The following is a 288,358-nucleotide window of genomic DNA, read 5'->3' as shown; positions in this document are numbered from 1 at the left end:
TGTTGAATGTTCTTAGTTCACTCTTAAAAAGTAAGGATGAACTCAGTCAAATATCAAATATAAACACAAATTAGTTTAATTTGTCACTATAAAAATAAAAAGCACCGAAATCCTAAATCTTGACCTTCAGAAAAACATTGCCGATCCATTTTAAGTTTGTTAAACACAGGTTATAAGTTTACTCAGATTCACTGTATTTAATTTATTTGAATATCTACCACAGAATGATAGAATACCTACAAGTAAAGTTGCAGCAATCTAATCATGGTTGTAAACATTTGCAGGTTTATTTGTAATGTTTACAGAGTTTTTTTCTATAATTTGGTGCAGATCTGTTACATGTTTTCAAAAATTGTAGAGTTAATCTCCCAAAATAAGAAATTTAATTTTAAGAAAACACAAACTGTACTTTGTCAACAAGAAGTGTTGTATTCATGAAAGTCCCAAGGGCTCACATAATGTCAACAGAATACTTAATTGAAATACCTAAATCATCACTACTAGGGGGCACTGTTGCATCACCCTATCTGAACAAAAATTACTTCAGAATTTTATATGAAAAATTGAGAAATAAACTGTAAAATAATACTGATATGATGATTTCAACATCCAAAGTAGAATAATAGCTCTTTCAGATGAATTAATCCACTCCTACATTTCTTAAAATTCCTGGAACTTATAAGTTGTGTACCAGGTTATTGTGACACCTGGAACATGCAGTGCTACATTCAGAAAACAGTTGCAGAGCCAATATGAAGGAATGGCTTTCAAACTTTACTAAACTTCAATTAAAATACACTCAAACCTCACCAAAATTAGCTTTGTTGCAGCTCAGCTACTGCTGTTCTTTGCCGCCTTCTCTACCACACTTTGTGCTGCACTCAATTTGGCAATATAAATAGTATGCTCTTCAAGCCCCAAAACAAGGCAATCATAAATTATCTTTGAAATATCTGAGAAACAGAGCACTTCATGTTTTATCAGTCATTTCAGTGAGTATTAAATAAACTATAATTTCTATTTTGCATAATGAAAGCTTTATGTAAAACCACTAAGTTGGATTGTTGTAGACTTACGATGTTTGGATCGCTCAGGGTCTTCTTCAGGAAATGATATCTGTTTCTTGGTTTTGTTCAGTTCATTGGATGTCAGAGTTTCTTGAGCTTTTGTAGTGTTTGTTAAACTGCTGTCTTTGTTCTGTGTTGCACATTCGCCATTCTCTGAGTGCCAACTTAATTCTCTCTTCTGTTGCTTACACTTTTTTGCTGAAGTTTCTGCATTTTCAGTAACCCTGAAAAGTAGGAAAAAATCTTTATCTTTTATTTTACAGTGGATTCTGGTTAATTGGGACATATCAGGACTAGTGCATTTTGGCCCTTTTAAGCAGCTGCCCCAATTAGCCGAAGTTCCATGGAAATATTTAAAGAAGTATGTAAAGGACATACTGTCAGTTAACTGAGTAACAAATTATGCATTTAAATGACATACAGAACAAATTAGAACACAACCAAGACTGTGTTTTAGTTGTTAATAGTTATCAATGGAGGCATGCTGCTGTGTTCTTTTGATTGGCCATAAATAAACAAAATCAGCACAAACACCAAGTACAGATAATTTACTGCCTTCAAACAATACTTTCAACAATTGCATCCTCCATTCTTCAAATTCTTCACAGTCCCTAACTTGTTGAACTAGAGAAATCTTTTCATTTTCACTCCCAGCCTGAATGCTTGATACTGCAGTGAGCAAAACAGATCGGAACTGTCTTACTACTTATTACTCGCTAACTATCAGTGACAAAAATCACTGCTTTTTGAACACAAACACATGCAAGTGACAGAATTTTAAAGCTACTCACGGTGTAATGCCTGACAGCCACACAAATGCGCTTAACTGAAGTTAGTTAAAAACTGTTTGGCAAGTCTCCTAATTGAACACCACAGTGTTAAAAATAAAACAAAGGGAATTCTGGTTCTTTTCATTATTTGGTTTTGTTCTTTAAGAGTCGTTCAAAATAAGCAGCTGCTTCGATTAGCTGATAGTCCAATTAACCAGTATCTACAGTATTTGTAAGCAAATAAGGTTACTGTCAATTTGGGTATTCAAAAGATACCATTTACTTTACGAAAAATAAGGTATTAATTGACACAGTGGCATTAAGATGAAATAAATTGTTACTCAAGAGACAGAAGAATTCAAAAACCCAGACAGCAGGAAAGGCAGCAGTGAATAATTAGAGAAAAGAATGACATGTGAATTCTAAAAGAAATAACGATAACAAAGAGATGTGTGTTTGTTGCTGTGAGGGAGGGAGGGGGTAAGAGAGACAGAGAGAGAGAAGGGCAGATTGAGAGTGAATGGAGAGAAAGGGAGGCATAGAGAGGATGAACAGAATTTAAATATTATTTGATACCTTTGAAATGGGGAAGAAGCAGAGAAAGTGATAGTAAATGAGGGGCAAGAAGGGAAAGTGTATGAGGAAAACAGGGCCGAAATTGAAGAAGATGATGGAGAGGAGGGGTATGGGAGTGACTAAGGGTTGGTCATGATTCATAACACTTAAGAGGATGAAATTCTGCAACCAGAAGAGTGGAGGGAGGAGGAAAGCACTAAAGAGGCTGAAAGGCTGATCAGTAGCAGGAAGCTAAGTTGGAGGTCCTATAAGTTAATGGATAGTTTGGGAGAAGATGCTGGGAAGCAGGGAAAGATATCTAACATGCTGAAGGGACAAGAACCTTATTAATTCCCTTTTACTTCTTCAAATTTTAATAAAAATTCCATCAAAATCGATCTCTTTCAGCTACTAATATTATACTCTATTTTACACTGGATAACTCTTATCAATGAAATTGCAGTTCACTATTCCCAGTTTTTAAGAGTTTTGTCACAAATATATGACATGTAATCTCGTATCCAATGATTTTAATATATTATATATCCCCTAAAAGCCAAATAACAAGTACTCTTCCGTTAAGTGCATTAAGTGCCAACAGTTTTGTTTAAACATTTATGTGAAATTAGAGTTCAGAACAAAGGCTGTACTTATGTACATAAATGTTTCTGTAGGCATGTCTCCATTTTCAAATCTATAAAGTAGTCCATAGTTATAGATAGAAATTGTAAAAAAGCAAATAATTAACTCTCAACAAAAAATTGAAAAAATTAAATCTTATGCAATATAAATGATGTATATGTATTTACTCAATGCAAAAAACAACATACCTTTTTTTACCTCTACCTCGACCAACTGTTTTTGCAACTTTCCTGTCCATTTCTGTCTCCTGTTTTCTTACTTCATGTTTCCATTGATTATGCTTTTCCAATTGGGACTTTGATACAAATGAAGCTTCACATTGAAGACAATGGTGACTAAACTTCTTTGAATCAATGACCTACAATAAAATAGTCTGGTTACAGCAAGCATTTCTACATTACAGACAATTCCTGGGTTATGTGATGGTTTTATCCCTGAGTTGTCCATACACTAATTTTTCTATAAGTCTTTCGCTAACTACATCATTTTGCTCTGCATACATTGTATTTCATAGAATACAAAATATATTTTTATATGTAATCTGACACTTCATATAATTAAATTAATGGAACATTTTACTGCATCCAGCTGCTAATGAATATCACAAAGCATTTTATTTCTGTTTTGAAAAATTCTTTAAACATTTTGTGAGATGATATGCATAAATTTGGATTTCTGTGAGTCATGTTTTCCATAATTCATAGTCAAAAGTCAAAGTAAAGTTCATTATCGAAGTACATATACATTACCAGTTACTATCCTGAAATTTATTTTCTTGCAGGCATTTACAAGAAAATGAAGAAATACAGTAGAATTTATAAAAACATACATAATTAAAGTCAGAAAAACAGTGTACTAAAAAAAGACAAACTGTGCTGATAAAAAATAATAGCAAGAACATGTTAAGAGTCCTTGAAAGTGACTCTGTAGGTTGTAGAATCAGTTCGGAGTTGTGGTGAGTGAAGGTATCTGTGTAGGTTCAGGAGTCTGATAGTCGTATGGTAGTAACTGTTCCTGAACCTGGTGTTGTAGGACCAGAAGCTCCTCTACCACCTGTCCGATAGTAGTGGCGAGAACAGGGCACGGCCTGGATGGTGGCAGTCCTTGATGATAGAGGCTGTTCTCCTGTTGTGACATTTTAAATAAATGTGCTCAGTGGTGAGGAGGGTTTTGCCTGTGATGGACTGAACTGCATCCACTATTTTCTGTAGTCATTTCCATTCCTGGCCATTGCTGTTCCCATAGCAGGTCGTGATGCAACCAGTTAGGATATTCTTCACTATACATCTATAGAAGTTTGTTAAATTTTTTGGAGACATGCTGAATCTACACACACACGTCTAAGAAAACAGAGGCGCTGTCTGGCTTTCTTTGTGATGGCACTTATGTACTGGTCCTAGGCCAAATCCTCTGATATAAAGAATTTAACACTACTGACTCTCTTCTCCACCAGGACTGGCTCATGGATCTCCAGCATATCTTGGAATGGATCACAATATTCACCATGATTCCTTTTTAATAGTGTGAATGGGGACAATTCTCAAATAAAACATTATAGATAGAAACAATACAGAGTATGGAATTAAACATGACCTAAAACTAATTGTGTGCCATCTTCACGCTTCTAAATTCCTCCAAACCAACATGTTTACACCAACATGAAATCTGAAAAAGCAATGTGAGTTTACTTCATTAAATAAAGTTACTTTCAAGCTATGCTACTTTGAATTACAACAATTCAAAATCATAGTGGCACTCAATTTCTTTTCCACAGTTAGCTTCTGACAACATCAGAGCTCTGTATCACACTAGTCAATCAGCAGCTCATTGCTGTGTAAAGCAGGTGATGGATGCATGGATTTTGGAGAGTAGTACGGGTTATTTCCCTGCCAATGAACACATCTCACCAACAGAAAACTATTTAATGGAGCAGCAGTATTCTTTGGACACAGGGGAGTAATTGATAGAATATACTGTATGTTACCAAGTATGCATCCCTGCTGAAACTAATAAAACTAGGTAAATAAGGGAGGTTTTACTCTCAATTTCCAATTTATGTGGCTGGTAGAATGCATTTGAATGTGTGTTATTAAAAGAGCTGTGATGAATATTTAAATGTTAAAATAATGAAAAAAGTTAACTGTGTTCAAAATTCAAGCCAATTATCCAGTCGGCTGTCTGGGACAAGAGCTACTGATTCTAGTAATGTCTTTGGATAATACCATTGCAAAATTCCAAAACCCTGTACAGAGAGTATTATGGATTTTGGTTCCGTCTAATTATACCTGTCATTCTCTTAAGCAAGTTGAGTGAACATCGAATATCTACCTGATGTCCAGAGATTACAGTAATTTGAACTGGATAAAATTTTGCTAAGCCAATGTTGAATCTAATTTACTATTTTATCCTGAATGCCAAGCGACTGAACCCTCTGGACTAGCCTCTCATGTGGTACAATGTTAAAGGCCTTGCTAAAGTCCATGTTGACAACATCCATTGCCTTTCCTTCATTAAATTTCCTAATAACCTTCTCGAAAAATTTATAAGATTGCTTAGACACAACCTACCTGGCACAAAGCCATATTGACTATTCATAATCAGGCCCTATGTGTCCAAATACTTTTATATCTTGTCCCTTAGAATACCTTCCAATCATTTATCCACTACCAATGTCAGGCTCACCGGCCTATAATTTCCTGTCTTATTCTTAGAGCCTTTCTTAAACAACAGAACAATATAAGATATCCTCCAGTCATCGGGCACCTCGCCTGTGGTTAAATATGTTTTGAGTAGTTTTTCCAGGGCCCCTGCAATTTCTGTAACAGTATCCCAGAAAGTCTGATGGGACATCTCATCAGGCTCTGGGGATTTATCCACCCTAATTTGCCTCAAAACAGAAATCATCTTCTGTAATCTGGATATGATCTATGAACTTACTACCATGAAGATATGGAGTGACATAACTCATGTGGCACATGCATCTTGCAAAGTTATAGCTGGAAAAACATTAAGCTATTTGAGGTACAGTATACTCTCTCCTTTAACTGGTAACATGTTACAATATGTTCAAGCTGAGATATTCTGCTAAGATAATGGGTAATACAACTGATTCTCAGAAAGGCTGGAACGTGGACATTCCTTTGACCTTGATAGTCTGCAGATCAAACATATGGGCCAAACCCTCATAATCATAGTTTCCCAGTGGACTCTAATTGTTGAGTGGGATATCAGAGCATAGAGGAGAATAACTTTAAAAAAACTGCAAGAAATAACATTTTTGGTATGACATCCCCTTCACTAGATCTGGCCACAAAGGGTCTTAGGACCTGAAACATTAACTCTGCTCCTCTTGATGCACATGCTCTCTGATCTGCTGTGTATCTCTAGCATTTTCTATTGGCATCAGATTGTAACTGACTTACAGAAGGTATTTTACACTGTTCAACGCAGGCTAAATTGTAACTCCTTTAGTTATCTTGTGCTTACCTGCAATCATTCAATTGATTATCCATTCTAGCACATAACAGCAAATTAAACATACATTTTCTCTTAGCAAATTTGCAGAGGAAACAAAGCTGGGTGGCAATGTGAAATATGAGGAGGGTGGTTGGAGAATGCAGGGTGACTTGGACAGGTTGGGTGAGTTGTCAGATACAGTTTAATGTGGATAACTGTGAAGTTATCCACTTTGCTGGAAAGAACAGGAAGGCAGATTACTCTCTGAATGGTGTCAAGTTAGGAAAAGGGGAAGTGAATGGTGTCAAGTTAGGAAAAGGGGAAGTACAATGAGATCTAAGTGTTCTTGTTCATCAGTCGCTGAAAGTAAGCATGCAGGTACAGCAGGCAGTGAAGAAAGCTAATGACATGTTGGCCTTCATAACAAGGGGAGTTGAGTATAGGGGCAAAGAGGTCCTTTTGCAGATGTACAGGGCCCTGGTGAGACCACACCTGGAGTATTGTGTTCAGTTCTGGTCTCCAAATTTGAGGAAGGACATTCTTGCTATTGAGGAAATGCAGCGTAGGTTCACGAGGTTAATTCCCAGGATGGCAGGACTGTCATATATTGAAAGATTGGAGCGACTGGGCTTGTATACACTGGAATTTAGAAGGATGAGAGGGGATCTGATTGAAACATATAAGATTATTAAGGGATTGGATGCGCTAGAGGCAGGAAACATATTCCCGGTGTTGGGGGAGTCCAGAACCAGAGGCCACAGTTTAAGAATAAGGGGTAGGCCATTTAGAACAGAGTTCAGGAAAAACTTTTTTCACCCAGAGAGTTGTGGATCTATGGAATGCTCTGCCTCAGAAGGCAGTGGAGGCCAGTTCTCTGGATGCATTCAAGAGAGAGTTAGATAGAGCTCTTAAAGATAGCAGAGCCAAGGGATATGGGGAGAAGGCAGGAACGGGGTACTGATTGTGGATGATCAGCCATGATCACATTGAATGGCAGTGCTGGCTCGAAGGGCCGAATGGCCTACTCCTACACCTCAAGAACAATAATCGTCAAATCAAATAATTAAGCACAAGATGTCACTAATATTCAAGAATAACAATGAATGCTAGTGTATAAATTCTCCCTTCATACAATGAACATCATCAGAATAAGTGGCGTTCAACATACTTTCTCCTGCCGTCAATTGCCTATATGAACCTTCTTGCCTTTCTGCTGTCTTTTTAATGTGTATCTTGGGATCTATTTTTACAAATGCTGCTTGGCATTTTGTGTATCCTTTTCTCATAATGGCTTGCTTCCATGTGAACGACACACTGTTTAGTGTTTCTCTAAAGCTGGTGATTGGACAGCCTTATGGCACTTGCTAAGTTGGATTCTAAGCAGCAAGATCATGTGTCTATCGTATACTGTTGGCCTGAGTATCTAGCAAATCTTTTCAACTAGTGCCACAGCCTTGGAGCCCACTGAGAATCTTTGCTATTGGAATTACAAGGATTACCAGCTCCAACTGCTCTATCATGACAGAAATTCCAGTACAATTTAAGGACATAAGCAGGAAAACACCATCTGATCCTACAAGCCTGCTCTGCCATTCATCAAGCTCACAGTTTATCTCCTATCTCAGTGTCAATTTTTTACACTTTTTCCATTTCTCTCCTAGGGAAATCCAAGTAATATCCAAAACCTGTTCATAATTAACTCAATGACTAATCCTTCGCAACCCTCTCAGACAGAATATTTCTATGATTAATCAATCCTCAAACATTAACAATCCCACTTGTAGAATTCCTAATTTCCTTCCAAGGTGTGCTAGGAATAACCTGCAAGGAAGAAGTAACCACTATTTATCTATCATTACGGACCCCCACCACCTTAATGGGTGGTACAGAAGACTGAAGTGATACGTTCAGTGATTCAGGGACAGCTTTTTCCCCTCTGCCATCCAATTACTGAATGGACATTGAACTCATGATTACTACCTCACTACTTTTTTAAAATTTATTTTTTGCACTACTATTTAATATACACATATATAATTAATGTCATTCACAGTTTTCCCTATATTATCAAGTATTACATTGTACTGCTGCCACAAGGTTAACTAATTTCACAACACATACTTGTGATATTCAACCTGATTCTGATTCCGCTGACAAGGTTTAAGCAACAGCTCAGTCTTTGTTCAGTTGTAACATTGATTTAACATCCTTCTCAGAACAGTATCAACAAATTCTTCATCACTGACAACACTTGAGGCTGTATAACACAATTCACATGAGTGTGGCATTGCATTTGGTACCACCACTTATAAACTTCCCACAAATGGAGAAGAATACATTCTCAGCAGCTTCTGAATGTAACCAGGTGACCATCGAATATCATTCTTTATTGTTAAAGTGCACTTAAGTATTTTGTGTGTGTTGCTTGGACTTCCACATCTGCAGATTTTCTTTTCATTATAATTACCAGTCATGGATTGTGAAGCATTCCCTAATATGCACCTGATTTGCATCTCAACTACACCACAAGCTAAACAAATGAAGACGACCAATAAATTTGCAGATTAAATTCTGCAGAATATTTGACAGCACCTGGACAGCATGACTTACAGGCTCATAAATTTAAGCTTTTGCAGTTTCTTTTTAACTTCAGCTTCCTAAGAATTCACAAGGTTTTGTTTAAAACTATACAATATTTAGAGAGTATCTATTATATGTCATTTTGTCTATGAACACTTGCAATACTTGCATATCAAAATCACAGCCTCAGAGTTGAGAAGTACAGTATACGAGTTCGAATCATTTGAAAATGAGAAACATACACAGCAGCACAATGTACTGAGAAAGCACTTTTCTTAATTGGAGTCAAAATCCATTAAATGGAACTGAAAGCAATCTCTAGCATCTATATTCCTATTATCCACCATTCCAATTAACTGCCAACGTTTTCAAATGACAAAATCACATACAAGACAGCTCATTCATATTTTATCTCTTTTGCCTTAATAGTACTGATGTTTACTGCTTTTGCTCTACCAATCTTTATTCTCATAGCCACAAAATTCTGTTCTTTGTTTAATTCAAAATTCCGAGGACTCCAAATTATCTGAAAAATAACATAAATCACAGTGTCTCCTCCACTGAACTGGATATTATAGTTTCCATGATATTATGGTCATGTTGTTAATCTCATATTCAGCCATTTTATGCACCAGTTCTAGCCATTTAACATTCCAACCGAACGAGGTGGTTTCAAATCGTTATTTCCATTTCTTAAATTATCTTTATTTTACACAGATCAGGGACATGTGCTTCAACAACAAATAATTTTAACAAATGATTTTGGCACTGGATAAGAGATTTTAATCATGAAGGGATTAACTAAATGAGAACTAAATGTTATACAAAATCAAATTCCCTGGTCAAAACCATGTGCTAGCTCTGTAGGAATTTCTTTGTAAGAGTTATTTATCAACCTGTTAATCCATGTAGTTTAAAGGTCTGTTAATGATGGTCATACATGATAGTTTGCTAAGGAAATTACTTCTTAACATTTTCATTAGAATCAAACTCCCTCATTATTTTTCCCTATGTTCCAAATAGCAGAAAATCTAAGATTTTATAAGTGTAACTATGTATTAACAGAACAACCACGTATAGGAAAATAAACCAAGATTTAAAAAATTGTGTCACAATTCACTATTGAATTTGAGTTATAATAAAAATATCCTTTGAAATGTTTCAACCCCATTCATATTATATTCAGGTTTTGTACATTAAAATATGACACATGGGACTACAGTACAAACTTATTAAATGTTTATTCATACAACACACACACTTCAATTCCACAGACGACTCCCACTCTGACATGTCTGTCCATGGCCTCCTCTACCGTCAAGATGAGGCCACACGCAGGTCGATGGAGCAATACCTTATCTCCCGCCTAGGGAGCCTCCTACCTGCCGGCATGAACATCCAACTCACTGACCTCCGTTGATACCCCTGCCCCCCACCCTTACCCCCATCCCTATCTATTATTTCAGTCTGGTTCTCTTTCTCTCTCTTTTTTCCCCCCTCATTATAATCTCCCCCCAGCCCGACCTTTCTTTCTCTTTTATTTCCCATAATTCTCCACCTTCCCCCTAGCCCATTTCCCTCCAGCCTATCACTTCCCAGCTCTCTACTTCATCCCTCCCCCCACTTCTTATCCCCTCTCCACCATCCCATGTTACTTCACTCCTGATGAAGGGTTTTGGCCCGAAACGTCGTCACTACCTCCTCCGATAGATGCTGTCTGGCCTGCTGAGTTCTGCCAGCATTTTGTGTTTTTAACACACACAAAATGCTGGTGGAACACAACAGGCCAGGCAGCATCTATAGGAAGAAGCACTGTCGACGTTTCAGGACGAGAACCTTCGTCAGGACACTGTGCTTCTGAACACAAGTGCTTCTTCCTATAGATGCTGACTGGCCTGCTGTGTTCCACCAGCAATTTGTGTGTGTTGTTGGAATTTCCAGCATCTGTAGATTTCCTCGTGTTTGCTCTTTAAATGTTTACTCATGGTCTTTTTTGAAAATTCTACCCATAGGATGTCTTTTTTTCACAAATGAGTAAGGTTGTGAAAGGTATGATCCCCAAATTGTTAATCATTTCTTACAATTCCATATTGACTTTAAATATTTTAATCAAAAATTGCACATTATCCAAGTGAATATTTAGGATTACAAACATTTATGAGTCAAACTACCTACTGGAATTTCTGTATCCTCCGCTTTGAGTCTTCCTTTCCTTCTGTTTTCTACTTTGTCACCATGTCCTAGGTAATAGAAAACAATGTTCAGACAACAATAATTTTATTCACCTTGAATAATACACAAGAAGCATTTACTTGCTTTCCAAGGGATAATTGCAACCGACTCTGTGCACTGATACTTTTTGCATGTTTTATCCCTAAAAGTTAAATTTACATTTGACACAAATAAAGTGAAAAATGCAAGAAAGTGCGATTCAGAAAGATGCCCAATTTCCTTTGATTGATCTACCACCATTTGTTATCTATCCACCACTAAAGTTACAATCATGTCCATTATTTTGCTGCTGTTTTAGACACAAGCAACACTGAACTCCAATCTGTATTCAAAAGGCATTTTTGTTTTATTTTGTTCAGAAGTGAAAAGCTGCTTCAACTCAAAGGCAGAGCATTATGAAGTAATTGTATTACTCTCAGAAGACTTGGACTCTGCATTAAAATCTGAAATAATGTTCAGTCTTCAAACTGAGGTATATTAAAGTAGCTGCAACCATATGATTCAGCCCATTCATCTGCTTATACATACTAGCGGAATTTCATTATGCTTTAGGTTATATACCAAGCAAAAGACTACAGAAGTTACATTTAAAGAAGACTCCTTCATCCATATCCACAGCTATGCCCTGTTCAATTAACCACAACTCCACGTCCACAGAATCCTTCCACATCAGATGAAACACGAAGTATCATCCTACAGGTTCCCATCCACATTCCCCCCCCCCCCCCCCCCCAATCTGACTGATTAGTAAGCCTTCATTTTGATCATAAGACCATAAGACACAGGAGCAGAACAAGGCCTCTTGGCCCATTGAGTCTGCTCCACCATTCAATCATGGCTGATCCTTCCTCTTCCCTCCTAAGCCCCATACCCCGGCCTTGTCCTCGTAACCCATGATGTCATGGCCAATCAAGAACCTATCAATGTCTGCCTTAAATGCATCCAATGACTTGGCCTCCACAGCTGCCTGTGGTTACAAATTCCACAAACTCACTACCCTCTGGCTAAAGAAATTTCTCCACGTCTCTGTTTTGAATGGATGCCCCTCTATTCTGAGGCTGTGCCTTCTTGTCCTAGATTCCCCTACCATGGGAAGCATCCTTTCCAAATCTACTCTGTCTAGGCCTTTCAATATTCGAAAGGTTCCACCCCCTCATCCTTCTAAACTCTAGTGAATACTGGCCCAGAGCCATCAAACGTTCCTCATATGATAACTCTTTCATTCCTAGTATCATCCTTGTGAACTTCCTCTGAACCTTCTCCAATGCGAGCACATATTTTCTTAGATAAAGATCACAAAACTGTTCACAATACTCAATGGGAGGCCTCACAAGTGCCTTATAAATCCTCAGCATCACATCCCTGCTCTTGTATTCTCGACCTCTTAAAATGAATGCTAATTTTGCATTTGCCTTCCTCACCATCGATTCAATCTTCAAGTTACCCTTTAGCATATTCTGCACAAGGACACCCCCCCTTTGGATCTCATATTTTTGGATTTTCTCCCTATTTAGAAAATAGTCTGCACATTTATTTCTTTCACCAAAGTGCATGACCATGCATTTTCCAACATTGCATTTCATTTGCCACTTTCTTGCCCATTCTCCTAATTTGTCTGTCCTTCTGCAACCTTCCTATTTTCTCAATACTACCTGCCCCTCTAACAATCTTTGTATCATCTGCAAACTTGGCAACAAAGCCATCTATTCCATCATCTAAATTATTGATACACAGCATAAAAAGAAGTGGTTCTAACACCGACCCCTGTGGAACACCACAAGTCAATGGCAGCCAACCAGACAAGGATCCTTTTATTCCCACTCACTGTCTCCCACCAATCAGACAATGCTCTAACCACGCCGGTAACTTTCCTGTAATACCATGGGCTCTTAACTTAGTAATCAGCCTGATAAGTGTCACCTTGTCAAAGGCCTTCTGAAAATCCAAATATTCAACATCCACTGCATTCCCTTTATCTATCCTACTTGTGATTGTCTCTAAGAATTCCAACTGGTTTGTCAAGCAAGATTTTCCCTTAATGAAACCACACGGACTTTGTCCCATCATGTCCTGTGTCACTAAATACTCCATCACCTCATCCTTAACAATTGTCTCTACCATCTTCCCAACCATTGAGATCAGGCTAACTGGACTATAATTAACTTTCTGCTGACTCCCTCCTTTTTAAAAGAGTGGAGTGACATTTGCAATTTCCCAGTCCTCTGAAACCATGCCAAAGTCCAATGATTCTTAAAGATCATTACCAATCCCTCGACAATCTCTACCGCTACTTCTTTCAGAACCCTCGGGTGCAGTTCATTTTGCATATCATTTGGAACAGGCATTGTGTGAGATTGAGCACAGGAACAGGCAAGGGCCAAGAATGGGAGACCCCAATGTCCGTATCCAAGAAAGTCAATAGCATTACCACTGACTTAGATGGTTATGCATTCAGGAATAAAGACACCATACTGTGGTGGATGACAAAGAAATCAACATGAGGGAAAACACAGACCTGTTCTCATTCACATCAATCAAACTGTGGCGGGTGCATCCATTCAAGATAATATTGGAAGGACTGACTACCAGCATCCATCTGTTTTGAGGAGGTTCCCATCTTCACTCTGGTGTCACCCTCTCCAGTGTAGTATGGCATAAGTGCCCAATTAGATAGATTGAGAATAGGCTTGGCAGTTCAAAACAGGCCATCAGTGAAGAATTATGGAATGTTGTTAGCAGGCTTTCAGTCCACAGCAATCTGTATCATAGTGAGCTAATGCATTCTTCCTTTACCATTGAGTCAAGGGACCAACCATAGTTCAGAATCAGAATTAGATTTATTATCACTGATATAAGTCATGATTTTTTTTGTTTCCTGGCAGCATTACAGTACAGGCACAATGAATTACTATGTTACAATAATAAATTAACTAATTGTGCAAAGAGAAATAATGACATAGTGTTCATGGACCATTCAGAAATCTTATGGTAAAGTGGAAGAAACTGTTCTTAAAATGTTGAGTATGTATCTTCAGGTTCCTGATCTCCTCCCTGATGGTGATATTGAGAAGAGGGCATGTCTTGCCGAAAGGTCTCGGCCCGAAACATCATCTGTACTCTTTTCCATTGATGCTGCCTGGCCTGCTGAGATCTGCCAGCATTTTGTGTGTGTTACAGAGGGCACGTCCAGTTTGGTGAGCGTCCTCAGTGATGCATGCTGTCCTCTCAAGGTACCACTTTTGAAAAACATCCTTGATGGTCTTCGCCTATGATGGAGCTGTCTAAGTCTGCAACTCTTTGCACATTGGTACCTTCCTACCAAATGGTGATGAAAGCAATCAGCGTGCTCTCCATGGTACAAGTAGTAGAGGGATTATTGTGATCCTACACTAGAAGAAATGCAGCTTTAGAATGTACAAAATGTAAGGTGCCAACCTGGAAAAGGAACCGCAGAGGTCCACATTCATTCTATCCAGCAAACACACCATACAACAAACAGAACAAAGCAATTCCACAGCCTACAGAAATCACAGCTCTGCAGTCTTGTCGTATCCAGCCTAAATCATAGTGAACAAATAACAGTTATCAGAAGGATAATAATGAAGACATCCAATAAGTCCAATAAGGCTGATATAGTTGGCAATTGCACTCAGCAAGTTATGTCAAGAGGATGAGCCATCCCACCTTCCTCCCAAGGCTACCCCATCAAAGCTACTTTTGAATATATTAGCTTCCTTCCATATCATATAAAGCATGTGGATGAACCAGGATTCATAATCTGATGAGGGCTAAATCTGTGGCAATCAAGACCAGTGATCCAGAACTATACAAGAAGTACAGGAATGACCTGAGGAGGTTATTTTAAGAGTGTAAAATCAATTCCAATTTAAGTTAGAGACAGAATTGGATGCACATCAGCACTGGCAGAGTTTGCAGGCCATTACCTCCTGCAAGGCAAAACCGGACATCATGAATGGTCATGATGCTTCACACCAGAGGAGCTCAACACCTTCTATGCATACTCTGAAAGGGAGAATAAAACTACACCAGTGTGACTCCCTACAGCATCTGATGACCCTGCGATCTCTGTCTCGGAAACCGACGTTAGAACCTCTTTCAAGAGGGTGAATCCTTATAAGGAATCAGTCCTCAATGGTGTGGGCCTGGTAGGGCACTGAAAATCTGGGCTAGCCAACTGGTGGGAGTGTTAAAAGACATCTTCAATTTCATACTGCTGCAGCTGGAGATTCCCACCTGCTACAGAAGTGTGACAATCATACCAGTGCCCAAGAAGAGCAGGGTGATCTGCCTCAATGACAATCACCCAGGTGCACTCACATCTACTGTGATGAAGTGCATTGAGTGAGTGGTCACAGCTAGAGCCAAGTCCTACCTAAGCAAGGACCTGGACCCACTGTGATTTGCTTATCATCACAATAGGTCTACAGTGGATGACATCTCGCCGGCTTTCTACTTGGCCTTGGATCACCTACAAAATAGCAATACCTACGTAAGGCTGCCGTTTATTGACTACAGCACATTGCTCAACACCATCATACCCTCGGTACTAATCAACAAGCTCCAAATCCTGGTCCTCTGTACCTCCCTCTACAACTAGTCTTTGACTCCGACCCTTGACTTCCTCATCGAGAGACCGCAGTTAGTGCGGATCAGAAATAACATCTCCTACTCGCTGACAATGAACTCAGGCACACCTCAAGGATACATGCTGAGTCCACTGCTCTACTCTCTCTATGCCAATAACTGTGAGGCTAGACACTTACTTCATTTAATTATATATATATATTTATATACACACACATACTCATCTTATTGTAACTAATAGTTCTTTTATTATTATGCATTGCAATGTACTGCTGCTGCAAGACTCACATTTCACGACATATGCCAGTGATATTAAACCTGTTTCTGAACATTCCAAGAGAACTGGATAGAACAAAAATTGTCCCTGCAGCCAGACAAACCATTTGTCAACCTCTTCCAACACGGGAATACCATTGGAAAAAAAGTACTCAGTTGCATTGTGTTTCTAAAAAAAAAGACAAATTCAACCTGGTAACTTACTTTTCAAAATCAGAACCAGGTTTAATATAACTGGCACAATGTTTTCCAGCAGCAGCACCAGTGCAAGACTATTAGAGTTTGCTCCATTACTGCTATCATCATTAACAAAATCATGATAGTTTTGACATTCCGCTTGCTTTCAAATCTTAGCTTGGAGTGAAGTGAGCAGAATTCCAAAGACGAGGAAAAAGTAATTATCTTTGATATCAAATCTACACTTAACAAGAGTCAGATCAGAATTCTCAAGTAGAATTGATGTTAAAACGATTTTTAAAAAAGGCTGAGTTGGGGTTTCCTTCTTACAGCAAATTCCTCAGAGTCCTTTCCTGGTCTCAGTTGCTGCTTCATCAATGACAATTCTTTCATTAGTTGAGATATTTAACGATGAGTTCACATGAGTTCAGTGATGAATTTTATTCTCTTCGGATATTCAAACAGTTGATTTCTTCAATGCATTGACTTAGGCTTAACCGACAAATACCAATTAACAATAGTGCTACATCAGTGCCAGTCAATGACCATCTTCAACATGAATGAGCTGACTAGCTTCCATGGTTTACAGTGTTTACTTGTACAACCTTTCTTATGTGTATCACCATTGAGTTATAACTGAAATGGGCTAGCCACAAAGTTTAGAGCTATAGTTAAAGAAGCCAGTTTTTCCAACAGAATAAATCACTGACTTGCCATCTTCCCATGACATTCAGCTTGTTACCAATGCAAGACACAACGCTTTCTGCAGAGCTTGAGATCACATGAGCAGTTATTTGTGGAGAGCAGTCCCAGTTTTAAAAAGCGAGTAGTGCTTCTTGGGACTTTCAGTGGATCTTGAGATTATTTGGATTATTAGGCAGTTGACAGAGGCTAATAAAAAGAAGTTAGGCTTAAGTGGAGTGACTATTGTTGGTGGGCCAGGGTTACAAAGGGGAGCTGAGGCTTTGACTCAGTCAGATTCAGAATCAGGTTGAATATCAGCAGCATATGTTGTGAAATTTGACGTTTTTGCAGCAACAGTACAACAAGCCTCAAGGGGCTTCATTCGGAAGAGACAGAGCTTGGGGTTTCTGGTGACGTCATCGTCGAGAGTGGCAGCTTAAGCACTAACTCCTCCGGAAAAACGCGTATTAAGCCTCGTTAACCCATCAAATATAATATTTTTCAGAAAATATTGGAACTGAAAAGAGGGGCAAGAATGGGGAAAAAGAATGGAAATAAAAAAAGCGACACTGCGGAGCCTGCGTCTGAGAGGAGTGCAACAAGCGGCTCTCCGACCCGACCGTGTGCGAGCGAGGCGGACGCTGGGCCTCGTTCGGATGAAGCGGCGAATATGTTCGAAATGGAGGTCCAGAAAGATATAAAGCAGCAGCTCCATGATATTAAGGCAGAGCTCGCCAGCGTTAATCAAAAAATAGCGGTGGCAGAGACACGCATTGAGAAGGTGGAAGATCACGTTCAAAATGTGGAACGGATACTGACAAGACAATAAAAATCATACATCACCAAGAAGGTAAACTGCTTGATCTGGAGGGAAGATCACGGCGGAAAAATATCAGAATCTACAACGTTCCCAAAGTTGCAGAGGGCCCGTCTATGACGGAGTTTGTCGGAAAGTTACTGCGGGACACGCTGGATCTTCCCCCGGCTATGAAGCTGGAAATCGAGAGAACGCACGCTAGTCCCAAAACCTACCCAGGATAGAAAGCCACGATCAATTATAATTAAATTCCTTCGGTACAGCACCAAGGCAGAGATTCTACGAAGGGCCTGGGGTAAGAAGAGAGTGTTTTTAGAGGATAAATTAATATATTTCCACCAAGATTACGCCCCCCCCCCCCACGGTCCTCCAGAATCGCAAAGAATACTCCGAAGTAAAGCGCGTACTAAAGCAAAATAAGATTAGATTTCAAACTCTGTACCCTGCTAACTTCGAGTGTTTTATGACAACGGGACGCAATTGTACCAGACAGTGGAAGAGGCGACTACAGACATGAAGGCCAGAGGGTTGTCCGTCAGCATGACCAAAACGAAAGAAAGCCTGGCTGAGGAATTGTCTCGCTCGGCTTGGGAAATAGTGCGAGAATCAAGAAGGCAGGAGACGGGAGGAAGCCGAGAGAAACATACCAGGAAAAGACCGGGAGTTTCCCAAAGATAGTCCTCACCCCTTTCAGAAGAGCCATAAGGTTTGGCTAACCTTAAAAATGCTGAGAAGCTAAACAGAAGCAAAAGTACACGGTGATATACCTATCTCGAGATATACTTATTATAATGTGGATTTTATATTACTTAGTTGTTATTTTTTATTTGCTCACTTACTCCTTTTTCCCCACCAAAATGAGAATATATATATATATGTGTATATGTGTGCATATATGTGTATGTGTGTAATGTGTCTGAGTGTGTGTATATATATATATGTGTGTGTGCGTGTGTGTGTGTGTGTGTGTGTGTGTGTGTGTGTGTGTGTGTGTGTGTGTGTGTATATATGTATGTATATATAGGAGGAGTACACAGGGAAATCTTTTCTGTGTAATTTATTTGTTCACTGACTTTTATGAATACTGCAATGGGGGCCCTCAACTCACAAATGGGAGGGGTTGTCCCCCACAGCTAGAATTTCCTCTACCTCAACGGAGGACGGAGGGTCATTTACCAGAGACCTCAGCTTTGGAGTCACACGTTTGTTGCCATTTTTGTCATTATTTGAGTTTCTTGGTTCTTATTTGTTCAGGGAGTAGACCGATTAAGTTTTATTCTAATTTCAATGATACATTGACAGATAAATACAGATGGCTAAGGACAAGGTAAAATTCATTTCTTTTAATGTAAATGGGCTATTAAATCCAATCAAACATAAGAGAATTTTATCCAAAATGAAAAAAGAACAAGCCCATGTAGTATATTTACAGGAGACTCATTTAAGTGATAATGAGCATAAAAACCTAAAGAGAATGGGCTTCACTAATCTGTTTTTCTCCTCATATAAATCAGGACATAGGAGAGGAGTTGCTATTCTTATCTCAAGTAAGCTAAATTTTGAAAAAATATTCGAAATGGGAGATAAAGAAGGCAGATATATTCTGGTAAGGGGGAATATGGACGGAAATTCAGTTACTCTATTGAATACATACGCAGCCCTGGGAAGTGATATTGGCTTCTTTCAGAAAATTACTGATATTATGGTAACGGAAACAGAAGGTCTCCTGATATGTGGGGGAGACTTAAATTTACAATTACAACCAAACTTAGACTCTTCCAATAGAAAAACCTATGAAACAAAATCTTTATATAAGAAAGTTAATACACTTTTTGAGGATGTTGGTTTAATTGATATATGGAGGGGCCTTTTCCTGACAGAAGGGATTACACTCATTATTCTGCTCCCCATTCTGTATATACAAGAATAGACTATTTCATAACATTTGGAAAAGACAAAGACAAAATAAACACCTGTGGAATTGGGACAATAGATGTAAGTGACCATGCACCTATATATTTATCTGTTGATTTTGACCTACAACCAAAGAATACTATTTGGAAACTAAATTCAAGTCTACTCAATGATCCATACTTGAAGGAACAAATTAAAAAAGAAATTGGTCTCTACTTAGAATTTAATGATAATGGAGAGGTATCACCTCCCATTTTATGGGATACTCTGAAGGCGGTCTTAGGAGGGAAAATTATAGCGATATCTTCATATAAGAAAAAAATAAGGAATAAAACATTAGAGGATTAACAAAATAGACTGAAGGAACTAGAGAAAAAACACAAATTGAATTTGGCACAGGATACATTAGGGGAAATTAAAAGAATTAGGAATGAAATAAATAATTTGGCTACACAAGAAATCAGGAAAAACTTAATGTTTCTGAAACAGAGACATTCTGAAAGTGGATCGAAATCTATGAAAATACTGGTGTGGAAAATGAAAAAAAAGATAGCAGAAAATACAATTCATAGAATTAGGGACCCAAGAACGAAAATGATAAAAAATAAGCTAAGTGAAATTCAAGAAGCTTTTGAAGTGTTTTACAAAATGCTATATTCCAAAGTTCCAGGGGAAAGCATAACCCAAATTGACACCTTCTTGAATTCTCTAGAGTTACCCACTTTAAGCGAAGAACAAAATAGAAGGATGACTGCTGACATAACTGAAGTTGAATTAAAAGCTGCAATTAGTAGGCTTAAATTAAGCAAGTCACCAGGATCAGATGGGTATACGGCAGAGTGGTACAAAGAATTTAAAAAGGAGTTAATTCCTGTTTTACTCCCCACACTGAACTGGGCTCTATAGAAGGTACAAACGCCACCCAGTTGGAAGGAAGCGATAATCTCAGCTATACCGAAAGAAGGCAAGGATAAAATGGAATGCGGGTCATTTAGACTAATATCCATTCTTAATGTAGATTATAGGTTATTTACCTCCATCATGGCCAAACGATTAGAGGAGTTTCTGCCCATACTGATACGTAATGATCAGACAGGTTTTATACGACAACGCCAGACTCAAGACAATATACGAAGGACACTTCACATTATGGATCATATACAAAAAAAAAAATCGAAGCAATAGTGATAAGCGTGGACGCTGAAAAAGCATTTGATTCGGTTAATTGGAATTTTCTTTACAGAGTTTTACATAGACTTGGTTTCCAAGACACAATTATTAAAACTATACAGACACTATATGACAATCCTACGGCTCGGATTAAAATCAATGGATATTTATCAAATAGTCTTACCCTAGAAAGGGGCACGAGACAGGGTTGTGCATGCTCACCACTACTCCGCACTATATCTGGAACCATTAGTTCAATACATCAGACAAAATGAAGGTATCAGGGGAATTATTATTAAAGAGACAGAGCATAAATTGGCTTGTTATGCAGATGACATTTTGATCTATCTAAGGCAACCAAAATACTCTTTACCTAATTTGATGCAATCCTTTGAACAATATGGTCAATTATCAGGATACAAGATCAACATAGGTAAAACCCAATTATTTTCATATTACTATAGCCCATCAAGAGAAATTAAAAGTTGATACTTCTGGGCATGGCACACAGAGTCTTTCAAATATTTGGGCACCATTATGCCAAAAGATTTGGCAAAAATATCAGAATGTAATTATCAGCCTTTATATAAAAAAATTAAGGAAGATGTGGCAAGATGGAGCCTGATTCATTTTCTCAGTCTCAGTTCAAAGATTGAGTCTATTAAAATGAATATACTGCCCAGACAGTTATATCTCTTTCAGACCCTACTAATAGAGATTAATCAAAATCAATTCAATGAATGGAACAAGATGCTATCAAGCTATATTTGGCAGGGTAAAAGGCCTAGAATTCATCTCAAAACTTTGCAATTAGCAAAGGAAAAGGGGGGATGGGGCTTGCCTTCTCTTAGAGATTATTATTTTGCAGCACAGTTGAGAGCTGCGATACACTGGTGCAATCCATCATATGACGCTCAATGGAAAAACATTGAGGAGCGGGTACTTCCCATCCCCATACAAGCAATTTTGGCTGATAACAACCTGCAAAAGTACTTAAATACTATTGATAACGCATGGGTGAAATTGACTCTTAAAATATGGAAAACTACTATAAAAGAATATAATCTAGAAGGAGATATTGCAATTCTTAAATGGTGTGCATATGACTCTGATTTTACACCAAGTAAATTGGATGCTAGATTTAAGGACTGAACAGCTAAAGGAATAACAGTTCTTTGCAACATAATGAAAGAAGGAACACTGTTCAGTTTTGAAATGCTTAAAGAGAAACACTTAATAGAAAAACAAGATTTTTATCGGTATTTACAGATGTGACAATATGTTAATAAGACGCTTAAAAATGTAACCAAGGCAAATACATGCTTGATAGAGCTCTTCAGAAAAGCATATAATTCAGATAACGGTAGTAGAATCATTTCAAGCATGTATAAGGGGTTGTCAAATCTTAAAACACATTCGACTTCATATATTAAAACAAAATGGGAGAAGGAAGGAAGGATAATTATATCTGAGGAAGAATGGACAACAGTATGGAGATATCAATGGAAGTATACCAATTCACAGAAATGGAGGGAGTTTGGATGGAAAAACTTAATATTTTATTACACCCTCTCAGAAATCCCATTATGATAGTAACCTCCCTGTTTGCTGGAGAAATTGTGGAAATCAAAATGCAAACCATTATCATATTTTTTGGGACTGCCCTGTTATCAAAAACTATTGGAGGGGGATACACAATGCCCTACAAGACATCTTTAAATGTGCAATACCCTTGGAGAGTAAGACCATATATTTTGGATATATACCTCAAGAATGGTTGAAAAGAGATAAATATTTAATGAATATACTGTTGGTGGCTGGTAAAAAGACTCTTACTAGGAAATGGTTATCACAGGAGAGCCCAACTTTAAATACATGGATGGAAATTACAATGGACATTTACAAATGGAGAAGATAACAGCATCTGTTAATTATAAGCTGGAACAATTTGATTCATACTGGGAAAAACGGTTTAACTACATAATGCCTCATAGGCCTGATTTTATTCTCACAAATCAATGAATCTGTTGTAAAAAAAAATCACTCCCTACTTGTACATAGTTCTTTCCTTCTGCTTGTTTTTTCTTTCCACTCTTTTCTATAAGTGTATACCTCAGATAAATACTTTGTGGAGATTTGTGATATATATGATTAGATGATGTATATGTACAATGTCTGAAATACATCTTATGGAAATGTTTGTTTGATGAACTTCAATTAAAAAAATAAATTACAAAAGAAGAGACAGAGTTTAAGGTAAGTTTCTTTCTTTCCCTCCTTCTTTCTCTCTTGTTCTCTCTCCCTTTCTTTCTCTTTATCACTCTTTCTATTTTTTTATCTTTCTTTCCCTCTCTTTCTCTTCCTTCACAGTTGGAGTAGTAGGAATATCAGTGAGAACCGTGGAAAGCTCCTCTTGTGGATATGGGCAAACAGGGTCCAGCATCCCTGATACCTACAAGAAGTTCATCCAGCTGCAGCTTCTTATGGACCATATTAGGGTACTGTAGCTGGAGCTGAATGACCCTCTGATCATTCAGGAGACAGAGGGGTTGACTAGCAGCAGGTTCAGGGAGGCAGTTACACCCAAGGTGCTGGTCACAGGCAACTGGGTGACTGTCAAGAGAAGGAGATAGATAGCCAGGACAGCATACCCCTGTGGCTGTTATATATTGCATATAAAATCTATATTAATGATAATTTATGATATTATTTTGATATTATGATATTATTTATGATATTAATGATAATTTGGTAAATTGAATCAGCAACATTCAGATGACACCAAGATTGGGAGCTTAGTTGACAGCAAGGAAGATAATCAAAAATTGCATGAAGTGGGATTTGGATAAATTATAGAAATGGGCTGAAAAATAGCGTATGGAATCTAATGCAGACAAATGTGAGCCGTTGCACTTTGGGGGGAACATACCAGGGTAGGATTTCACAGTGAATGATAGGACACTGAGGAGTGCTATAAAACAAATCAATCTGGGAATACAGATACAGAATTACTTGAAATTGGTGTCATAGGGTCATAAAGAATGCCTTTGGCACCTGGCCTTCATAAATCAGAGTACTGAGTATAGGAGTTGGGATGCTATGTTGATGTTGTAGGAGACTTTTTTAGGCCAAATTTGGAGTATCATGTGCAATTTGGTCACTTACCTACAGGAAATATATTATTAAGATTGCAGAAGTACATAGAAAATTTACCAGGATGTTGCTGAGACTTGAAGACCTGATTTATTGAAAACGTTGAACCGGTTAGGACTTTATTCACTGAAGCATAGGGAAATGAATGGAGATTTAATAGAGGTATACACAATTATAAGGTGGAAAATGAAATCTTTTTCCACTGAGGTTGAGTGAGACTAGAACTAGAGGTTAAGGGTGAAAGGTGATATAATTAAGGGGAAGCTGAGGGGGAACTTCTTCGCTTAGTGGAAGTGGTGGATGCAGGTTCACTTGCAACATTTAAGAGAAGTTTGGATAAGTACATTAGTGGGAAGGGTAGGGAGCAGGTCAGTGGGATGGGACAGAATAATAGGGCCTGCACCTGTAGTGCTCTCTGACTCAAGTCAGAAATGCAATTCAATAATACTAAACAAGCATGACAACTCACAATAATGGCAAACAAAAAAAGTAGATGCTGAAAACCTGAAACACAAACAGAAAATACTGGAAACTCTCAGTAGGTCAGGCAGCACCTGTAAAACAAAATTAATGTTTCAGGTCAAAGACCTTTCATCAGAATCAGGGAAGAGAAGAATAGGTATCATCTTCTCTCAATCATTTCCAATGAAGGATCTTTGACCTTCAGCTTAACTCTGCACCAATTTTCATGATGCTGCCTAAAACATCCAGCTTGCTTTTTCTTAGATCTACAAAAAGCAGTGTGTAATCACTGGTACTAAATTTATTACCTTATACATTAACACTCGACATCATTAGTGGATTGTGGGTACATAGTATATCACCTACAAGATACACTTCAACAGCTTGCCGAAGTTCCTTTGACTGCACCTCCTACACCCAAAAACGCCACTACTTGGAAGCAAAATGCCAGCATAAGGATGAGAATGGAACAAACTCCAAGTTTCTGTCAAAGTCTTAGTCCATCATGATGTGATCATTATCACTGTTCATTCACTACTGCTGAAGCCAACTCTGAGAACTCTAAACTGAAAAGCACTGAGGGTGTACATCAAAATATGAACTTGTGCAGTTCAAGAATTATGGAAATGATAGGCAATAAATGCCAGTTAATCCTACATCCTTTGCATGAACAAAGCTTTGATTTACTAAATATAAAAGACAAAATTATAGTTCAAAACCTTGCAGTTTAAAAGTAAAGTTAAAAGTTCATTGATGAAGTGATTAAAAAGCTCCAATTAAATAAACTACAAAAATTCCAAGAAAACGGTAATTGCAGATCTGTATAAAATTATCATACATTACTTATAGATTTTCAATTAACAACTCAATCCATGACTACCTATAACCTTGCTAGATTTTTGTCTGAAGTATGAAAAATGAGTCTCTCATGGTCAATAGAATTATTCAATTGCAAATGAGTTTTTAATTAAGCCTGACAATTAAAATGCTAAACTTAGATGAAATACTAAGAAAGAATGACATAAAACATTGAATATTTTATATAACTAGTTGTCAACAGTAAGCTTCTCTAAAGGAACAAGTATTTCAAGAATATGATTAAAGTACTGAGTTCATTTCCTGCACAACTATAATTAAACAGTTCTGACCAGTAACGATGTACTGGGACCAATTGTTATCTGAGCAAATCGAGTGAGATTTACTGGCAATGAGGATTAGCCTCAGATTTGACTCTGTTCACTTTTCATGACTGTAATTCCTAAATGAATACTGGCTCCAATATCATTTCTATGTAGCATTATCTCTGTATCAAGTACATTTGATTAAACAAAAAGCAGCAAGAACTCTGGTGCACTAGATTATTATTGATCTCAAAAAGAATTTCCTACTTTCTGAACAAAGCCAATAATTTCACTGCAATTGGGACTTAGTTCATTCATAGTAGATATGGAGACTGTAAGACATGATCCATATGATCCACATGTTAAAGTCCTAAGTTGGAGCATGGCTAATTGTGGTGACATTTAGATAGGAACTTGATTAAGAAAGGCTGTCAGTAAGTTCAAGGGCATATGGCAAATCGGAGGCTTTTTAAAAAATGTAATAATCTATGAGTTCAGGGTCATCATGTTCCTATCAGGGAACCATGGCTGATATGGAATATTAAGGCTTTAGTAAGGTAAAAAGAAGTAACATGTTATACATACACAATGCTGGAGGAACTCAGCAGGCCAAACGGCATCAATGGAAAAGAGTACAGTTGACGCCTTGGCCCAAAACGTCAACTGTACTCTTCTCCATAGATGCTGTCTGGCCTGCTGAGTTCCTCCAGCATTTTGCATGTGTTGCTCAGATTTTCAGCATCTACAGATTTTCTCTTGTTTGTATACGTCAGGCATAGGGAGCAGAGATCACATTGATTCTCATTCAGGAGTATTGTCTCGGAGGTAATTAACCTACCAGCACATCTTTGGGAAATGAGAGGAAAACTAGTGCCAAGAAGATCATGCAAACACAAAAAACACTCACGGTCAGGATTAAACCCAGATCCCTGGAGCTATAAAACAGCAGCACCAACTACAACACAACAGCACTTGTGCCATCCTTTGATGGCACAAACAAGTTTCTGATCATTGATGATTCCCTGGATGTTGATGTTTAAGGATAAGTAATAATAATACAGTTGAGTATCCAGAGTACTCACTCATTTCTCTTGTAGGATAGTCACTACCTGGCAATTAGTAGCTCAGATCTGAATGTAGCCTTGATCCCTGCTGACATAGATTGGTTCTGAATAGAATTAAGTACAGCACCGTCAGTGAGCATCCAACACTTCTGAATCAGCAAGGAACATCATTGTTGAAGTTCCTGAACATAGTTGGTCTGTGACTCTGCCCTGAGGATCTCTTGCAATTATGTTTCTTTGTGTAACAGCAATTATTCCACTTAATAGCCAGTGATTTGAGTTTACTAGGATTCCTGGATACTACTTTCACTCAAATTGTTAATGTCAATGACAGTTACTTTCTCATTGCCTTTGGAATTTAGTTGCTGAGGCCCTAAGCTAGGTAGTCCTGGCAGAAACAAATGTGGGCTTCAATGAGGATTTTTAAAAAGTAAATGCCTCTTGGCAGAACTGATGGTGGCACCTTTCAGCACTTTGCTGATAACTGGGAATAGACTAGTAGCAATTTGTCTGTTTGATTGGCATCTTATGCACCAACCTAATCATTCACTCCATCTATGATTAGTGCTGGAAGTGTGCAAGGTGAAATATCTACAGAGTGTAGTGCAGCTTCTTACCAAGGTCTCACAATATGGAATGCAGGCGTAAAGAAAAACGTTCTCCACCACATTGGGTATATGCAATGGCGGTCTCAGTGCTAATGCCCAGTTCATTTATACGTATTTTGTCAGGAGGAAAATTTCAGAAAATTTCTACTAATTTGAATTAGCCAGAACAGATACTAAATAGATATGTGGACTGATACCAGAAGTACTAGTTGGAAAAAAGTACTGTACACACCACATATGCTAGGGACAGTGAGATTTATTAAGATGTTCTAATATTTAAAAAAATCAAGCATTATTTGTAATTATATCATTCAGTGAGATCAGAAAATTGGGCCTACACAACTACAACCATGTTGGAGCTACAATGAGAACCAATCCATGGAAATGGAGATATGATTGAAGGTCAGAGCTCAAACGTTTAGCTCCTTGTCCTAAATGGAAACAGTTCATTCCAAATAAAAATTTTAAACAAGCTAAAGACTGTGGATGATAGAACCTGCAATTAATTCAAACTGGAAGCCAGACACAGGAGAAAACTCCTAGGTTTAGTGCCAGAAATGAATAGAGTTTGCCAACAAAAAGTGTGGTGTTTTATTATTCTCTATAATTATGAGGATTGTTGTGAAATAAAACCAGAACATGCTGGAAATACTCAGCAGGTCAGATGGCATCTACAGAGTGTGAAATAAGGTTGACTCTGTTTTATCTCCACACAATTGCTCCCTTACCTGCCAAATATTCCTGGTCTTTTATTGCATTTATTTCTAAAATCAGAATTTATGGATGTGAATTTCATGACTTCAGGCTCTACCAAAAATTTTTTAGAAACAAATTAAATATTACTGAAAATTAATCACTGTTATAATGCAAGAATCTGCAGTTAATTCAGGGCAGAAGCCAGGCACAGGAGAAAACTCCTGGGTATAGTGTTCAAAATGAATTCAGACGACATCACAAGATTAGAGTGATACGTTTTATTATTTTCTATAATATGAAGATGGTTTTGAAAAGGATTGGAATTCCTTGCTGAAATTATTCTGTCATTTATGTTGTGTATATGAATAAATTACTTTGTTATTTTGCAGACTTCATTAGAACATTTATCAGTCTACATCTGAAAAGATAGAACAGCACAAACAAGATCGCAACATGTCAACAGCAGATGCCATTTCATTGGCTCTTCAATCTTTCCTGGAACATTTGGACAGTAAAGATGCATACATCAGGATGCACTACATTGACTACCGCTCAGCACTCAATACTATCATCCCCTCAAACTAATTAATATGCATGAAGTCCTAGGCCACAATACCTCCTTGTGCAACCGGATGCTCGATTTCCTCACTTGCAGTCCGTTAGTTCGGAAAGGCAACATCATCTCCTCCCCAATCTCCCTCAACACAAGTGCCCCACAAGGCTGTAAAGACCCCTGCTCTACTCTACTGACTGTGAGGCAGAGCACAGCTCAAATACCGTATTTAAGTTTGCCACAACACCAGTGGTGACATATTAGCTTATAGGACCAAAAATCTGCTGAGTGGTACCGCAACAACAATCTTTCATTCAATATCAGCAAGACCAAGGAGATTATTGATTTAAGGAAGAGGAAACCGGAGGTGCATGAGCCAGTCCTCATTGGGGAGATCAGAGGTGGAGAGGGTCAGAAAATTTAAATTCCTCAGTGCTATCATTTCAAAGGATCTGCTCTGGGTCCAGCACGTAAGTGTCATTACAAAGAAAGCACAACAGCACCTCCAATTTTTTAGAAGTTTGAGAAAATTTGGCATGTCAGCTAATACTTTGACAAACCTAATAATGTGTGGTGCAGAGTACATTGACTGGTTGCATCATGGCCTGGTATGGAAACACCAATGCATTTGTATGGAAAAGCCTACAAAAAGTAGTGGATGTGGCCTAGTCCATCAGAATCAGATTTATTATCACCGGCATGTGATGCGAAATTTGTTAACTTAGCAGCAGCAGTTCAATGCAATACATGATCTAGCAGAAGGAAAAAAAATAAATAAAATAAAAATAATAATAAATAAACAAGTAAGTCAATTATGTATATTGAATAGATTTTTTAAAACATGCAAAAACAGAAATACTGCATATTACGAAAACTGAGGTAGTGTCCAAAGATTCAATGCTCATTTAGGAAATGGATGGCAGAGGGGAAGAAGCTGTTCCTGAATCACTGAGTGCGTGCCTTCAGGCTTCTGTACCTCCTACCTGATGGTAACAGTGAGAAAAAGGCATGCCCTGGGTGCTGGAGGTCCTTAATAATGGACACTGCCTTTCTAAGGCTCCACTCCCTGAAGATGTCCCGGGTACTTTGTGGAGCTGACTAGATTTACTACCTTCTGCAGCTTCTTTCGGTCCTGTGCAGCAGCCCTCCATACCAGACAGTGATGCAGCCTGTCAGAATGCTCTCCACAGCACAACTATAAAAATTACATGGGTAAAGGCCTCCCCATCATCGAGCACATATACACAGAGCTCAGCCACAGGAAAGCAACATCCAGCATCAAAGATCTCCACCATCCAGGACATGCTCCCTTCTATCTTCTGCCATCAGGAAGAAGATACAGGAGCCTCAGGACTCACACCACCAGGTTCAGGAACAGTTATTACCCCTCAACCATCAGGCTCTTGAACCAAACTTCACTCGTCCATCACTGAAGTGGACTCACTTTCAAGGACTCTGTATTGTATTTTTCCTCTTTTTTCATGTATTTGCAGTTTGTAGGTTTTTTATGCACATTGGTTGCTGTCCATCCTGTTGGATGTGGTCTTTCATTGATTTGATAGTGTTTCTTTTACTTACTGTGATTACCCACCAAGAAAATGAATCTCAGGGTTGTATATGGTGACATGCATGTACTTTGATAATAAATTTACCTTGAACCTTGAAAGAATATGCATGGAAGCAGGAGGCAGATAAACATTTAATTCACATAAAAAGAGACTCATTCTTAATGTTGTGTAACTAAATGAAGACCAAACAATAAAAGTTCTGATCATGAGTAGTATTAGATTCAATCAGAAGACATACTTCAAAATTTAAACGTGGAAGAATACCTGATGCAAACCAGAAATTTGTAACATTTGTATTCAGTGCCTTCAATAGTCTACATTCAATGGAGGGACATAGGCAGTTGATGTCTCAAGTCAGGACTTCGCTGTCCTTTTTTTTCCATTGATGCTGCCTAACCCACCACCTCCTCCAACATGTACCTGCAAGCTCCTTGTTTCTCTCCAGAATCAGTGTTAGCATGCCTCTGAGTCTGTTGGATTTGAACTTCCTTGCCTACACTGGGAATGGATATCATAAGATTTGAATTAAATAGTAGACTAATATGAACTGTAAAAGGTCTGCACAATGGGCAAAACAATGAGGTTTGATCCATGATGCACAGCACTTAACCGTAATGGCAAATGAGGCTTTTTACCTATTGAGACTTCAATGGTTATTGCACTTGGGACAGCATGATAGCCACTCTTGCACACAGGGATTTATTTAAATAAAAACAAGGAACTAAAGTGTTTACAAAAAGGTAACTATCATTGGTCATTTTAATCACATATTTTGTTTGAATGTTGTATTAATATTGCTCCTCCCCTCCTCAACAACTACTGCAAATGGAATGGCACTTACTGCTATCAAAAGTGCACACATCAAATACTCCGCTGCACAACTTCACATATAAACATGATGGTGCATAAAACAGAACCCTGTCTTTGTTTCAAAAGGCACAAATATATCTAGTTTAAGTTTCAGTTAAGAGAATGAATCTTCTCATCACAAGCAAAGCTTTCTAACATAATTTGCTAGGTCGTAAGTCTCATTATATCATTGAAAATTAAAAGTGTAGTAACACATCACACAAAATCATTCAGCTTTATAATAAGCCTAACAGTGGCCACAGGGAGAAACATAACTGCACAGGAACAAGATTGAATGAAAGAGAATGAGCCAGTGATTCTACGTGTGTATTGGAAATTACCGCAGTCTAGCTTGATTAAAATCAGTTGCTTAGCAGATATAAAGTGCTACCTTCTGAATAAAGCAATAGTGAACGGTTCAGTTGTTTGTAGTGACCAGTAAAATCTTTCCAAAATTAAATGCATTCATATATATTATCATTTATTCCTCGTTTCTTTTTAAAACTATTTTTGAATTTGCTTCCAAAGGTTTTCACCATCTGTGTCTACCATGAACATTAGTATCAGAGATGTTATAATAACCCCAAAGGCACAGAATTCTCAATGATCAAAGTATTGGACGTCACTGTCATAACACTGTAAAAATGACAGCCACCCCAAAATTTCCACAGTTGAGAATTTGGCATTAAACTCTGAAGTCATTCAGTGTTCAAGTTCTCCTCTTCATGCTATGCAGTTTTCAACTTTCTCCAACAAAAAGATAGTTAATATTGTAGCCTAGAAATTCTTGGAAAGCTGAAATAAACAGAGCACTGCTATGTGCAGCAGGCCAAAAAAGTGTTTATTTTAAGGCCCCCTGGATCCAAAATTGAACCATACAGAGCTTTACTGTTTATGTACAACAGAAACAAATTTAGATGTTCACACAGCCTTCAAGGACCTCCCTCTCAAAGTTTTGCCATTATGGTTAGTGCAGAGGAAATGAGGGAATGTGAGGAGGATAATGTCAAATTAAGGAAAACATCACAAGGGTTACAAAGCAGCGCATGATCTTCAGTCAGTTCCCTGTGAAGAACTCCACGGAATAGAACCAGCACAGCACATACCCTTAAGTTATAACAAGAGACTGCTATTTGTGAAGTCTGCATCATCCTGAAACATCCATACATAATGAAAATCACAAGCTGTTACACTATGGGGCACCACAGTAATTGTCCGGGGAACTAGATTTGTTACCACATCTGATGAATGAGGGACCGAGAGAAAGAATAGAAGATTTCACAACCCACATAGTGTTCCTGATTTTCTTCAACAGATGTTTTTAATAAAATTTTAGTTGCAACAAACAATTAAACATGAGCCGCATGACAGAATGTCTAGGCCAAAGACTTTACAAGCTCATCTCATTCTAAAGTAATCTGGTGGTATGTTTTGTTGCAAGAGGTTAAGGTTTAGCAAACTCTCTAGCTCAAAATAAGACTAGTTTTAAACAGGTTAATTCCTTTTATTTAAAAAATAAACATTTTAAGAATTTACTTTAATCATTTAATGTTCCAATCTTAGTGGCCCTGCAAAATGTTAAAAAATTTAAATTAAAAATTGTAATGGTTTGACTTGTGTGGATTCTTTAGTTAGGACAGACTGTTCAGCCATCTGGATGAAATCATGGCTGTTGGAAAACAGGGATCGACTTGATCTGATGTCTAATGGAATTAATATCTAGTGGAAAAAGTGAAATTCTAAGCACAGAGATCACTAAATCTTTGTGGGAAGCTTTCCTCAAAGTGACAAGTGAGAGCTTTTAATTCACCACTGGCTCTATGTTCTAGTCAATACTAACAAACATGATCGGTAATTGAGACTGGTTGGAGATATTAAAGTAGGACTTGTTACCAACCCACTAACCTAGATTTTTCTGTCAAAACAGTTGTGAGGGTAATGAGTTCTTGTAATGTAATTATTTATTTTACTTTTTTCAATCATCATTTTGATACCTGGGATTAATGTTCTCTGAGATTGCCTCCGAGGAGGTGTTGGTAAGCACTTTTCTTCAAACACTGATGCTCCCATAATGCTGTAGAGCTGGGAGTTCCAGGAATTGGAGCCCACAATGTTGAAGTGCAAATGATGTACTTCCAATGGTTTATTACCTGGAGGGGAGCATGCAGGTGGTGCTGTTCCTATCTGTTTGCTGTCCTTGTGGTGGGAATGGGAGTACATGGGCTCATAACTTAAGTGCTTTTTATAAATAGTACATTGCAACCACTGAGGAATGGGGGTGGAGTGGATGAATTTTAGGGTGTTCCATGAGGTGCCAATCAAGTGGGTTGTTTTGCCCTGGATGTTTCTTGAGAGTTGTTGGCAATGCACTCGTGTGGTAAATTAAGAATATTCCAACATGCTTTAAACTTATAGGTAGTAGAAAGGCTTTGTGCTGTCAAACAGCAAGTCACATCCTGCAAAATACCCAGACTCTAACCTAAATTTTAGCCACAGGTTTAGGTGGTCAGAGTTTCTTATTTAAGCTGCGTATTGCTTTGCAATTCCACAACATAAAAATAAATTGTCATCTAGCAGCATGTATCTGAATTTTATTGCTGCATACAAGTTTGATCTGCAGATGAAATTTAACATTGATCATCAGTAGTCATCATCGTTTCTGACCTTATGATAGAAGGAAGGTCATTGATGAAGCTGGTGGAGTTTGTATACTGCCCTGAAGCACTCCTGCGGTGAAATTCATCAATGGCTGACCTTCATCAATGTGCTGTCCCAGGGCTGGGACGATTGCCCTTCATGTCATATATTAGCACTGTTCCCTCTAAGCTACATGGGTGCACAGCCACGCACAACTAAAATGCTCCCGCGTACATAGCCTTTGTTACTGCACAGCTGGAACTAGATGCTGGAATTCTTTGCTGTACAGTATTTCATTATACCTTCAACTAATCAATAAAATCATATAACCATATAACAATTACAGCATGGAAACAGGCCATCTAGACCCCTCTAGTCCGTGCCGAACGCTTACTTTCACCTAATCCCACTGACCCGCACTCAGCCCATAACCCTCCATTCCTTTCCTGTCCATATACCTATCCAATTTTGCTTTAAATGACAATACCGAACCTGCCTCTACCACTTCTACTGGAAGCTCATTCCACACAGCTACCACTCTCTGAGTAAAGAAATTTCCCCTCATGTTACCCTTAAACTTTTGCCCCCCAAGTTTCAACTCATGTCCTCTTGTTTGAATCTCCCCTACTCTCAATGGAAAAAGCCTATCCATGTCAACTCGATCTATTTCCCTCATAATTTTAAATACCTCTATCAAGTCCCCCCTCAACCTTCTATGCTCCAAAGAATAAAGACCTTACTTGTTCAATCTTTCCCTGTAACTTAGGTGCTGAAACTCAGGTAACATTCTAGTAAATATTCTCTGTACTCTATTTTGTTGACATCTTTCCTAATAATTCGGGGACCAGAACTGTACACAATACTCCAAATTCAGCCTTATCAATGCCTTGTACAATTTTAACATTACATCCCAACTCCTATACTCAATGCTCTGATTTATAAAGGCCAACATACCAAAAGCTTTCTTCACCACCCTATCCACATGAGATTCCACCTTCAGGGAACTATGCACCATTATTCCTAGATCACTCTGTTCTACTGCATTCTTCAAGGCCCTACTATTTACCATGTATGTCCTATTTGGATTATTCCTACCAAAATGTAGCACCTCACACTTATCAGCATTAAACTCCATCTGCCATCGCTCAGCCCACTCTTCTAACTGGCCTAAATCTCTCTGCAAACTTTGAAAACCTACTTCATTATCCACAACACCTCCTACCTTAGTATCATCTGCATACTTACTAATCCAATGTACCACCCCATCATCCAGATCATTAATGTATATGACAAACAACATTGGACCCAGTACAGATCCCTGAGACAAACTACTAGGCACCGGCCTCCAACCTGACAAACAGTTATCCACCACTACTCTCTGGCATCTCCCATCCAGCCACTGTTGAATCCATTTTACTACTTCAATATTAATACCTAACGATTGAACCTTCCTAACTAACCTTCCGTGTGGAACCTTGTCAAAGGCCTTACTGAAGACCATGTAGACAACATCCACTGCTTTACCCTCGTCAACTTTCCTTGTAACCTATTCAAAAAATTCAATAAGATTTGTCAAACATGACCTTCCACGCACAAATCCATCTTGACTATTCCTAATCAGACCCTGTCTATCCAGATAATTATATATACCATCTCTAAGAATACTTTCCATTAATTTACCCACTGACGTCAAACTGACAGGCCTATAGTTGCTAGGTTTACTCTTAGAATCCTTTTTAAACAATGGAACCACATGAGCAATACGCCAGTCCTCCGGCACCATCCCTGTTTCTAATGATATTTGAAATAATTCTGTCAGAGCCCCTGCTATTTCTACACTAACCTCCCTCAAGGTCCTAGGCAATATCCTGTCAGGATCCGGAGATTTATCCACTTTTATATTCCTTAAAAGCGCCAGTACTTCCTCCTCTTCAATTGTCATAGTTTCCATAACTTCCCTACTTGTTTCCCTTACCTTACACAATTCAATATCCTTCTCCTTAGTGAATACTGAAGAAAAGAATTTGTTCAAAATCTCCCCCATCTCTTTTGGCTCCACACATAGCTGTCCACTCTGATTCTCTAAGGAACCAATTTTATCCCTCACTATCCTTTTGCTATTAATATAACTGTAGAAACCCTTTGGATTCATTTTCACCTTACTTGCCAAAGCAACCTCATATCTTCTTTTAGCTTTTCGAATTTCTTTCTTAAGATTCTTCTTACATTCTTTATATTCCTCGAGCACCTCATTTACTCCATGCTGCCTATATTTATTGTAGATATCTCTCTTTTTCTTAAACAAGTTTCCAATATCCCTTGAAAACCATGGCTCTCTCAAACTTTTAACCTTTCCTTTCAACCTAACAGGAACATAAAGATTCTGTACCCTCAAAATTTCACCTTTAAATGACTGCCACTTCTCTATTACTTCCTTCCCATAGAACAAATTGTCCCAATCCACTCCTTCTAAATCCTTTCGCATCACCTCAAAGTTAGCCTTTCTCCAATCAAAAATCTCAACCCTGGGTCCAGTCCTATCCTTCTCCATAATTATATTGAAAGTAATGGCATTGTGATCACTGGAACCCAAATGCTCCCCAACACATACCTCCGTCACCTGACCTATTTCATTCCCCAACAGAAAATCAAACACTGCTCCTTCTCTAGTTGGTACCTCTATGTATTGCTGCAAAAAACTACCCTGCACACATTTTACAAACTCCAAACCATCCATCCCTTTTACAGCATGGGCTTCCCAGTCTATGTGTGGAAAATTAATATCTCCCATAATCACAACCTGTGCTTGCTACAAATATCTGCTACCTCCTTGCAAATCTGCTCCTCCAGTTCTCACTCCCCATTAGGTGGTCTACAATACACCCCTATAAGTGTTACTACACCTTTCCCATTCCTCAATCCCACCCAAATAGCCTCCGTAGATGAGCCCTCTAATCTATCCTGCCAGAGCACCGCTGTAATATTTTCCCTGACAAGCAACACAACACCTCCCACTCTTGTCCCTCTGATTCTATCACACCTGAAGCAACGAAATCCAGGAATAATTAGTTGCCAATCACACCCCTCCTGCAACCATGTTTCACTAATAGCTACAACATCATATTATCTAACAGTACAAAGAACCTTACTGTCTTTTTTTTCTTCCTTCTCCCATACATCTGTTCCTACACTCTGGTTCCCCTCTCCCTTCATATCTAGTTTAAATCCACTGGAGCCTTTCTAGCAAACCCACATGCAAGAATATTTGTCCCCCTCCAGTTCAGATGTAAACCATCCCGCCAGAACAGGTCCCACCTTCCCTGGAAAACTGCCCAATTATCTAAAAATCTGAAGCCCTCCCTCCTGCACCATGTCTTCAGCCAAGTGTTGATCTGCACTATCTTACTATTTATAAACCCACCTGCACGTGGCACTGGTAGCAATCCTGAGATTGCTATCCTGGAGGTCCTGTCCTTTAACTTGGCACCTAGCTCCCTAAATTCACCTTTCAGGACCTCCTCACTCTTCCTACCCACGTCATTGGTCCTTACATGGACCACGACATCCCTCTGCTCACCCTCCCTCTTGAGAATACTGAGAACTCGATCCAAGATATCGGGGACCCTGGCACCAAGGAGGCAACAGATCATCCGGGATTCTCAATCTCTTCCACAGAACTTCCTATCTGTCCCCCTAACTATCGAATCCCCTATCACTACTGCTCTCCTCTTTTCCCTCCTTCCCTTCTGAGCTGAGGGTCCAGTCTCGGTGCCAGAGATGCACCCACTTCAACTTCTCCCTGGTAGGTCGTCCTCACCAACAGTATCCAAAATGGTATACTTATTGTTGATGGGAATGGCCACAGGGGTGCTCTGCTCTTCCTGTCTATTCCCCTTCCCTCTCCTGACAGTCACCCAACTACCTGTCTCCTGACTCCTAGGGGTGACTATCTCCCTGAAACTCCTATCTATTTCTGCCTCTGCCTCCCAAATGATCCGAAGTTCATCCAGCTCCAGCTCCCTAACACAGTTTGTCAGGAGCTGCAGCTGGATGCACCTTTCACAGGTGTGCTCGCCCTGACTTCCCACATACTGCAAACGAAGCACTCAACTGCCCTAACTGCAGCCTCTATTACCTCCTTCTCATCTAATTAGATTAATTAAAGGAGCTTACCCAGCCTTATCTCACCTGGAGTGAAGCTCGTACTCAGCCTCTGCTCACTATTTAAATTCTCCCGCAGCCTCACGGGCAGACTTTCACGTGCTTGCACAGTTATGCCCCATTCAAACCTCACCTCTGCCTGTTGTCGCCGAAGCCTGATTGAGCCAAAGCCGACACACTCTGCCTCAGTCCACTCCGACGATGGCCGCTGTATATGCCTTTGGCGCGCTACGTCACGCGCCTGCGCAGTCTAGCTTCTTTACCGCGATCAGTTAAAAAAAAACAGTTTCTCTCTGAGCTTCTTTTACCTCTTCCCTCTCCGTCTCTTGCTGCGATTCAAAATAAGATGTAATTTCTTTCAATTTTCTTTTTAATTATTCATAGTATGCATATTATAATAAAAAATAATTTTGAAGTACCACGCAGTTTAGAGACCATATTATATTTGTATATTGATATATGCAAACATGTATCAAAGATCATGAATCTTTCAGTTAAAACAACGTTAGTTGATATCTTGCAACTATGTCCTGGACATACAGCATGATTGGTAGTCTAACTTATTTTGAATGGAACTGTTCTAAATACGCAGAAGACTTGCAGAAGGCAGTAAATTGGGCAGATCTCTCGGAGATAAGCTCACAGTATGTCAGAATTGTTTTAATATATGACATGGGGAACTTAGTTTTGAAAGAATGCTTCGCTATTAAGAGTTTGGATAGACATTTCAATAAGTTCGCATCAGAGGTGATAAAGAAATTTCTTTTGATTGGACACTGGAACATAAATAGAAATTTCCTTACTAACTCCTGCTAGATAATCGTGCTTTGTTCAATCACATATACTGTATTTGTCAATTAATCAGTGGAAAGCTTACCAGAGGTATAATCTCTGCTTGTGTATTCTACCAAAATATTTACAATAATTTGTTTCAGCCACAATATTTATTCAAAAGCTCCATCCAAATCTGAATCATGATTTGTAATTTTCAGAAGCTGATGCATTTCAAATGAATGATGTTTTAAACATAAATGTTAAAAATACAGCACATTCTTCTAATCCAATCACAAAATACAAATTCTCTCTTGTATTATTCTTGTCTTCAGAGTCTTCTGCTATCAGCTGTGTCCATATTTAACTCTTGTGTACTTGTGAAATGCCACTGGAGGAGATCGGCAAATGTATTTGTTGCTTTCCATGTTATCTCAGAAAATGATGGTTTTGAGTTACTTTGTTTTGATCAGATTTGTTTTATATAATAACAATTGTTTGCTTGGACATTTATAACTTTGGGGAACACTACAAATTATATCCTACTTTGCTGAGTCATTTCAACTGACTAAAATATTTGAAAACTGTTACGAATTTGATGATAAGTATCCTCACATTAACACAAAGTTTCAAATATGAAATGTTTCAAGGGTAACAGAACTAACAGAAAGCAATATTGTATTTTTAAGCGTAAACATATCCACATTATTATATAGTACGTGAAACATTAACTATACTGTATGTGTGTGTGAGGTTAAACTGGTAGCTGAAAACGTTTTTTCAATTTATACTTAGATTATGTATGATTTATTTTCCATTTAATTTTATTGATTGCATGACTGGATATTTTAAAGAACAGAAACTTGCTGGGGATTGTGAGCAATTTCATCCTGAACAGCCAGCTGATCCCCCCATTGATACTGGGATGTTCAGGATTCAGAAACAAATGTAGAAGCTGCAAATTGCTGACCGACCTCGTTTAGGGATTCCACATGGTGCCCAGTGGCACAGCACAAATGTTTCGCATTTCTTATCTAGTTTCACTGGAATGCCTGTTACTGATCAAGCCCATTGATGTAAATGAGGAAGAATGAATTTTAGCGACAAGAAAATTTATTTAAAATACTAGTAATTGAATAAGTGTTTAAAATTATTTAATTTTAAAATTATTATAAAATGGTCAAATTCATTTTAATGTTATTGTTTAAAGCAAACAACCTTGATAGCATGGCTAGCCAGCAATTCCTGAAAGCAAGTCTTTGCTAGCTAATAACAGAATGAAATGTATTTACTAGCAGTCTGCTATTGACAAAACTTGAAGAATTTCAGCCCGCCATTGCTACATACTGTCTATCAATGGCAAACAATGATTCCCTGCAAACAGTAAGTTCTGCCCCAGTATGTCCTTGAAGAGTTATCTATCAATTTCATCATTAATTATTCACATTGCCCTACCTTTCCAGGGATGTTTTGATGTTGAATTATGAATAATTAATTAGAACTCATCAAATACATGTGTAATACATGATTTTTGTATCAAGAGAGTCAAAACACACATCTGACATATGCATACCAATAGATTTCATATTCCATTGCTCATATTAAGCTGGATGATGCATTGCTTTGCAAGGTATAAAGCTTGAAGTAAGGTCTGTTAACTGGATTACATACATTTTTGTATTCCATGTGTTTCAACTTCAGTGAACATTAAAGTAAAATTGGTACCATATTGCAAACTCCCTAATTCACAAATTTTCTTCTAGGCCTCAGTAATCCAGATCTGTCCCAACATACAGGAAAGCCAAGACATGCATTAGAATCAATCAGTGCAGTTGCCACTTTTGGGATTTTTGTTCAGTTGCTATGAGGCAGTAAGAAGAGGCTAACAAGACCTGTTTCATCGTTACTTGAGGAAATTCTCAGCAAGTCCCAGCAGGCAGAATCCAGTATTAGGATCCTTCTTTAAACTGAGAGGGAGTGAAAGAGAAGCAGGAGACCAAGGTAGGTTAGAGTCCTTTGTCCTCTAAAGCAGGCATAAGGAATTCTCAATGCAAATATGGCATGGATTCAAAATCATTAACATTCATGATAAAATACTTACACACAGTCCAAAGGCAGTGAGTTCCGGATTTTAAAAGAATCCGGATGAACTCTAATGCAGTATTTTTGGACTGCTGCAATACTGGAAGTGTCAGCTTTAATTTGAGGCCTTAAGCAAAGAGCATCTTGGAGTGCATTTAGTGACCATGCTTTCATTTATACACAAATCAAAGTTACTGAATAAATTATGTAATAATCCTCATGCTGCTATTTATGGGATCTTGATGTGTGCAAGCTATTTTGTTACTTGATTGTGGTTCCATGCTGATTAGCTTCTGGAGGTTAATGAAGGTTCAATAATTAAAAGAGCATTGTACTCTAAAATAGCTTAATGTTGATGTGACTGCATCCAGACCATTGCAAGGAATTTTGGCGTCCATATTTAAGATTCAGATTAGCTTATTTATCATGCGTGCATCGGAACATACAGCAAAATGCGTCACTTATATTAACAACTGATGCAACCTAAGGGCAGATCGGAGGTGTCAGTGTTGCAGTTGAATAAAGGAAACTATGGAGATATGAGGGAGGAGTGGGCCAAAGTTAAATGAACTGATATCCTAGCAGAAAAGACAGTGGAACAGCAATGGCAGGTATTCTTGGGAATAATGCACAAGGTGCAAAATCAGTTCATCCCCCGGAGAAGGAAGGATTCAAAGGGGGGAAAGGGGCCACAGTGGTTGACAAAGGAAGTCAGAGATTGCATAGCATTAAAAAAAAGTATGACAGAGCTAAGGTGAGTGGGAAGACAGATGATTGGGAAATTTTTAAGGAACAACAGAACTTAACTAAAAAGGCAATTCGGGGAGAAAAAATGAGGTACGAACGCAAGTTAGCCAGGAATATAAAGGAGGATAGCAAAAGCTTTTTTTAGGTATGTGAAGCGAAAGAAGATAGTTAAGAACAATGTTGGGTCCTTGAAGAATGAATTGGGTGAAATTGCATTGGTAATCATTTTCCAATGTTCCTTAGATTCAGGATAAGTTCCTGAGGATTGGAGAATGGCTAATGTTATCCCACTTTTTAAGAAAGGAGGGAGGGAGAAAACAGAGAACTATCGCCCTGTTAGCCGAACATCAGTAGTGGGGAAGATGCTAGAGTCCATTATTAAAGATGAAATAGTGGCATATCTAGATAGCAGTGACAGGATTGGGCCGAGCCAGCATGGATTTACCAAGGGCAAATCATGCTTGACTAATCTATTGGAGTTTTTCGAGGATGTAACCAGGAAGTTAGACAAGGGAGATCCAGTGGATGTAGTGTACCTCGATTTTCAGAAGGCATTTGATAAGGTCCCACATAGGAGATTGGTGGGTAAAATCAGAGCTCATGGCATTGAGGGGAAGATATTGACATGGATAGAAAACTGGTTGGCAGATAGAAAGCAAAGGGTAGCAGTGAATGGGTGTTTCTCGGAATGGCAGGTGGTGACTAGTGGGGTGCCATAGGGCTCGATATTGGGACCACAGCTGTTTACGATTTACATCAATGATTTAGATGAAGGCATTGAGAATAACATCAGCAAGTTTGCTGATGATACTAAGCTGGGCGGCAGTGTGACATGTGATGAGGATGTTAGGAGAATTCAGGGAGACTTGGATAGGCTGGGTGAGTGGGCAGATACTTGGCAGATGATGTTTAATGTGAATAAGTGTGAGGTTATCCACTTTGGGAGCAAGAACAGGAAGGCAGACTATTATCTGAATGGTGTAGAGTTAGGTAAGGGAGAAATACAAAGAGATCCAGGAGTCCTTGTTCATCAGCCACTGAAGGTGAATGAGCAAGTGCAGCAGGCAGTGAAGAAGACTAATGGAATGTTGGCCTTTATTACAAAGGGAATTGAGTACAAGAGCAAGGAAATCCTTTTGCATTTGTACAGGGCCCTGGTGAGACCACACCTGGAGTATTGTGTACAGTTTTGGTCTCCAGGGTTAAGGAAGGACATCCTGGCTGTAGAGGAAGTGCAGCGTAGATTCACACGGTTAATTCCTGGGATGTCAGGACTGTCTTACACAGAGAGGTTAGAGAGACTGGGCTTGTACACACTGGAATTAAGGAGATTGAGCGGGGATCTGATTGCAACATATAAGATTATTAAGGGATTGGACAAGTTAGAGGCAGGAAATATGTTCCAGATGCTGGGAGAGTCCAGTACCAGAGGGCATGGTTTAAGAATAAGGGGTAGGTCATTTACGACGGAGTTAAGGAAAAACTTCTCCCAGAGAGTTGTGGAGGTGTGGAATGCACTGCTTCAGAAGGCAGTGGAGGCCAATTCTCTGGATGCTTTCAAGAAGGAGCTAGATAGGTATCTTATGGATAGGGGAATCAAGGGATATGGGGACAAAGCAGGAACCGGGTATTGATAGTAGATGATCAGCCATGATCTCAGAATGGCGGTGCAGGCTCGAAGGGCCGAATGGTCTAATTCTGCACCTATTGTCTATTGTCTATTGACATGCTAGCATCAGTCCGCCAGTGTTGCCACACACTCCAGCATTAAGATAGAATACCTATGATGGTGAGCAGAACAACACAAGCATCAACAGCAATAAAACAACAATGGTGAAACAAACCTCTTTCCTCCCCACTATCCACTGGCAGTCCTGTAATTCCGAGATTGGCCATCCTTGGGCCTCCAGTGGACTTGCAGACATTAGGCCTCCAGCTTCTGCAGTGGACTTGCAGACTCATAGACACGGAGCTCTGTCCCTTTCTGGCCCCGAAAGTCCAATGACTTTCGGACATCCAGTCAACCTTCTGGCTTTGAACTTCATTATCAATCCCTGGACAATGTCAAGATCCTGAACTCCAGATCCGCCAACGACGGGACCACAAGCTCCAGGCCTCAAACTTGGGACTCACCAACTCATATACCCAGACATACCACCCTGCAAAAACTCATTTCAGGGAGGTACCATCCCCGCCCCCCACAACCCCATGTCCCCAACCCCCCCCCGCCCCCCCGCCGTCGACCTCCAAGGATGTATGTAATACTTTGTTTAGTGATTTTGTCTAATCTGTAAACCGGTTGGGTATATGCAGAAAATGTGACATTAAAATATGTACTTATATTATATTATATAATCATGGTGTCGTTTTCTTAGTCTATTACAACTTTAAGCAAGTCTACAGGAAGTTGGCCTCATCACATAGGACATCAGTAGAGTAGATCCTTAGCAGCTAGCCAGGTAGTTTAAATAACGTTAGCTATGCTAATGAACGAATGACACCTGTTAAACTCACTTCAACATGTCTGTTACAATTTAACCCACCATGGGCAATAGAGAAGTCACTGTTGCAAACAGTGCAGCGAGCAATACTGTCATTATTTTTGAGGTCAACTGTAAAGCCCGCCCACAGAGAAAACTGATAGGTCTACTTAGCACGAAGAGAGACCAATCAGGATGCTGCCTCTCGCTCTCGCTCTTCCTCTCCCTCTCCAAAAATCGATTTCCAGGATATTATATATAATTTGCAGGCATCAGGGAGCTGCTATCAATATGCGGGAGACTCCAGAACTTCTGGGAGAGGTGGGAGGTCTGCATACCTAGGGGGTTACTGGCCCTCATGCCTCCTACCTGCAAGAACCTCCTGGGACCCACCAACCTGGAAGGCCTCACTAACTTTGGGGGTTGGTTGTGTGGGGGCACCAGCTTCAGACACCTTTCTTCTGAACAGTGCATGACAAGCTGCACTGAATGATGTGGATCATTCTGTCTTAGTACAGAGTCTGACGTCATCGTTTCCCTTACCTTTTGGAAAACCACCTCACACTGCTTAATATGCATTGCCATTTCTTCCTGATCTGTAGTAATGAATTTAAGGGTGGAGCACAGTAGCCATGTTTGGTAGGAACCTGTTATAGTAATTGACAAATCTTAAAAAGGACTGCAACTGTGATACGTGCTTTGGCCTTGGGGCATCCATCACTGTTTGAATTTTCTCAGCAGTGAGTTCTCTGCAAGCTTCCCCTTTAAACTTGCATTGGTCCGGTGTATCTGAGCCCCTGCCACAACGGTAACACCAATTGTTCTGCCAGGCTGGTTTCTGTTCAGAAGTTACATTTTTTTTTAAACCCACTTTCATTGCTGACTGCAACTCAAATGCATCCCTGTCTCTGGTTTCCACTGATACATTTAAAAGAGCAGTTAAAATTGCTGTAAGTTCTCCTTCAGTTAGGAGCTTTCTTGTGAGATTCCATGAACTAAAGGATCTCTCAGTGAAGCCCATCGTTGAACTGACAATGCTCTGACAACTTCTTCAATTCAGCCATGTACAACAAAGTGAACTCCCCTTCCTCTTGATTCCACTTATGAAACCTAAGGCATTCTACAATCAACAATGGTTTAGGTTCTAAATGTTCCTGCATTTCTTTCATGATATTAGCAAAACTCATTTCAGCTGGTTTGGTTGAAGCAATCAAACTTTTAAGCAATCTCTATGCCTTTAAACCCAAATATACTCAGCAAAACTGGCACCCACTTCTCATCGCCTATTCTATTTGGTTAAAAATACATCTCAATTTGCTCAGTGTACAAAATACAATTATCTATTGTGCAGTCGAATGCATCAGTCTTTCCAAAGTAGCCAGAAATTTCTGTTTCCTTTCATTTACAGTTATTATCATCTGGCACTCACTGTTTATGAACCTGTGAAATTGTCTGTTACATGCCCTTTTTTAAAAAACTCTTGTCCTTCTGAGGAGACACATGCTGCTCTGTGTTTTTAACTCAAACTTCAGCAAGTAGGTCAGCATCTCAGGTTCATTTCAAAAATACCTCATCGCCATTGTTATGGTTTGCAACTCCAAAAACAAAACGTAAAAGGCAATTGAAAGGAAAACACTGAAGCTGGGAATGCAAGTCTAACTTAGTTTTTACTTTGAGGAGGTGCACATGTGATGGTGTGGTGACATATGCCGCTCACATACTTCATACATATAACCCATGATTTAAACAATGAATACTAAATCAAACAATATATTAACAATATTACTCAAATATTAAATGCACAACAAACTTTCCTCCATCCACTTTGACTAGAAACCTCATTATTTTCTATACGTCTATTGAATTTCCCCTCAGTCTTTCTTCCTCCAAAGCAAAGAGCTTCAGCCTTTTCAACTTATCCTCTTCAAGGAACCATTCTTTTCAACCTTCTCAGGACCCACTCTAAAGACTTCACATCCTTTCTCTAATGTGACAACTATAGTTAAACACAGAACTCTAGTAGTTGAGGTTGTGCTGGAGTTTCATTAAGGTACAATGTGACATGCCTGCCTCTATTGATAAAGTCCAAAACTATATATTCCTTATTAACCAGTTTCTCACCAGTCTTTATGCTAAAATAATTGGTGCACGCAGACTTCAGATTTGTGCTCCAGTACCACTTTTAGTACTATACTTTAATCAAATTTTAAACAATGAACTAAGATTTGATGCACTCCAATCCTCTGGAACCACTCCTTCTTCCAACAGGTACAAGGCTGACGCAAGTGCAACTTAGAAATCCACTACTTGACTTAACAAAGTTAATATAAGCTCAAAATAAAGTTATGAAAGAAATCAAAATTAAATGAACACTGCCATATTTACATGTTGAATATAAATATTCAATTTAGCTGCTTAGTTTCTAAGTAATTAAGGATTTGCTGTCTAAGATGCCCTTGCTGTGTATACTGATGAAAAATGAAGTAGATTAATTAAGCTATTGTCAGTAACATTTCAATACAGTGGATCACATCAACCTAGATCCTTCCAATTTGCATACTGAAGCAATCCAAATGTAGTACAGTATGTTTCTCAAGATTGATTTACATTAATCCTTCTACTGAACTGTGAAACACACACATCCTTGTAAAATCAAGGAATGCATTTTCAATGTGAAGATTCATACATGTGCTGAGGTAGTATATTTCTTTAAAGCAATAATTTTGGTTTATCTTGGTTACTGTATGATAGTTTTCAGAGATATTTCATTTCCAAAAATTTGCAGAGCTACCTTGATGTATTCAAGTCAAGTCACTTTTATTGTCATTTCGACTATAACTGCTGGTACAGTACATAGTAAAAATGATACGTTTTTTCAGGACCATGGTGTTACATGACACAGTACAAAAACTAGACTGAACTACGTAAAAAACAATGCAGAAAAAAACTACACTAGACTACAGGCCTACCCAGGACTGCATAAAGTGCACAAGACAGTGCAGGCATTACAATAAATAATAAACAAGACAATAGGCACAGTAGAGGGCAGTAAGTTGCTATCAGTCCCGTCTCTGGGTTTTGAGGAGTCTGATGGCTTGGGGGAAGAAACTGTTACATAGTCTGGTCGTGACAGTCCGAATGCTTCAGTGCCTTTTCCCAGATGGCAGGAGGGAGAAGAGTTTGTATGAGGGGTGCGTGGGGTCCTTATAATGCTGTTTGCTTTGCGGATGCAGCGTGTAGTGTAAATGTCCATAATGGCAGGAAGAGAGACCCCGAGAATCTTCTCAGCTGACCTCACTATCCACTGCAGGGTCTTGCGATCCGAGGTGGTGCAATTTCCGAACCAGGCAGTGATGCAGCTGCTCAGGATGCTCTCAATACAACCCCTGTAGAATGTGATGAGGATGGGGGGTGGGAGATGGACTATCCTCAGCCTTCGCAAAAAGTAGAGACGCTGCTGGGCTTTCTTCGCTATGGAGCTGGTGTTGAGGGACCAGGTGAGATTCTCCGCCAGGTAAACACCAAGAAATTTGGTGCTCTTAACAATCTTTACCAAGGAGCCATCGATGTTCAGCAGGGAGTGGTCGCTCCGTGTCATCCTGAAGTCAACAACCATCTCTTTTGTTTTGTTCACTTTCAGAGACAGGTTGTTGGCTCTGCACCAGTCTGTTAGCTGCTAACATGCTAATTCTAACATGCATTCTAAAGTAGAAGGCACTGATGACACAGAGATTGTGTTTCCTTATTTAAGAACTATTTTGCACTTCTAAACAAATAAAGTAAAATGGCTACACCCACACAATGCTGGAGGAACTCAGCAGTTCAGTGAGCATCTATGGAAATGAAAAAACAGTTGACCTTTTCGGGCCAAGACTCTTCTTTGGGATGGGAAAGGAGAGGGGAATAAAAAGTTAAAGAATAAAAAGTTGGGGGAGGGGTAAGAGAATAGCCCGAAGGTGAAAGGTAAAGCCAGGTGGTTAGGAAAGGTAAAGGGCTGGAGAAGAAGGAATCTGACAGGAGAGGAGAGTGAACGAAAGGAGAAAATGTAGGAGGAGGGGACCCAGTGAGAGGTGATAGGTAGATGAGAAGAGTTAAGGGACAAGAGTGGGGAATAGAAGAAGAGGAGAGGTGGTTGTAAAAAATTGTTTACTGAGAGGAAAAATCAATATTCATGCCATCAGGCTATCCAGATGGAATATAGTGTATTGCTCCTCATCACAGCACAAAAGGAGGCCAGGTACCGAAATGTTGGAACGGGAATAGGAATCGCATCAGGAGGATCAGGTACAACAGACAACCCCAGTAAATTTACAGGTGAAGTGTTACCTCACTTGAAAGGACTGTTTGGGGCTCTAAATGGAGGTGAATGGGCATATGTAGCACTTTGGATAAGTGCTGGGGAGAGAGATTAGTGGGGATAGATAGATGAATGGACAAAGGGAATCATGGAGGGAGCAGAAAGTGGAGGGGGGGGGTTTGGTAAAAATTTGTTTAGTGGTCGGATCCCTTTGGAGATGGTGGAAGGCTGAGAACAATGTGTTGGATGAGGAGACCTTTGGAGATGGTAGGTAAGGAAAAGAGCAACTGTATCACTATTATGTGGTAGGAAGATGGGGTGAGTGTGGATGTTGGGAAATGGAGGAGATGCAGGTGAGGGCAGCATCAATGGTGGAGGAAGGGAAACTTTGTCTTTTGAAGGTAGAGGACATCTCCAATGTCCTGGAACAGGAAGCCACATCCTGGGAATAGATGCGGCAGAGATGAAGGAACTGAGAAAAGGGGAATAGCATTTTTACAAGAGATGGTGGGAAGAGGTACTGTCAAGATAACAGTGGGAATTGATATATTTATAAAAGATGTCGGTTGACAGTTTGTCTCCAGAGATGGAGACAGAAAGATCGAGAAAGAGGACAAAGGTGTCAGAAATGGACCAGGTGAATTTAAGGGCAGGGTTGAAGTTGGCGGCAAAACTGATGAAATTGACAAGATCTGCATGGGTGCATGAAGCAGCACCAATGTAGTTGTCAATGTAATGGAGAAAGAGTTCAGGAGCATTACCGGGGAAGACTTGGAACATGGATGGTTCTACGTAGCCAACGAAAATGCAGGCATAGCTGGGGACCATGCAGGTGCCAATGGCTACCCCTTGAGTTTGGAGGGAGTGGGAGGAACCAAAGGAAAAATTACTGAGGGTGAGGACAAGCTTTGCCAGATGGTGGAAGGTGTGAAGGTGAACTGGTTGTTTTTTATTGAGAAAAATGCAGAGAGCTTAAAGGCCTTCTTAATGGGAGGTAGAAGTGCATAGGGACTGAATATCCATGGTGAAAATGAGGTGGTCAGGGCCAGGGAATTAAAAGTTTGTGAGGAGATCAAGACCGTGAGAAGCAGTGTGGATGTAGGTAGGAACAGACTAACCCAAGCGGGATTTGAATCAAGGTAAGAGAACATGAACAAAATTCGCAGATGCTGGAAATCCAAGCAACACACACAAAATGCTGGGGGAACTCAGCAGGCCAGGCAGCATCTATGGAAAAAAGCACAGTCTACATTTCAGGCCAAGGACCGACTGAGGGTCTCAGCTCAAAACATTAACTGTACTCTTTTCCATAGATGCTGCCTGGCCTGTTGAGTTCTTCCAGCATTTTGTGTGTGTTGTATGAAAAGTCAAGTCAAGTCACGTCACTTTTATTGTTATTTCGACCATAACTGCTGGTACAGTACATAGTAAAAATGAGACAACGTTTTTCAGGACCATGGTGTACAAAAACCAGACTGAACTATGTAATAAAAAAAAGAGAAAGCTACACTAGACTGCAGACCTACACAGGACTGCATAAAGTGCACAAAAAAAGTGCAGGGATTTACAATAAATAATAAACAAGACAGTAGGTCAGTCCAGGCTTCCGGTATTGAGGAGTCTGATAGCTTGGGGGAAGAAACTGTTACATAGTCTGGTCGTGAGAGCCCGAATGCTTCGGAGCCTTTTCCCCAGACGGCAGGAGGGAGAAGAGATTGTATGAGGGGTGCATGGTGTCCTTCATAATGCTGTTTCCTTTGCGGATGCAGCGTGTAGTGTAAATGTCCGTGATGGCTGGAAGAGAGACTCGGACGATCTTCTCAGCTGACCTCACTATCCACTGCAGGGTCCTGCGATCCGAGACTAGCCTATGGGGCAGAGACAATGGGCATAGCTGAACAGTCAGGTTTGTGGATCTTGGGCAGTGCAGGGTAAGGGAACTATGAAGTTGGTGGCAGTGGATGGGAGTTCTCCAGAGTTCATGAGGTCAGTGATGGTTTTCTGACGGTCTAGAGTGGGGTCCTCTTCAAAGGGTAGGCACAAGGAGGTGTTTGAGAATTGCTTCACAATATCTGCAAGCAAATTCAAACAATCTATTCTGGATCAGTATACTATTACCTTTGAGAAAGACAAATTAAGGTAATAATGATAAAATTCTGGCATCATTGTTTACCTGAAAACAATGTGGAAATGAAAATGATGAAGGTAGGGAGCAGAAAGAACAGGCCTCAGGTGTTTCTTCGGTTCCTAAAGCCCACACACTTCATTTTTCTGATGGACATCTAAATAGATAAAACCTTACCTCACCTCTCTCAGCCAGCAGAATGTTTACACTTTGTCTCCTACAAAATGCATTGGCCTCTCAAGCAGTGATTTCCCTAAAAATTAATACCTTCCTAATGAAAGTGTAAAAAAATACTTCGGAAGTTTTTAAAGGAATTATAATAAAAATTCAGTCTTACAATTCACAAACCAGTCCCAAAAAATTTGGATACAGAATCAAAATTCACTTATGAAATTTAAGTAAAAATAGTAAGAAAATAAATAAACAAGAGAAAATCTGCAGATACTGGAAATCCAAACCAACATACATAAAATGCTGGAGGAACTCAGCAGGTCGGGCAGCATCTATTGAAAAGAATAAACAGTTGTTGTTTCAGACCGAGACCTTTCATCAGAACTGGTGAAGGATCTTGGCGCGAAACATCAACTGTTTACTCTTTTTCATAGATGCTACCTGGTCTTCCATGTCCCTCCAACAGCTTATGTGTGTTGCAATAAATAAGCAAGCGATTTTTATTTCTAACTTGTATTTCTTAATTCATCTGCCGACGATGTGGTTTTGTTTGATAGAAAATTATGATGCAGGCAGTTTTCTAGAAATGCAATTCCCCTAAATGCAGGGGTTGCCAGTATATGTGTTTCATTTTATACCCGAGCAAAATCTTTATCATATGCACTAAGCAGCTGCAGAACAGCAAGTGGATTTAATGTCAAAGATCCATGATTCAGAACCTGAAGGGCAGTAACAGCAAAGTAACCAAAAAGGCGGCTGCGAATGGCAGCTACAAGGAGAATGTTTCTTCAGTCACAGATCCAGATCAGTTGAAAAGGGAAGCACCATTGGCATTGTATATAGAACGTTCTTAAAGGTGACAATTTTACGAAGCAGCCTACAGGATCAGTCTCCAATGCAATCCACACCACACTCCAATCATTACTAGTATCATGGGTACATTAATAATTATGTTATGCAGCTCAAATAATTCGCAATAATTTCCCCAAATTCTGTTTGCAGGGCTACCTATATGTTCTACAGCACACATGCATGCTCGAGTCTCTGTATTCCACGATGAGTGGCACCTCATGAGAAACCTCAAATGAAGTGCACTGCTCAGTAGAATCTCCAGTCTACAGTGGTAAATAGAGGTGTGCAGATTGCCATGAAATATCTCATGAGAACAGAACCACCGACAGATGGGGATCTAATGATGGATCAAACAAGTTTTCTCGTACTCCTGGTACATACATTTTTGACCATACTTTCATGTCCCTTTGAATGCGGAGTTGGTCCAGCCTCTGTTTCCTCCATTACAGCTAAAGTGCCATTTAGAAGTGTGACTTTAGGTGCTAGTGTTATTGCCTGGTTGGTGCACAATAAAGAATCAAGAGAAATATGAAATTAGATAGGTCTTGACAGTCCCCTTTCAGTGCTTGTTTCTGGGTGTAAATTCAACTCTGGCTTGACTGTTTTTAACCAACATAATTTTTTTCAGTCAGCACATTGACAATGGTGAAACAAAAATCATACAATTCAATTTCCAGGTGAACACTTACGCAACAGTAAAGCTTAATAAATGTACTGAAATGTCAAAATCACAGGCAATTTTCCTGCAAATAACTCTCGGTACTAGAGAGGGACTTGGAATACAGTTTCATAATATATAACTATCACTTATTTCATCACTACTAGTTCTATGTTAAATTATGCATTTAAGAACTAAAATAGTAATCATTCTCCACTTCTCCTCAGTAATTTTGCATTGCCGGATTGCCTTGTACTGCATTTCTGGTTGATTCCGGTTAATTTGTCCATCAGTTAATCAGGACAGATGCTTATTTGGGATAACTCTTAAAGAACAAAATCAAATTGAGAAAGTATTCCCTTAATTTATTTGGGACACCATGTTGCTTAATTGGGACAGACTTATGTGGCCTTTAGACACTACACCGTGCTTAAAGTGAACAGTTTTCAAAAAACAGTAATTTGTCACTGACACGGAGAAATAAGCAGTAGGAAAATTTAGAATTGGTTTGTTCATTGTGGTTTCAAGCATTCAGGCTTGGAGATATCAGAAACATATAGGTGCAAAAAGGAATGATTTCACAACGTCAACAAGTTAAGTACTATGAAGAATTTGAAGGTATCAACAATCATCTCGAATGTTACAATAAAAATGAACATTTGGAGGATATAATCATCAAAAGTATGAAGGCAGTCTATTATCTGCACTGGATGTCAGCGTTGATTTTGTTCATTTACTGTTAATCAAAACAACATGAAAACGTGTTGGTTATCCATTGTATCTGACAAAGACAGTGGATGGAAAAGCCATTGCACTGGGACAGTTCCACTGTTGACCTCAGAAGTCCGGGTCCAGTGGTATGGGTAGTCATCACAAATAGACAATAGACAAAAGATGCAGAAGTAGACCATTCGGCCCTTCAATCCTGCACCGCCATTTTGAGATCATGGCTGATCATCTACTATCAATACCCTGTTCCTGCCTTGTCCCCATATCCCTTGATTCCCCTATCCATAATTGGGATAATTGGGGCCTTCTTTGATTGCAGTGGATAACCATGACTTCTTCTGTGCCCCATCATGCCTTTTGCTCTCCATGAAGCAAAACCACCTTCTTGGCCATTGGATCTCTCTGTTGATCTCATCCGTCCAGTCTGCCCCAGCTGCCTTCACGTGCTAGGACAGGCAAGTCCCTGTTTCACTGGCTATGAAGCCCACCGGCTAACATCAGATGGTTTAGCCTGCCTGATGAAGCTGTGTAATGGGGAGTGGCCGCTGTTGCATACAAACAACTACTTCAGAGGTGAGAGCTGAGTGTCCAGTGGGGACCAAACGTGTGTGAGCTACCCCAAAATGGACATGATAAGACCCTTCATGGATGCTACTCCTCTGTGGACATGCCGTACACTGCAGCACAAACTGGATGAATTCCTTCATCAATATATATTAGGAACTAATACAGTTTCAAAATACTGTAGGAGCATTGGTAGTTTCCTAATTTGTTACATAGAAGCATAGAAAACCTACAGCACAATACAGGCCCTTTGGCCCACAAAGCTGTGCCGAACATGTCCTAAGAACTACTTAGGCTTACCTACAGCCCTCTATTTTTCTAAGCTCCACGTATCCATCCAGGAGTCTCTTAAAAGACCCTATCATTTCTGCCTCTACCACCACTGCCAGCAGTCCATTCCACGCACTCACCACTCTGTGTAAAAAACTTACCCCTGACATCTCCTCTGTATCTACTTCGTATTTCATTCTGCATTTCATTTTCAATATGTAAGTTGTTACATAGTCAAATGGTAGTTTGTCTTATTTTTATAATTTTTAAAATTATTTCCATGAAGTTTTGGCTAGTTGGGAAGCCGCTTAATTGGGCCAAGATGTATTGGTACAAAGGTTTCCCAATAAACTAGAATCCACTCTATTAACAAATGTACAACCTGTATTTTGCTTGCCAATATGTTAGCAATAATTAAGTCTATATGAAATGTGACCACAAAAAAATGAAACTAATAAATAATCTACTGTATTATGTCATACTCAGTCACACGATAACTGATTGACCCAAAGCCTTACTCATTTTTTCCAAAGAGTGATGAAAATGCAATACCTTGACTTAACATTGTATACTCCAATCCACTTTAAAGCCATTTTCTGTTAGGCTGGCATCTTCTTGTGCAGCAGTCTTCTCTGCTTCCTTGTCAAAGAAGACTGGAATATAGCACCCAGTATGGTGTCGGCCCAAAACATCATTTCCATAAATTCCATCTGACCTGCTGAGTTCCTCCAGCATCTTGTGTGTGCTGCTTTGGATTTCCAGCACCTACAGAATTACTTGTGTTAAACAAGTAGATTCTACTCTTAGCAGTCAAGACCATTCACAATATCACCTTTCTTCTCTACTTGGAGCTGTCGTGGGCTAGAGATTCTTAGGAATCAGTGGGAATGTTGTACATCTTCAAGGAAGCTAGAAGTTCAAGTTTAATTATTCAACCATACATGAATATAGCCAAAGAAGATAGCATTCCTTGAGCACATCCTTGAATCCTTTTCTATGTTTGCCTGGTAACCTCCTTCCATGACAGAGCAACGTACACAAAATCTACTTTTTTTTCCCATAGATGCTGCCTGGCCAACTGAATTCCTCCAGCATTTTGTGCATGTTGCTCGGATTTCCAGCATCTCTTGTTTGTCCCATGACAGAACCTTGGATGGAGCATTTGTTCCAGGACAGAATCATTAGAAAGAGGGAACATAGGGTCGGAAGCTGTTGAATGGTTGTGGATAGAACTAAGGAACTGCAAGAATAAAAAGACCCTGATGGGATTTAATTACAGAACTCCAAACAGTAGTAAGGATGTGGCTTATAAATTACAACGGGAAACAAAAATGCATGCCAAAGTAATGGGGGATTTCAATATGCTGCTAGATTTGTAAAATTTAAGTTGGTGTGGGATTCCAAGAGGTGGAATTTCTAGAATGTGTACAAGATGGCTTTTTAGAGCAGTCTGTGGTTGAACCCACTGGGGAATCAGCTATCCTGGCTTGGCTGTTGTGCAGTGAACCAGAATTGATTAGAGGGCTTAAGGTAAAAGAGCTCTTAGGGGCAGTAATCATAATATGATCACATTCACCCTGAAATCTGAGAAGGAGAAACTAAAGTCAGATGTATTAGTACTACATTTGAGTAAAGGAAAATACTTTACTCCAAGTGAGAGAGGAGTTGGCCAGAATTGATTGCAAAAGAACACTGGTGGGTATGACAACAGAGCTGCAATGGCTGGAATTTCTGGAAGCAATCTGGAAGGCACAGGATATATACATCCCATAGAGGAAGAAGAATTCTAAGGGCAAGATGACACCATGGCTAACAAGAGAAGTCCGAGCAAACATAAAAGCAAAAGAGAGGACATATAACTGAGGAAAAATTAGTGGGAAGTTAGAAGATTGGGAAGTTTCTAAATGCCAACAGAAAGCAACTGAAAAAGTCATAAAGGTGAAGACGGATTATGAAAGTAAGAAAGCCAATAATATTAAAGAGGATATCAAAAGTTTCTTCAGATACATAAAGTGTAAAAGAGAAGTGAGAGTGGATATTGGACTGCAGGAAAACGAAGCTGGAGAAGTAGCAACGGGGGACAAAGAAATGCAGACAAGCTGAATTAAATATTTTGCATCAGTCTTCACTGTGGAAGACACTAATAGTATGGTGGAAGTTCCAGGTGTCGGGGTCATGAAGTGTGTGAAGTTACCATTACTAGTGAGAAGGTTCTTGGGAAACTGAAAGGTCTGAAAGTAGGTAAATCCCTGAACCAGATGGTGTCCACTTCAGGATTCTGAAAGAGGAGGCTGAAGAGATTGTGGAGGCATTAGTAATAATCATTCAAGAATCACTAGAATCTGGAATGGTTCTGGAATACTGAAATATTGCCAATGCCACTCCACTCTTCAAGAAGGAAGAGGGGCAGTAGAAAGGAAATTACAGCCCAGTTAGTCTGGCCTCAGTGATTGGGAAGATGTTGGCAAGTTGATTGTTGAGCATGTAGTTTCATGATACTTGGAGGCACATGATAAAATTGGTATTCATTGCCCTAGGCAGCTGTGTAGACCAAGGCTTTTGTATATTTAAGGCAGAGGTTAATAGATTCTTGATTGTTCAGGGCATGAAGGGATGCGAGTGTGTGGTGGGGGGGGGGGGATTGGGGCCGAGAGGAAAAATGGATCAGCCATGGTGGAGCATTCTTGTTGGGCCAAATGCTTTTATATCTTGTGGTTTTATGCAGACAGAAGTCAGTCTAGCAAACAACTTAGACTGCCCAAGTTATCTGGCAAATTATGTCACAGAGGTGGTCAATCAAGATGCAGTAACATGGGATCTTTCAGAATCTCTTATAGTAGAGAACTTACATTCCAAAGAGAGAAAAAAAATTCCAAGGCAATGACAGACAATCCATGGTCAACTATATCAGTGAAAATATCAACCAAGGAAAAGGCATATAATTGTACAAAGATGGGTGGTGGGTTTGAAGATTGGACAAAATATTTAAAAACATAGTGAAAATCACTAAAAGATTTATAGGGAAGGGAATACATGGAATACAGGAAAAGTTAACCAAAAAGGTTTAAAGAAATAGTTTCTATTGATACTTTCATTCAATATTCCCTAACGTTATTTTCTGTACAGAAGCGTAAAGGAGAATGAAATAATTGTTTCTCCAGATCCAATGTAGCACAAAAAAATGCTCACAAAAGATAAAGAACATAATAATAATTTTTTTAAAACACAAGTTCAAGTTCAACTGTCTACCAGCACAAGGCACACATAGCACATATAAGGCAGCAGTAAAAAAGTTGCACAAAAAAAAAGTCTAAGTCCCTGAGTCCATGAATGTTGCAGCAGTCTGCAGTCAAACACAATACATCTTGTCTTCTGCCGAGTGAACATTGGAGGGCAGCATGGGCACTGTGACACACTGCTTCTGGCATGCCAGTGGGCTGCACCAATTCCGATGCCTCCCTCCTAGGTGGCTGTAAACAGCTGACACCCTGGCTTGAGGCCTAGTACCCACTATGACTGAAGCCATGCAACTCCCCCGCCGTCCGCACCCACCATTTGCTAGTACTGTCAATAGGACTTGCAGCAGTCCATAGTATCAATGTCCAACAGGGTCTTGGAAGAAGAAAAGGCAATCATTTACTGTTAGACCGCATGTCGCATTGCGCACCAACTTCTTTTTTGCTGCAGGCAGCAGCATGGTTGCACTAAGTTCAAATCCTTCGGTATCCTCGCCAATGTGCAACTCGCAGTACTTTAAGTTCTTAAGGTACAGTAGGGTCTTGCAATCATAAATATGTTTTTAAAAAAAAAGACAATAACACCTTTGGTTGGCCCCACAGAAACTACTGCGTCTGAGCATCCCACTATCTTACCAGAAGCACATTAGATAGCTTACATACATAGATTGATATAGTGATGTGAGGCTGCACATATGGTGACTGACCAGAAATAATAAAGTAGTGGTGGAGTTAGTGGGTGTAGGTGTTCTTCAGCCTTACTGTTTGGGGAAAATAACTGTTTTTGAGTCTTATGGTCCTGGTGTGAATGCTATGTAGCCTCCTCCCTGATGAGGATGGGACAAGCAGACCATGAGTAGGGTGTGTGGGATCCATCAAGATGTTACTGGCCCTTTTCTGACACCTTTCTGTCTATATCTCAGAGATGTGTGCTTAGCCCACTAGCTCTATTCTCTCTACACCCATGACTATATGGCTAGGCATAGTTTAAATGCCATTTATAAGTTTGCTGATGATTCTGCCATTGTTGGCAGAATCTCATTGTGACAAGGGGGTGTACAGGAGCGAGATATACCAGCTAGTTGAGTGGTTTCATAGCAACAACATTGTACCCAGTGCTAGTAAGACTGAAGAGCTGACTGTGGACTTCAGAAAGGTAAGATGAGGGAACACAAACCAATCCTCATAGAGGGATCAGAAGTGGAGAGAGTGAGCAGTTTCAATTTCCTGGGGGTTAATATCTCTGAGGACCTAACCTGCTCCAAACATATTGATGCAGCTATAAAGAAGGCAAGACAGCGGCTACATTTCAGTTAGGAGTTTGAAGAGATTTGGTTTGTCACCTAAAAATCTTCTACAGATGTACTATGGAGAGCATTCTGACAGGCTGCATCACTGTCTGGTGGGGGGGGGGGGGGGGGGGGGGAGGGGGGGCGGGGTACTGCACAGGACTGAAGTAAGCTGCAGCGAGCTGTAAAATTAGTTAGCTCCATCATGGGTACTAGCCCCTTTAATATCCAAGGCATCTGGTGCCTCAGAAAGGTGGTATCCATTACTAAGGACCCCCACCACCCAGAACATGCCCTCTTCCCATTGTTACTGTCAGGAAAGAGGTACAGAAACCTGAAGGCACTTAATGACTTAACGATTCAGGAACAGCTTCTTTCCCTCTGCCATACAATTCCTAAGTGGACATTGAACTCATGAACATTACCTCACTACTTTTTATAAATTTCTGTTTTTATCCTATTTATTTTAATTCAACTATTTAATATATAGTCAGCTGGTGGTGTAGTGGCATCAGCACAGGAGCTTGAGGCAAATGGCCCTGAGTTTGAATCCAGCCGGCTCCTTGCTGGCTTTCCATCCGTGCTGGGTTGAGCATCGAGCTAGCAACTCGGCCTCGTAAAAAAAATGTCAATTGCCACAAAAGTGTTGTCTGATGTGCCACAAGGTGTGAAAAGGAACAACAAAAATTTAATTTATACTCAGTTTCGTAAAATATATTCATCATGTATTGCATTATACTGCTGCTGCAAATCATAAAACATATGCTCGTGATATTAAACCTGATTCTGATTGTAATATATGTCCTTGATGGTTGATTGGCTGGTGCCAGTGATGTATTGGGCAGTTTCAATTACCCATTATCAAGCCTTCCTGTCCACCGCAGTGCAGTTTCCATACCAAGCACTGATGCAGCTTCTCAAGATGCAACAGTGCATCGACAGAATAACGTGAGTATGGATGTGCGAAGTCCAGCTCACTTCAGCCTCCTCAGAACAGAGGCATTGGTGAGATTTCTTGACTGTGTAGATGCATTCTGGTACCACATCCCAGACAATAGTGATATTTTAAAAAGTAAGTCAATACTATTGAAAGCAAGGCTGGAAAATTAATAAAAGGAAATAATGAAATGGCAGAAGATTAGATATTATTTCATTAGCCTCTGCAGAGCATAAAAGTAACATTTCGGAAATAGGTGTAAATCAGGAGCTTGAAGGATGGAAGTAACTCAGGAAAATTACAATCACAAGGGAAGTGGTAATGAGCAGACAGTTGGAAAAGTGATTGACAAGAGGAGTTTAGGAGAGATGATGGCACCTAATGGCGACTCCTTTGCTTGCATCTTCAGAAACAGCTCTAATTCTACCTTTAATTCAGGGTACTTTTGAAGACCCTGACCTGGAGTTACAGGCAGGCTTTGGTTCTTTGTGGGAATGGGACCCGTTCTCGGGGTTCCACGACTGGCCGCTATTTGACATGCCAAGGGTTTGGCCTGTGAATCTTGATTGTGTTTGGAAGCCTAAGATCTCGGGGTTCTGGAGACAGGTGGATAAAGGGTCAGTGTCACGGTCGGAGACTCGTGTGTCGTTGGAGAGGCCGGAAAAGCTTTTGCTGTGGGCCCAAAGACCAGAAGTCTTTGTAATCTTCTGCCACAGAGCTCAAAAAAAGCAAAGAAACGGATTTTTAAGATCGTAAACCAGCAGGTTGTTGTTATGTCTCCCGCTCGCTGTGAAAATGGGGGACTGATGCACCATCAATAACTCTCGGAGACGGGAGGTGAATAATAGGCTTTTATTAGCTGCAAGAGACCACGATTAGTAGCAAAAGACCACCACACAACATCCTGGAGACTGAGGGAGGAGCAGTGCCTCCAACCGCCTTTATACAGGGGTCTGTGGGAGGAGCCACAGGAGCAGTCAGCAGAGGGGCGTGTCCAGACAGGTATATGTAGTTCACCACATTCACCTCCCGTTTGTTTTAAAAGAGAGTCCCCACGGGGCGAAGTTTCTTACAAGTATGTTTACAGGTTAAGTCTATCAGGTGGTCAAATCTGTCACTGCGATCTACGTAGCACCGGCTGAGATTGCACCAGTGACAGTGGTTGTGCTGGCTCTGGCTTGACTTGAGGTGTCAGCCCATTAGGCGTCAGTAATCCCTCATGCGTGTGCGAGGCGCCCGGTATGGGAGTGTTGGGAAGAGTCTGTGTAGGGCTTGGTGTGCGCGGTGTCTCGTGGGTATACACCTCGGTGGGTACGGGGTTCATAGTCACCATGGAGTGTTCAGGGTAGGGGTCTGGTACTACTGCGGGTGCCAGGTCGCAGATGGAGACCGTGTCCTCCCGCCCATCAGGTAAGACCACGTAGGCATACTGGGGGTTCGCATGAAGTAGGTGAACTCTCTCGACCATCGGGGAGTATTTATTGCTCCTCTCATGTTTCCGGAGCAGCACTGGCCCTGGGGACGTCAGCCAAACCGGTAGGGTGGTCCCAGTGGCAGACTTCCTGGGAAAAGAAAAGAATCGCTCATGAGGGGTGGCATTGGTGGACGTGCATAACAGGGAGCGGATGGAGTGAAGCGCCTCGGGGAGGACCTCCTGCTAGTGAGAGACTGGCAATCCCTTTGACTTAAGGGCTAAGAGTGTGGCCTTCCACACCGTGGCATTCTCCCTCTCCACCTGTCCATTCCCCCGGGGATTATAGCTTGTGGTCCTACTAGTAGCAATGCCCCTAGCCAGCAGGTACTGGCACAGCTCGTCACTCATAAAGGAGGACCCTCTATCACTGTGGATATTGCAGGGATATCCGAACAGAGTGAAGAGCTGACGCAGGGCTTTTATGACAGATGTGGCAGTGGTATCGGGGCAGGGGATGGCAAAGGGGAACCGTGAGTACTCGTCGATAATGTTGAGAAAGTAGACATTGCGGTCGGTGGAGGGAAGGGGGCCCTTAAAGTCAACATTCAGTCGCTCAAAGGGGCAGGTGACCTTGATAAGTTGTGCCTTTTCAGGACGGTAGAAGTGCGGTTTGCGCTCAGCGCAGACTTGGCAGTCACTGGTCATCGTCCTGATGTCCTCAAGGGAGTAAGGCAGGTTCCGGGCTTTCACGAAATGGTAAAATCGGGTGCCCCCCGGGTGGCAAAGATCCGCATGGAGGGCGTATAGCCGGTCGAGCTGCGCGCTGGCAAACGCTCCCCGGGATTGGGCATCAGGGGGCTCATTGAGCCTTCCAGGCCGGTACAGGATATCATAGTTGTAGGTGGAGAGTTCCATTCTCCACCGCAAAATTTTATCATTTTTGATTTTGCCCCGCTGTTGGTTGCTAAACATGAACGCAACTGAGCGCTGGTCGGTCAGCAAGGTGAACTTTTTGCCGGCGAGATAGTGCCTCCAGTGCCTAATAGCTTCCACTATGGCCTGGGCTTCTTTCTCCACCGCAGAGTGCCGAATTTCAGGGCCTTGAAGGGTATGAGAGAAGAATGCTACTGGCCTTCCTGCCTGATTGAGGGCAGCAGCCAGCGCGAAGTCGGAGGCGTCACTCTCTACTTGGAAGGGAATGGTCTCGTCCACCTCATGCATCGCTGCTTTGGCAATGTCCCCTTTAATGCGGCTGAAGGCCGCGCAGGTCTCGGCTGAGTGGAAATGCGGTGGACTTGACCGGGGGCGGGCGTTGTCTGCGTAGTGAGGGACCCATTGGGCGTAATAGAAAAAGAAGCCCAGGCACCATTTGAGGGCTCTGAGGGTGGTGGGAAGACGGAGTTCCAACAGGGGGCGCATACGGTCGGGGTCAGGGCCAATGACCCCGTTCTCCACGACATATCCAAGAAGAGCAAGTCAGGTGGTTCCGAACACACACTTGTCCCTGTTATAGGTGAGGTTAAGAGCTTTGTCCGCTTGGAAAAATCGTTGGAGGTTGGTGTCGTGATCCTACCAGTCGTGACTGCAGATGGTGATGTTATCCAGATATGGGAACGTGGCCTTCAGTTGGCACTGGTCCACCATCCGGTCCATTTCCCTCTGGAAGACAGAGATACCATTCGTGACACCGAAGGGGACGCGCAGGAAGTGATAGAGCCTGCCGCCCACCTCGAAGGCGGTGTAGGGGCTGTCCTCCGGGCGGATGGGGAGCTGATGGTAAGCGGATTTCAGGTCTATGGTCGAGTACACCTTGTACTGAGCTATCTGATTGACCATATCCGCGATGCAGGGTAGGGGGTACGCGTCAAGCTGCGTGAACCCACTGATGGTCTGGCTATAGTCCACGACCATCCTATTTTTCTGCCCTGTCCGAACAACGACCACCTGGGCCCTCCAAGGACTTGTGCTTGGCTCAATGATCCCCTCCCTGAGCAGCCGCTGCACCTCCGACTGAATGAAGGCCCTGTCCCCCGCACTGTACCTCCTGCTTTTAGTTGCCACAGGTTTACAGTCGGGGGTCAGGTTGGCGAACAGCGGTGGGGGAGGGATCTTGAGGGTGGAGAGGCTGCAAGTGGTGTCAGTAGCGCGGCTGTTGGCATGGTGTTGGGTGGGATGTGCAGGTCGGTGTGTGTGTGTGGTCAGTAGCGGGGTATATGACGAAACCCCACAAAATTGAGGATTTCTGACAGCGATTGGTGGAAGGGGCCCGTCATACTCCATTGTCACACTTTTCAGGTGGCTCTGGAAGTCGAGCCCCAATAGCACAGGGGCACACAGTTGAGGCATGACCAGTAACGTAAAGTCCCGATATTCTGTGCCCTGAACCACCAATGTCGCTACACAACCTACCCGGATGTCTGTGGAATGCAATCCAGAAGCCATGGTGACCCTCTGGCTTACCGGCCGTGTCACAAGTCCGCAGCGTTGCACCGTGTCCAGGTGAGTAAAACTCTCAGTGCTGCCCGTGTCAAACAGGCAGCTAGTCCTGTGCCCCTCCACCAGGATGTCCATCATTGACCTTGCGAGCTGGTGTGGAGCGCTTTGGTCGAGGGTCATGGAGGCCAGAGTTGGACCGCCATCTTGGTGTCCAGTAAGCACCCGTGGGTCGGAGGCGGAGAGAGGTGGCGCCAACAAAGATAGCCGCCCCCATGCCTCACACGAAGCGGGCAGGCAAGATGGCGGTGACCAAGATGGCGACCCCCCATGTCTCGCACGCGGCACTTCTCGACCCCGCTCGTGGTTTAGACTTACAGGCCTTGGCGAAGTGGCCCTTCTTTCCGCAGCTGGAGCAGGTAGCTTCTTGGGCCAGGCAGCGTTTTCGGGGGTGCTTTTCGAGTCCGCAGAAGTAACACTGCGCGGACTTGCGACTGGCAGCAGTCGTGGTCGATTGCGGGGAGTTCACGGACTCGCGAGTGGCAGCAGCTGTGGTCGATTCGCCGGCGGGTTACGGGATCTGCGGCGTCCACAGGGCCGGCGGGCGATCGCGCGGCTGGACAGTGTCAGCGTTGTGCAGAGCAGACTCCAGCGTGTTGGCTAGCTCGATCGTCGACTGTAAGGTAAGATCGGCGTTTTCCAGCAGCCGCTGGCGCACGTACACTGACCTGATCCCCGTAAAGAAGGCGTCTCGTACCAGGAGCTCTGCATGCTGTTCCACCATCAGTCCCCTGCAGTCGCAGGCCTGCATGAGTGTCTGTAGGGCCCGGACAAACTCAGCGCTCGACTCTCCGGCCCGCTGCCGCCGTGTCGCTAAGCGATGTCTTGCGTAGACAGTGTTCACCGGCCGCAGGTACTGTCTTTTGAGGGTGTCCAGTGCCCCTTGGTAGGTCGGCAGGTCCCTGATTAGGGAGTATACCCGCGGACTGACCCTGGAGAGGAGAACTCTGCGCATGAAAGCAGGCTCAGTCACGGGAATCTCTTCCAGGTACGATTGGAAGCACTCAAGCCAGAGTTCAAAGGCAATGGCTGCTTCAGGAGATTGAGGATCAATGTCCAATTTATCTGGTCGTAAAATGCTCTCCATGTTTTAAAATTGCAGCTAATAAAATTGATGCACCATCAATAACTCTCGGAGACGGGAGGCGAACGATAGGCTTTTATTATCTGCAAGAGGCCACCACACAACATCCTGGAGACTGAGGGAGGAGCAGTGCCTCTAATCGCCTTTATACAGGGGTCTGTGGGAGGAGCCACAGGAGCAGTCAGCAGAGGGGCATGTCCAGACAGGTATATGTAGTTCACCACAGGGACACCTCCCTCTCCCTTGCCAAGGAGAGAGAGAACCTGTGGTTTGTCAAATTTTGGATGAAATGTGAAGCTTTTGGGGTAACTTTGGTCTGTGCAGTCGCTTGGGCTCGGTGATGGTACTGATGCTTGCTTTTTTTTGCCGTTGGGGGAATTGTTGCTTGCTGCCACTTATGGCAGGAGGGGGTTGCTGGGGGGGACTTTGGGGTTCTCACGTTTAACTGTCGTTCATTCTTTGGGAAACTTCTCTGTTTTCGTGGGTGTTTGGGAAGAAAAAATATTTCAAGATCTATACTGTATACATTTCTCTGACATTAAATTTGACCTTTGAACCTTTGAAGTCTTCCATGGACTTTATCCTAGGGCATTGACAGAAGTGGTTAGTGAAATAGCGGATGCATTGATTTCAATTTTCCCTAGATTGGAAAATAATGAATGTAACTGCTTTATTCAAAAAGGGAGGAGAAAGAATGCTGGAACTTCAAAGTTATTAGCTTAATATCTCCAATGGGGAAAATAATAGATATTTGTAAAAGTATTATAGAGGGGCATTAAAATTTTCAAGATAATCTGACAAGGTAATGATTTTATAAAAGGAAAATTGTATTTTATCAAATTATTGAAGTTCTTTGGAACAGTTAACATGCGCTATGAATAAAGTGGAAGAGAATACAAAACAGTTTGATTTTCAGAAAACATTTGATATGTTGTCATGTCATAAGTTATTGGTGGAGACAAAAGGTTATGGTATCAGAGTTAACATACAAATGTTGATGAAGGATTAGTTGGTTAACATCGAAAAAAAAGAGCATAAACAGGTCTATTTCTGATTGGCAGTATATAATGAGTAATGTGCCATGGGATAGGCACTGAGGCCTCAATTTTTTAAAATTTATGCAAACTACTTGGATATAAAAGCACTGAAAGCACAAATTCACAGATGACAGTAAGATAGATAGGAAAATAAAGAGCTGCAAATGGGAAAATGATAGATTAATTGCTTTGGAGTATTGTCTCACACAAAAGTATAATGTGCGGAAATATGAAATTGTCCATTTTGACAGGAGAAATAAATAAATGCTGAAGGTCTAAATGGTGAGAGATTACAAAGGGCTCTGGGGGTCTTGAAACCTGATTTACAAAAGGTTGATTTGCAGATGCAGCAAATAATTAGGAAAAGAAACAGAAAATTACCACTTATTTCAAGGGGGGACTAAATGCAGCACATAGGAACCCACTTAACAGTCTCCCTGTCGACAACCATCCACTCATTCTCCCACCAATGCTCAGTGCTAGCAGTTGGTCCTGTCCACAGGCTGCATTGCGCTAATACTCCTTAAATGACACCTTCTAAACCATGACATCTACCAGCTACAAGGATAAGGATAGCAAAAGATTGGGGACATTATGACTTTGAAATATATTACTGTTCATTTACTATCAATAGTCAAAGTCCTGGAAGTCTGTAACAGCATTGTTGGGATACACACAACTCAATGATTGCAGTGTTTCAAGGAAGCTCACCGCCACCTTCTCGAAGGACAGTTAGGGATAGGCAATTAAATGCTGCCTCAGCCTGCGAAGCCCACATCACTTAGATGAATATATCATAGAAAATTAAGGAGATTATGCTTCAATTTAATAAGACATTGATGAAGCCTGACCTGGAGCACTATGGACAGTATTTGTCTCCTTATTTAAGCAAAGATGTTAATACATTGGAAGATTTACTAGACTAATGCACCAGAAGGTGTGCAATTTCATTAAGAAATGTTGGACAGGTTACGTTTCTATTTCCTGGCGCTTAGAACAGCAAGAGACATGGTTGAAATATATCAGATTCTGAAGTGACAATGTGAATTTAGAGAATTCATTTCCTTTGGTGGGAGATTGTCGAATTAGGATTCACAGTTAAAGAATAAAGGTCTTGCCCATTAAGATAGAGAGGAGACAAAATGTTCTCTGTCTAGTGTTTATGAGTCATCAATCATAATCTTATTAAACGACAGAGTAAACTCAAGGGGCAATGGAGCCTGTTTCAACTCCTAATTCACTTTTTTCATTACCTTGCCTCTCCTCATCTCTGTAGTCTTATTGAGTCCTCAACTTCTGGGAGCCTGTTACTCCTCATTATTCCCAAGTTTAAAAATAATACCATTATTTGCAGCTGTAGCATCTCTCCTTCTCATTTAAAAGTTCCTTAAATCCTATCTTTTTTAAAAAAATAAGCATTTGGTCATATGTCCTAATATCTCTATGTAAATTGATTTCAAATTTCATTTGATAAAATTCTCATGAAATTCATAGGACTTCAAAGTTCAAAGCTTAAAGTAAATTTGTTATACAAAATAGAATAAAAACCATAATAAAATCAATGAAAGGCCACACCAACTTTGGCATTCAGCTAGTGTGCAAAGACAAAACCTGTGTAAATACAAAAAGAAAGAAATAATAAATAAATAAATAAATAAATAAGCAATAAATATTGAGTTAACAAATAATGAGAAGAACCACATTTCATGGTGGATTTAACACTTTTTATGCTGGTTAGAGTGCCAAAGCTATTCTTGTGGTTACGTACCTGGTGAATATCTCTAACTTATGCACAACAAAAAATATTCTTGAAAGTGATAATGCCAGTGCAGACTATAATTTGATTTACAAAGTGCTCTTTCACTTTTGAACTAACTGTATGCAGATCCATGGGTATTCATTAAGGTCCTCAAAGTTTTAAATACAAAGATTGCTATGTAGCTTGCATGGTGAATAATATTTAGAGAACATTAACTTATTAAATGTATCATTAACTACTAAACAAGTTAGTTAACATTATGGACACTGTAGATTATGACTTAGATGAACTGTCATTTGTGATTTCTAAAAGCAAATAGCCACACATTATTCATAATACTGCATTCCTACAACCTTATTTGAAGACAATCAAGCTAACTGATTTTAATTCATTGAACAAGCTGCGAACAATTATCTTCACAAGGGGAATTCATGATAATCTAAAGCAAAATATCACCACCAGGAAAGTGGGCCCCGATTTTAAATAGTGGAGGTATCAAAGGTTTAACAGCCCATACTGTTTTGTTGAAAAAGTACTTGCATTTCATGAAGCCAAATTAGTAAACCTGAATTAGACTAAGACAACTTTTCTGAAAACCCTGGTGGAACAGAAACAGCGACAGCAATGGCAGGAACAAGGCAATAAGTTTTCCTGCACCTTTAAAGGATACCAATCCATTTGTGCTAAGCTGGAAGTTTAAAATCTTGAATGACTACACAGCTTTACCTATCAGGAATCATTATTTAGAAGGAAGGAGGAGATGAGTTATACAGCTCTCGTTACACGCACATACAGTTCAACTCTTTGAGTGATTATGCAGAAAGTTTGAAGTTAATAACTCATCTCCTTCAACCTTAGGCCACGAACTTAACAACCATCCCTGCTGTGGACACTTTCTGGGGGTCCAAGATCCATATGCTCCATGACCACTGGACTAAATGTGTAAATGTAGGAGGGGACTATGTTGAAAAATAAATGTGATAGGTTTTCTAAAATTGACTCCTTCTACCTTAGGCCACAAACTTATCAATCACCCCTCATATATTCTGAAAGAATTGGCAGCCAGATATGTTCATCTTCACTTATTTGCTTCTTTCTGAATTCAACGAAGAAACTTGGGTTAAGTACAACTGGTAGCTGATAAATGCAACACCTGGAAAAAAGATTTTCAAATACAAGAAAAATCAAATACGATCAAAAAAGCTACAAAACTTGAGCAGATTAGATAGCATCGGTGGAAAGAGGAACAGTTGATATTTCTGTTTGAAGACTCTTCATCAGAACATTTTAGGGGCACAGGCGGTTAGGGCAGTAAAAAATGGCAAGTGACTTGCTTGTCTTTATTAGTTGAGGCAGTAAATTTGATAGTCAGGATGTTGCAGCTAGATAGAACACCTGTTTGACCATATCTGGAGTGCTGCATTCAGATCTGATTGCTCCATTATAGAAAGGGCATGGAGACTTTGGAGAAGGTTACCAAGATGCTACCAGAATTAGAAAATCATGATTGGACAGAATTGATCTTTTTTTTTCCTGGAGCAGTGGAGGTTGAGGGGAGACCCAAGAGAATTTCATAAAATTATGAGAGGCCTAGACAGATGGTATCTTTTTCCCTGGTTTGAAATGTATACTGTAAGGCTGCATTTAGTGTGAGGAGAAAATTCAAAGGAGATTACGGGGCAAGTTTTGTTTTTACACAGAGAGTGCTGGGTGCCTTGAGTGTGCTGCCAGGAGTCAGAGTGGAGGCAAAGATGATAAAGGTGTTTAAAAAGCTCTCAGATAAGCACCATGATTGTGAAGAAACTGGAGGGATATGGACTTTGTATTGGTAGAAAAGATTAGTTAAGAGTTTAATTACTAGTTCAAATAATTTGGCACAATGCTGTGGGCAAAGATCTTGTCTTTGTGGTACACTATTCTATGTTCTATGTTAAATGAGTTACTTTACATAGCAGAGAGGTAGGGGAGGCCAATGGGTTGAACAGAGAGACTGTCTGTAATAGTATGAGATGATATTGCTGTTACATTTATGGAGAGCCAAGTTGATTTCTCTGTGTAAAATCTCACTATTGTGGAGTCTGTATGGCATTGTACAGCCTGCCTACTGGGACTTTCCCAGCAGGCTAGAATATAAAGAATAAAAAAGGGAGGAATGGCAGACTCAAGAGATCAATTTTGATGTAAGCAAAAATAAAGAACAAGTTATCTGAAGTTGGAGAATGAGAAATGAGATGTTGTTCCATGAAATTATTATTGCCAACTTTAACCAGGCCTGTTTGAAGAAAGCCCTGCCTATTTACGAGCATGTAACCTGCTGGAGAGGTTCCAACACGCCAGACCACTGCTACACCACGATAAGGAATGACCATCATTCCTTCGTGAGACCACATTTTGGCAAGTCGGATCATTTGGCTACCCGTATACAGACATGTTGCGGGAGGCTGAGGAATTGCCTTGCATCAGTGAACTGGGCCTTGTACAGGAATTCATCTGAGGACCTGAATGACCACAACAAGGTCATTACAAACTTTATTAAAACAGCTTTGGATGAATGTGTCCCCACAAAATCCTTCAGGGTTTTCCCCAGTCAGAAGCCCTGGATGAACAATGAAATCCAGAACCTGCTGAAAGCCAGATCAGAGGCATTCAAATCTGGAGATCAATAATGCTACAAGAGATGCAGGTATGATCTTCAGAAAGTCATCTCTTAGGCAAGGTGGAGATTCTAGCCTAGGCTTGAATCAACAAGAGATGCTCGGCAGCTGTGTCAGGTTTTGAATGCCATAACCTCCTACAAAGCTAAAGTTTGTGACATAGGAGACAGCAGAGCTTTGCTTCCAGATGAGCTCAATGCATTCTACACTTGCTTTGACCACCAGAACAGGAAGGAACCATCAAGCACCCCCACATCTCCCAATGATTCTTTGGTCTCAGTACCTGAAGATGACATGCGGACTGCCATCAAGAGAGTGAATCTGAGTAAAGCATCTGTTCCAGACAGAGTACCTGGCTGAGTGCTGAAGACCAGTGCCGACCAACTGACTGGTGTATTCACGGATATCTTCAACCTCTCACTCCAGTAGTGTGTGGTACCCAACTGTCTCAAGCGGGCTTCAATCATACCAGTGCCCAAGAAGAGTGTGGTAACCTGTCTAAATGATTATTGCCCAGTGGCACTTACTTCCACAATGATTAAGTATTTTGAGAGGCCAGTGTTGAAGCATATCAGCTCCTCCCTGAATGGTAATGTGGATCCGCTCCAATTCACCTACCAAAGCATCAGATCTACAGCAGATGTGATCCTGTTGGCTCTTCACACAACACTGGAACATCTGGACAGCAAAGATGCATACATCATGATGCTCCTTATCAATTACAGCTCAGCATTTAACACTATAATCCCCTCAAAACTAACCAGCAAATTCCAAGACCTGGGCCTCAATACCCCCTTGTAAAATGGATCATGGATTTCCTCACTTTAGTCAGCAGTCAGTTCAGATTGGCAAAAACATCTCCACCACAATCTCCATCAGCTTAGGACCACTGCAGGAAAGTGTACTTGGATCCCTGCTCTACTCATTTTACACCTATGATTGCATGGCTAAGTACAGCTCCAACACCATACGCAAGTTTGCTGATGACACCACTGTTGTGAGCTGTATCACAGGGGGTGATGAATCAGCATACAGGAGGGAGATTGAAAACTTAGCTGAGTGGCTTAATAACAATAACCTCTCACTCCATGTCAATAAGTGATAGTAGGCTTCAGGAAAAGAAAACCAGAGGTGCATGAGCCAGTAACCATCGGAGGATCAGAGGTGTAAAGAATTTGTAACTTTAAATTTCTGGATGTCACTATCTCAGAGGACCTGTCCTAGACCCATCATATAAGCATTATTGCAATAAAAGCACGACAACGCCTCTACTTCCTCAGGAATTTCCCGAGGTTTGGAATGTCACAAAAACTTCAGCAAACTTCTAAAGAAGTGTGGTGGAAAGTGTGCTGACTGGCTGCATTACAGCTGGTCTGGGAACACCAATGCCTTTGAGCGGAACATGCTACAAAAAGTAGTGGATTCAGCCCAGTACATCCCAGGCAAAACTTTCCCAACCATTGAGAACATCTACACAAGACGTCACCATAGAAAAGTAGCATCCATTATCAAAGATCCTCACCACCCATGCCATGCTCTTTTCTCGCTACTGCCATCAGGTAGAAGGTACAAGAGCCTCAGGACTCACACCACCAGATTCAAGAACAGCTACTACCCCTCAACCACCAGACTCTTGAATAAAAGGGGATAGCTACGCACATTTAAGGACTTTTGTTATACTGTTATATTGTTACTTCATGCTCTTTATTTATTGCTATTTATTTATATCTGCTTTGCATAGTTTGTTTACTGTTAACAATTCCTGATGTTTGCAGTTTACAGTTTCTGTTCTATAGATTTGCTAAGTATGCCTGCAGAAAAAGAATCTCAGGGTTGTATGTGGTGACATGTATGTACTATGATAATAAATTTTACTTTGAACTTTGAGTTTACATTGGCCCTTATTGTAACAGTGTAGAAAGTCACAGAGAGAGGTCAGAGTGCAAGTGAGATAGTGAATTACAAAGGCAGGCAACCAGCAGCTCAGAGACACTCCTTCGGACAGGTGAACACAAGTGTTCCACAAATTGATCACTGAATATGCAGTTGGGTTCTCCAATGCAGAGGAAGACATTGTGAAAACCAAATGCAGTATATTGGACTGGAAAAATTGCAATTTTTCCTGGAAAGACTGTTTGGATCCCTGATCAATGGGAAGGGAAAAGGTGAAGGACAACCACTGCATCTCCTGTGATTGCAAAAAGTGAAAAATAGTGTGTGGGGATAGAAGAGCAGTCCAGAGAGTCATAAAGGGTATAATCCCTTTGAATGGGGAGTGAATTATGTGTTTAATGGGGAATCTTGTTAATAAGTTGGTGGAAACTGCAGAAGATGATCCACTGAATGTGGAGGCTGGTGGTGTGCAAAGTACGGAACAGAGGAAACACGAGTGAATCTGCAGATGCTGGAAATAAATAAAAACACAAAATGCTGGCAGAACTCAGCAGGCCAGACAGCATCTATGGGAGGAGGTAGTGACGACGTTTCGGGCTGAAACCCTCCTGATGAAGGGTTTCGACCCAAAAATCATCACTATCTCCTCCCATAGATGCTGTCTGGCCTGCTGAGTTCTGCCAGCATTTTGTGTTTTTAAGGAACCGAGGAACTCTATTCTTGCTCTAGCCAGGAGGAAAAGGATTGAGAGCAGAAACACAGGAAATAGATGATACGTGATCAAGGGGAGGCCATGATTCAGGAAGGAAGACATTTCCGAGCCATCACCTGATCAAGGTTAGCAACAAAGATTAAATTACATTGAAAGCATCTTGTGGCAAAACAAGCAGATGACAAGTTTTGATAGCTCTTTACCATCCATCAAGTGGAAGATTCTCAATGACTAGAATGCACAGAAATGGTCCTCTTAGCACCTGAAAATTCATTCATCATCTTTTGCCCCTTCTGTTTCTACAAATGTTTCTTTTTGGATTCCTAAACACTTAAATCAAGGTGAATGTAGTTGTAAGGTTCATTGTGAGCATCTCTTATTTCAATTTCCTCTCCTTCTCACAGCCTTGATGACTTTATATTGTTCAAAACTAGCATTGATGGTAAATTCCTAATTGTCCTCAAAACAATAGATAGCACAGTAGCATAACATTATGACAGTGCCAGCAACACAGCTTCATTTCCACCGCTGTCTGTAAGAAGTTCGTACGTTCTCCCCATAACTACGTGGATTTCCTCTGGGTGCTCTAATTTCCACCCTCATTTGAAAGGTGTACGAGTTGGTATGTTAATTGGTCATATGGGTGTATTTGGGTGGTGCAGACTCATTGTCCCAGAAGGGCCTGTTACCAAGCTGGATTTTTAAATAAAATAAGCAATAAGTAAGAAGATTCATGAACTACTATTGACCTTCTGGTGAAAGTAAACCCGCAGAGTTATTGGTTCATTGTCTCAGCATTTATGCCCAGTGAAAGTGAAGAAATAGCAATATATTTTCAAGTAAGGTTGGTGTGTGGCTTGGTTGGAAGCAGGCAGTTGATACCTGCTGCCTTTGTCTGGTTGCTGGCAAAGGTCACAATTTTGGATGGTTTCAATTGCAGTCACCAAGCTAAGTACTGATAGCACATATTCTGATTGGTACATACTACAGTCGTAGTAAGCGGAAGAAGAGGGAGAATGTAATCTGGTAGGTTAAATCAAGATTGCTAATCAGTTGACTGGCTTATTCTTCCAACACCTTTTGCCCAAAGACCAAACTCTGATAATGAGGTCTATCAATTCAAATTAACCAGTATATGTAACCTGAAGACCCTCTTGCACCAAACCTGTTTTCATTTAATCATGAAGTCACATCAATTTCTATATTTCTACTAATATAGCAATGTACTCTAGCAAATTTCTACCAATGTACCTTGGACAGCATTCTGACTGGTTGCATTAGAGCCTGGTTTGAAGGTTCTAAGAACAAAAATGGTTGCAAGGGGCTGTAAACTCAGCCAGCTCCATCATGGGCACAAGTCTCCCCACCTTTGAAGACATCTTCAAAAGCTGGTGCCTCAAAAAGGCAGCATATATCATTAAGACACCCCCCACCATCTAGGACATGCCATCTTCTCACTACTACCACCAAGAAAGAAGTACAGGAGCCTGAAGGTGCACACTCAACATTTTTGGAACAGCTTCTTACCCTCCATCATCAGATTTCTGAATGCTCCATGAACCCATAAACACTAACTTACTATTTTGTTTTTCAACCACTTATTTATTTTACTTTTTATTGTAACTTACAGCAATATATTTAATGTCTTGCACTGTTCCACTGCCACAAGTCAACAAATCTCACATTAGTCAGTGATAATAAACTTGATTCTGGTTCATTAAATTCAGTCATTACCCCTCAACTGTGTATTCCTCCTCTCTCCAGTCAGAGCCTTCAGTCCCAATCCTACATTCCAGACCCACTTTTACCTCCCAATTTTGAATTATTTCTTAATTTTCTGTCAACCATTGGCCATTTCCATTTCTTACCCTTACCTTTATTAGCCAATAATATAAAGCAGGATACCAAAAGTTTTTTCAATTAAATTAAGAAAAAATGGGAGGTGAGAGCTCATTTTGGATGACCGAAAAATGATCCTGGCGAGGTAGTAAGGGGGCAGAAAGATGGCAGATGAACTTATAAGTGCTTTGCATCTGTCTTCACTGACGGAGGCACCAGCAGTGTGCCAGACGTCTGTGTCAGGAAGCAGCAGTGAGTGCCATTGCTGTTATAAAGGAAAAAGTGCTAGGCAAACTCTAAGGTCTTAAGCTGGATAAGTCACCTGGACCAAATGGACTACATCCCAGAGTCCTGAGAATGATTGCTGGAGAGATATCCAATGCATTGGTTGTGATCTTTCAACAATCACTTGATTCTGACATGGTCCTGGAGGACTGGAAGACTGCAAATGTCATTCCACTCTTTAAGAAAGGAGGAAGGTAAAAGAAAGGAAATTACAAGCCAGTTAGCTTAACCTCAGTGGTTGGGAAAGTGTTGGAATCTATTAGTAAAGATGAGGTTTCGGGGTACTTGGAGACTAATGATAAAATAAGTCAAAGACAGCATGGTTTCCATAGAAGCAAATCTTGCCTGACAAATCTGTTATGAGTTCTTCAAGGAAGTAACAAGCAGGGTCAACAAAGGAGAGGCAGTGGATGTCCTTTACTTGGATTTTCAGAAGGCATTTGATAAGGCGCCACACATGAGGTTGCTTAACAGGATAAAAACTTATAGCATTACAAGAAAGATACCAGCATGGATAGCAGAATGGCTGACAGGCAGAAGGCAGTGATTGGAATAAAAGGGGCCTTTTCTGGTTGGCTGCCAGTGACTAGTGATGTTCCTCGGGGATCAGTATCAGTATTGGAACCGCTACTTTTCACATTGTTTGCCAATAATTTAGATAATGGAACTGATGGCTTTGCGGCAAAGTTTGCAGATGATACGAAGATAGGTGAAAAAGTAGGTAGTGGTGAGGAAGCAATGTGATTGCCGCAGGACTTAGACAAACTGGAAGAATGCGCAAAAAAGTGGCAGATGGAATACAGTGTTGGGAAATGTAGGGTAGTGCATTTTGGTGAAAGGAATAATAGTGCGGACTATTATCTAAATGGAGAAAGCGTCAAACATCAGAGGTGCAGAGGGACTTAGGAGCCCTCGTGCAAGACTCCCAGAAGGTTAATTTGCAGGTTGAGTCTGTGGTAAAGAATGCAAATGCAATGTTGCCATTTATTTCAAGAGGAATAGAATATAAAAGGAGATATTGCTGAGCCTTTAGAAGACAATAGACAAGCTGCACTAGGAGTATTGTCAACAGTTTTGGGCCCCATATCTCAGAAAGGATGTGTTGTCATTGGAGAGAGGTCAGAGGACGTTCATTAGGATGATTCCAGGAATGAAGGGTTTAACGTATGAGCAGCATTTGGCAGCTTTGGGCCTGTACTCACTAGAATTTAGAAGAATGCGGGGGGGGGGGGGGGGGATCTCACTGAAACCTACTGAATGTTGAAAGGACGAAACTGAGTGGATATGGAGAGGATGTTTCCTATGGTGGGCATATTCAGAACTAGAGGGCACAGCCTCAAAATTGAGGGGTGACATTTTAGAACAGAGGTAAAAAAAAGAACTTTTTTAGCCAGAGGGTAGTGAATCTGTGAATGCTCTGCCACAGGTTGTGGTGGAGTCCAAGACCGTGGGTATATTTAAGGCAGACGCTGATAAATTTCCTGATTGGTCAGGGAACCAAAGGATATGGTGAGAAGGCAGGTGTATAGGGTTGAGTGGGATCTGGGATCAGCATGATGGAATGGTGGAGCAGACCTGATGGGCTGAATGGCCTATTTCAGCTCCTGTCTATTATGGTCTTATATTATTTTCTGTGACTGACCTTAGAAAATATATAGTGTTGTGCTACTTCAATTTTGAATTGTGCATTAAAACCATTTGGCACCATTTATTTTATGACATTTTATGATTTTAACAGAAAGCCTTTTCAAAATTGCTCTTGTGCTCACAAAGATGAGGAACATTAGTGCTTAGATACAGAAATCATTCAATGTTAGATATCCAGAACGAGCATTATGTGATCTCAGGTCAAGTTTAGCATGGCTAGATGCAGAGATGAGTTCCTTTATACTGGGCTCACTGTGCACTACAGCCTCAACTTAATGCTAATGTCTTTAATGCACTAGTGTGACATTTTCCGCAAAAGTCATTTCATGACCCAAGGAAGACTGCTTGATAGCACCAAATTATTAACAATTTTGTGCCAGGCTGAGATATTGATGATTATAATGTAAATCAGACATTTTGCAGTGGGAGGTCCTCACAAAAGACATGTTGGCCCACTCATGCTGCATGCTTAATGTGTCGTTCCAAATACTGTGGAATTTTGGAGACTATATAAATAGTTTAAACACTTGCTTGTTAATAGAAAGACAGCATCAAATCTTGCTGCAACTGCTGTAACGCACTGGAATCAAGAACAGTGTATGTCAAGGACATAAAGACACAAACATTTAAAAATTACTTGATTGTTTTGCAGATTACAAAATTATCCACGACGGAATTTGGCAGAATAGTTCTTCTTTTGCCAGTTCCAATATGATGGGTTGAATGGCCTCCCTCTGTGCCCTAAATCTATACTAAAAAAAATTATTTTTATTTATAAACACTACTCACAACAGTTTACGGTGAAGTATTCATTGCACTCCTAAAAGTAGTTAGTTGTTCTACTTGTAGTACAGAGATGAAACAGTGCTAAGCATCTCTTCTTTCAGAAATTAATATATTCTCACTTCCTTTTGTTTCTTGAAATCTAGAGACTTTACCTGCAATACACAATCTGACAGTGAATAACAAAAGAGAGGGGATATTTTTTCTTTTTAAGTTTAAACATTCTATAGCCACAAGTGAGAATCAGATTGTTTTCCATTTTATGACTGCAAATATATGGAACTGACCTCCATAAAAAGAAGTTAGTATGCTCACATGAACAGTTGCATAATTATTTTGTAAAGAATAATGGCAGGAAAAACATGGATAAGTATGATTTGGAGATAGGCTAGAAGGAAATATTGGAGAAAGGTTTAAAAGAGTGAAAATGAACGATTTTGGATCCATATTCAGATGTACATTGGACCAAACCCCCGATTTTATAGAGAATCCCGAAATGAAACCCTTTATAAATAATTTCAAGCAAAATATGCAGTCAAACATAAAAATTCAAGTCACAGATAATTGTATTTTAAATAAAATGACCATTATTGATGTTGTTTGGGAGCAACCTGAACAGGAACAAAGCTGTTAATGAACAGGTTTAGAAATATCAGAACCTGGCTGTAAGTAGTTACATAAGATCTTTCACAACTATTGTCAGGAATGATTCACACTTTTAATATGGCCTAACGTTCCCAAAAATGTACATCTTACCGCTTCAGTACTAGCACTAAAATACACTTCATTCACTCTTTTTTTTCTACATAGCATATTTTGGAGAGCCAAATAACATAGTACAATCACAAAATGCTGTTACATTGCCAGCGACCCGGGTTCAATTCTGCCACTGTCTATATGTTCACACAGTGACCACATGTGATTCCTCTAGGTACTCTGGTTTCCCCCTATATTTCAAAGACGTACGGATTAGTAGGTTAATTGGCCACATTGGTGTATTTGGGCAATGTAGGTCCGTTGGGCTGGAAAGGCCTGTTACAATGCTATATCTCTAAATTAAATAGCAAAAACTATTGGACTGGGTAGAAGGGGTGTGGCACTCTAAGTAGGGTTACAATTGGAGATCCAGGAAATGAATATGGAAAGGAAAAATGAGATATTTTAAAAATGATTTTTAAAATGAGATATTTTTCATACCATATGTAACAGTGTGAGAAGATGTTTTAATTCTGGTTGCCGTTGCTTTACTATGGTCAGCAAGTCCTCTCTCATTGCGTCCTTTAGATCCAAAAACTTTTCCCACAATACTGGAGTCTGCCATTTCTGCAAGATGACAACAATCTCTCAGATTTTGTCACTCATGAATTTACATAACAGCTCTGGTATCATTAATACAAACACTAAAACATAACATTTCATGTTCATCTTGTACACAGGAACAAGAAATCTATCTTGATTGATCTAGGAAATTCATATTCTATTATATCTTCTATGACACCTTTCTGGTTTATCATCAAGTGTTATTTCAGCTTTTCTATTTCCTCGTGCTTCCAATAAATATGTCAGATTGGCTCTATTGATAGCACATTTGTCAAAGTCATAGAGTAACACAGCATGGAAAAAAGCCCTTCAGCTCACCTAGTCCATGCACACCACAGCATCTTCCCTGCTAGTCCCAGTTGCCTGTGTTTGGCTCATAAACGTCCAAGCCCTTCCCTGCCATGTACCCAGAGGGAAAGGGCTTGGAGGACTTTGGTCAAAAGCCTCTTAAATATTGTAGTTGTACACACCTCAACCACTTGCTCTGGCAGCTCATTCCAAGTACCCACTAGTCTCTGTGTAAAGAAGTTACTTTTCAAATTACCTCTTTTTAAAAATTATCTCTCGTTTAAATCTCTCCCCTCTTATCTTGTTTCCGTGCCCTCTAGTTTTAGACTCCTCAACCCGAGAGAAAAGACCTTGATTTAAGTAGTTGCAAGTTTAAAAAACAGTAGAATATGCAATCCAGGGGAACATTTCAATCCAACAAGATGAACTGCTGCAATTTTGAAGCTACAATCTCATGAATTAGACATTATATTCCTTGTTACAGACTTTATGGGGAACATTAGAAATCTCATGGCTATAACTGAGAAACAGTGAGAACTTGCTTATACAGAGTTTATTCAACATATTAAATACCCCCGTGGCATTCTGTAGGTTTGCCTTATAGAAGGGGTAAGAGTGAGAAGATTGAATGGAATTCTAGACCTCAGGGCTTTTATAGTCAAAGGTAAGACACTAGTTGTGCAGCAATAAAAAGAGAAATTGCTTCAGAGATTAAATTGAAGGAATACATATTTCACGGCAGACTGAAGCTTATAGTGTTCAATAGCAGGAAGAAAATAAATGGATTTGGAGGATGAAGATTTTAGAAACAAAACATGGCTAAAGCAGGAGCAAATATAAGACAGTGAATGCAAGACAGCAGAGTTTTGGATAAGACCATAAGGCATAGGGGCAGAGTTAGGCCAGTTGGCTCATCGAGTCTGCTCCACCATTCCATCATAGCTGATTCATTATCTCTCTCAATCCCATTTTCTGCCATCTCCCCGTAAATTTTGATGCCCTGACTAATCAAGAAACTATCAATATCCACTTTAATTATCCTCAATGACTTGGCCTCCCCAGCTGTATGTATCAATGAATTCCACAGATTCACTACCTCCTGGCTAAAGAGATTCCTCTTCATCTCTAATCGAAATGGACATCCCTTGATTCTGAGGCTGTGTCCTCTGGTTCTATACTCATCCACTACAGGAGACATTTTTCCTACATCCACTACATCCAGATCTTTCAATATTTGATGGGTTTCAATGCAATCCTCCCTCATTCATCTGAACTCTAGTGAGTATAGGCCCAGAGCAATCAAGCACTACTCATATGTTATCCCTTTCATTCTCAGAAACCTCTTCTGGACCTCCTTCTATGCCAGCACATCTTTTCTTGGACAGCGGGCCCAAAAATGCCCACAATACTCCAAGTGCGGACCGACCAATACTTTATAAAGCTTCAGCATTACATCCTTGCAGATATACTCTAGCCCTGTCAAAAAGAATGCTACATTGCTCTTGCCTTCCTTACCACCGACTCAACTTGCAAGTTAAGGTTAGGGAATCCCACACAAGGACTCGTGAGTCCCTTTGCACCTCTGATTTTGAACTTTCTCCCTGTTTCAAAAATAAAAGTTGGAATGATAAGGTTTAATATATAGATAAGTAAACATAAGTCCTAACTGACATTATTTCCTCATCTAATACTAACAAAAATTTTCAAGGATTCTATCCAATCCACTTCAAGACCATAAGACATAGGATGAGAATTAGGCTATTCAGCCAATCAAATCTGCTCTGCCCCTTGATCATGGTTGCTTTATTATTCCCTCTCAACCTAATCCTCCTGTCTTCTCTCTGTAACCTTTGACACCCCTACTAAATAAGAAATTATTGATCTCCACTTTAAATATAGCTAATGTTTTGATCTCCACAAAATCACATGCTGCAGTACTGTTCTTAGACACATAATTATGGCTAGGGCACCTAAAACTTTTGCACAGTACTGCATTTGACAACATGGAGCAGAAAACAAGTTTGTAAATCTGGCATGAACAAAGGATGTTGGGAAAGGCAAGGGTGGAGTGCTGCAAAAGGGGTTTGGGACAGATGGCAGAGGCCGGTGTAGACACACCCAGGCCTGAGACACCAGGCAAGGTCATCTGATTCCAAACAATTGGTTTATTGATCATTACATCATGTCTCTCTGGCACTTCCCACTCTCTCCCCTCTCCTTTTCTCAACCATGATTCCCCTCTCCCTGCTGCCTCCCTACTCTTAGTCCACAATAGAGACCCATTTCAGAATCAGATTTATCACCACTCATACATGTCATGAATTTTTTTTTTTGTACAGTGCAAAACATTAAAATTACTATGGTTCTGTGCAAAAGTCTTAAGCACCCCGGCTATATGTATGCCTACACTGATGCACAGTAGTTAAAAAATTCCTTCTCATAACTGGTCTAGATCTAAAGTGATGTCCTTTTATTCTGAGACTGTGTCCTCTGGTCCAAGACTCTCACACTACTAGAAACATTCTCTCCACATCCACTCTATCCAGCACTTTCAAAATTTGGTAGGTTTTAATAAGGTCCTCCATTATACTTGTAAGCACCAGCAAGTACATCCCTAGGGCCATCAAACACTACTTATATATTAACCCTTTCATCCTTGAGATCACTCTCATAAACCTCCTCTGGAGATTCTCCAATACCAACACATCCTTCCTTAGGTATGGGGTGCAAAACAGCTCACAGTAATCCAAACATGGCCTCACCAAAGCTTTTTGCCTCAGTATTACATCCTTGCCTTTAGATTCTGGTCCTCTCCAAATGAATGGTAACATTGCACTTGCCTTCCTTACTATGAACTCAACCTGCATGTCAACCTTTAGTCCTGATCTAGGACTATCAATATCCTTTTGCACCTCCATCTTCTAAACCCTCTTGCCACTGAGACAATAATCTAGGCCTTTGGTTCTTTGACTGAAATGCATGACCATACATTTCCCTCCACGGTACACCATCTGCTACTTCTTCATGCATTCCCTCAACCTATCCAAGTCATTCTGCAAATTCTCTGCTTCCTGAACACTACCAGCTCCTCCATCTATTTTTGCATCATCTGCAAACGTCTACAAAGCCATCATATCTGGAGTCCAGATCAACAGATAACGTGAAAAGTAATGGCTTCAACACTGCCACCAGCAGAACGTTACTAAAGCTTATCTTTAGCAATTAGCTTTATTTGTACATGTGCTTTGAAACATACAGTTAAATGTGTCAAATCAAATCAGCCAGGGTTGTGCTGGGCGTTTTCTAAATGACAAGTGTCACCACACTTCCAGCACCAACCTAGTATGGCAAATCTCTATCCCTCACTGTACGTCTTTGGAATGTGGGAGGAAACCAAAGCACCAAGAGGAAACCCACAAGGAGAACTTACGGTACAAACTCCTCACAGGCAATGGCAGGAATTGAACCCATATGGTGATTGCTGGTGCTGTATTAGTATTACACTAACCACTATGCTACTATACTGTCCTAGTCAATGGCAGTCAACCATAAAAGACTCCTTTTATTCCCACTCTTTGCATTCTGCCAGTCAGCCAATTTTCTATCCATGCTAGTACCTTTCCTGTAATACCATGGGCTCCTATCTTGTTTAGCAATCTCATGGGAGGCAGCTTGTCAAGGTTCTTCTGAAAATCCAAATAAATGACATCCACTGACTCCTCTCTGTCTATCCTACCTGTGACTTCCTCAAAGAATTCCAACAGATTTGTCAGGCAAGATCTCCTCGAAAGGAAACCTACTTTATCATGCGCTTCCAAATACACGGAAAACTCATCCTTAATAATGTATTCTAAAATCTGACCAACCACCAACCAGCCAGTAATTCCCTTTATTTTCCCCTCTCTCTCTTCTTAAAGAGTGGAGTGATATTTTTAACTTTCCAGTCCTCCAGAACCACTACTAACCTGAGTGATTCTACTGCCTTCACAATCTTTTCAGCTACCTCTTTCAGAACCCTAGCTCTCAAAAGAGGACTTCTCATTGAAAACACAAGCCCAGTTCCTTGAAATGCTTCAACAGCCATCTGAGCTATACTCTCAGAATAACTGGCCATTAAATGGTCAAAGAAATTTGAAAACCTAACATTCACACGATCGTAAATTGAAGTAACAACTATTTTTTAAGTGTAGCATTTAAATATTTAAATGCATTTTATAATAATTTAAACACAAACACTTAAGAACAGGTTGACAATTAAGTTTAAGCAACTAATACTCAAAATTAAATTATTTTAAACTTATCCTTCTCCCTCTGAGCCATTCTTCTCCACTGAAATGAAGAGAGACATTGAAACTCTTTCAGGTTTGACTTGATATTGGCTCAGCAAGTGGACTGCCTTGAATAACTAATCGGAAATTACAAGAATTTGTGTTTCACCTGTGAAGTTCACAAGTCAGAAGTTTCTTTATTAGCAAGGGCTTCAAAGATTATAAGGAGAAGGCAAGAGAATGGGGTTGAGCAGGATAATAAATCAGCCATGATGGAAAGGTGGAGCAGACTTGATGGGTTGAAGGGCCTAATTCTGCTCCTATGTCTTATAATTTTACGATGTGATCAAGCTGGCTGAATATCCAGTCACATAAAGGATTGCCACTGATATGCCAGCGTTAACCAACAGGTAGAACGTACACATAGATCTCAATATGAAATAAAACCATTAATCATTTTCTGACATTGGCTGTTTCTCTTTCCGCAGATACTGCCTGACCTTGCAGCAAATTCTATTTTTGTTTCAGATTTCCAGCATCTGCAGTTTTGTTTTAATTTTTATTTACTATTGAGCACGTATCTTCCTAGAATCCATTCCTCAATATTCCATCACAATGATATTATCCAGGTTTCATTCACACATAAGGTATCACACTTGCAGTAACTTTTCTTGCTCAACCATGTTTTCCGTATTTCATTATTCATTATTTATATACCATCTCTGGGGCAGCATAATCTCTAAGCATTAGGCTAGCATTAGACTTACTTAATCAGAACTTTTGAAACCAAGCATCATCTCATGGCATGATCACATTATTTAAGATGACAAAAAATAGAATGAAGTCATAGCTTTGCACTTTTGGAAATGCTCTCCTTCAGTACCTCTTAAGTGATCATTCATTCCCATGCCTTTCATGAGGTCTCTATAGACCAAACTGTTTCTGCGCTTCACTGCATTTCACTTCGCATTTATGAAATGTTTTGCCATATGCCAACACAGCTATCAATCTAACTTCAACCACATGGTTTTGCTTCAAAGATATTCATTGGTTTGCGCTTATTACACATTCCACAACCTCCTACGATGTTGAGCCACAAAGTCCTTGACACAACTAGTCTTAGATTCCCACAAACATATAAATATCTCCAGCTCCTTTAACCACTAACCTCATTCTTCTGGAACATTTCCCAGGCAGCTCCACCTTGCAACCCCCCCTCTCTCTCTTGAGTCTTCATTTCTATATGCTTTTGCAAGCACCTACCAAGCCTCGCCATCACTTTAGTACCATCCTAATAACCACAACCTCAAACATTTGTTTGCATTTTCTTGACTTTATCCATGTTACAATCTGCTCTTGCCTTTCTAGTATTCTCATTGGAAACATCCTGTCAAATTGTAAAAGATCCTAAATGCTATAAGGGGAAGATGTTCTGGTTCTGAGCTACGTAATGTAATCCTTTATCCTTGCTTTTGATCCTCTGAATGCAAATTTGACCTCTTCAAGCAGATAATGCCCATATTCCTTTCTATATCTTCCTTTATAATCCTTTCTGACCATGTAATATTAAGTTGGGAAAAAGTCTCCACAGTTCCCCTCTGGTGTCTTTACCGATTATTTTAAATCTGTACCTGCTCATCTGGCAGAGGAAATCCTCTTTTCAGTTCTATTAAAATCTTGCATAATCTTGAATGCCTGTACTGTATTACCCAAATCTCTTTCTTAACCATGAAATCTCTTTCATGGTAAATACGTGAGGGCAATTGACCAGGTTCTTTTATTTTGTCCTGCTGGCTTCCAGCACACACCTGGAATCCACACCTTGCCATTCATAAAGGCCTGGCCAGACCTAATAACAAAAGCCACCGATAGGTAGGTGACAGTGACTGCTTTCCTCAAAGGAAACTCATGCAGGTAAAATCTGGTCCGTTTCTTCACCTGCCTGCTCAAGCTGTGTATTGAAGAGCGATGCAGTCATAGTGCCCGGGGGTCTGTGTCGGGGTAAGGAGGGGTGGGGGCGTACTCCCGACTCGCAGTCACGTGTGAGCTACCCCCCACTGAAGCTGGCACGTGTCGACACTCAACATGGAATCCGGGCCGGCGGGCACCCGCGCACGGTAACGCGCTCACGGTAAAGAGAGAAAAGCCCAAGAAGTTCCGACATTCTCCCCCGGGCTCGAACCTCTCACCTTGCTTCATTAGCATACAAAGCGCGAACTTCCTCCTTCAACTCGCCGACAATGCCCGATGTTGCCATTTCACCCACAGATACATTGTTTCAACAGCACTGTGGCAAATTCCAGCTTGCACCAACGCTGAGGCAAAATGGCGACATTTTAAAGAAGCAGGCGAACTAAAGCTTGCACCGAAAAAGAGGCAGAAACACAGTTTGCACTGCCTAAAGTTGTCCCTGTCGATTGACAATCGTCAGAGTAAAAGCAAAGAAAATGATGGAAAATACGAGGCGGCGTCCACATCGAAGGGAAGCGATACCAGAATCGGGCATCTTACCTTAAATTTCTGTTTAGATTATTATCTTCCAGGGCCTTACAGTAGACTCTATTCCTGGGTCATGCGCGATTCCACTTGTCCTTTGACAGTTGTACAGTGAGGAGGTAAGTTTCAACTCTCGCGTTACTATTTAATGCTGCACGAATTTCGAGTTCCAGCACAGGCAGCAGATCGGCAATTCAGCGCTGGAAATGTCTGCTTCTTTCTTGGCAGAAGCACAGCAGATTACATATTTCCATCTCCCAATATTATTGCATAAACAGCATCCGCAGCTCAAGTTGAAACTACATGACACCCTCCACCCCACTTCAAAATAGCAACATCATATTTATGTAGTTCTAGTAATATACCCAGATGCTTTTGTATTTTATCACCTCGGATGAAACTTTTCCCCCAAATATAAATTGAACATACTTCAAAGTGTTAACATATATTGTACTATTTCTTTTCCTGTAATAGCATGCAGAGATTTTCCAATGTCTATATCGTGAAAGCACCTCAATTTATGCACAAAATATTCTGGATGATAATCTATATAGCTCGATGTCACGGTTTATGTTTATGGTTACCCACAACAGAAATAAAAAGGACACATTTTTAAATCATTTTTAAAAAAATGCTTCAAATACTCAACAAGTCGAGCAGCTTTTGTGGGGAGTGAAACAATCTTAACGTTAAGGTCCATGAACGTTAATTATACCCGAAAGTTCTTCCAGATTTTCAGCAGCTCTGTATTTCACTTTTGAAACACTTGAACCATCCTGCTCTGTTGTGAATGAAAGAAACAATGCTGCATTTGAAGTCAGCTTTCTCATTTAAGTGAAATTGACATTTACTCAATCGGATTATATTCCGCTGAACGATCTTGTTCTGAAAACCATGCAATAACTTTTAAACCTGACAAACGTTATTATTTGATTTAGGAAATATAAAACATGTATCTTGGAAGAAACTACCGCAAGTTAACTAATACTTCTGGTTTAACTTTACAAGTTGCACGGAGTTTTTATACCCACTGGAGGTTCTCTGAAAATTCGTTTGGCAAGGCTGAAGGAACTATCATAAAGAATTATTGGAAAAACTTGGCACATGAAGCATTTCATGTTAAATAATGTTTTTAAGTGAACATGAAGAAGAATACATGCACAGTATTTTGAAAAACAATTTGTATAGAAAAAGGCACCCAAGCAAAGGTGAATAAACGGAAGCTTCGTCCCGTGGAAAAAAAGCCAATCTGAGTGGTGAGGGGAAGAAAAGTTACAAGAAAACAAAAAGAAACAAAAACGCAACATCAAAGGCAAGAGGAGCATTTCACTTCAACTGGAAAGATAATATCTTCCCCGACGCCAATCAACCGGCTTCGTGCTGCGCCGTTTGCGAATTTCACTCACGCTGTATGCGCTGGGAAAGTCCTAAACTGATCTTCACTTGGACGGTATTTTTCAGGCAGACTCATGCTGATTGAAACCTTTCGGGAACAATGTGGTAGTAGTACTTTTCGAGCCAACTTTGGTGTATTATAATTGAAAAGAGCGCAGGGTTGCATTTTTATTCTTCACCTTAACATAAAGCGTATAGCGCACATGTAATTACCACAACTGATCAAATACACCAAGTACATGGCCTCATTGTTGGTGAAGTAAGTGGGAAATGTCGAACATTACGATGGAAGCAACATAAATTAAAACTATCGGCTGCATCCGCTCCACTTTCTCACGCACAATTCTCAGCTTGCTTCCACCGTAGTGGGAGCAAGTGGGAACATCCAGTAGGCAAGGAAGCAGTGCATTTCATCCTCTTGCTTGCCATTCATAATCAATAAAATAAACCGGGAAGCTGTAATCCAATCGGTATTTTAAAGCATACATTTCCACCGTAACTATTTACAGAATACATTTTCTAGATATTGATTTAAAAGAAAACTGCCAGTGCTAACTTAACATATCTCAATCACTTTTGCCAATTAATGGATCTACAGCTTTCTCACTGAAAGATACAGGTGAAGAATAGCAGGTTCCAATGTGTACACATTATTACAAGAGTATTAGAAATAAGAATAGGCCTTTTGAGAATGGTTCTTAATTAGCTAATGTCTACTTTTTAGTACTATCCCCAAACCCCATGATTCCCATAACGCCCATAGATCTATTAGTCTATGAACACAACAACTCAGCTTCCTCAGCCAACTGGGCAATATTCGCCACACTCTGAGTTACAAATATTCTTCTCACCTCAGACCTAAACAGTTTACCCCTTATTCTCAAACACTTTCCTTTGCCCTAAGGTCCTTGATCAGGGGAAACAAGCTCCTTGCATCAAGCTTGTTTTGTCCTTCTAGGATTTTATTAGTTTCAGTGTAAACACCTTTCTTTCTTCTAAACTCTACATAAAATGGTCTCCGTCTGCTCAGCGTTTCCTCATGGAGAACATTATTGAAACCTAGCAGATACTGAAATGCCTGGATAGAGTGGATGTAGACAGGAGAGAGTAATACAGCACAGAAACAGGCCCTTCAGGCCATTTAGTCTGTGCCAAACCATCTAAACTGCCTACTGCAATTGACCTGCATCAAGAGCATAGCCATCCACACCCTTACCTATCCATGTACCTATCCAAACTTCTCTTAAACATTGAAACCAAGCTCACGTGCACCACACTCTCATGACCCTCTGAGTGAAGAAGTTCCCCCTCATGTTCCCCTTAAAATTCATGTTTCACCCTTAATCCATAACCTCTAGTTGTAGACTCACCCAACCTCAATGGAAAAAGCTTACCCTATCTAAACCCTCATAATTTTGTATACCTCTGTCAAATCTCCTCTCAAGCTTCTATGTTCCAAAGAATAAAGTTCTAACCTATTTAATTTTCCGTACAACTCAGGTAAATTTTCTCTGTACTCTTTCAAGCTTATTTACAACTTTCCAGTAAGTAGCTTACCAAAGCAGCACAAAATACACCAAATTAGCAGGAGCATCTAGGATTCAAGGGCACAGCCTCGGAATAGAGCATAGAACAGTACAACACAGTACTGGGCCTTCAGCTCATAATGTTGTGCCAATCTATATAAGCTTACTCCACAATCAATCTAACCCTCTCTTCTACACAGACCACAACTCTTCATTTTTCCTATGTCTATGTATCTATCAAAGAATCCCTTAAATGTCCCCAATGTATCAACTTCTACCACCACTCACAGCAAATTACTCCACACCCCTATCATTCTCTATGTAAAAACTTACCTTTGGTATCTGCCCCAAATTTTCTTACATTCACATTAAATGGGTGTCCTCTGGTATTGACCATGGCTGCCCTGGAAAAAAGGCTTTGGCTGTCCACACTATCTATGCTAAAGCCTCCACATTACTGCTCTGCATTTCCCTGAGAATATCTGTTCTAATTTGCACTCCTAAGAACTATGCCTACATGGACTCTAATAAAACTTTTGACATGGGCCCGCATGATAAACTAATCCAGGAGGTCAAGACACATAGGGTCCCAGAATCAGTATGTTCCTCTTAGAATAAAATGCAAGTCTAACAGATTTAGAGACCATAGTTACCCAAAGGACATTCTGGCTATAGTAAAGAAAAGAAAGACATCAAGTTTAGGCAGTAAGAATCAAATGAGGTGCTTGTGGAATACAATAAATGCAAAAGAATATTAAGAGAAAAATCAAGAGGGCTAAAAGAGGACAAAGAAACATCTCCTTAAAACTAAGATGAGAAATTTCTTCAACCAGTGGGTGGTGAATTTGTAGAATTCTTTGCCACAGAGGACCATGTAGGCCATGTTATTGGGTATTTTTAAGGCTGAGATTGATAGGTTCTTGATATTAAGGGGATTAGCGTTATGAGGGAAAACCAGGAGAACAGGGGTGAAAAAATGCCACTCCTATATCTTGTGGTCTTATGCAAGATACTATCTTTGGAACCATTCTAGTGAATTCTTTCCATTGCATTCTCACCACAGTGAGTACATCCTTTTTGGTAAGGAGACCAAAACTGTACCCAGGCCAATTCAAAAGCAATTAGAATTCTTTATTTCTGACACATACTATTTGCCCCTCTGATTGTATGCTCCTGCATATTGTCCTTCAGTAGCATCTGAACAAGTTCATGTAGTTCCTTTTGGACATAAATATCACTCAATATCTGACCATCTAACAATTACACAGTTTGACTGATAAGTGCATCAAAGAGGATAATTTCAAATTTTTTCAGGTTAATTCCACCTGCCATCTCTTGCCGTTCACTTAATCTTATTCATCTTGATTTCTCTGTTCCTACAATCCTATGTGATTTAGTATTGTATGGAAATAGGACATGTTGTACCCTCATTGATATAGATTCTGAATAGCTGGGTTCTAAGCACTGCCCTACTAGTCACACAATGTTTTTGCCCACTCATTCTGATTGTCCATATCACATTGAAGCCACTTTTGAAGTACAATCTCACCAAGTCTGGTATCATCAACAAACTTTGAAATATAACATTTGGTACCCTCAGCCAGATGGTGCATAGTTAGGTTCCAAGCACTGATCTCTGCTGTATCCTATTAATCTGCAACCTAACAGCCTGAGAAGGATTGACTTATTCCCTCTCATTGCTTTCAGTCCAATAGCTAATTCTCATTCCATAGTAGCATGTTACTCCAACTCCACATAGTCAAAACAGTTAACCGATTTTCTGTGAGAACTTTATGGAAAGCCTTCTGAATATCCAAACACACTATATCATCTGTGCCTCTTACCTAATTCATTTGGTATATTCTCATAGAATTCCAATGGATTAGTCAAACATTATTTTCCCCTCATAAATCTATGTTGACTCTGCTCAGTCTTATTATTACAAAACAACATATATCATTACAGCACAGTACTACAGGCTGTTCAGCCCACGATGTTGTGCCGACTTTTTAACCTACTTTAAGATCAATCTTGCCATTCCCTCCTTCATTACCTTTCATTTTTCTATCAGCCATGTGCCCATCTAAGAGTTTATTAAATGTCCCTAATGTATCTGCCTCTACCACTACCCCTGGAAGGACATTACACGCATTCACTATTCTGTAAAACACCTACTTCTGTCATTCCCCCCCCCCCCCCCATACTTACCTCCAATCACCTTTAAGTTGCTCTTTTGTATTAACCATTTTCTTTATTGTCTTTTAATGTTAAAGAGATTTTGCTAACTCCATGATTTTTTTGTATTTTAATTGTGATTCATGCAGATTTACTATCTCAAGTATATAAAACACAAGTCATTCTGATGTCACACAGAAGTTCAATATTCCTTGCAAACTTAGCTGAGCATGACTGTGGTACAACACACATAAACTGTTGAAACTTGTTTCTACACTCTATTTTCCAAAATTGTCACAAGCATGTTAATGCAAGTTTTTCTTGCAAGACAGAATTATTTATTCACACTTAATGATGAGGACTTCTGTTCTAAAATTGGGTACTTCAAGTAGTTCCCTTTTAGCTCTATGGCTTAGCTTACTGTCTTAGCAAGCCTGTGCAAGAACACATTTAGTGCCTTTGGAGAGCACTTTTTTGTTCTGATGTCATCAGTGAAAGGTACTATAGCACAAACAAAAAGCTTAAAAGCCAAAATCTTAGCAGCTGCTTTCCATGTTGCTTTATCTCTACTCCAGCTTTGTGACGAGTCATGTTAGCGTGGGCATCTGAGACTATCAGTTGTTGTCTAACCTAGCCCTACAGATTAATGAAGTCAAAACAATCAATTAAAAGTCAATCAGAAGCTACCCATCCACACCAGGACTCTGAACTCCAAGCTACTCCAGGCAGATGGCAACTAGCCAGATGTGAACATCATGTGAATAGTATGCAAATTGATTATGATAAATCTCAACCAGCTACAGTGCAGCTGTTTGTTGGCTTCCATTAAACTGGTAGTTGATGAGTGAAATCAGTTTAAAGTTTCAAGACCAATGTATAAAATTTATGTCAATGAAGTCTGTGGATTCAAAGTTACTAAATCTGCTGTTTTATGTTTATCTGCTTTTAAATCTGTAACTGACTAATTCCCCTTATTCCAGTCTAGCTTTGTCAAGTCAAGTCACTTTTTATTGTCATTTCGACCATAACTGCTGGTACAGTACAAAGTAAAAATGAGGCAATGTTTTTTTCAGAACCATAGTGTTACATGACACAGTACAAAAAACTAGACTGAACTACGTAAAAAACAACACAGAAAAAAATGACAAAAGACTACAGACCTACCCAGGACTGTGTGAATCCTGTTTAAAATGTAACTACAGTTGTGGGTGTTTTCACAAACTGGACTGACCAGCCAGTTACAGGAAAATTATGTATGTAAGACATCAGGGTGGTGCCTTGCACCTCAGGAGCTAAAACCTAGACTTGACAGATGGAATCAGGTTCTTTTGTCTGCTGGCTGTTGGCATCCTGCGTAACGTAAATGTGAGCTATTTTAATTACAATTTTACTGGCATTGGCTAACAATTTGACACCAGTATAACAATCTTTACCGGGCCACTTGCATATGACTTGAAAAAATGCCCTACACAATTCTACACAGCTCGACTATGGCAAATCATTAAGGCAGAATATAGGGAACATTTTTCTAGCCAATGAAATAGGAATTCTTCCACTCCTGAGTATAACATACTCTATTTGGAATCTTTAAAATAAATTGAGAATATTACAGTACTTGTTCCGTTACAGAATAAGGAGCAACAGAGACAGGCTCACCCCTATTCTCATCAATGGATCTGGGGTTGAGAGGGTAAACATCTTCAACTTCCTCAGTATACACATCACCGAGGATCTCAGTTGGTCTGTACATACTGGTTGTATGGTGAAAAAAGCACAACAGCGCCACTTTCACCTCAGACAGTTGAAGAAGTTCGGCATGTCTCCAAATCCTAAAGACTTCCTACAGGGGCACAATTGAAAGCATCCTGACTGGCCGTATTACTGCCTAGTATGGGAAATGTACCTCCCTCAATCACAAGGCTCTGTAGAGAGTGGTGCAGACAGCCCAGCGCATCTGTGGATGTGAACTTCCAACTATTCAGGACATTTACAGTGACAAGCACATAAAAAAGGCCCAAAGGATCATTAGGGACCCAAGTCACCCCAACCACAAACTGTTCCAGCTGCTACCATCTGGGAAACAGTACCGTAGCATTAAACCCAGGACCAGCAGGCTCTGGGACAGCTTCATCCACCAGGCCATCAGACTGATTAATTCACACTGACACAATTGTATTTCTATGTTATATTGACAGTTCTGTTGTACATACTATTTATTACAAATTATTATAATTTGCACATTGCACATACAGACGGAGATGTAATGTAAAGATTCTTACTCCTCACCTCACGTATGTGAAGGATGTAAGAAATAAAGTCAATTCAGATTCAATTCATTCAATATGCCTTTATGTTCATAGTGGCATGGGTGCAATTTGGCTTAGGTAGGTGGTGAACCTTTTTGAGGCTGTGCTAAAATTGGTGATAATCTACTCAAAAATTCTCTTCCATACCGTGGTAATTTTAAGCAGAGATTAATGAAATAGCAAAATAATTAGAGGCCCTGATAAAGGGTCTTGGTCTGAAACGTCGACTGATAACTGTTTTCCATACATGCTGCCTGGCCTGCTGAGTTCCTCCAGCATTTTGTGTGTGTTGCTTACAATAAATATGGGCCTTTTTAAAGAATCTAACGTCATGTGTTCTTGCAAATGTATGGCTTGCGCCGGTCTGGTGTAAGACATTTCCTGTGAAAACATCTGATCTCAGATTTTGAAAAAAATGATTCGCTGCTTCCTTCGGCAATAAAGATAATCAGTATGTATCTGTATATTATGGACCATGTTTAAAGAATCAAAGGGTGGCACTGTATTTCGCATACCAAGAATTTTTTTGCACAAGCTGTCTTGAGCACAAGTACCAGAGGGTCACCACTCCTAGCTTAGGGAATGTTCTGCAAGGTAAAATGGAAGAGTTAAGTAAATACACATCAGTCCAAATATTGTCTTGAACCATGTTTCTTTCAGGATCATAGCCATTTGAACACTGGCATTAATTTGGGTATACCTTGTTCAACAGTAGTAGCAGACCTGATAATGGATTAGCTGCTCGTCAAGTTTTTTCTGTAACTGTTCAAGAAGTATTCAAAAATGGCTCTTTGGACTTATCTCTGATTACCCTCTGTTTGGAAACAATGCCCGTTTTCTCAGAGATGATTTCTTTATTTAGAGATATAGCACAATGAGCTGCACTGCCCAGCAGCCCACCTATTTAACCCTAGCCTGATCACAGGACAATTTACAATTGAACATTAACCCACTAAGAGTGAATCTTTGGACTGAGGGAGGAAACCAGAGAACCCGAAGGAAACCCACGCACACACAGGAGGAAGCTTTCTTACAGAGGACGCCAGAATTGAACTCTGAACTCCGGCACCCCAAGCTGTAATAACGTTGCGCTAATCACTATGCTGTCGCTGCACCCCTATTTAAAATGTACAGTTTACTACTGTAAGAGGTAATTGAGGTAGAAAGCTTAGGTAATCTTTTAAAAAAGAAGATGATTAATGAGAGAAAAAGGAAAAGGTAATTTCTCTGAAAGATTGACATGAGGTCTTAAATGATTAGCTTTTCTGGGTGATCTTGATAATGTATTACTGGATCTGTTTTATAGGGTATGCAGTCATAATGGCAACAATGAAAAAATGTACCTCAGTTAAAAATAAATTGAGTTATCTTTCTTACAAAAGACAGTACTGCACGACTATGTTGCAGATATATGCTAGTGTACACACTGAATAATTTATGACTATATTGCAACCACTGTAAATTTATTAAGCGGCTGTTAACAGTCAATTACTGGAACATGTTATGGGTGGCAATTGTACCGTGATTCAGTGAAATTTTGAAAATTTGCCCAAAGCTGCTTTAAAATGTAGTGTTGTCTCAGAATTATTTGCAAAACAGACAACATTTACTGAGAATTATAAACAAAGATTAAGAAACCTTCTGTATAGCAGCAGGGCAGAGATACTTGCTGTAAAGGCAGTGATGCAATGTAGGTATGTTAATCCCGTGGTCTTGCATCATGCTTACAGTGGAGTAATTAAGACCTTGGTAGTATACATTTGAGAAGTGCTGCAAATGGTGAGAGAAATTATCTTGGTAACATTGTTAAAGTCGCTAATTGCTTCCTTCTCTACTAACATCTGTGAGTCACAACTGCAGCAGCTGGAAAGGAATAAGTACTCCAATTCAAAAGTTCGACATTTCTCAGAACACTGAGGAACTGCAGCTCCAAATCATCAAACAGGAATGTTGCTGATCAGTCTCTGAACTTGTCTTCTCTCATTTCTAAAATATTACGAAAATGTTTAAAATGTTCATGCAATTGGACATCTGTTGGCTTCTAATGTCACGTTACTCTATTCTGGATGATGATATCTTCTATTATGTAACAATCCATAACTATTATGCACAATGCTACACCCAAGTTAACATTCTGGAGGTAGCAGTCAATCTGACCAATGCTGAGTCAGAAATAATCATTTATTGAATAAAACAAACTCAAAAGCATGATCATATATAGGCATCTTCTTTAGTTTTTGTTTGTAAGGTAACCCACTAATCTAATCAGATGTGGCTATTTTATTTTAAGACTTTGCCTATAATTTTTGACTGGCTGACTTTCTTGCCACAGTGCATCCATAATACTAGCCACATTACAACGAACAAGGCTGTTTGATTCCACTTCATTCACACTACAGGTGACTGTGAAGTGGAGAGCTGCTTCCTAGGATGGCGATGATGCTCACCACCATCCCAGGCCCCAGTCAGTCCTTTCAGGTGAGGCACCACTTCATCTGCGAGTCAGCTGGGGTGATATACTGTATCTGGTGCTCCTGATGTGACCATTGATACATTGGGGAGACCCGCCGCAGACAGGGAGACCGTTTCGCTGAACACCGGCGCTCAGTCCTCCAGCAGTGGCGGGATCTCCCTGTGGCCACACACTTCAATTCCACAGACCACTCCCACTCCGACATGTCTGTCCATGGCCTCCTCTACCGTCAAGATGAGGCCACACGCAGGTCAATGGAGCAATATCTTATCTCCCGCCTAGGTAGCCTCCTTCCTGCCGGCATGAACATCCAACTCACAGACCTCCGTTGATACCCCTGCCCCCTCCTTACCCCATCCCTATCTATAATTTTAGTCTGGTTCTCTTTCTCTCTTTCCCCCCCTCACTATAATCTCCCCCCAGCCCTACCTTTCTTTCTCTCTTATTTCCCATAATTTTCCACCTTCCCCCTAGCCCATTTCCCTCCAGCCTATCACTTCCCAGCTCTCTACTTTATCCCTCCCCCCACTTCTTATCCCCCCTCGACCATCCCATGTTACTTCACTCCTGATGAAGGGTTTCAGCCCGAAACATCGTTATTACCTCCTCTCATAGATGCTGTCTGGCCTGCTGAGTTCTGCCAGCATTTTGTGTTTTTATTAGCTACTTCCTTCATATGGCCAATCTGTGTTACTTTAGACTACTGCTGTTAGAGAAAGATGTACTGTGTGTAACTGCAGAAAAAGAATAACTACTGTATACATGGAACCGATTTATAGTGCCTATAAAAAGTATTCACCCTCTCCCGCCCCTGGAAGTTTTCATATTTTATTGTTTTACAATATTGAATCACAGTGGGTTTAATTTGGCATTTTTGACACATCAATAGAAAAAGACTCTTTTGTGTCAAATTGTAAACAGATCTCTACAAAGTGATCTAAATTAATTACAAATATAAAGCACAAAATAATTGATTGTATAAGTATTCAACCCATAGAACCATAGAACATTACAGCACAGAAACAGGCCTTTTGGACCTTCTTGGCTGTGCCGAACCATTTTTCTGCCTAATCTAATCCCACTGACCTGCACCTGGCCCATATTCCTCCATACACCTCTCATCCATGTACCTGTCCACCCCTTTTTATACCTCTTTAAACCCCTTTTTATATAGCACACCAAATCATCACTGGTGCAGTCAATTGGTTTTCGAAGTCATAAAATTAGTTAAATGAAGATCATTGGTGTACAGTTAAGGTGATTCAATTGATTGTAGTAAAAATGCACCTGTATCTGGAAGTGCCAACTGCTGATGATTCAGCATCCTGGCAAAAACGACACCATGAAGACAAAAAAACACTCCAAGCAACTCCATAAAAAGGTTGTTGTAAAGCAAAGTCAGGAGATGGATACAAGAACATTTCCAAGTCACTGAATATCCCTTGGAGTACAGCTAAGATGATCAAGAAATGGAAAGAATATGGCACAGCTGTAAGTTTGCGTAGGAGCAGGCTGTCCTCAAAAACTGAGTGACCATGCAAGAAGGGGTCTAGTGAAGGAGGTCAGCAAGGGACCTATGACAGCTGTGGAGGAGTTAAAGCTTCAGTGGCTGAGATGGGAGAAACTATGCACGCAACAACTGTGGTTTGCTTCACCAGTTGCAGCTTTATGAGAGAGTGGCAAAGAGAAAGGCACTGATGAAAAACACTCACATGAAATCTTGATTGGAGTTTGCCAGATAGCATGTGGGAGACTCTGAAGTCAGCTGGGAGTAGGTTCTATGGTCTGATGAAACCAAAATTGAGCTTTTTGGCCATCAGACTAAACACTATGTTTGGCATAAGCTGGGAGGGAGTGTAATGTGTGCGGAGGACATTGGAACCCTGCAGGGGGACATAGACAGGCTGAGTGATTGGGCAGACATTTGGCAGATGAAATATAATACTGACAAGTGTGAGGTCTTGCACTTTGGCAGGAAAAATAATAGAGCAAGTTATTATCTAAATGGAGAGAAACTGTAAAGTGCTCCTGTGCAAAGGGATCTGGGGGTCCTGGTGCAGAAAACACAAAAAGTTAGTATGCAAGTGCAGCAGGTGGTCAAGAAGGCCAATGGAATGCTGGCTTTTATTGCTAGGGGGATGGAGTATAAGAACAGGGAGGTCTTACTGCAGTTGTACCGGGTATTGGTGAGACCACACATGGAGTACTGCGTGCAGTTCTGGTGTCCATATTTAAGAAAGGACATACTGGCTCTCGAGGCAGTGCAGAGAAGGTTCACTAGGTTAATTCCGGGGATGGGTGGGTTGATGTATGATGAGAGGTTGAGTAGATTGGGACTCTACTCATTGGAGTTCCGAAGAATGAGAGGCGATCTTATTGAAACATATAAGATTGTGAAGGGGCTTGATCGGGTGGATGCGGGGAGAATGTTCCCAATGATGGGTGAAACTAGGACTAGGGGGCATAATCTTAAAATAAGGGGATGCCGTTCCAGGACTGAGATGCGGAGAAATTTCTTCACTCAGAGGGTAGTGGGGCTGTGGAATTTACTGCCCCAGAGAGCTGTGGAAGCTACTACACTCAATAAATTCAAAACGGAGATAGACATTTTCCTGGATAAAAATGGCATTAGGGGATACGGTGAGCGAGCAGGTAAGTGGACATGAGGCTAGGTTTAGATCAGCCATGTGATCTCCTGGACCAGTTTTCGATAGCCTGGATGGGTCGGAGAGGAATTTCCAGATTTTTTCTCCTCAATTGGCAACTCGGTTTCTTTCCCCCGGGTGATCACATGGGTTTGGGCGGGATGAATAGATAGATAGATAGATACTTTATTCATCCCCATGGGGAAATTCAACATTTTTTCCAATGTCCCATACACTTGTTGTAGCAAAACTAATTACATACAATACTTAACTCAGTAAAAATATGATATGCCTCTAAATCACTCTCTCAAAAAGCATTAATAATTGCTTTTAAAAAGTTCTTAAGTAGTTTACTTAAATACATTAAATACAATCAACCCCGGCACTTTAACATATCTTACTCCTGGCGGTTGAATTGTAAAGCCTAATGGCATTGGGGAGTATTGACCTCTTCATCCTGTCTGAGGAGCATTGCATTGATAGCAACCTGTCGCTGAAACTGCTTCTCTGTCTCTGGATGGTGCTATGTAGAGGATGTTCAGGGTTTTCCATAATTGACCGTAGCCTACTCAGCGCCCTTCGCTCAGCTACCGATGTTATACTCTCCAGTACTTTGCCCACGACAGAGCCCACCTTCCTTACCAGCTTATTAAGACGTGAGGCGTCCCTCTTCTTAATGCTGCCTCCCCAACACGCCACCACAAAGAAGAGGGCGCTCTCCACAACTGACCTATAGAACATCTTCAGCATCTCACTGCAGACATTGAATGACGCCAACCTTCTAAGGAAGTACAGTCGACTCTGTGCCTTCCTGCACAAAATAAAATAAAATGGGCGGCATGGTGCCCTGTTGGTTGGCACTGTTGCCTTGTGGGATTCGGTGAAAACTAGAGTTAAGATTGGATCAGCCATGATCTTGTTGAATGGCGGAGCAGGCTTGAGGGGCCGATTGGCCTACTCCTGCTCCTATCTCTTATGTTCTTATGTAAGCCAAACATCGCACATCATCAAAAACACACCTGTCCCACCGTGAAGCATAGTGGTGGCTGCATCATGCTGTGGGGATGCTTTATTGCAGCAGCCCCTGGAAGGCTTGTGAAAGTAGAGGGTAAAATAAATGCAGCAAAATACAGGGAAATCCTGGAGGAAAACCTGATGCAGTCTGCAAGAGAACTGTGACTTGGGAGCTGATTTGTTTTCCAGCAAGACCATGACCCCAATCATAAAGCCAAAGTTACACAGGAAAGTCTTAAAAGCAAAAATGTTAATGTCCTGGAGGGGCCAAGTCAGAGTCCAGATCTTAGTCCAATTGAGAATTTGTGGCTAGAGATGAAAAGGGCTGTTCACTCACCATCCTCATGCAATCTGACAGAGCTTGAGCAGTTTTGTATAGAAGAATGGGGAAAATTGCAGTGTCCAGATGTGCAAACCTGATAGAGACCTATCCACACAGACTCAACGCTGTAATTGCTTCCAAAGATGCATCTACTAGATACCAACTTGAAGGGGGTGAATACTTAACGCAGTAAGTTATTTTGTGTTTTATATTTGTACTTAATTTAGACCACTTTGTAGAGATCTGTTTTCATTTTGACATAGAAGAATCTTCTTCTGTTGAACAGTGTCAAAAAAACCTAATTAAATTCGCCATGATTCAATGTTGTAAAATAATAGAATACTTTTTATAGGCACTGTACAACACATCCAAGCAGTTGTTTGCCCAAATAATCCAAATCGTGACTTCCCATAGCTAGCATCTGAGTAGAAGACTTAATGTATAGAGAGAAAGTCTAACCAAGATCTGAGTTATCACAGGGGAAAATGTAGTGCAGAAAACTAGTTGTTGTGCAATATCCACTACTGAGTTATACCGGCCATTAATCAGTAAAATCCACCTTTGGCTAATGCCATCAAAGTACTTTTTCTCTAAAACAATGCAAAGGATATGTGCAAATGTAAAATATTTATCATCAATAATCTGACAACACTTATCTACATGGTCATTTACTCCCAGCAGTAAAGAATCATTAAATCATTAACTAGTTGATGGCTTAAAACAAAAATAAACTATTCCGTTTATTATTTCTTGGCTGTATATTTCACAAAAAAATAGGCAAAACAAAACAATGAGAGATCTTGAAAGATTTGCCACGATGACTTAACGTTCGCTGATAATCAAATGTTTTCTGCACACAAAACATACGTCCATAGTCAACCTCCAGGTCAGAAACTAACCCAGATTTTGTTGGTCTCACCATCTGAAATCAGATCAATTTTCACTTGCTGGACTGTAAATTCACTGAACAAAGCCAAGATGTTTGTGCCACGATACAAATTAGTACAAAGGATTCAAGTGCATTGATCCAACTTCACATGACTTTTCAGCGTGGTATCTAATATTTTGAACATAATGAGAGTTCAATTATCTCACCTTGGATCAACCGTTTTTTGAAATAAAAGGAACAAAAGGACCAACTATGTATTTAAAGATTGTTTTCAAAGGATTGTCAGATAATAATGAAATTGCAATTCTTGCCACATATTAATGAAGCAACAACACAAAGTACTGGAGGAACACAGCAGGTCAGACAGCATCTATGGAGGGGAATAAACAGTTGCTGTTACTGGCTAACAAAGGATCTTAGCCTGAAATGTCATATGCTCATTCCTCTCCATAGATGCTGCCTAACTTGCTGAGTTCCTCCAACGTTTTTGTGTGTTGCTCAAGATTTCCAGTATCTGCAGAATCTCTTCTGTTTACATATTGATGGAACTTGTGCCAATCAACTGGCAGGGGTGTTCATGCACTTTGGCAGTCGAAACAAATGTGTGGACTATTTGTTAAATGGGGAGAAAATCCAGGATTCTGAGATGCAGAGGGACTTGGGAGTCCTTGTACAGAACACCCTGGAGGTTAACTTGTAGGTTGAGTCGGTGGTGAGTAAGGTAAACACCATGTTATCATTCATTTCAAGAGGTCAAGAACACAAAAGCAAGAATGTGATGCTGAGGTTTTATAAGTCACTGGTGAGGCCTCACCCTGAGTATTGTGAACAGGTTTGTGCCCCTCATCTTAGAAAAGATGTGTTGGCATTTGACATGGTCCAGAGGAGGTTCACAAGGATCATTCTAGGAATGAAAGAGTTATCTTATGAGGAACGTTCGATGGCTCTGGGTCTGCACTTGATGCAATTTAGAAGGATGAGGGAGTATCTCATTGAAACCTTTCGAATGTCGAAAGGCCTAGACAGAGTAGATGTAGAAAGGATGTTTCCCATGGTGGGAGAATCTAGGACAAGAGGGCACAGACTCAGGATTGAGGAGCACCCTTTCAAATCAGAGATGCAGAGAAATTTCTTTAGCCAAAGGGTGTTGAATTTGTTGCCACATACAGCTGTGGAGACCAGGTCATTGAGAGTATTTAAGGCAGAGATTGACAGGTTCTTGATTGGACATGGCATCAAAGGTTACGGGGAGAAGGCCAGGAACTGGGGTTGAGGAGAAGATTAAAGAAAGGATCAGCCATGATTGAATGGCGGAGCAGATTCAATGGGCCAGATGGCCTAATTCTGCTCCTTCGTCTTATGGTCTCACTGCTACAGTCCACCTGCTTCAAAAGGGCAACTATTATACCAGCGCTCAAGAAGAGTAGCGTCAGTTACCTTAACAACTATCGTCCAGTTGCACTCACATCTTCTGTAATGAAATGCTTGAGAGGGTTGGTCATGGTCAGAATTAATCCCCATCTCGGTAAGGACCTGGACCTTTGTGATAAGGACCTAGTGATAATTTGCTTATCACTACAATAGGTCTACAACAGATGCAATCTCAATGACTCTTCCCGTGGCCTTGGAGCACCTGGATGGACAATGCAAATACCCTTGTCAGGATGCTGTTTATTGACTATGGCTCAGCATTTAACACCATCATCCTTACAGTTCTAATTGAAAAGCTACAGAATCTGGGCCTCTGTACCTCCCTCTGCAAAAGGGGAGAAGAGCACTAGAGGGAGATGATGCAAGTGGAACAAGTGCTACACCTGCCGCTACACCTCCTCCCTCACTACTATTCAGGGCCTCAAACAATTCTTCCAGGCAAGGCAACTCTTCACTGTGAGTCTGTTGGGGGTCATATACTGTGTCCGGTGCTCCTGGTGTGGACTCCTGTATATCAGTGAGATCCGATGTAAATTGGGAGACTGCTTAGCTGAGCATCTACGCTCCATCTGCCAGCAGAAACGAGATCTCCCAACGGCCATCCATTTTAGTTCCACTTCCCACTCCCATTCTGATATATCAATCCATGGCCTCCTCTTCTGCCGTGATGAGGCCACACTCAGGTTGAAGGAACAACACCTTATATTCCATCTGGCGAGCCACCAACCTGATGGCATGTATGTCGATTTCTCAAGCTTCCAGTAATGCCCCCCCCCCACTTCACCATTCCTCATTCCCTCTCTCATCTTATCTCCTTGCCTGCCAATCACCTCCATCTGGAGCTCCTCCCCCCTTTTCTTTCTTTCATGACCTTCTATCTCCTATTAGATTCCTCCTTCTTCATGTCTCTTTCACCAATCAGCTGTCCAGCTTTCTACTTCATCCCTCCCCCTCCCAGTTTCACCTATCACCTTGTGCTTCTCTCTCCCCTTCCCCCACCTTTTAAATATACTCCTCATCTTCTTTTCTCCAGTCCTGCTGAAGGGTCTCAGCCCGAAATGTTGACTGTACTCTTTTTCTACAGACACTGCCTGGCCTGCTGAGTTCCTCCAGCATTTTGCGTGTGTGGCCTACACTACCTCAATACTTTTTTAAAATTTCTATTTTTGTATTACTTATTTAACTATTTAATATACATATATATATAATGATGGTAATTCAGTTTTTTTCTTTATATTTATCATGTATTGCAATGTACTGCTGCCTCAAAGTTAGCAAGTTTCACAACATATGCCAGTGATACTCAACATGACTTAGATTCAGATTATTTTTAAAGAAAATTAGATTGATATTTAAAGAAAGTATAATAAAAAGGTGTGGTGAGATGGTGAAAGAATGGGATTAGACTGATGGTTACCCAGACAAAAGGAAAGGAGGCAGCATGTATGTACGTTCTGACAATACATTCCTCCCAATGCTCAGCTGTAGACTGGATTAGTGAAACTGAGAAATATATCATTCTAATGGAGATGGAGACAAACTGACATTTATAGTTTTTAAAAACTTCTTGAATAACATGGTTCCTTAAGGTTGTAGTAGCTGGGGGAGATAGTGAGAATAAGCTCCCACTACCAATTAAATGCTCCCAATGGTGTGAGTCTAACATAGCCTCTGACAACCAAGTCCACCTCCTGGTCTTCAGATGTAGCTTACAGTATCTATTAAGCCTGGTGGAACCATTTCTACTGACATGAGAAGGGGCAAAGGCATGTTACTGGTGCCTTAAAACCAGTCACTTCAGGCAGATGGGGCTGGTCAGCCATGGTTGGCAGCTCATTTAGGAGAGTGAAAACTGATCTCAAACCTCAGCTGCCTTGCAGCTATAGCCACTCATGAGGAAGGCTTTGGGAGTAAACCCCGAGGAAATATCCAAAGCGGGAGTCCCTAAGGCAGTCGCACATTTAGTTGAAAGCTGACAGGTAACTCCTGTGACCTGCTGGTGCCAAACCGTATCAGCACCTTCCGTTTCTTTGGATTCATAAGCTGCGTGAAAAGAAGGAGCCTGCTGCATGGGGCAGCAGCTTGCTCTCCATATTGTACTGCCCAGGCTCAGCTATCACATAGACAGCTAGGACGCAACATCGAAGATGGACCTTGACTAATGGACAACCTCCCTTTCAAAAACCTTGAAAGTATTAATATTGTCATCATTCCAGAGACTCCTGCTAAGTTAATTTCACAGCAGATATTCATACCAATGCTTCCATTTCCAATGTATGAGTGATTGAATTAGAGTTCTTCATCCACCTTGTCAATGTAACTAGTGGGTATAGCATGCAGCTTATCTCATGGCTGCACCATACTCCCAGGATTTAACATCTGTGATCAGCTTAAAGGACAGGATTGTATCTCACTTCCCTTACCATCCTGCCCAGAGCTAGACTGTTCTTGCATTTTATGTGTGTTATTGGGGGTTTCAGACACCTCTTCACTTCTGTTGACATTTGTCTGGTGGTGTTGCACTTCTGGAATTGGTAATGAACAGAACTGCGTTATACAATGGTGAAGCAGACACAAGAAGCAGGAGATCCAGATGTGCCTGTTCCCCAACTTGCAGCTTTTTGGACAATAGAAGCAAGGGTATGACTTAAACTTTAAGACAGCTGATGCACTGGGTTTAATTCTGGGCCCCTTACTGTAAGCAGGGTGTCATGGGCTGGGGAATGGGTTACTGAAACACATGGTGCTGGTGGAGGCAGATAAATTAGGGACATTTAAAAAATGCTTAAATTGGTACATGGCTGAAAGAAAAATGCAGGGCTCTAGGGAAGGGAAGGGTTAGGTCGATTTTAGAGCAGTTTAAAATGCTGGCATAACATTGTTGGGCCAAAGGACCTTTACTGTGCTGTAATATTCTATGTTCTGAGCTGTCACTGCAATTGTATCTACTGTGCTGCCTTCTGTGAAAGGTCTCACCAGGGCAAAAATTCAACCAGCTGTGGACTTATTGATGTGTCAGAGTGCAGTCAGATTATATGTCAGAGAGATTTGTGATTCTGTCATTAGTTGTCTATAGACTCTTATGTCTTTCTGTCTCCTTCTTTGTTGGACTCAATAGTGCGATTATCTTCAGAGCATTTGTGAATAAGACTTTTTGTGTCAGCCCAGATTCAAGGAAAGACATAGATCTGTGAAAGGGTGAACGTCAGATAACCAACAGATGGATGTAGTACCTGTTAGGGTCATGGTTCTGAGAAGAATATATCAGGACCAGCTGGTTAATGGATGAATGAGAAGGTGGTGGAATGCTTTAAAAAGTCAGATCTGGCATCTGCTGTTAGTAAGGTACAGCAAAGAAGTTATATACTAGTTATCACTTAATGTACAGAGTGCTGAAATTTGTCTGGCCCAATAATTCCATGCTCCTCAGAAACCTCCTCTCAGTTAACTTCATCAATCCCAATCAATATCAACTGTTCATTATGTGCCATATTGTATGACGTGGGCAATCATGGTTATTCCATGACCATAACTTTTCTAGGCGGACTTTTCTTCAGATCAATAGGTTCTTCTGAAATAAGCACAGAAAATGCTGATAAACTGAACATGTCAGGTAACATTTCAAGAAAAGGAAACTGAATTGAAGTTTCAGATTGAAGACACTCAATCTGTTTCCATTTCCACAGTTCTTTAACTCAACCCTTTGTCATTTGAATATTAGTTTACTTAAGTTGTTTGTTAATGCTCCAGTGAGGTACTTTGGGATGGTTTTGTTATATTAAATGTGTCCTATAAATAAATGCTTTTACTGTTGGCCTAGTTTTTTTTAAAAAAGGGAACATTGATGATTTACCATATATACAGGAGATTTTGAAGTGTCTTCCTTAATTAGCAGAGGAATTTCTTCCATCAAAGTTTGCAGGGCTCTTAGCAGTAACCATCCTACCTCTTGTACTTCTGTGCCCTCTCTAGATTTGTGCCAGGGCTCCCCTTACCTTGACCTACACCCCATCTCTCTCTGCATTTATTCCATCGTTGATAGCTCAAAGTCAAATATATTGTGACAACCTGAAGAGGCTGTTAACTCTGTGATACCATAACCCACTCTTCTCAAATGCACAGCACTACTGTGTGCAAACCCCAAACTCATCCACTTGTCTCACTATCTAGTTCCTCACCCACTCCATCCTGGCAATGGAATAAACACATACAAAATGCTGGAGGAATTGAAGAGGTCAAGCTGCAACGATGGAAAGGAGTAAAAAGTCGATGTTTCAGGGCATGATCCTTCATCAGGACTGGAAAACAAGAGAGAAGAAGACGGAATAAAAAAGTGGGCAGAGGGGAAAGAGTAGAAGCTAAAAAGTGATAGGTGAAGCCAGATGAGGGGGTGGGTAGTAGGTAGGGGAGGGGGAATGAAGTGAGAAGCTGGGAGGTAATAGTTGGGAAAGATAAAGGGCTGAAGAGGAAGGAATCTGATAGGAGAAGAGAGAGGGCTATGGGAGAAAGAGAAGGAGGAAAGATGCCAGGGAAAGGTGATAGGCAAGTTAGGAGAAGAGAACAAATAAGCAGAGAGCAAGAATGGAAAATAGAAGAAGGGGAAAGGGGGAAAATTACTCGGGTAGAGAAATCAATGTTAATGCCACCGAGTTGGAGACTACCCAGATGGAATATGAGATGTTGTTCCTCCAACCTGAGAGTGTCCTCATAATGGCAGTAGAGAAGGCAGCGGGCCGACATGTCAGAATGGGAATGGGGATTGGATTTAAAATGTATAGCCACCAGGAAATCTTGATTGTTGTGGATGGAGCGAAATTGCTTGACAAAGTGGTCCCCAATCTATATCAGGTATCACCAATGTAGAATAGGCTGCATCGGGAGCATGGGATACAGTAGATGACCCTGTAAAAACTGCAGGTGAAGTGGTGCTTTACTAGAAGGACTGTTGGGACTCTGAATGGAGGTGAGGGAGGAGATGAATGGGCAGTTAGAACACTTCTTCCACTTGCAGGGAAGTAGCAGTAGTTACATATATCCTGTCAAGTGGATAAGCTCTATTTACTGATCAACTTGTTGACTCCTGCACAAGAGTTTAAATGCATTTTGAATGATAAACCTGCATGACACCTGCATCCAATCTGTAGGTATAACCAGAAAAATTCTGCTCCTTTGTCATTCTAGTATTTCACCTCACTTCCACTCTGATCATTCCCTCACGTACTTAGCTGTTATGTTTTGATTAAAATCTTCCAGACATAGATCTTGTGACCTTCCAGACTTAGCATTGAATTAAACAATGCAAGATCATAACAACAAATCTCATATCTTTGGAAGGCATTTTCTGGTAATCATTATGTTTTCATCATTTTTACTTCCTCCAGACTCATCATTTGATCCTTTTCCATCACCCTTTGAGCTCACACACCTTAATTTGTGTTATTTAATGTTTTCCTCCATCACAGGCTTTTCTCATCACTGACCTTCCTTTCCTCTATAAGTTCCTATGCTTGTTTAAAACTTCTTAAAGCATCAAACTCTGATTTTCACTATTAATATTATTTTGTATTATTAGCTTTTTAAAGATTGTAAGACCATAAGATATAGGAGCAGAAGTGGGCCATTCGGCCCATCGAGTCTACTCCACCATTCAATCATGGGCTGATCCAATTCTTCCAGTATATCCATATTTCTGATTTTGATGGTGTTTACAATTACAATTAAAACACAGCTGATGAAAAAGAATTTTATTGACCCAGTATAGAAAAGCTGGGAACAAAAATGTAGCTAATGTTGTAGAGTTCTGCTTATGTTGTTCCTGGATGATGCCATCTCTACCAACAACCACATAAGACAGATTTTTCCTGAGATGCATGAGCATTCCAAAGAGATCAACATTCTCTGTGACTTCAGACACTTCGAATTGTTTGGTTTTTAGATGAATATTGACAAATGAATGTACAAATCTACCCTAGTGTGAAAGAACAATTGCATAGTTATTGATTCAGCCAGCAATGGTAACAAATGATCAAACCCAAGGACATATATTTAGGGTTCAGTAGAACAGACATTGAAAGAAATCAAACATTTAAAAAGATCTTGTTCATGATTAAAGGCAAAAGGAGGTAATTCTATGAAAACAGGAACTAATGTAGCATTAAAAATGTTTAATTAGAAACATCAATCCTGTACATGCAGGCAATTAATTTCTGTGATGTTAATGAAGTAGCCAATTAAGTGAAAACAATAGAAACTCCGGCACAAGAGATTTTGCAAATGCTGGAAGTCCTGAGCAACACACACAAAAGTGCTGGACGAACTCAGCAGATCTGGCAGCACCTATGGAGAGAAATGGACAGTTTACATTTTGGGTAAGCCTCAGTGACAGGGTGGAAAGAGGCATAGACTGATATCTGTGGGAGTTACTGGGTTTGTAAAAGAATTAACATGTCTCCAGAGATTAAGATAAAGCAATCAAGAAAGAGGAGAGAGGTGTTAGAGAAGGCCCAATGAAGTTTGATAGCGGGTGGTAGTTGAAGGTAAAGCTTATGAAATTGATGAGCTCAGCATAGCTGTTGGAAGCAGCACCAATGCAGTGATCAATGCAGCAGGGAAAGTGTTTGGAGGTATTGTCAGTATAGGCTTGTTCCAAATGCCGGTTAAAGGCAGGCACAGCCAGGACCCTTGCGAGCACCCATGGCTATATCTGTGGTTTGGAGAAAATGGGAGAAGCTGAAAGGGAAATTGTTGAGGATAAGGAGCAGTTCTGCCAGATGGAGGAGGTTGTCAGTGGAAGGGAACTATAGTTAGGTTTGTCGTCAAGAAAGAAGCTGAGAGCTATAAGGCCTTCTTGATGGGGAATGGAAACGTACAGGGACTGGATATCCATGGTGAGAATAAGGCAGTCAGGGCCATGGAACAGAAAGCTGTTGAAGTAATTGGAGTACACGAAAAGTGGCATGGATGTAGGTGGGAAGAGATTGAACAAAGCATCACAAAATGGAGTTGAGATATATGGCCAGAAATTCTGTGGGGCAGAAGCATGTCTGATGAAGTACCACAACCCAAACTGTCGACTGACCATTCCATCCATAATTCTGCCTGGCCTGCTGAGTTCCCCAGCATTTTGTGTGTGTTACAATAGAAATCCAAGGCATAAAATTAGCATGGAAACAACTACGTAAAAGCACAGTATGGTTTTTTTTTATATTTAAAATTCTACTCCAATTACTTTTACCACAATGATACACAAACCACTTTTCCCCCAAAATTATTTTTATTAAAACTTGAAAAGTGATATTCTTTAAAAGGATAACAAGAAAGAATACATTTAGGGCAACGTGGTAGTATTGTGATTACAGTTTGTGGCACTCTGGTGTCCAGTGTTCACCGTCTGTAAGGGGTTTGTACGTTTTCTTCTTCAGCCATCTGAGTTTCCTCTGACTGCTGTGATATCCTTCCGTTGTCCAAAGGCGTACTGGTTAGTAGGTTAACAGGTCATTGTCAATTGTCCTGCGACTAGGCTAGTGTTAAATAGGTGGGCTAATGGATGGTGAGGCTGTTGGACAGAATCTCTAAATAAACATTAAATAAAATTGAGGCCACCTTTACTCAAAAGGAAGCTATTTTCTCTTAGGCAGTAATTCAGAGCAAGAAATTTATTCATTTAATAAACCTTTATACTAACTTTTAATAAATATGAACATTAAATTGCATATGAAGGAAATAAAATGTGTTAACAAAATCTTAATGATATTTACAAACGGTTTGTATTTTAGTATTTGTTCATTGGGTATGGATGTCACTGGCAATGGTGGCATCTATTGTCCATCCACAATTTCTTTGAGATTAAAAGGTTAAGTGAAAATTTCATTGTGAACCTACAGGATATGAACATATTGACTCACTTTCAAGGACGCTACAACTCAAATTCTCAGTATTTATTTATTTACATTACCCAGTTTGTCTTCTTTTGCACTTTGGTTGCATGCCAGATTTTGTCTGTAGTTTTTCATTAATTCTATTGAATTTTTTTGTTCTACTGTGAATGCCTACAAGAAAATACTTCTCAGGGTAGTGTATGGTGACATATATGTACTTAGGTAATCACTTTAATTTGAACTTTGAGTGAACTTTTACTACAATCTAGTAATTTCGTGATTACTAAGCTTATTTTTCAGCCTTATTTAATTTTTCAGCTATCTTGGTGCAACTCAGACTTGGAGCAATGGTGCAGAACCCCAAATGCCAAGCTAATAACTACCACCACGGTACCATCACCACTTAATTTAGCTTAGCATGTTATTATTCTATTATGATAAATCAACAATAACTTGAGTTTAAAGTCATTATAATTATCAAGGTGTAAGCTTGCTAGTGCTTAGAAATGGTACAGATTTTGCACATGAAATTGACAGTAATCTCTCCCAGTCCATTGAGCATGGGTGACATAAGACGCATATATATCCTACTGTCAGCTCCTTCCATTGTCAAGTAGCCTGCGACATGCAGAAAAAGAAATTGTGAACCTAGAATAGTTGTCTTGAGAGGCAGGTTTGCAGGTGTAAGTTTGTGGAAGTGCCTCTCATGTATTCACAGATTGAACAAATAAGTCATCTCTGTATATAATAGAACTGCTGTGACTTCCATTCAGCTCCTGGTGTGCAATTAATATTTCAGTAGAACGTGAGTAATATTGTAAATATATTGTCTGATTAAGCTTTTTTTGCTTGTTTAAATAATTCATTATGGTTATACGTAAAAGTATGTGAATGGCATACGTCGTTACTCCACCACGTCAGATGTGCAAGCCTCACTAAAGAGAAAACATACTAAAACACAATTATCCCTAAAGCTCCTGTGTTTTTCTTGCGATCAGTTTATGGCGTTACAAAATATAATAGCTCCCTAATGGGGGTTAATCTGTATAGATTAAAAACACCTAAAGTGAACAATTTAGCTGGCTCCAATCTCAAAAGAGCTGCTTCAGCAGTTGCTTAGCATGCAATGTTCTATGCTAACCATTTCTATGATCTTTTTCAATGAGGCAACGAATTATTGATTAATTACAAGCAGTATTAGATTTGCAGTTCTTGGATTATCTAAATTTATTTCACCTTTTTACAGGCAGCAAAGATTGTAGTATTTAAAATATTTGTTCAATATGAACTAGATTCAAATCTAAGTTCTGAGGTGAAATGTACCTTTGAAACCTTTAAAAACCCTTTGAAAGGCAATCTTCCAGTGAACTGCATCAACAAGCACTCCTGTGTTCTGTGTTTATATGAATTAATAAAAAAGGGTAAAATTAAGGTTCATATCAGTCTTTAATTCTAAATATATTAAGAGCTAGTTGTTGTTACACATGACTTGAAACAATTAATGTCACTGCCATAAATACATGCATTGTACAAAGTGTGCTTCAATACACTTCATAATCTTGATAGATGAATGTAGACAGATACACAAGGCCACGGGTTCTCAACCTTTTTTATGCCATGGACCAATACCATTAAGCAAGGAGTCCATGGACCCCAGCTTTGGAACCCCTGCTCTAGACAAAAATACATTTAACCTGATTTTCAAATCCTTTAATTCACCTCTTATTTCTAGAAGTTTTAAAGTTTATACTCAAGATAGATATTTTAAAAATAGTTTATGCCTAGGAAAAGCATAACAAAAACAGAACTACTTATCACATTGTCTGACAGTGAAAATATTCAATGGAGGTATAGGGCTCAGATGGCCAACTACTGCTCCCCTTTACTTTGTATCCTGCATCAAGAAAGAAGACCTGGATGTCAGAACTTTAGTGGAAGTTAGGGTGACATAATGATAGGTTGACTTCATGGCTGAGAAGAGCTTGGGGAGAACATGACAGATCTAAAGATACCAGACAGAGAGGGATGGACTACAGACAGAGTGGTTGGGGTTGGAGAGAGATTTAACTTTATCAAATTGCCCTACAGTTACTTCCTTCCTCCTGAATAAATGTATGTACCAGATTGTACCACTGTATACTGTAAGGCCTGCTCATGCAGATACCTCCCAGTTTCCTGCCAGCTAAAACCAGTCACCTGTCACTCATTCCAGACTCATTACCTGCAGCCTACTTAACCCCTGTTCTCATCCACAGTTCTTATTCACTCAACAAACCAGCTGGTCTCAAACCGTTGCTCCGAGCCTCCACCCTTTTGCCTAACATTTACCTTGTTGCCCGTTGTGTTTAGATTCTGGTCTCTTTTGTTTTATGACCCCCTCATGTGCAGTCTACTATTAAAAGACATCATTCACTGCTGAATTGTCTCCTCTGCTCTGCTTTTGGGTCAAGCATCTTCCACATTTCTTAACATATACCAGGCTCCAGTCTTGTGCCACATTGAGTTTTAAAGGAAGATTCAAAATGGTGCCTGGAGTCTCTGGTATCGTTTCTCTGCTGAATTTGTCTGAATTTATTTCCCTAGCAACCAAGAATACAAATCTTCAGTATTAGCAATATACCCATTGTAAGCTCTACTAACTTCTCTTTCTAGAATAAATGCAGTAATTTCATAAATGTATTGATTTGGAAAAAATAATGCATAATATTTAGATTGACACACAAAATGTTGGAGTAACTCAGCAAATCAGGCAGCATCTATGGAAGTGAATAAATGGTTAATATTTCAAGGTGAGACCATTAATCAAAACAGGTGCAAAATATTTATTATTTTGTTGAACCGCTACGTTTCTCCTTTTCAAATATGGTGTCACTGAGGTCTCCAAGGGCTTTGTGAGAGAAAATAATAGAAATCCATCATTAGCCAATCTCTCCCATAAAAGTATCATGTAAAATGTTAGAAAACTAATTTACTGATATCTAACATAGTACAGTATACTGTATATGGTATTAAAACATACGTATATTAGTATATTTGGAGGTAACCAGAATGAAGCATCAAAATTCTACAGATATGCTATACATATGTTATTTCAAAATGTACTATTGAGAACAAAGATACATAATGACTTAATAATTGTTCGATCTAACTGAGCTTGGAGCTCTCTTGTACAGTTTTACACATAGAATTGATAACTTCTGTGAAAAAAGTGCAGGTAAGTAAAGAGCCTATAGACATCAATGGATCTGGGGTTTAGAGGGTGAACAGCTCAAGTTTCTCGGCATAAACATCACCGAGGATCTCAGATAGTCTGTACATACCGGCTGTTTGGTGAGAAAGGCACAACTGCACCTCTTTCACCTCAGACGGTTGAAGAAGTTTGGTATGGCCCCCCAGATTCTAAGAACTTTCTATCAGAGCACAATTGAGAGCATCCTGACTGGCTGCATCACTGCCTGGCATGGGTAATGTACTTCCCTCAATCCCAGGACTCTGCAGAGATGCCCAGTGCATCTGTAGATGTGAACTTCCCAATATTCAAGACATTTACAAAGACAGGTGTGTCAAAAGGGCCCAAAGGATTATTGGGGACCTGAGTCACCCCAACCACAAACTGTTCCAGCTGCTACCATCCAGGAAACTGTACCACAGCATAAAAGCCAGGACCGACAGGCTCTGGGATAGCTTCTTCCACCAGGCTATCAGACTGATTAATTTATGCTGATGCAACTGCATTTCTATGTTATATTGACTATCCTGTTGTACATAATATTTATTATAAATTACTATAATTGCACATTACGCATTTGAATGGAGACGTAACATAAAGATTTTTACTCCTCACGAACATGAAGAATGTAAGTAATAAAGTTAATTTAATAAAGACAAACAGTGTTTGAAAAGAAAATACCATGTCTCAGTGAAGAGAAGTGAAGTACTTTTTGTCTTTGCTAGTACATTTTCTTGAAGCACTCATGAGATGCTGACCACTTACTTAATCTTTGAAACAAACCCCCCCCCCCCCCCCCATCACCCAGGATATTCCCTCTTCCTATTGCTACTGTCAGGAAGGAGGTACATGAGCCTGAAACATAGAAACATAGAAAATAGGTGCAGGAGTAGGCCATTCGGCCCTTCAAGCCTGCACCGCCATTCAGTATGATTATGGCTGATCATCCAACTCAGAACCCTGTACCTGCTTTCTCTCCATACCCCCGATCCCTTTAGCCACAAGGGCCATATCTAACTTCCTCTTAAATATAGCCAATGAACCCGCCTCAACTGTTTCCTGTGGCAGAGAATTCCACAGATTCACCACTCTCTGTGTGAAGAAGTTTTTCCTCATCTCGGTCCTAAAAGGCTTCCCCTTTATCCTTAAACTGTGACCCCTCGTTCTGGACTTCCCCAACATCGGAAACAATCTTCCTGCATCTAGCCTGTCCAATCCCTTTAGAATTTTATACATTTCAATTACCGGTAGATCCCCCCTCAATCTTCTAAATTCCAGTGAGTATAAGCCTAGTCGATCCAGTCTTTCTTCATATGAAGGTCCTGCCATCTCAGGAATCAATCTGGTGAACCTTCTCTGTACTCCCTTTATGGCAAGAATGTCTTTCCTCAGATTAGGGGACCAAAACTGCACACAATATTCTAGGTGCGGTCTCACCAAGGCCTTGTACAACTGCAGTAGAACCTCCCAGAAGTCATACACTTACCGATTCAGGAACAGCTTCTTCCCCTTTCCATTAGATTTCTGAATGGACATTGAACCCATGAACACTACCTCACATCTTATTTAATTTAACTATTATATATATAAAGAGTGGCAAGCAATGTATTGCTGCCACATAACAACAAATTTCACAACGTATGCTAGTGATATTAAATCTGATTCTGATTTTGAATGTTTATACTGTACACAAGGTGAGTATCAAAAAGATGCAACTATGACCTTAAAAAAGAAATCTGGTCTGAAGTGACTTCAGCTGCAATATGTGATATGCCATGAAATTCTTGGCCTAAAATCATCTTTCCTATATACACTTTGAAACTAAATGTAACACGCAGTAAGGTTTCACTGCTAAGGCTAAGGTAATGGTTTCTCCGTTGCAGCAATGTTTGGGTTATGACTAGAGATAACAGGGACTTTGGAATATATGTTAGCCAATGAGAGGGGTGTTGTTCTTTCTTGTGGGTCTGGAAGAGGGATTTTTGTGGTCTTTTGTCAGGGAGAGATGAAGAGAGAGGACACGAATAGAGAGAGTGGGTAGGCCACCGGATGGAGTGGACTGAGGAGCGAGGGTCCGAGGGTCAGTTACCCTTGGAGGATGACGACGGGAACAAATGGACAAAGCCATAAGCTCCAATGTTTGCGTACTAGATTGTTTCATGAGAATGGGCCTTTTCTTTTTTTTTTGTTTCTTTACTAACCATATAGTCAAACTAAGAATTATAAAGCTTAATCATTTAATTGCATATTGTGTCTTGTTTGTTATTTCGTGATACTGACTTGTAACAGGAGACACATTGCGCAGCATCCACCCAAACAAGATTTCTTAAGTTTGGCTGGGCCGGGGGCTATCATCCCCTAGATTAAGCTGCTAGCTGAACTGAGGGTTACATTTGTGGGGGGCTCATCCAGGGTGGAGAGTATCTTAGCCCATCAGAGCCTTTTGGACCAAGGGGGGATGCAAAATGTGCGGAGGCCTTTCAGTCTCTGAAGGAGCTGCTGACCCAGGCACCGGTGCTGGCTTTTGCGGATCCCCGATTGCTGTTTGTACTGCACACGGATGCCAGCCGAGAGGGTTTAAAGGGCGTACTGTATCAGGATCAGGGCTCCGGGTTGAGACCCATTGCGTTTGTCAGCCGGAGTCCGTCGCCCTCTGAGAAAAACTATCCCACGCTCAAGCTGGAATTTCTAGCGTTGAAATGGGCAGTGGTGGATAAGCTGAGTGACTAGCTCTACGAGGCCACGTTTGCGGTGAGGATGGACAACAACTCCGTAACTTTTATCCTGACCTCAGCGAAACTGGATGCCACTGGTTGGCGGCGTTATCTGCCTATGATTTCAGCCTGAAGAACCGGCCGTGAAGCAGGAACTTTGATGCTGATGCTTTGTCCCGACGGACTGGTCAGGGACGAGGAGGAGAGTGTTCCTGCCTCATGGTGAGGGCCATGTGTCAGTTTGCCATCACCGTTAAGGCAGAGGGAAAGGAGGGGCAGGATCGCACCATGGATCAATTGGGGGCTTCTGACGATGCCATTCCCCAAGTTTACTGTAACCTGACTGCTCTGAAGATAAATAAGCTGTGAGAATTGAGTTCTGGGGAAGTGGCAGCTGCTCAGTGAGATGATCTGGGCACTGGTACCATTTGGTCAGCGGTCTAAAAGGGAGACATGGCTCAGGCGAAGAAGACAAAACATGCGTCAATGTCTCCATTACTGTGAGAATGGCCTCGGTTGGAGTTGAAGAACCAGATCTTATACCGGGCCACATCACCCCTAAACCAGCCTCAGCGTTGCCAGCTGGTTCTGCCGGAGAAGTATCGGAGGATTGCACTGAAGTCACTTCAAGATGATTCTGGACATTTGGGGGTGGAAAAGACCTATGGATTGCTCAGAGACCAGTTTTACTGGCCCCAAATGAAGTTGAAGGTCGAAGAATACTGCAAGTCATGCATTCAATGCGTACGGCGGAAGACACTGGCTATGCGGGAAGCTCCTTTGTTCCACTTGCAGAGCAACATGGGAAATGTCTTAGTCGTCACGGACCACTACACCAGATATGCTCAGGCTTTTCCTACCAAGGACCAGAGGGTGTCTACAGTGACCAAAGTGTTATGGGAGAAGTATTTCACCTATTGTGGCCTTTCCAGGTGGATACATAGTGATCAGAGACGGGATTTCGAGAGCAGACTCATCCATGAGTTACTGGACATGCTTGGTGTCGAGAAGTCGAGGACCATGACCTATCACCGCGCAGGGTGATCTCCAGCCAGAGAGGTTTAATTGGACCTTGCTAGATATGCACGGGACCCTGGAGATCAGCAAGAAGAGCAAGTGGAGTCCATATATTGGGCATCTGGTTCACTGTTACAACTGTACATGACATGAAGCTACTGGGTACTCCCATATTATCTAATGTTTGGGCGCGAGGTGAGGTTGCTCATTGACCTTTGTTTTGGGACTGACGAGGATGACTTACTCCCAAAGACTTATCTGAAGTATGTGTCTGAAATGAGAAGAGTGCTGAAAAGAGCTTATGAATTAGTTGGGGTCGCAGCTGCCAAGCAGAATTAAGGAAATAAGAGGAGGTATAATCAAGAGCTGAGGTTCTCCCAACTCCTGCCAGGAGACAGAGTCCTCATAAGGAATTTGGGGCTACCTGGAAAACATAAGTTGGCTGACCGCTAGGCAGTTACGCCCTACGTGGTGGAGAGTCGGATGCCAAACCCACCAGTTTTCCGGGTGAAACCAAAGGATGGGAATGGGCCTGTCAAGATTCTGCATTGGAGCCGCCTGCTGCCCTGGGACAAGAGGTACAGATAGACCAAGACTTAGAGCCTACACCTAGTAAGAGGACACTGCAGAAGCGTAGGGCAACTGCAGGGCCCACAGCAGGCGAGATTAGGCCAGTCCCCACCCCTGATAGAGATACTGATTCGGAGGATGAGGACCTGGATGTGTGGTATATGCTGCCTTTCGCTAACTCCCCATTGATTGAGGAAGAGACTCCTGGCCCTTGTCCCACTGAGTCAGGTGAAGTGGGGAGGGGGGTGCTACCTGTGGGCAGCCTGGGTTGCAATGGGTCTCTGCAGGGGATGAAGTGGAGCTTGGCCGTGGGACAGAGGGGTCCGAGTTGCAGGTGGGCACGAGTGATAGATCGGGGGAGGCCTCACCAGGTAGACCGGAAGTATCCCCAGTAGTGTCTGAGCCTGAAGAGTTAGGTGAGGGGGAATGGAGGTCTCAGAGAATTAGACCACTAGAAAGCATGGCCTATATAGTGCTGGGAGAAGAGAGTGCGCCCCTTACTGTTTTAGGGAGCCTTTTACACCTGGATTGGGCTTTGTGTTTTGCAGAAAGGGTTGGCGAATTACCTCAATGTCATGAGAACATGACTAAATTTGTTGGGGGGAGAGTATAACATGCTGTAAGGTTTCGCTGCTAAGGCTAAGGTAATGGTTTCTCTGTTGCAGCAATGTTTGGGTTATGACTAGAGATAACAGGGACTTTGGAATGTATGTTAGCCAATGAGAGGGGTGTTGTTCTTTCTTGTGGGTCTGGAAGAGGGATTTTCATGGTCTTTTGTCGGGGAGAGATGAAGAGAGAGGACGTGAATGGAGAGAGTTGGTAGACTACCGGATGGAGTGAACTGAGGAGCGAGGGTCTGAGGGTCAGCTACGCTCGGAGGAGGACGACGGGAACAAATGGACAAAACCATGAGCTCCAATGCTTGCACATTAGACTGTTTCATGAGAATGGGCTATTTTCTATTTTTTTGTTTTTTTACTAATCATGTGGTCTAATGAAGAATTGCAAAGCTCAGACGTTTAATTGCATATTGTGTACTGTTTGTTTTATCATGGTACTGATATGTAACAGGGGACACATCGCACAGCATCCACCCAAGTGAAATTCCTTAAGTTTGGCCAGGCCGGGGGCTATCATCCTCTCGATTAAGCCACTAGCCGGACCAAAGGTTGCATGAACATATACAGGAAAAGGACACACAACCTCCTTTCTGATGGGGGCACAATTGGACATACTGGCAGTGGGTTACAGATTTGATATAACTGGAAACCTCATACCTTAACAAAAGTACTAATTTTATCTACATTTATAAATGTGGTAAATATGATGTTTGGAGAACAGGGCCCAAACTAATTAACCAATTCCCTTTATAAGTAATGCAATTTCATATTAAATTATTGTCATAGTAATTGATATCCTAACTCAATTAGCAACCAGTACTTTTTTTGTCCTGCTGGATTAATCCTTTATGATAAGTTTTGCTCTCCTTGTTGGAAGCTTCCAATGCATTTTGAAGATGAAATAAAGGAGGTGATTTCTTTTTGCCAATATTACCCATCACAGCAACAACTGAGGAGAATTTGTTGTTGCACAACATATTCACAAATCAAGATGATGTTGGATGGTTATGATGTATGGCATCTATACTCATGAAACAGTCAATGACTGGTAGGCTTTATCAAATCTAATTACCACAGAAAGAATAGAAAGTTCTTCTAGTTGCTCTCCCATTCAATGTCATGGCTAATCCTAAGTTTCAAGGTAGTTATCTGACTACCTTAGACTCCAAAATCTACTAAATTTGGGAATATGTGCAAAGATTGAGCAACCATTGCCCCCAAAGTAGCAAATTCCAAATACTTGCACCCCATAAAAAATTTACTCTCATGTCTATCCCTTTATCCTGAGAATTGCCTTTGGTTCTTGACATGCAGGTTGGATAAAACAGTCATTCAGCCTACTCTATCAAGTTCTTTTAGAATTTGTTTATTCCATCTCATCTTCATAACTCAAGGGACGATCAATCAATGGAAACAGAAAGGAGTGCAGATGCTGAAACCTTGACCAAAACAAACTGCTTGAGGAACTCAGTGTGTCTGATAGTATCAATGGAAGGAAATGGACAATCTAGTTTGTTTTTAGTCTCACTCTGGCAGTGAAGGAGGCTGAAGACAGACAGATCAATGTAGGAAAGGAGAGGGGAATTCAAATGGCTTGCAAATGGGAGCTGTGGGTGGCTATGTCAGATGTGCAGGAGTGCAGGAGCTGGGCAGAGCAGTCGCTGAGTCTGCACTTGACCCCACCACTGTACAGGAGGCCACATCAAGAGAATTGAATGCAATATACAATAAAGTATGAGCTCACTTAAACCCATCCCCATCTGGAAATCAATCCAATGAATTTGTGTGGTACTGTTTCTAAAGCAAGTGTATCCTTCTTCAGGACTGAAATGAAAATGGCTTAGTCCTCCAGCTGAGCTCACACCAAACCCAATGCAGTCTTAACTAGAGTTCTTTACTTTTCTGTTTAATTTACTTGCATTAAAGTCTAATATATTAGTCTTCCTCCTCATCTCCCTATTTACTCAAACATTTACCTTCTTGAACCAATATACCAAGATCTTACTGTGTACTAATATTTGCTAGTTTCCCACCAAATGAAGCATTCTGTTTTACTATTCTTGATATCAAAGTGAGTAAACTCAAATTTTTCTGACATAAATCTGTCTGTTACTTCTTGCCAATTCACTTAACACACCTGGATCCACTGTAGATTCTTTGTTGTCCTCTCCATAGTTCTTATCTTTAACCAGCTTCATATCACTAGAAAACATTGATATGTTATACCATCACTAACCTCATCAAATCTGCAGAATTCCCATCCACTTCCACCAGGCTCATACACTGTTGTTAGAAAGTTTGTGAACCCTAACAAATTTTCTCTATTTCTGCATGAGCATGGCCTAAAATGTGATCAGATCTTCAGGTAAGTACTAAAACTAGATAAAAAGAACCCAATTAAATAAATAACACAAAAATCATTATACTTATTTATTGAGAAAAATGATCCAATATTATATGTATTCGTTGGAAGAAGTATGTAAACCTTTGCTTTCAAATAACTGGTGTGAGCCCCCTTGTATAGCAATAACTTCAACCAAATGTTTCCGGTAACTGTTGGTCAGAATTGCATATTGGCTTGAAGGAACTTTGGGCCATTCCTCCTTACAAAACTGCTACAACTCTGGGATATTGGTGGGCTTCCTTGCATGAACTGCTTACTTCAGGTCCATCCACAACACTTCTATAGGTTTAAGGTCAGGACTTTGACTCGGCCATTCCAAGACACAAAGTTTCTTCTTTTTAAACCATTCTGTTGTTGATTTACTTGTGTCTTTCAGATTATTGTCTTGTTGCATTATTATCTTCATTAAGCTTCAGATGATGGACTGATACCTTGACAAGGTGGCTTTGTTGGCAAGTTTGCAGGTGACATGAAGATTGGTGGAGGGGCAGGTAGTGTTAAGGAAACGGGTAGGATGCACAAGGACTTAGACAGATTAGGAGAATGGGCAAGAAAGTGGCAAATGAAATACAATGTTGGAAAATACATGGTCATGCACTTTGTTGGTAGATATAAATGTGCAGACTGTTTTCCAAACAAGGAGAAAATCCAGGAATCTGAGACACAGAGGAACTTGGGAGTCCTTGTACAGAATACCCTGAAGGTTAACTTGCAGGTACGGTTGGTGATGAGGAAGGCAAATGCCATGTTAGCATTCATTTCAAGAGGTCTAGAATACAAGAACAAGAATGTGATGCTGAGGCTTTATAAGGCACTGGTGAGTCCTCATCTTGAGTATTGTGAACAGTTTTGGGCCCCTTATCTTAGAAAAGATGTGCTAGTATTGGAGAACGTCCAAAGGAGGTTCACAAGAATGATTCCAGGAATGAAAGGGTTATCATATGAGGAACGTTTGATGGCTCTGCATCTGTACTTGCTGGACTTCAGAAGGATGAGGAGGGATCTCACTGAAACATTTTGAATGTTGAAAGGCATAGAAAGAGTAGGTAGAAACATGGAAAACCTACAGCACAATACAGGCCCTTTGGCCCACAAAGTTGTGCCAAACATGTTCTTACCTTAGAAATTACTTAGGGTTACCCATAGTCCTCTATTTTTCTGAACTCCATGTACCTGTCCAGGAGTTTCTTAAAAGACCCTATCATATCCACCTCCACCACCATCGCTGGCAGCCCAGTCTATGCACTCACCACTCCCTGCATTAAAAACTTACTCTGGCATCTCCTCTGTACCTTCTTCCAAGCACCTTAAAATTGTGCAAAGGATGTTCCCCATGGTGGGAGAGTCTAGGACAAGAGGGCGCAGCCTCAAGATGGAGGGGCGCCCTTTCAAAACAGAGATGCGGAGAAATTTCTTTCACCAAAGGGTGGTGAATTTGTGGAATTTGTTGCCACATGCAACTGTGGAGGCCAGGTCATTGGGTGTATTTAAGGCAGATATTGATATTGGACATGGCATCAAAGGTTACAGGGAGAAGGCCAGGAACTGGGGTTGAGGAGGACAATAAAAGGGATGAGCCATGATTGAATGGCAGAGCAGACTCGATGGGCCAGAGGGCCTAATTCTGCTCCTATGTCTTATGGTCTTATGGACATTCTCCAGTAAAATGGTCTGGATACAATTTTGAATTCATTGTTCCCTCAATGATTGCAAGCTGCTCAGGCTATGAGGCAGCAAAGCAGCCCCAAACCATGATGCTCCTTCCACCATTCATCACAATTGGGATGGGGTTTTGGTGTTGGTGTGCTGTGCCCTTTTCCCTCCAAACATAGCAATGTACATTTCTGCCGAAAAGTTCAACTTTTGTCTCATCTGTCCATAGAACATTGTGCCAGAAGCCTGGAACATCCAGGTGGTATTTTGTAAACTTGAGACGTGCAGCATTTTTTTTGGAGAGCAGTGGTTTCCTCCATGTTGTCCTTCCACAAACACCATTGATGTTCAGTGTTTTTCTTATAGTGGACACATGAGCACAGACTTTAGCTAGTCTTAGAGTTTCCTGCAGGTCTTTTGCTATTACCCTTGGGTTCTTTTTCACCTCCCTCATCATTGCACATTGTGCTCTTGTGAACTTTGCAGGATGCGCACTCCTAGGGAGAGAAACAACAGTAATGAATTTCCTTCATTTGTCAAAATTGCTCTTACTGTGAACTGTTGAATACTCTTTAGAAATGATTTTGTAGCCTTTTCCAGGCTCATGCATCTCTACAATTCCTCTTCTGAGGTCCTCTGAAAGTTGGTTTGATCGAGGCATGGTGCACATAAACAGATCTTTCTTGAGAAGAGCAGGCTCTGTTAATAACCTACCTCTCTGTGTCTTTGTAATAAGGCAGGGCACCTCTGCAACCCACACCTCCAATCGCAGCTCATTGATTGGAACACCTGACTCCAAATAACTTTTGAGGAAAAAATTACCCCAGAGATTCACATACTTTCTCCAACAAATGTATGTATTATTGGACCATTTTTCTCAATAAATAAATGAACAAGTAGAATGATTTTATGTTATTTATTTAATTGGATTCTCTTTATCTAGTTTTATGACTTATATGAAGATGTGATCACATTTTAGGTCATACTTATGCAGAAATAAAGAACATTCTTCAGAGTTCATAAATTTCTAGCACCACTGTGCTGTAGTTCCCTTACGCTGTACTGTTCACTTCTATTTCCCTCTGAAGATCCACAAACCTGACAGTATGGGTCTGCCTACTCCTGCCCCCTGAACACGTATCCTCATACTGCGACTCCCCTTTGGTTCAGTCCCTTCCCACCTAAACCCATGACACTTCTCATGTTCTCAATTGCCTCACTAACTTTCAATTCCCTAGCACTGGCTGCCTCAATTTCCTCAGGGATGTCCAGTCCCTATACAATTCTGTCTCCCATCAAGAAGGCCTTAAATGTTTCCGCTTCTTTCTCAATAAAAGAACCCCTCCACCACCGCTCTCCTCCATCAGGCAGAATGGCCCTCACCCTCAACAACTTTTTCTTTGGCTCCTCCAAATTTCTCCAGACACCAGGAGTAGCCATGGGCCCCAGCTATATCTGCCTTTTCATTGGCTATGTAGAGCGGTCCATGTTCCATGCCTTCCCAGTAATGCTGCCCAACACTTCCTCCGTACATTGATGGCTGCATTGGCGCTGCATCATGCACCCATACTGAGTTTGTCAATTTCATCTACTTTGCCTCCAACTTTCATCCTGCCCTTAAATTCCCCTGGTCCTTTTCTGACACCACCCTCCCCTTTCTCGATCCCTCTGTCTCCATCTCTGGAGACAAACTATCAACAAATATCTTTTATAAACCTAACAATTCCCATGGCTATATTGACTATACCTCTTCCCACCCTGTCTTCTGTAAATATTCTATTCCCTTTTTTAGTTTTTTTTACCTCCGTCACATCTGTTCCCAGGATGTGGCTTTCCTATCCAGGTCATCAGAGATGTCCTCCTTCTTCAAAGGATGAGGCTTCCCTTCCCCTACCATTGATGCTGCCCTCACCCACATCTCCTCTATTTCCTGGACATCTGTGATCACCCCATCTTCCCACTGCCTTAACAGTGATAGAGTTCCTCTTGTCCTTTCCTACCACCCCATGAATCTCCACATCCAATACACATTCTCCATAACTTTAACCATCTCCAAAGGGATCCTACTACTAAACACGTCTTTACCAATACACCCCCCGTCCAACTCTTTGCTTTCCACGGGTATCGCTCCCTCTGTGATTCCTTGTTCATTCATACCTCCCCACTAATCTCCCTCCTGGCACTTATCCCTGCAAGTGGCCAAGGTGCTACACCTCCCTCACCTTCATTCAGGGCCCCAAAGAGTCTTTCCACGTGAGGCAACACTTCATCTGTGAATTTGCTGGGATTGTCTATTGTATCTGGTGCTTCCCATATGGCCTCCTCTAGATTGTTCTGTTACGAACCCCGTAACTGGGTGTCTTACCAGCAAAGATAGGAGTAGCCGGTGAAGTCTGGTGATACTATTTTTAACAGTATTTATTAGTAAAAATACACAAAAATAATACCAATGCAAATGTACAGATAATATACGTCATCAATACTAAACCTAAAAGTGCGGGTATAATAATTATCAATAAGAAATAAGCTCTATCGTTGTCTAGGGGATAATGAATTGTCCAATGGAAATATAAAGTTCAGTTCAGTTCAGTTCATACAGGCTGCAGTCGTTGCTGATCACTGTGTGGCAATTGTTGGAGAGAGAGAGAGAGAGAGAGAGAAAAACTTGCCGACTTTCCTTGTTACAATCTTGATCCGTATCCGTCCTTTAGCTAGACCGTTCCGTGGAGGACTCATCACCCAGGCAAGGGTGGACACACACACAAGCCCCCACCGGTCTCGTAGCGTCTCTCCTGGTGCGTCTGAGGGGTGTTCCCCAGACCCGACTTTTATCCTCACTCACGGGGTCTCAGATGTCAATCAGGTTGGGATGATGCAATCCCTCAACCAGACTACTCTGGTTGCCCCCTGAGGGGTTTCAATGAATAGTACAGTACTCAATACACAATTCCTCCTTCAAGAGACAATAGCAGTAATCTCTCTCTTTGTCAATAGGAGACATTCCACCTTGTGTATTCTGTGTTGTCTATAACAACTGCCTTTGCTGTTATCCTGTGTCTCTCTCATCTCCCTTGATAACAGCATCGGAATAATAGTGATTTGCGATTCTCCAAAAGGAGGGGGCGACTTTGCACCCTTCGGCCCATCAGAGTTGCTCCACATTTGTAACAGTTGACTCCATCATAAATCGAGGGATCACTTCGCTGAACATCTCCGCTCTATCTGCTAAAAGCGTAATTTTTTGGAGGGCTAAATTTTAATTCTGATTCCCATTTCTGTTATGACATGTTGGTCCATTACCTCTTCTTGTGCTATAATGAGGCCACCTTCAAGAGCAACACCTTATATCTGTCTGGGTAGCCTTCAACTTGATGGCATGATTAGCAATTTCATCTTCCAGTAAAAAAATCCTTTCCCCTCCCACTTCTATTCCCCACTCTGGTCTCTTTCAGCTTCTCACCTGCCTATCATCTCCCCCCAGTGTCCCTCCTCCTTCGCTTTCTCCTATGGTCCACTCTCCTCTCCTTTCAGATTTATTCATCTCCAGTGCTTTACCATTCCCACCCAGCCAGCTTCACCTATCATCTTCTAGCTATTCTTCTTCGCCTCTGCCTTCCTTTCCAGTCCTGAAAAAGGGTCTCAGCCTGAAACATCAACTGTTCATTTCCACGGATGCTGCCTGATCTGCTGAGTTCCTCCAGCATTTTGTATCTGTTGATATGTTACATCTCAGTCATCAATATAAATTAGGAATAGCTAATAGCTATCAATACTGTCCTCCTAATCACTCCATTGATAAAAGTGTACTAACACACACACCCAAAGAAACTAATCAGATTGACATAATTATTTCTAATAAATCCATTCTGCTGTCCCCTTTAACTAATGCTTTCCTAGTTGAGAATTCTTTTTCTCTTTTACATTTTTCTTTTGATTGTTGCTTAATAAACCAATTGCTCTATTACCTTTTTATGGGACTAAAATATTTGGAACCTTCCAGGCTCCTGGCAGCATCCCCACAATTGAGGACTGCAGAATTTAGGTCAAAGTTTCTTTCATCTCCTTCCTGTTTTAACTCCCTATTTGCCAGTTGTTTTATGATATTTTGTTCTTTGCATCTTCTTGCAATTCTTTCTGTAGCTGATCAGATACTTTGGTGAAGTTTGAATTTACCTGAAGTAGCCCACACATGTTAAATAGTTTCTAACATCATAATATTTAAACAATCCATCAGAAATATAAAATACCAAAAATGTAAGTTTGTGTTATAAAGCTATTTTAAAGTCTTCACATATTTTCAGGAAACTGCCTGATGTTTTCACTCATCCCCTTCCATTCAAATTAAGTAGAAATACCAGTCACACCTCCTGTTATAAAGTGTGGGATTTAATTCCTCAGTGATTGTGTCGGGCAGTTGTCCAAGATTTTAGTCCCAAACTGAATTCAATGAGGAATCTCGTAAATGAGCTTAGTCAGATTCCAGCAGCAAACCACTGACAACATCTGGGCTTTTGCACTGACATGCACATATGCAGACATAAAATAGTTGCTGACCCCTATGCAGAATGCTGGTGGTGAACAGTACCAGATATGCTGATAACTTGCCACCAAATTGCACCATTGCATCATCACATTTTACGGTTTAGTTTTGATTGTTTGTTATATCTCTGGAGTCATTCTTTCACGCACCCTCTTTTCATCTCATTCATTTTTATTTTATGTTTGTGGCACACAATCAAGATCTGAACTGCCGCTTGCCAGGGAGGCCACCAAACAACTAACGAAATGATTCAATCCCCACCATGATTTATTTTGCTTCGCGTTGGCCCCTGTAATTTTGATCTGCCTGCAACTTATTTACTGTGTTTTTTAATTTATTTTGACCTTTTTTTAAACACGCCAGAGCCTCTTAATGAATCCTAGTATGAAAAGTGTTGATTACCATTGGCTTCCTGTACATGATTTAAAATCCACTTTGCACACATGATGATGATGTTGCCATGCTAATTTATTAAACAAAGTTCATCATTGAGATCCTTCTCCTTTGATAATTGCTTCACAAACATTACCTGTCAATGAGCCCAGACATTGGCAAGGACAGCAATCTTCTGTGTACAAAGCACTAAAGTGTTCAAAACTTATGATACTGCTGTTCTACATGTATAAAGTGGCTTCAGCAATTACCCTCTGTCTCTGAAATTCACCAATTTTACATTGTTGACCAGAGTGGAAATTGGAAGCATTTCTTTTATGATCAATGTGAGATCCGCAGTTGTTTTTCCAACAAAAATACTACAAGAAAAGAATTTTAAGGAGTCCTGCTACGATTTTGAACTTCAGCATATTGTTCCTTATTACAGTTTATTGTGCCCAAAGAATTGCTATCAAGTTTTAGACAGCTTCCAAAATTAAATGCCTGGTAAAAGTGCAGTGCTTACCCTATTTTCTCTCTGTGTACTATTTTATGCATATCTCGGATGGTTTAGTTCCCCACAGATACTTTCAAATTTTATGCAGTGTACAGAAACATGTCATGCCATGAATTTCCAGGCCAAGACTTTATATTCTCATTGCTTCCTTCCTCCTGTACATTTGATTCCTTTGTCCTTGAATACATTGAAGAAAAGAAGAAAAGATAATCTCGATATGGTGTACTCTGCACAATATCCACCTACTCCCTCATCACACCTTCACATGGAGAGACAATAAACAGAAAGTAAAATTAGAAAATAGTTAGAATTTTTAATAGTATTTTAAGACAGTTAAGAACTGAGATACAACAAATAATGTATTATGGATATTCACATATACTTCAAATGTGCTTTCTCTAACATAAAATATCTTCATAAAAACCTATTTTTTGTAAGATTTCATCATAACATTTCCCAAGAAAATCTGTCATGAGCCAGATGTCCAGAGCAAGCATTGCTTTGGCTACAGTCTTGTTAAGATCAGAAATGGGATGCATATTGCAAAATATGGCATGTTTTGACATTGTATTGTGGGACAGTTGTATTTTCACTAAGGAGGGTACACAAATTTAATAATTAATATGTTAAACTTGTGTTTAGTTAATCATTGAAAATAAATGGCAACAATTCAGATGTTCATGGTACACAGCAGATCAACCAGAGAGAAGCCTTGATGGGGTGAACCACCAGCATGAGCAAGTTATGGCTTTAACTGCTGATGGCCATCACACCTCTGATGAGCTTGCAGCCTTGGCCAAACGCCCATACAATGGGGTAAGCTATGTGATGACCTAACCCCAGAAGAGAAACTGCATGAGTGGTTCACCTGCAGCTTCAGCCATCAGCGGAGTGGCAAACAATGGTGGAAAGCTGCAGTCCTCCACCCTGCAACAGGGAAGGTGGTAAGAGTCAAAGGGGAGGGAGGCTCCAGCCAGCTGACAGAAGTGGTGGCTGTAAACCTGCCTCCATGTGAGGTCATAGGGTCTGGGCAGGCCAGATTTGGCAGGTGGAAAACTTCAAGTGTGGACCTGCAGGTCAGGGAGGGCCCACAATGTCCCTACATTTGGCAGTGTCTGACCCCCACCCCACCCCCAGCCGAAAATAGAGGAGGTGGAATTGGAAGAGGAGTTCAAGAAGATATGGGTACAACAACCATCCAGGTCACTGGAGAAGGGGGAGGTTATTGCACTGGGGTCAGGCAATACAATGTGGGAGGTGCTTCAGGGAGAACAGAGACTGATGTGTCTGAACACCCAATAATTAACTAAAAAGAAATGATAGTGTACCTCCCTATACTGCAGAAATGGCTATGATATTGCGGTTGCTCCTCACCACAACAGTGACGGTGATCTTGACTAATACCTTTCTCAGAATGTCATACAGATATGCTTATCATCTGAATATATCAAAGTATTGGTTGTGCTCCCAGATTCCAATGCACTCAAGCATTGAACCACTGATTCAGGTTCCTCTTAATAACACCAAATACCAAGCATGGAATGCATCTGCCAGGAACTTCCCAGCTAACGCTGATGGTGAGACTGTAAGATGGAATCCATTTAAGAGATGATATGTAGTGGCATATGATCTGAGTAAGACCACTATTGAATATAATACTGTGATCTGGGAAAGAATAGCATTGCAGTTATGATGGGTAGGTTCCAATGGGGAATAGTAGATTAATGGTACATAGTGTGGCACTACTATGGTGGGAATATACTGTTTTGGGGCAGGTTTGTTTCCTACGTTGAATGATATGTACTGGGTGTGCGGCTCCCCATGAAAACTGCGACTTGGGAGAAGATTTGTTTTCCAGCAAGACAATGACCCCAAGCATAAAGCCAAAGTTACACAGGAATGGCTTAAAAACAACAAAGTTAATGTCCTGGAGCGGCCAAGTCAAAATCTAGAGCTCAATCCAATTGAGAATTTGTGGCTGGACTTGAAAAGGGCTGTTCACTCATGATCCCCATGCAATCCGACAGAGCGTGAACAGTTTTGTAAAGAAGAATGGGGAAAAGTTGCAGTGAAAAGCTGATAAAGACCTAACCCCACAGACTCAAGGCTGTAATTTCTGTCAAAGGTGCATCTATTAAATACTGGCTTGAAGGGGGTGAATACTTAAGCAATCAATTATTTTGTGATTTATATTTTTTATTAATTCAGATCACCTTATAAAGATCTGTTTTCACTTTGACATGAAAGAGCCTTCTTCTGTTGATCAGTGTCAAGAGAGCCAAATTAAATCCACTGTGATTCAATGTTGTAAAACAATAAAACTTGAAAACTTCCCGGGGGGGTGAATTCTTTTTATAGGCACGGTACATAAATCCCTAATGAGTCATAGAATGTAATGGAATTGGCTGACCAAATAGACTAGTAGATAAGATACATAAGGTGGAAGATCAGGTCCATAACTATTATCCCCTGGGAAGGAGTTGCTGGCTCCTTGGAGTGCTAGGAGGTGTGTGGTTACTGGGGCGTTACTATAGACACTTTGCTTTTATGCTTAGTAGTTTAGCAATTTTCTTGTAATATGCTGGGCTATCCATGGGAGTTGTATTAAAGCCTGTGGGCTGGAGGCAATGTGAGTTGCAATATTTGAAGGACGGAATGTATTGTAAACAGTTAATCTTTATGGTTGTCGGATGTTTCACCACCACTGTGGCCCTGAATATAACAGAACTGGCTGCAGGAGTTCTGATTACTACTATGGAAATGTACCATGAGAATGAACACCGTGGAAACAGCCGTGGGAACATGATGAACACCGGCTAGGGACTCATTACAAGCAATAATTGGTTCTGATTCAGTGGCTTGAGGTGGTGCTATGATTTGGTCCATTTACTGCATCATTTCATATCAACAGAAAGGATATGAAAGCAGTCTGGCTTGGGGTTACTTTACGCGGGGCTTTACCGATGGATTGGTCAAAAACAGCACCACAGAACAACAAGATGTGAGGAGTATTGTAGTGAGAGTGGGCTGCGATACCTAGATAAGTATTATAATGCTTGCTGTGTTCTGTTCTAATAAACATAGTTTTGTAGTTCCAAATAGATAATTGGTGTTTGTGTCTTCCTGTCTTATCCAGTTATATCCAAGAACCTATTGTTTTAATGAAATTCCACAATACTGCAGGACAGGGAGTTCCAAAAGGTTGATCCAATGACAATGATATGTTTGACAATCAGAAGGGTAAATGGCTTGGAGGAAAACAATGTTGTTCTCAGCCCCTGCTGCACTCATCCTTCATGATATTAGACTTCATGGATTTGGGAGGTGCTGTTAGAGGAACATAGACAAGTAGTTACCATGCATTTTGTGCATAGCACATAGTTCACTCTTGTACAGGGATATTGGAGACAATGAATGTTTAGACTTTGTCCTGGATGTTATTCAACTTATTAGAGATGCAGTCATGCAGTGGAGAGTATTCTGTCAAGCTCCTGGCTTCTGTCCTACATATGATGTGAAACTTGGGATATCAGTAAGTTAATCTCTCAAAAGTGGGTATCCAGTCTCTGTTCATGTATGCACAGTTGTGACGGGACCGGTTCAAGTTAGCTTTTTGTCAATGTTATTGTGAGTGAGCAGCAGAAGAGCTGTATTTGGCTAAGGTATACCACTGAATATTATAGGTATGCAACAAAATGCATTGCAAAGGGAGAAATAATATTGGTGGGGAAAGAGCATTTTTAAGGAGGCTTGATTTCTTCTGCTCTTTTAGTATGAAGGAAAAATGTGTGAAAATATTTAGAGGGTATTCCCAATCCAAGTTCTTCAAATTAATATTATGATTTAACGAATGGAAAATTAAGGGCAGCTGCCTGTGATTATTTAATCCATCTGGCTGGTGGATGATGCTTCCTGCTGATAGCAGGCATTTGGGAAATTACGTCTATAAACTGGAACTGCAAGGCAGTGGCTCGAAATTGCTGGAAGAGTAATGAGAAATGAGTAATATGCCAAAAAAAATCCTGTACTCAAAGTTCAAGAAGAAATACAAGGTCTGATTCTTCTCAAATTGCTGGATGATTTGCACCATTAGTCTCAGCAAACCTAAAATAATTGCAATCTGCAAGGCAGTCCTTTGAAATTAATTGCACACCATGAAATTGCCAGATTTACACCAGCAGGGCAACTTAATCTTGCTGCAGCTATTTTTTAAGAGTACTGTTAATTACATTATTTATGATGAACTTCAGTCTAGGAAGCCAAAAGAATGAACATGGAACTGTAAGAACAAAATGGTGAAAAGAGCAACACTTCATTCATTTTCAAGGCAGAGTGCCTGTATGCATGAGAACACTAGGAGGCAACCCTACCCACGCTATCTCATTTGGTTTACATGGAAAGAGCAGGAAGTCATAAAAACAATCAAGGCAGCAAAAACATTGCAAATGTTTGCACAGGTGAAATGCTTTGTATACACCTTACTGTAAAAAGTATTGCATAACTAAAGTTTGTTACAAATATAGCATAGGCTGTTGAATAATGCAGAATGTCATCCAGATTCCAGTGAATTACTGGAATAATGATAAATAAGACAGAAAGAAATCATCTAAATTATTGTTCTAGTATTTTCTCATGAGACACATCTGAAACTGCTACTTATAAAGTGGTTTTTGCTCTCTGGCATTAATAACAAATTGTTGAGAGGGAGAGAGATGAAACAAAGGAAGGAAGGAGGGAGGGAAGGAGAGAGGGAGAGAGGAGGGCAGGAGAGAGGGAGAGAGGGTGGAAGGAGGGACGGAGGGAAGAAGGTAGGGAGGGAGGAAGGAGGGACAGAGGGAAGAAGGGAGAAGGGAGGGAGAAAGGAAAGGAAGGAGGGAGGAAGGGAAGGTGGGAAGGAGGGAGAAATGGAAAATTGAAGAGATAAGTAGATAAAAGTGTCTGGGAGAGTGACTATGTCTGAGAGTCATAGAGCAATATGCCCTGGATAAAGGCCCCTTGGCCCAACAAATCCACACCGACCACATTATCCTCATAGCTAGTCCCAATATCCTGTTTCCTGTGTTATGCTCTTACTTCATTATGCTCTCTCTCACCACCCCCGCCCCCCCTTAAGAGGAGCAGCATGAGTCACAGTGAAGTTGCACAGTTAAAAATTGTTTGGGAGAGATCAGCCCTGGCAGAAAATATATGGCCCTGTTCTGCTTTACTCCTTACATTTTTAAAGATTAAAGATCAGCTTTGTTTGTCACAGCTGAAACATATCATGAAATGCATAATTTGAATCAAATCAATTAGCGGAAATTGTTCTGGGATGCCCACATGTGTGACCATGCTTCCAGCACCAACATAGTATGCTCACAGTTCCCTGATCCTAACCTGTACATCTTTGGAATGTGGGAGGAAACCCACACAGTCATGGGGAGAGTGTAAAATTCCTTACAAAATTAGAGAATTCCTTATTACAGAATTCCTTACCGGCAGTGGTAGAAATTGAACCCTGATTTTACAGCCGGTGCTGTAAAGTTTTGTCCTAACCATGACGCTACTATGCCATGTACTAACCCCTCCTAGATCCAGCACACAGAATTTCCCCTTGCAGCATACCTTCAACCACTTAGTAACAATATTATCTTCCTGTTTCACAATAACTAATGATAAGACCTTTGGCTTCAGTTCCAATTACCTTCCCGGCTTCAATTACTCTTATTTCTTTTATGTTCTGAGAAAAGTTATCCATCTGAAATGTGAACTGACATGTAAAGTTGGTCCATGGAAGAAGGTTGAAAGTGACATTGGAGAGAAGATGCAGAAGGATGATGTATCATCATCATCATCATCACAATCAGAGAAACACACAAGGAGAGAAAAGTTCAGTATAGGGTAACAAAGGCAATTTTGAAAGGAAATGGGTCAATATATGAGAAAAGGCAATCATTTACCATGTCAGAAGCAGATGTTATGTCAAGGGAACAGGAGTTGGTCACCAGGGATGAGAGAAACATAGAGCGAATATGATAGGATATTATGAAGAAAATGGAGAAAGGCTGTGTCTGCATGAATAAGAGGAAAGACAAATTGAGTAAACAGATAAATGCATCTCCATCTTAAGAAAAAATAGTCATCCGTGGTGCATAACTTTGCACTTGTAAGTTAGGGGTAAAGACTGAAAGCTTTATGAGAGTTAGGTGGTGGGAACAGAAATCAGGGGTAAGTTTTCTTACCAAATGATCCGGGGGTTATATGTTATTTGGTCACATAAAAGAACAAGCAGACAATATCTGATGCATTCTAACAATGACTGGTATTGGTTGATACTTAATCTGGGCCAGTGAGAAATGTAATGCTTTTCATGTTCTTTTTTGCTGTGGTTGCACGGTTGTGAGTTCACCTCAAATGGCTGTCTCTACTAAGGGCTCCATAGAATGTTCTAGAGATTATTGCAGCAGATTTCGGTTTGCAGGGACAGAATATCCAGAGAGAACAAACGGGTTTGCAAAATGTACAGGAATGAGATAGACCGGTTAGTGTCACAACAACAACCTTGCATGCAATGTCAGTAGGACAAACAAATTGATTATGGACATCAGGAAGGGGAAGTCAAGGGAACACCTACCAGTCCTCATCGAGGGGTCAGCAGTGGAAAGGGTGAGCAGCTTCAAGTTTGTGGGTGTCAACATCCCTGCAGATCTACCCAGGGCCCAATATATCAGTGCAATTATGAAGAAGGCATGCCAGTGGCTACATTTCATTAGGAGTTTGCAAGAGTTTGGTATGTCACCAAAAATTCTAGCAAATTTCTATAGATGTACTGCAGAGAGCATTCTAACTGGTTACCTTACTGTCTGGTATGGAGGGCCGATTGTACAGGATCAGAAAAAGCCTCAGAAGGTTGCAAATTCGCCCAGCTCCATTATGGGCATTAGCTTCCCCAGCACTGAGATCATCTTCAAAAGGCAATGCGTCAAAAAGGCAGCATCCATCATTAATCCAACTAATTCTGTTTCTGATTTTCTGCTCTTGGCTATAGACACATTTGAAGATAAGACAGCAAAAAATATGTGACAATCAGATCCAAAACATACTTCCACTTTCCTTCAGGGTGGCAGCTATGCTGGTCCAGCGTATTATCCATAACTTCAGTAACACCATCTTCAATACAAAAGTTATCCTCAGTTCAACAGTTAGATTGCTGTGCATTTACCTGCAGTAATTTTTTCACCTCTGCTTGACATCGCTTGGCTTTCCTCTCTTCCACCTGGGCTACAGCACTGAAATAGACTGAGATGGTGTAATCAAACCTGAATGAAACAGCACACCCTGGTGTCTTCCCCATCATTTTGGTGGATTTTATCCAGACCAGCTGGAAAAAGGCCCTAAATATTTATCACCAGCGTATCGCTTGTGGAACCAGAGGAGCCAACACACCGGGCCACTGCTATACTACCATCAAAAACGCTTACCCTTTCACCCCATGCCCCCACTTCAGAAAATCTGATCACCTGGCTGTACTTCTACTCTCCGAGCACAGGCAGGGACTGAAGACCGCTATGCCAGTAGAGAGGACCAAGAAGTGTTAAGCATTGTAGTGGTAATGTACTAATTTTTCACTCTTTATTTAATTTGACTGTTAGAAGTTGCTTATGGCAACTTACAGCTCTTATTATTATGTACTGCAATGCATTGGTGCTGCATAACAGCAAATTTCATGGCATATGCTGGTATTATTAAACCTCATTCTGATTCTGATGTCCTGGAAACCTTTACAAACGCTGCATCAATGCTTTTACCCTAACAGCCATTTGTGTTCATTTGTCTGTTTCCATTTAAATTCTATTATATGCAGTTTTCTGTTTCCATTACATCCTAATCTGCATCTGGAGTTTTGGATAATTATACAAATTATGTGCTTCTTGCCTAATTAGCATTGAGGCGAAATAGGAACATGTAAACCAATAGTCACACACAGGCATTCATAAATGAACACATATTAAGAAATATTTGCAACTTGTTATCCACTTGTAGAAGCAGTGTTGTCAATTACTGGCCTATAATAGATGCTATTATAAATGAATTTTCATTTTGATTGATTGCAAGCCCTCTATTGGGCAGAGGTCCTACAATTAGAGATAGATCCTGATTATCAATTTCTTAAGTAATTTGATTATAATTTGTGTATGTTGCTGACGAAGCCCTGAATGCAGCTGTTAAAGGCTGTTGGATCTACAATCACAAGTGGGGTAAGGATGGCAGATTTCTCCTCCTGAGGAAATTAGTGAAGCAGGTGGATTTTTAAGACAATCTTGTTGTTGGTATAGATTAGATGTAATAAAAAGTCAGTTTAATTAATTAATTTACATTCTCAAATGCCATAACTTAACCACTATATTACTGCACCCTCTCTAGCTGATACTTTGCTCCCGTACTCCCCCCACTTCAACTTCCAGAGATCCAGAGATTTGCGGTTCTGTATATTTTTTAGCAGTAATTCGCTTTTTTTAACCTTGTTCTGTCATCTTTTGATATATGCTAATTGATTCCAATTATAAACACAACAATCCAAATATAAACTGATCTTTCTGAGAATAATCTTTTTTTTCTAAGAATTGTTTACTTTATGCACTTTGATCAGCAGGATGGGATATAAATTATATTCCTCCGCAGCAAGATCTCTTTTTGTGATCACACAAACTTTCTGATCCGATATGCACAACTTTCCTTCATCTTGAATTATTTTATGTATCAAACGATATTAATATTACTCATAGTTTCAATTTTACCATTTGTTGCATTTCTAAAATCATATTTTTGGATATTCGCTTAAAGCTGGATGGTCATTTTGGATACTTGCTGATGATCAACACAGGAACACCTCAAGTGCACGTGCTTGTCCCACTGCTCTACTTCCTCTACATCCATGGCAATCTGGCTAGGCACAACCCAGACATCATCTATAAATTCACTGATTTTAGTAGAACCTTAGCTGGCGATGAGGAGGCATACAGGTGGGAGATAGATCAGCTAGGTGAGTGGTGTCACAACACCAACCTTGCATTCAATGTCAGCATGGACAAGGAATTGACTGGGGACTTGAGGAAGGGGAAGTCAAGAGAACACACACCAGTCCTCATTGGGTGATCAGTGGTGGAAAGGATGAGCAGCTTCAAGTTCCTGGGCATCAACATTTCCAAGGATCTATGCTGGGGCCAACATATTGATATAATCATGAACAAGACTCACCAGTGCTTTTATTTTGTCAGGAGTTTGAGGAGATTCAGTACGTCACCATAGACTCTTACAAATTTTGATAGATGTATGATGGAGAGCATTCTGACTGGTTGCATTACAGCCTGATATGGAGGCCTCATTGCACATGATCACAAGAGAATGCAGAAGGTTAGCCAGCTCCATCACAGGCACAATCTCCCTACTACTGAGGACAGCTTTAAAAGCTGATGCTTCAAGAAGGTGACATCCATCATTAAGGAGCCTCATCATCTAAGGCATGTCCTCTTTTTGTTACTTCCATCATAGAGGAGGTGCAAGAGCCTGAAGACTCACACTGAACAATTCAGGAACTGCTTCTTCCTCTCTGCTATCAGATTTCAGAATGTTCCATGAACCCATGAACAGTACCTCATTATTTGTTTTGGTACTATATATTTATTTTTGTAATTCTTTGTAACTGTGTGTCTTGGCACTGTACAGCTGCTGTAAATCAACTAATTTCATGTCATGTAATTCAGTGATAATAATTCTGATTGTGTTTCTGATTTATGTGTGCAAGTATGTTGCATTCTTCTGAAATTCCAGTGTTATTCTAGATTAAGTAATTATTTTTTTTTAAAAAGGTCAATGTTCCCATAAAATATAAGAGAAACTAACTTCAGGTGAAAGTACTGTATTATTGAATCAAACACATTTATCCCATGCTACGTTTTATTGCTAATGCCATTAATAATTATGGGAGTCATATGTCTGTTTTCTATCTACATTGACTTTGTGTTGCATTTTTATTATGGGTAAATAGTCATGTGGGTCAGGGCGTGGTAAAAGTAACAAGTTTAGTTATGTATCACGAGTGAATCTGCAGATGCTGGAAATAAATAAAAAACACAAAATGCTGGCAGAACTCAGCAGGCCAGACAGCATCTATGGGAGGAGGTAGTGACAACGTTTCAGGCCGAAACCCCCCTGATGAAGGGTTTGGGCCCGAAAAGTTGTCATTACCTCCTCCCATGGATGCTGTCTGGCCTGCTGAGTTCTGCCAGCATTTTGTGTTTTTTAAGTTTAGTTATGTATTCTTGCTTTGTCTAGCTGGGGAGTGGGAAGTTATACCTCTCTGTGAATGCTTAAATATCCTTAAATAGATTTGAATTGCTTGGCTTTAGTACTTTTAATACACTAAGACCACTTATTTTGTTATTAGTCTTAGTTTCATTATTTTTTATTGTTTCAAGATGGTTTGCCTTTTTAAGAACATATTCTTTGACTTTGGAACTTCATTATTGGATGGAGAGCACAACATAAGGTATCAACACCCCCCACCCACCAGTCTCAGTCTCTGAGCAGTTTTGGTTTATTTTCCAGTATAGGCATCCATTAGTCTCGTGAGACCATGGATTTGCGCCTTGGAAGGTTTCCAGGGTGCAGGCCCGGGCAGGGTTGTATGGGAGACTATCAGTTGCCCAAGCTGCAAGCTTTCCCCTCTCCACGACACTGATGTTGTTCAAGGGAAGGGCACTAGGACCCAAGAAGCTTCGCACCGGTGTCGTCGCAGAGCAATGTGTGGTTAAGTGCCTTGCTCAAGGATACAACGCGCTGCCTCAGCTGAGGCTTGAACTAGTGACCTTCAGATCACTAGACCGATGCCTTATGCACCAGGCCATGCGCCAACACACTAGTGGTTTTCCAGTAACCACTACAATAATAATGATTTTCATTTGAATACCTGTAAATTCTGTCAGGGTGCTGGAGCGGGGATCCAATCACAGACCCATAACTGTGCACACGGTGATATTAATTGAGTAACAAATTCCGAGGTGCAAACAAAGTCAGCATCAAAGTTCAGGCAGAGACCAAAACATCCAGAGGAATCCAAAAACCAGAGTGAGGAAACAGGCAGATTTGGAATCAAACCAAAATCTGAGTGAGATGGTGTGTTGTCCAGCTTCCACTACCTTGCAATCTGACAAGGATCATTACTAGTGTGGTGGTGGTGAACTCTTTTGCCTGCAGCACAGAAATCAGTGTTCCTCACTGCACTCTACAAGTAACCTTTTTGTTAAACTATGAAAGGAATGGAGAATGCTGGAAATACTCAGCAATTAGGCACATCTGTAGAGAGAGAATAAAGCAGTTGTTGCTTCAGTTTGATAATCAGTTGTGTAGCCATGTGTTGAGCAGTGGGCAATTAAAAATTATGCTGATTATTATTATGCAACGTGAAGGACAGAAATGGGGACTGTTACTACAATGGTACAAGGCTTTGATAAAATCACACATAAAATGTGGCATTCAGTTGTTGTCTCTTTATTTAATGAATGATTTACTTAGAAGCAGTGCAACAAAACGTCACAAGATTATTTGTAGAAGGCATTGTCTAATGAGGAAAGACAGAGCAGATTAAGCTCATATCCTCCAAAACGTTAGCAGCATGAAAGGGAATGGTGATCTCATTAATGGATTTAAGATTCAGAATCAGAGTCAGAATTCTTATCACTGACTAATATGGCATTAAATTTGTTGTTTTGCAGCAACAACAAAGTGCAAATATGTAAAATATTGATAAAAAGGAACAGTGAGGGAGGATTCAGAACTGAGGAGAACAGTCTCAGAACTACCATGAAGTGGAAGCCACTTACTCAGAGTATTATGAATCTTTGCGATTCTCTATCCAAATAGCTGAGCTCTTGGATCATTAGGAATATTTGAAACTTCTTTCCCTTGTTACGAATGTGCCACAGCTCTGAGGGGCCGAAGGGTGCGGGGTAGCCCCCTCCTTTGTGAGAATCACAAGATCACTATTAAGTCAGTTCAGGGGACACAGGAAATGAGAGAGAGACATGCAGAATCCACAAAAGGGTTGGAATGTGTCCTGGCCTCCGAAAGGCAGACCCATTGATACCGGCTATTGTCTCTTGGAGACAGACTTGTGTATTGCATCCTGTACTATGCATCGAAGCCCCAGGCAATGAACCGAGGGGGAGGTTGGTGGAGGGATTGCATCATCCCAACCTGATTGACACCTGAGACCCTGTGAGTCAGGATGAAAGAGGGTCTGTGGGAACAGCCCCTCAGACGCACCAGAAGAAACGCTAGCGATCCCGTAATAGCGAAAGCTGGTGGAAGGCCACATGTGTCCATTTCCATTTGCCCCGGAATCGATGGCCTTTGCCACGGAAAAACGGTTTTTAGCTAACAACGGGGAACCCAACTTCCCAACGACTCTCGAAGGATTGACATCATAAAAGGAATCGGCAAGTTTTTCTCTAAATCTCTCTCTCCCCAACGGCTGCAGCCTGTATGAACTGAATGAACTATATATTTCCATCAGACAATTCATTATCCCCTAGACAACGAAACAGCTTATTTCTTATTGATTATTATACTCGCACCTTTAGATTTAGTATTGACGACGTATAGTATCTGTATATTTGCATTGATATTATTTTTGTGGCTTTTTACTAATAAATACTGTTTAAAAATAGTATCATCAGACTTCAACGGACCTCTCTATCTTTGCTGGTAAGTGACCCACTTACGGGGTACGTAACAACTTGGGGTTCTCGTCTCGGGATTTGACACCAAATTGGGAGGCTAGTGAATCGGGCTTGTAAGTCCAAACTTGGATCTGGTTACGCGGGTAGCCAGACGGGAAACCAGCAAAGATGGACGTGGGTGAATTTATAGAAAACCCGACTCTGGAGGCGCTAGAGGCGGCCACCAAATCAGACTTGATAAATTTGGCGAAGGGGTTAAACCTCGCAGAGGTGAGGTTGTCAATGAAAAAGCAGGAGGTGCAGAGGGCAATAACTCAGTATTATATTGGGAAGAATGTGGTTACAGCTGAGGTATTGGAAAATATCCCTGAAAAGGTACCAGCTAGTGGGACGGCTCAGTTAGAGTTGGAGAAATTAAGGTTGGAACAGGCAATTAGGTTAAAGCAGCTGGAAGCAGCTGAGAAGGAGAAAGAAAGGGCCGACAAACAAAGGGAGCATGAGCTCCAGCTAAAGGAGTTAGAGCGGGACAGAGCTGAGAAGCAAAGAGAGCATGAACTTCAGTAAAAACAGCTGGAAACAGCTGAGAAAGAGAGGGAAAGAGCTGAGAAAGAGAAGGAAAGGGCCGAGAAGGAGAGGGAGGCAGAGAAACAGAGGAAACATGACTTGGAGATGGAGAAGTTAAGGCAAGAGCAACGAGTTCAGGGGTCAGACCGAGAGGAGCGGTTTAATGTTAGTCAGGAGTTGAGGTTAGTACCTCCGTTCGAGGAGACGGATGTTGATAGTTATTTCTTGCTTTTTGAAAAGGTGGCAGTGAATCAGAAGTGGCCCAGAGATCAGTGGGTGGCATTGTTACAAAGTGTGTTAAAAGGGAAGGCACAGCGGGCATATACGGCGTTGTCCATGGAGGAGGAAGAGGAGGAGAGTTATGACAAAGTAAAGGTGGCCATTCTCTGAAGTTATGAGCTAGTACCTGAAGCGTATAGACAAAAGTTCAGAAATTTAAAGAAAGGGTGGAATCAGACGTATACCGAGTTTGCCTATGAGAAGGGTGTGCTCTTGGACCGTTGGTGCACCGCAGAGATAGTGGAAGAGGATTATTGGTGTCTCAGGGAGTTAATTCTGATTGAGGAATTTAAAGGTTGTGTTTCGGAGGATATCCGGATGTATTTGAATGAGAAGCCGAATAAGTCCATCTCAGAATTTGCTAGGTTCGCAGATGAATATGCCCTAACCCACAAGACAAAGTTTTCCTCGAATAAAAGTTCCCAGAGAGACCGTGGGAACGATCGAGAAAGCCCGCCAGCTGAGGCAGAGGTCCCGCCGGGAGCTAGTGGTAAGATTACGGATCTGGAGAGACACGGGGGCTGAACTATCATTGATCAGCAGTAAGGTACTAGATTTTGGTCGCAAGACGGGAATGGTAGCTGTGAAAGGAATAGGCAAAGGGACAGAAATGGTGCCCTTGCATAGGGTCATTATGAATTGTGAGCTAGTCTCTGGACCAGTCGAAACGGGGGTGTGATCAGAATTCCCGAGAACTGACACGGACATCCTTCTGGGTAACGATTTAGCCGGTGGTAAGGTTTGGTCAGCAATGACGCTGACGAGCCGGCCGGTGAGCGTTGCAGCCCCGCCCCTAGCGTCCAAGATCTATCCCGCATGCGCGGTTACTTGCAGCATGTCGAGAAAGGCAGCTGAGAACGAGAGCAGTTTAAATCTGGCCAGTGTCAATTTGGTCAAGACGCTTTTACCGACCCTGTACCACGAGGGTTTAGAGGGTGGTAAAACGAAGAGTAGTAAAGTGAAAGAGAGTAAGGGAGAGGAGGTAGACCTGCCCTTAGCGAGGAGAAAAGTTCTAGAGGCAGGAGATAAAGATGAGAAACAGACAGAGCTGTTAAAAGGTCCAGAGTTGGACATGGATGATCTGTCGGGTTTGGCAGAACTGTTTGAAGAAGTTGAAAATTCTAAAGGTGTTCCCGATAATGAAATGAGGACATTCCTAGATGAAAAGGGTGCCCTTACCTTGAAAAAGTCTGCTGGGTTGGCAGATGAGGTTGTTTCAGCCTGCGGGGTTGAGTTTACTCCGGAAGGGAGTTATCCAGAGAGTAACTGAGAGAATCAGGGGAATTTAGAGTTTGGACCGGGTACGGGTATTGAAAACCTGGAAGAGGCAAATGTCCCGTTGGAGTGTGTCCAAGATGTGGATGCACGTGGTACTGAACCTAGTAATGAAGCTCAGAAAAAGTCTAAGGTATTTGATTCAGTTGACAAGGAAGGCAGTCCTTGTGGGTCAGATAGACTTGGTTCAGCGAAGAAAGGGTTAACCTTGGTAATAGTGGGAAGTGAGAGTTCCCAGGTGTTTGTGCTCGAAGGTGTGTTAAAAGTTAATGTGGAGATCAAAAGTGGGGAGATGAATATTATCATTGAAGAAAACGGGAAATATGTAGTTCCAAAATCGAATGAAGAAAATTTAAAACCTGCGGATCACTTACAGGTTGAGTTGGAAGATGACGGGGCCCCCCATGCTATTGTTATTCCAGAGTGTGGTGTGAAAAGGCAGAATTTTAAATGCTGCTTGAACAAAGAGTTCGAACTGAAAACTAATAGCCTGAAGGGTCCTGAAGAGAAAGCTAGCAACTTGTGTAAAATTAAAGAATTGGGTGGAAATTCAGAAGATGGTCTAAGTTTGGGACACAGTGTTGATAAAATAACTCCTATGAAAGAAGCGGGCAAAAGCCTATTTTGCCAGGGTACCCAAGCTCCCCACGTGGGAACTAATCGGAAAAGAGACGAGGGTTAATGGGGACGCCATTTTTAAATAGCAGAAACCGGTTTTAAGGGATTTCGACAAAGCCTGTGAATAATAAAAGACAACCCCCATGGAAGCCTGCCTGTTAAGTTTGAAAGCAACATAACGATTGGTATTTGCATGAACTTTTGTAGTATACACGTAAGCTTAAGATCACAACTCTTTAGTTTTGTTTGCTGAAGAAAAAAAATAGGTGGTTACTAAATTGGAGTCTGATGCTACAAGACTTTAGTAGGGTACAAGATGTTAAGATATTAAAGGAAGTGACAATTGTAATCGGTAACCATCTAGATGCTGAATTGAATGTATAACTGTATTACTCTGTAGTGAAAAGGAAAAGCTTTTGTATTGTGTTAGATTCTCAAATCCTGTAAGACTCTGTACTACTTCGTTTTCACCGCTGGTGAAAACGCTTTGAAGAAAGGGGGTGTTACGAATGTGCCACAGCTCTGAGGGGCCAAAGGGTGCGGGGTAGCCCCCTCCTTTGTGAGAATCGCAAGATCACTATTAAGTCAGTTCAGGGGACACAGGAAATGAGAGAAAGACATGCAGAATCCACAAAAGGGTTGGAATGTGTCCTGGCCTCCGAAAGGCGGACCCATTGATACCGGCTATTGTCTCTTGGAGACGGACTTGTGTATTGCATCCTGTACTATGCATCGAAGCCCCAGGCAATGAACCGAGGGGGAGGTTGGTGGAGGGATTGCATCATCCCAACCTGATTGACACCTGAGACCCTGTGAGTCAGGATAAAAGAGGGTCTGTGGGAACAGCCCCTCAGACGCACCAGAAGAAACGCTAACGATCCCATAATAGCGAAAGCCGGTGGAAGGCCACGTGCGTCCGCTTCCATTTGCCCCGGAATCGGTGGCCTTTGCCACGGAAAAACGGTTTTTAGCTAACAACGGGGAACTCAACTTCCCAATGACTCTCGAAGGATTGACATCATAAAAGGAATCGGCAAGTTTTTCTCTAAATCTCTCTCTCCCCAACGGCTGCAGCCTGTATGAACTGAACGAACTATATATTTCCATCAGACAATTCATTATCCCCTAGACAACGATACAGCTTATTTCTTATTGATTATTATTATACCCGCACCTTTAGATTTAGTATTGACGACGTATAGTATCTGTATATTTGCATTGATATTATTTCTGTGTCTTTGTACTAATAAATACTGTTTAAAAATAGTATCATCAGACTTCAACGGACCTCTCTATCTTTGCTGGTAAGTGACCCAGTTACGGGGTACGTAACACCCTTCCTTAACACTGTTAGTTGTTGAGAGCTCCTAAGATCTGTCATTGTCCCACTCAATTTTCACACACAATTCATGTGTGGACAGCTAGTTAGGTTCCATATATACAGCCAATGCTGTTAACATTAGCTTTGTCTTTAAGATGTTGCATGAGGCATAATTTTCTCCAGGATGAAGTTATTGTCTCCAACCTTTTGAAAGTTCTTTTCATTGTTTGTCATTTCCTATCACAAATTTGTTCTTAGTCTTGCTGTTGAACTCTACAAGTTCATTTTTAAACCCTTAAGAACATAAGAAGTAAGACTAGGTCATGTCGTTTGCTGTGGCATCAAGGGTGGTTCGATGCTGGCCTTCAGTTTGCTTCCCTGATTTTTTTCCCAGCATACCTTATTTCTTCAGAGTCCAGAAATATGTCCACCTCAGTCTTGAATATACTCAATGATTCATCCTTCACAGGTCTCTGAGTGTACACCCCTCTGAATAGGGAAATTCCTCCTTATTTATAACCTAAATGCCAAACTCTTATTTACCCTTCTTATATTATATATTTCTGGGTCATAATGCTATCTCTCTGAATATTCCTTTCCAAGGCCCTGTGTCTTATTTTTGAACATGTATTTGTTAATATAAGTTGTCCTTTAAAAACAGAAGTATTGTTTTTGGCTCCTTCAGTTTTGGAAATCCAAAGTGGCTTACAGCTTCTGCAATAGGATTATTCACATTTTCTGGACTTGGCATGAATACTTGAAACAATTAACACTATGATGAGAGATATTTATTTTTTACTCATTTTTGGGGGGTGGAGATTTCAAAGAGTTAAGCGTGGATTTATTGCCAGACTTATTTGTTCCTGAGAACACAGTGGTGGGAGCCACCTTCTTGAATTACTGCACTCCTGCTGTTGAAGATACTCCCATGGTGTTAATAGGGAGGGAGTTCCAGGACTTAAAGGCAGCATCTAAGAAAGAGCAGTGATACATTGCTGAGTTTGAACAGGATCCTGTAGATTGTAATGTTTCCATATATTCCTACCCTTGCTTGATTAGGAAGTTGCTGACAATTTTCTCTTGAATTTTGTACATGGTTCATCTCCAAATATTATAGATGGTGGTATTGGAGCTGAAGAGTTAAGACAGTAGATCATGTTCTGAACATGCATTAGCTTTCTCTTGGATAGTATCAAGTTTCACGAGTGTTGTTGGCACCGCACTCATTTAGCCAAGCGGAGGTTTTCCAATTTACTCGTTTCTGCCTCGGAGCTGATAAAACAGAAGTGACTCATACACTGCATGGCACCGGGCCTCTGGAACTTCATTGCCACCTCCACTAAGCCCAATGTTGTTCAAATTTTGGATGATCTGATTGATTTAAATTCTATGGCTGCCATGGTGCATTTAAAGTCAAGACTGTACAGGTGTCCCCCACTTTACGGATGTTCGCTTTACGCCACTTCACTTTTACAAAAGACCTGCATTAGTATCCTGTTTTCGCATTACAAAGAGGATTTTCACTTTAAAGAAAATTTTTCCCATATAAATTAATGGTTCTTCGTTTTGCGCCATTTCGGCTTAAAAAAGGTTTCATAGGAATGCTCTACCTTTGTAAAGGGGAGGACACCTGTATCGATAGCCCAGTTCATGCTTGCCCAATAATTTAACCACTGTACCCAAAATGACTTGAACGTGACCCACTTGTCCGTACAATTGTTAATGAGAGGTTCATTCATTTGCCAAAACAAAGTATACTTGAAATTAACTTGTATTTATATCCATTATTAAACAGTTAAAATCATTGAATTAAGACAAAATGCTTTAAATATGGTAAACTTTAATATGAACTTTTTCAGCTGCAGTTTTTGAGAAATCTGTGACTGTTGCTGAGGAAACACAGAGAAAAATTTCATTATCTCTAAACAGCAGAACCAAGTCTGATGCTAATAAAAACTGATAGCATAATGGCTATGATATGATAAGGCTGCTGAGTGCTCATATGGGTATTCATTGTGCTTTATGTTAGCTATGTGCTGAATTGAAAGGAACATTTTTTTTAATTTAGAAAAACAGATGCAACAGGCCCGCTGGCACAATAAGCTGGTGCCACCAATTACACCCATGTGACGAATTGAGTTCTAACCCGTACGTCTTCGGACTGGGGGAAGAAGCCAGAGCGCCTGGGCGAAACCCACACAGTCACAGGGAGAACGTACAAACTCCTTACAGACAGTGGTGGAATTGAACCCAGGTCACTGGCTCTGTAATAGTATAACATTAGAAAAAATTGTGAACAGACCAAGTGCCACTCAAGACAATTGAATTGTCGTGCATGCCCGCTGACTTTGTCAATGGATAAATAAGAATGAATGCTCCAGGATCAACAGAAAATGGTTACTTCGCAAATTAATATCAAAGTGCAGGGGGATCAATCAAATTTGCCCTGTCCTTCAATGTCATAAGGTAAAAGAATTAGGTATCAATCCATCAGTAAGGGAATCTGGAAAGCTATATAGATATATATAGATCTGTCAGTTGTTAAGCACAGTACGTTTTCCAGAGTCATTTAGAATTCAGAGGGCAGAAGTTACAAGTTAACAGTCCCAGCACAAAGCTTGGCATGACAAGGTTGTGAACCCGAAATGCAGGCACAGACACAGCAGAACCCATTGAGTTCCATAATAATTTCACACCACTACTCAAATTTCTGATATATTCCCATTGCATGAACTTCTAAACTCCAGTTCATAAAATCTACTCTTACATGTATTGTAGACTACAGTAATGAATTTACAACATACATATTGACACACTATATAATTTTACAACACAATTCATTTTTATAATAATGTTTACCTAATCATTGTCAACTGTGGGTTATAGGTATTCTGGATTTTAAAAAAACTCAATGTTACATTATTTTCTCCTCTCCTGCAAAATCATAGGAAAGCATAATTCTGAAGTATAATCTTATTAAAATTCAGGAAGAGAGAATTAGCCTCCGTTTATAATACAACAATAACAAAGATCTTTAATAATCTACTCAACTATAATAATGAACCATTCTAACATTTTTAACAGTTTATGTTGGGTACATTAACTGCTAAAAATGTTAGAAGGTTTGTCAATAATCTTTAACATGCAGATGTATGCAATAAATAACATAATAGGGAAAAAAATAAATTGTAAACAGGACTCCCTGCATTTCCAGGCTTTATATTTACTGGTCATTAGAGAGAGATATGAAGTTTTACAAATCCCTGATAATTAACAATAGGCTTTTCATGCCACGCTTTGACTTGGCATGATATTTACTAACAGTGATCTGTCAAATAAAGACAATAAAACATTTGGCAATTCTCATCAAATTAGTTTTAAATGCATTATTAAAGATTATTTAATGTAGTATCAATCAATCCATTCCAGATTTTATGTATGAGATATTGGTAAGACAAAAGGCCCAGCATGCACAATGTAGGAAGTGTATAATGGTTGTCTTACGCTAGGTAGTAAACTTACTTGTTTTTAAAACAATTAGAACACTTCTTATTTCTCTAAAATAATATTGACTTCTTTCCTGTCCACTAACTATATATATGCAATTTAATAATCCAGTATCTGTTGTGAAAGCATAAAGTTTTTAAAATTTACTTAATTTAGTGAATGCTGAAAAATTGCAGTGTTCATAACAAAGCCCGACTCACCCATCTGCAAGCAGCTTAACAAAACCTGTTTGCTTTTTGGGATTGGAGATAATTTCCTAGTTTTGATGATGATGTAGGAATTGTTCAAAAGGAAGATAAAACACATATAGTTTTAAGCAGTAGAAGATTCTCAGCTCAATGTTCCATTCCTCTTTAGTTTTTATCTGGATCACTTTTTTTATGCCTATTTTGAATTTTCTTCAAGCTAGTCTTTAGATTTTTAAGTAATAAGCTCAGCCTATGTGCTAGTACTTTTGATACAAAGGAAATTCATTTTGGGTCTCACTTGAGGACATCACAATCAAATATAGAACTTCTCTACTTCTGCCATATTTTATCATGATGGACATTTACTTTCATTTCAGTTTTGTGCTGCATTGTTGCTCTAAGCCTTTCAATCACTTTATTCCACATGAAAATAAACCCACCAGGAGACATTATTGTGCAGTTCTGCCCCGTGCCAATTTCCTGTTCCCTTTCAGTGGCCACCAAGGGAAAGCTTTAAAATTTCAACAGAAAGTCGTCTGCTGATTTTAGTGCTGGATATTTTATGCCTTGGAAAAATCAAATATTGTACCACAATTTGAAAATGGTTATTATTATTACAGGATATTCCACAACAGGACACATTTATCCACCCAATCAATTCAAACTATAACATGCAGAACACTTTTCCATGTCCATGTGCAAAATCCTGCACAAAATAGTGCAGTTAAAGCAGTTAGGCACAAAATGAAGGAGAATTCAGGATGATATTGAGAATTTGATGGTCAGGATGATATTGAGAATTTGATGGTCGTGTATTGGAGCACAAGTGGAAGGAGCACTACATCTCACAAAGTACTCGTCCACTAGCCCCATCAGGCATTATTTCCTGGTCCATCTATGGAAGAGTGTAATTCCTATATTGGCTTCTCTAAAGACCTCAGAATCAGAGTGGAAGCAAATCATCTTTGATTCCCAAGAGGCATTCCAAAATAAAAGGATGAAGGCCCCATCCTTAACAAAGGCATTATTCAGGAGGAGCAGCAGGGTAAAGAAGTGGTGTGGAACATGATGCCTGCAAAAGACATTCATATTTATCCTGTACGTGATATCACTTTTTGCCATTTCATGAACAGTTCTGTTTATAGTCATTGCCCTCCCTCCATCAATATGTCAACGTCTACGGATGCTCCTCTATGCTTGTAACTTGCATAGCTCCCACTTATGTTACACATCCCTCCACACCATGAGCCAGCTTCAAACTTAGTCAAAATCATTCATGTGCAAAACCATCTGTGGGAACTTAGAAAGAGTGTTTTATAGCCTTAGTGAGAAAGCTTTTCTGAATTTTGTAACCATTGAATCTAGTTTTAAGGGATGTACACTCAGTGACCACTTTATCAGGTATATCCGTACACCTGCTCGTTAATGCAAATATCTGATCAGCCAATCACATAGCTGCAACTCAATGCATGAAAGCATGCAAACATGGTCAAGAGGTTCAGTTGTTGTTCAGACCAAACCAGAATGAGGAAGAAATGTGATCTAAGTCACCTTGACTGTGGAATAATTGTTGGTGCCAGTTGGGGTGATTTGAGTATCTCAGAAACTGCTGATCTCCTGGTGTTTTCACATGCATCAGACTCTATAGTTTGCAGAGAATCCAGTGGGTGGTAGTTCTATGGATGAAATTACCTTCTTAATGGGAGAGGTGAGAGGAGAATGGTGGTGTACGTATGTATGCTTGAATAACAATAAACCTGAACTTAGATTTGGGCCCCTGATCTAAAAATGGATGTGCTGGCATTGGGGAGGTTCCAGAGGAGGTTCACGAGAATGATTCTGTTAACAGGGAGTGTTTGATGGGTCTCTACTCAGTGGATTTCAGAAGATTGAAGGGAGGATCTCATTGAAACCTATTGAATATCAAAAGGCCTTGATAGAGTGAATGTAGAGAGGATGTTTCCCATAGGTGAGTCTAGGAGCAGAGGGGCTCAGAATAGAAGGACATCTCTTTAGAATGGAGATAAGGAGGAATTTCTTTAGTCAGAAGCTGGTTGATCTGTGGAATTCATTGCCACAGTCAGCTGGGGGGCCAAGTTATTGTGTATATTTAAAACAGAGATTGATAGATTCTTGATTAGTAAGGCCTTCAAGGGTTATGGGGAGAAGGCAAGAGAATGGGGTTAAGAAAGGTAGACGGAATGGTGGAGCAAACTCAAAGGGCTGAATGGCCTAATTCTGCTCCTGTGTCCTGTGGTTTATCATCGACAACTGTTTTGATGCTGTGTCCTGCACTTATACAGAACTTGAAAATTTCATCAGCCTGGAGTATAAAATGGCAGATGGGGAGACAGGATAGAATCAAGGGTTTTGGCCCAAAACATTGACAATTCCTTTCCTTCCACAGAGGCTGCTTGACTCATTGAGATCCTCTAGAACACCATATGATGAAAATCTCATCACTTTTGATGCCTGTGTTCACTCTGCTCTTATGTAGATCGTCCCTGGCTCTTTGCCTTCCTTTTTGGATTCCTCTGTCTCCAACTCAGATGATTGGCTAGACACAGACCTCAGTTAAAAGCCCACAGATTCCCAGAATGATCTTACATGTTCTTTCTTGACCCTGTCCCCTCTGAGATTTCCATTTCATTTCACTCCCCAATTGCTTTGTCTCTATCATCATTGTTCTGATGATTAGTCAGACCATAAAGGTACCTTGGAAATATCATTCTTCTTCCTGAACTATTACTTCCTTGCAACCACAGTGGACAGATTCCTCAACTGCATCTCATCAATTTTCCTTACCTCTTCTCACATACTGGACAGAACCAGGAAAGGATTTTCTTGGTCCACATCTTCCATCTAACCAGTTTCCACATCCAATAGATCACCCTTCACAATTCCCACCATTTCCAAGCTAGATACATATTACCCTCCCTTTTGAAGGAATCATTGCCTCTGAATTCCTTGGTTTGCCTTCTGTCTCCATCGTTCACAACCTGTCTTGATACTACAACCATGGAGGCAAATGACTTGTGGTGTGTCGCAGGGATCGGTGATGGGTCCATTGTTGTTGCTTGTCATCTATATCAATGATCTGGATGATAATGTGGCTAACTAGATCCACAAATTTATAGAGGACACCAAGATTGGGGGTGTAGTGGATGGCGAGGAAGACTATCTTAGCTGGCAGCACAAGCTAGACCAGCTGGAAAGTAGTCTGAAAAGTGGCAGTTGGAATTTAATGCAGCCAAAGTCAAGGTGTTGCACTTTGATAGGACCAACCAGAATAGGTCTTACACAGTGAATGGTAGGGCACTGAGGAGTGTGGTGGGAAAAAAGGATCTTGAATACAGGTCCATAAGTCATTAAAAATGGTGTCACAGATTGATAAAGTTGTAAAGAATGCTTTTGGCACATTGGCCTTCGTAAGTCAAAATACTGAGTACAGGAGATGGGACAGTATGTTGTCTGGCACCTGTGTTATATGCAAAGATTGATTAGATTAGAACTTTATTCCTTAGAACATAAAAGACTGAGAGGAGATTTGATAGAGGTATGCAAAATTATGAGGGTATAGATAGGGTAAAAAAAGCAGACTTTTCCACGGAGGTTGGCTGGGTCTACAACTAGAGGTCATGGATTAAGGATCAAAGGTGAAAAGTTTAAGGGGAACACGAAGGGAAACTCCTTCACTCAGAGGGTCATGAAACTGTGAAACGAGCAGCCAGCGCAAGTGGTCCAAGTGAGTTCAATTTCAGAATTTAAGAGAAGTTTGAATGTTCTCCAACAAGCTCAAACAAACTGGAATGTCATAATCAGGCAATCAGTTTTGGGAAATTGATTGAGACTTTAATTTTGGCTAGGTCACTAAAAAGAACCTACAGTACTTCTTTAAAATCTCTTGTCCACCTCAGGTAACATACTCTCGTTGTCCTCTCTGAAAGATCTCAGGTAGATGGGGGAAAGAGTTCCTTTCCTAGGAACAAATGGAGAATGTACTGAGGTTTGAAATAAGTAACATTGGGTAATTCATTTTTCTGTTTATATCAGCACTAGCTAATTCTGCCACTCATAGAATCACGGTCATAGAGAAGTACAACACAGAAACAAGCCTTTTGGCACTCTTAGTCCATGCCGAAACCATTTAAACTGCATGCTCTCATCAACCTGCACCGGGGCCATAGCCCTCCATATTCTGACCATCCATGTACCTTTCCAAACTTATCCCAAACATTGAAATTAAGCTCACATGCATCAACACACTCCACATTCTCTTGACCCTCTGAGCGGAGAAGTTTCCCCTCATGTTCCACCTTCTGTCTAAAGGTAAAGTTCCTCCCCTGCCTTATTTGTCACATTCGGCAGCAACCTTGTATATTTCTTTAGCGCTTGTCTATTTTATGCGGTAGAGCCCAGCGATGATGGAAAGCGTGCAAGGAAACGGCCAGATTCAAACTCAGGACCTCTTGTTCTGAAGTCCAGATGCGGATACCACTGTACCACTGGCACAGACATTTTGGTTCAGTTTTTATTTTTCTTCTAGCGTAATCTGCTGGGGATGTAACACAGCCTGGCTATCAGCAACACCGTACACAGTCAAAGAATCGTAACATACTTTTGGTTGCTACAGTTAGCCATTTAGTCTCACCCTGTTCCTTTTTTTTAATCCATCTGCTACTCCCACCCAGCTACTCTATGCTTTTGAAAAGTAACTTGTTCCTTGATCCTGAACTATTAACTGCTTTTCTTTCCATTGATGGTGCCTGACCTACTAGATCCTTATAGCATTTTCTGTTTTATTTCTGATTTACGTCATATGTATTTTTTCCCATTTTCTGGGCTAAATTGCCAAAAGTAGTGTATTTGATGAACTCAGTACGAGCAGCAGCACAAACTGATTTATATCAATTGATAATGAAAATCAGAAAAACGTTGTTCAAGTCATGAATGTAAAGGTTCTTCTGATTACTTGAGCAACGTCACATATAAGGGTTAGTTCCACGGCCTCAGCTGGAGTCATACTTTTAAGAAGGTACATTCATACTTCATCTCCAGCCAAAGTACTATATGAGTGAGGATGGTTAGCCTTGACCACAGTATCTTGGAATTGTCTCCAAGTGGAGACAGAACTGCTTGCTTTTATGAACACTGCCCATTTCTAGTAGTAGCGGCAGCAGCCTGGGGTCGCAGTGAATAGCATTTTCTTCAATGCTGTTCATTATTTGCTACATTAGTACAGTACTCTTGAAGTTGTAACTTATTTGAGCAATACAAGCCATATAGATTTAGGTAGTATGCATATTACATTCTTTACAGCAGCATTAAGATTCAGGACTTTCATATCTGCATTAACAGTAGCTCACTCAAAACCAGTAGTTTAGGACTCTTTTGGGAACTTTTGCTTCCTATCAAAAGTGACCTAAGCATAATGTACAGTCAAAGACAACTGCTGATATGACTGGTGTTTCAAAACCTGACTCTTAGTGGAAATTAATAAATTACCATTTTAAAACTGTGCCTCAAACTAATATTTACTATCTTTGTTGAAGATTTCCTTTGCAAATTATCGTCCGGATGTAATGTTACTCATACCAGTGACTTACATAACAACTATTTACATCTATATATATGTAAAGATCATTCTTCCTCCTAAGTCACATGCAATATTAATATTAAATTACTGTTTGTGTTTGGTGAAAAATCACAGAGCTAAGTCTCCATTTGCTTTTTAATCCATCAATAGAAATTAGTTCTTCAGTCATAAAGTACTGAATTTCCTTTGATTCAATTTAATGATGTTTACTAAAAACCTTTTTTTCCCATTGAGATGAAGTGACTAGAATTGGCCATATTCACTTTATGCTCTTTCTTGAATTTGTTTTCAGATAACCACTTTGTTACAGCTAACCCTATGCCAGTTTTTAATTTGGTTTTATCTTAAGGAGCCAGGCACTGGCATAGTAAAATGATAATTTTATTTTAAAATATTCCAGAACTTCCATGAGGCATTCTTCTCACTGGTTAATATTTTACATTACAAACAGTTAAATCAGCTGTGGTAATATTGAAATATCCTAAGATAATTTTGTAGATTAACAGGAGCCCCGGAGAAGCTCCATAGGCCAGAATTATACATTTCCAAAGCAGTTTCATTTTACTGTCATGCCAAAGAAGTGAATTCCCTACCTAATGTTACGAAAAACTATTAACAGGGTGGATGTCAAATGTAACAGAGAAAATAGTGAATTGTAGCACCTTTCAATCACCGCTAACAGTTGACTGGATATTTGTATTTAATTTACAAAACTAGAAAAGAAAATTTCAGTGTTGCTTTTCTTTGCCTTAAAACAAGATAAGTAAATTATCGTTAAGTTTTGCAAATCAGCTTGGACTGGATTTCCCCTGTTCCAGAATGATCACATTAGTTCACCACATGATTCTCCACAGTTTCAAATCTACTCCTTGCATTATCCCGTGGTATTGAAGATCCACTCTTTCACAGCAAGGAAGCATCAGCTACGAGCCATTGTCAAATGAGGCTGAAAAGAAAGAAAGACAGAATGAATAATACTGACAAAAGGAAGGCAAAAACATCTATTTAACTCTTGTAGTTTTTGATTGATGTGTAACTATGCTGAACAGGAAATCAGCTGCATATTGCGATACATACATTGGGTTAAATAATTGATTACATACTAATCACTCTTCTATCATTTTACTTACAGTCATCTTGATCTTTTCCACACTGAATGATACATTGCAAGGCATATTTACAAAGATGTTTGCCACGACCCCAACAGATGCTCAAAAAACAAAAATCTGGAGTTGCTGAAAATCTGAAGTGAAGACAAAAATACTGGAAAGCTCAGTTTGTCAGGCAGTGTCAGTGGTGAGAGAAGCAAAGTTAAAGTTTCAGGTTGATGACCTTTCTTCAGCTCTCCTTCGGGTCTGATCCCGAGAGAACATATTTGTAGATGATGTGACAACGCGCAGCACGTCAAGCCTGCATCAATCATCATCAGCCATAACTGACATTTTCTAAGACCCAGATCAGAGTAGGAATTAGAAGTAGAATTTTGAGTTCTCTCTTATTTGATGCCGAGCATGCCACCATAAGTGAAATCTCCTATCTCAGTACAGATCAGGAACCAAACTTTACGAATCAATGCTTTCACCCAGAATTATCAGGCATAGCAGGTACAGATCTAAGTGATTTCTTGAGCTTTTACAATTGATAATTGCAAACTTATAGTATAGAAATACATTTATGCTGCATACTTATAAAGCAATACCATGTTTTTGATTCATTTAAATTTTAAAGGAGGGTTAAATTCTATATTGTTTCAATATAAAATAAATATCACAACTATCAGTATTATATACCTCGTCTTTAATACCCCGCTGTCATTCTCCTCTTTTGAAATGGAAAGGTACTTCTGTCAATAGACCGAGCCTGCAGATTCTCCACTAGAATTGGCAAAACTATTGAGCTCCATCTCAAGAAGCCACAGCTGTGTGCGTTCCAGATTCACATATTGTAAATGTCCCGAATTTAATCATGGTTATGCAGGGAAATAACAGCAGTTATAAAATGACAAATCCGGTTACAGGACAAATCATAAACAGTAACATTACACCAACCACTTTCTTCTCATTCCATTTTTGACCTTAACAGTTTATGAAAAATACAAAGGTTCAACCATAAAAAATAGTGAATGAAAATAACCACATGCAGCTGTTCAGCTTGCAGCTGTGTTAAAGCTGCTCACTGAGTACCCTGAGACAAATTATTCCAGATTCTTAAAACGTTGGCTTAGGGTCCATGAAGGACAAGCGATAAGTAATTTAAACCACTGGCACACAGAATCATGTGGAGCTGGAAGTGCACTTCATGATGATTGGACATGAAGACTGGTGTCGAGATGTGGTTTCTGCGCAATACACAGTCCTGCGATGAATCGTCAGTGATGCTGACAAAATAGAAGTGTGTGCCTCTAAAATATTGATTGGAGGCCTGCATATGACTGATCCTGGCAATTCTGGACAATGTTTCTCACCCTCTGCATGCCATCTTGGTTGAACAGAGGAGCACTTTTAGTAACAGACTAAGACAACTGCGCTGCTGCGAAGAGCGCTATATGAGGCCATTCTTATCCTCGGCCATTAGGCTCTATAATGAGTCAAACTATCGCCAGGAGAGTGATGACCCCTCCTGTTAGACGGTTTATGGTAACTTATTTCTTATTCTTTCTACTTCTCTTCTAATACTTATATCTATGCAATTGTCATGCTACTGTGACACTGTAATCTCCTTTGGGAACAATAAAGTATTATTCTATCAAACTATTGTCCAAATATTGTTCATGTTAGGCAGAGGCAGATGACTGTGATGCAGTTGACAACATTTTCACTGCTAAATGTTTCATCATTGGCAATGTTTTTGCTCCTATCATGTTCTTTGGATTTGTTTCTCTTGGAGTTGCAGCACCTGCTCACATTACTGGTGTCCGAAAGACAGATGCAGACACAGAGGACAGCCTTCTCCACCAGTCGCTCAGAACTGCCCAATGTCTCAATAAAGCAGTTGAACAGATTGAGAAATAACGCTTGGACCTGTAGACCAATGCTCAGTTAATTCTCTAAAGCTTTATCAAAGTATTACGATGGCAGCAACACTTCTAAGATATAATCGATTGCTGTCCATTGTATTCACTGGTCTGGCTGACATATAAGCAATGTATAAATATTAATCCACCACAATTTGTACAGTTTATCCAGGATCAATAATAACAATTCCAGCTTGTCTATCCTTCATCTGGCAAAGGGCAATGACAGAGGAGAGGCAAAGTCAAGGACTAAGTGTATAAATTAGAAAAATAAACAGTTGCAGAGATAAAAAGAAGAAGAAAAATGTATGGATATTTAGATAAGATGAGACTCATACTGGAACAAATTGGTAGAGAGGGATAGAGTGACGTACATATGGATAGAAATACAGAATGAATGAGATGAAGAACTTGATTTTGAGGTTAAATTTACTCATTAAAGGCAGATGCTTCTGCAGTATGGCATACTAACATCTGCTTGCAGAGGCAGATCTCCAGCTCTTTGACAGTTCCTCATACCTCCCTCAACATCACAACCTCATCACAGAGCAGGCCACTGGCCTCATTGCCTTTGGGTACCTTTTCTTCATGACATTCAGCCTTGTACTTAGCCAAGACATACAAGTCATTCCTACTCCTTTCTAAGTTCAACAAGCATGATTACCTAGGTAGACGCATCATTTCCACATTTTGTTGGTCCACAGAACTGCCTTTTTCAAACCTTGTCTCTACTCTTTCTCCCCTCATCCAAACATTTCTCACCTATATCAATGAAAATCCTGATACCTTCTGCAATTTGTATTTCCCTGGTCCCAACAGGCTCATTTTTTGGTGTTGTATACCATTCCTTTACACCTCTATCCTGTAGCAGGATGCTCTGAGAACCTTTTATTTCTGCCTTGAAGAGAGGCCTAACCTCCACTGCCATCTTTTATTTGCTGGGTTGAACTCACTCACATAGTGAACAAATCCTCCTTTCATTAACCCATTCCCTGAAATGGAGATAAACAAGTTTAGAAAGGAGAACATAGGTTCTTTGTGACTATCTCCATTTAAGTAATGGTATCTGCTAGAACCTCATAGACTCCCACAGCTACCTTTGCTACACTTCCTCTCACCTCACTTCCTGCAGCTCTGCTTTCACCCTAAGAGTTTGGTCCCTCCTTCAGTATCATCACCATCCTCTTCATCACCATCTAAATTCAGTAGATTATGTCACTAAAGATAATTTTGACCTTTCCCTTTCCTAACCCCTCTTTCAGCATTCCAAAGTCATCATTCTCTCTTAGATTCTCTGGTCCATCTTCCCATCTCCATCAGTTCACAACTCTTTTTATCAGATCATCAGAAGATGCAACAATTGCTCATATTGCTCCTTTGCAGTGAATGAAGGAGCAATGTATTTGTATTTCTTGCAATTTAAAAGAAATGCACTTGGTGCTCATAATATGCCCCCCAAATCAGAAAGCAAATTGAATGATCATTTTGCAGGACATCTCCATTTCATTCCTCTCGAGCAGAGACCCATAAATCAAGAGGGCCATGGACCCCAGGATGAGTACTCCTGATCTAGAGGTACCCAGACTTCCAATTCTCTGCCACTTTACCTCCCCATCCCACACCCACATTGAGGTCTCTGTCTTCAGCTTCATGATCCTTTAACATCCTCTTTCAGTATGCACTATTTAAGTTTGCTAACAACACAGCTGCTGTTGGCCAAATTAAAGATGGTGCCAAGTCATCGTGTAAGAGGGAGATTGAAAATCTGGTTGATTCCTGCCACGACAATCTCTCACTCAATATTAACAAAACCGAAGAGCTGATTATTGACTACAGGGGGAAGAAGCTGGGGGTCCATGAGCCAGTCGTCATTGCAGGATCAGAGGTGGAGAAGGTCAGTAACTTTAAATTCTTCAGCTTTATCATATCAGAGTATCTATCCTGGGACCAGCATGTAAGTGCCATTACAAAGATAGCATGACTTTCTTATAACTTTTTAAAATGCTACTGCAGGTTCAGCTTGTCATTTCATACTTTGACAATACATTATAGATGCATAGTGGAGATTATCCAGAATGACTGCATCACAGCCTGGTATATAAATACCAATGCCCCAGGAAAAGCTCACAAAAAGTGGTGGATACCACCCAGTCCATCACACAAAAAGCCCTCCCCACCACAGAGCACAAGGAATGCTGCCACAAGAAAGCAGCATCCATGGTCATGCACCCCCTCCATCCAGGCTGCACTCTCTTCTCACTGCTGCCATGGGAAAGAGATATAGGAGCTTTAGGTTCCACACCACCAGCTTCAGGAACAATCATTACTCTTCAACCATCAGGTTCCTGAACCAGCATGGATAACTTCACTCACCTCAACGATGAAAGATTCTGTAACCACAGCAACATAGGAATGGTAGAGGAATGTGATGCTTAAGTCTTCTGAGGCAGTAAATGAGGACTTCAGATTAGACAGGCATAAGAGTACAGTTATTACAAGCCAGTCTTTTGTTTCATAGAAACATAGAAAACCTAGAGCAAAATACAGCCCCTTCGGCCCACAAAGCTGTGCCAAACATGTCCTTACCTTAGAAATTATCTAGGGTTACCCATAGCCCTCTATTTTTCTGAGCTCCATGTACCTGTCCAGGAGTCTCTTAAAAGACCCTGTCGTATCCACCTCCACCACCGTTGCAGGCAGCCCATTCCATGCACTCATCACTCTCTGTGTAAAAAACTTACCCCTGATATCTCCTCCGTACCTCCTTCCAAGCACCTTAAAACTGTGCCCTCTTGTGCTAGTCATTTCAGCCCTGGGAAAAAGGGTCTGACTATCCACATGATCAATGCCTCTCATCATCTTATACACCTCTTTCAGGTCACCTCTCATCCTCTGTCGCTCCAAGGAAAAAAGACCGAGTTCACTCAACCTATTCTCATAAGGCATGCTCCCCAACCCAGGCAACATCCTTGTAAATCTCCTCTGCACCCTTTCTATGGTTTCCACATCCATCCTGTAGTGCGGTACTCCAAGTGGGGTCTGACCAGGGTCCTATATAGCTGTAACATTACCTCTCAGCTCCTAAACTCAGTCCCACAATTGATGAAGGCCAATGTACCGTATGCTTTCTTATCCACAGAGTCAACCTGCGCAGCAACTTTGAGTGTCCTATAGACTCGAACCCCAAGATCCCTCTGATCCTCCACACTGCCAAGAGTCTTACCATTAATACTATATTCTGCCATCATATTTGACCTATCAAAATGAACCACTTCACACTTATCTGGATTGAACTCCATTTGCCACTTCTCAGCCCAGTTTTGCATCCTATCAATGTCCCACTGTAACTTCTGACAGCCCTCCACACTATCCACAACACCCCCAACTTTGTGTCATCAGCAAATTTACTAACTCATCCCTCCACTTCCTCATCCAGGTAATTTATAAAAATCACAAAGAGTAGTGGTCCCAGAACAGTTTGCAGATTCTCGGTATTATTTACTTATTTATTACTATTATTATTATTATCATTATTATTATTATTCATTCTCAATGTAGCCTATGGTGACAGGTACATATTTTGTTAATAAATTTACTTACTTTCTTAATTTCTTGTTTTAATTCCAGCTCCCCTGCTCACTCCCAGAGACCTTCCTTTTTGTTTTTTTGCCCCTCCTATTTTATCTAAAAATAAATCTGCCTAAGATGTTTTCCCAGTTCTGGCGAAAAGTCTCAGACGAACATTAACTCTGCTTCTCTCGTTCCTGATTTTCTGCAGTAATTTGTTTTCCCTCCCAAGGAGAACCAGGATCAGAGCAATAGACCTCCAGGTCAGGATGCCTGATTTGCATTGCTTCCAGCTCCCCCATTTGTTAATTCCACAAAAATTATTGTGCTTTTTGATACTTAAATTCCCAGAGATGAGCAACTTCAAAAATTGACACGTTATGCACAATGTCAACAGAAACTCCCACAGCAGATAATCGTCAGGGCAATTGCAAACTATCAGTTTGTTAGGCAAACCAATATCATTTGCCCCGTAATTCAAAGTACACTGCAGGAGTCATTACTTTGGAGCATTAGCTACAGCAGTAAATTACAAAATAATTTCCAACAATTCTCACTGAAGCATAAATGTGGCATTTTCTGCAGACTTACTGAATGAAAATGTCATGTCATAACTGGAAAAGTAATATTGCTTTACACTATTTAATATATTCCAGTTGTGGTGACCCCACTGAAGATTCATTTTTAAATTCAGATTTCTGTGGTCATATTGCCTTGTGTAGAATGGCTCACTTAAAACATACGAGGACAAAATTTTGCTGTTATCTCGCAAGAGAGCTGAAGCTGAGATCTGACTGGAGGCTTGCATACCTTTCACAGGATCTGCTGGATGTGCCCACTATTCATTTTAATAGTTGAATGAATCTGATTAATTTAGAACTAATTTATAGTAATTTATGCTGTTAATTACACAAAGAGAGACCGTCAGGATGATGTTCAGTACCATGTGCGGTAACTGGAAGAATTGTAAGGATTAAAGCCAATTAAAAATGTAACAATAGAATTATAACTGATACTTTGCAAGTGATTTTTGTGTCAGCCTTCCCTAAAGTCCAAAATGTGGACCAGAAGCAAGATAATTCAGTACTAAGGTAGAAAATGGGGCTAAAGCAAGTGATGTACATGCTGCCATTCAATCCTTGTATATAAGGACCTGGGATATGCAGCGAGAATTGGCTGGAGCAAACACTGAGGCAAAATTAAATGTGGGAACATGGGAATGTGAGCTCAGATCTCCAATTCCATCACAGAAAGGAGCCGAGTCATCAGAAGACTCTGGTGACAGATGCAGCGCAGGCGTTGGACACGGGCCACGTTTGGCATGGGCCACACTGGGCATGGACACATTTGCCATGTGCAGCAATACTGATGACAAACGTGGCCCATACCCTTCACCTGTGTTGCATCACCAAGGCATTCTTTCAATCCATCTGTAAATTCAAAGAGAGGCAAAAAAAACCTAACATGTCCCTCATTCTAATAGCCACTTTGTGTATGGCGACTTCAAAGCGCATTGAGTATACAGCATCTCACGCCACTCTCTGCTCAAGTTCTACCTGTTTGACCTGGGTATGGCCTCGTTGCCATGGTACGCTGCATTCAGTCTGTCTCATGTAGAAAAGATTCTGCATGAAAAATACTTTCGGCCACTTGTCATTCAGGCAGCAGCCTGCATGGAATTGCCCTGGGATCTGTGGTCTCAGATCGCCACAACTCTCAAACAAGCAACAAGACCTTGGTTGGTTGGTGGTGAGAACTGCTCACTCTGCCAGATCCACCATGCATGGGTAGAGTCTCAATTCAATGTCCTTAAGGTGGCTGCACTGCAGATGGGAGAGCCATATTCCCCTCCAACTGGACCGTGTTTACCAAGAAGATCTAGAAAGGAATGCAATGGTCTTCGTCAAGGTACCTTTCAAGCAGCTGCAAGCATAAGATTCTGCACTTTGAACTCTGCCCAAGGACACATACTGAGACAACCATTGTCTGTCATTGAAACATCATCAATTTGGTGAAAGATGCAACTTGCTCTGCCTGACCCCTTTTAAGGTCCAGGCCCATAAGGTGTTCACAATTGAACTCTGCAGACCCAAAGGTACACCATTACATGCTGAGAGAGGCACATGGAAGATTGGAGTGCAAAGGTTTTGTGCGGAAAAGCTGCAGATTAGGCCCCTCCTATCACTAGACAATGAAATGGACCCAGTGTAATAACCTCCTTAAAGATGAAATGTTCAGGTTTGAAATACTAGTGTCACATTAACATATTGTAAGTTGGATATACTTGGTACAGAAAGTTAAGACAAAGCTATGCCCCATATTGTTTCACTATATATTTTAGGAATAAAGTATATTTTTGGTAACAAAAATAATGAAGCCCTTCACTTCTCTTTGATAAGTGCAAATTGAACGTGCCATTGAATGAGGCAAATATATGGAAAAATACACAGTTTAATGCCAAACCTATCATCTGGCAGAAACAGCAATCACATTCAACATGAGATGAACTATTTGAAGTACCTAGGGTGTATTATGGAGAGAGTAGGGATGCTTAAATGACCCTGACAAAGTATAAATACTAATCACCACTATGTACAAGTTAGAACCACACATGTACTGTGGTTAAAGGTTAACTGTTAGCACTTGGAATTTAACACTGACCTCTTTGAAGCTCCCACTTCTCTTCAGTTCTCATGTTATATTCTATTCCACATAGTAGTGTAGCGGCGAGCGTAACACTTTACAGAGTGTATTGTAAGATCAGGGTTTAATTCCTGTTGCTGTCTATAGGGATTTTATGCATTCTCCTTGTGACTGTGTGGGTTTCCTCCGGGTGCTCCAGTTCCCTCACACGTTGCAAAGGGTTAGTGATTAGGGTTAGTAAGTTGTGTGCATGCTATGCTGGTGCTGGAAGTGTAATGTCATTTGCAGGCTCCGTAGCACAATCTTCACTAATTTGATCTAACATAAATGATGCATTTCACTGTATGTTTCAATGTGCATGTGACAAATAAAGCTAATATTTATCATTATTGACCAGAATTTAAAAGAGCACATATATAAACAAATGTGCAACAGTTAGCATAACTTCTGGTCACATATCTTTCATAGATGTCACCAAAACAACACATATACCCATGCAACATAAATGGAGATCATTTGGCCTATTGAGATTATAGGAGCTCACAGAGAAATTATGCTGCAAGATTTATTTTCCTTGGAATCAATTCTGTCTATGTTCCCTTTAACTCTCTCCAGGTTCTACTGTTCACCGATACATGAAAGGCAACCTACAGTGACCAATTAAACTACTATCGTCTTTGGGATGTGGGAAGAAACCGGAGAACCCAATGGGAAACCAATGCATTCACAGGGAAAAAATGTAAATACCACACAAAGAGCACAGAAGGTGAGGATTAATCCAAGTCACTGGAGCAGAACATCATCAGCTGTACTCACCACCCCACCTCCCCCACTGGGGCGAGACACAGAATGGTTCCACACATTGGGAGTAGAGCACTAATTTGTTCTTCTGACTGGGGAAGAACGTCAGTGAGGTAGCATCTTGCAACTGAGAAGTCTAATGCACAAGTTGATCATTCAATTAATATGCAATCAACAGATCATTAACCAACATTGGTTAATAATCATTTCCTTGTATACATATATCAACCTGTGTCTATAATAACCAGTACAAGCTGCGGGTGAGCCGCAGGTATAACTGTTGAAGATATTGCTGACCTTGCTGGCTAATATCTATGTAATATTTATACTACAACTCAGCTGCAGGTATCTGTGTTACAGATGGAAAATCTTTGCAGTTGGTCCTCTGCCAATTTTGAGTAAGCTGAGACAATTGTCCTTGATCAATGGCAGGTAGAATTGCCAAGACTGATAGATATGGACTGGTGCCTCAGAAATAAAATAGATTTAAGCATACCTGAAGCAAAATTAGCCACTAAATCGACCACCAAAGCATATCTAAAACAAAATCGGCTACTAAACTGATTGGTAAAATACATGTTTCTAAATTTGAGAACAGAGAATCAGAATCAGGTTTAGTATCACTGGCATAATGGTAAGAAAATATATACATTTTTTTTTAAGTTAAATTAAATAAGTAGTGCAAAAAGAGGAAAAGGAAGTAGTGAGGTAGTATTCATGGGCTCAATGTCCATTCGGAAATCTGATAGAGGGGAAGAAGCTGTTCCTGAAATATTGAGTGAGTGCCTTCAGGCTCCTGTGCCTCTTCCCTGGTGGTAGCAACGAGAAGAGGGCATGTCCCGGGTGATGAGGGTACTTAATAATGGATGCCACCTTTTGGAGGCATTGCTCCTTGAAGATATCCTGAATGCTAGGGAAGCTTGTACCCATGACAGAGCTGACTGTTTGCAACTTTCAGCAGCTTATTTCGATCCTGTGCAGTGCCCACCCCCCAAACCAGATGGTGACGCAGCCTGTTAGAATGCTCTCCATGGTACACCTTGGAGAAATTTGCCTGTGTCTTTGGTGACATGCCAATTCTCCTCAAACCCCTAATGAAGTATAGCCTTGTCATGCCTTCTTTGTAACTGCATCAATATGTTGAGTCCAGGATAGATCATAAGAGATATTGACACCCAGGAACTTGAAATTGCTCACCTTTCCACTTCTGGTCCCTCTATGAGGACTGGTCTGTATTCCCTTGTCTTACACTTTCTGAAGTCCACACTCAATTCTTTGGTCTTCTTGACATTGAGAACAAGGTTGTTGCTGCAACACCACTCAACTAGCTGATATATCTTGCTCCTGTATGCATTCTCATCACCATATGAAATTCTGCCAACAACAGCTGTGTTGTCAGCAAGTTTATAGATGACATTTGAGCTGTGCCTAGCCACACAGTCATGGGTGTAGAGAGAGTAGAGTAGTGGGCTTAGCACACATCCTTGAGGTGTGCCAGTGTCAGCGAGGTGGAGATGTTATTTCCGATCTGCACAGATTGTGGTTTTCTGGTGAGGAAGTTGAAGATCCAGTTACAGAGGGAGGTACAAAGGTCCAGGTTTTGGAGCTCTAGGAATGATCGTGTTAACGCTGAACTGTTGTCAATAAGCCTGACATAAGTATTAATGTTGTCCAGATGACCCAAGGCCATGTGAAGAGCCAATGAGATTGCATCTGCTTTAGACCTATTGAGTAGCTAATTGTAAATTGTGTATAATATACAATATAAGCTACTTTTGCTTTAAATTTGGGTTTTAAACGAGGCTTAAACACCCCGGAAAATAACATGCCATGTCACGCAACAGAGCAGAATTGCAGTTCTGTGGATAACTCACACAAGGTCTGCTCTTCAAATTCAAGACTCTTGGCGCCCATAACGTAGCTGCCTTGATGATGTAAAACTGCTCTTGTATCAGTTCCTGAAGGCATTACCTAACTGAACACCCTTCCGAACCCCAAAATTAAATGCTTTCATTTACTTTAGTCTTACTTACTGGTGATGAAAACAATCAATAAAAAAAGCCAAAGATACCTGATATTTTTCCAGGTCCAGTCACATATGTGAAGTTTTTATTTATAGTTCACTTTTATATATGGGGTACTTTTATTTATAGTGCAATTTTTATTCTTGCCATATATAAAAAAAAGTGTCTGCATGTTTAGAAATTAGAAGTGAAATCCAGTTAGCAAGGCTGAAAGCCTCTCTCCCAAAAGACTGTGGTAGCGAGGTCAGTTTAAATGTTTAAGACAGATTAATAGCTTTTTGTTAGGAAAGGGATCAAGAGGTTTGAAGCAAAGGCACATAAATGGAGTTAATGTGCAGGTTTAATAGAATAATTGACTAGACAGAAAGGATAGAAATGCCTATCCCTGTTCAGAAAATCTGCTAAATCATTTCTCAGGAAACATATCTTTGATAATGAAATTAATTACCATCTTCAATGCACTAGCAAAGCCTTGGTTTAATTGAGGAAAATGATGTTCAAAAGTGCCATACTTGGTTTAATATCATGTTCCTATATGTAGTAGTGATCCCTGAGTGGTCGACGACCTATGGGGCATAGAAAATTGCCATCAGCATTGATCTCGCAAGCTCCTATTTCACTGCAAGGATCAGCTTTCTGACGTCTCCAGGCCAATATCTCCATACTGAGGCACTAACCACACTCAGAAAGTCAAGATTAAGAGGGGCACATAATTTACATACCCAATACCAAGCTCCCAAAACAGGCACTCATTTGCAAGCTCTTTGGCAGGAAGTCATTGTCAAATGGGCAAAGGGAGAAGCTCAATGGTATCCTCAAAATCTCCTTGAAGAAATGCAGATATCCACTGACTCCTGGTCAAAGTTGAGAAAAAATATTTGAGATGGTGTTGAGAACCTTTATGCCATGCATCTGCAGCACTAGGAAGCCCTAAATACGTGAGTGTAACAGCGACTAAGAAAATGAATAAAGTAGTCGACATTTCAGGCTGAGACCCTTCTTCAGTACTGGAAAGCAAGGAGGAAGATACCAGAATAAAAAAGGTGTGGGGAGGGAAAGGACAACTATTATGCCCCAATAAGATCCTCCTGCCTAATGTTTGTGTCTGTCTATGGTTCCTACATTGGCTTCACTAGTCACCTCAGAATCCAGAAAACTAAAGGGCTGTCTACAAGGAGACTGTGTGCTTTTGACCAGGAGCTTGAGATTTATAAACAACTGTATGTCGACCAGCTTTCCTCAGTAACAGAGATCAAATCTCTATTTGATCTCATGATGTGTCCACTTACAATAATGTGACTAAAGGAAAGACAAGATTGCACACATTTTGAAGTAGAATTTGCATTACAAAGTACATACTATACTCATTATAAAACACCCAGACTTCAAACATACTGTGAAGAACATTCTGGGGATCCTTCATTGCATTATCATTAATAACCTCAAAAAAAGATTAAAGAAGCCAGAACTTATTCAGAACTGTCCAAGCTGTCACATAGCAGAATTAAGTTTCAAATCACTGGGAAATCGTGAAACAGCAAAGCAGAATGTGGAGCATATTTGACCTTGCTTGTAATTTAGAACATTTCAGCTCAGTACAGGCTCTTCAGCCCAGAATGTTGTGCCGACCTTCTAACCTACTCTGATCAATCTAACCCTTCTCTCCTACCTAGCTATCCATTTGTCTATCATCTACCTGCCTATCTAGGAGTTTCTTAAACACTCCTGATGTATCTGCCTCTGCCACAACCCTTGGCAAGGCATTCAAACACGGGAGAAAACCAGAGAACGTACAAACTCCTTACAGACAGCGGCACGAGTTGAACCTAGGTTACTGGTGCTGTAAAGTGTTACACTAACCACTACACTGATGTGTCACTCCTTTTAGGAATAAATTATTTAACAATCACCTTAGAAAATGCAGTGCAGTACCTTAATGCCTCCGATGCAAGTCACAGTAGTATATCTTTCTCTGGGGCTTCCAGAGAGATCATAAACTGCCTGCTCAATAACTGAAAATCTGATAAGGTTATTTATGTTTATTTGACTACTTTTGACAGATTACACTGCACTCATGATAAGAAAAGGGTACTTACATATTAAAGTCTAAGGATGACCATTCATAAGTTATTGGAACCAACAAATTGGATATTCTGACAATCGTTAGTTTAAAATAACCAGAATAACACCAGTTCTCTGGCAGCACTGAATTATTATACATTATAGTGCCACTATTAATATTTTCATATTTAAATTACTTTAGAATTTAGTTTATTTGTAATAAATGAAAAGGACATAAAAGCTGTTGTGATTGTTCTGGAGGACAATAAGATGATAGCATATCTTGATTTTATTTAAATGCATAGGCTCCATAATGCTTTATATTCTTGTTCAACCAAAATGTATTATTTCAGATTTAAAATTAGTAATTGAGCTTGAATTCTGCTTTGTGGGAGTTTCACAGTCACTTGTACAAAAGACTCTTCATAAATCACTCCTCTTTCCTGTTTTACGATTATAGTTCCTTAGACTACCAATCTATCCAATAAACTCCATTCAAAATGTTAATTTCCTGGATCAACTCACCCCTCAGCTCTTTAATATCAAGGAATAAAGTTGAAGAGGTATGTTGATAGGATGTGCTTAGAGGGTTATAGGTCAAGTGCAGATGAGCTTGAATGGGCATCTTGGTCAGCAAGAACTTGTTTTTCTGTTGTATGATGCTATGAATGCAAACTCATTTTTATTACAAAGAACAATACAGCACAGTACAGGCCATTCGACCCACAATGTTGTGCCAACCCTTAAACCCTGCCCCCCCCATATAACCCTCCACCTTAAATCCCTCCATATACCTGTCTAGTAGTCTCTTAAACTTCACTAGTGTATCTGCCTCCACCACTGACTCAGGCAGTGCATTCCACGCACGAACCACTCTCTGAGTGAAAAACCTTCCTCTAATATCCCCCTTGAACTTCCCACCCCTTACCTTAAAGCCATGTCCTCTTGTATTGAGCAGTGGTGCCCTGGGGAAGAGGCGCTGGCTGTCCACTCTATCTATTCCTCTTAATTGGACTATTGGTAAAGTTCTGGAGAATCTGGTCTGTTACCAGATGACAGCAATATTTCCTTTCTAAAATGACTCAGAAAGGCACACAATAAAATAATAAACTAGAACTTTGGTGTATAAAAATATATCAATTGGTAATATTTTTCAAGATGGCACCTAGAGCTGCTTCCATTGAGACTGTGTCTCAGACTTGGTTGATTTTTAAGTTTGTGGGGGTGGTTTTGTGGACAGAGTGGGAAGTTAAAGGACAGGTTGGGATTGAGGGACAGTGACGTGAGGAGGTTAGAGGTCAGATTAGGGTTTAGTGGCAGGGATGTGGAGGGGTCAGAGGTCAGGCTTGTGCTCCGTGTTCCATGATTGAAGTGCAATGACGTGCTCAGGTGACAAAAGACATCCACAATTCAGGCAGCTTCTATGAAGGGGAATAAACATTTGATATTGTGGGCCAAGACCCTTTATCAGAACTGGAAAGGAAAGGGGAAGAAATCAGAATAAGAAGGTGGGGGCAGGAAGGGGTACAAGCTGGCAGGAGATAGGTGAAGCAAGTAAGAGGGAAAGTGGGCGAGTGGGGGAAGTAAGAAGCTGGAAAGTGATATGTGGAAGATACAAAGAGCTGAAGAAGGAGGAATTTAATAGAAGTGACCATGGAAGGGGAAAGGGCACCAGAATGAGGTGAGGAGAAGAGAGGGGAATAAGAGGAACTAAGAAAGGGAAATTGAAAAGGGGGAATTGAAAAAGTGGGAAGGGGAAGGGAGGAGAAATTACTGGGGATTAGAGAAATTCTCCTCCATTTCTTGGACTGCTTCTGGAAAGCACTGGGGTGGGACAGTAGTGTAGTGGTTAGTACAGCGTTGTACAGTACCAGCAACTCGGGTTCACTTACTGCCACTGTCTGTCAGGAGTCTGTACGATCTCCCTGTAACCACATGGGCTTCCTCCAGCTGCTCTGGTTTCCTCCCACAGTCCAAAGACGTCCTGGTTGGTAACTGGTCATTGTAAGTTGTCTGGGCAGTGCGACTCCAAGATCTGGAAGGGCCTATTCTGCACTGAATCTCAATAAGTTCCTCTTCCTCTACCATCAATGCTACATTTCCGCATCTCCTCCACTTCACAGATATCTGCCCTCACTGCATCTTTCTGCCAACTTAACAGGGATAGACCTTACATCCCGTGAGCTCTGCACTCAGGACATCATCCTTCATAACTCCTGCCATCCACAACGGGATCCTCCCACTAAACACCTCTCCCCCAACACAATCTGCTTTCCGCAGGGATTGCACTTTCCATGATGCCCTTATCCACTCATCCCCCCCACTGATCTCCGTCCTGGCACAAATGCTACAACTGCCCCTTCACCTCCTCTCTCACCACCTGTAAGTCTGTTGAGGATATCTACAGTATCCAGTACTCCCGGTGCAACCTCCTCTACATCGATGAGATCCAGCATAGACTAGGGGACTGACACATTTATCACTCTCTAACCATCCACCAGAACAGGTGGGATTTTGGTCTTGGTCTGAAATGTCGACTGATTATTCCCCTCTATGGATGCTGCCCGACCAGCTGAGTTCCTTTAGCATTTTGTGTGTTGCTCTGGATTTCCAGCATTTACAGAATCTCTCGTGTTAATCATCTGCAATCCAGGCCTCCGCTCTGCAGCTCAAGGGCCGGCAATGCGGATGGGTGGTGAACGACATCTCTGAGCTTTTCGGTTTGTTCCGGGGTCAGATGTCCACGCTAACAGGAGGCACAGTGCTGGTCTGTCAGCACGCCCAGTGTTCAAGCCTGGAGTCTGTCATCAGCTAGTACAAGGGCTGATACTGAAGATCGGAGGCTGGAAGTCGAAGCCTGATGGCTGAAGTCTGGAGACTGGACACTGGATTTGGAGGATTGTCCCTGTGTGTGGTGGGTGGGAGGCAGGAAAGTGATTGATTTGCTGTTGTTATGCTCTGTTTTGTTGTTTTCTGTTGAGCAATATGCAGAGACACTTGCGGACTCTTCCCAGCACGTTGCTAGGTTGTGTTGGCTGTTATGGCAAACGGTGCTTTTCACTATGTTTCGATGTACATGTGATAAATAAATCTAAATGTGAATATGAAATAAGTACGCTAGCTGAATGCTTTTCAGATCTGGAATTAAGTGATAACAACAATCCTGAAATTTCCCACCTTTTACTGTTGAAATTGCATGTTGATTAGGCACCTTTTGTGATCTTGTCCAGGTCCAAGAATAATGAATATTCTTTTATTGTGTGTACTCAATAAAATAGTTGGAATACCAACATACCTTACAATGAGTTGTCCCTTATCACTTGTTAAAAAAATAAAGTGTTCTCCATTTGCACTACAAGGATTCAAACTTGCTTTGCTCTTTGTCTTCTGGCAGAAGAAAGACAATGTTGCTTGAACAACCAGGGAAGAAAATGAGGCCACAATTAAATAACACAACAGATTCTTGGGATGCTGGAAATTCAGCGGAGCTCACACAAAGTGATGGAGGAACTCAGCAGGCCAGTCAGTATCTGTGGAGCAGAATAAAGTGATGGTGTATTGGGCCAAGACCCTTCATCATCCCAGCATTTTGAAGAATTAAATACTGTCTTCTGGAGATGATGAACTATACAAAACAGATAAAACAACAATGACAGAGCAATAGCCACTCGTAATGCTGTCCACAAATTTAAAATACTATAATACATTTATAGTCACTGAAAAACAATGGGCTGCACTGTGGTGGCGGTGTCCAAGCCCAGAGCGTTTCAATGCGGCAGGGCTCGGGTTTTAGAGCGAGGAATGACCCGATGTTTGGACGATTGAAAAGACGGGGTGTCAGGACCGGAGGCAAAGATCGGGCTGCTTCTGTTCAGTACTCCACGAGGTTTGCTGCACTCTTCTCTGCACTAGCATGGAGGCAGTGGGCCTGGTCTGGCTGCTCTGGGCTTTGCGTCTATGGAATCACTTTTGTTCTGAATGCTGCTGCTTGCTTTTGTTGTTTGCACGGTTTGTGTTTTTTTACCTCTCTCTGCGCATTGCATGTTTGTCGGTCTTTTTTTTTATTGGGTTTCTTGTATTGTGATTGCCTGCAAGGAGACAAATCTCAACGTTTTATAATATATACATACTTTGATAATAAATGTACTTTCAACTTCTGAACTTTGAAATGATTCAAATAGCTTTTTGACACCATATCCATTTCTATAGGAAATTTTTCATGAAGAAATGTCAGATATGGACAACATTAGAATGATTTATGGGGAACTATGGGAATATATTCACAAGATGGTTACATGCTGAGCTTTAATTGGGTGGGCAGAGGAATGGTGATACTTCTCCTTCAACTTGTGAAATTCTCATGATGACCAGCTTGTTCTCTATGGCTATTTATTAAGAAAGAAATTTTGCACCTCAGTGATGAATCCCACAGTGGCACTAGGCGAGAAATGTGTAAAATCAAACTCATACACATGCCAAGGGACAGGTTCCAAACTAGAAACAGCTACAGATTGAATGTGAAATACATGACCAACATGCTGACAGAAGTGTTGTCTACATTGGCCTTCCGAGTTAATTTTCCATAAACCCGCAAGCTAAAGATGCCAAACCAAGAGCCTAATGCAATTGTTAACATGCTACCCTGAAGAGTTAGCCTATGGTAAGGGAGAGGTATTGAGGGCAAATAGAGAGGGAAGGAGCCAAGGCCAGTAGCTCTCCTGTGAAGCACGGCAAATACCAGTTAAAAGTAAACTTAGAATAATATTCCCTTAACTTTTACTTTACCTTCCACCCTCACTTTAAGCTTTTCTTCTCTGCATGATTTCTAACTGAGGGCTTCTGCCATTCACTGCATCGTGCACTTGCCCATTATCCTTCAAGCTTCTGCAGCTTCTCATCCCGTCCGTCATCCTCTCTGCTGAATCCTTCCTTACTGGACAACTACCCAACTGTTCTACTTACCTCCTTGCTCCCTTCTCGTCTTCAGAATTTCATTTCTACCCAGCCATATTCAATTCCCTCAAACACGAGAAAACCTGCCGACGCTGAGTCCTGCTGATGGGTCTCGGCCTGAAACATCAACTATTTTACTCTTTTCCATCAATGCTGCCTGGTCTGCTGAGTTCCTCCAGCATTTTGTGTGTGTTGCCAACATTCAATTAATTATCTCTCCATGTCTTTGGTGTTGTATTTTGGGAATCAACACATAAGAAACAGTCATAGTCCTACACCATCAGGCTCCTGAACCAGAGTGGATAACTTCACTCACCTCAATGCTGAACTAACTCCTACAGTATAGACTCATTTTCAAGGACTCTGCAGCTCATGTTTTCAGTATTATTTATTTACTTTTTTATTATTTGCAGAAATTGTCTCCTTTTGCATATGGTTGGTAGGTAGTCATCGTTTTTCTTTTCATAAATTCTATTGTATTTCTTTATTTCCCTGTAAATGCCTACAAGAAAGTGAATCTGAAGCTAGTTTATGGTGACATATAAATACTTTGATAATAAATTTACTTTGAACCTTGACAAAACCTCGTGATATTTTTTAAAACTGGGTCAGCCTATCCGTCAAGGGGTTCTATTTGAATGTAATTTTTGCCCGTATAGACTTGTTTTCGGCATATTATTATGGTTGTATAAATTGTGAAATGGTATGATAGACTTTTTGACACAAGTGCCAAGTCAAGTCTGTTCATGATATATTTTGTGATGGTAATAGTGGCATATTCCCTTTTTTATGCACCTAAGTTTCCAGCAAATTAGTGCAACACAGTTGTAGAGGTACAATCACATCCTTCCTCTTCCTCACAAGTCACATAATTCTAATTCAAGAGGCAAGATCGTCTGATTTTGATAGCATGAATATCACATTGTCTGATTTTGATAGCATGAATCTTAACTGAGTACTACTTAGTTTAATAGTAATGTGAACTGCTGAGCTAAACTTTAATAAAACCATCTTCGCTATGTTTCAAAATGTTTTAAAACTCTTTGAGCAAAGTGTTCTTTTAACTTAGCAGAAACAATGATTAGTGCCAGCTAAATAGAATGATATCTGTGTCATATTAAGAGCAAGGCATCTATTCTTTTAAGAAGCTACGGAGTATCAGGTTTGCAATTATTAGTAAATGGATTTGAAAACCTATTTATAAATATTTCATATTGACATATTTCTGGGATGGAAAAATAAGCCTCCACTTCAAATTAAAAGGCCGGCAAAGCAGGCATAGGAATCTACATCGGACCGGCAAACCAGCATGGACAAGGGCTGGTGGCTTTCCCTAAGGTCAGTGAGTTTTTGACAGGTCCCAGAGTTGGAGTCCCATGTGGGCAGGGAGAACAACTCCTGGGTTCGCAAATCAATGAGACTGGAGTTCAAGGCCTAGTGTTCAGGGTCCTGTCATTGGCAAATCCAGAGTTCGAGGCCTAGTGTTTGGGTCTTGGGGTCCATGCTGAGGATCAAAGCTTGTGGGTCAAATTGGAAGTCTGGAAGTCAAGACCTGTTGCCTGTGTCTGTGTTGAGTAAGTCAATGACCTAATGTTTGTAAGATCAAGTCCAAATTCGCTGGAGGCTGGAGGCCAAAGATGGACCGTCCTAGGGTTGTTGTTGTTGTTGTTTTATTGTACTCTGTACTCTTTTGTCAAACGTTGTAGTCATGCTATGTTGGCACTGGAATGTGTGATGACAGCTGTGGGCTGCCCCCAGCACATCCTCGGGTGTAATACACACAAAATGTAGGAGGAACTCAGCAGGCCAGGTAGTATCTATGGTAAACAGTGAACAGTAGATGTTTTGAATCAAGTCTCGTCATCAGGACAACCAACACATCCTTGGGTGTGCTGGTTGTTAACACAAAAGGCATAGTTCAATGTTTCGATGTACATGTAATAAAAAAAATTTGAATCTTGAATCAAGGATAAATCAAAGATAATCCCAAAAATTTCTTTGGCTATATTAACAGTAAAAAGATGACTAGGGAGAAACAAGGTGCTTTTAAAAACAATCAAGGAGAAGGCCATGATTTTGAAAGTCTATTTCTCCTCAGTGTTTACTAAGGGGAATATCATGGATGCCGAAGTATTGATGTAACAAGTATGAAATCTTGGAACACATGTATATTATGAGAAAAGAGTTATTTGCAGCATTTAAGTGTGTTAAGGTGGGCAAATCTACAGGGCTGACCAAGTGCACTCCTGAATTTTATGGAATGCCAGTGAAGAAATTGTGGAAGCCCTTGCAGAGATAGTTGCTTCATTGTTAGTCACTGGGGAAATTCCAGAAGACTGGAGGGTGGCCATTATTCAAGAAGTCTAGAAAAAACAGACCAGGAAGTTACAAATCAGTGAGCCTGATTTCAGTTGTAGGGAAGGTCTCGGAAGGAATTCCGAGAGACAAGCTTTTGATAGTCTAGGCCTGGTCAGGAAGAGTCAGCATAATTTTGTGCACGTAAGGTCATATCTGATGAATATTTTGGAGATTTTTGAAGAGATAACAAAGGTGATAGATGAAGTTAGGGCAGTGGATGTTGTCTATATGGAATTTAGTAAGTAAGGCCTTTGACAAGATCCTGCACGACAGGCTGATCTGGAAGATTAGGTTGCATGCCATTCAGGGGGAGCTATCGAAGCCAATTCAGAATTGGCTCAATGGTAGGAAGTATAGAGTGGTTCTTGAAGGTCAATTCTCTGAGTGGAGGCTTGTGACGAGTGGGGTGCCCCAGGAGTCAGGATAGGACCAATACAGTGAATGGCAAGGCATTGATGAGCCTTGTGGAACAGAGAGACCTGAGAGTACAAATGCAGAGTTTGCTGAAAGTGGCCATGCTAGCAGAAAGAGTAATGAAGAAAGCATTTAGCATGCTGGCCTTCATCAGTCAGGACATTGAATTCAGGAGCAGAGACATTATGTTGCAATTATGTAAGTCTTCACTTATATAACCGCACTTGGAGAATTCTGTACAGTTTTACTCACATTGTCTAGCTGGAGAGGGCATAAAGATGCTGCCTGGACTATAAGGCCTGAGTGACAGGGACAGGTTGGTCATGCTGGGTCTTTATTCCTTGGAGTATAGAAGAATGAGCGGTGACCTCAAAGAAGTTTATAAAATCATGTGATGTACAGATGAGGTGGATGGTCATACGCTTCTCTCCAGGGTTCAGTAGTCCCAAACTAAAGGACATGGAGGAGAGAGATTTAAATGAGCACTGAGAGTTAACTTCTTCACACAGAGGGCAGTGAGTACCTGGAGTGATTTGTCAAAGGAAGTGGGTGAAGCAGGTACAATTGCACCATTTCAAAGGCATTTAGAAAGGTACATGGAGGGTCCTGGGCCAGACTAGGACTAGCAAGGAGAATGCTATGGTCAGCACATACCAGTCAGGCTGAAGCCCCTGTTTCCATGTTGTATTACTCTTATGATTCAACGACTCCATAACTGATTGGTATGAATTTGTTCTGTCTTTTTTAATGAAGGCAATGAGGAAGAAAATCATATAAATTCATTAATTACTAATGTCATCTGACACATTTTCCACCCAGTTGATTTTTCTTATTACTGGATTCAAATAATTACTCACCACTGAATGACTTCAGTTTACAACTTGGATTCAAGATACATGAATTACAGTGAAAATAAATTACTTGATTTTTTTTGACATTCCTTTTGAAGCGATGCCTACTTTTCTCCGAGAATTCAAGTTCAAAGTAAATGTATTACCAAAGTACATATATGTCACCATATGCAACCCTGAGATACATTTTCTTGTGGGCATACTCAATAAATCCATAATTGAATAATAATTAGAATAGTATCAATGAAAGCCTGCACCAAATTGGGCGATCATTCAACATGCAAAAGACAACAGCACGTGCAAAAACACTAAGAAAGAAATAATAATAATTTTAAAAAGTAATAAATATCGAGAACATGAGATAAGGTGTCCTTGAAAGTGAGTTCATAGGTTGTGGGAACATTTCAATGATGGGACAAGTGAGCTGAGTGAAGTTATCCCCTTTGGTTCAGGAGCCCAACACACATACAGCCTGGAAACAAACCCATCAGTGAAACATCTCGCATCATTTACACTAAGCTGACCTTAATTCAGTTTTGTTCTCTGCACATCCATCCAGTTTTCATTAAACTCATATCGTTAAAATTCATCACGCATAATTAGCAATAGTATTTAATTAGACCATAAGACATAGGAGCAGGTTTAGGCCATTCAGCCCATCTGAATCAGTCTGCTCCTCCATTCCGTCATAGCTGATTCTGGATCCCATTCAACCCCATACACCTGCTTTCTCTCCATATCCTTTGATGCCCTGACTGATCAGGAAATGATCAACTACCACCTTAAATATACGAACGGACTTGGACTTCACCGGAGTCTGTGGCAGAGCATTCCACAGATTTACCATTCTCTGGCTTAAAAAAAAATCCTCTTTACTTCTGTTTTAAAGGGTTGTCCCTCAATTTTGAGGCTGTTTCCTCTAGTTGTGGATACCCCCACCATAGGAAACATCCTCTCCACATCCACCCTGTCTAGTCCTTTCAACATTCGGTAGATTTCAATGAGATCTTCTAAATTCCAGTGAATACAGACTCAAAGCTGCCAAACACTCCTCATATGTTAACCCCTTCATTCCCAGAATCATCCTCATGAACCTCCTCTGGACTTGCTCCAATGACAACACATACTTTCTAAGAAATGGGGCCCCAAACCATTGACAATACAAAGGCCTAACTAGTGTCTTATAAAGCCTCAGCATTTTCTCCTTGTTTTTATATTCTATTCTCCTTGAAATAAATGCCAACATTGCTTTTGCCTTCTTTACCACAGACTCAACCTGTGAATTAATCTTCTGGGAGTCTTGCACAAGGACTCCTCAGTCCCTCTGCACCTCTGATGTTTGATCCCAATTTAGATAATCGTCCGCACTATTGTTCCTTTCACCAAAATGCATTATCATACATTTCCCAACACAGCATTCCGTAATTGTTTTTTTTGTGTCCATTAGTGTGAAATACAAATGGCACATCAACTACATGTATTGGAAGTAAGTCACCAAAGACTTGCAGCCTGCTCAGCAGGGATTATTGACAAATTAGGCCTTAAAGGAATGGATATTGTGTGGGTCTGGCAATAAAAGGAATCTGAGGTGTGATTGTTGGTCCTGTATTTGCTCCTTGATTCTTAGGCACATTGCTTTTCATCAAGTATGTTCAGAGTTTGTTGACTGAGCTGTCTAAATTGTGTGGGTTAAGAAGCGAAATGCTATTAGAAAGACTTTGCAGCTAGTTTATTCCATATCATTACAGACTTCTTGGAGTGGTTCATACAGAGGTGTAATTTCAAAAATATGTAATACTTTCAATGTTTGCTTTACAAACTGCAAAAAACTAATTTGAATGAAGCTTAATATTGTTCCTGTCCATAAGTATGTTCAATAAACTATTCACTGATAAATTCTGTGAAACCTACTGAAAAAGTAATGCTCCATTAATTGGTATTTTTGAAGTTTAATAGCATGAATCAGATCTACTGCATGTTTGTAAATCAGAAAGACTAATTCTTGGCATAACTTGAATAAAGCACAAAGGTTTTATTATGTCTTTTCAGTTCAGTTTTAGATAGGTTGCAAAATCTCAGGTTTAAAACTGCCGTTACCAATATTAATTGACAGACATGCTTTATTCAGAATTTGTCTCCTATATCTATAGAGGTCTTAGACATTGATTTAATCAAGTTAACTGCTTGATCAAAATTCCAGAGAAGAATGTTACACACGTTTGCAAACATTTTTCCGTTATAGACTCCCCCATCTGATGAAAGGTCATCAATCTAAAGCATTATCTTGGTTTGTCTTTCCACTGATGGTTGATGACCTGTTGACTATTCCCAGCATTTTTTTTCCAAGCATTTGTATTAGCTTGCTCTTCCAACAGTAAACTTCCAAGATTTTTATGGACAAAAGTAAAGAATGCACAACTTGACAAGAATGTGTCAAGTAACTAGCTGCGTGTTTACACAGCACTAACTTGAAAGCATGCATCACATTTGCTGCAAGAACCCAGTCTGGAAATCTCGAGATGATGCTGCTGACACGATGGAGCTGAATTTACCTTGTCTAAGTAGTTGTAGGTTTCTCACTTCCTCTCGTACCTGCAGCTGTAGAACCTGCTGAAGTACCTCTTGCCTTTGACCTTCCTGCACTATTCCCATCCGTTCCAGCTTTTCACCGTTTAGCCTCAGTAGTGCCCGACCTGTGGAAAGAACTGTATTTTGAAACTAGCGTTTGAACATTTTACAGAATACATGCACTGGAAGATTTCCCTTTGGAGCCATTTAAATGTAATAATATCTCCAGGAAATAAATTCAAACACAAAGTTAAAAAATGCCATAGTTACAATGAAAATATTTTCCTTTATGTTCCCATTGCAGTTACAATGGGAATTCTGAATAAAGGCAGTTAACTCATCAATGGGAAAACTGCCCAATAAGAAAACTCAATATTTTCAAATCTAGATGAACTAATTATTCAACATGCATAAATCCATTAAGTCATCAAGGATATTAGCTCTGCCAAGAGCAAGTGTTCTGTTGTTCTTTATCAGCTACTCATTCATTCAGATGTACTGTCTTTGCCTTGTGGCATTTTCAGTTTAGTATGGAAGACAGGAATCAATTCAGTTCGATTTCTTTCAGAATGACAGGACATGTCCCTATGGCGATTTATTCCAGCACGATACTCTCATGTCAATACAAGCTTGCTGTTAATGAACACGGGAATAAATCTGAAATCAGTTCTGAATGCAAAACAGGTCACAACTATGGTATGTGTATCTGATTATTTCATGACTTAAAAAAGTAACTTTCAGATAACATTTCAATTTATCAACTAATATCATGATCTACACAGGAAATTCAGTACTTGCTGTAATTGGTGAAGTTTTATTGACAATATTTTAAAGCAGATTGGTAACAGGTTAATACTTTTGGAAACTAGATTATCCAAAGTCAAATAGCAAAACAAAAGCAGATCAGTTATTCATAGACACAAGAGGTTCTGCAGATGCTGGAAATCTAGAGCAATAAACACAATGTGCTGAAGGAGCTCAGCAGGTCAGGTAGTACATATGGATTGGAATAAACAGTTGACATTTCAGGCCAATGCATCAATTGTTATCAGTTATTCATAGTTCAAAATATTCTAAAAAGTCAGATCTAGTTTACTGAGAACTTTGAGCAAGTTAAATGGAACAAAGAAGATCAATACCGGAGGCATTGTTGGCCTGGTGACATTGCTGACTAGTACTATATTTCAGTTCAGTTATTCTTTAGCCGATCTTGCAATGTTACAGATATAACTGTATTCTAACAAGATTCAAAGGTAGAAAAATATCTGTCATACATTCAGATTAATGTCACAGGGAAAAAACAAAATGAAGACATTCAATATAGAGAGCTTAAAAATGGAGTCTTCTGTCTCAGGTTCAGTACATAAGCTTTAGTTTTGCAAGTGGTCTCAGACATTGTTAGTCAAGCTTTTTGATGCAAAGACCTGGTCAGCTTCCTTCAGAGACTGATATAGACCTCTTTTAAGGTCCCAGCTGCTTTTGTCTATTTTCATTGCTAGAATTATGCATAAAAGTTTGAAATTAAATTAAAGTTTATCACTGGAGTTTAATTAAGTTGAATTATCTAAAACTCAAGCAATACACAAAACAAAAAATGCTGAAGAAACTCAGCAGGCCAGGCAGCATCTATGGAAAAAAGTACAGTCGACATTTCAGGCCGAAAGCCTTTGGCAGGACTGGAGAAAAAAAGCTGAGGAGTAAATTTGAAAGGTGGGTGGAGGGTAGAGAGCAACGCCATTCAATAGGCGAAACTTGGAGCGGGGTGATGAAGCAAAGAGCTAGGAAGCTGATTAGTGAAAGAGACAGAAGGCCTTGGAAGAAAGGAAAAAAGAGGGGAGGAGCACCAGAGGTGATGGGCAGGCAAGGAGGAAACATGAGAGAGGGACAAGGGGATAGGAAATGGCGAGGGGGTGGGGAAGAGGCATTACTAGAAGTTTGAGAAATCGATGTTCATGCCATCAGGTTTGAGGCTACCCAAACGGAATCTAGGTTGTTGTTCCTCCAACCTAAATGTGGGCTTTTCCCGAAAGTGGAGGAGGCCATGGATGGACATATCGAAATGGGAATGGGAAGTGGAATAAAAATGGGTGGCGACTGGGAGATCCCGCTTGTTTTGGCGGGTGGAGTGTAGATGGTCAGCGAAGCTGTCTCTCAATCTACGTCGGGTCTCACTGATATACAAGAGGTCACACCGGGAGCACCAAACACGGTATATGACCCCAACAAACTCACAGGTGAAGTGTCACCTCACCTGAAAGGATGGTTTGGGGCCCTGACTGGTAGTGAGGGAGGAGGTGGAGGGGCAGGTGTAACACTTGTTCTGCTCACAAGGATAAGTGCCAGGAGGGAGATCGGTGGGGAGGGATGAGTGGGCAAGAGAGTCGCATAGGGAGCAATTGCTGCAAAAAGCAGTAATTTGGGGGGGAGGGGGAGAGAAAGATGTGTTTGTTGGTGGGATCCATTTGGAGGTGGCGGAAGTTTTGGAGAATTATGTGCTGGATGCAGAGGCTGGTGGGGCGGTAGGTGAGGACAAGAGGAACCCTATCCCTGGTAGGGTGGTGGGAGGATGGGGTGAGGACAGACGTGTGTGAAATGGAAGCGATGCGGTTAAGGGCAGTGTTGATGGTGGAAGAACGAAGCCCCTTTCTTTGAAAAAGGAGGACATCTTCTTCATTCTAGAATGAAAAGCCTCATCCTGAGAGCAGATGTGGTGGAGATGGAGGAATTGAGAGAAGGGGATGGTGTTTTTACAAGTAGCAGGGTGGATTGAGGTATAGTCAGTCCAGGTAGCTGTGAGAGTCCATTGGTTTATAATAGACATCAGTGGCTAAGCTGTCTCCAAAGGTAGAGACAGTGAGATCGAAAAAGGGAAGGGATATGTCGGAAATGGATCAGGTGAATTTAAGGGTAGGGTGGAAGTTAGAAGCAAAGTGGATGAAATTGACGAGTTCAGCAAGGGTGCAGGAGCAGCACCAATGCAGTCATCGACGTAGTGTAGGAAAAGTATGGGATGGTCACCAGTGTAGGCTTGGAACATAGACTGCTCCATGTAGCCGACAAACAGGCAGGCATAGCTGGGACCCATGGGAGTGCCCATGGCTACCCCTTCTGTTTGAAAGAAGTGGGAAGATCCGAATGAGATATTATTTAGTGTGAGGATAAGTTCTACTAGGCAGAGGCGAGTGTTGGTGGAGGGGAACTGATTGGGTCTGGTGTCCAGAAAGAAACGGAAAACCTTGAAGCCTTCCTGGTGGGGGATGAAGGTGTATAGGGACTGGACATACAATGATGGGGGCCAGGGAACCTGAAAATCTTGAGAAGATCAAGAGTGTCTGAGGTGTCACGGATGTAGGTGGGAAGGGATTGAACCGGGGGGATAAAACAGAGTCGAGGAATACAGATATGAGTTCATTGGGACAGGAATAAGCTGAAACAATGGGTCTACCTGGAGAGGCAGGTTTGTGGATTTTGGGTAGGAGGTAGAAATGGGAGGTGCGGGTGCGGGAACTATGAAGTTGATGGCAGTAGATGGCTGAAACTTAGCTTATTTGATACCGTCAAAAATTAAACCTTTCTTTTGCTCTGCTGAATTAGTAGAAACTATTTTACATTAATTTTTTAAATATTGGGTGTGTTTCAATGAATTGTTGAAACAGAAAGATTTAAAATTGCACCACGATTCAAGCATTCGGTTCACTGCTTTACTAGGAGTAAGTCATTGGACTTGAGCAGGATAAAATCGGTGACAGTAATCAACTTGTCACACACAGCAGCAAAGGTGTGAGAATTGAGAGCATATGCTTTCACAAAATTCAATATTTTAATTATTACCATGAAGGCATTAAGGTCTGGCATCAATTCCCTCTCTGTGAATTAAATACTAAGTTGCCTGAGCATCCAATGAAACTCTCATCACTCTGGTCACTGTACCTGAATGCAGCTCAACGTCTGCGCCCTCCCAGGCATAGTGCACACAAACCAGAGGAAATACAGCATTACACGTGTCAGGAAACTCACCGAACAAAATTGGAAATCAGTTTGATGATTTTACTCACTTAATTAGGATTTAATGTCTTCTACAAAATGAGTGGATGTGGAGAAGATATTTCCTATGCTGGGAGAGTATAGGACCAGAAGACACAGTATCAGATTAGAGGAGTATCCTTTTAGAATGGAGATGAGGAGGAATTTCTTTAGCCAGAGAGTGCTGAATCTGCAGAATTCGTTGCCACTGGCATCTGTGCAGGCCAAGTCTTTACGTATATTTAAGGCAGATATTAATAGATTATTGACTGGTCAGGGCATGAAGAGACGGGCAGAAAGCAGGAGATTGGGGCTAGAAGGGAAATGGGTCAGACACGATGAAATGACAGAGCAGACTCAATGGGCCAAATGGCCTAATTCTGCTCCTATAACTTATGGTCTTACGGTCTTGAAATTAGTAATTCTACATGAAACAGCATAATCTGTCCTGTTGAAGGGTTTCAGCACGAAACATTGACTGGCCCCTTTTCCATAGATGCTACCTGCCCTGCTGAGTTCCTCACACATTTTGCGTGTGTTGCTTAATTTGATAAAGGGCTGCAGCTAACTTTCTTGCTAATTCTCTCCCCCAAGACTGCAGCGCAGACATCTATTCCTGAAGGGATTATTAAGTATTCACCAATTTTAATTGCTGAGTTGATTTTGGCAGTGGGAGGATCTGCAGGTATGATCTTCAAGCATATTTTCATTTGTCATTATTGTAGTATGGGGTGCGCAAAGGAATTGTTTCAAAGATAACATCAAATCAGACTGAAGAAATTCAACACTACATCTCAAGACTGGAGAGACATTGCACTCAGTAGATACACCTGGAGGGAGTTGTGCTACATGTCAATACGTAAATGATCTCTGCTGTGCTGCAGAGGACAAGCAGCAGCTGCAAAAGGATTGACTGGACAACCAGAAGACCCAAACACTAGCCGCAGCCACTACGTACTTGTGCCCGCACCGCACCACACCAGAATATGTGGATCCCAGATCAGCCTCTACAGTCACCCAAGGACCCGCCAATTGACAACCCCTGAAGAGAACACCTTACTCGACCCGAGCGATCGCACCCAATGGGGTAAATGTCTGTTGAGATACCATGTCATCTTGTTCCATTGGAATGGAAGTGGACCGGAAATTAAAAACTGATCTCAAAGTGACTAATTACTTTCACTCCATCAATGTTTAGGATCACACCACACAGAACACACTTCTCTCTCGCCTGCTCGGCAGTCGTGGGGAGAAAACTGGCAAACAAGTTAGCTGCAATCCTCTATCAAATTATGTCTGCTGGCATTTTTTTCCTGGTGGAGGCCACGCTCATGTATTTTCCAGGTTTTCGTCTCTTTCACTACATTGAACATCACATGCATACTTCTATTATGTTTCCCTGAAATTATACTAGTTCCAAAAATAATCCAACTGCTTTAAAAAATCATATGGATACATTAATACGTTTATTTAACTTCTAAATTTGTACTCCCGTTCAGTTGCAGACCATTCATAAACATAACTTTAAATGGAAGTCACAAAGCACAGCTGCAATGAATCAGAGATTAAGCACTGCAATTTTGTGAAACTCCTCTCAGCTCAGAAATCTATGAAGTCTGTGTTATTACTTTATTTTGTTAAAAGAGATAATGTTACACAGATGTTGACAAGCACCAGCCCATGGGACAGTTATTGAGGAACTGTGACGAGTGGCCCAGGTGAGGAAGGCACGGACCCAGGTGCTGCAGTATCCGAGACTAGAACTGAGACATGATTTCAAGACTGAGAAGAGAACAAGGTTCTTGACTAGATGCTAGATGAGAACCAGGCTAAACTAGATGAGAATCCAAATGAGACAGACATCCTTAAAGCAATCGCACACTGAACCAAATTTGAGCTGACAAACGAGCACTGAACCTGAGTTGAGATGCTCTTTAAATATCCAAATCTTAGCGCCAAGACATGGCCACAAACTAGTGGAGTGGGCCAGAATATTTAAAGGGCCTGCACCAACTATCCATACTCTGGTGCATTTGGGTGCCTATTGTGACAGAATGGTGATGAAATAAGGCCCACCACATCTACTTTGTCTATATTGTTGGGCCAAAGTAATCTAACTTGATGAAGATTTTATCCAGGCGTAATCTGATAGGAGTACCTAAGGAAACTTTAGGACCAATAGAAAATATAACCTGATTTGTACCCTTAAATTTACAACATACGTGATTGAAATTCCGAATTGCTGAGCTCTGACCCGGAAACATGAGGCAGATCTGTCATTCTCTACGGTTTTCATTCCTTCCAACATGTTCCCAGGCACATTCTCACAGCAGGAACCCAATTCCCAGCACATTGATATGGCCAGCACAGTACAGTGTAGGATATCTCTCAGCAGAACCAGCTGGTTGTGCTCACAGAACCACTTCAAGACCATGACCATAGACCCACCAGCTGTCAATGCTTTCACATTAAGCAAATCAAATGTCAGCAAATGTCTCTGGCATTCAAGATGCTCAGGAAGTATTAAAAGTACCGGTAGTTTGAGGTATAAAATCATGACTTAGCCTAAAAACTAAATACTTAGCCTAAATACTTTCAAACTAATTTATTTAAATCAAATAAATTGTTGATTTAACATGGTCTCAGCAGCCACTTCCTCCCATAAATTTCAATCGGCCCGCCTTAACCAGAGAGCCAGGAATCTGTGGACATGCAAGTTGCCTCACTAGACTCTACTGGGGAAGCAAAAAGTAGTCAGCAGCACAAACAGCAGGGCAGAAAATTCTGTTGCCAATTCAATCTGCAACGAGGGCAGAATTCCAAGACATCTGTGGAGAAACATGGATAGCTCCATTAGTAGAGCTCACCCCCCCACCCCCCCCCATGCAGAGAACCTGAAAGGGAGTCCAGGTGACTGTAAAAGGAGAACAGAAGCTGATGCCTTGGTAAGTGGAACTGGAGTGTGTAACCCAGTGTGCTGGAAAGACGGGCCCCAGTCAGTAGGAATGGAGTGTGGAAACCAATGAAGGAAGCGCGTGGGAACTGAGTGAGTGGAAAGGGAGAGCAGCAAATATTACCTGATGAGGCAAGTGCCACACCATTTGGATTTCCAAATACTTGGACTGCAAATTATCAGAATTTTGCTTTATATGGCTTTGCCAACAGAACCCTGCCTCCTCAGTACATACAAGCCAAACCCATGTGATGAAAATATGGCAAATGAGAGCTTGCTGTTGCACAGGGCTTGCTGTTTTGGATTACAACTGCTTCAAGAAGATAACCAATAGTTCTGGAAAATGAACACAGTTGGACAATGGCAAGCTTCTGCAGCAATGTCCACTGTGTTTTAAGTCAAAATGGGTTCACACAGCACAAAATTCTGCTTAGAGTACAATCAGCATGAGACAACAAGAAGCTTATCTTTGTGTAAGCCAGTGATTGAAAATTTTGTTAAAACCAGCTGAACTGCGTATGGAATTGGTGTTTGTGATCCGTTCTGAATAGATACAAAAATCAATCAACTCATTCCAGACTTTATAACAACGGGTATTTTGGTAAAAGTAGATGGTGATTAGCATTTCTTTTCCAGTTAAACTGAAATGAGTGCAGAGAGGTTAAAGAAATGCTGCCAGGAATGAAAGGGACTGGGTGAAACAGAGAGGTTGAGCAGGCCGAGACTTTATTCCTTGGAATGTAAACTGAGGGGTGACCTTGTAGAGGTGTATAACATCATAAGGGGTTAGATGGGCCGAAATATCACAATAATTTTCCTATGGAAGGTGTCCTAAAAACTGAAAAGGCAGGGGTGTAAGGTGAGAAGTGAAAGATTGAAATGGAACTTGAGGAGTAACTTTACACAGAGTGTGGTGCATAAAAGGAATGAGCTGCCAGAGAAAGTGGTTGCAACAGGTACAATAACAACACTTGGAAGATATTCTGGTAAGTATGTGAATAGAAAGTGTTTGGAGAGGTATGGACCAAACACAGGCACCATTGTCAGCATGGACAAGATGGGCCAAAGGGCCTGTTTCTGTGCTGCATTACTCTATGACCTCGTGTACAGAGAGTGGGGGTGAGAGATAAACACCACTTTCATTTTCTCTGAGCGTGGTTGCAGAAAGAAGAACAGAGGATATGTAAAAATCAGCCAATTTAGCTAGATCAAAGCAGTTAGACAAGGTTAGGAAGCAAAACGTCACTCATGCTAAATTCTGAGTTAAACTAAAATTCAGAGTAGGGGGAAATGATCAAATTCAGCCACAACTGCAGTGGTAATCTATTATTTTCTGTGGTATGTGGGGTAAATTGAATTTAATGGATTAAAAGAGTTTACATTATGTTCAATCATTTTTACATTTATTGGTTGCCCATAAAATTAAACATCTTTATAATTTGCATCCAGCCTCAACACACTGAATTGCTTTATTTTGCCAGTGGAAAATTGGAAAGTGATAAAATGGGGCATGGTTCATAACAGCTAGCTAATCTAATAAAGTACTTTTGCACTATTGTTATAAATCAAATCCAACACTTAACCAATCCCAAGTGTGTGAACAATAAGGCACATGGATCACAAGGGGAAACTATTGCCCTATAATAATAATTAGTTATTGCTCATGGCACATTCCTGAGCACCAGATTACCGAATGATTTAAGTAATTGATCAGCACTAAAACCAAAATAATATCTATGTGAAGCCAAATTTTGGCAACTACCTTTAAAAAGCCAAATATTACCAACTCTGCCCCCAGGAGTAAATGGCTCTGTGAAGCCATGCTTCCCGACATTGTTTCAGAACTTGCTTTTTATTGCTTTCTCACTTGCTGATCACAATCTGATTTGATGGATATTCAAATAAGTAGTAACTTCAATTAAAGCTTTGTTAAAAAATAAATTTATTTAATTCGGAATACCTTTGTACTGCCACTACATTCATTATTTAACTACCCTTCCATAAAAGCACGAACAAATGTTTAGATTTAGATTTTAAATTTAGATTGAATATCATATGGGTTTGAGAATGAGAGAAAGAGTCAAGATGAACGCAGTCGAGACAGAAATACAGTGATGCTTATGAAAGTGCAGAAGAGATTAAACAGAACCAGAAAGGAGAAGTAAACCTTCTGAAAAAAAATTGATTTCAATTACAGAAATTTAATTTTTAGTAGTTGCCGCTCAGCATTTTGCCTTATACCATAGATATAGCTACCAATTTCAGATTGATAGCGGCTTGCACATATCCAATCTTTGCTGCCAGGTTGTAAAATAAAACTCTTGTGAATACAAAGGACTGACTCAGTTATATTTACTGCTATTGAAGGAGTAGTCGGCAGGGACAAGGCTAAAGAACATTTCACAACTCAGCCTGTGTATCATGTGAATCCCTTAAGTGGTTAATAGAAGGTTTGAAATATGAAGCTTGATCCTACATCTTATTCACTGTTCTCTTGGGTAGTGTGCAAATCCGCTCTCATCTGCTGCTTCTTTGCTATCCTAAGAAACAACCCGTTACCAGCTATTGTTACAAAAACTGAAGCACAGAGGTATGAAGAGGAAGATTAAACAATTGCACAAGATGAAGAGAGTCCAAGCACAAAGAAAAGCTGTTTAACTTTCCTCCTTGTGCCTCTATGCTTTAGTTGTTACAATTATAACTGGTAACAAGGGGGGGTACCTGCTTCTCATTCCCCAGGCACCAGAATGGCCACACTGCTTAACTCCTCTCTGTCACTGGTCTTCACAATGTCAACTTGGCCACATTGTAAACCTGAGCACACAATTAAATAATCATTTGTCATATTACACACAATCGATAACCAATCATCTTTGCTCATATCCTTCATATCTGTCTGCTGGTATGGCTTTGCCTGTTCTCGTGATTCTGTCTCGTTCCACCCCAGTGACTGCAGCATGGTTGGGAGAAGGCTGCAGAAGTTCAGTGAAGATGATAGCTGACAAGGTTTGTTGATAATCATGAGCAACTCTGATCAGTCTGGCTATGGTCAGCACCTTCTCATCCTGAATGGTAACAAAATAGGCCGGTGAATTGACAGGCAACCGAAAAGACACTGTGTGAATGGCAATTGTGGGAGGATCAATGCATCTGAATGTCACGGAGTTACAGTTACTTCCCCACAGCTACACTTCAGCATCACTTGCACTCTGCAACCTGTGTTGGCACCAGTCTTTCATGACAGATTGCATGACACCATTCTGAATTCCCCTGCTGTTTTCAGACAATGCGTGACCATCGCTTTTGCTGCAGCAGAAACTGCCATTGGCCATCGGAAACAACTAACAGAGTTAGTGAGCTTATCAAATTAGCCATGAGTTCCACCCTGCACAGGATGGGTTCCATGCACTGACTGATCCAGGCTGGAGCCCGGATCATCATGCTCCTTAAAGCTGTGCATAGGTTGTCTCACCTTCAACCCATTGTCCTAAAAGTGTCATTTTACAAGTATTTCAGCCTTTCTCTGCAACCTTCTCCATCAGGCATCTGAGTCCTCTGTAGCAAAAGTCAAGGACAGAAACAAGTTTGGATAGGTATTCAACATTTCCCTCCTCTTGCTGTTGTGGCATTGTCTGGGTTGCACTTCTTGCACGTTTGAAATGGGAGAAAGACAGGGGAGAGGAGTGGGAGGCTGGGAGTGGGGTGATGTTGGCTGAGGCTGAACAAAACAAAAGGCCACGTCAATGCCATCCGCATCTTGTCACTCAGTAGAGAGCGTGTGTTCGATAAGAAAAGTATTAGGTATCAGGGGAACCAATATTTCTAACTGTTTCAGCACCACATTTGGCCATATCCCTACTGATGATTGCTCCAGCAGTGGCCATCACCAGCTCGGTCATTGAGATTAGGAGATTTAAACCGAGTGGTCCCCATTACTTAAATCCAAAGGCTGTAGTGGGGTATTTTAGTAAATGAAAGCCAGCATGTACATCACATCTGCAGGCAATGTGATGTACATACTGAGCAGTGTCTGCGGATAATGCTGAAAATTTGTCCATGCAATAAGCTACCATGATAACTTATTCTTTCACTGAACTTCTTTCAGCACTCATAACTAGTGGGCAAAAAGCCGAAAAGGTTCATAAAAGGTTACTTTACTGTTTGTTGCATTTCATAGAACAATACAACAGAGGAGCAGGCCCTACAGCCCACCACGTTTGCGACAATCAGGATATCAATCCAAGATAATCCCACCTGCCTGTTCATGTGTCTATTTAAATGCCTCTTAAACATTGTCATATCTACTTCTAACATCCCCTTTGTCAGCATGTTCCAGGCACCTACCATTCTCTGGGTTTAAAAAAATATTTCTTTGCAAATGTCCTTTAAACTTTCCCCCTCACCTTTAACCTCTGCCCTCCAGTATTGTGCCATTTCCATCTTGGAGAAAGAACCTTGTGTCTTTATCCAATCTATGCATCTCATAATTTTATGTATTTCTATTGGGCTGCCCATCATCCCCCAATGATCAGGAAAAAATGCAAAGATTCAAAGATTCAGTGTACATCTATTATCAAAGTATGTATTCAGAATGCACCTCAGAGATTTGTCCTCCCACAGGCAGCCACGAAGCAAAGAAATATGATGGAAGCTGTTCCAGAAAACATCAAACACCCAGTGCTCAAAAAAGAACAAATTGCGCAAATGGCAAAAAGTGAGTTGAACAACACACAGAGTATGAAACATCAAACCAGTTTAGTTTAGATCCTTCCAAAACGCATTACCTCACTGTGGTCCAGATAAAGCTACATCTGCCATTCCCCTCCCCAAATTTCCAACTGATTTATATCCTGCTGCCTTAGAGATCTATGACTCTACTGATTTTTGTGTCATCTGCAAAATTTACTAATCAGAGCACCTAAGGTTCCATCTAGATCATAAATACATATTACAAGCAATATAGGTCCCAGTGCAGATCCTTGCAGAGCGCAATTGGTTGCAATCCAAAAGTCAGAAGAACAACCCCATATCTTCTATATTTTTTATCCAATTTACCATTGCACCAGGGATCCCATGCGACTTGATTTTTTGGACCAGCCTAGAATGAGAGATCTTGCTAGTAGCATTACGATAGTCCTCATAGACAAAATCAATTTCACTACATTAACTGATCAAAACACTCAAACAAATTGTGAGACTGGATCTCTCCCCCACACAAAATGATATTGACTATCTCAAATAAGTCTAATTCTATTACTTGTTCCATGTAATATTTTGTAGCTATTTTTAAGCTTTGGCTATGGAAGTTTTCTAAGTGTTTTGTAACTTGGTCAAAGATTGCTACTTTGGTGAAATTTTACATCGTGAAGAGGTTGGTCATAGCATGATTTTCCCATCAAACTTAACAGCAATGTCTAAATAATTTGAAACACATTGGAAGATGTCACAAATAACAATCACAGCTGTTGTTTCCTCTTTCCCTGCCAGAAATATGATTTTTAACATATTAGTATACCATAAAAGATTTTTGAAATTGCCCTTAAAAATACACATAGATTAAGCAAATCCAAATTTAATTTGAAAACTCAGTAAAAGTGTTTTAAATGAATATTATAATAGTCATTCAATTCTTGTAACCAGTTCCTAGAATATACCTGTTATTGCATGATGAGAGAAAGCTTCCACGTAGGTCAGATAATTGTGGGGGCAATGTTTCTTTAACCATTTACAAACATCCTGCTGGGTCCACAGTACTACAGGCTTGGCATGTCTTGTGAATGTCGGACTCGTGTGAAAACTATAATACCCATCACTGGATCCGATCTGCAAAATAAAGTGAAATACACTAAATTATTGAACATAAATTATCTTTGTTATTCTGCAGAGATTGTGTGCTTCTTGTATTTCTCCAGTTAGGGGGTATGTGGAGTTCCCAGTTTGACGGTCAGCCCCAGTATACTAGACTTGCAACACTCTATATTTTATAGTGACTAAAATGAGAGCTGTTACAAATGAAGGTTTGTTTCTCACAATTACAATTTCCTGTCATATCTTTTCTACCAAGGATAATATGGAGCCATACTGAACATAAGCTCTGAGGGCAAGTTCGCAGGAAATATAAAATTACCAACAAAAGATTTAAGTACATCAAATAGAGATGTCACAATAAAAATAATCTCCTTAGTGAATGAAGCTGGGGATGCGGTAGTGGGGAACACAGAAATGGCAGATGAGTCAAACACATTTCATCTTGGTCCTTGTGGTAGAAGACACATAAACATCAGAACAATATTAATATAATGGGAAGAATTAAAACATCCCAACACTAGAAAATTAGTATTAGACAGATCAATGGGGTCAAAGGCTGATTAATCCCTTGGATTTGACAGCTTTACACTGCTTGGATCTGAAAGTAAGTGGCAGCATAGATAATAGACACACTGGTTGAAATCTTCCCCAAAATCCTTAAAATTCTGGAGGGACCCTGAAGGATTCCTCCAAGAGAACCACACCCTTGTCATGGTTTGGAAGCTTGCATGCCTCAGTGAGCCAGAGAGCTGTGCTGGCTGGAGTCAGGGCTTTATGCTTTGGCTCTTGTTAGGGTCACCCATGCCAAATAGGTCAAAGGGTAGAGGGCAGACTAAGAGTGGTCCAGGTTCAGGGGTTCAGCTCAGGGCTAACAACCCTGACTGGTAAATGAAATTATTACAGAAAACAACAATGAAGAATCTTTAGTCTCCACTCGGAACATTTATGTTAACAGTAGTGAAAACCACAAGAAGCTAATGACACGATGAAGGAAATCCTGAACACTGCCAGAAATGGAGGACTTTCATTGCTGCCCTAAACACCAGCTAACTTAAGAATTGTAAAGATGTTTGATTGATCCTCATATTCAAAACCAATTTGAGATGTAAAACAGCTGGTGATTTAGTGAAATCAATTATTAAGGAGGTAATAATGGAGCATATGAAAGATCATGATCTGATCAAAAAGCGACAGTATGGCCTCATGAGGAGGAAATTACGTCTAATAAATTCACTTGAGTACTTTGAGGAACTATCAACTAGTGATTAGAGCGGGACCAATCAATGTAATAAATTCAGATTTATAAAACACATTTGATAAAGTGCCATGAAAGAAGTTACTTTACAATACATTATCATGGTAAAGGGTTAACTAACTAGCAGGAAACATGAAATAGGAAAATGTGGGTCATTTTCAAGTTGGCAACCTGTAACTAAAGGGATGTTGTGGGGTATGGGGCAAGACATTTCTTACTAACTTAATTGAGTTTTTTGAGGAGGTGACAAAGGACAATGATGAAGGCAGAGCTGTGGATGTTGTCTACATGGAATTTAGTAAGGCATTTGACAAGGTCCCACACCAGAGGCTTATCTAGAAGGTGAATTTGAAACATTAAGTTCAAGAGTCGTAAAGTAATGTGTTGGATTATGGTGTTTCAGCGTTGGATTATTACATTCAATGCCAGTCAGCCCAATAAAGGAAAGATGTGGAGGCTATAGAGAGAGTGAAGAAGAGGTTTACCAGGATGCTGCCTGAATTCGAGGGAATGTGCTATAACAGAATTTGTTCAATCTTGGGTTGCTTTTTCTGGAGCAGCACAGGCTGTGGAGAGATCTTACTGAGATTTATAAGATTATGAGATGCATAAATAGTATCTTTTTCTGGCGATGAAATGTTTAAAACTAGAGGACATACCTTTAAGAAGATGTACAGGGTAAGATTTTTTTATGAAGAATGATGGGTGGCTGGATTGTGCAGCCCGGGTGGTGGTGCAGGTAGACGTGAAAGACCTGTTCAAGCGGCTCTAGGACAGGCATGTGAATATGCAGAAAATGGAGGGATATGTGCATTGCGTAGGCTAAATGGACTAGTTTAGTTAGGTTTTTAACTACTAGTTTAATTAGCTCACCAAAACATCATGGGGTGAAGGTTCTGTTCCTGTACTGCATCATTCTATGTTCTATGTACAGTATGTATCATATCTGGAACTGCTGCAGTTTACCACAGATATTAAAGGTTTAGGTGAAGAAAATAAATGTACTGTAGCAAAAGGTGAGTAGGAAACAAAAGTAGAGGGAAAAGATAATCTAGGAGAGTACAGACAAAACAGAGAGATACTGATAGGTGAAATGATCAAACCTTTGGCAAATGGGGAATAGTATGGGAAGGTGTGAAGTTCTTTACTTTAGAAGGAAGAATGATAAAATGGATCACGTAGAGAGATTGCTAAAAAGCTGTAGCACAAAAGGGTCTGAAAAACAGAAAGCTGGCAGAGTGGTGTTGGAGAATCCAGAAGGCTAAGGGAATGCTGGATTTCATTACAAGCGGCAGGAGTATAAAAATAACTAATCTGTACTTTGTTTGTACAAGGTATAATCAGATCAAACATCCCTTACTTAAGGATAAATATCCATCATTGGAGGCAATTCCGAGAAGGTTCTAGAATGAGCCCTAGTATGGGAGAAATTCTCTTATAATGAAAAGTTGAACAAGTTGGGTTTGAAATCATTGGAGTTTAGAAGAAAGAAAGGTTGAAACATAAAAAATTCTGAGGTAGGTTGATAGGCTAAATTCAGCAAGTGCATTTGCCCTAAGGGACAGTAAAGCCCCAGGTAGGATGGTTGGGGAATAAAGGGCACACATGAAAGGTACCTATGCACAGCTGTGATGGGAAAGAAATATTTTCCTTTGAACATTTGTGAGTTTTTGAGATTCCTTACTTTAGAAAGTCATGAGGAAAAAAAAAACCCTTGAATATATTGAAATCTACGATAAATGATTATTCATTCAGGGAATCAAGGGTTATGGGTGTGAAAATTGACAAAAAGTAGGATCAGTCATGTTTTTATTGAACGGTGAAATGGATTTAATAGGCTGAATAATCTGCATCTGTTCCTATTTCTTGTGGTCATCGAGCTCCTTTTTACATAATGTGCTGGGCAATAAATGCGAAAACAATGGGGACTAACATATCCAAGAGCAAGTCATAGCAGCAAAGTGAGGGGATTAGATTCAAAACGTATTAGATAAACCACAGTCAACAAAGAATTGCTGCTTGGTAAATTTTTTGGCTGCTGAGGTACCAACTATCTATGGTCCTATGAATTCAGATGACAAAATTCATCGTCAGATCCCTCATAATCCTGCCTTGAGACTGAAAGAGTGACCTTGGACTCTCTGTCAATTTTAGCATGTTAACATAGTGCAGTCACTTGAATTCTTGCCTGCACTGAAGGATGAGAATTTGTACTCTTTTTTCCCCTCAGTGATCTACCAGTGAAAATACACAATCTATATTATTTTACTATGGCAAATAAAATGATCACGTGATTTAAAATTTCATAGGAAGTAACTGATGGTCAATTATACAACATTTATTATTTATAAAGATACATTGATAGAGGAAAAATACCATCCTCATAGTATATAAGACAGTCTGCTCCATCATTCAATCAGGCCTGATCCTTTTTTTTCTCCTCCTCAACTGCAGTTCCGAGCCTTATCCCCACAACCTTTGATGCCATGTCCAATATCAATCTCTGCCTTAAATACACCCAACAACCTAGCCTCCACAGCTGCACGTGGCAACAAATTCACCACCCTTTGGCTAAAGAAATTTCTCCACATCTCTGTTTTGAAAGGGCGCCCCTCTATCCTGAGGCCTCACCAGCGCCTTATAAGGCCTCAGCATCACATCTTGCTCTTGAACTCTAGACCTCGGTTGTTGTTCAAACCAAACATCAAAATGGGGAAGAAATGTGATCTACTTGACTTCAACCGTGTAAAGATTGTTGGTGATTTTCGCTTCCCTGAAACTTATTGACAGCAACAAAGAGTATTTGCACCATACTCTGTAAATTCTAGAGACTGTTGTGCATGAACATCCCAATTGATCTATAGTTTCTCAGATACTCAACCCTGTCTTCCCCGTTCTGATGTTTGGTTTGAACAACAACTAAAAATCTTGACCAGCTCTGCGTGCTTTTATACATCGAGTTGCTGTCACATGATTGACTGGTTAAATACAGTACTGTGCAAAAGTCTTAGGCACATATACTGTATATAACTAGAGTGCCTAAGACTGTTGCACAGCACTGTATATTATGTCTTTCCGGTTACCAAACAACACTCAATACTACTGATCTAATACAAAGCTAAGCACTCTTATTTCTGTTTCACAACCACCTTCCTATTTTAACCAATATACAGTACTGTGCGAAAGTCCTAGGCATCCTGGATGTGTATATATATATGTACCTAAGGCTTATGCATAGACCTGTATTTGCATTAATGAGCAGGACTACAGGTGTACCTAATAAAGTGGCCAAAGAACAAAAGGATAGACAGAGAGAAAATTGGTCCCCTTGAAAATCAGCATAGTCATCTACGCATGTTGCTGAAAGAGACGGGAAGATCTTAAATGATTTTTTTTTGGTATTTACTCGGGGACAGACACAGAGTCTATAGAACTGAGGGGAAGAGTAGTGAGGCCATAGACCATACCCAGATCACAGAAGAGGAAGTGATTGCTGTGTTGAGGCAAACTAAAATGGTTAAATCCGAAACGCCTGATGTAGTGTCCCCTTGGACCTTTTATGAGGTGAGTGCATAAGTTCCAGGGGCCTTGGCAGAGTTGGTTAAAACATCCCTAGCCGCGGATGAGGTGCCAGTGGACTGGAAGATAGCTTATGTTGTTCCACTATTCAAGAAAGTCTCTAAGAATAAGCTGAGAAATTACAGACTGATGAACCTGACTATGGTGAACCATAGGTAAATGATTGGAAGGTTTTCCAAGGAGGAGGATACTGTATATATGTATTTGAATAGACAGAGCCTGATTGGGGATAGTAAATAGGACTGTGGATGGTAGGCTAACCAATCTTATAGAATATTTTTGAGGAGGTTATGAGGAAGGTTGATGAAGGAAAAGCAGTGGGCATTGTCTACATGGACTTTAGTAAGGCCTCTAACAAAGTCCTGCAAGGGAGGCTGAGCTAGAAGGTTAAGTCATGTGGCATTCAGGATGAAGTAGTAAACTGGATTCAGCATTGACTTGGAAGGAAAAGACAGAGAGTGGTAGTTGATGGTTGTCTCTCTGACTGGAGGCCTGTGACTAGTGGTGTCTACAGGGATTGGTTCTGGGTCCATTGTTGTTTATTACCTATATTAATGATTTAGATTATATAATGTGGTAAACTAGATCAGCAAATTTGCAAACAACACCAAGATCAGGAGTATAGTGGACAATGTTTAAGGCTATCAAAGCTTGCAGCATGACCTGGACCAGATGGAAAAATGGCAGATAGAATTTAATGCAGACACGTGTGAGGTGTTGCACTTCAGCAGGATAAACCAGGGAAAGTCTTAGACAGTGAATAGTGTGACACAGAGGTGTGTGGTAGAGAAAAGGGATTTGGGTATACAGATCCATAATTCCTTGAAAGTGGCATTATGGAATAGATACAGTAGGGCTGTAAAGAGAGCTTTTGACACATTGGCTTTCATAAAACTATGCACCAAGCACAGGAGTTGAGTTGTATAAGACATTGGTGAGGCCTAATTTGGAGTATTGTGTGCAGTTTTGGTGACCTACCTATAGGAAAGATGTAAATTAGGTTGAAAGAGTACAGAGAAAATTTACAAAGGTGTTGCAGGGTCTGGAGGGCCTGAGTTACAAGGGAAGATTGAATAGTTTAGGACATTGTTTCTCAGAATGTAGAAGACTGAGAGGAGAATTGATGGGTATACAAAATTATGAGGAGTATAGATAGGGTAAATGCAAGCAGGATTTTTCCACTGAGGTTAGGTGGGACTACAACGAGAGGTCATGGGTTGTATGGGAAATGTGAAGAGTTTAAGGAGAACATGAGGGGAAACTTCTTCACTCACAGTGTCATAAGAGTGTGGAACGAGCTGCCAGTGGAAGCGATAGATGTGGGTTTGATTGCAACATGTAAGAGAAGTTTGAATAAGTACATGGTATGGAGGGCCACAAACTGGGCGCAGGTAGGTGGGACAAGGCAGAAAGCTGAAGGACCTGTGTCTGTGCTGTAGTTCTCTCTGATTCTATGAATTTATGACTCTAGTGGCAAAAATGTTTAGCGGTGAAGGAGGAGGTCCTGCAAAGAGAATTTAGGGAGTTAGGTGCAAAGTTAAAGGACAGGGACCTACAGGGTTGCAATCTCAGGATTGCTACCTGTGCCAAGTGCTAGTGAGGCCAGAAATAGGAAGATAGTTCAGTTAAATATGTGGCTAAGGAGTTGGTTCAGGAGGGAAGGCTTCATGTTTCTGCACAACTGGGCCTTGTTCCAGGGAAGGTGGGACCTGTTCCAACGGGACGGGTTGCACCTGAACTGGAGGGGGACTAACATCCTCGTGGGAAGGTTTGCTAGTGCTGCTCCAGGGGGTTTAAACTAGATTTTTGGGGGAGTGGAACCAGAGTGTTAGAGCAGATGGTGAGGTGGAGGAGGATAAAGGTCATGCGAGAGCTGCAAGTTATAGTGCATGGAGTAAAGCCAGATCTAGCATATAAAGAGGCTTTGAGGGAAGAGAAACAGAATAAAGGGTGTAAAGATAGTAAGGTAGAAGGGCTAAAGTGTGTGTACTTCAATGCAAGAAGCATCAGGAACAAAGAGCTTGGATACATACTTGGAATTATGATGTAGTGGCCATTACAGAGACTTGGCTGGCACCAGGGCAGGAATGGATTCTCAATATTCCTGGATTTCAGTGCTTTAAAAGGGATAGAGAGCGGGGAGAAAGGGGAGGAGGGGTGGCATTACTGGTCAGGGTGTGAATTGGGATAATGTTTTTGCAGGGAAATGTACTATGGACATGCGGTCGATGTTTAGGGATCTCTTGCAAGATGTTAGGAATAAATTTGTCCCAGTGAGGAAGATAAAGAATGGTAGAGTGAAGGAACTATGGGTGACAAGTGAGGTGAAGAATCTAGTCAGATGGAAGAGGGCAGTATATGTGAGGTTTAGGAAGCTGGGATCAGATGAATCAATTGAGGAATATAGGGTAACAAGAAAGGAGCTTAAGAAGGGGCTGAGGAGAGCAAGAAGGGGGCATGAGAAGGCCTCGGCGAGTAGGGTAAAGGAAAACCCCAAGGCATTCTTCAATTATGTGAAGAACAAAAGGTTGACAGGAGTGAAGATAGGACCGATTAGAGATAAAGGCAGGAAGATGTGCCTGGAGGCTGTGGAAGTGAGCAAGGCCCTCAATGAATACTTCTCTTCGGTATTCACCAGTGAGAGGGAACTTGATGACAGTGAGGACAATATGAATGAGGTTGATGTTCCTGAGCATGTTGATATTAAGGGAGAGGAGGTGGTGGAGTTGTTAAAATACATTAGGATGGATAAGTCCCCGGGGCCTGACGGAATATTTCCCAGACTGCTCCACGAGGCGAGGGAAGAGATTGCTGAGCCTCTGGCTAGGATCTTTATGTCCTCGTTGTCCACGGGAATGGTACCACAGGATTGGAGGGAGGCGAATGTTGTCCCCTTGTTCAAAAAAGGTAGTAGGGATAGTCCGGGTAATTATAGACCAGTGAGCCTTACGTCTGTGGTGGGAAAGCTGTTGGAAAAGATTCTTAGAGATAGGATCTATGGGCATTTAGAGAATCATGGTCTGATCAGGGACAGTCAGCATGGCTTTGTGAAGGGCAGATCATGTCTAACAAGCCTGATAGAGTTCTTTGAAGAGGTGACCAGGCATACAGATGAGGGTAGTGCAGTGGATGAGATCTACATGGATTTTAGTAAGACATTTGACAAGGTACCACACGGTAGGCTTATTCAGAAAGTCAGAAGGCATGGGATCCAGGGAAGTTTGGCCAGGTGGATTCAGAATTGGCTTGCCTGCAGAAAGCAGAGGGTCGTGGTGGAGGGAGTACATTCAGATTGGAGGGTTGTGACCAGTGGTGTCCCACAAGGATCGGTTCTGGGACCTCTACTTTTATTAACGACCTGGATGTGGGGCAGAAGGGTGGGTTGGCAAGTTTGCAGACAACACAAAGGTTGGTGGTGTTGTAGACAGTGTAGAGGATTGTGGAAGATTGCAGAGAGACATTGATAGGATGCAGAAGTGGGCTGAGAAGTGGCAGATGGAGTTCAAACTGGAGAAGTGTGAGGTGTTACATTTTTGAAGGACAAACTCCAAAGCAAAGTACAAAGTAAATGGCAGGATACTTGGTAGTGTGGAGGAGCAGAGGGATCCCTGGGGGTACATGTCCACAGATCCCTGAAATTTGCCTCACAGGTAGATAGGGTAGTTAAGAAAGCTTATGGAATGTTACCTTTCATAAGTCAAGGGATAGAGTTTAAGAGTCGCGGGGTAATGATGCAGCTCTATAAAACTCTGGCTAGGTCACACTTGCAGTACTGTGTCCAGTTCTGGTCACCTCACTATAGGAAGGATGTGGAAGCACTGGAAAGGGTACAGAGGAGATTTACCAGGATGCTGCCTAGTTTAAAGTGTATGCATTATGATCAGAGATTAAGGGAGCTAGGGCTTTATTCTTTGGACAGAAGGAGGATGAGAGGAGACATAATAGAGGTGTACAAGATATTAAGAGGAATAGATAGATAGAGTGGACAGCCAGCGCCTCTTCCCCAGGGCACCACTGCTCAATACAAGAGGACATGGCTTTAAGGTAAGGGGAGGAAAGTTCAAGGGGGATATTAGAGGAATGTTTTTCACTCAGAGAGTGGTTGGTGCGTAGAATGCACTGCCTGAGTCAGTGGTGGAGGCAGATACACTAGTGAAATTTAAGAGACTACTAGACAGGTATATGGAGGAATTTAAGGTGGGGGGTTATATGGGAGGCAGGGTTTAAGGGTCAGCACAACATTGTGGGCCGAATGGCCTGTACTGTGGTGTATTGTTCTACGTTCTATGTTATGACCCATTTAGATGAAGCAATACTTCCTAGAGCTCATGTAAAGAGCTCTCACTATGGTAATGTCATGTTTGTAACAGAATCCTCATAACATTAACAGGTCTTTTCATCTCAACTTTGTTCCTTAGTAAGCGTGTTTTATGACACTATCAAATTTATGTTAATCTGCCTGTCAATATTTTTTCTTCTTAACTTTCTAATTTCCTTTTTTTCCTTGGCTGATTGATTTTTATGCATTGCACACTGCCAGCTTTGTGATTACAGGGCATATGAAAGACCTATGCATTGTCAGCAACTATATAATCTTTAAAAATCATGCATCCTTCTGTAATAAAATAAATGACACTCAACTCAAACATTACAATGCACAATTAATATGCAGCAGTCACTAAATCAAGTAGTTACTTTAAACTCAGCAAAAACCCAAAACAATGTAATGAATGTGTGGCTAAATTATGCAATTATGTAGGTTGAGGGTAAAGTATTCAGAATGTGGAGAATGCAAATAATGCTGAATAAACTATAACTATCTGAACCAGAAAACAGTGGCCTAATCCAAAAGGTAGCACCTCTAGCAGCACTGTTGTCCTTCAATGGTACAAACAAGTACTGGTTTTAATTCTGGACTCTGTAAAGGGTGGAAGTTAATATTGTAAGACATGAGACATAGGAGCAGAATTAGCCCATTCAGCCTATCGAGTCTGCTCTACCACGCCATCATGGTTGAATTATCATCCCTCTCATATTTTTGGCTTCTACCCACATCCTTTGACACCCGTACTAATCAAGAACCAATCAACCTCCACTTTAAATAAATCCAATGACTTGGCTTCCACAGACAGCTGTAGTAATAAATTCCACAAATTCAACACCCTCTGTATAAAGAAATTCTTCCTCATATCTGTCCTTCTATCCTGAGGCTGTGCCTCTGGTTTTAGACTCCCACAATGTAGGAAACATTCTCTCCACATCCACTTTATGTACACTTTTCAATATTCGACATGCTTCAGTGAGATCCCCCCTCATTCCTCTAAGCTCCAGTGAGCACAGACCCAGAGCCATCAAACATTCCACATATATTAACTCTTTCATTCCCTTGATCATTCTTATGAACCTCCACTGGATCCACTCCAATGACAGCACATTCTCTTAGATAACGAACCCAAAACTGCTCACCAATGCCCCAAGTATGATCTGACCAATGCCTCATAAAGCTTCAGCATTACATCCTTATATATTATGTGAGGCACTGTAAGTTAGTACACAGATTATATTAGGGTTAACACCCTGAAACAGATGGAGAAGGGCAGAGCAAATGTGGAAGACCAAGGGTATAAAGCAGCAGCAAAATTTAGGCAGCTCAGATTTCCCTGAGAATTCCCAGAGGGTAGCTGCAGGAAGTCCCTGAGGCTGGTCAATGGCAGCAAATTCTGCATTTATCCAGAGAGCCTTTTCTGCCTTCCCAGCAGCTGCCAAATCATTCATCCAATCATTACACATTCCAATAGTCACCAGGGTGGTGCTGGTGTCAAAGGTTCCCAATTAGCAATTATACAAAAGAAAATAATGTCCCTGGAACTGCCAGGCATGTCAAGTTGGCTCAAAACCAACAGCACCAAAGTCAAGAAGGAACAAAACGAGAAAGGACGATACAGTATTTCAGCTGCTATCCCTCGGTTCCCATCTACAGGGTAATTAAGGACCTAGAATTTTTGGTCACTGCAAATACACACTTAATAGTCATTGCATAGAGAGCAATAATCATTTCATGTTTAATCTTATCACTGAGACATCCAATACACAAAGCACCTTATCAGATATTATATTAGGTCAGGTCTCTCCTTACCATCTCCTTACATCTGGAGAAGAAGGATGCTTATGTGAGAATGCTGTTCTTGGACTACAATTTAGCATTAAACACCATAGTTCCATCCAGGCTCGACAAGAAAGCTCAAAGGTCTCGGCCTTGAGTCTGCCTTGTGCAGCTGGATCCTGAACTTCCTTTCAGCTCACCGGCAGGTCCCTCACCTCCACCCTTCTGACTCTCAACACAGGAGCATCTCCTGGGCTGTGTACTAAGTCCCTCCTTTACTCCCTGTATACCCATAACTGTGTCGCCACCCACAGCTCTAACCTGCTAACTAAATTTGCCAATGACACTACACTGATTGGCCTAATCTCAAATAGTAATGAGGTGGCCTACAGGGAAGAAGTCATCTCCCTGACACAGTGGTGTCAAGAAAACAACCTCTCCCTCAATGTCGCAAAAACAAAACAGCTGGTTGTGGATTACAGGAGGAATGGAGATGGGCTAACCCCTATTTACATCAATGGATCTGGGGTTGAGAGGGTAAACAGCTTTAAGTTCCTCTGCATCTACATCACCGAGGACCTCATGTGGTCTCTACACACCAGCTATGTGGTGAAAAAGGCACAAAAGTCCTAAGTATGGGCACCCAAGTCCTAAGAACTTTCTACAGGGGCACAATTGAGAGCATCCTGACTGGCTGTATCAGTATAGTATCAGTACCTCCCATAATCACAGGAATCTGCGGATAGCCCAGCACATCTGTAGTTGTGAACTTCCCTTGATTCAGGAAATTTACAAAGTCAGGTGTGAAAAAAGGCTCAAAGGATCATTGGGGACCCAAATCACCCCATCCACAATCTATTCCCACTGCTACCATCCTGGAAACGGTACCGCAGCATAAAAGCCAGGAGCAACAGGCTCCAGGACAGCTTCTTCCACCAGACCATCAGACTGATTAACTCACACTGATCTGAGTGTATTTCTATGTTACATTGACTGTTCTATTTATTATAAATTACTATGATTGCACATTGCACATTCAGATGGAGATGTAATGTAAGGATTTTTACTCCTCATGTAAGAAAGGATGTAAGAAATTTAGTCAATTCAATTCAATTCAATTCCTGGATGCACCCTACACTAGCAGAGCACTTAAAGGAAATCAGGTAAGTCCAGACACGGTTCTGGGGTTTGGGGAGAGGGCTGTTTGATTGTAAGCATTAGCCCAGGCAACGGGATTCTAAGGCAGTTTGTGGCCAGTAGACAGAAGGATTGATGGTTAGTTTCTGGAGACATCAGGTGATGAGAAGGATGTTGTGAATGTTAGTCAAAGTTGAGGGTGACCATGCTAGAAGGTTTAATCATGTTTGAGCATAGGTGTGAAATGGGGGTACAATTGCGAATCAAAAGTAGGAGGGTGTGCTTGTGGGGCGGGGTTGGGGTGCTAGGGGAGGCGGGTGTAAATTTGTGGTTACTAGGCATGGTGGGGATCAGCATTCTAGTACACTGTTGGCTGAGAATGAGTTTTGATAGTTCAGGGTGACATTGGTTGTCTGTGGAAGTTGATGACATGGAACTTAGAACAGTACAGCATAGGAACAAGCCACTTGTCCCACAATGTTGTGTTCACTCAACAACACTTACCCCATCATTGAAATGTTCCCACAACCCATGGGCTCACTGATATCTACTATAAGCCTACAGACTCTCACAGCTACCTGGACTATTTATCTTCCCACCCTGTCTCTTGCAAAGATGCTATCCCCTTCTCACAATTCCTCCGTCTCCGCCACATCTGCTCTCAGGATGAGGCTTTTCCTTCCAGGACGAAGGAGATGTCTTGCTTTTTTAAACAAAGGGGCTTCCCTTCTTCCACCATCAACTCTGCTCTCAAACGCATCTCTCCCATTTCCTGCACATCTGCCCTCACCCCATCCGCCCGCCACCCCACGGGATAGGGACCCCCTTGTCCCCACCTACCACCCCATCAGCCTCCGGATCCAATGTATAATTCTCCGTAACTTCCACCACCTCCAACGGGATCCCACTACCAAGATCATCTTTCCCTCCCCCCCTTCTTTCTGCTTTTTGCAGGGATTGCTCCCTACGCGACTCCCTTGTCCATTCATCCCCCCCATCCCTTCCTACCGATCTCCCTCCTGGCACTTATCCTTGCAAGCAGAACAAGTGATACACCTGCCCTTACACTTCCTCCCTCACCACCATTCAGGGCCCCAGACAGTCCTTCCAGGTGAGGCGACACTTCACCTGTCAGTCGGCTGGTGTGGTATACTGCGTCCGGTGCTCCCGGTGTGGTCTTTTATATATTGGTGAGACCCGACGCAGACTGGGAGACCGTTTCGCTGAACACCTACGCTCTGTCTGCCAGAGAAAGCAGGATCTCCCAGTGGCCACACATTTTAATTCCACGTTCCATTCCCATTCTAATATGTCTATCCATGGCCTCCTCTACTGTCAAGATGAAGCCACGCTCAGGTTGGAGGAACAATACCTTATATACCGGCTGGGTAGCCTCCAACCTGATGGCATGAACACTGACTTTGCTAACTTCTGTTAGTGCCCCTCCTCCCCTTCTAACCCCATCCCTGATATATTTAGTTTTTTTCCCCCTCCCTTTTTTTTTCTTTCTCTCTCTGCCCATCACTCTGCCTGTTCTCCATCTCCCTCTGGTGCTCCCCTCCCCCTTTCTTTCTCCCTAGGCCTCCCGTCCCATGATCCTTTCCCTTCTCTAGCTCTGTATCCCTTTTGCCAATCACCTTTCCGGCTCTCAGCTTCACCCCACCCCCTCCTGTCTTCTCCTATTATTTCCCATTTTCCCCCTCCGCCCTCCTACTTTCAAATCTCTTACTATCTTTCCTTTCAGTTAGTCCTGACGAAAGGTCTCGGCCCGAAACGTCGACAGCGCTTCTCCCTATAGATGCTGCCTGGCCTGCTGCGTTCCACCAGCATTTTGTGTGTGTTGCTTGGATTTCCAGCATCTGCAGATTTCCTCGTTTTTGACTCACTTTCAAGGTCTCTTTGTCTTATGTTTTCGATATTTATTACTTTTTTATTTATTATAATTTTTTTGTATTAGCTGGGTGTGGTTTTTCATTACGGTTCTTGGATTTACTGAGTATGCCTGCAAGAAAACAAATATCAGAGTTTTATATGATAACATACGTACTTCCATAATAAATTTTGAGCTAATTACATTCTCAATCAAATACCCAACTAAACTAATCAATTCTGTCTACACAATGTCAATCTCCTTCCAGTTCCTCCACATTCATACAGGGGGCTGGAGGGGTGTGTCAGGTCGAGTCAGGAATGGAGATCACTAAAGAAGAGGGACGCCTCACGTCTTAATAAGCTGGTAAGGAAGGCGGGCTCTGTCGTGGGCAAAGTACTCGAGAGTTTAACATCGGTAGCTGAGCGAAGGGCGCTGAGTAGGCTACGGTCAATTATGGATAACTCTGAACATCCTCTACATAGCACCATCCAGAGACAGAGAAGCAGTTTCAGCGACAGGTTACTATCGATGCAATGCTCCTCAGACAGGATGAAGAGGTCAATACTCCCCAATGCCATTAGGCTTTACAATTCTACCGCCAGGACTTAAGAACTTTTTAAAAGCTATTATTAATGCTTTTTGAGATAGTGATTTAGATGCATATCATATTTTTTACTGAGTTAAGTATTGTATGTTATTAGTTTTGCTACAACAAGTGTATGGGACATTGGAAAAAAGTTGAATTTCCCCATGGGGATGAATAAAGTATCTATCTATCTATCTATCTATCTATCTATCTAAAGTTAAAAGTGACAAATTACATAATATAGCACACGTTACTTCAATTTTCAGGCAACTCAAGTTCAAGCTCAAGTTTAAATATCATTCAACCCTACAGGAATACCCATGAATACAGCCAAATGAAACAGTGTTCCTCTGGGGCCAGGTGCAAAACACGGTACCACCAATCATACACAGCACAAGGCACATACAGCACATATAAGATAGCAAGTAAACAAACGGAACATTCACAGAAAAATATATAAAGCCCAAGTCTCTGAGTGACATGTCCTGTAAACTGATAGTGCTTAGGTGTTATCAGTAAGAGCAGTTCTCAGCCGTCAGCAGATGAATGCACGCAAGTACACACGCACGCACACAATCCAGCTTGTCATTCCACTGATTGAACAGTGGAGGGCAGCACCGACAGGCCGGGCCAGCACCCAAATGCGCATGGACGCTGTACTATATACTGCCTCCAGTGTGTCCTCTCCTGGACTGCTGAAAGAGGCAAGCCCTTGGCTTGAGGTCTCGTCCTCGCTACAACTGAGGTCACGCATCTCCCTCACTGTCTGCCTTTCCAATAAACAAGGAAAATGGACTTGCCGCATTTTACGTTATCAATGTCCAACAGGATCTTGTGATCACAAGAGAAACATCCAACACACTTACTCGCTGTTAGACTACACACAGTTAGGACCCTGACAGATTGCTGCATCGTAATACGCCGCCATCTTACTGGAAGGTGCAAACTCTATTTGTAGGCCTCTGACATTGACAGGGCTATGGATTTTACTGATAAGGTTTCCTCTACTCTTCAGATATAGATGATCTTTGTTTCAGGTATTAATTCTTTGTAGGATATGCAGCTTGCCTTTAAATCCTTTGATATCTGAACTGCATTTTTCATCTGCTTTCTGAGGATTACCAACTTGACAGTTTGAAACACGTCCACTTTCTTTGAATACATTTCATTATTCAATTAGTGAAAGATGATGAGTTTGTTCTTCAGCATCCTCCCTAGATGAAGTTTATAAATATGTCATGTCATCTTCAGAGGGGAATAAATGTTGGGGATTTATGTTTTAAAATTGCTTGCCTCATTGGGGATTATCCCTCTCTAATATTCTATTGGAATGCTGATCCACGGGTATTTGTGTGATAAGCAATGAGAAAACATCCAAGAATAGGCAGCAGGCAACAATACACATAATTAAAAGAAAATAAAAATTGGGAAGACAAGCCAAGATCCAACACATGCGAACCACCGATAGACGAAAAGCCAGAGACCTAGCAGCCAGCATTGAGTTTATGCTCAAGAGCGAAGGACAAGGAAATGGTGAAGAAATTCTAAGCATAACAAAGAACTCAGGAACCAATGTGTGAGGTAAGATAACTGTGCATTTGGCAACTAATACAGAAAATGAGTAGGGAAAAGCAAGAAGTTTTTTCTGAATTCATGTCATTTTACTCTACTCACTGTTATCAATTTTAAAATTTGATGTTACATATTTTAGGAATATAATACAGGAACTATACTAACTTTTGAGAAAATTGAGCAATATATTTTTTTGAGCTGCTAGTAATTTTCCCCTATTCAATTAGGATTGTACTGTTATGTGTCAATTAGTATCTGACAGCTGTTCATCAATGTGATTGTTTTGCTTACTGCACTTTGCTTAGCTGGCAGAATCTTTGTATATTTACCACTCTGCACAAAGAGAAAGGGTAGGGGTGAGGGTCGGGCTACAGTCAACTGCAGTGGTACAGAGAGAGGACTCTCTTTTTACTATCAGTAAACAGTTCTGATGAAGCTGCTGTCCCATGTTTCTGACCTGCTGAGTTCCTCCAGCATTTTGTCTGTGTTTTTCTATTCTCCATTTTTATTTCAAATTTCCATCAACTGAGGTTTTTTAATTTCACTCATTGTATTTTTTTTTTAATTTTATACTTTCAATAGTCTACCCTTGGGAAAAAAATACACTGACTCCAAATAAATTTCACAACATGGATTGGAAAATTACAATGAACTTCATCTGAAGGAAATAAGTACAATGATGCCATTGCAGAGAGAGAGAACACTTTGGTAGGAACACTTTGGTAGGATTTAAGGTAATTGCTGGTGTTAATGTCATGTGGGGTTATTTCACTACACCCATAGAACAATTTTTTAAGCAAGTAAACTTAAGTCATAATTTTTTTTTAAATTGGTTATGGACATCTTAAGTAACAGTAGTTCACTGAGTTTGTTAGGACATGTTTAGCCATCATTAGCACTGCAACATTACATTTTTTAACTACTGGTAATTTGATAACTGACTTTGAGCAGTTCCCAGCCATTTCAAGGGAATTAGTTCCATTTGTAACCCTTCACCAAGTGAATCCGTTCAAATTGCCAGATGCTGTGGCCTGTTCTTCTTAAGATTTTCTTGTTGCTTACACTAAATTTGGCAAACCCCTGTGCCAGATTCAATATTAGATGCAAGTCGCTAAGTAATGCTAAATAATGATTTCGTATAATGCTAAGTAATTATTATGATATCTACTGTTGTCCTTTTTCATTTACAATATGATTTTCCTAATCTTTGTAAATTAAAATTGAGTTGTCTTTGAATCCTATTTCATGTTTTTGTTTGTATTCTGCCTCTCAAAGTCCAGCCCTATGTCCCCATCGTGAGAGGTGGAAACAGGTAAGGCCGGCCAGTGGGGCTCTGGTTCAGCTGTACAGGCCAGTCCCCTGTACAGTGGATGCAACAGATGATGAACTCCAACCATAGCATCAACTTCAGAGGACGATGGGGTCAGGAGATCAGCGATGGCCTCTCTCCACTTAGGAGCTAAGTGCCCAAGTTAGTTTGTATTCTGTGATTGAGCTCTTACTCATTTGCCCAGCTTATCAGAGTTGCCATACAGTCACACAAAAGTTACCCTTACCCTAATTTAAAATCTCAATGGCTGTTTTATATTACTCCCTTTAAACACTATGTTGAACTCAGTCGGATTATTGGTTGATAGATTCTGTTCGGCTAATTAAACCTGGCTCATTAGCATTCTAAATATAAATGGATTACTTCCCTGTTGATTCCAGAGCATTGTGTTGCAGAATAGGATCCTGCGCACATGCTGGTAATTCATTGCTTTTGAGCATGTTATTGATTTTCCTAATTTATGTGAAGAGTAAACCAGCCTGCCTTTTACAAATGATATCCTAACCTCATGTTTATGCATTCTGCCATTTCATGGCAGCAGCCAATGACTCAGAATTCCCACTAGAGTTTTTGGTTACTTAGTTCTATCTATAAATTCTTCACAGCCAGTACATCTCATTATGCGTCCCTGATAATTATGTGAATTCATGTTTAATTACTGTTCCACTCTCTCTTATGCTTCCCTTATTTTTCCTGTAATGCACACCTTATAACCTGAAATAACCATTACTGGATCTTTAATAAGCTAGTAAATTGAGCTCAATGCCTTTTATGCTTGTTTTGATCCAGGCACATCAAGGCACCTTCATAAATCCGCAGAGCCATCGATGACCCCATGAATTCTGACCCTGTGGTGACGTGAGAGCATACTTCAGGAGAGGAAAGCATCTGGCTCAGACGGTATACAGGGCTGAGAACTGAAAACCTGTACTAACGATCTGGCCTGAGTGTTTTCAGACATCTTCAACCTCTTGCTTCGGCATTCTGAGGTACACGCCTGCTTCAGGCAGGCTTCAGTCATACCGGTGCACAAGAAGATGGACATTGTCCAGCAGCACTTAACTGGATCAACTGCAATTTGCTTACTGTCACATCAGGTCAACAGCAGATGCCGTTTCTTTGGCTCTTCACTCCGCTCTGAGATATCTGAATAATGAAGGTACATGTATCAAGATGCCCTGCACTGATCACAGCTCAGCATTCAGCACCATCATCCCCTCAAACTAATCACTAAACTCCAAGACCTAGGCTTCAATGCCTCCTGTGGAACTGGATTCTCGAATTCCTCATTTGCAGACCCTCATTAGTTCTGATTGGTGCTGGGGAGTAGGTACAGAGGAGATATCGGGGTAAGTTTTTTACGCAGAGAATGGTGAGTGCGTGGAATGGGCTGCCGGCAACAGTGGTGGAGGCAGACACGATAGGGTCTTTTAAAAGGCTTTTAGATAGGTACATGGAGCTTAGTAAAATAGAGGGCTATTGGTAAGCCTAGTAATTTCTACGGTAGGGACATGTTCGGCACAATTTTGTGGGCTGAAGGGCCTGTATTGTGCTGTAGGTTTTCTTTGTTTCTATGTAACATCTCCTCTACCATCACCACCAGCACAGGTTCACCACAAGGCTGCGTTCTCCACCCTCTGCTCTACTTACTTTACACCTATGATTGTGTGGGTCAGTGCAGCTCCAATGCCATATTTAAGTTAACTGGCAATACCTCTGTAGTTGGTTGAATCAAAGGTGATGATGAATCAGCATCTACATAGGAGGGAGATTGAACATCTGGTTGAATGGTGCAAATGGTACAATGACAACCTCTCACTCAACATCATCAAAACCAAAGAGCTGGTTGTCGACTACAGGATGAAGAAGCTGGAGGTCCATGAGTCAGTTGTCAATAGAGGGTCAGAGGTGGACAGGGTCAGTAATGTTAAAATCTTTGGTGATATAATATCAAAAGATCTTTCCTGGGATGAGCAAATAATTGCTATTACAAAGAAGGCGCACCTTCAGACAGCACCTGACAGCACCTCTAATAGACAGCACCTCTATTTTCAGAGAAGTTTGTGTAGGTTTGCCATGTCATCTAAAACACTGACAAATAACTATAAATGCACAGTGAAGAGTATTCTGACTGGTTGCTCTCAGCTATGTTTGCCTTTTAGTCCATTTCAGACTCCTCTCTCCATTTTCTTAATCTCTCTGTCTCCATTTCTGGAGACAAACTGTCTATTAGCATGTTTTCTAAACATGCCAACTCCCACAGCTATCTTGACTATACCTTTTCCCACCCTGTCTCCTGTAAAAATACTATTCAATTTTCTCAATTCCTTTGTCTCTGCTACATCTATCCCCAGGCTGAGGCTTTCCCTTCCAGGACATCAGAGATGTCCTCTTTCCACAAAGAATGGGCTTTCCCTTCCTCCTCCATGGATGCTGCCCTCACCAGCATCTCCTCCATTTCCCAATCATCCACACTCATCTATCTTCCCGCCGCCTTAACATGATTAGAGTTCCTCATGCATCCCACACATCATCCTCTGCAACTTCCGCCATCTTTAATAAGATACTACCACCAAACACATCTTTACCTCACCCCACACCACTCTTTGCTTTCCACTAGGATTGCTCCCTCCGTGACTCCCTTGTCCATCTGTCCCTGCTGACACACATCCCTGTAAGAGACAGAAATGCTACATCTGTCCATTCACCTCCTCCCTTACCTCCATTTGGGATCCCAAACAGACCTTCCAGGTGAAGCAACACTTCACCTGTGAATCTGTTAGAGTCCTCTATTGTATCTGGTGCTCCTGATATGGCTTCTCTACATTGGTGAAACCCAGTGCGAATTGAGGGTCTGCTTTGTTAAGCACCTCCGTTCCATCTGCCAAAAGCAGAATTTCCAGGTGTCCAAGTATTTTAATTCCTATCCTTATTCCCGTTCCGACACATTGGTCTATGTCCTCCTCTTTTGCTGCAATAAGGTCAGGTCAATTCACTTTTGGAAGTTATCATTGTATTTAAAACTAAAATCTGCTTTCACAACTGCCTTGGATATTGATTTCCAGATTACAACTCTGATGATTTGTCACTTTCTTATTCTGGTTCCTTATTCTCCACATTCAATCACATTGGTGAACTTGTACACAACTTGACATATTCAGGCATCTGACATGATGCAAGATCATATCTGAGACGTATTCAAAAATTACCTTGTGGAACGTGATCTTCCTAGCTGCTCGCAAGTGCTTTTCATGACCGTCACAGTTGCTGTATGCTTTTGTTAAAGTAATCCTATTACTATGCATTGATTTAAACTTAAGATATAACTATCACTGAGAAACAGATACACACATGAATTATGCTTTGATGGCTACAGTATGATAACCTACATGTTAAAGAATTGAAAGCTTTGTCATTTACAAAGGCAATAAAAATTCAAGCAGGTTTATGTAAGACAGCATTGAAGTATAAGAACAGGAGGAGTATGAAAAGACAAACTGATATATTGAGCCTATCCTACATTGTTGCAACCAAGCTTCTACACACTTCATCCCTCACCCCTCTCCATAACATTCTCCTCACAATCTCCAATAAAGAAGATTGAAGAAATCTCACCATGCAAAGAAATGCAAACCCTAATATGCTGTTCCAGGTTATTCTTCGAGAAAATGATTAAATAATTTTCCTTGGCAAAAACAATCTGTAAATTTGACTATCATTGCTGATTTCTCTGTGGTAGTACTGAAAGATTCCAAGCTTGTCACAGTAATACTCTTTTCCTGCTCATTATTTTTTGATCCTGTCTAATTCTCTGAAGATGCATGCTGAAAAATGTTGCCATGTGATGAAAAACATAGAGGTAATATTCAGAGAAATGCTTTGACACCATCCTTATTTCTGCATAACAATTTGTTATAGTTAAAGATTAGATTCAAGCTTATATCAGATTATAACTATCACTGAGAATCAGATACACACCTGTCAACATGACACACCAGACAAGATCCAAGACCAAGTACTCAGGAAGTGTGTGACATCTTCTACACTTCATTCATCCAAGCTGCTCTCCCTACTTGCTTCAAATCAGCCACCATCATCCCTGTAACACAGAACTCTACACCTTCAGATCTAAACAACTGCTGCTTGGTGGCACTGATGCCAATCATGAAGTGCTTTGAATGGCCGATAATAGCACATATCATAAACTTCATTCCTGCTGCACTGGATTCACCGACAGAATTGCCCTATGACAGATATCATAGCATCTGTCATGCACCTGGCACCAACAAACCTTGTAAACAAGGACACTTAATTAGAATGCTGATTCTGGATTTCAGTTCGGCATTCAATACTATTGTCCCACAGACCTTGGTGATCAAACTCCTACGCTTTGGTCTAAATACACCACTGTGCAACTGGGTGTTGGACTTTCTAACAGACATTAGTTAGGATGTGTAACTGCTCCTCCTCAACATCAGTGATCCCAGGGCTATGTTCTGGGCCCATGCAGACTCTGCTCTCACAGGAATGCATGACAAATACCAAGATAATCACATAGTCAAGTTCACCAATGACACGACAGTGGTGGGGCTCATCACCGACGACAATGACATGGGCTACAGAGAGGCGGTGGATGAGCTCAAGGTCTGGTGCCAGGCAAATAACTTCTTCCTCAATGTCAACAAGACAAAGGAGAGGGTTATCAACCTCAGAAGGACTCGCAGCATTGTCACAGTTTCAAACTCCTCGGAGTGTACACTTTATATCTCTCATGGTCCCAGAATATATTCTACATGATCAAAAGAAAAACTCAACAATGCCTCTACTCTCTGAGGAGATTGAAGAGAGCTGGACTAAGCATGTTAATATTCATGACATTCTACAGATGCACAGTGGAGAGAACCCTAATGTGCTGTATCACCACAGGGTACAGAAACTGCACTGTAGTGGGCAGGAAGACTCTACAACAGGCAGATAAAACTGCCCAACACATCATTGGCAACAGCTTACCCACCATCAAGGATAAATATGTAGGAAGGTGCCAGAACAAGGTGACCATTATCATGAAGAATCCCACCCACCCTGCTCATGGACTCTTTGTCCCACTCCCACTCTCATCAGGGAGGAAGCTATATAACATCCACACCTGGACCACTAGACTCAAGAAAAAGTTACTTTCCCCAAGCAGTAGGTCTGATCAACACCCCCACCTACTAGCCCACCCACCACAACCACTACTTTATCATTTCCTGAGAGAGTCACCTTCTGTACACACACTCCTGCACCAAGTGTCACTTGATAGACACACAATCATTCTACGTAAAGTATATAAGCTATCTTATGTATTTATGTTTATTGTGTTTAATTATTGGGTTTTTTATCTTACTGTATTCTTTTCTGCTGCATCGGATCTGGAGCAACAGTTATTTCATTTTCCTTTATACACGAGTACTGGAAATGACATTAAATGATCTTGAAACTTAATTACAGGTAGTGCTAAAAAGATGTACTTTCAACAAATAAAGTATGCTTTTAATGAATCCTGTTTGCAAAATATGACAATACAAATACATGAATAAATACTTAAGGAGCAGGTGTGGCCCACTTGATCCGACATCCAAGTGACACCAAATAATTAGAACATGGCTGATCAGAATATAAGTATAATATAAGGATGTGGAAACCATAGAAAGGGTGCAGAGGAGATTTACAAGGATGTTGCCTGGATTGGGGAGCATGCCTTATGAGAATAAGCTGAGTGAACTAGACCTTTTCTCCTTGGAGAGACGGAGGATGAGAGGTGACCTGATAGAGGTATATAAGATGATGAGAGGCATTGATTGTGTGGATAGTCAGAGCCTTTTTCCCAGGGCTGAAATGACTAGCACAAGAGGACACAGTTTTAAGGTGCTTGGAAGTAGGTACAGAGGAAGATGTCAGTGGTAAGTTTTTTACTCAGAGAGTGGTGAGTGCGTGGAATGGGTTGCCGGCAATGGTAGTGGAGGTGGATATGATAGGGTCTTTTAAGAGACTCCTGGACAGATACATGGAACTCAGAAAAATAGAGGGCTATGGGTAACCCTAGATAATTTCTAAGGTAAGGACATGTTCGGCACAGCTCTGTGGGCCGAAAGGCCTGTATTGTCCTGTAGGTTTTCTACGTTTCTATAATATTTTTATTTTTATTTAGAGATACAGTGCGGAACAGGCCCTTCTGGCCCACAAGCCGTATTGCCCAGCAACCCAGCTAGCCTGATAATGACAGCTGGTTCTTCACTTGCCAGCCGAATCATGGGACAATTTACAATGACCAATTAACCTAACTGGTACGTCTTTGGACTGTGGAAGGAAACCAGAGCACCCGGAGGGAACCACTTGCTCGCGCGAAGGACATACAGGATTCCTCTGGGTGATTCGTTTTTCTCCCACAACCCAAACATGTGCTGGTATGTTAACTAGCTTGTGTCATACTGCTGATGAATTGGCAGAAACTTATATAAAAAAAACATGTATTATAGCTTTATATTTTAAGTGCAGTAGGACATTGTAAACATTTATCATTCATTAGATCTAGCCATTAATAACTCCATCACTTATGGAAACACTCTAATTGTCCTTGAGATGTTAGTGGTGAGCCAGCTTCTTGAGTTACTACAGTCCTTCTAGTAATGATATTGATTGATATGGAGATCCAGGATTCAGATTCAGCAATAACAAAGTAACGATGAGATATTTACAAGACAACATGGTGTGTGATTTGGCGGGGTATCTGAAAGTGATCGTGCTTCGTCTTTCTTGGTGGTAGAGGTCACGGGTTTAGCAGGTGTCGTCAAGAGTAATCTAGCCAAGTAAATGCAACTTATTTTGTAGATGTTGCAGATTACATCCATTGTGCATTGTGGAGTGAAAGGTTATGATGGTGAATTGGGTATCAATCAAACAAGGTGTTTTGTCCCAGATGGTGTCAAGTGCCCTGAGTGATGCTGAAGCTGCATATCCAGGCAAATGGTGAATATTCCAGACTTGCATCTGGTGGATGCTGAAAAGGATTTGAGGAAATAGACATTAAACCACTCACCACAGCATGGCCAGTGTACGACCTGTAATGATAGTAGTTGTGTGGCTCATGTAACTGTTCCTGATTGGCAGAGACTGCCCAGGACATGATAGTAATGCATTTATTGTCAAGCAGGTAGCAGACTCTAGTCTGTTCAATATGTTCTTTGCCTGAGGCTTGAGGCCTAAATTGTCGGACTGTGCCTAAATATTATCTAAATCTGGCCAGACTGCCTTATTTTTGGAAGTATTATGAATGGAATTTAAAACGTTATACAATTACCTGAGGAACTGAATGCCATTATAGAAGATCGGAATTTCCTGGCATTTTACGTACTATACAGTATTTAGAGGTTAACCAGCCTGGCAGTGTTTATATGGTAAAGACAAATATGCCAGAAACTACAGAAAAATTATACATTCTTTCCTACAAACTAACAACAAGTGAGAAGGGTGCTTAGATCACATGTACAAGGATGTCAATACATCACAAACTCGTGATTTATTTATATTTTATTTATTTTTATTTTATTGAGATACAGCATTGAACTGGGCCTCCCAGCCCTTCGAGCTGTGCTGCCCAGCAATCCCCCAATTTAATTCCAGCCTAATGATGGGACAGTTTACAATGACCAATTAACCCACTAACCGGTACATTTTTGAACTGTGACAGGAAACCAGAGCAAGTCCACATGGTCACAGGGAGAACGTACAAACTCCTTTCAGTCAGTGGTGGGAACTGATCCTGGGTTGCTGGTACTGTAAAGCGTTGTGTTAACCACTGCACTACCATGGCGTATATTTCACACATTCATATTTCCATGTTTTCTCTCTGGAAATAAGTACCCATTCAGCCTGTTAACTGGCTTTCTCAAAGGCCTAGCTCTCCTTAACTGTGTTCTGGCATTGTAGTTATGTCTTGATTTGAAGAGTGTTTGTAAAATCTCATTACAGATAGATTGAAAATAGATGTTAATTAGATGTAGTTATTTGGTCAACATGGATAATTCTGACCTTCCTTCCAATTTGTACAAGATAATGTTTCTGACAATGTATTTGTACTATCTCACAATGTCCCAGCGCTGTGCACCAAACTTGCATGTCAGTCTTAACACATACGCTTGTAGGCTCTTTCTGAATTGCTCATCTTTTCCACTTTCTATGAGCTTTTGTTTAACTGTTCCCTTTCTACTCTCTTTGTCATGATAGGTCACCCCAATTCAAAAGTCCACTGCACACAGAGTGTTGGAGTGGGGTCACTCTTCCCATCTAGATATCTGTGACCTTGTCTCTGAGTTGTGCGCAGAACAAGACAAGATTTGTTTTGCCCGCTGCCTGCCCTCACTACACCTGGTCTCACCTCTCTGTGGATTTCACCGCTGATCTGCCTCTGTCAGATGGAAATGCTACCATTCTGGCAGCTGTGGACCAGTACTCCAAAGCTGCTCACTTCATTGCCCTTCCCCAGCTCCTGTCGGCTCGTGAAGCTGCCAACGTCATGGTTCTGCATGTGTTCAGACAGCATGGCTTCCTTCAGGACATAGCTCACTTCGAGGACCACAGTTCACGTTCCATTTTTGGAAAGCTTTCTGTTCTCTTTTGGGAGCCACGGCCAGCATCTCATCAGGTTTCCACTCCAAATCCAATGGCTAGACTGAGAGAGTGAATCAGGAGCTGGAGACAACCCTGTGCTGCTTTGCCTCTTCCAACTCCATGACCTAGAGCTCCTGACTGGTTTGGGCAGATTGCCCACAATAACCTCCTGTCATCCTCCACTGGCATGTCCAGAAGGGATTCTGGCCACCACTCTTCCCTGACCAAGAAATGGACATGGAAGCTCCTGCCACTGAACAGTTGGTCCATGCTGCAAGCACACATGGAGGTGGGCCAGGGCTTCTCTGCTATGCACTCAGGAACAAAATGTCTGGCAGACTGATGGACTCCACCGACAGGTGAGGCTACTCAAGCCAGGAAAAAATGTCTGGCTGACATCTACAGATCTTCCTTTGAAAATTGAGTCACAAGTTGGCCCCACGATATGTGGGACCATTTGTAGTGGAGAAGTCTATCAACCAAGCCTCCAATACAGTAGACAGGGGTGTATGGGGTGTCCATGGAGGGGTAGCACCTCTGATGCTGGGCTTGTCGTGTTCTGCCCTGGGGCAGCTTGTCCACCTTTGGTCCCTACCTGCCACCCAGCTCTCACCATTGGCTCCAAGTAACTGCTAGCATGCAACAGTGGCCACAACCCGATACACCCTTCGACAGGTGGGCTAAACCAGGTGAGGGGAGCGGTAACCTCCAACCCTGGTGAGGTAGGGATATGCCTACCCCAGCATGCAAAGTTTGCTCTAGCGGACTGGGCAGATGAGATGCAATGGCCAAGAAGGCGGTGCTGCAATGCTTTGTGGAGAGCAAAGGATGTGACAAGGCACAGAAGACATCATGGCTAATCTCTGCAGCCAAGGAAGTCTCCAGATGTGACGATTTTTTATACCATTGGATTTTTGAGGACGAGAGAGTGGAACTGCCCCAGTGCAATGGGTGTTTCACTATAAAACTCCTCTCACACAAGATCCTCACCATGCACAGACAAACATCATTGTTGGAAACGCTGGACAACCAACGCATACTTACCATCATTGATAAAGATGATCCAGTGTTCCAAATTTCCTAGCTCAAGCCAATGACTTCCTCCTCCCTTCCTCCAGTCACCACCAACCCCCCAACCCTCCACCACACTTCTCACTGTTCTGTTCTGTATGGTGCCCTGTGGTATCTCACCAGGTGTGGGGCAGGATACAATATCTCATGGATTGGGAGGGCTATGGCCCTGAGGAACATTCCCAAGTTTCGGCTCATGACATCCTGGGCAAGTCCCTCACCCAGGACTTCCAGGGGGCACAGGTCTCTGTCACCTCAGAAGCTGCGCCTTGGGAATGGAGGGGCCCTGTCACAACCATGAACTCCAGCAAGGGGTCCGAGTGCCCTTGCAGGCAGGCAGTCAAATAGTTCAGCAATCATGTTCGTGAGTACGCACTCTGCAGTCAAATTGTGTTTCACTGTGGTCGTATTTAACTCCCTTCCTTTCATTTCAGTCTTGACGAGTCTTGACCAAAGCACAGTGATGGCTAAGCTCTCTGCTTACCTTAGTCCTTATTGTGGTAAAGATTACAGTTTAGATTGATGCTGTAAGGGAGTAAAATTAATTTAGTATTCATTTTCTGCTATTGAGCCACAGTGTCGATGTTAACTTTTGAAGAAGATGGATCAGCCTCTCGCTCGCTACTGCTGGAGGAAGGTATCTGCATGTGACAATCTCTCTCTCCTCTCACTTGCTGCTCCCAGATGAAGGACCCTGCATTCATATGCTCTCTCTCCCTCTTTCCCTTGGCGCTGTCAGACAATAGTGCCTGAGTTCAAGAAATCGATGTTCATGCCATCAGGTTGGAGGCTACCCAGATGGAATATAAAGTGTTGCTCCTCCAGCCTGAATGTGGCCTCATCGCTTACAGTAGAGGTGGCCATATGGGAAGTGGAATTAAAATGGGTGGCCACAAGGAGATCCTGCTTTTTCTGGTGGACAAAGCATAGGTGCTCAGCGAAGCGATCTCCCAGTCTGCATCGGGTCACCTCCATCACCCACCAGGAAGGCCGCAAAGCTCTCTGTTTCTTTCTGGACACCAGACCCAACCAGTTCCCCTCCACCACCACTCTCCTCTGCCTAGCGGAGCTTCTCCTCACTCTCAATAATTTCTCCTTCAGTTCCTCCCACGTCCATCAAACAAAAGGTGTAGCCATGGGGCACTCACAGGGCCCCAGCTATGCCCGCCTGTTTGTCAGCTGTGAAACAGTCTATGTTGCAAGCCTACACTGGTATCACTTTCCAACTTTTCCCACACTACATTGATAAATGCATTGGTGGTGCTTCCTGCACCCATGCAGAGCTCGTCAACTTCATCAACTTGCTGCCAACTTCAACCCTACCCTCAAATTTACACCTCCCTCCCCTTTCTCAATCTCTTTCTCCGGCACCTCTGTAAAATAAAAGTCAAAAAAAAAAACCAAGCGGGGTATTTCACAGCGGCCGCATATTAAATAGAGGGAATTTTACGGAAATGGGGGTTGGTGGCTGGTGGGGAAAATACCACTAATAACATTAGGATATTTGATCGATTTTGGTGAAATCCTGGAGCTGTGACTGTTTTTTATTCAGGTATTTCTGAAATTCCTCCGCGCTTGACCCGTTGTCCCAGCATACCCTGCTGTAGCCTCCTGCCATTTCACAGATCCTCAGTCTCTCTCCAGCACTCGTTGTTTGAGCATTGTTCGCTGAGAAAATAAGATATCTTAGATCTTTTAAAAAGTGACATGTCGCTTGCCGAAGTGGGCTGTAAGGTCAGTATGAACGAATCGAGCATTTGCACAATAAAGCAGAAGGAAGCTGAAATTCGTGAAAGTGTTAGTGCTACCCCTACAACGGCAAAAATGGTCTCTGGTTCATGATAAAGTGCTTGCAAAGACTGAGAAAGCATTAAGTGTGTGGCTAGAGGACATATCACAGAAGCATATCCCCGTCGATGGCAAAATTATGCATGAAAAAGTACTTAGCCTCTATGAGCACTACTATGAGGATGTTGAGGAGAGAGAGAGGAAGGAGTTTAAGGCTAGTAAGGGATGGCTGGCTAGCTATGTAAAGCGCTACAGCCTCAAGAACTTAAAGATCACAGGAGAATTGGCATCAGCTAATTAGTGAGTGCAACCGTGCAATACTTTGTCATATTATTAAATTAAGTATTATATATTTTATTGTACCAGTTATACACTGAAATGTAGCGATAGGCTATAATCTTGTTAATGTCTTAACTATCACTATATTTCTGTGGACTCTGGAATTCATATATATCTTTCAGCTTGGTTTAGTGCTGGACATTATAAGAAGCCCTATTCATATATACATGTCACACCCAATTTGTGTACCTGCTCATTACACGAATGGGACAAGGAAGTTGCCCAGTACATGATATGAGCAGGTACACAAATTGGGTGTGACATATAGATAGAGAGGATATAGGAAATGGAAAGCATTTTGTCAGCTCCGGCACCTAAAAAATTCCCATCCTGTTACTTTTAAAAACACCATCCCCTTCTCTCAATTCCTCTGCCTCTGCCACATCTGCTCTCAGGGTGCTTTTCATTCCAGAATGAAGGAGATGTCCTCCTTCTTCAAAGAAAGAAGCTTCCCTTCCTCCACCATCAACACTGTCCTCAACCACAACTCTTTCATAGCATGCATGATCTCCACTGATCTCCCTCCTGGCACTATCCTTGCAAGCAGAACAAGTGATGCACCTGCCCCTACATGTCCTCTCTACCTACCATTCAAGGTCCCAAGCAATCTTTCCAGGTGAGGCGACATTTCATCTATAAAACTATTGAGGTCATCTACTGTATCTGGTGACCTCCTGAATATCGGTGAGATCCAATGCAGACTGGAAGACTGTTTCACGGAGCACCTACACTCTGTCCACCGGAAAAAGCAGGTTCTCCCAGTGGCCACCCATTTTAATTCCATTTCCCATTCCCATTCCAACATATCAGTCCATGGCCTCCTCTACTGTTACGATGAGGCCACACTCAGGTTGGAGGAGAAACACCTTATAGTTTGTCTAGCTAGCCTCCAACCTGATGTCAGGAACATTGATTTCTCAAACTTCCAGTAATGCAACCTCCTCCCTCACGATTCCATATTCCCATTTCCCTCTCTCACCTTATGTCCTTACCTACATATCACCTCCATCTGGTGTTCCTCCCCCTGTTCGTTCTTCCATGGCTTTTGTCCTCTCCTATCAGTTTCCCCCTTCTCCAGCCCTGTATCTCTCCCACCAATCAACTTCCCAGCTCTTTACTTCACCCCCCCTCCCAACACCCCTGCCCCAGGTTTCACCTTGTGGTTCTTCCTCCCCTCCCCCTACTTTCTTACTCTGACTTCTCATCTTTCTTTTCCCGTCCTGATGAAGGGTCTCAGCCCAAAACGTCGACTGTTTACTCTTTTCCATAGATGCTGCCTGGCCTGCTGAGTTCCTTCAGCATTTTGTGTGTGTCGCTTGAATCTTTGTGAGTTTCATTTAACAACCCTGTTTGCCTAGTGTTTATTATTTTTCCTTTTGTTCTGCACATTTCTTAATAAAATTCGGTAAACTGTTCAATCCGCTTCAGTGTCTCTCCCTCTGCACTTGGGCTATCGCTGCACATCCTCCTCAGGCTGTATGGTTACAGGGCAGATCACAGAATGAATAAGGGTGAGGAAATGAATGTTTGATATTATTGAAACTCTCAAAGCATTTAAGCAAATGGAATGAGCTGTGGTCCATTGCCCGATATTAACTCTTTATGTAAGCCCGGGGCACAGAGATCCATGCCAGTTCCTCAGCTGCATATTCCACTCCCACAGACCATTTCATACATCTAACATCAAATTATTAATTCATTTCCAGTGTGCAACAGCATGCACCAGGATGTCATCACCACTTTCTAACAAAAATCAATGTGTGTTCTCGGAAATAGTCACATCACCCACCTCCTTGCTCATTACGGTTTGTTCATGTCACTCTACACTCCTGACAGACTGCATGTTGACATTAATTCTCCACAAATCCTCATCAATAATTGCAAAAATTCAATGCACCAGGTCATTGCCTTTGTGGTGACAGTAACAGAATGTTCTGTACATAACTCTTTGAAAAGTCAACTTCTCAGAACATTGGTGAAAATTGAACATTCTGTAAATATCCCCATTTCTCAGTCAATGTTCAATCCAAATCTTTTGTTAAGATCTGCATTTGGGCATTTATCAAAATTGGTTCAATCTGCAAGGGTAAGTTCATAGTTATATTTTCAGAGCATGTTTTGCTGTCTTGGTTGAATAATTTCAACAGCTGTGACTGAAAAGTTATTATCCACTAATTGCAATGAGAAAATTGTACTTTTGCAATATACAGCAGCATTTTCACAAGGCAATCTGGAAAAAAGAGCAGTTGCATTTGCTTAGAAAACCAATACTTAGTCATATATACACATAATGGATAGCAAAACAACTATATTGTGTAAGTTGCCACAGTTTTAATCAAAAATTTTGGGTTGAGAATAGCTATAACTGATGTATAATCCTTAAGTAAGATCATAGGTCTTCCAAACAGAAAATAGTTAAACTTCTTCACTCAGACGATGATAGTAGGTGCTTCATTCTTTGTTCACTTTTGTTTAGGTGCAAAACGAAATCCTATTGGCTTCTCCTCACCTTAATCAATTTAATGACTGACAACCGTGCCCATTGTATTGTTTTTGGGTATCTCATGTGAGCCTCAATTATATCACAATAACTATTAGAGACTTGTTATGGAAGCTCTGCTTACATAGATAAATCATATGCTTCAATATACAACCCTGGGATACCTATATTGCTTGTATTTATTTGAGCTGCCATTGCTTCTGTTTCTTGCCTAAATGGTGGCAGCACCACACCAATGTTTCCTATAAGACTTAAGACCATAAGACATAGGAGCAGAATTAGGCCATTTGACTCATCAAGTCTCCAGCAACATTCCATCATGGCTGATTTATTATCCCTCTCAACCCCATTCTCCTGCCTTCTACCCATTACCAGTGAAACCATTACTAATCAAAACCTATTAATCTCCACTTTATGAAGACCCAGTGACTTGGCTGCCCCAGCCATCCATGCCAATGAATTCTACAGATTCACTATCCTTTGGCTAGAGTAATTCCTCCTCACCTCTGTTCTAAATAGACATCCTTCTATTCTGAGGCCATGCCCTCTGAACCTATTCCTCTGTAATCTCCTCCATGTTGCCTGCCCAGCTTGCATCTTTTTATCACTTTAGTTAATTTTGCAGTTGCCTGTGCAAATTTACTAACTCATATGCATGCCCAGGCTTTTGTCAGTCATGCTGTTTACCTGAGGAGTTAATAGGTTCCTTGTTGAGCAACTCTGATCAGCAGTGCTCCAGAGGTGCTGCAGAATTTGATTTTTTATTTGGCAATTCCATCCCCTCCACAGCTCCCACCCTTCAGGTGACCTCCTCTCCCCACTGATAGCAAAGACTATCGTCATCGTTAACAAAGGAAAACCTGCAGATGCTGGCAATCCAAGCAACACACACAAAATGCTGGAGGAACTCAGCAGGTCAGGCAGCATCTAAGGAAAAAAGTACAGTCGATGTTTCGGGCTGAGACCCTTCGGCAGAACTGGAGAAAAAAAGGCTGAGGAGTAGATTTAAAAGGTGGGGGGGGAGGGAAACACAAGGTGATAGGTGAAACCTGGAAAGGGGAAGGATGAAGCAAAGAGCTGGGAAGTTGATTGGTGAAAGAGACAGAAGGCTATGGAAGAAAGAAAAGGGAGAGGAACACCAGAGGGAGGCGATGGGTTGCCAAGCAGATAAGGTGAGAGAGGAAAAGGAAATTGGAAATAGTGAAGGAAGGGGCATGGGGGGCATTACCAGAAGTTTGAGAAATCATTGTTCATACCATCAGGGAAGCTACCCAAACGGAATATAAGGTGTTGTTCCTCTAACCTATGTGTGGCCTCATCACAACGGCGGAGGAAACCATGGAATGGGATCGGAGGTGGAATTAAAATGGGTGGCCACTGGGAGATCCCGCTTGTTCTGGAGGACAGAGCGCAGGTGCTTGGCGAAGTGGTCTCCCTATCTACATCATGTCTCACCGATACACAGGGAGCAACGAACACAGTATATGACCCCAACAGACTCACAGGTGAAGTGTCGCCTCACCTGGAAGGACGGTCTGGGGCCCTGAATGGCAGTGAGGGAGGAGGGGTAGCACTTGTTCTGCTCGCAAGGGTAAGTGCCAGGAGGGAGATCAGTGGGGAGAGACGAATGGACAAGGGAGTCACGTATGGAGCCATCCATGCGGAAAGCAGAAAGTTGGGGGAGTAGGAGGTGAAGTGGATGAAGTCGACAATTTGAGCATCGGTGCAGGAAGCTACGATGTAGCGTAGGAAAAGTGTGGGATGGTCACTAATGTAGGCTTGGAACATAGACTTTTCTATGTAGCTGTCAAACAGGCAGGCATAGCTGGGACCCAGCTATTAACAAATATAAATTGTTTGTATTTGGTTCACAGAATACCTGCAGTCTTGTTGTGCTGGTAACCCCTTACTACCTTAATAAATAGAAGACACCAAGATCCTCTAAATAAAGATGTGAACTTTACTGATATGTGCACTCATGCTGCAAATATGACAAAATCAGGTTATAATACCTTCAAGCGACATACCTACACAGTAATACACGAATATACCACAAGAGCTTCATGAGGAATGGAAACAGGCTAACCCCCATTGACATCAAAGGATCTGTGGTTGAGAAGGTGAACAGCTTTAAGTTCCTCGGTATTCAAATCAACAAGGATCTCACGTGGTCCGTACATACCAGCTGTGTGGTGAAAAAAGGTCCTCTTTCACCTCAGACAGCTGAAATTTGGTATGGGCCCCCAAATCCCAAGAACTTTCTACAGGGCCAAAATTGAGAGCATCCTGACTGGCTGCATCACTGCCTGGTATGGGAGCTGTACTTCCCTCAATCGCAGGACTCTGCAAGTAAAAAACTGAACAGAGCACTGGACCATGAGTTATTGGTGAATACAACACTGTCGATAACATCTTTAGTCACTTAGCTGATGATTAAGATTGAATAGATTCAATGGTTATTAGCCATTCTATTTGTGCTGCTTTTTGCAGACGTAATTGAGAAGAGTAAGATTATATAATACTTCATGTTTCACCATTGTTAACCGTTGGGTAATTTATCGCACCATGTTGTCTCCTGAACATTTTTGGCAAAACAGTATTTCATACAATTGAACTGCATTTGTCTAATTCAGTAACCAATTAAACTATTAGTAATTTCAGCATGGATTTAACTTTCAACCCATCTTTGCAGAATACATTAATTGCTTTTCTTTTGTACTGATCCAGAACGTTGACACATCATTTGTGTCCCTGGCCATTTCTGGTTTTGCAAGTAAAACTTGTAATTAATTTAAATGAAAAAAGGTGACAGTGCAGAAAGGAGTGAATGGAAAACCAGAATAAAATTAAACAATATACTATATAGCGTATTTGTTAAGAACAGCTACCCACTTCCACCTGAAACTCATGTGAAATTCTAGTTAGCGAGAAGGGTTTATAGGAGAGCTATTTTGTATGGATTTTTGGTTTGTACATTATAGCAGAATCAGAAGCGGATCAGAGAATCTCATACAAAGTACCTACAGTAAATGACAGCAGTGATAACATTCACCACACTCTGGATGTGAATAAACTGAAACGAGGTGTGGGATTAAACAAAATACATGCTGGGTTTCTCTGCTCATTTTGTGTCCATATAGTTTGATCTCAGAAATATATAGCAGCAAAATTACCAGCTGAAAGATTTAACATTACATCATTTTCACTGCTTTGCCTTGAAGTCCAGGTCTGAACTCTCAATAGCTGTGGCACCAATTGAGGGCTTGTGATGTATTACCTTTAGAGGTTTGCGAGGAAGCAGCATACTGATTTTGCCAAATCCGATGTCAATTTGAAACATTTAGCTGTTCTCAATGTGACAACTGCTTAAATTGCAAGTTAATTGATTTCTACTTCAGACCTGGATCAGAGGCACAAACAGGAGCACTTCTAAAATTCTGCACAGTAAGATGAAAATTGCCATGCCACATAGGCAAGTATTAATGGGGGAACAATCAGAAAATAAGTATATTTAGAATTACTATGGAAAAGGATATAGACCACCCGCAGATCAAAGAAAGTAATTTGGGAAAGATTGTTGTCAATAGGATGAAAACACAAGAGATTATGATGCAGAGGCTCATGCAGAGTTTTGATCAGAAATATCAACAATTCTTTGTTCCCCACTGATGCAGCTCGGCTCCAAGTTACTATAGCATATCGGAGGAAAGTAAGGGGGGAGGGAGTGGATGTCAGGTTTGTTTATACAGAGAGTGGTGAGTGGGTATAACGCTCTGCCAGGTAAGTAAGTATGAGAAGAGGCAATGGGAGCTAAAAGGCACAATTCCAAATTTCAAGAACAAGATTTGCAGGCATATGTGTGAATGTTATTGAAAGTAGTAGGATGGTTCAAGAAAGCAGTTATAAAAGCATACAGGATTCTGGACTTTATAAACAGGAGCATAAAGTTCAAGATCAAGTTCATGATCTTTATAGAATTCTGGCTTAGTTATGACTAATACTATACCAGAATAGATTCAGCCAATGTTAGGAAAGCCATTAAAGCCTTGGAGAGGGTGCAGAGAGAGTTAGAAGAAAGCTTACAGGGATGAAAGGGATTTGTTATGTGAATAGTCTGTAAAAGCAAGGAGGTGTTTGCAATTGGATCTGAAGTGTTATTTAAAATCATGCATAGATTCAAAGAAATTCTTCTCATTCATGAAGGTGTCTAGAACTACAGGACATGGAATTCTAGCTTTCTTAACTATATTATCTACTCAAACTGCCACATTCAAGGGTCTTCAGATTTTCATGACAAAGGTCTCTTTGCTCCTGGGACTTCAAACATCCATGACAGGAAATTGCAGAGAGTTAAGAACACAGCCCAGACTATCAATGCAAATCAGCCACTGCTCCATTGACTCTATCTACACCTCTGTCTTGGGAAAGCAGCCAAAATAGTCAGTCTCCTCCCACTCCTTTCATTCTCTGTTCTTAGTGTATAGAACAAAATGGCACAGGAACAGCTCCTTTGGCTCACAATGGTGTGCCAAACCAATTAATTTAGTAATCAGGTGGCTAACTACGCTAATCTGTTCATATCCTTCCATTTTCCTCATGTTCCTGCGTCTGTCTAAACATCTCTTAAAAGCCTCTGATGTTTCTGCCTCTATACCACCCAAGACAGCACAATCCTGGCACCCACCACTCTCTGGGTAAAAAAACTTGCCCCTCCTATCTCTTTTGAAATTACCCCCTCACCTTAGATGCATGCCCTCTGACATTAGATATTTCAATCCTCGGAAAAAGATGTTGTCTGTTCTACTCTATCTATATTTCACATCATCTTATAAACCTTTAGCAGATCTCCCCTCACTGTATGCAATACTTCAGGTATGGCCTAACTAGAGTTTTTTAAAGCTGCAACATAACTTCCTGACTTTTGAACTCAGAGCCTCAACTAATAAAAGCAAGCACGCCGTATGCCTTCTTAAACACCGTACCAACCTGAGTAGCCACTTTCAGAGAGCTACACATCGGACCCCGAGATCCCTCTGCTTTGCATTTGACTGACCAAGATGCAGCACTTCACATTTCTTCCTCACACTTTGAGCAGAAGATACAAAAAGCACAGACCAATTGTTTATTTAAATAATTCATTACATGTTATATGTGAAAGTACATGAATGGCATACATCATCACGCCGCCGTGTCATCCACGCATGCCTCACCTCAAGTAAAAATGAGGTTGAACTCACGTCCCAGACTATTTTGTTTTTCTTCCAATTTATTTTATGTTTTGGAGATTTAAAGTGGCTGTTCCTTTCTAATTTGGTTGTTCAGTTATCAGCACATTTGGACGAAATCCTGACGACTCTCTTGATGTCAAATGAAACAATGATACTAAAGAAATGTATTTTGAGAGTACTAATGAGGTTAGGGCATATTAATTTATTGACTACAGTCCTGTGTTCTAAGAAACAGAGAAACGTTGCTAGCGTGACATGCAGGCAGATCATGCCATATATACAGTTAGCATATTGAAATTGTAAAAATAAAACAGTGGCTCATTGTCACTGACTAAGTGTTCTGGAACACCAGTCCTTTCAAAGAGGCTTCTGAACACATCAACAGTGTTTGAGGCTGTAGTGGAGGCGATTGGGAACACTTCTGGCCACTTTGTAGCTGCATCCACTACTACCAAGAAATTTGTGTCCAAGAATGCGCCTGCAAAATCCACATGAATACTTTGCCAAAGCAATGCAGGCGATTCCCACGGATGGAGCGATACCACTCTTACCATTTTCTGTATGTGTTGGCATCCCAAACAGCGTATTGCAAGCTGCCCGATCTACTGATCTATCCCAGGGCACCAGGCAAAGCTTCGAGTCAACACTTCTATATTGACCACACTAGATTGCCAGCATGTAGGTCCTCCAACACTTTAGCTCTCAGTTTGGATGGGGCTGTACATCAACTCTCAGTCCCCACATAAGGCAACCCTCGTCAAGGGCAAGTTCATCCCAACACTGGTAAAAATGGGGGAACCGGGACTGCCACTACACACTCCAGCCATTGCAGGTGACCAGGCAGACTTGAGACAGTCTTTTCTTGTTTCCCCTTGGATCATCTCTGCCTTAATAGGGAGACTTTGGATTTACATTAGGGAGAATATGTCAAGAGGAATGTCCTCTTTTAATAAAATTTTCAGGTATTTCCTTTTCCAAGGGTAAATAGAACAATCCAGCAGCATTTCCATGATTGTTCAACCTCTTGTATTTGATCTTCTAATTATGTCTTCCAAGAAACAGAGCCAAACTCTGCATTTGTGCTGCTGCTGTTAGTGGAACGCCCTTCGGTGGATTGAAAATGGACACCAGTGGTTGATGATCAGTAATGAGGGTAAACTCTCTCCCATACAAGTAATGGTTGAAACAATTTACACCTTAAACCAGATTCAAAGCCTCTCTGTCAATCTGTGCATAACTTTTGTCTGCAGTGGTAAGGGAATGTAATGCAAAGGCTATGGAGCATTCACTTCCATTACTCATAGCATGTGACATAACTGCACCTATACCATAAGGAAAGGCATCATTGGCAAGCTTCACTGGATGAAGTGGTTCATAATCTGTGAGTGTGCTGTCTGACATCACCATTTCCTTTACCTTTCAGAGAGCCACCTCACATTGTTTTGTCCATTGCCATTTCTTCCCAATCAGTAGTAATGAGTTCAAGAGGAGAAGCAAAGTAGCCAGTTTTAGAAACATAGAAAACCTACAGCACAGTACAGGCCCTTCAGCCCACAAAGTTGTGCCGAACATGTCCCTACCTTAGAACTACCTAGGCTTACCCATAGCCCTGTATTTTTCTAAGCTCCATGTAGCCATCCAGGAGTCTCTTAAAAGACCCTATCGTTTCCGCCTTCATCGCCACCGCCAGTAGCCCATTCCACGCACTCACCACTCTCTGCATAAAATAATTTCCCCTGAAATCTCCTCTGTACCTACTTCCAAGCACTATAAAACTATGCCCTCTTGTGCTAGTCATTCCAGCCCTGGGAAAAAGCCTCTGACTATCCACATGATCAATGACTCTCATTATCTTGTACACCTCGATCAGGTTACCTCTCATCCTCCGTTGCTCTAAGGAAAAAAGGCTGAGTTCACTCAACCTATTCTCACAATGCATGCTCCCCAATCCAGGCAACATCCTTGTAAATCTCCTCTGCACACTTTCTATGGTTTCCATGTCCTTCCTGTAGTGAGGTGACCAGAATTGAGCACTGTCCTTTCTGTAGTGAGGCGACCAGAATTGAGCACTTAATTGGCAGGAACCTGTTGTAGTAATTGACAAATTCTAAAAAATGACTGCAACTGTGGCATGTCCTTCTTCCTTGGGGCATCTACCACAGTAAGTGATGCTTGGTTCAAAGAATTCACATTTGTTATGTCATGCTCTGAGCTCATAATCTTCTAATATTTTTAACACAGGTTTGAGATTTTGGAGATGTTCCTTGTTATCCTTACCGGTAACAATGATGTCATCCAGGTAACACTGAGTACCCAGACAGTTTTGCAGGACCTGGTCCTTAGATTTCTATCAGAGTGCAGGTGCAGATGCTACTCCAAAAATAAGCCTATTATAGCAATAAAGCCTTTTGTGAGTGCTTATGGTGAGAAAAACTTGTTCCATTTCCATCTATAGGTAGGCCTCAGCTAAGTCCACTTTGCTGAAATGTTTCCTCCAAAAATGTTTGCAAACATATCCCCCATCCTGGGCAGAGGGTATTGATCTAATTTCAGTTCTGAGTTGATGGTAACCTTACAATCACCACAGATCCTGACAGACCCATTCTTCTTGGCTACTGGGACCACTTAGACTTGGAAAGAATTCCTTCAGCCTCCATGCGATCTAGCTCACTGGCTACTTTATGTTTTAAGGAACCAGATGGGCTTTTTAAAACTTTGGTGAGACATTTTCATTTAACACTATTTTACGCTTAATATGTTCGAGTTTTCCAATGCCATCCTTGAATACTGCTGTGGGCTTGTTGGTTGTTGTATTGCACTGTTATGAATGTTATTCCCACAGGAATAATCTTCTGTCTGGTATGAGTTCTTAATTAGATATCTGCAGAATCTTTGTGGAATGAGTGAAACAGCTGAGCCAGTGTCCAATTCCATTTTAATTCCGTTCACTTCTAGTGTAAGCCATATTGTTTGTCTATTGTTAATTTTCACATTGTAAATCTCAAAGCTATACTGTCCCATGTCACTCTGTCATCCACAGCATGCTGATTAGTGCTATTTTTGAAAATGCAACTTGACTTTTTAACTTTTTTCTCTTCCTGGGCAGTCTGTTTATTTTTATCTGCCCAAAATGCTCTTTATATGTATTCTACTTTGTAGCATTTTCTGCAAATTTCACCCTTAATACTGCACTGGTTTGGTGTACGTGAACCCCTGCTACAACAATAACACAATTTGTTTGGCCAGGCCAGTCCTGTTAAAATTTTGGTCATGCTCACTTTCATTCATGACTACAGCTCAATTACGTCTCAGCCTGCTGTTTCTACTGATACAGCAATTACACTGCTCCTTTAAATACAAGTTGTGCTTCAGGTAGGAGCCCTTTTTGAATACTTTCTTGTAAGATTCCACAAACTAAACCATCTCTCGGTGCATCATTAAGCCCATTACTAAAGTGACAATAGTCAGATAATCGCTTCAATTCAGCCACATAAGCTGACATGGACTCCCCTTTCTTTTGATTCTGGTTATGAAACGTAAAGCATTCTTCAATCAACAGGGGCTTTGGTTCAAAATGTCCCTGCATTACTTTCACAACATCTGCAATGGTCATTTCAGCTGATTTGATTGGAGCAGTCAAACTTCTAAGCAACCTGTATGCCTTTAAACACAATGCATTCAGCAAAAATGGCACTAGCTTCTGATTGAATATTTCAGTAGCTTGAAAATACTGTTCGATTCACTCAGTATACTGTATATATTCCAGATATTTCTTTTGCAATCAAATGCACCTATCTTTCTGATGTAGCCAGCAACTTCTGCTTATTTTAAAGTTTATGATTATTATCACCCAGTATTCATTGCTAATGAACCTGTGAATTTAGTCCATATTCTGGCTTTTCTTTAATTCGATATATCTATCCCCTGCAGAGAAGTATGTGCTGTGCTTATGTTTTTAACGCAAACATCTCACTGCACTTCAACAGGTAGATAATCGACTCTTGTTCATTTAAAACCTCTTAGTTGCCATTATTATGTCTTGTTACTCCAAAACATAAAACTAATTGGAAGAAAAACGTGGGTGTCTAGAATGTGAGTCTAACTTATTTTTTACTCTAAGGTAGGCATGCACGAACGATGTGGTAGTGTGATGATGTGTGCCATTCATGTAGCTTTACATATAACTCCTAATAAATTATTGAAACAACCAGGAATGCTTAAACAAACAAGAATGCTGAATCAAACTATGTATTTACAATACTGAGGTCTTGCCAGAGATGTTCGATTGGATTAAGGGTTAGGACTCTGACTGGGCCACTCAAGTACAGGCTCAAGGGCCTGTTCTCATTGGAATTCAGAAGAATGCATGGTGATCTCACTGAAACCTACAAATGTTGAAAGGACTAGATAGGGTGGATATGGAAAGGATGTTTTCTATGGTGGGGATATCCAGAACTCGAGGATACAGCCTCAAAATTGAGGGGTGACCTTTTAAAACGGAAATAAAGAGGAATTTTTTTTAGCCAGAGGGTAGTGAATTTGTGGAATGTTCTACCACAGACTGAGATGATGGCCAAGTCCATGGGTGTATTTAAGGTGGAAGTTGGTCATTTCCTGATCAGTCAGGGCATCAAAGGATATGGCAAGAAGGTAGATATATGAGGTTAAGTGGGATGCGGGATCAGCCACGAATGGAATGGTAGAGCAGACTCAATGGGCTGATGGCCTAATTCTGCTCCTATGTCTTGTGATCTTAATATTACTCAAATGTTACTAAAATATTAAACACACAACTTTAATTCTACCTTCTCATTATCACACTTTCCATTATTGAAATGCTGTAATTTTCATTTAGTTACAATAGGTAAGATAATTTGCACATTTATGTACAGTATCTTCAGGAGAATGTGAGATCATGGAAGAAGTATGCCAGATGGAGTCAATCATACCCACATGGCATATTTACAAAACCATTTTGTAGGTAAGTATTAACAGTGATGGTTGCCAACAACTGAGAAATTTGATGTGCCATAATTTTATGCCCCAAATAATTGACTTTACCCTCTAAACTCATCTTCCACCTCTGCATCTGAAATAATAATATGTTTTTCTATACTGGTACTGCTAATGTGAAATCATGTCATTAAAAAAGCCTCTGCAGAAGCACTTAATGTAATGTGAATGCTAACAATGAAAAACTAGAATCAACACAGAAACAAGCCCTTGACAACTGAGTTTGCAACAACCATCAAGCTCAAGTTATACAATCAAAGGTCAAAGCTCAAAATAAATTTATTATCAAAGTACATATATGTCATGATATATGAGATTCAATTTCTTGTGGGCATTCACAGCCAATACATTAGAATCAATGAAAAACTGCATGCATCAATGACAAACAACTCGAGTGCAAAAGATAACAAATTGCGCGAATACAAAAAAAGTGTAAAAATATTAATAAATAAGTATTGAGAATGTTGAGGTGTAGAAGTCTTTGAAAGTGAGTCCATAGGTATGGAATCAGGACAGTGTTGTGGTGAGTAAAGTTATCCACTCTGGTTCAAGAGCCTGATGGTTGAGGGGTAATAACTGTTCCAGAACCTGATTATGTGGGACCTAAGGCTTCTACACCTCCTTTCTGATGGCAACAGCAAGAAGACAGCATGACTTGGAAGGTGGATGTCTTAGATGATGGATGCTGCTTTCTTGCGATAGTACTCCTTGTACATATACTCAGTGGTGGGGAGGGCTTTACTTCTGATGTACTGGGCTGTATCCACTACTTTTTGTAGGCTTTTCCATTCAAGAGCATTGGTATTTCCACTCCAGGCCCTGATGCAACCAGTCAATATGCCCTCCCTCTATAGAAGCTTGTCACAGTTTTAGATGATATGCTGAATCTTCTCAAACTTCTAAGAAAGCAGTGGAGCTGCCAGGTCTTCTCCGTTTCTCTGTAGTGGCCAGGACAGCTCCTCTGAAATGATAACACTGAGGAATTTAAAGTTGCTGACCCTCTCCACCTCTGATCTCCTGATGAGAACTGGCTTATGGACCTCTGTTTTCCTCCTTCTGTAATCAATAATCAGCTCTTTGGTTTTGCTGATGCTGACTGAGAGGTTGTTGTTGGGTCACTGTTCTGCCAGATTTTCAATCTCCCTGCTATATGCTAATTCATCAGCACCTGAAATTCGATCAAAAACAAGTTTCATCAGCAAACTTAACTATGACTTTGGAGCTGTATTTAGCCACACAGTCACAAGTATATTCTTCTTCTTCAGCTGTCCATCGATTTTGATGTTGACTGTGCTGAGAGTTTAGTCTCTGCAGGCACGTTTATGGGCCACAAGACCAGCACTGGATCGGCACTGTCTCCCACATCGGTTGCATTTGTGATTTGACCGGTCTAGCACCGAATATCTGCGTTCATGACCTGCTTCGTATTTCTTCTGCCTTTTCTCCTTGATAGCTGCGATTGACTTCTTGACAATACATCGCCAACTTCTTTTGTCCAAAGCATCTTTCTCCCAGGTGTTGACATTCATGTCAGTGTTCTTCATATGGAGCTTCAGCACATCTTCGTAACGCAGCTTCTGCTTCCTCTTTCCTTCATGTAACTCGCCATAGAAAACAGCTTTGGGTAAACGATCATTGCTCATTCTTGTGACATGACCAGTCCAACACAGCTGAGAAGCTGTGATGAGCGATTCTGCGCTGACTGTCCCAGCACATTCGAGCACCTCTACATCTGGTACCCTTTCTTGCCACTTGATGCGTAATATTTGGTGTAAATGCCTGAGTTGTGTCTTGGTCAATTTCTTGATGTGCTTCCGATACAATGTCATCGTTTCAGTTGAATAAAGCAGAGATGGTAAAAAATCCTACAAAATCCTACCTTAGCGCCTCACCATGACATAGGAGTGACACTGGCCGAACATCAGCGAAGTAAGGCAAAGATTTGTTCTCTGGCAGGTCTAACCTAGCTGTGAAGGCGATGTTCCATCAGTATACTACACAAATATATAGTGAGTAGAGCAAAGGGCTAAGTGTGTTGGTGCATGGCCAAGTGGCTAAGGCGTTCATCTAGTTATCTGAAGGTCCCTAGTTCGAGCCTTGGCTGAGGCTGCGTGTGTGTCCTTGAGCAAGGCACTTAACCACACATTGCTCTGCGACGACACCGGTGCCAAGCTGTATGGGTCCCAATACCCTTCCCTTGGACAACATCGGTGGCGTGGAGAGGGGAGACTTGCAGCTTGGGCAACTGCTGGTCTTCCATAAAAAAACCTTGCAGAAGGTGCAAATCCATGGTCTATCAAGACTAACGGAGGCCTACACAGCCTTGTGGTGCACTTGTGCCGATGGTGATTGTGGAGGAGATGTCGCCAATCTGAACTGACTGGTGTCTGCAAGTCAAGAAATAGAGGATCCAGCTGCACCAGGAGGTATCGGGGCATAGGTCTTGGAGCTTATTAATTTGATTTGAGCAGATGATAGCTTTATTTAATGAAGAGCATCCTGATGTAAGCATTTTCCATAATTGAATGAAATGGCGTCTGCTGTTGACCTGTTGTGACCACAGGCAGACTGAAGCAGATCCATGTCACTCCTCAGGAAGGAGTTGACATGTTTCTTCACCAGCCTCTGACAGCACTTGGTCACAGTGGATGTAAGTGCTACTGGACGATAGTCATTGAAGCAGCTTACCACATTCTTCTTGGGTGCTGGTATAATTGAAGCAGGTGGATACCTCACACTGCCGAAATGAGATTAAAGGTATCAGTATATACTCCAGCCTGTTGATTCGCACTGGCGTGACCAGGTACACTGCCTGAGCCAAATGCTTTCTGTGGGTTTACCCTCCTGAAGTATGTTCTCACGTCGGCCTCAGATACAAAATGGTAACAGGCCCCTCAGCCCACTGAGTCCATCCCAACTATCAAACACCCATCTACACTAACGCTTGGGTATTTTTTTATTCTCCCCACATTCCCATCAACATATCCCAGATACTGACATTAGGGACAATTTACGGTGCTTGATAAACCTACACATCTTTGGGATGTGGGAGGAATCTGGAACTCTGGGATATAACCTACATACTGATAGGGAGAAGATGGTAACTCCAGATGGAAAACGGTGGAGGTCAGCATTGAACTTGAATCACTGAAGCTATGAACCAGTAGCTCTACTAGTTGTGCTGTTGAGCTTCCCATACTTAAAACGACATTGGTATGACACACTCTAACTTATCTTAATTGCTGGTGATGCTCATCTATTTTCAATTTATTTGATGGTACTGCCTTTGATAGGAAAGGCTTTACCCAACTGGTATTAATTTTATCTTCCAAAGTAGGCTTTTTTGTTCGGATTCTCAATAACTTTGGCTTACCTGTGGTCACACATAGCCAGCAGATTCTGTTGCTAAACTACGCCACTATTTAGAGTCATAGAGCTGTACAACACAGAAAAAGGGTCTTCATCCAACTTTACCACACTGGTCAGATGCCTAACTCTGATAGTCCCATTTGCCAGCAATAGTTCCTTATTCCTCTACCCCTTTCCTGTCCAAGTACCTGTATGCAAACACGAGAAAATCTTTCGATGCTGGAGATCCAAAGTAACACACACAAAATACTGGAGGAACTCAGCAAGCCAGGCAGCAACTGCAGAAAAGAGTATACAGTTGACGTCTCAGCCCAAAACATCGACTGTTCACTCTTCTCCATAGATTCTGCCAGGCCTGCTGAGTTCCTCCAGCATTTTGTGTGTGTTGCCAAGTACCTGTACAAATGATTTTTAAATGTTGTTCTGTGTTCTGTTCTATGCAATATTGTACACAAAATTCAACTAGATAGATAGATAGATAGATAGATACTTTATTCATCCCCATGGGGAAATTCAACTTTTTTTTTCCAATGTCCCATACACTTGTTGTAGCAAAACTACTTACATACAATACTTAAATCAGTAAAAAAAAAATATGATATGCATCTAAATCACTATCTCAAAAAGCATTAATAATAGCTTTTAAAAAGTTCTTAAGTCCTGGCGGTAGAATTGTAAAGCCTAATGGCATTGGGGAGTATTGACCTCTTCATCCTGTCTGAGGAGCATTGCATCGATAGTAACCTGTCGCTGAAACTGCTTCTCTGTCTCTGGATGGTGCTATGTAGAGGATGTTCAGAGTTATCCATAATTGACCGTAGCCTACTCAGCGCCCTTCACTCAGCTACCGATGTTAAACTCTCCAGTACTTTGCCCACGACAGAGCCCGCCCTCCTTACCAGCTTATTAAGACGTGAGGCGTCCCTCTTCTTAATGCTTCCTCCCCAACACGCCACCACAAAGAAGAGGGCGCTCTCCACAACTGACCTATAGAACATCTTCAGCATCTCACTACAGACATTGAATGACGCCAACCTTCTAAGGAAGTACAGTCGACTCTGTGCCTTCCTGCACAAGGCATCTGTGTTGGCAGTCCAGTCTAGCTTCTCGTCTAACTGTACTCCCAGATACTTGTAGGTCTTAACCTGCTCCACATATTCTCCATTAATGATCACTGGCTCCATATGAGGCCTAGATCTCCTAAAGTCCACCACCATCTCCTTGGTCTTGGTGATATTGAGACGCAGGTAGTTTGAGTTGCACCATATCACAAAGTCCTGTATCAGTTTCCTATACTCCTCCTCCTGTCCATTCCTGACACACCCCACTATGGCCGTGTCATCAGCGAACTTCTTTCATATCTTTCAGGGGAAGGGCTGTCACAGGGAGGTACAGCAGCATGCAGCACCTTCCAATAACACCTACTCAAACCAGGCAGTTCTACTCCAGAGCTATCCAAGCAGGAGAAGGATTGTTTCAACATGCCAATACTTTTGTGCAGTTTTAGTTGTAGGCATGCATGTGTTCTGTATCAGCATGCGATCAAAGACAACTCTGACTGTTGACATCAGTGCAGGAAAAATGAATTAAGGCATTGTGATGTTTTTAGCCTGTGTGCTGCATTAATTATGGTAACATACACCTACTGATGGAAGGAATAGAATTCCCCTTATTTCAGTATAAGATAGAGTTAATAAAAAGCTCTCATAAGATACTCTGCCTTCAGTCAGTGACACTGCATAACTTTCAAACCCATGTTCCCTCTCTACAAAATACAATATAATATGCACTCTTTTACATTATAGCAGTAAAATATCCCACAGCATCAGACATACAATGAACTGATTATTGAGAACATGAAGCACTTCTCAAATCATAGCAACAGCCAAGGGGGGAGAAAAAGCCATCAAATAACTGGTGGTTAGTTGATTATTAAGGTTTTGCCTAAACAGAACTACTGGGATTATCCAGTCTCTAATTCTGTCTCAGACCTCTGTTTTAGCAACTCTTGGGCCTCTGACTTTGCACTTGGACAACCTTGAGGTTTAGATCACTCGTCCATTCTCAGAACCCAAACTTGCCTGTTTCTGTAACAGGTTCTCAAGCCAAACCAATCCCATCACTGGAGTGGAGCAATAAACTACCATACACCAAGGGATATGTATTGGAGATGAAACCGTAATTACCACAGTAAAACATTCCACAGACATGATTTAATGAGATGATCTAAACATTTCAAATTTTGAAATGTACAATATGCTGAAATTTGGACACACCAAGTGCTGCTTCATGCAGCTAAACACATTTAACATTCTGGGGTTAAAAGAGAATTAGCTGGAACGTTGAATTACAAAGCAGTGGTTTTGATACCACGTTCGCATTGAGCTCAGACTGATAATATAGTCTGCACACTCTGCATACTTCTGAGCATTCACTGCACATGCTAACTTCCTCACCAATGTTATTTCATGCAAAATTGTGCCAGTGCACCATAGATTCCAATTTACATAACTGAGGCCATTAGTGATATTTAAAATGAGGAAAATGTCTCTACATATGCTTTGTTGCTGTAATGTACTGTGAAATGAGCAACACTAAAAAGTGGTGAAATTAACGTAGCAATACACCCCAATCATTTGAACTAAACATGTTTTGAGATTTTCTTCAACAAAACGTTTTATTCCCTTTATTACCTTAATTAGAATTGTGAGATTGTTTGAATCTCAGTTAAGTTCATTGTGAAATCTCTTCTGGCAGTAGAGACACAGCCAGCTTGTATCTGAACAATTATGGTTGAACAGCCTTGGCCTGCATCACAGGCCAACCAGAACGGTCTGTGTCAATGGGTGATAAATCTATTGCATGAAATGTGTTGACCAGATTGAAATCAATAGAATGGAGCTTGTATTGAGAGCCAGCAAGAGGTCAAGTGAGACCCAAACTGCAGTAACTTGGGATATCAAATTATTGACAGGGAAAAACTCAAGCAAATCATGGTGTCAAAGATAATCCTGAAGGTTGGTGTTGTTTACATGTATGCGGACTTGAGACAGAAAAGTTGTGACATTAACTGGTGGAATTTCTTTTGAAAGGAAGGAGTTGAGATAATTTATGTTCAAAGGGACAAACTTGCTGATATATCAGCAGAGAAGGAATGTCATAGAAAGGTAGAAAGGGAAGTACTAAAAAAAATTGTAATCTTGTAGAGTGAGAATAAGCAAAATGAGAGTGGAGAATAAATGTAGCAATCTCACATTTCTGGAATGATTAACATCCCTTCTATGTAAAATGTTATCCTGAAATGTGCAAAAGGAACTAAGGATATCAGTCCTACTGCACAAAGTCTGATTATTTTACATTTGAAAATGATGAATACAGAAGTTACTTTCCAAGGGAAAGGGTTGCAGTATTTTCCACTTATTGTGCATTGACACAAGCAATGACAAAATTTGAGAGAAAGAGTCTAAAAATAGAAAACACAATAAAAATTTTAAATTGCAGAGAAGTTTGTATAATAAATTTTCCAAGCTCCTCACCTGCTGATGGAACCTTATGGTTGTTGTCCTTGGTTCAAATTTGCTATTCAATGAATAAAAGAAAGAATAATGACTTGCTGCAAACTACATTGTTCCACAGCACCACTAGCTTATATTCTTTCTATCAAGGCTAAGGATCTGAGGCTCAATTTCAATCTACCAATGCTGCTGAATCAGCTTCACTTCTAACAGTAGCGGAACCTACAACAAATATGTCACTCAAACAAAGCCTGTGCTTGAAGTAAATTGCCTCACTAGTGGTAAAAATTTAGTTCAACAAACTAACCAAACTGGGGGTGCCACTTAAGCGTAGCAGTTAGCGCAATGCTATTACAACTTCAGGCCTTTGAGTTTGAGATCAGTCCTGGAGTCCTCTGTAAGAAGTTTGCAGATCCTCTTCATGGAAGGCATGGGTTTCCCCGGATGCTCCGATTTCCTCCCACAGTCCAAAGACATTCCAGTCAGTAGGTTAATTGGTTCATTGGCTTCCAGTTTAAGATAACGCTAATGCGGGCAAGCGACAATTACTGGTGGTTTTCAAAGCAAGAAACACAACCTTGGCATGAGGAGTGGAAAAAAGTCAGAACGTGAGTGAGGCTGTTTCGGTTCCTGACCACCGAAACCGGGAGCAAGGTTGATGGATCTAAGTGTCAGACTGATTTGGAAAGGTTGGTCTAAACTGAAACATGGCCTGGCCTAGGGCTTATCGATGTGACAGGGCCCTGATCTCAGTGTGAGGAACGACCCGATGTTTGGATGATTTAAACGCCAGGCCAGACAGACAGACATACTTCACTGATCCCGAGGGAAATTGGGTTTTGCTACAGTCGCACCAAACAAGAATAGTGTAGAAATATAGCGATATAAAACCACAACCAAGTAAATAATAATAAGTAAATTATGCCAAGTGGATTGAGAAGGCAGGGTGTTGGGGCCAGAGGTGAGTGTCGGGCCAGTTCTGCTCGCTGCACCATGTCATTTACTCTGCTCTTCACTGCACTGAGGCTGAGGCCGGAGGCCTGCTCCAGACTCCGTGATGTTTTACTCTGCTATGTGTAGAACTGAGGCAGAAACTGTAGACCAGCTCTGCTGCTCCAGACTCCATGACGTTTTACTCTGCTAAGTGCAGAACTGAGGCAGAAACTGTAGACCAGCTCTGCTGCTCCAGACTCTGTGACGTTTTACTCTGCTATGTGCGGAACTGAGGCAGAAACTGTAGACCGGCTCTGCTGCTCCAGAATCCGTGACGTTTTACTCTGCTATGTGCGGAACTGAAGCAGAAACTGTAGACCGGCTCTGCTGCTCCAGAATCCGTGACGTTTTACTCTGCTATGTGCGGAACTGAGGCAGAAACTGTAGACCGGCTCTGCTACTCCAGAATCCATGACGTTTTACTCTGCTATGTGCAGAACTGAGGCAGAAACTGTAGACCGGCTCTGCTGCTCCAGAATCCGTGACGTTTTACTCTGCTATGTGCGGAACTGAGGCAGAAACTGTAGACCGGCTCTGCTACTCCAGAATCCATGACGTTTTACTCTGCTATGTGCAGAACTGAGGCAGAAACTGTAGACCGGCTCTGCTGCTCCAGAATCCGTGACGTTTTACTCTGCTATGTGCGGAACTGAGGCAGAAACTGTAGACCGGCTCTGCTGCTCCAGAATCCGTGACGTTTTACTCTGCTATGTGCGGAACTGAGGCAGAAACTGTAGACCAGCTTTGCTGCTCCAGGCTTAGCGTCTGAGGACTCACATTTGTCCTAAATGCCATTTGCTTACTTTCATTGCTTGCATGTTTTTTTCTCTCTGCACGTTGGGTGTTTGTCTTTTTTAATGGGTTCTCTGGAATTTCTTGTTTTGCAGCTGCTTGTAAGGAGACAAATCTCAAGGCTGCGCAATGTATACATACTTTGTTAATAAATGTACTTTGAAGCTTAAACTTTTGGTCACTGTAAATAGCTCCTTGATTAGGCTAGGGTTAAATTGGGGATTGCTGGCAGCGTAGCTCATAACAGCCAGAAGGATCTGTTTCATACGTTATGTCTTAATACTAAATAAATAAATAATAAACAGAAATTGCAAACTAAAAAATGCAGTTATATCACAATATTACAAAAATGCAGTCAGGCTTTCTATTAATTTATTTCAGTGTTGTAAATAAAATAATTCAAGTGAAATCACATTTAAGTGGTTCATAATGTCAAAGTTAAAGGATCCTCTTTCCACTTTGGAACTTTACTTATGTGTCCATTCCTATTTGATACTCACACTAACAATAACTGTGTATAAAGTCAGCTACTACTCAATCCATAATTTTTAACTCCTGTTTGATGTTATTGTTAATGGATTGAAGGTGAGCACACCTTAAGAGTTTCCCAAACATGAATCATTTTAATCTCTCTACAACTAATGTTTTGATAGAGTCAAGTTACACCTGACACCCGTACTATTGCTAATCTTCAGTCAGCTTCTGGGAAGTGATGGTAATGATACATCTGTTGATTTATTTCATAGTTAGCTATGGAAAAACAGACTTAGAACAAGAAGAAAGTTATGAAGAAATAAATCCTGGTCCAGGAAATTTTTTAGTCAAGCTGTGGAGTCTTGTTGAACAGGAGAACACCAGAATTTGATAACAATTTGATAACCAGTAATATTCTTCTGCTGTAGAGTAAATGAGATGAATTATATACTGAAAATAAGATATGGGTAGTAATCGCTCAAAGTGGTGTAAGTGAAATCTTAATGATTGTCAAGGAGTACAATGTGATAAAATATGTCAGTTGTTTTCCTTGACTCATGAAATGGTACCAAGATAAAGAAATACTATAGTCTTAAAGAGCTAATGGGGAGATTGTAAAATATATTTATGAAGGGAATGTGACATCACCGAACTCTCAGTCACAAAAAGATAAGCTGAAGCATCATCTATAAATTCTTTATAAATGGAAAAAGTAAGAAGCATATAAAAGCAAAATATGAAACAATGTGAAAAGAAAAACAGCTCAGGATTAGATAAAACAGCTTGAAGGAAAGTATTACTAACCATGTTCCAGTAGTGCAAAGCTATATGATTATATGAATTTTCTTCCCTTCTGAGAAAAGGAGAGAACTTATTATAGAGCAACAATTTTTTGTGTAAAATACTGTGCATCTTTTTAAACTATGGAAATGATGAGTTTATTTCAACAGGATTTTATGAATGTAAGGTTTGGTTTAAAAATATTCAAACATGCTCTAAGGATTTTGATTTTGAATGGATTCTAATATTATCAGGAAATAAAATATTATTCAAATTGCTTCTGATGATTTAAATTAGAATTTATTGATTGGTGAAGTCAGAAACCGTGTATCAATTTGGATTAAGTTCAGTCCTGTTTGGACCATTATCAAGTCAACATGGTGACGAGACATTAAAAAAAATAACTGTATTTCTCTCATGAAAGACTTATCAAAAACCTCATGATCAGTGTTCATGAGAAGCATGAATGCTCTAGTAGTTCTGCTGTGGCAGGTTTTACAGGCAGCTAATCCAAGCAAAGAAAAGAAAATCAATTCTTTCGTGGAGCACTTGTATCTATAGGCTTATTGTATAAACAACAAAGCTCTTTGCAAGCAATAACTAAGCCATAGCAAAGGCTCTGACTCTTCTGGAGCAGTGCACTAATAGCATCATCCATTATTTACAATTGCTTCGCTGTGTTTAGATCTTAATTGTTTTATGAACAAAGATATTGGAAACATAGTTACAAAGAGAACTGGGAGGGAAGTCGGGTACTTGGGAATGTGATACACAAAGGGGTAACAAATGTATCTCTTAATTAATGAAATGGACTAAAACAGGGTGAATTAGTGAATCAAATGTATTGAGCAAATAGAGAAATAAGGAGGGACAAAGGGGGTGTGTGTGTGTGTGTGTGTGTGTGTGTGTGTGTGTGTGTGTGTGTGTGTGTGTGTGTGTGTGTGTGTGTGTGTGTGTGTGTGTGTGTGTGTGTGTGTGTGTGTGTGTGTGTGTGTGTGTGTGTGTGTGTGTGAGAGAGAGAGAGAGAGAGGTGAGAATACACAACCACAGAACAATAAACTTTGAAAAATGTTGCTTTAGGTACTTTTTTAAACATCCTACAGATAGTTATAAACTAAAGTAACAATGTCTATACATGTTCTCTTTCTGGGTTACAGAGCAATCATTAACTCTTATATTGCTTGAAAGATTTTTGTTACTCATCACTGGACTTAAATATTCATTTGTCTAATGAGGTTGAGATTAAAGCCTCTTTATGAGACAATTTCCAGAAGATCATGAGAAAATTTATAATGGAGTAGGCAAATCAGCAAATTCTGGTGATCCCTGATTCATGTTATCCTCGCCACATTCACCAACTGATTTGTATATGAATAATGCCAGGCAATATTTGGATTCTCTTGCTTAATGAAGTCTGGATCATTATGTAAATCATATATGTCAAACTCAAGGCCCGCGGACTAAATCCGGCCCGCGGTGGAATTATCTTTGGCCCGCGAGATAATATCTAATTACTATTAAAGCTGGCCCCAGTAATCGAAGCGCCTATGGCGTATGATATGGCTACTGCTGAGTTTATTCAGGTACCAGGTTTTCAGGGTTTTTAGTGTTTATTCGGCAGTCTTCTTCATAAGAAACGGAATTTGTAAAGTGAAACACTTTGTAGTTATAGCAGAGACTGTGACACATGAGAGCAGGCTGAAAAAACGGAGGCAACGAAAGCTGCGTTCGCACGCGTCCGACTGATCCGGCCTGCACGAAGCTGCATTTTGCTCAATCTGGCCCGTGACCTAAAATGAGTTTGACACCCCTGATGTAAGAGGTGGCTTGCTCTTCTTTCTGTAGGCAAGGCAATGCAAAATTCATAAAGCACCATTCACTACAACAAATAAACTAGGGTGTGTGTTCAGCAACACACACAAGATGCTGGAAGAATTCAGCAGATCAGACAGCATCTATGAAAATGATTAAACCGTTGATGTTTTGGGGCCGAGACCCTTCTTCATGAATATACTCATTGGCCTCTTTATAGGTACACCTGTACACCTGCTCGATAATGCAAATATCTAATCAGCCAATCACGTGGCAGCAAGTCAATGCATAAAAGCACGCAGACATGGTGAAAAGGTTCAGTTGATATTCAGACCAAACATCAGAATGGGGAAGAAATGTGATTTCAGTGGCTTTGATTGTGGAATGATTGCAGGTGAGAGATAAGCTGGTTTGAGTATCTCAAGCTGCTAATCTCATGGGATTTTCACATATAGCGGTCTCTAGAGATTACAGAGGCTGGTGAGAAAAACAAAAATACATCCACTGAGCGGCAGTTCTGTGGGTGAAGCTGCTTTGTTAAGGGAGAGATCAGAGGACAATGGCCAAACTGGTTCAACCTGACAGGAAGGCAATAGTAACTGAGATAACTACACATTACCACAGTGGTGTGCAGAAGAGCATCTCTGAATGCACAACTGCTGCCGCCAAGTAGAAGGTACAAACGTCTCAGGACTCGGCCCACCAGGTTCAGGAACAGTTACTAACCATCAACGATCAGGCTCTTGAACAAACGGGATAAATACACTCAGTGTATTTCTGATGTGCTCACAGCCGACGGTCACAGTTTAAGGACTCTTTACCATGTTATTTCATACTCATTATTTATTGCTGTTTACTTATATTTGCATTTGCACAGTTTGATAATAGTTACTGTTCTATAGATTTGCTAAGTATGGCGGCAGAAAAAGAATCTCAGGGTTGTATGTAGTGAGATGTATGAACTCTGATAATGAATTGAACTTTGAACTTTGAGCAACATGTCAAACCTTGAAGTGGATGCGCCACTGCAGCAGAAGCCCACACCATGTTTCAACCCTGTGGCTCCTTTATTAGCCAATCTCCTGTACCTAATAAAGTGGCCAATGAGTGTATATCCTACTAATACAACCATGTTTTTGTGCCAAACTTATATCCATAGAAATAAAAATCTAAAAAACAAGGAAGCATATAATATGAATTCCAGAGCCCTTCAGCTACATTTTATGCATAGAGACCCATTAATTTTATTCCAAATCAGTTGGGCTGAGAGCTGTGGCTGTCTCAGATTCCAATACATATTGTTATAATCAGATAGCTTGCCATGTATTGCAGCAATGTGACTAAGTTTTAGTATGTAAGGTTCCAAAAGCCCCATTTAAGATGTTGATTCGTCTTCCTCTGAAATCATTGCACCACTGCTTGGATTCACACATGTGGAGAAGGCATTGAGTAAGTGTCTTGTTTCCACTCGTACTTTGTTGAATTACAGAGTTGTTCCAGTCTAATTGATAGTTGAAAAAAAACTATTACATCTAGTCCATGTAATTTGACTGGCACAAGGGAGACTGTGTAGATAATGAATCTCATTTCAGCAGCTCCAAGAAATAGAATAAATACAGTGATCAGGTAAAAACAAAATCAAAACAATTTAATGTAGTCAGTGGTGCTGAATAAATCAATTATTATAATGACTTGAGTATGAATTTGACATTGACTAAATGGCACACATTACACAGCTTCATCTGTACCAAAAGTATCATTTATACGTTTTTAAAACAAATTATTAAACAAGCACCTGATTGACATTGATACACTACCACAATGTTAGTTAGTATATTGTTTTTCTCTCTCTCTGACAACAGTCCTCATCCATCACACCAGATTTGTTAATACTATTGCCATACAGTAAGCTTTATCTAATTTAGCCTGTTGATTTGCTTGCCATGTTCAACAGGAAGTTCTCTTGGCTTTGAGCAGACAATGGGCTGATACTTCACTCCAGTTTCTTGGTATCAGCAACCTACTAACAAGGTTGGGCATGTTACTTCCCGAGCCATAGTGGATACAGAGAAGAACCATATGTCAGAAGTGCTGTTCTTTAGTTTCAGCATTGTTTCAGTCATAGCAATCTCATTTCTGCGTTGGGAAGATGACACTTAAAATACAGTTCTGGAGACTTGCGTATCAAAATCCAAGGTGAAGGAGCACCAAGCTGTTAGAGCTGCTAATTCTAGTTCGATATTTTTAACCAAGCTCTTGTCTGTTCTCTCAGATGAGATTTAAACACTGCAATGGCAGGGTTTCATAGAAGACCAGGAGAGTTTTCTCCAATATCTTGGCTAATATTTAGCCCTCGAGGAATAACAAAAGAGTGATGTTCTGTTTTGTTATCACATTGTAGTTTCTGAGCAGATGTGATGCACAAATTGTTGGCTCTATTTTCAATTATTGCAATGGTGACTGCACTTCTCAAATAATTTCATTCAGTGTAAAAAGACGAAGAATGTCAAAGATGCCATGTATAAATTCAGCTTTTCTATTTCTCACGGAGACCTTTGAAATTTAAACCTGGTGCCGAATCATTCTCAAGAAACTCTAAAAATATGACATAATTCAATGTACATCCCAATATCCTGATTAGTGCATTCCTCAATCAACATCTAAAACTGATCATTCAATCATCATTTCTAATTGTGCCACCTTTCTATGCATAAATTAGCTTCTGTATTTCCCACATTATAATGACTACTTTTCAAAGGTACTAACTTGATACCATGGGACACTCACTGGTTTTTGAAAGGCAGAGGATGTGCAAGTACTATAAATTGACCAGAGTGATTGATGGACTACAGACAGTTAATTTGGCAGTTATTGATTTAAAATCTGTACTAACTACCTCATTGTTTTTAAGACCATAAGGTATAGGAGCAGAATTAGGCCATTTGGCCCATTGAGTCTGCTCCGTCATCTCATCATGCTGATCCATTTTTCCTCTCAGCCCCAGTCTCCTCCCTTCTCCCCATATATCCCTTCATACCCTTAAATATACATAAAGACTTGGCCTCCACAGCTGCCCGTGTCACCAAATTCCACAGATTCACCACGCTCTGGTCCTCCTCATTTCCATTCTAAAAGGATGGCCCTCTATTCTGAGACAGTAACCTCTTGTCCTAGACTCTCCCATCATTGGAAACATCCTCTCCACATCCACTCTATTAGGATCTATCAACATTTGATAGGTTTCAATTAGGTCACCCCTCTATACATTAGCATTTCTGAAAATGTATTTCTTGCATACTTAAATATAATGCACTCTAAGTTTGAAATAATTTTCTAGGTTTCCTATAAGCAATCTGCTTAAGTGATTTTATTCAATTCAGCAAAACCTGAAATTTCATTATGAACGCTACTGATCTACAAAACTGGCTTCCTAACATTCCATATGTTAACATTCAAATCATTTCTAACTGTTGGATTCCCAGTAGAATTTAATCTTTATTACAAAGTATGAGCTGAATATTTGTAAAGAAAAGAAAATCTAGCTAACTGATTGATCAGAAGTTGGTGGGCAACACATGAGCCAATCTTATGACAGTTACTAATATCAACTATTCTGTAGAGTGTCAACTAATCAGCACAGACCTCAGAGTACAGACACAGTTCAAGTATATTTCGACGCAAAATGTATCTTAATTTTTCTCACAAAAATATTCTGTCAGCTCAGTAACTCAAAATTGTGGCATTCTTTGATAGATGGATAGTTCCGATCACTTTATGAATAAAACTACCACGAATTTAGATGTCATGATCATGCATTTTGTATTTCTAAGTATATTGCTGACTGTTCCCAATTTAAGTGTAATATTTATGGTAAAAGGTCAGAATCTTATCAATGTTAGGAACAAGCATAAAAGGTGATAATTTTCAGAATCAAGAGAACATCTGCAGATGCTGAAATTCCAAAGCAACACACACAAAATGCTGAAGGAACTCGGCAGGTCAGGCAGCATCTATGGAAAAGAGTAAGCAATTGACCTTTCGGGCTGAGACCCTGCATCAAGACTGGGTGAAGGATCTCGGCCCGAAACGAGGACTGTACTTCTTCCATAGATGCTGCCCGGCCTGCTGAGTTCCTCCAGCATTTTGTGTGTGTTGCTTCTAATTTTCAGAATGCTCTTGTGAGAAGAACAAACTTGTGTCTAAAATACTTTCACAAGGTGCCACATAGAACAGGGAAATCATAATAAGCAGTTAAAATTCAATAGCATGTGAATTGGGTGGTTAAAAGCAATGCTACTTCAATCTCATCAGTCTCCCAGTGGGCAGATTTAAAATTGCCACCATTGAACAAAATTATATATTTCAATGTGTATGCCATGATGAAATTGGAATCTCAATGCATATAATCACTTCTCTTGCACTTAAAAGATATTGACCATTTCACTTACAAGGTTAAGCTCTGAGTTGCAAATTATTGAATACAATCCTTTATGCACCTTATTACACTAAGTATAAAGTTCTAAGGTCTAACAAATAAGGTATCAACTCACCAGAAGCATTATATGCTCAATTGCTTCAATTAGTACTTCTGCATAGGATTTTGACATCTTGGTTAAAAGGATAATTAAAATCTACCTGGATTCATTTTGTGATATCGCTGAGTAGTGACTAATGATGGAGGGACAGCCGGGAATTGGGAAGTTGAAATAATATGTTTCAATATATTTAGGGCACAACAGTATACTTACTTAGTTTGTTTAGATTAAATATTCAAATTTAACTACCTTAATTTATATCAGAAATCTTAAGCCAATTTTGCCACAAATTTGCATGAAAAATTTCAAAGATTCTTCAGACAGACTTTGGTGGTGTTATCGTACCAAAGAGCAAATTTCTTACCAGGATATGGTTATGCTAGCTAAGCCAGATATCTTTTTCATCATTTCCAGCTGCCTTACATTTTCCAAGTCAAGTCAAGTCACTTTTACTGTCATTTCAACCATAACTGCTGGTACAATACACAGTAAAAATGAGACAACGTTTTTTCAGGACCATGGTGTTACATGACACAGTACAAAAACTAGACTGAACTACGTAAAAAACAACACAGAAAAAAAAAACTACACTAGACTACAGACCTACCCAGGACCGCGTAAAGTGCACAAAACAGTGCACGCATTACAATAAATAATAAACAGGACAGTAGGGCAAGGTGTCAGTCCAGGCTCTGGGTATTGAGGAGTCTGATGGCTTGGGGCAAGAAACTGTTACATAGTCTGGTCGTGAGAGCCCAAATGCTTCAGTGCCTTTACCCAGACGGCAGGAGGGAGAAGAGTTTGTATGAGGGGTGCATGGGGTCCTTCATAACGCTGTTTGCTTTACGGATGCAGCGTGTAGTGTAAATGTCTGTAAAGGCAGGAAGAGAGACCCCGATGATCTTCTCAGCTGACCTCACTATCCGCTGCAGGGTCTTGCAATCCGAGATGGTGCAATTTCCAAACCAGGCAGTGATGCAGCTGCTCACTGTACTTTTCAAGGATACTACTGAACAGTTTGGAATAGGTAGATAAGTTTCACATTGAGATTATTGTTATATTTCATGGTAGCATTCCTGTATACAAGTCAGTACCTAACACAAATTAACCTCACTGCGCTACTGAAGAAATACCACATTGTTGGAGGAGCTGCTTTTTGGATAATCCACTGTGCCAGAACTTGTCAGCAGTAAGATGTATATACACCAAACACTGGCTGTCTGCATACTTGTGAGGTTGTCCACGAATTACTGGGAGCACTGGTAAAAATAACGTGTTCCTCTAGGGCAGGGGGTCCCAACCTTTTTAGTGCCATGGACCATATCAAGGTTGGGAACTTCTGCTCTTGGGCATTCTCCAGAAAATTCTGTTTGCCCAGAGATGTGTTTAGGATCTTTGGCTGAAGCTAGGATTAGATTTGAGAACACTAAGGGTCTGGAACGGGGGTAGATTTTGACAGGCAATAACATAAGTAGAATAAAATATGCATGGACAGCATATTAGTGTTGATGCCAATGGCCTTAACAGTATTTCTTTTGATCTGTGACAAGTCTATGCCCCTATCCTTCGTGAATAACAAAGACTTAGTGTAATTACTTTTGTGAGTTTAATGCTGTTAATTTGCTAATAAGCATTGTACAAAAGCCTAAATAGATTCTTGTGTGTGGTAGCAAGCCTTTGTGTGACATAATACCATTATGTGGAGAGGATATGGAGTTCCTGCCCTGGCTCAATGCAAGTCTTAAAGTTTACTGAATTCAGTAATACTGAGTATTACTGAACACTCCTGCCAATCAGTAATATATAAAACATCTAAAAACTGTATTGTCAATCAAACAATTTAAATCTTAAGAAAGAAGATCTAATTTTTAAACAAAGCCAATGCATCAAAAAAGCACAAAACTTACCAGTTCACAAACAGATAGCTTATAAATTCCTATCTAATATTACATCTTTCCAATTGCTCAGAACAAAAACCTCATTGTAATTTTCTCAGAACCAAAGGACATGGCATTTTCACTATTGCTGCAACATGAATACTGTTGATTAAAATCGAAGAATGTGTGCAGGCTTTTGACAAGTTCTATGTTCTCAAAGAAATCCTGCAATCATGTAAATTCAGTACAATGTAATTCTGTGCATCTGGCAAACAGTAACAAGGGTTCACGACAGAAAAGTACATGGAGACTCACTGAAATAGACTAATTCTTATATCTCAAAAGCCCATTTATTTTCAGCTGCGGAAAAAGAAATCTACAAAAATGAATGACTTTGGGATAACAGGAAAAGATTAATTTAAAATTAGCCTCTAGAACACTAGAAAGTGAAATAACTACTTACAAATGGAACAGAGAGATTATCAATGACCAATTTATTCATCGAAACAAAGCAATACAAGATATCATGCAATTCTTGTGAGTTACTGGACTTTAAGTATCGCACCAACTATACTGCTGGTAGAGTTTTTGTGGGTTGGAAATGTGTTTTATACCTCTGTCTTAATTACTGTCCATCAGAATTTAAAGTGGACTTCAATATTGCAGTCCTTCAAATCTGAATGAACTTTGGCTGTTTTATGACAACTACAAAACTGTTCCAAGTGCAGAGATTTATCATTGACAGTCTCTCATTCTATAAAGCCAATCAAACCCAAGTATAGCCCAGTTTAAAGAAAAAAAATCTGAAAAAATGCACAAATACCTTTTATCTTCAGAATCTGGCAAAGGAACATAGACTGCATTTGAATCAATGTGGCATTTGTTCAGAATTAAGACCAAAAATTTAAGGGAAAAGATGTGACCGAAACAGCGTTTGAAGGCTGCGATATTTCAGATTAGTTCAAAACTCTGCAGGTTAAGTAGTCAGATTAACTGAATTATAAGAAACAAAAGGGGGATAAATCAAAAGAAATGACAAATGCAGCAATTTATAAAAAAGTTAGGAAATAAAGAGAAAAAGCAATACTGTATAGACCAGGACAGCAAAGAAGGAATAGAGAACATACTTAAAAAAAGAGGGTTAAAATGACCAAACATCACAAATGTGTAAATAAAAGATTGAATAAGACGCAGAAAGAGGCTATGAAAGAACTCGATAAAGAACTTGATGGAGAAAGACTGAAGAGTATGGGAAAGAGATGATTTAAATGACAGAGAGAAAAAAGGCAGTAGTATTTTAAAGCAGTCTCCAGTATTTTATCAACATTATTTGTTATTTTAGATTTCAAACAAAATTGAGAAAGGAAATCTTTATTGCATCTGTGCCAAAGAAGAAACAGTATAAATGATAAATATCATTCCAAGTACCTGAAACTGTTCAGTTCCTGGCTGCTGTAAGAGTTTTATGTTGCTGCTTCCAGATGTCTGTTGACCTCCCCCATCATTCCAGGCAGGGTTATCGGTATCATCTTGCAAGCCACAGTTTAAATCATCATTTGACACACTTTGATCCAGGGCATTTCGACAAAAGCTGAAATGGGAAGCTGCTGGAAATTGAAGAGAAGGTGAATGGATGAATTAATGAGGAGGAGCTTTCCCTTCATCAGAAAGAACAATTGTATCACAATCAACAACTAATTAATTTAGCAGTTTAAACTCTACTGTTGAAATTAAGCAACACCTCCTTTGCAGCATCTTGCCCATGCAGCCAATGGAGACACAACGTTGCCCTGGAGCTCCTGTGCTAGATTCCAAGAACAATACCTAATGATTTCTTAGTTAACATATGTGAATGTCAACAGACAACAAAATTCAATTTGACTTTACTGTCAAATAGCCTGCTGACAGTCGTTATTTTGCTTCACATTTTAAAAGTCGGTTACTTGGTTAATGTACTACAGAGGAAGAGGCATACAGAAATCATACCATTTTCAGGAAAGAGTAAACTGCAATGCAATTAGTATATATGCAGATATAGTTTTGAAAATTACAACAGCAGAAATTGAAGGAAAAGCCAAGTAAGGTTGTTGGAGTTATGGAAAATTGAATTTCTGCACCAATATTACACTTTCAAAATACTTCCAGAAAGTAATAACACCAAGAATTTAAATTACATTGATGAGAAAACCTGCAGATGCTGGAAATCCGAGCAACACACACAAAATGCTGGAGGAACTCAGCAGGCCAGGCAGCATCAATGAAAAGAAGTACAGTCGGCGTTTCAGGACAAAGCCCTTCAACGGGACTCAGCAGTCTGGACAACATCTATGGAAAAGAGTAAACAGTTGACTGGAGTCCTGACGAAGGGTCTTGGCCCAAAACATTGACTGCTTACTCTTTTCCGTAGATACTGCCTGGCCTGCAAGTTCCTCCAGCATTTTGTGTGTGTTGTTATTTAAATTACATTACTTAGAATAAAGAACAGTATCACACAGGAAGAGGCCTTTTGGCCCATGCAGTCTGTGCTGACCCTGAAGAAGTTAAATAAAGCCCATATGCTTTCACATATCATAAACACTAGAGATTTTATTTACTAATTTACTTTTTAGAGATACAATCAGGAACAGGCCCTTCCGGCCCAAAGAGCTGCACTGTTCAGCAGCTCACCTAATCACAGGGCCATTTATAGTGACCAGTTTAACCTACTAACCTCTACGTCTTTGGAATGTGGTAGGAAAATGGAGCACCTGGAGGAAACCCACATGCTCAAGGGAAGGACATACAAACCTCTTACTAAGGACGCTGGAATTGTACTCTGAACTCCAGAACGCCCCTAGCTGTAATAGTGCCACAATAACCGCTACATTACTGTGGCACAAATCATAAATACAACAACTTTTGCAAATGATGGAAACCTGGAACAGCATGTACAAAATGCTGGAGGAACTCAGCAGGTCAGGCAGCATTTATGGAGAGGAATAAACAGTCAATGTTTCGGGCCGAGACCCTTCATCAGGATTGGAAACAAAGGGGGCAAAAGCCAAAATAAAAAGGAGGGAAGAGGGGAAGGGGTACATATTGGCAGGTGATAGGTGAGACCAGGTGAGGGGGTAGGTGGGTGGGTGGGGGGAATGGGTGATGAAGTGAGAAACTAGGAGATGACAGGTGGAAGAGGTAAAGGGTTGAAGAAGATGGAATTTAATAGAAAAGGACAATGGGCTATGGAAGAAAGAGAAGTAGGAGGGGGTAGTTATTACACCTACCCCCCTCTATTTTTCCATTCCCCATTCTGGTTATCCTTCTCTTTTGCAGACAATATGCCAAAAGTGACCTAACTAATGTTTTCTGCTTCTGTCATTTAAAAACTCAGACAGAATTGCATCAAATATTCAGCTAATGGCTTACTCATCAATTAGTGATTGAGGTCCAGTTATTGTAAACTGAGAGAATCCCATATTCAGAGAGAAAAAAATCTAGATCCACTGTCATGACAGTTTCAGGATTTATTTTTAAAAAGAAACCATTGGAAATTAGATTGTAGGTAGAGGTCCTATAACCTTGTCATTTGTTTCTGTTTTCCATTAGTTTCATTATTAGAAATGAATGAAAAAATTGCTCCCAAGTGCATAATAACAACATTAAAAATGAGCTAGAAAAAGTATTAAACTTGTAAATGTTGGGTTAGGTTTGGGGCTGTGCAGATTCTTTGCATAATAGTAGGAATCCATTAGTTGCAATGCATTGTTATCAATCAGATGAAAAAGGGCCAATAGAGAATTATAAAATCAATACGTCTGTACTACAGTACCATTGTGGATCATATGCATGACAATTCACAATGGGTTTTATGTTCAAAACATTTTTGTTAAGATTGCTATCTGAAATAAACAGATTGTTTATTTTATATGCAATGAAGTCCTGCTTTAATACTAATGGCATTTTCCAGTGGAAATTAGTCAGATTGAAGTCACAGCAAACAAACATTTAATATATAAGTAGTTCAATTTCATTTCTGAATGGAAAAACTGAATCAACATTACATTCTTAAGCATTTTGAACTACATGGATGTTTTGATGTTTCACACAACAGTATCACTCCTCCACATTCAATCTGCCACTCATTCTTTGAGGGGAACTGCCTCTGAACAATTGTCCAACCCACAATCTCAAAATAGGGTCGTAATATTCAACATATTAAATTAATATGCATTGGAGAGAGCAGAGAAAATAGATATCTTGGAAATTAGTAACAAGATGATTTCAATTAATTATTATATATATCATGATGATGTTTGTCTTGTTACAATCACTCTTGGGTAAGTAACAATTTAATTTAAAAATTCTGTTGTCAAGCCACATTTATTATTTTTTTTAACTACAGCCAAAGCTAGTGATAACTGCCTCAAAACAAGACAATATTATGGAATAATACACAAAATGCCGGGGGAAATCAGCAGGTCTGGCAGCATTTATGGAGAGGAATCTTAATGAAGGGTTGCAGCCCAAAACATCGACGCTTTATTTTTCTCCATAGATACTGCCTTACCTGCTGAGTTGGTCTAGCAGTTTGTGTGCTTTAGTCTGAATTTCTAATATCTGCAGAGTCTCATGTCAATATTGCAGAACTCTCATAAAGATGCTAGGCTTGTCTGCATCAAGCCCAAACCATACATTTTTCCCCCTGCCTGTATCAATATGGTAGGAAATATGGTGGCACTGTTGATCAGAGATAGTGTCACAGCTGCAGAAAAGGTTGCACCAAGGAGGGATTGTCTACAGAGTCTCTGTGGGTGGAGGTTAGGAACAGGAAGGGGTCAATAACTTGACTGAATGTTTTTTATAGGCTGCCCAATAGTAACAGGGATATCGAGGAGCAGATAGGGAAATTGTGGTGAACTAGATATACCTGTCTGACTGCTCCTGTGGCTGCTCCCACAGACCCCTGTATAAAGGCGACTGTGGGCTGCTGCTCTCCCTCATTTTCCCCAGGATGTAGTGCTGTTTATTCTTCCAGTCAATAAAAGCCAATATCTCACTTCCTAAGTCTCAGCATGAGTTATTGATGGTGCTTCAGAAATAGATCCTGGAAAGGTGTAATAATAACAGGGGTGTCGTGATGGGAGATTTTAACTTCCCAAATATCGATTGGCATCTCCCTAGAGCGAGGGGTTTAGATGGGGTGGAGTTTGTTAGGTGCGTTCAGGAAGGTTTCTTGACACAGTATATAGATAAGCCTACAAGAGGAGAGGCTGTACTTGATTTGGTATTGGGATATGAACCTAGTCAGGTGTCAGATCACTCAGTGGGAGAGCATTTTGGAGATAGTGTTCATAATTCTATCTCCTTTACAATAGCATTGGAGAGAGATAAGAACAGACAAGTTAGAAAAGTGTTTAATTGGAGTAAAGGTAATTATGAGGCTATCAGGAAGGAAATTGGAGGCTTAAATTGGAAACAGATGTTCTCAGGGAAAAGTACGGGAGAAATGTGGCAAATATTCAGGGGATATTTGTGTAGAGTTCTGTATAGGTACGTTCCAATGAAACAGGGAAGTTAAGGTAGGGTACAGGAACTGTGGTGTACAAAGGCTGTAATAAATCTAGTCAAGAAGAAAAGAAAAGCTTACAAAAGTTTCAGAAAGCTAGGTAATGTTAGAGATCTAGAAGATTATAAGGCTACTAGGAAGGAGCTTAAGAAGGAAATTAGGAGAGCCAGAAGGGACCATGAGAAGGCCTTGGTGGGCAGAATTAAGGAAAACCCCAAGGCATTCTACAAGTATGTGAAGAGCAAGAGGATAAGACATGAAAGAATAGGACCTATCAAGTGTGACAGTGGGAAAGTGTGTATGGAACCAGAGGAAATAGCAGAGGTACTTAATGAATACTTAAGTATTCACTATGGAAAGGGATCTTAGTGATTGTAGTGATGACTTCAGATTCAGATTCAGTTTATTGTCATTTATAAACCACAAATACAATGCAGTTAAAAAATGAGACAACGTTCTCCGGAATGATATCACGAAAAAGCACAAAACAGACCACACAAGAAAAACCACATAACGTTTGGTAATCCCCAATCCAGAGTCCGGAAAGGCTGCTGCGTATTGATATCGCGCTACCGTCTTAGCACGTTCCCCAGAAAGGAACTACAAACCCATCAGACAAAACTAAAGCTTCAAGACCTACACAAAACCACATGGTTACATATAGTTATAGTTAACATATAGTTTCAACAGTGCAGACAATACCATAATTGATAAAAGACTAACTGACAAAGACCACATAATTATAACACAGTTTCAACAGTGCAAAGCAATACCATAATCTGATAAAGGGCAGTCCATGGCACGGTTTAAAAGAAAGTCTCAAAGTCCCGACAGCCCATCATCTCACTCATATGGTAGAAGGAAGAAAAACTCTTCCTGCCATGAACCTCCAGCGCCGCAGCTTGCCGATACAGCACTCTGCGAGCCCCGACCACAGCCAACTCCGAGTCTGCAGACTTGCAGCAGACTGAAAAGCTTGAGCATGTAGATATTAAGAAAGAGGATGTGCTGAAGCTTTAGGAAAGCATCAAGTTGGATAAGTCGCCAGGACCGGATGAAATGTGCCCCAGGCTACTGTGGGAGGTGAGGGAGGAGATTGCTGAGCCTCTGGTGATGATCTTTGCATCATCAATGGGGACGGGAGAGGTTCCCGAGGATGGGAGGGTTGTGGATATTGTTCCTTGATTCAAGAAAGGGAGTAGAGAGAGCCCAGGAAATTATAGACCAGTGAATCTTCCCTCAGTGGTTGGTAAGTTGATGGAGAAGATCCTCAGAGGCAGGATTTATGAACATTTGGAGAGGTATAATATGATTAGGAGTAGTCAGCATGGCTTTGTAAAGGGCAGGTCGTGCCTTACGAGCCTGATTGAATTTTTTGAGGATGTGACTAAACACATTGATGAAGGAAGTGCAGTAGATGTAGTGTATATGGATTTCAGCAAGGCATTTGATAAGGTGTCCCATGCAAGGCTTATTGAGAAAGTAAGGAGGCATGAGATCCATGGGATTATTGTTTTGTGGATCCAGAACTGGCTTGCCCACAGAAGGTGTGGTTGTAAATGGGTCATATTCTGCATGGAGGTTGGTCACCACTGGAGTGCCTCAGGGATCAGTTCCGGGACCCTTACTCTTCGTGATTTTTATAAATGACCTGTATGAGGAAGTGGAGGGATTGGTTAGTAAGTTTGCTGATGACACAAAGGTTGGAGGTGTTGTGGATAGTGTGGAGGGTTGTCAGAGGTTACAGCGGGACATTGATAGGATGTAAAACTGGGCTGAGAAGTGGCAGATGGAGTTCAACCCAGATAAGTGTGAAGTAGTTCATTTTGATAGGTCAAACATGATGGCAGAATATCATATTAATGGTAAGACACTTGGCAGTGTGGAGGATCAGAGGGATCTTGGGGCAGAGTCCATAGGATGCTCAAAGCAGCTGCGCAGGTTGACTGTGGTTAAGAAGGCATATGGTGTATTGGCCTTCATCAATCACGGAATTGAATTTAAAAGCTGAGTGGTAATGTCACAGCTATATAGGACCCTGGTCAGACCCCATTTGGCGTACTGTGCTTAGTTCTGGTTGACTCACTACAGGAAGGATGTGGAATCCATAGAAAGGGTGGAAAGGAGATTTACAAGAATGTTGCCTGGATTGGGGAGCATGCCTTATTAGAATAGGTTGAGTGAACTTGGCATTTTCTCCTTGGAGCGAAGCAGAATGAGAGATGACTTGATAGAGGTATACAAGATGATGAGAGGCATAAATCGTGTGGATAGTCAGAGGCTTTTTCCCAGGTCTGAAATGGTTGCCACAAGAGGACACAGGTTTAAGGTGCTGGGGAGTAGGTACAGAGGAAATGTGAGGGGTAAAGTTTTTACTCAGAGAGTGGTGATTGCATGAGATGGGCTGCCGGCAACGATGGTGGAGGCAAATATGATAGGGTCTTTTAAGAGGCTTTTAGATAGGTACATGGAGCTTAGTCAAATAGAGGGCTATAGGTAAGCCTAGTAATTTCTAAGGTTGGGACATGTTCGGCACAACTTTGTGGGCCAAAGGGCATATATTTTGCTGTAGGTTTTCTATGTTTCTATGAAACAAAAGACTGGCTTGTAATAACTGTACTCTTTTGCCTGTCTAATCTGAAGTCCTCATTTACTGCCTCAGTAGACTTAAGCATCACATTCCTCTACCAATATCTCCTTGCTATTGCTACCTGTAGTGTGAAATTGCAACTGAATTTGAAAACACACCACTTTATACACACTTTTGAGTAATCTGTAACATTCTAAGAAACTGAAAATATTGAAAATGGAGATGCAGAAAAAATCAATTTTAACTGATAGTAAAAGTCACAAAATTATTTAACATTATAGTTCATAGTCAAGTAAAATAGCCAGTCATTTGAGAAATTTAAAATGCAAATGTATATATTGTACATGTTCACTTAATTTTCTAACTAATGATATGCATTGTATTATTAGGACAGACAGGTAGGCATAGGGGATAGGGTGACTCTGTTGGTTAAAAATGAACGTAAAAACCTTAGAATGACATGACATGGGATCGGAAGATGTTGAATCCTTTGGGTAGAGTTAAGAAACTACAAAGATGAAGAGACCCAGAGGGGTGTTATGTACTCTAAATAGTAGTGAGGATGCGGGGTACAAATTTCAATGGGAGATAGAAATGGCATGTATAAGGCATGTTCTGATAGACATTTGGGAACTTCAATATACAGGTAGATTCAGAAAACCAGATTTATGCGGGATCTGAAGAGAGGGAATTTGTAGATTGCCTAATAGATAGTTTTCTAGGGCAGCTTGTGGTTGAGCCCAATAGGGAAAAGGCAATTCTGGATTGGGTGTTGTTTAATGAACTAAATTTGATTAGGGAGCTTAAGGTAAAGGAACCTTTGGGAGGCAGTGATCATAATATGATCGAATTCATCCTGTAGTTTGAGGTGGAAAAGCTAAAATCTGATGTATTGATATTACAGGAATTATAGAGGCATGAAAGAAGAGTTGGGCAAAGTTGATTGGAAGAAGACACTGGCAGGGATGACAGAAAAACAGCAATGGCTGGAGTTTCTGGAAGCAGTTCAGGAGGTGCAGGACAGATACATCCCAAAGAAGTAATGCTCTAAAGGAAGGATGAGGCTACCATGGCTGACAAGGGAAGTCAAAGACAGCATAAAAGCAAAAGAGAGGGCAGATATCAAATATTAGTTGGAAGTTACAGGATTGAGAAGGTTTTAAAAACCAACGGAAGGCATCTAAAAGTAATAACAAGAGAAAAGATTAAATTTGAATGTAGGTTAGCCAATAAGATAAAAAAGGATACCAAATGTTTTTACAGATATATAGTGTAAAGCATAAATGAGTGGTAAGAGTGAAAATTGAACCACTGGAAAATTTTCTGACAGAAGCAATAATAGGAGACAAAAAAAATAGTGGGCAAACTCATTAAGTATTCTGTGTCAGTCTTCACTGTGGAAGGCACCAGAAATAAGCCAGAAATTTGAATGTGGTGGAGTAAGAAATGGGTATAGTTGTTATTACTAAGGAGAAAGTGCTTGAGAAGCTGAACGATTAGAAGATAGATATAGTATGTCACCTAGTCCAGATGGTCTACATCCCAGGGTCCTGAAAGGGTAACTGAAAGGATTGTGGAAGCATTAGCAGCAATCGTTCAAGAAGGAATGGTTCTGGAAGAGCGGAAAATTGCAAATGACATTCCACTCCTCAAGAACAGAGAGAGGCAACAGAAAGGAAATTATAGGCCAGTTTTTGCCTGATTTCAGTGGTTGTGAAGATGTTGCAGTCCATTATTAAGGATGAGGTTTCAGAGTACTTGGAGTTACATGTTAAAATAAGCCAAAGTCAGCTTGGTTTTCTAAAGGAGAAATCCTGCCAAAGAAATCTGCTGGAATTATTTGAGGAAATAACAGGCAGGATAGACGAAGGAGAGTCGGTGAATGTTGTTTATTGGGATTGACGGCTTTGTTGCCAGGGAAGGACTTAGCCAAATAGGAGAATGAACAAAGAAGTGGCAGATGAAATACAGTGTCAGGAAGTATATGGTTATACACTTTGGTAGAAGAAATAAAAGTTATGGACTGTTTTCTAAACTGACAGAAAATTAAAAAATCAAAGGTGCAGAAGGACTTGGGGTTCTTTGTGCAGGATTGCACAAAGGTTAACTTGCCTGTTGAACTGGTGGTAAGGAAGGTAAATGCAATGTTAGCATTCATTTTGAGGGGACTAGAATATAAAAGGAAGCATGTAATGCTGAGACACTCACATCTATGGTGATGAAATGCTTTACGAGGTTGGTAATGACTAGAATGAACTCCTGCCTCAGCAAGGACCTGGACCCATTGCAGTTTGCCTATCACCACAATATCTACAGCAAACACAATCTCAATGGCTTTTCACACAGCCTTAGATCACCTGGACAATACTAACACCTATGTTGGCATGCTGTTTGTTGACGGTAACCCAGCATTTAACAACATCATCACCTCAGTCCTGATCGATAAGCTACAGAACTTCCCTTTTCAATTCAATCCTCGAATCCTCGACTTCCTAACCGGAAGAACATATTCTTTGTGGATTGGTAATAATATCTCCTCCTGGCTGATGATCATCACTGGTGCATCTCAGAGGTGTGTGCTTAACCCACTGCTCTACTCTCTCTATACCCATGACTGTGTGGTTAGGTACAGCTCAAATGCCATCTATAAATTTGCTGATAATACAAGTATTGTTGGCAGAATCTCAGATGGAGATGAGAGGGCATACAGAAGCGAGATATGCCAACTAGTTGAGTGGTCTTGCAGCAACAATCTTGCACTCAACATCAGTGAGACCAAAGAGCTGATTGTGGACTTCAGAAAGGGTAGGACAAGGGAACAGAAACCAATCCTCATAGAGGGATCAGAAATGAAGAGAGTGACCAATTTTAATTTCCTGGGAATCAAGATCTTTGAGGATCTAACCTGGTCCCAATACAGTAGCTACATTTCATTAATAGTTTGAGGAGATTTGGTTTGTCACCTAAAACACTTGGAAACATCAACAGATGTACTGTGGAGAGTATTCTGACCAGCTGCTTAGCATGGGGTGAGGGGCTACTGCACAGGATCAAAAGAAGCAAGAGAAAATCAGTTAGCTCCATCTTGGGTACCACTCTCCGTAGTATCTAATACATCTTCGAGGAGCAGTGCCTCAGAAAGGTGACGTCCTTTATTAAGGACTCCCATCACCCAGGGCATATCATCCTCTCATTGGTACTATCAGGAAGGAGACATAGAAGCCTGAAGGCACAAACTCATTGATTCTAGAACAGTTTCTTCCCCTCTGCTATTGATTGCTAAATGGACATTGAACCCATGAACCCTACCTCACTTTTTTCATTATTTCTGTTTTTGTACTATTTTAAATTTAACTATTTAATATATGTAGGGTTCTTAGTACTGTTAACTGTTAAAAAAAATGGCTTCTCTGTAGTGTTAATAATGAGATGGCTTCTTTGTAATGTTAACTGCTGAGGTAATGGGTTTTCTGAACAGCATGTTTGGGTTATGATTAGTGATAATGGGACTTTTATCCAACCGGAGAGATGTTATTCTTTCTTGTCTGTCTAAAGCTGTTAGTTTGTGTGAGTTTTGGGATCTTCAGAGCGGAGAGGTGAGGAGGCAGGATGAGCAGGAAGTGCTCTGGTCGACCACCGTGGTTGGTCCCAGGCCGAGGTTTGAGGAGATCGAATGGTGGAGAGAATACCCGGCTTCTCGAGCTCCAACGATTTTGTGCACAAGTTGATAAACTCTGGTAAGCGTGGCACCTTTTTTTTCTCTTTTGTATTTGTATTTGTTTCTCTTTTAACCTCCTAGTTCCAGTAAAATTATAAAGTGTAATCATTTACTTGCATATTGTGTACTGTTTGATATTTTACGTAGTGGGTGGGTACCGGAGTGCATCATACAGTGTCCACACCAACGCGGTTACAGAGTTGGCGGGGTCGGTGTCAGTTCACCCTAGATGAACGGGAGTCAATTGGGGCATAGTTGTTACATATATATATTTATATATATACTGTAATTGATTTACTTTTTTTTCTCTATATTATCATGTATTACATTATACTGCTGCCGCTAAGTTAACAAATTCCACAACGTATGCCAGTGCTATTAAACCTGATTCTGATTCTGACAGTCCATACTAGGAGTATTGTCACCAGCTTTAGGCCTCTTATCTAAGAAAGGATGTGTTGGCATTGGAGAGGGACTAGAGCAGGTTCACAAGAATAATCCCAAGAGTGAACAGTTTAACGAATCAGGTGCATTTGATGGCTTTAAGTTTAGTAGAATGGGTGGGGGGGATCACATAGAAACCTATTAAATATTGGAAGACTAGATAGAGTGGATGTGGTGAGGATGATTCTGATAGTGGGGGAGTCTAGGACCAGAGGGCACAGTCTCAAAATAGAACATCCCTTTAGAACAGAGATGAGGAGGAATTTCTTTAGCCCGCATCTGGTGAACGTGTGGAATTCATTGCAACAAACGGGTATGGAGGCCAAGTTAATGGGTATATTTAAAGTGGAAGTTGACAGTTTCTTCATTAGCAAGGGTGACAAATGTTACGGGGAGAAGGCTGGAGAATGGGGTTGAGAAAGATAATGAATCAGCCATGATGGAATAGCAGAGCAGAGCTGAATGGTCCAATTCTGCTCCTGGGCCTTATGGTCTTACAGTAACAAATTATCAACTGGAATATTTTGTAAGCATTATAGTTTCACATTTTTACTGTGTATTTTTTGTTCAACAATTTTTACATACAATATTAAATTTAAAATTGCCAAGCATATTTCTTAATGTGAAGAATTATACCATTTATCATTCAGGACACAGAAGTATTTGAGTGGCTTGACAAAAATTCAATGAGGCATAAGGAAAATGTTCATTTATTCATCATCAATTTTCAGCACTTAGTTGAATGAAGTCATAAGCAGGCAAAATCGCAGTTGCTAAATCCTTGCAGTTAGCTCTTTTTAAATAAATGAGCCAATTACTTATTTATTTTTTATTAATTATTGCTGATTTCTTCGTTACTACTATCTGATCCCTAAAAAAGCCCCATTATCACATTGGAAAGTGTGTAATTGTGCTTACAATGTTCTCAAGCTATCCCACTTGAATGATACTAGAATTGTTTATGTATGGCTCTTTATTAAACACAACTAATTATAAAACAAAAAAGCTGGAATTATAAAAGTTTTCCATTGAGAAAGTATATCTTTCTAAATATGTGTCAGACATATATTCAGACTTCTGTTAGCAAACTCTACCTCTGATATTTACTCATTTAAAATGTGTTTGATGGACCCTTCACACAAAGTCCAAATATGATGTATTTGTTCAAAGTCAATCCTGACTCTAGAAGCAATGTGAGAATACCTGGAATAAGGAAGCTGGATATTTCTACCATTGACTATTGTTAAAAATTTAGAAAGAAGGTGTCTTCTGCCTGTTCAAACACCAGTAATTAATTGCTTCAAATTCTGTAATTATTTATATGCATTATACATTGCTGGACATTCAGTTGGGTCAAGTAACCAGCAAACTAACTACCAATCACAATCAGTGATTAGTAGAAGCTGGTTAAACTACCTTGACAGGTAGTTTAGAAACATTTGAGATAATTTGTGACACCTTTTAGTTTTAAAACAACTTCCCATCAATTTGTTTGGCCAAACTATTAGATGTGTTTTTTAAAAGCTAGTCATTCCCATGAACAAAATTATCGAAGAACTGTTCATATTAAGTGTATCTTCATTTTATAGTTGGTATGTTCAATCAAGCTCAAAAAATTCTACTCTTATCCTGCTCCATTAATTCTAGTCAATTTATATAATCCATTTTCAATGGAATTATTTTTCATTTTTCTTGACACACTTTCATTAGTTAATGTCTATTTAATTCCCTCACATTTTCCCAAAGAAAGTGTGCTATATAGTACATGTTTCTAGGTTACAAACACATCTGATAGCTCCATAATTTAAATGTAATAACTGTTATGTCAAGTATAACTTTAATATTCATATTACATTCTCAAGGGCAAAGATGTGAATATTCATTACCTTTCCGCACTGCCATAACAGCTACCAGAAAGTTAGTCAGAATCTGATTTCTATTTGCTTTTATTGATTCTGTTACATTTACAAAGCAGCAGTTTGTCTTTGTGATTTCATCTTAACTACCTGCAATCCGATAATATCACCATTAAGAAATATTCTGGAAACGTAATGCTCTAAGCAAGTGATTAAGCAACCCCCACATACCACCATTATGTTCCCATTTCCAGAATAGTATTATTCAGGTAAAACTGAACATAAATTTTGAATGCCTAGAGAAAACTATAATAATTGGCATGAAAGCACCCTCAAAACAAAAAAAAGCACAACTCATCTTTGAAAATCTGTCATAGGGCTAATTTAATTAATTGTAACAAACACCATTTAAGTTATAATTCTGATAGAGCTAAAATTTTGCTAATCTTTCCGAATATTGAAATACAACACTTCAGAAAAATCCATCGTTCTTGTAATATTTGAAATGTTAAGTTTCATTTAACTATTTACACATAATTTATAATTGTTTATTTTGCTTTATTGCCTTAGTTATTTTAACATTTTAAAACAATGCAAACAAGAGATGATCCTTAATAAATTATTGCTGCATATGGTTTTTGAGTGTTAAACTGCAAACATCCCCCGCCCAAATGCCCCCACCAGAAAGCCCATTCCACTGCCAGCATGCTGCACTCTAAACCATCAGCTTGGGGGAAGGATATCCAAGCATTTGGAAAGGGCACCATTTACATTGTCTATTGATCCTGAAATGAATAAATTTATATTCCTGCAGTGCATCAGTGATTGCCAGCCCTCAATTCCCTTTGAATGGATTTCATTTCATAGACATTTGTTCAAGATTTGCTTTCTGGCAACAGCTTATACTCAGCAATTAACAATAGGAATCCAACAAGCATCTTTCCATTATAATCATGTCTTCACTTCAGTTCATTTATTCACCCAGTTCAATTATGTTTCTCTGGCAATTCCTCCCAATTACATTAGCCTCATTTACTGCCTTTATTTGTGATTGCTTAGAAGACAAATAACTTAATAAAAGTCCTCAATATGACAACAGATGCAGATAATTAAATAATTTTAACTCAGAAAGCCATATTTCATATTCAATTATTGTATATTTTACAATTCTTTAAACAATTATTTTTTTTAATTTTAAAAATTAAATTAAATAATTCTACATTTTCAGTTAACTGAGCAGGTTATTCACTAAATTTTTGTCTTCAAATCTGATTGATTATGGAGATTTCATCTCAATTCTGCTTTATTCAGTGAACAATCACCTAAAAACTGAATTATATTATATTTTTCTCATTAATAATACAGTGGACATGCTTTGCTAACAGTATTTGTAGTTCATACAGAATTCAGTATTGATCCTTTCTCTCATCCAAATCTTAGAGTCTTAGTGTAGAGTGAAAACATAAATGAATTGATCTATTGTAGACCATTACTGCTGTGTGAATTAATCAATTTATTTGTCAAGAGATAAATTATGAAGTGTCCACAAATTAACGTATTCTTCTATTATCCTGAAATGAGTTTAAGCAAGAAATAATACATGACATTTCACCAGACTCTTCCATTTGTCCTTGGTATTAATGGTCACAAGACCTGGAACAATAAACTTCTCTTAGAAGTAAAATTGAAATGTAATTTGAAGAAAATAGTGAGATATAATGTAAATTAATTTTAAATCGTTTCCTTTAAAGATAATCGAGTTCATATTGAGTCTTACGAATTCTAGATTACTCCGGTGATAAAAAAATATAAGTTCACCCCATTAACTGAACATCCTTTGAAGTTTTCAATCTGTTCAGTGCTGCCCAAAACAATTTGTAGAGTCTTAATGCCTATTTGTGAAAATCTTTGACACGTCAGTTTTGCCTGCATGGAATTGGAAAAAACAGCAACTTCGGCCAAAGATGTGTGCAACTTCACCCCTTATCTCATTGCAACGAAGCATTCTGATGGAATTGATTAGGCTCCCACAGCTCACTTGATGGACCGACGAGAAGCAGGAGCCAAACAAATAAATTTCTTTGGGTTCAGTTACTAGTTTGCTAAATCCGTTAAATTTGCATTAAAGAGCTTTAAATCTAACTCTTATTGAAGGTGGGGGAGGTGGAAGAAAAAATTATTTTATCACTAGGACAAATAATCCATTATAAGCTTACATATACCCAATCATAACTGTCATTAAATAAAACATAACTGTTAGAGTCATCCCTAAATTATCAAATAAAGCAACAGAAATTAATAAATATGACCAATCTTAATCTATTACCAAACAAGGCGAGATCGGCTTTCAAACTGAAAAGGATGAAATAACAATTATCTACCTATTGGTTCTAAACTTCTGCATTTTTTTAAAGTGTGCTTTGCTGAAATAAATGACTCTTACCTACGCACAAACGTGACAAGCAAGAGACCTAAGATTATAGCTTTGAAGCTGCAGTATACAGGAATAAAGGCAAAACAGCGTCGTGTAAGTGTATCACTCTATCCGGATAATCACTTCGCTACAGCATCTTTTAACAACATTTGCTAACGTAAAAACTATGTTCGGGGACCTGATGAATCAAGATCGGCAACAGCTGGAAGCCTCCATACACTTTAGTCTCTAGATATTGCAAGTACATGATCTGCGTACGAAAATAAAAAATCAATATCAAATCGGCAAAATAAATGAGACAGTAAAGGGCATAATGTATTTTCCCAGTAAGTCATCTCATGTTCAGATTAACGTTCCTATGTCTTTGGAAGGGAAAATATAAACAAGACTCAGCCTTCATAAAGCTCCGCGTTCTCTCTTTGTGCCCGACTCACCGTCCACAGCCATTGCGCTGAATGATGCCAGTCTATAAGGTTGCCATCCTGATCGGGCGCTCGATGTGTCGGCTGCAGAATCACTGGATGCTGCCGGACAGTAACAGGATGTTTTCAGCTCATGCACTCTCTCCCATCGCCTCCAGGCCACCGGAAATACGCCCGGAGCCTCCTTTCAAACTGCTGAATTTGGGACAATCCACACACAAGACGAAAAAAAAACGCCCGATTCTCAACGTCACATCGGATGCGCTGAGAAGGATTCTTTTGTGAGCAAGAATCTTCTGAAGAGACAGTAAATTAGCAACAAAGGTGACCTGCTCGATGCGGACAGTCCTTAAAATGCAGGTCACAACTTGTATCGCTGGAAGAATGGGTTCTGGTATTTCTCTACCTGTGCAGCACCAGAACGGGAGGTGATAAAGAACAAAGGCAGCCAGGCTTTCTGCAAATTATTGATGCCTGTTAGCGGTGCTGGACCAACTTTCAAAGCACCATCGGAAACGCGGAAAGTTATTTTTCATAATCATGAAAAATACTCCATAGCTCCAACCGACCGCGACTAAAAGGATAAGCACACACATTCTTATTTTATTCAGTCAGGTCACATTAACTATTACTCATTATCTTCAACCCATTCATTTTATTTAACTGATTCTTCCTACATTTTTACCAAGAAGGTTTCATTTGAGTCAAAAACTTTTTGTTTTATTCCCTTCATGTTTCAGTTTGCAGGATCCTCAAACTGACTGTTGAAAGAAACATACAGACTGAGCTCAACACAAAATAGCCTCAACAGGACCTTGTGGTGATTTACACATAATTAACTTTAAAGTAGCTGAGAATATATATGTATATATATTATACAGACAGGTTAAAACCAGTATAATAAGCTCAAATATTGGACTTGACTAACTTTGTGAATTATTCAAGATAGTTTTTTTTCCCCCTCTCAATTGTTTCTCTTTCTCATCGGACCCCTGAGCTTGCTTTATAGCTGGTTTGAATTTGAAAGCTGATCTTGTGAGTTTAGAGCATATTATTTAAATTACACACAAATAAAGACTGACAAATAACCAAAGTACAAAAATAGACAGACTGTACAATGGCTCCCCATAATCTGCCGCCATCCTGCCCATTTTCAAAATCATTATTATCATACTACTCTTTCAAAATGCAATTGGCAACTCCTTCCATTATCCTAATTGTAACTTCATTTATCTGCAAATCCCTCCTGATTTACATCCACCTTCCCAACAACAAGATGGCCTGCCCTCCGACTTGTAACCTTCTCTAATTTTCTGTTCATTTTATTAGCTCTTCCACCAGCAGTATCATAACCCCAATGATTACTTCAAATGTTTCCAGTTTTCAATTACCTACATGCCAACATGCTTTGCCTAAAATATTTAGGTCTTCTGGTACATTCATCACCTTTCCTGGCTTTTATCCTGCAATCTTACCACTTTTCTTTAGAATCTTATTTTCCAATTCATAGAAACATAGAAAAACTACAGCAAAATACAGGCCCTTTGGCCCACAAAGCTGTGCTGATTATGTCCTTACTTTAGAACTACCTAGGCTTACCCATAGCCCCCTATTTTTCTCAGCTCCATGTAGCCATCCAGGTGTCTCTTAAAAGATCCTATAGATTCCGCCTCCACCACCACCACCAGTAGCCTATTCCACGCACTCACCACTTTCTGTGTAAAAAACGTACCCCTGATATCTCCTCTGTATCTACTCCCCAGCACCTTAAAACTTTGCCCTTGCGTGCTAGCCATTTCAGCCCTGGGAAGAAGCCTCTGACTATTCACATGATCAATGCCTCTCATTATCTTATACACCTCTATCAGGTCACCTCTCATCCTCTGTCGCTCCAAGGAGAAAAGGCTGAGTTCACTCAACCTATTCTCATAAGGCATGCTCCCCAATCCAGGCAACATCCTTGTAAACCTCCTCTGCACCCTTTCTATGGTTTCCATATCCTTCCTGTAGTGAGGCGACCAGAATTGAGCACAGTACTCCAAGTGGGGTCTGACCAGGGTCCTATGTAGCTGCAACATTACCTCTCAGCTCTTAAATTCAATCCCACAATTGATGAAGGCCAATGTACCGTATGCCATCTTAACTACAGAGTCAACCTGCATAGCAGTTTTGAGTGTCCTATGGACTCAGACCCCAAGATCCCTCTGATTCTCCACACTGCCAAGAGTCTTACTATTAATGCTATATTCTGTCATCATATTTGACCTACCAAAATGAACCATCTCATACTTATCTGGGTTGAACTTCATCTGCCACTTCTCAGCCCAGTTTTGCATCCTATCAATGTCCTGCTGTAACCTCTGACAGCCCTCCACATTATCCACAACACCCCCCAACCTTTGTGTCATCAGCAAATTTACTAACCCATCACTCCATTTCCTCATCCAGGTCATTTATAAAAATCGCAAGAGTAAGGGGACCCAGAACACCACTGGTCACCTGCCTCAATGCAGAATATGACCCGTCTACAACCACTCTTTGCCTTCTGGGGGAAAGCCAATTCTGGATCCACAAAGCAATGTCCCCTTGGATCCCATGCCTCTTTACTTTCTCAATAAGCCTCGCGTGGGCCACCTTATCAAATGCCTTGCTGAAATCCACATACAAATACAATACAAATACAAATACTTTATTGTCACCAAACAATTGATACCAGAGCATATAATCATCACAGTGATATTTGTTTCTGCGCTTTCTGCCCCCTGAAGTACAAATCAAAGTAAATATAATAAAAATTTAAATTATAAATCATAATTAGAAAATAGAAAAGGGAAAGTACAGTAGTGCAAGTCAGGTCCAGATATTTGGAAGGTATGGCCCAGATCTGGGTCAGGATCTGTTCAGCTGTCTTATCACAGTTGGAAAGAAGCTGTTCCCAAATCTGGCTGTACGAATCTTCATGCTCCTGAACCTTCTCCCGGAGGGAAGTGGGACAAAAAGTGTGTTGGCTGGGTGGGACTTATCCTTGATTATCCTGGCAGCACTGCTCTGATAGTGTGTGGTGTAAAATGAGTCCAAGGATGGAAGATTGGTTTGTGTGATGTGCTGGGCTAGGTTCACGATCTTCTGCAGCTTCTTCCGGTCTTGGACAGGACAACTTCCATACCAGGTTGTGATGCACCCTAGAAGAATGCTTTCTACGGTGCACCTATAAAAATTAGTGAGGGTTTTAGGGGACAGGCCAAATTTCTTCAGCTTTCTCAGGAAGTAAAGGTGCTGGTGGGCCTTCTTGGCAGTGGACTCTGCTTGGTTAGACCAAGTCAGGTCATTTGTGATATTCACCCCGAGGAACTTAAAGCTTTTGATCTGTTCCACCTGCGCACCACCGATGTAGATGGGGTCGTGCAGTCCGCTACTCCTTCTGAGGTCAACAACCAATTCCTTCATCTTGCTGACGTTGAAGGATAGGTTATTGTCTTCGCACCATGCCACCAGGTTCTTAATTTCTTCTCTGTACTCAGACTCATCATTACCCAAGATGCGGCCTACAGTTGTGGTGTCATCAGCAAACTTATATATTGAGTTCGATGGAGGTTTGGCTACACAATCATGGGTGTACAGTGAGTACAGCAGGGGGCTGAGTACACAGCCTTGTGGGGCTCCAGTGCTCAGAGTGATTGTAGAGGAGAGCTTGTCCCCTATTTTTAAAGCCTGGGTCCTGTCTGTGAGGAAGTTGAAGATCCAGCTGCAGATCTGAGTGCTAAGACCCAGGTTCCAGAGCTTAGGAATCAGTTTATTTGGAATGATGGTATTAAAGGCAGAGCTGTAGTCGATGAAAAGGAGCCTTACATATGCGTCTTTATTCTCCAGGTGTTCTAAGGAGGAATGTAGTGCCAGAGAGATGGCATCTGCCGTTGACCTGTTGTTCCGGTAGGCGAATTGCAAAGCGTCGAGGTTGACTGTAGGCTATGGTTGATGTGTGCCATAACCAATCGCTCAAAGCACTTCATAGCAATTGATGTTAGAGCCACAGGTCAGTAGTCATTCAGGCATGCCACCTTGCTTTTCTTGGGCACCGGGATTATCGTTGCCTTCTTAAAACACGAGGGGATCTTAGACTGAAGCAGGGAGCAGTTGAAGATGTCAGTAAACACTTCAGCTAGCTCGCTTGCCCAGGCCCAGAAAACCCGTCCCAGGACGCCATCTGGGCCTGTCGCCTTCCTTGGATTTATCTTCAGGAAGGCTCTTCTAACGTCTTCCTCGGTGACAATGAATCTTGATGCCACCAGGTCCGGTTCATCCAAAGGGGGTGGGATGCTCCTCTTCTGTTCGAATATACACTACATCTACGGCTTTACCTTCATCAATGTGTTAAGTCACATCCTCAAAAAATACTGACTATTCCTAATCATATATGCCTCTCCAAATGTTCATAAATCCTGCCTCTCAGGATCTTCTCCATCAACTTACCACCCACTGAAATAAGACTCACTGGTCTATAATTTCCTGGGCTATCCCTACTCCCTTTCTTGAATAAGGGAACAACATCCGCAATCCTCTAATCCTCCGGTACCTCTCCTGTCCTTGTTGATGATGCAAAGATCATTGCCAGAGGCTCAGCAATCTCTTCCCTTGCTTCCCGCAGTAGCCTGGGTTACTTCCCATCTGGTCCTGGTAACTCCTCCCTCGGAGTGTCAGACACCCTGTGCCAATAGGCTGGTCCTGGACCTATTTCCACTTGGCATGATTAACTTATTATTTAATTACTTATGGTTTTATATTGCTATATTTCTTCACTATTCTTGGTTGGTGTGGCAGTAACGAAACCCAATTTCCCTCGGGATCAATAAAGTATGTCTGTCTGTCTAAGCTCATCTGCTTTATTCATAATACTCCTCGCATTAAAATAGACGCATCTCAAACCACAGGTCTGAGTGCATACCTTCTTTATCACCTGCCTATCACGCTTTCTCTAATTGTGAGCCAACCTCCCTTTCCTCCATCGCTTCCGTTCGGTTCTCAACACCCAGCAATTCTAGTTTAAACCTCCCCAATAGCCTGAGCAAACCTCCCCGCCAGGATATTGGTCGCCCCAGGATTCAAGTGCAACCCGTCCTTTTTGTACATGTCATACCTGCCCCAGAAGAGGTCCCAATGATCCAGAAATCTGAATCCCTGCCCCCCTGCTCCAATCCCTCAGCCACGCATTTCATGTGTGCATTTTCTTCAATTTTATGTCAGGTTCAATGTGTGAAACCCATTCCATAATTCTTATCTGTGCACATTTCACTTTGCCTTCATCTTTCATTGACGAATCTGATAACTTGGGATACAAAAAAATGTCTGCATCAAATAAGTTGTTCTTGCTTAAAAGCAGTTTTAGCTGGGTTGAACATGAGAGGAAACTTTTTTTTAGCATTTTATCACCTGGTCTTGACATCCTAAGGTATTTTTCAACTAACAATAACTTTTTAAATGAGGTGATGGTTATCAAAGCATTTAAAGGGCAAAATTGGGATCAATTTAATGCCCAAATACAGTGTTTGTCATGCCTCAGGCTGAGCACCAGGGGGCACCAGAGTCATCCAAGCTCTGACACTCCTACCCAGATTATTGATTATTTGCACCCGTGTCATGTTTTAATTTTTGGTGCACCCTGGCTTTCTTTGGTTTCTCTATTTAAGTTCCCTCTATTTTGTTTGTCTTTGTTCAGTCTTGAGTTTACCTTGCATGTAGTGACCCTCAAGTTTTAGCCTATGTCTTCAGCAAGTCAATCCACAAGTAAGAATTCGTTGTTCAATTCTGTCGTTGTCTTTGGTCTCCTCTGCACTTGGGTCAACCTAGTCTAAGTCTCTCCTGGTAGTGCACTGGTTAAAGATGTGGAACTTCACCATAAGAACTGTAGTTTGAACATAGTCCTGCTGGCCCAAAATGTCAACTGTACTCTTTTCCATAGGTGCTGCCTGGCCTGCTGAGTTCCTTCAGCATTCTCATGTTTCTAGTTTGAACACAGGCTGCCAACCACCCCTAATCCAATGTTAATACACAACAAAATAGGTTTGCAGATACATTGTTTAAATATTACTAAATTACAAAACTGCATGGATATGCTGCTGAAAGTAAGCTTACCATTACATCTGTGCATACTTGTTCGTATGACAATAAACTCAACTTTGAATTTGGCTTTGATGGCTTCACAGTATTCCCATGAACTGCTTTCATACACTTATTCTGAAACATTTTCAGTGTTTTTAAATAAATACTATGGGTGCATAGTTTCAAAATTAATAGTAAGGAATTTTGATTCCTTATTATTAATGTGTTAATGCTAATAAAATTCCATATATAAGATGCAGTATGATGATAAAATACACATGATAGAAAGCATTTTAAGCCTACTGCTAGCTTCATAAAGTAAACAAAAATAGGGAAACGTATGGTTATTCTGAAGTTAACAACCAGTTGTGATAGGTATGAAGCATTGAGAGCAATGCTGGAGAAGAATAGAACTAAAAATGAGCAGAGGAGCTTGCTAGGAGGTTAATTATCACTGTTGTTTCCTAAGTGTCTCCACCCTTTCAGTCAAACCTGATTTTGTAACCTTTCCTAAGGTAAGACAGATTGTTCTTGGAAATAGTGCATAGTAAAAAAGATTGGCTTTTTAAAAATTCAATTTTTGGGGATTTTAATTGTGCATCTATTCAGTGTAGCTTTAGTCATCAAGGTAGCTTTACCCTTGAATTTCAAACCAGAAGGGGAACTAAAGAGCCTGTTGTCAATATGAGGTGTCTGCTCCAATAGTGCACCACATTATTCTAGAATTTTCCCACCCTGGCAGTCATGGTTCATTCCAGTCAGTGCCGTATCTTTATAAATATATTTACATACATGGTTGTAACAAAAACATTTTGGAAATACGATTTTTACAGTTGTCTTCTGATGTCAAATGGTGTGTGCAACCATGTATTTCATAAAATCATGTCTCATTGTTGTTTTAGTCAACCAACTTAAATTATTATGGAATGCTTAATAAGTATTTGAATACTTAAATGGAAATAATAGACTTGCCTTGATAGTGGCAACAAAAATGATTAAAAATCAATATAAATTTTTGGAAATAATTTTATAATTTTTATTTTCATGCACTGTTCTAAAGCTAACTGAACAAACTGAATTGCAACAGTCACATTTGTTCTCACTATTCTGATTTAAGGAGGAAAACAAAATCAGGCCAATTTGCCGCTTCTGATAACTATATGTGACTAATGCTGAAAAATATCCATACATACAAGCCATATTAGCACTTAAGTTTTGCATTGCTAACATTTTTCAGATGAATGAGGCTTGCCACTGATTGCATTCATTGAGGATGCCAAATCTGCACAAGAGTGAAAAAGGATTTTGGTCCCAATACTCACAGCTGGTATGCAACCATAATCAGTGGTGTGACTTGGTAGAAATTACCCAGTGTCCATGTAGCAATCTCATGCCTTTATTTTGCCCCAGCATATTGTACCTTCCACATATGATGCAACATTGTAATCCAAAGGCTGGTTACTGCAAAAAGATCCAGTGCACAATCCAGTGCCCTTGATTCCAGTGCACAATCCACCCATATAAAGACAGCACGTCTCTATCAAAAGCCTTGCTACCAACCCTAATGTTGCAAAGCAGTCCATCAGCATCCTAATCAACCCTTTTTGTGTCTGCACTATCCCAGATAAGTATTGCTGTATGCAGAAGAGTGGGTTTCGAAATCTGGTGTAATTAATTCTGTGTAATCAAACCTTCTGGTTTTGTCCTTGCCAGAAGCTGCTGATGAGCAAGAAGACAAAGAGGAAAAGAAGAAAGAAGAGGGAGAGCAATGGGAATGAGGGGAAAAGGTAAAAGGAAAAGAAAGGCAGGAAGTAAACAACATAGGATACCTTTCTCTGCCAGTCTGTTGGATAATAGATGATCTGTCTGTGGCTTCAATGCTTATGATCCCAATTACTCTTCTTTATTGATCATTTCAAGTGTCCATTTCATCACAATTACAGAATGTGCCAACATCAAGTCAATATCAAGCTACATAAATACATTCAACAATGACAACGATTACACAGACATCAGTAAATCCTCTTGTAATGACTTTAAAAGATAAACAGAATTTTGTGTAAAGCATGTAGTCCCAACAGCCTGCCCAACCAATCCTGTACCTCAGATTCTTTGCTACTTTGTTCACATATCCCTCATATAGAAAATTCTATTAATCTAATTCTTGTATTTGCTCACCAACCGAATATGCACAGTGAAGAGACAAGAAAAATTGCAGCCTCCCCTTATCTTAACCCTAATTAACTGACCAATTACCTTATGAATACAAAGCCTAATTTTAGTTTCTCCAGCCCAATGGCAAATTCTTTGCACATCCCTTCCAGAATTTTCGTTTAAAATTACCCTTTGCGTAAATTCCAGCAAGTGTAAGCCAATCCTATTCAATCTCTCCTCAAAGGAAAAGCCCTCTTCCCAGGAATCAAACTAGTAAACTATGTTGCGTCACATCCGGGGGAGGTTGTGTACTGTCATCTCAATTTAGCACACCAGTTTGTGTTTCGTGGAATAATGACCATGAACTGAAAGAAAATTGACAAAAAATAGGGAAGTCATTGGAGAGGATACTGAGGGGTAAGGATATATGTGCATTTGAAAAGACATGGTCTGCTTAGGAATAGCCAGCTTAGCTTTGTATGGGACAGGTCATGTCTTACAAAATTGATCAAATTTTTTGAGCAGTTGACAATGGAATTTGATGAGGGTAAAGAAGTGGACATTATCAACATGAATTTCTTTAGTTGACTCAGGATATAAAGTTGTAAGGGATCCATGATAAATTACAAGTTTGGATTCAGAAGCGGTTTGCCCATAGACAGAATGGCTGGAGGTGTGTCACCACTGGCATTCCACAAGGATTGGTGCTTGGACCTCGAATGTTTGTGATGTACTGTATATCAATGACTCAGATGAAAATGTGGGTGGGTGGGTGAATTAGCAAGTTTGTGGAAGGTGCCAAGATTTGTAGAGTTGTGGACAGTGTAGAGGACTATCAAAGAATACAACAGGATATACACTCAGTGGCCACTTTATTACACACACTTGTACACCTGTTCCTTATCTAATCAGCTAATCCTGTGGCAGCAACTTAAAAGCATGTAGCCATGGTCAAGCAGTTCAGTTGTTGTTCAGATCAAACGTGCAGCTCGCTGGATGAAAGTGCCTCTTAATGAGAGAGATCAGAGGAGAATGGCCTGACTAGTTCAAACTGACAGGAAGTTGATAGTAACTCAAATAATCATGTGTTACAACAGTGCTATGCAGAAGAGCATCTCTGAGTGCACAACACGTTGAATCTTGAAGTGGATGGGCTACAGCAACAGAAGACCACAAACATACAGGTACGTAATAAAGTGGCCACTGTGTAGATCAGTTACAAAGTAAGGGACAGAGATGTGGCAGATGAAGTTTAATCCAGGCAAGTGTGAGCTGTTGCACTTTGGGAGGACAAATTAAAGGAGAAAGTCCACATTTAATGGTAGACTTCCTAATAGCATTGAGGGGCAGGGGGATCCAGTCCATATTCCCCTGGAAGGAGCCGCATAAGTGGATAGGTGGTAAATAGGCATTTGGCATACTTGTCCTCTTTGGTAATGATGTTGAGTATAAGAATAACAGAGTCATGCTGCAGCTAGATAAAACTTTAGTCTTAACTGCATTTGAAATATTATGTGCAATTCTGGTTGCCCGTTTATAGGAAAGATGTGAGGACTGTGGAAAGGGTGTAGAAAAGTTTTACAGGATGCTGCCTGGGTCTAAAGGTATGAGTTATAAGGAAGGGCTATACAGTCTTGGGTTGCTTTCCCTAGAGATTCAGGTAGAGAGGGAAGACCTGATAGCAATTTGTAGGTGTTTAAATAGACACAGGAATGTGAAGAGATATTGATGATACACAGGAAAAGGGTATTAATGTAAATTTGCATTAAGATCAGCATTACATATCCAGTGCTGTACTGGTTCTATGTTCTGCATACCATACCACCAGCAGCTCACATCTTTCCTTTTCGCAATATATTACCAATTCTGCCCACACTGCAATGAAAGATACAGCATCACCAATCAGATACTACCTTATGATTGGGTCCACAAGTGTTGAATTGGAGCTGGGCTCCACTTCCATTCTAAAAGTATGTGGTCTAAGCTCTACATAAAGTTGTATACAAGGTTAATTCTGGACTCCCCTGTGTCTCTTTGTGCAGGGCACTCAGCTTTCTTCTGGAAGCTGCTATGTCAAATTTCTCATCTGCTTCTTTGGTAATTTTCTCTCGTTATCAGAGAGCTGGCATCTTATTCTCTCTTTCCTCCTTCATTGATTACAAACTCATTGCATACAGATCTTCCAAAACCCTTTTCTAATTTTACAATCTTTATCAGAGCTGATGGCTGTAAATGTGAGAGTATGCCACAATTTTTACTCTCTTGATGTTCAAATGTTGCTTGGCCAGGTCAAGTTATCTCAAATGAGGAAGTCAGAAGGATAAGTGATGGACAAGAAAGGTCGATATTTTCTTAATTGTGCAAATACTGGACATCTAAAACAAAAACAGAAGATGCTGGAAATACTTGAGCTGTTTTTAAATTCAGGCCACAGATTAGGAAGAGAAACAATCTCAACATGTAAGGTTGGAAGTATTTCATCAGAGAGACTGGCAAGGATCAATGAGAAAGGCAGACAAACATTGTCTACAATCTGTAATCATGCTGCTGACCACAGCCTCTGACATAGCTGCTGCAGTCAAAGCCAATTGTCTCTCCACCAGATGGGTACAATATTACAATTGTGTGTGTCCTCCAACAGGGCACTATGATTGAACTGTTTAGAATCATACACACCAACATCTCAGTCAGATAGTTAAGCGCAATGAGGGAAAAGTTGTAAGGATACAAGATTTCAAAGAGAAAGCCTCCACCTGTTACAAGAACAGAGACTGAGGAGAATTTTGATGTTTTAGATCAACTAGGTGATTCTTACTAATTGTTCACCTTGTGCAACAATGTAATGATTCAGCCCTACAGGCCAACACAGGGTGACGTGGATTGACTGATGGAAGTAAGATATCAGATCAGTTACAACAGCCTAAGTCTTTACTTATGGTGCAATTAATATTTGTAACAGTTGATCAAAAAAACAAGCTTATAAATTGTTATTGTCTACAAGTACTTAACATATTCATTTTAAATGGGTTTAGAGTTTCATTAAAATTATTTAAAAGAATATCAGTCACTTCATTTATGTATTTTTCTAGTAATTCTATGCTCTTATTCTATGAAATATTTGTTACATTATGTACATAATAGAAATAGCATTTCTTGCATCAGTGTAACAGGGCTTTAATGCAGCCTTTATAAACATTTTTGCATCTGCCTCTGGAATAGTATTAGTGTTTTGTAAATCCATTATGTCACCAGGCTATGTGGAAAATGCTTTAAAAATATTCATAGATCTTCCTGGAGCTAGATTGCGACTTCCATTTTATGCAGTATTCCTATGAAAAAAAAAATTGAAAAAAATGAGTGTCTTGTGGCCACTCATAGCTTGAGAGCTCGACTACACCTTCCTTACTGTTGGCCCCAAGGCACAGATACAATATTACAGCTTCTGTCAACTGCTGAAGAAAGAGTGCAGTTAACTAGAAAAGGCACACACTGAGACATGCAAGTTAATGTCTTAAGAGCAGTCAGGCACAGCTTAGTTCACCTTCCTTAACTTTGCCTTGTGCATAGCCACATAAGGATAAAAGATTCATAGGATTGGCTTGTATAATGGCAACATGTGTAAACTACAGTTGTGTGGAAGAAATGTTGGTCAGAGGATTCAAGGCTTTTGTGATGGTATTAAAAGCAGCTCTTTGTTCTCTGTTAGCCATGTTAATGGTACCATGAATTTGCAGAAAAGTAGCAATGTTATGAATTTATATTAGAACTTGCTCGCTCACTTTCCACTATTATAATAAATTGGAAATATGAAAGATGCTGGTCAAATATGTTATAAACAATGTAATCATATTCACTACCTGCAAGAGGGTATAAATTCATATTATACACCAAATTTACATCTTTGAACAGTTAATAAAATATTAGTTTTAAATTTTGTCAATATAGTATTTTGATTTCAATAATACTTTAGCAAAGAATTAATTAACTAATTGATATTATCACCATCAGTACTGTGTAACATCAGTATACCTCTCCAGATTATAGCAAAATTATTACTGCAGATCTGAAATGAAATACCAAATATTTAGATTACATGACAATAATAGGATGGGGGGAGGTGTCTTACTTTGTTAATTATCATCTGGACTCTCCTGCTTCAATATGTTGTGATGGTCCTCCATGGAATTTTCCCTTTTTTTTTACCTCAGTTTGTGCTTTCTCCATCTGCAGTCCTCCTTGCATGTTGAGGTTGTCCAAATGCCTCAACTACAAACCCTCTGTCAATAAACCATGATTTACTGAATGGAGTCACCAGAGCATTCAGGACTTTATATCAAATGTCATCAAAGTGCCCTGTAAATATGAGAGGTGGGTGAAGAACTCTTGTCTACATCGGGACTTCATCCTTGCTGCTTCCATGGATCAGGCCTTGGCTCCTGTTGCTTCTGTGGGTCAGGCTTCATGTCAGGTTGGGTCTGGTTCTCAGCCCTTGCTGTTTCCGTGGTTGGGCCTCTGGTTTTGGCTCCTGTTGCTTCTGTGGGTCAGGCTTCATGTCAGATTGGGTCTGGTTCTCAGCCCTTGCTGTTTCCGTGGTTGGGCCTCTGGTTTTGGCTCCTGTTGCTTCTGTGGGTCAGGCTTCATGTCAGATTGGGTCTGGTTCTCAGCCCTTGCTGTTTCTGTGGTTGGGCCTCTGGTTTTGGCTCCTGTTGCTTCTGTGGGTCAGGCTTCATGTCAGATTGGGTCTGGTTCTCAGCCCTTGCTGTTTCCATGGTTGGGCCTCTGGTTTTGGCTCCTGTTGCTTCTGTGGGTCAGGCTTCATGTCAGGTTGGGTCTGGTTCTCAGCCCTTGCTGTTTCTGTGGTTGGGCCTCTGGTTTTGGCTCCTGTTGCTTCTGTGGGTCAGGCTTCATGTCAGATTGGGTCTGGTTCTCAGCCCTTGCTGTTTCCGTGGTTGGGCCTCCGGTTTTGGCTCCTGTTGCTTCTGTGGGTCAGGCTTCATGTCAGATTGGGTCTGGTTCTCAGCCCTTGCTGTTTCCGTGGTTGGGCCTCCGGTTTTGGCTCCTGCCACCTCTGATGTTCATGTATCCTGGTAGAAGACATTACTGGGTGCTCCTGCTGGTTTAGTTCTCATTGGGTCTCTTCATCATGTCTGGAGTTGGGTCTCAGTGGTAGGGATCCATAGGGTCAGTTTTTTACCCTGTGCCAGCTTCTATGTGGAGCAGTATAGGAGGAAGCTAGAACAAAAGCTGCAGAAAAAAAGCATGAAGGAGGTGTGGGATGGGATGAAGGTCATCACCGGATGTGGTGCAAAGCGGGGGGCAAACATAAGTGGAGATGTGGAGAAAGCGAACCAGCTGAACAACTTCTTCAATAGGTTCGACAGCACAATCTCACCGCAGAACTCCACACCAGGCTTACTTCCCTCACAGGAAAATAGCCACTCACAGGAGACTTTGCCCACGCCCAGGATTACGGCTGCACAGGTGGAAGGTCAACTGAGGAAGATCTGTACCAGCAAGGCGGCGGGACCGGATGGAGTTTCCCCACGATTACTGAGGGCCTGGGCGACTGAGCTGGGAGAACCACTACAGCGCATCTTCAACATGAGCCTGGAGCAGAGAAGAGTACCCAGACAGTGGAAAACATCCTGTATTGTCCCGGTACCGAAGAAACCACAACCAAAGGAGTTGAATGACTTCAGACCTGTTGCCTTGACGTCGCACGTGATGAAGACCATGGAGCGGCTGATAATACAGAATCTGAGGCCACAAACCAGGCACGCCCGGGATCCTCTTCAGTTTGCGTATAAGGAGAAGGTGGGAGTGGAGGATGCTATCACGTATTTGCTGCACAAATCCCTCTCTCACCTAGATGGGGTCAGTGGTGCTGTGAGGATTACATTCCTGGACTTCTCTAGTGCCGTTAACACCATCCAGCCCAAGATCTTAAGGCACAAACTAACGGAGATGGGAGTAGACTCTCACATGGTGGATTGGATAGTGGACTACTTGACAGATAGACCTCAGTATGTGCGGTTGGGAGACTGTAGGTCTGACACGGTGGTCAGCAGCACAGGAGCGCCGCAGGGGACCGTGCTCTCTCCGGTCCTGTTCACCCTGTACACATCAGACTTCCAATATAACTCGGAGTCCTGCCATGTGCAGAAGTTCGCTGACGACACGGCCATAGTGGGGTGTGTCAGGAATGGACAGGAGGAGGAGTATAGGAAACTGATACAGGACTTTGTGGTATGGTGCAACTCAAACTACCTACGTCTCAATATCACCAAGACCAAGGAGATGGTGGTGGACTTTAGGAGATCTAGGCCTCATATGGAGCCAGTGATCATTAATGGAGAATGTGTGGAGCAGGTTAAGACCTACAAGTATCTGGGAGTACAGTTAGACGAGAAGCTAGACTGGACTGCCAACACAGATGCCTTGTGCAGGAAGGCACAGAGTCGACTGTACTTCCTTAGAAGGTTGGCGTCATTCAATGTCTGTAGTGAGATGCTGAAGATGTTCTATAGGTCAGTTGTGGAGAGCGCCCTCTTCTTTGTGGTGGCGTGTTGGGGAGGCAGCATTAAGAAGAGGGATGCCTCACGTCTTAATAAGCTGGTAAGGAAGGCGGGCTCTGTCGTGGGCAAAGTACTGGAGAGTATCACATCGGTAGCAGAGCGAAGGGCGCTGAGTAGGCTACGGTCAATTATGGAAAACCCTGAACATCCTCTACATAGCACCATCCAGAGACAGAGAAGCAGTTTCAGCGACAGGTTGCTATCGATGCAATGCTCCTCAGTCAGGATGAAGAGGTCAATACTCCCCAATGCCATTAGGCTTTACAATTCAACCGCCAGGAGTAAGATATGTTAAAGTGCCGGGGTTGATTGTATTTAATGTATCTAAGTAAACTACTTAAGAACTTTTTAAAAGCTATTATTAATGGTTTTTGAGAGTGTGATTTAGATGCATATCATATTTTTACTGAGTAATTTATGTAATTAGTTTTGCTAAAACAAGTGTATGGGACATTGGAAAAAATGTTGAATTTCCCCATGGGGATGAATAAAGTATCTATCTATCTATCTATCTATCCTTGGCCTCACCCGTCATTTTCATCTGGGTCTGCAAGTTAGTCCAGTAGATCAGCTGCATGTTGGCAGATCACCTGTAAAACAAAATTAAAGATAATGTTATTAGTAATGTGGACCATGGAGGACAATCTGGGTGTTACCAAAATGGAAACCATGAATGAACCAAGAGATCCACTCCCCTGATGCCCAGGTCTGCAGCATTCAAATGAGGTGACCCTGACCTTTGCAAAAAATCAAGATATGACCTCTGTGAAATTATCAGGGATGGTAAGAGGTGGTACAAGTCCAAAATCATGTCCCTGTCCAGCCATCGTTTGTGGCGGGGCTTACTTGCTATAACAGGCTACAAAGCAGGCAACATTAGTGACACCAGTATATCCTGTCCTAATGAACTTAACCCATTCTATGCAAGTTTTGAAGAGAAGGGAATAGGTATGTTACTACTTACCCCAAAAGACTCCATGCACCTGAACCCATTGACCATTGCAGACCTAAGATCAGTTTTCCAGAGAATAAACCACCCACAGAAAGCATCTGTCCCAGATGATGTCCCTGGCTGTGCTATTAGAATCAGCTGGCAGGCATATTTGCAGAAATGTTTACCCTCTCCCTGCTTCAATATATGGTTCCTACCTGCTTTAAGAGGACCACTCTCATACCAGTCCTTTAGGAAAAACAAGCAAACATGCCTTAATGATTACCACCTAGTGGCTCTGACATTGACCATCATGAAGTGCTTCAAGGGGCTGGTCATGACACACATCAACCTCCAGCCACCCAGACAACCTCGAATCACTGCAATTCACCTGCTACTGAAACAGGTCGACAGTAGATTCCATCTCCTTGGCCTTACATGCATCTCTGGAGCATCTGGGCAGTAAAGACACCCATGTCAGACTATTGTTAATGATACAGCACCACCTTCAATACCATAATTCCAACCACACTCTAGACCCTGGGATTGCCTCCCTCTGCAACAGGATCTTTTACACTTACTGACTGATAGACAATAAACAGTGAAGATATGCAGTAACAACTCAGTGATGACTATTCTAAATTTAATGTCCCCTCTGCAATGTTTTACTGCTAATGTAATGGTTTCTCTTAACTTTTTCCTTAAAATGGGCCCTTTTACTTTTTATTTTCTTAACTAACCCTCTATCCAGATTAAGATTTATAAAGTTCAATCATTTAATTGCATATGGTGTACTGTCTGATATTTTGCGGTTCGGATTTGTAACTGGGCAACTCATCACGCAGCATCCACACAAACGAGATTTCTCAGTTTGGCGGGGCCAGAAGTTGTTTTCCCCTAGAGAAGGTATGATCAAAAGGTGATATTCTCCCAACTCCTGCCAGGAGACAGAGTCCTCATAAGGAATTTGGGGCTACCTGGAAAGCATAAGTTGGCTGACCGCTGGGCAGTTACGCCCTACGTGGTGGAGAGTCAGATGCCAAACCTACCAATTTTCTGGGTGAAACTAGAGGATGGGAATGGGCCTCTCAAGATTCCATCAGAACTACCTGTTGCACCTGGGTCAAGAAGTGCAGGTAGACCCAGAGCATGACTTGGAGCTTACACCTAGTAAGAGGACTGCGGAAACACAGGGTGGCTGCAGGGCCCCAAACAGGTGAAGTTAAGCCGGCCCCCACCCCTGAGAGGGATACTGATTCAGAGGATGAGGACCTGGATGTGTGGTACCTGCTGTCTTTTGCTAACTCCCCATTGGTTGAGGAAGAGACTCCCGGCCCTTCTCCAGCTGTGTCAGGTGTAGTGTGTCAGGGGGGTTATCTGTGGGCAGCCTGGGTTGCAGCGGGACCCTGCAGGCGAGGAAGCGGGGTTTGATCACGGGACAGAGGGGTCCAAGTTGCAGGTGGGCACAAGTGATAGATCGGGGGAGGCCTCGCCAGGTAGACTGGAAGTATCCCCAGCAGTGTCGGAACCTTAAGAGTTAGGTGAGGGGGTGCAGAGGTCTCAGAGAATTCGGAGACCACCGGATAGGCTGGCCTACATAGCACCAAGGGAACAGAGTGTGACCCTTACCGTTTTGGGGAGCTATGTCACTGCCTTTTACACCTGGATTGGGCTTGTGTTTTGCAAGAAGGGTTGGCAAATTATCTCCATGGCATGAGGACCAATCAAATGTGCAAAACATTTTTTTAATTCTTTGATGGAATGTGAGTGCTGTTACAATGATTATTGTCCATCCCTAATTGCTCTTGAGAAGGTGGTGCCTTGTTGCACTGCTGGTGAAGATACCACCACATGCTATTAAATAGGAAATTTCAGAAATCTGACCCAGTGACAATGACTGAATGACAATATCTTTTCCAAATCAGCATGGCATACATGTTCCAGGGTCTATTTGCCAGCTCTACTGAATGAAAATTCCTTCTTATCGTCTTTTCCTACATTAACCAAGGGCCATTTAGGATCATTTTAGCATCATAATGTACTGTTTTGATTAATACTGTACCAGATAAACAAATTTAGATTTAAGATCACATGTAATTTTTTGACCCAAATAACTACTACCAGAACACCAGAATTTACCAACCCAAGGAAATTTATTATATGGATAGATAATTTACTTGTGGAAAAATTGGGCAGTTCAAACAGCCCAATTAGTCACTTAGAATTAAAATGTTAGTGTTTCTTTTACCAAATTGTTTTAATAAACCCAAAGATTACACCCATCTCATTTAGCTTTTATCTGAATATCAAAAATATGATTGTGTTTAAAAAATCAAATTAACAATGCTAAGAAGGCAAATTTACAGTTGAATACGGAAGAGCCGTGTTTTTAATATTTCAGATTAACTATTTGTGTCATTCAGCAGTGAAGACTCTAATAGTTCAAAGATTACTTCTGTTTCTTCATTCTCTTGCCACGAGCTGATAAAGAACAATCAATCTCAGTAATATCCTTGAATGGTGTTCTTGTTAGTACCTGCTATGCAAAGTATTATGGAAAATACCCAAGCATATAAGGAAATACTCTAATAAATTAACTTCTACTTTGCAGGATAGATGGAGGTATATTTTTTAATCATTAATGGGTATTGTAAATGTACAAATAATGCTTCAAGTCTCAACAACAGACTAAAAATCTAGCAGAGTTGTTGGTACAACAGCTCCTGCAAAGGTGAAATCTCTCCAGAGAAACAAGATGTAATTGAAAACAGAAGAGAATCACAGATGCTGAAATTCTTGAGCAAAACACACAGAATGTTGTAGGAACCCAGTAGGTCAGACAGCATTCATGGAGGGGAATAAACAGTCAACATTTCAGGCCAAGACTCTTCATCAGCACTGCAGAGGAGTGATGCAGTAGCCAGATGGGAAGGTGGGGAGAGGGTAAGTACAAAGTGGCTGGTGATAGGAGAGACCTGGTGAGGGGGTAAGGTGGGTGGCTGGGGGAGGGGGGATGAAGTAAGAGACTGGAAGGTGATAGGTGGAAGAGATAAAGGGCCGAAGAAGGAATCTAATAGGAGAACACTGTGAACCATGGAAGAAAGGAAGAGGGGAACCAGAGGTAGATGATGGGTAGGTGAGGAGAAGAGAAGGGGTGAGAGGGTAATCAGAAAAGGGAAAAAGAAAAAGAGAGGAGCGAGTAATTACCAGAAGTTAAAGAAATCAATGTCCATGCCATCATTTTGGAATCCGCGAGGGGTCCTGGAACCAATCCCTCGCGGATAAGGAGGGCCGACTGTCGTATCCTCCTGCCTTTTATGGCAGACAGAGTGAAGGTGATAGACAAAATGATCCTCCAATCTGTATCATGCCTTACCAATATAGAGAAGACAGCACCGGGAGCAACGGATATAATGAATGACACTGACAGACTTGCAGGTGAAGTGTTACTCAGCGACAAATTCACAGATGCAGTGTGTTGCTCAAGATGTAATTGAATTTCAAGCTGTTTCGGACTACAACCCCATTTCATTGTGTTTAATAGATCCAGCGCAGAATGGTTTGGTTGGTGGGTTAGGATTAGAAAATATTAAGGCTCAGAACATAAGATATTGAACAACATGAGCTTTATCGAGAACTCATGCTCAGAACTATACTTAATGTTATGGTTACTCTCACATCCCTTTAAATAACCTCTTACAACATGGTCAAAGGTTTTAGAAACATAGGAAACCTATAGCACAATACAAGCCCTTCGGCCCACAAAGTTGTGCCAAGCATGCCCCTACCTCAGAAATTACTACGCTTACCTATAGCCCTCTATTTTACTAAGCTCCATGTACTTATCTAAAATCCTCTTAAAAGACCCTATCATATCCGCCTCCACCACCATTGCCGGCAGCCCATTCCATGCACTCACCACTCTCTGAGTAAAAAAACTTATCCCTGACATCTCCTCTGTACCTACTCCCCAGCACCTTAAACCTGTGTCCTCTTGTGGCAACCATTTCAGTCCTGGGAAAAAGCCTCTGACTATCCACATGATCAATGCCTCTCATCATCATATACACCTCTATCAGGTCACCTCTCATCCTCCTTCACGCCAAGGAGAAAAGGCCGAGTTCACTCAATCTATTCTCATATGGCATGTTCCCCAATCCAGGCAACATCCTTGTAAATCTCCTCTGCACCCTTTCTATGGTTTCCACGTCCTTCCTGTAGTGAGGCGACCAGATCTGAGCACAGTACCCAAGTGGGGTCTGACCAGGGTCCTGTATAGCTGCAACATTACCTCTCAGCTCCTAATTTCAATTCCATGATTGATGAAGGCCAATACACCATATGCCTTTTTAACCACAGAGTCAACCTGCACAGCTGCTTTGAGTGTCCTATGGACTCGGACCCCAACATCCCTCTGATCCTCCACACAGCCAAGAGTCTTACCATTAATGCTATATTCTGCCATCATACTTGACCTACCAAATGAACCACTTCACACTTATTTGGGTTGAACTCTATCTGCCACTTCTCAGCCCTGTATTTTTCATCCTATCCATGTCCCACTGTAATCTCTGACAGCCCTCCACACTATCCACAACACCTCCAACCTTTGTGTCATCAACAAACTTACTAA

General features: G+C 40.8%; 2 protein-coding genes across 10 annotated transcripts in view; both read right to left on the bottom strand.

The window, feature by feature from the left end:
- LOC140736068 (zinc finger protein 512B-like) overlaps positions 1 to 85,290 on the bottom strand; it is a 135,020-nt gene extending 49,730 nt beyond the window's left edge. For 3 of the 7 annotated variants that reach the window (XM_073061798.1, XM_073061795.1, XM_073061799.1), the window contains exons 1-5: positions 84,691 to 84,826; positions 77,823 to 77,948; positions 11,246 to 11,310; positions 3,223 to 3,392; positions 1,077 to 1,291 (exon numbers count right to left, since the gene is read on the bottom strand). In XM_073061798.1, the coding sequence (XP_072917899.1) occupies positions 1,077 to 1,291; positions 3,223 to 3,392; positions 11,246 to 11,310; positions 77,823 to 77,948; positions 84,691 to 84,706 (592 nt within the window). In that variant the 5' untranslated portion in view covers positions 84,707 to 84,826. Of the gene's footprint in view, positions 1 to 1,076; positions 1,292 to 3,222; positions 3,393 to 11,241; positions 11,311 to 77,822; positions 77,949 to 84,690; positions 84,827 to 85,012 lie in introns of those variants that run through there. The other 4 variants (XM_073061796.1, XM_073061801.1, XM_073061800.1 and 1 more) reach the window with 4 other exon arrangements.
- Positions 85,291 to 153,116: 67,826 nt separating this feature from the next.
- Positions 153,117 to 268,171, bottom strand: samd10b (sterile alpha motif domain containing 10b). 3 transcript variants are annotated; one of them, XM_073061794.1, is made up of 5 exons: positions 267,982 to 268,171; positions 252,389 to 252,567; positions 190,637 to 190,805; positions 178,031 to 178,131; positions 153,117 to 153,699 (listed from the first exon to the last, which is right to left on the bottom strand). In XM_073061794.1, the coding sequence occupies exons 1-5, from the start codon at positions 267,992 to 267,994 to the stop codon at positions 153,673 to 153,675; spliced, it is 489 nt and encodes a 162-aa protein (XP_072917895.1). In that variant the 5' UTR covers positions 267,995 to 268,171; the 3' UTR covers positions 153,117 to 153,672. The 3 variants fall into 3 exon arrangements, with proteins under 3 accessions (XP_072917895.1, XP_072917894.1, XP_072917893.1); XM_073061793.1 differs by having other exon boundaries at positions 177,991 to 178,131; positions 252,389 to 252,564; positions 267,982 to 268,168; XM_073061792.1 differs by having other exon boundaries at positions 177,991 to 178,131; positions 267,982 to 268,158.
- Positions 268,172 to 288,358: the final 20,187 nt, after the last annotated feature.

This window comes from Hemitrygon akajei, chromosome 11 (genome assembly GCF_048418815.1).
Source record: "Hemitrygon akajei chromosome 11, sHemAka1.3, whole genome shotgun sequence".
Classification (NCBI taxonomy): Eukaryota; Metazoa; Chordata; class Chondrichthyes; order Myliobatiformes; family Dasyatidae; genus Hemitrygon; species Hemitrygon akajei.
This window is presented reverse-complemented; position numbering and strand designations above follow the sequence as displayed.

Coding starts and splice junctions, on each gene's coding strand:
- samd10b (XM_073061792.1), bottom strand. Junction 190,806..252,388: donor CAGGAACTGAACAGTTTCAG/GTACTTGGAATG, acceptor TTTATTTTGCAG/ATCGGATCCAGTGATGGGTA. Junction 178,132..190,636: donor CTCTCATCATGCAATAACAG/GTATATTCTAGG, acceptor TTCTTTCCACAG/GTCGGGCACTACTGAGGCTA.